The sequence below is a fragment of the Mangifera indica genome, chromosome 3, assembly GCF_011075055.1.
Source record: "Mangifera indica cultivar Alphonso chromosome 3, CATAS_Mindica_2.1, whole genome shotgun sequence".
In the NCBI taxonomy this organism is placed as follows: Eukaryota; Viridiplantae; Streptophyta; class Magnoliopsida; order Sapindales; family Anacardiaceae; genus Mangifera; species Mangifera indica.
Window position 1 is genome coordinate 11,466,400 of NC_058139.1, and position 241,655 is coordinate 11,708,054.

Below are 241,655 nucleotides of genomic sequence, written 5' to 3' on the forward strand. Positions count from 1 at the left end.
TAACTTTTTCTGTTAAAAGTAAGGATAAAATAGTTATTTTATTGTTTATATTAAAAATGTATAAAATTTATTATTTTTTCCCTCAAGTTTTAGAAACCAACATTTCACCCTTGTCAAAAGTTTTCAAATTTTAAAAAGTAACATTTTCACCTTCAAACATAAGGTTTCCATATTTTTCAAACTCACTCGGCCCCTAGAACTTTCAAAAATAGTAGTTTTACATTCAGCTTTTAGCATTCCCTTTAGTGTCGTCTCTGGCCTCCTCCTTTTTCTGGTGCGATGATGAAGAGACGAAGATCTCTATCTCAAACCACCTGTCGTCGCACCAAGAAAAAAGTTGTTATATTTATCTGTTTTCCTATTACATGAAACAAAAGTTAGTGTAAGCATGATTATACTTAATTTAGGCATCTCTTGAATGAAGCATATAACCAGAAAAAAGGTAATCAAACAGACTCATCTGCCATGTAGCTGTGTGTTTGGCTGCCTTATATTTCTGATGTACCTGATTTTTTATTCTTTAATTCATTTCTCTATTCACTGTTAATGAGGGGTAGAAATAAAGGCTAAGTCGGAACACTTTAATGGTATAAGTATATCATTCATCATTTGGGTGCTTTTTGTGTGTTCAGTAAGACTGTAATCTTATCACTGAATGAGGCTTGGTGATTGCTTTGAGATATTGATAACATACCCCCCTGTGTCTGCATTCAGCTGCCTTATTGGAGGGGATTGCAAATACTGGTATGGTGGAACTTGGTGATATTCAACTTGCCACATACCTTGCCAATAGAAAGCCAACTGGACAATTTTACTTTAGAAATGGTAAGTGCAATGTCCATTCTATTTACATCAGTTTATAACAAGGAGGGAATATCTCAATGGTCGTTGTATAGAAAATAATTAAGTAAAATTTAAGTTTCCATTAGACTGCAAGCTTTGGGAATTTGCAAATCTTATGTCAAAAGCTCCATTAAGATGTAAGAATATGTAACTACTCCGATACAATTGGTTTATATAAAATCAATTATAGTGATTTGATCATTTTTAACTGTTTTTAGAAGCATATGGTCTAGTTGGAAAATGGAATTTTCTGAATTTATTGTATGTGGGATTGTGCACAAGCTTCTAGTTTGATACTTGCAGAAGGCATCCTTGCCGGCTTTTCTATAGTCACATCCTAGATGAATTTGTTGGTTGAGAGAAAATATACTATTTTAGAAGCAAATGTTTGGTTGTTCTCACCTGATTTTCTTTGATAACCAGAAAAAAAGCACTAGAACTTGGTTTGCTTGCCTTCTCTGCCTGTAAGATGTTAACGGTTTGCCAGTGGTAGGATGCATTGAGGCATTTTGTTGTAGCCAAATAGTTGAAGGAATTACATGGTCGCTTTTCAAGCTGGAAGCTTTTTTTTTTTAATTTTATCTGCAACTCTCAACTGTATTTTTTGGTTGTGGCTATAATTTTAATTATTTACAATTCTGGCTTTATAATTGTAACAAATGCATGCAGGTCTTCCTTCCATTGTTGCATTTCCAACAGGGTGTAAAACTGCTGATTGTGTACTTAGGTAAGTACCCAGTTTGGTTCTTTATTAAAAAAATGAAAACATAATGCATTACGGTAACCTATACTTTAAAGTATGTTGTGGAAAGCTTAGTATTAAGTTTCACATTGTGTATGTGCTTTATAACTCCAATGAGTCATATCTTTCTTAAAGTTATAGTAGAATAGTATCTGAAATGATCTTTGGTGTTAGGTTTAATGGAGAACTCTCCATTGATGCAGTTACTGATTGGTTTGTGACAACTATATTAAATTTACCTTGCATTTTCTACTATACAAAGGAGTCACTGGTAATTAGTGTTAAATCTTGGAACTACCTTTCTAATTTAAAGAAAAATTCATCTCTTGAGGTCATGAGCATGACATAAACTTTTGGTGTGCATCTGTTATAATCTGCATTCAAGTGAAATTGCTAATTATTATTGATGTTTAGTTCTTTTTGCATTCATAGCTTTCTCTGCGTCTTATATAGAAAATATAACCTTCTTCATCAATCACAAATTGGTGTTTGAGCCTTGGCATTTAATTTAGCTACATCATTCTTGGATTCATGTCTGTATATACAAATAAAATATTATCCTTTGATAGTCCTCAATTTTTAAAGGAACTCTGACAATATAATGCGACCCAAGTATTATATGACTGAAAACAAAATGCATGTAAAGCTAAGCTGCAAAAAAAGAAAAGCTTTCCCTTTCTACTTGAACCTTGGAGAAAGAGTTGGTTACCCTTTATGCTTGAATTGATTTGTTAATTAAGTGAACCTACTATTTAATTTTACACGTTACTGACACTACCTTTTGAAACAGTTTCACTCTTTTTAGCTTTATGAAGTCAGGCCTTCCATTTTTTTTTTTTAATTTGGAGCTCTAGTTTTTTAGGATTTTCTAGATCTATGTTTTTTTTTTTTTTTTAACAATTCATCTGAAGTGGGAAGGGTTTTGGGTAGATATTCAATAGTTTTTTGGCCTTTTTGTTCAGGGAAGAATGATTACTAGCTAGAATTGGCATTGACTTTACTCCCTTCTTTTTCTTTTTTAATTCTTTGTGGACACTTGGTCTCTGGTTGTATTTCTTTTTCTTTTATTAATTTTATTTTAAAAGAGAGTTTACAGTTTCTTTGAGCGGATAGTTGTTGCTCTTCTTTCAAGGGTTTGGGGTGGCGATGGAGGGTTGTCTCGTAAATGTTAAAAGATAAAAAATATTTTGTTTGCTGAATTTGTAACAAATAGTAAGTAATCAGTGCATAATTACAAGTAGCTATTTGTTTGACTTTTGTTTCATGTATTGTTAGTAATGACTTGAAGTTATTTATTGAATTCAGGGAAAAGATTTTCTGGCAAAAACTGCGCCTCATAAGGTATGGTTCCTTTTCACATGTATGCTCTTTTAATGTTCATAAAATGCTATTTGAGTAGGATTTGGCTTTACTATAAATTGTATGCAAGATGTTTTGGCTTTCCTTTACCCAAGAATAAGGGGAATTTGTCAGACATAACTTAGGTTGATATTTCTGTATTATAATTATTAATATTATAATTTTTGGGGGGTGGGCAAAGGAAGATATGTGAAAACTTTTGACATCATTTTTTGGGGAACTTGTTACTGTCATTCTTAGGTAATGATGCTTTATGGAAATGTTAATTTACCTTATTATCAAAATTAGAAACCCTTTTTTTTTGGCAAAATCTAACATATGTCATAAATTTAATGCTTTATGGTTAAGATCATATATGCAACAAAATTTTTATGAGAAGACCTTATTCTTTCTAACTTGGAATTTTGTCCTATAAGTCAGACTGATATTCTGCAATGCTGATTTTTGTAGTCATGCAGTTCTTTCTTATTAAAAAGATAATTGTCTTCTCTTCTGCAACATTTTAGTTTCCATAGCTTTGCTTTGATTTTCATGTGCAACATGGTGATAACTCGTAATGCTTTCATTCTTGTTACTTGCAGGTAATGGTAATTTTATTCTCAAAAACAGGCGAGCGTGCTACTCCATATGTAAGGAAAATTTCTAAGGATAATCGGGCTTATGGCACTTTTGCCTTCATACTATGGCAAGAGGAGGAAGCTTCCCTTTGGTGGAACACGTATGTGGATATGCTTTCTTATTAGTAATATTTTAGTATGCAGCACTAAAGGAAGAGACTGATTTTCTTCAACATGTTTTTGAGGAACCTGAATTAGAGTAATTTGTCGATGACATGAATCTTATTTCATTAATTACATATTTACATGTATAATATTTACAACAAATTTCAATGATGGATCTGTTATGGCATGAGTTGCAAATCATCAGACTAATGGGGCTTCATTAGTTCCTTCTGCAAACAAACAACCTAACTGAGTTTTAATTATTGATGACAGCTTTGAGGTGGATTCTGCGCCTGCTATTGTATTCTTGAAAGATCCTGGTGTCAAACCTGTTCTGTACCATGGCATGTCACTCTTTTTCTATTCACTTTTTGTGCCTTTAGTGGCTAGAGAACTTTTGATGAGATACTAATTGTTCTATGAGGAAAAAACTATTTTATTTGCTATACGAGAAAGCTAAGTTGATCATACATTGTTTCAGGATCATTTAATAATTCAAGATTTTTAGAAGTCATGGAACAAAATAAAGAGCAAGGTATTTATAATGACTTCCTGTGTTAGCCTAATTTTACTGGTCAGATTATATCCTTGCTTATCCATTAACCAGTTTGCCAAGTTTTGTTGGGTCAGATTATTTGTTAATATTCTTTGTGATGATAAATGATTTTTTAAGTACAATTTTAATTTCTTTTCTATATTTTTTTATAACTACTTTTAATTTTAGTTAAAAGTAAAAAAGAATTAATTTTTAAATGAATTATTAAATTTCAACAAATACTTGATAAAAATTTAATTGAAAATCATACATAAGTTTGTGCAATATAATGATGCACCACACACCCTATTTATTTTCATTGAGTATCATCTAGTACTATTCAATACAAAGCTATATTGTACAATATAATATGGTGTAATGTGACATGCTAAACATTGCCTTATGTTGCTTTTACTTCATTAAGTCACTATTTGAGGTGCTTAAAATCAAACCAGGGTTATTAGTTCATTAGCCTGAATGGGAGATATTAATTAAAATAGTTGCTTTTTTTGTCTTTTATACATATATAACCATTTTTTTCCCATTATACTAATAATCACTTTTTAATTTAACTTTGCCTTTAAAAGGAGAAGATTCTGGAATTTGAGATTGATCAGAAGAATTGGTTGGCTAGCCAAACACTCGACCAACCAATTTTTAAAAATAAATTAGTTGATTGGGTGTTTGGCCGATTGACGAACCACCTGGCGAACTAATTTTTTAAAAATGAATTGGTTGACTGAGTGTTTAGCTAGCCGGCCAACCACCTGACTAACCTTTCCATTATCAAAGTTGTCAGAAAATTTCATATTTTTACCTCATATCTTTGTCTTGACTGGGTAAATAAGTGAGTTTTATGTCTTAATTAGGTGGGTTTATGCTTGACTGAGTGAGTACAAACCCTAAAGATATTTTAGATATTTTATATTTTAGGTTATATATGTAAATAGGAAAAAAAATGACTATATATGTATCTAAGGGGAAAAAATATGCTATTTGTTACAATCTTAAATGCAAGGTATGGGACTTGGATCCCACATTGGAAAGTATGGGCAACTAATGTGGGGTTTATATGGCCTTGGGCTCTCCCATCTCAATAGCTAGCTTTTGAGGTGTGGTTCTTCTAAGGTTCGTATCATTTGGTATCAGAGCTATCATCATGTCTCTCAGTTGCAATCGTGCGGCGCGGGTGGTGACGCCGGCATTGCAGTGTTCGCCCGGGGCTAGCAGGGAGCTAGCGTACAGCCAGCCCGCGTGGGCGTCGGGACTGCGGAGCGTGGTGGTATGTTACAATCCTAAATGCAAGGTATGAGACTTGGATCCCACATTGGAAAGTATGGGCAACTAATGTGGGGTTTATATAGCCTTGGGCTCTCCCATCTCAATAGCTAGCTTTTGAGGTGTGGTTCTCCTAAGGTTCGTATCACTATTTTAATTAAAAATCCTCTTGAATGGCCCAGTTCATTTATGATGTTATTAACATATGTTTCTAATAGATAATGTTGTTGCAATATTATATGTCATGCTTGTCTTTGGAGTCTTTTGTTAATTGCTCAAAGTTCTTAGTCTCTTTTTGCTACAGAGAGTGAAGACTCTTGAACTTGTTCCTGAGGATGTAGATCCTATCAGGTCTAGAGGTGCACAAACTATACGATCTAAGAGTGTTGGAATGAAGCACCGGATGCACAACATTCTATCCAGATGTTCCAGTTACCTGGGAGATCCTAGAATTGGTCTGAGCTTGCATTTAGGAGCTTTAATGTCTTTTGGTACCATCTGGCTGGTTAGGAGTCAACAAGCAGCTCATTCGAGGCAATCAGGTCAACCAAGTAAATCAAGTACTGAGGTAAGTAGCTGCTGGCTTAGAAATTATGATATTCTCTTTTCAATGGTTTGCATACTTCTGAAGTATAACGTGCAAAAGTTGTCTAGCATATTTCTTAGTAAATGTTTGTACGAGTGCAAACACAAACACATACAAATTAGTGTTGGAATTGTGTTTCATTCTTTCATGTTGAAACTTTTAAAAAATACAAACTTTCCTCTTATTTAAGAAACCACAGATTGTTACTATTTTGTTAATGATTTAGTTCTAGTTGAAGTATTTAGTTTATTTTCTTGTATTTTATTTTCCATTTTAGATAGAAAAGTCAATTAAATTAATTTCTAGTTTTCAAAATTAGTTCTTAGTTTTTAGTTCTATGTTTCCATCATTAATTGTATATAGACCAAGATTATTCATGAAAAATAATAAGATTAATTTACCATTCAATTTCTATTATTGTATTAGAGTTCTCTTAATTGTTAACCTACACCCCTTTAATATCACCCTTAAAATCGCAAAATCATGATTGATGTAAATGTGACAAGCAGCACATCAAAGATGACTGTAACAACTATATTTGTTGGAGGAGATGTCTAGACTGAGCGGCGAATTGCAAAACGTCTAGGCAACATATAGGTTGAACAAGAAGAACTATTTGAAGTGGTCTCAATTGGTACATGCATTCTTAAAGGGAAGAGGTAAAGTAAGTCATATACTTGGAACTGGAATTTTCTGCTTGAGATGAGGAAGACTCTATGATGATGTACTCCAGAGCTCCCTGGTTCACCTACGAATCTGCTGGTTGATGGAAGTTGGAACAAGACCTAGAAGGCTTATGAACAACTACTGTTTATATTTGTTGTAAACTGAATGTAATAGCAATGTAACAGTAATACTGATTGAATCAATGCCAATGTAATATTGAGTTGAATGTCTTACAGTATTCGCCAAATACAAGTTGCAAAGTTTGTTTACAATAGTTCCCACAACATAAAAGGATAACACAGAACAAATGAAAATGAAGCACTACCCAAAAGGATAATATAGAAAATGGAAACGAACACCAAAAACACTTTCACCAGCTTTCGGGAGGCTGGGTCTCTCCTTCTCTTCTTTCTTCTATTTTCCTCCCTTTTTTATGCACTCTTCCTCTCTCCCTTTTATACATCTCCTCATCGTCCTTTTCTTTCTCTACAGCTACCAACTCAGCATATAGGACTTCAGTGGTCCAAGTTTCTGATGGCTTGAACTCTGACTCTTCTAGGTTGTCTACTGCTTGTCCCCCTAACAGTTTTTTGCTCCTAGTCAACTCTTCTGCTTGGCTATTTTCTTCATCCGACAGCTTAGCTTTCTTTTCCTTCTTTCTCACATAGACTCTTTCCCTAACAAATTACATACTCAAAAGTTTGTGATGACTATCAAACATAGAACTCATTCGATCATTGATGACTCCAATCACTTGCAAATGTTATCACATGAGATAGATTGGTATTAGTGTATCCAAATAAAGTGTAGTGACGATGTAACCCATAAAAAGGTTTGTTGAAAAGGAGAATCTATGATTTTCTTGCTAGTTTGAATTATGAATTTGATTCAATTCAAGAACAAATTCTCAGGAAAGAGGATATTCCCTCCTTCAGGGGACACATAGGCAATTCATGTTCCTTGCTTGAATTTCCAAATTCTTGTCTCACACTGTTACCTTTTTTCTGATAATTGAGGATTTTGTCTGTATTTTTTGGATAAATAAACTCGAAACATAATGATTAGACTTATAATTATTGCACTAAGTAAGTCAAGGTTTCACAAGTGTAATAAAAGTTTAAACTCAGACTTTCACCTTGAAAATTTTAATGCTCTACCAGTTTTGCTAACTTTTTTTGTCCTTACACTGTTACTTTACCTGAGTCTCAATCTCCTATTCTGCCCACGTCCAAGTCTCTTAATGTTCCAACTTTTTCTTAGTCTATTTCTCACATAAGTAACAAGAGTTGATAAAGAAAAAGTAATTAGATTTGTCTGGTCCACAATAGGTGTATTTGAGAAGAAAAACACTACCTACTCAATTTTGGGCAAGTTCAATTGCTTGAATTTAGTCCTAATTATGAAATTGTTGAGATAAACACTGTTTTAAAATCTGATGGAATTGAAATTCCTAATTAAGAAGATTTAGATATTCCTATTGCCATTAGAATAGATGCTAGAATGTGCATTAAACATCCTTTACACTTATTCTTGACCTACAAACACTTATCCTTGAACCATAAAACTTCCCTTACCAACCTAAACACAGGTGCAATACCTAAAACTATATTTGAGGCACTATGTAATAAGAAATGGATAATTGCCCTGAAGGTGGAGATGAAGATTTTAAAGAAAAACAAGATATGAGAGTTGGTCAAGTTTTCAAGTGGATAAAAGTTGTAAGGTGCGAATAGATGTTCACTGTGAAGTATAAGTCAGATGACTCACTAGAATAATATAAGGCAAGACTGATGATAACGGGGTACTCAAATATATGAAATACATAATCTTGAAACATTTGTTCCACTGACTAAGATGAATATTGTATGAGTGTTCTTGTTTTTATTGCCAACTTGAATTGGAAACTACAATAATTTGATATGAAAAATACATTCTTACATGGTGATCTGGAGGAGAAAATTTACATGGAAGTACCTTTAGGTCTTACATTACAAGTAGACAAGGATGTAGTGTGTAGATTGTTAAAAGCATTGTATAGGTTGAAATAATCTTTGAGAGCCTGATTTGAGCGATTTACCAAAATCATGCTTGGTATGAGATACAGACATAGTTAATACGATCATATCCTAATCCTAAAACACTTGACTTCAGGAGGAGTAATAACATTGTTAACATATATGGAAGATATTTAGTGATGGGGAATGATACAAATTGAATGAAGGACTTGAAGAAGTGTTTTGTGAAAGAGTTCAAAATCAAGGAACTAGGAAGATTGCAGTATTTTTTTATGGATTAAAGTTGCACATTCTCAGTAGGAGATTTTTATATCCTAACAAAAATCTCTTAGATCTATTGACCGAAACTAGGAAACTTGAAAGCAAGGCAGTTGATACACCTATAAAGCCTAATAATTGACTTGAAGATGCCTTAGATGATACTGCAGTAGATAAAGGGTCCTACCAAAAGCTTGTCAAAAGACTCGTATATCTGTCCCATACCAAATCAAATATAGCTTATGATGTCGACTTTGTAAGCCAGTTCATGCATAATTCTAAAGAACCACATCTCAAGGCAAATTATTAAATTTCATAGTATTCAAACAGATCAATGGGTGGGGGAGTTTTATTCAAGAGGAAGGAATTGTCACAGAAAGCTATACTAATGCAAACCTTATGAGATCCATTATCGATAAGAGATGAACCCTTAGATATTGTACTTTTTTGGGAGGCAATCTTATAACATGGAAGAGTAAAAAGAAAAATATTGTAGCTTGGTCATATGCAAAAGTCAAGTTCAAATTAAGGACGTTTGGAATCTATGAGCTATTATTACTTAAAATAACTTGGATGATTTAAAAGTTAAATTGAGCGTTCGAATGAGGTTTTATAGTGATAAAATATCAACTATCAACATTACTCATAATTTTGTACAACACGACAAAGTATGTTGAAATTGATAGACATTTTATAAAGGAGAAGCTAGTTAGTAGCTAGTTAAATTGCAGATATTCTCACAAAATAGATGTTTAATACAGTTTTGTCAGAAGCTAACAAGCAAACTTGGAATGAAAAACTGTAGATTGCTACTGTTTTATTAAAGATTTAGTTCTAGTTTTAGTATTCAATTTATTTTCCTTTATTTTTGATAGGAAAGTTAAATTAAATTAGTTCCTAGTTCCCAGTTTTATTTTTTTCTATTATAAATTAGTTCTAGTTTTAGAGGCCCCCTGTGTTTTTGGTACTGAGCATTGCTTTTCAATGATAATTATTATAGCTACCACAGAGGAGTTTAATGTTATAGCTTCTCTATTTCCTTGTAGCGACCCTTTTAAAATCCTTTAATTTCTCATCCTACACCCGAGTTGTTCTTTGTAAAGTTGTCCAAATCAACACGATCCTTAATACGCAATTTTCTGTATTTCTTTTTCTCATGAATCAACAAGGATAACCAGACAATTTTTTGTCCTTTCAGGATGAAACCTAACAATGACAAAGAGAGAACGTGTGAAGAAATTGCCAAAGAAAGATCAGCCTTCTTCTATAACTGATGTGGAACCAAAAGATGCTTACCAAGCACCACTTTCAGATTCGGATTCTGAGTAGTAAGTATATAACATTTCACAAAATGAATTTGACAGGAGATTCTTGAAATCCATGGCCATATTTGTAATTGGAAGTAACAAACAATTGCTGTTGATAAAAACATTGCCAGTGCCAGATGATGATATAGGGTAGAAACTAGATATAGATAAAGGCTTCTAATTTAGTTGGATTTGGAATCAGTTTATTTTACTGGAAATAGTAGCCCAAATGTTGTCTGTTCCTAAGGTTTTAAGTGATGGTCGATCATTCATCGAGTAAAATAAAATACTGATGCAAAGTTGACTTGTGTCCTTTAACTTTACTGACCAAATGCTTTCGAAGCTCCCTTGTATGATTTTTTTTAATGCATTGCATTACGCACCTTGTGAGGTTTTTGAGATTACAAATAAATATAAATTTATTAAATCCAATTACCAATTAAAATAAAAAAATTATATATATTTTAAGTTTTCAGCAGGGTAGGGTACTGGTACGCTGCTGGCTCAGTGCAAATTAGAACAACTTATAAATAAAAGAATAAATAAAAAACATTTGTATTTGTTTTGTCCAACATGCTACGGCTAAGTGAACGGAAACTCATCCAGATCATTCTAATTCCAAGTATAACCTAAAAGAGCAATACTATTTGTATCCACTTTAGATACACAAATGTATACACACTCATATGTATCAGCATATGATTGGTTATTATTTTATTCTTAATTCAAAATCATCCAATTACATGATGACACATATAAATATGTATATATTTGTGTACCTAAAATAGGTACACATAGTTTTATTGAACTTAAAAATATCTTTTAATTTAGGGTAATTTTAAGTGGGCCGGTGCTGTGTGACCCAACCCACCGCTCATAAGAAGGGTGATTTTGTAATTTAATCGAATATTTTCTCAACTTCTAGTGGAGGCCCTGACAGGCACTGGTTAGTCGGCTGCTGGTTTTACGCTTTCTTTTGTTCAACAACGCTTTCGATCGAAATCTTTTGAGGTAACATATTTATGCTCCGCGTTTTATTTGTTTCATGAGTTCATTTTTTTTTTTTTTTGATCATAAGATAAGTGTTTCGTTAGTTGTACTTGTGACTTTTAATTCATTTGGTAAAAATTTAGCACTCGTGATCTGTGTAAGATTATCAAATTGTTGTTTATATTTTTGGGTATTGGACAAATTCTATTAATATTATTAAGTAGCAATGCTTGTTATGGGATGCTTCTGGGTATTTTGGGTTTGTTTATTTACTCTATATATGTTGTTAATGAGGTAGATGATGATGATTTTTCTTTAATTTGTTTTTTCTCATGTTTGTTGATGTGATCACTGTTTCAATTTGATCTAGGTCTCGGTTTCTTCATTGATTTACTTGTACAGTTAGTATTGCTATTGGCGTTTGTTTTGTAGCATGTTGAAGGATTATATCGTAACTTAGTATTGGTGATTTGGAAGGGAATCTCATTGCAGATGAAAGTAAGTGTGAGTACTATATGTGCCTGTGTAGGCTATGATCGATTCACTAGTTGGGTCGTAACTGGTGGGCAGTGAGATAGTTTGGAGTTGACTAAATGGTGAATGTTTTGGAAACTGTTTGTTTCAGTTTTTATTTTTGCTAAAGCAAATTTTGGTTGTGGAATTTATGTTGAAATTTTTACGGGATGTAATTTTGCTTTCTCTGTGAATGTGTGCTTCATTGTTTTCTGTCATTGAATTTCCATTCATGATATTTTTCACTTAGCGTTTTGCACTGCAATTATTTTGGCTTTTGAAGCAATGGGAAAGGACTCTAAGCCAAAGGATGGAGGGAAGGGTAAAGGGAAACAGGCAGCAGGAAGTGATGAGAATGCTTCGAAGGGTAAAGGAAAAGGTGGGAAATCAGCTGATGGGCTTGGCACCTGCACATATGTCAAAGGTTTCTTATTCTTGCTTGTGTCCTTGAGCAGCTTATCATTCATTTAATAAGATGTATCTTCATATCCTTGTTTGTGTTATTTTACTTATGATACTCCTTAATTTGTTGTAGCAAGACATGTTTTATGTGAGAAACAAGGGAAGATCAATGAAGCATATAAGAAGTTGCAAGATGGTTGGCTTAGCAATGGAGATAAGGTTCCACCAGCTGAGTTTGCTAAGGTGAATCCAGTAGAAAATATCACTCTTTAAATGTTAAAGATGCCAAATATTTACTTGTGGTTTAGAGACCATGAGCATGAGTACTAGTGATGGCTGTCTTAGTTGTCATTATAAAATTGGTTCATGGCATGAGTTTTTGCACTTCGAAGAAAGAAAAGTTAGTTGGGCACAGTTAAAAATGCTTGAGCTAGGGTGTTTATTGAATAATTTTTTTTCCTTTGCCCTTCTCTTCAGATAGCTGCAGAATATTCAGAATGCCCATCTGCTAAGAAGGGTGGAGACCTTGGATGGTTTCCACGGGGAAAAATGGCTGGCCCATTTCAGGAAGTAGCCTTCAGTACACCAATTGGAGCTACCAGTGCACCCTTCAAATCAACGTATGCTGATAAATTTTTTGTTATTTAAGCTTCTAATCCAGCTTGTTCCAGGCACTGTTTTGTGGACGAGCAATATTATCCATCACATGTACTAGCTTATTTATTTTGCATCTTACAACGCAGGCATGGATACCACATAATCTTGTGTGAAGGGCGGAAGAATTGACGGAACCCTGAATATGCATGAAGGGGAATTTAGGAAAGGCGAACATAGAGTTGAAAATAACGTATTTGTATATTGAAAGCTTAATGTGGCTCATCAATGGTTGTTGACATTCATGACTGAATGATGCTTTCCTATTAGATATTAGATATTATTATTATTTGGAAAGATTATTATTGTTTCAATGCCCGTAAAATTTATTTTTGTTCTATTTCCAATATGTTAACTACTTGGACTTTTGAGCAGGGAAACGAAAAATGTCTGCTTCTTGCTTGCTGAAAACCTTTTATGAACTGAACTGGGATTTTCATTCACTTGGACGTGTCTGCTTCTCATCTTGCTGAAACCTTCTTAAGATTTGAACTGGGATTCGTGTTCACTTAGCAGGTTTCAGTAATGGATTGTTCATAATGTCTAAGTACCGTGAACAAACTGGCTTTCAGGCTGTATTGGAAAATTTGCACCTAGAAACAGTTGATTTGAAAACTACATTTGGAATCATTAACCAATAAAGAGTCCTGGAAAATGGAAATTAGATGGGACCGGACATGTGTCACTAATTTGGTTTCAAGAAGTCTTCTAATACCATTCAATTGTGCCTAAATTCATTTCCTGGCAATTGAACGCCTTGTCACTTGGAGAATCTCGGCTACTGCTATTTGGAAATACTGTTTGTAAAGACATCTATATTCTGTTTTTAGCATCAATAGGTAAGTGCTGGCAATTATAAACCGTAGTCTACGTTTATGGCACAAATTTTTTCTCCTGCCGTACGTCAAATTATTTAAAGTGGAGGCTCTCCACACTTACAGGAAGTTCATTGCTAAAATAAGGGTTTATGTCTAGCTGCTCTTGAGCATTATACCACATAAATTAGTATAACCAGACTAGCCAAAAGACTTATAAATAGCAATTTCTATCAGCTTCCTGTAAGAGCTCCAGCTATCAATCAAGGTGTAAACATAAGCACATCAATCCATTAAGATTTTAAAGATCAAGCCCCTGATTATTGATTGTCTCAAATAACAAAATAATTAAGGTATATCTTAAAGCAAACAACAGATTCTATAGTACACCCCAAAAAATTGCAAGTTTAACTAGGATTGTTGCAATAGACTATCTTGTTACAACTTACGGCTTATTCTCAATATCAACCAGCTTAAGACCCCAACTCATGTCTTCACAATGCCTCACATGAGGAACTACCAAACCTGTGTCAATCCCTCTCTTAGCCTTGCAATCATAAAAGGGAGGTGCATGAAAACAAGGCTCCATTGACATGACTCGGCGACAAGGTGGATTAGGAACTGTCTTATTCTCAGGTTTATGGAGTACCCATGACTTCAGTCCTCCGAGACCTTGAGCCACATACCCGAATGTTGACCATGAGCTTGTGACCAAAACATCAGTCATACTCAGCAGATACATTTCTGCCCAAGCCTTCCGGTTGTGTGTGTGCTTTTCAGTTTGTTGAAATTCTTCATGACTTGGCTGGTAAAAGCTGATGACTTCTCCTGTTGCAGTTGGATGTTCAAAGTACATATCCCTTAGTTTCTCAAGGTAACCAGAGCTTAAGGATGTTATCAAGACAAGTTTAGATATCTGAGTTCTGGCATGGATGATGTCTTTATGCCTGTCAATTTCAGGCAGCAGATTCTCCTTTAAGGTACAAGCTAGTATCTGATCCAACACATGTTGGAGCGGACCAACACCAGTGTCAAAGACTCGAATCTGGATGCCTATTCTTTCATCTGCCTTAGCTAAATATGCATGATAGTACCTGGTTATTAGTCCCCAGACAGTATTTGTTGGATGGAAAAGATACCGACCCAAGAAGTGGAAAACGGTATCTTTCTTTGGGAAAAGATTATTCAGCTCTTGCTCAAATGATGGGATCAAGAAAAGAGATGGGATGAAGTAATTATCTGTTTTCATTATCAACCAAGGTACTTTTTGAAGAAAACTTTGATCATCATCACAAAAGAAAAGCTTATCATGATCATCATAATCATGGACAAGATGAAGATATGCCAAAGATGGTAACTTCAAGCCATTTGAGTTAGTAGAACTGCTTTTCAACATCCTCCCATAACATTGTGGAGAATTTTGATCAAAGAGGTCAAACTGTTTTTTGATAGGAAAATCTGAGGGCAGAAACCAAGAGACCTCTGGAAATGGTTCACAAAAGAGATCAACCATGTCAACTCCTGGATCAACAAGCAGGACCCTGTTTGTAAGGAGAGCATAAAGAAATGCTGATGCAAGGGTAACTATTCTATTCCCTAAACCACTAAAAGAAATCCATACTACATAGTTACAAACTGAGGATTCTGGAGGGTGGCCAGACTTGAGGTTTTCCACGGTTTTGTTATAGGAAGCAGTACAGGGTCCACATCTTTTGTGGAGAGCTTCATAACTTCGTAACCTGGAAATGAGGTAAGAAGAAGGTTTCTGAGATAATGGTTTGCGATATAATGCTGACTGATACCGGCTGAGACAAGATTTTTTGTCAAATGCAGCAGAAAGAAGACCATCAAGCAATTCCTTTGGCACATCATCAGACTGAAAGAAATCATCTTCTGAACTGGGTACTATAAAAAGGGATAAAGAAGGAAAAATGTAAGTAACTGGCCAAACAGGGTTTGGTAAATTTTTCAAGAAATATGCTTGCAGTAAGAAAATTAAGCAAAATTACAATTCCTGACAACATAATATGCTTTTTATAGCTCACTGTTTTAAACTTTCAATATTGCAGTACGTCTGTGGGATGTCAATAATTTCCTCTAATTTAAGGAAATAAAAAACAAACTTTGAAAGCTGAAGTGCATATGAAGAAAAATTTAGACAAGCATAACTGCAGACCAGGCTGATATAAATATTACATAACTTGAAAACAAATGTTGTGCATCAACAATATAACAATGCCGGAAGCATTAAATTTTATAGAGATGATCATACCGAGAAGAGTGAACAATAGACAATGTGATAGAAAATAAATCAAATCTGGAAAACTAATGGTGGCACTGCCGACAATACAAGATAACGTTGTCAAACAACTCAAAAAAACCAGAAGGACACAAGGAAAACCAATAATAACTCCAATGAAAGCCATTTAAGATCATAGCGCATGTACTATTACAAAAGTGTGCAGCCAAATCCAATTGCTTAATCAGTCCAAAAACATTCAGAACTCCCTCAATCAAAATGTAGATCGTTCGGTGAACTAGCTGATGATAAAACCACACACACAACATACACAAACCAAACTTTCCAAAGTGAAAACTTTTCCGAAAAGGTTAAAAAAAGGCGGCACCTTTCTGAGATTTCACTTCGAAAACTCTGGCTTCATTAGTTTCCCAAACACCATCATCGGGTGGGTCCCTAAGCACCATTGACACAGAAAAGAGAACCGACACTGCCATCAAAATAATCAACAAAATAGCCATCAACCTCATAAAATTCAACTCGAACCGGCATTCGCTATCCGGATATCTTAAGGCATTGTTGTCACTACGGCTCTCAGGATCCGAGCGGGTTCCCTGGTCAGTATCTGGATTTTTGTTGAACCGCTTCATATCAAAGAAAATATCACCTGGATGTTGAAAAAACTAGCTCAGGTCAGTTTTGGACCAATTCCTACCGGCTGTGTGGATCGGAGGAAGCTGTGTTGCAGAGGTTGGTGACAGAAGAGAATTGAAGAAGAGAAGAGAGTTGAAGAAGGGGAGCTGGTGTCACCGACAATTGCTACACTTGAACACGTCCCACCTGCACTGATGCAAAGTCAAGGTGCGGATCCTGTGAACGCAGGGACCGAAAATCGAATCAAGTGGTAGGGGAATGGGTCCACAAATAGACGACATGTCGTCCGAGAAAAGACGATAAGACGTTCCGCCGGTATTAGTGGGGAAGGCGTGTACTGTATTTATATATTGTAGATGGATTAAATAAGGCTTTATTGTGAGGTAGTTATACCAATTTCATGAATAGTTAATGCCAACGGTAGATCTAGAGTGAGCTTATTTGAATTTAAATTTGAGTTTGACTTAAATAAATTTAGTTCAAACGAGTTTGAGTCAATCCTGAAAGTTTTATATTTTCAAACTCGAATTTTGGGGTGCTCAACTTATCAAACTCGCAAGCTTAAAAATTTTGATATAAAACGATGTTCTAATTAATATATATTAAAATAATATTGTTTTAATAATAAGTTACGCTAAAAACTCGATTCGAGCTCGAGCTTAAGTTTAGTTTCATACAAATCGAGTTAAGCTTAAGTTCAACTTAATTTGAATCTAGCACAAGTTAAGACCAAAGACAACATCAGCTAGATTGGGCCATATCTAATTTGGCGTAACCCAACATGTCATAGTCATGTCATGGTAGGCTAGTTGCAAAACCAAAGTTAAGAGCATAAATTCTATGTATAAGTAATAGCATATCATTATATAATTTAGTATTGTTTTATATCCTTTTAAAACTATTAAATCATAAGGGGTTGTATTATTATTTGTATATAAAATCTTATACATTATTTGTATATATACCAGTACTATTTTTATATGTGTTTTCGTGAGCTTTACGTTAGTTAAACCATTAAAAATTAATTTTTTTAAATGAACTAAGAGAACATTTTTGAAATTTTATATAAAAAAAAATCTTACTTATGGTAGAGAAAAATCAAGGTTACATAATTAAAAAATTATGGTAATAAAATAAAAGAAATCTCACATAACAAAAAAAAAAAAGCCTCATATGTATTACAATTTATAAGTATCACACATTGTTGGTTTATTGTATATGTAAATTATAGAAATCTTCAAATATAATTTTAGCTTTATAATTTTGCATTTTGAAATAAGTCATCACCCAATTTTTTTTTTACACATAATACTTTCAATGTATTTGAGTGTAAACACAATTTTCTGTCGTTCAACATACTTCCACTTGTATTAAAAATTGATTTTGATGTTACAATAGACATTAGAAGTTTTAATAAATCACATGTTACAGAATAAAACATAAAATATGTTTTTCTATGTGTTTTTCCACCGTGTAATATAATATTTACATATATGTCTTGAGATTATTATAGACATCGTTTAGGTAAGGAAAAATTGATGAAGTCTTTCATTTTGTAGCGACTCTACATGTGCAACCCAAACATCCTCCATTGTGTGACCTTTAGAAGGCAGTGAGTTATTTCTAAAGCACCTTCATCTTGTCATAATATATCTAGATACTTATATTTCCTTGGCGTATGTTTAAGAGTTTCTTTTAATTTCTTGCGGTTTTAGTCCATTGCCTTGGGGAAATATATATATATTTCAATTTTGTTCACATTGTATGGATGGTATCATGGTAAACAACATGTGAATCTTTATTTACCAAGTTGAGAATCCACAACGTGATCATGCCATTTCAATTGTTTCAATTCTCTTTGTCAAGGTCTCTTTCCTCAGGTTTTGGTAGACTTCCATCCAAAAAGCCTATTTTGTGTTTGGATTTGAATGTGTTGGTAATTGCTTTCCTCCAGATGGTATAGTTGCTTCCCTTCAGAAGTTGTGTGATCAATTGATCTTTTGGTTTGTCAAACGACCTCAACTTATACTAGGCTTAACATTCCTTATTGTAGCAACAATCCTTGGATTTCCACTTTCATTAGCTATCTCCATTGTTTACAATGTTCAACAGATAACTTGCTTAAATATCATGTAAATTTGGAAAAATAAAGAAAGTTCAATATATTGATATCTTTGTATACTAGTTGTAATTCCGTACATACAAAGCTAATAACAAAGAAAGAGGTAAAAAAAAAAAAAAACTATTTCAATGATTAAGAAAGATCAATGAGATCATTTGTTATAGCTTTATACGTAGTTTCAATTGGATGAAAATTTGAACCTATAAAGGATCAGTTCAAGGAATAACAAACTCTAGATTAGGTTTAATATTTCTATAACAGATCGTAATTTTATCTCATGTATTTCTACATTAAATGCTTAGCTCTTATGCATATATATAGAATCCAAAGCTAATAACAATACAATTCAATATTGTAATGTGGTATCAAAGCAGTAAACTTTTTCAACAAGCTCCTTTCCATTCTCACCTTTTTGTCATTAATTTTTTCTCTCAAACCTAGCCATGATAATCACTATTGAAATCCCTATTGTGCACTTAAATACACCAACTCATTTCTCTATCAAACTCACATAATCCAATTTCCTTGTTTGGAGAAAACAAATTCAATTGACTCTTATCGATCTTGATCTTGTAGCGTACATTGACGATACCTAGCTCCACCATTGCAGTTCCTTCACAGTGAACAAACAAAAATCAATCTAATCCATACTATCTAGTATTGACATGATCAGATTCTTATTAGTGCAATTTTTGGCAGTTTTCTAAGACCATTCAAAATCACCTCTTGGGTTGTAACTTCAAAAGAAGCCTAGTAACGTCTTCATGTCAGTTAATGCAAACTTTTCGCAATCCAGAGTTATCTCTTTTAAAGTTAAGCTAGCCAAAAATCCAAAGGGTACCAAATCAGTTTCTGAATTTCTTTATGAGGTGCGATCTATTGTAGATGAATTATCTCTTGCCCAAAATCCAATTCATGAAAAGGATCTTATTGTTAATATCATTACTCAACTAGGTGATGATTTCAACACCATTGTTGCAGCCATCAAAGTTCGTGAATCTTCAATTTCCTACTTAGAACTCCTTGATAAATTAACAGATTTTGAAATAATGTTAAAAGACAATGATTCAACACAACTTCCTGTTCTTGCCACAACTAATGTCACCAAAAAATACAATCCAAAGATCCAACACCCCTACAGGTCGTATCATGGAACCTCGAGTCGTGCACTAGGGCATATCTCAACTTATCACAAATCTCGTGGTAGCTATAGTGGTCTCGCTGCTCATGGCAAAATCAAAGTGGCAATAAGTCCCATCGAGTGGATCTATTTTGTCACTTTTGCGAGTTCACAAGTCATGATACGCATGACTACAAAAAACTTGCCAAGTTTTTGAAAGAGAACAACATTTCAGTGAACAATTGCCAACATCTTAATGCAAATCAAAGCCTAGTAGTCAATGCTACCATGTCCATGCCTTCTACTACTATGCAACAACCTTGGTTATTTGATAGTAAGGCTTCGCACCATGCAACATTAGACCTATCAGTGTTATTATCCTACTCTGACTATAAGGGTCCAGATGAGTTTTTTTGGGTAATGGTAAAAGTCTTTCAATTTCACATACTAGACATACAACAATTGTTGCACCACAACGAGTAGTACGTTTACCAAATATTCGGTGTGTTCCACATTTACAAAAAAAAAAAAATGATTTTAATAGCAAAATTGTGTAAATCTAAGCAAGTTTCTGTTGATTTTTTTGCATCTAATTTTTTTTGTGAAGGATCTTTGCAGGCATCTCTATTGCGCGGGGAAAACAAAAATGAAATTTGTTGTATTGCCTTGCCATGTTATCCTCGAATCAATGTCACCGACAGAATGTCTTTGTCTGATTGGCATCGTAAACTTGGTCACCTGTCCGATAAAATTCTTAACACTGTTCTTAAGCATAATGGTTTAATTTCAACTCCATTACTCATCTCTACTTTTAGTTGTATTTCATATTCTATCAATAAAAGTCATAAATTACCTTTCAGTACTTGAAATAGTAAAATAATCATTTTGTGTATAACATTCAAAATAGGTAATTTATGACTTAAAATAACATTTTACTGATAGAAAAAGAGAATTGTTATGGATGGAAGTTTACCATGACTTAGGGGTAAAATCATTATTATACTAATAATATTAAAAAATATAAAATTCATTATATTCCCCCCTTAAGTTTTTAAAATTAACAATTTCATCTCTATCTAAAGTTTTCTAGTTTTGAAAAGTCACATTCCTCCCCCGCCCCCCCAAACCATGGGATTTTTTTTTTCCCCTTTTTAGCCACCATCTTCGACGTCAATAACCTCACCTTTTCACCATGAAATGTTGGCTAACACCTCCCCTCTTTAAATCTCTTTGTTTCAATGAAGAGCTGAAGAGACAATCTCTTTATCTCTTCTCTTCGTTGAATATGAAAAGATCTGGAGATCTCTTCAACTTCGATGAAGAGACCGATCTCTTCATCAGAGACAAAGAGATCTGCAGATCTCTTCATCTTCGTTAAAGAGATCTCCTCCAGATCTCTTAATCTCTATCGAAGAGATTTGGAGAAGAAAGGTCATCTTGTATCAGTCAACGTTTTATGATGGAGAAAAGAGGTCATTAATGCCAGAGATAGTGATAGAAGGGTGAAAGAAAAAATCTTAGGTTTAGGAAAAAAATTGTAACTTTTCAAAGTTAAAAAATTTTAAGTAGGGATAAAATTGTTAGTTTTTAAAATTTAAAAAAATAAATAAATTCATATTTTTAAATATTATTAATAAAATAACAATTTTATTCATATCTCTAATAAAAAAATTTAATTAATAGATGTTAACTCATATAAAAGAGTTGTAGACTTTTCAAACCTAAGTATCACTTTAAAAATGCATAAAATCTTGGTGTGAATAACCTCATTGGCCTTATAATTATATAAGATTTATGGTCTCAAAAAGAGTGAATCCCGAAGAATGCAGTGTTTTTCCGTGTATGTTATGTCTGTGTCATTCACCAGTCAGCAAACGAAGGGCGCCAACCATTGCAGATAAGCAAACTATCTTCAAATCCCATCACACACGTGTCACCCATCTAATATTTATCAATATCTCCGAAAGCTCCTGGTCTTACTTTCCTTAGACTTGCCGCTGAAATTTTGGTTAGAGGACGGACTTGATCTCACTTACCAACCGTTAGAGTCAACTGTTACAAGCACATAGACGGAGTTTGAACGAAGATGACTACAGCTTGTCTCTGTTCACCCACCGCAACTCAGATCAATGGCTTTGGAGGAGCCCTCAAGCTCCAAAAGACCAATCTTTATCAACCTGCTTCACTCCCTTTAACAACGTATTGTTTTTTATAATTTTTTTTGTTGAATTTTAGTGGGTTTGGCTTTTATTTTTTTGGGTCTTTTTTATGTTAGAATGGGGAATTGTGTGCTTGGGATGAAACCCAGTTCAGGAAGGATGTGATATCCTTCCGTGAACTTTTACACATTTTCGTTTTGATTTGTTTGTGTTAATTTTGAGCTCTTTTGAATCTATATGTTATCGTCGTTGATTGAAATGAAGGTGATTTATAATGGGTATAGATGGGATTATAGTTCTAGTGTTATCAGCGAATTGAATCAGTGTTTGTAAAAGAACAAGTTTTAGGTTCGTGTTGGAATTTTCTTTTATTCTTCTCTTCTGTTTTTTATCTCTGCGGATATAGGAAATTTATATGCGCCAGCATGCAAATTTCGCATGAATGAAGTTTTCTAGCCTGGGTGTAATTTGTTGTTATCAATTATGTATTTGTATGTTTGTGGCTATGCTTTCATGATTCATGAACTCCAAATCAATGATCTTGTGGCTATGCATCTTAATGAAGATATGGATAAGCTTTTATTGAGTATAGTGGTGTCTTTAATCTGTTCTTCTTGTTCATTTACATTATGTTATTTTCATTAAATTTGTTGAAAAAGCAAAATATTCATGCTTGTGCTAGCTTCCTTGTAAAACATAAGGGTGGAAGCATTCCTGCACCCACTATATAACTAGTTGCATAAAATTTCCAAATGCCTAAAATTGTGCAGCTTATTCCTAATTAGGTAAAACTGAAGGCAATATATACAGATGTTAAAGGAATGATTCCTGTTGTTATTGCTGAAGGCAAAATCACTTCAACTAGTTAATACTTTTGAGAGCTTTTATCCCCTGTACAACACTTGTTCCTGTTCTCTGTGTGGCGTTTTGAAGAAGGATTTAACTTCATGCATGCCCCATACTGTCACTTGTCCTTTAACAGAGATACTTCTAACTCATTTATGTTATCCTCTGAAATCAATCTTCTTTTCCAAACGAAATGGAATACCTTTGCTGTATTCAAGGATATTTTGAATGTCAATGCCTGTTTTAGGAATTTTATTCTTCATTGTTTTCCTTGGTCATCCTGCCACTGGAAAGCCTTTGCTCTATTCAATGATATTTTGGGTGTCAATGCTTGTTTTAGGAATCTATTCTTCATTAATTTCCTTGTTCATCCCGCCACTGCAATACACCTGTTTTTATGTCCTTTTTTTTGTGGTATGTTCCTCATTCATGAGAAACTTTACCAACTTTGGAAGGCTAATGTATAATACTTGGATATTTTTGTTCTTATGGATGTCATGCTTTGAGAAATTAATTTTCTGCGATACAAAAAACCATGCCAAAACCCAAGAAACATCAACTTTATATCCAGGAAATTCAAAAGTTACTTTCCACGGATAAATTGATTCTCATTATTTAACCTAATGTTGGCTTCTTGTGCATCTTGCATCTTCAGTCTTCTTATATCACTTTTCATTGGCCCAATTTGTTATGATAACAGGCCTATAACTATGGGAACCTTGATTGTGTTCTTTAGCTGTTGAGGTTTTAAGACACCATTCACTTAGAGTTTCTGTCTTGTATTATGTTTTTTTTTTTAATGATAAAAGAAGAAATGTTTCTAAGCTACTTTCCTTGAGATTTATAGATTGATATCCTATGCTCCCAATTTCCCAAACCATGTGATCCAAGAGCTATGCCTCTTCCTTCCCATGAATACAAATCCTGTTACATTAATCACCAATCTCCATTATACTTATCATATGGCAGACTTTCTTTTCAGATATCAGATCTATATTTCTAATATGCTTATGCCTCATTTTGTTTTATGAACTCAGGAGGAAAATTCAAACTGTAGTGAAAGCATCATCTCGGGTTGATAAGTTTTCGAAAAGTGACATTATTGTTTCTCCATCAATTCTCTCTTCTAATTTTGCAAAGTTGGGAGAACAGGTTGAATTTTGCTTTTGATCTCTGCTACCATATTGCTATTTCAAATTTTACAATTAATTTACCATAGAGGCAAATAGGTTAGATCTTATTTTCCTTATAGCCAAATAGGTATTGTATCTGTTTAAACATCCAGTTGGACTCTGAACCTTAGTATTGCCCAAGTTTGTTGCCTTCCAGTAATTTCAATTCACTTTTCTATCAACTACTTTGGCAAGGTAGTCAAGGTTATGTTTGCTACTCTTGGTAGTTTTTATATGATCTCCTTGGCTTGTTATACTCAACTTTCATTGGTCTCATAGTTGGAGTTTAAATTCATTTTAGGTTAAAGCAGTGGAGGTGGCTGGTTGTGATTGGATTCATGTTGATGTTATGGATGGTCGATTTGTTCCTAACATTACAATTGGACCTCTTGTGGTTGATGCCCTGCGCCCTGTCACTGATCTTCCTTTGGATGTGCATTTGGTAATTTATTTTTCCTTTCAAGCTGCTATATCGTATTGAAATAATAGTAATAAGAAGAAAAATATTCCTTCCAATAAGAAATTGTAGTGTTGCAGATGATTGTTGAACCTGAGCAACGAGTTCCTGATTTTATTAAGGCTGGAGCTGACATAGTCAGTGTCCACTGTGAGCAATCTTCCACCATTCACTTGCATCGTACACTTAACCAAGTAAGGTTACCATAGAATTTTATTGTCTTTTCCCACTGTGTGGATTATGCGTCTATTTTCTGGTGTATACATTGAAAGTGTTCATAGTGTATGAAAACTACCCAATAAATTAAAACATATAAGCAATGAGATAAATCTCCATCTTGGTGGCATATTTAGAAAATGTCAGCGGTCATTCAACCTTTGGAACTTAAGAACACTAAAATCAAGGCTATGAATGTATCTTGTTTTGAGAAAGGTTCCTGCTCGGAGCTTTTCAGAATGGATCAAACTCATTATCCCTGATGGGATGCAGTTCTATCAATAAATATATATTTTGATTATGATTGATCCAAACCATATGAATTGACCACATAACTCATGCTCGATACTTGAGCCAAACAGAATTTTTCTTTTTCTTTCTGTTCTGGTCTTTTGTGCTTATGTATTGGCTCCAACAAAGATCTGGTTGACTTGCTCATTCAGCTCTCTGTTTCTATTTTATTGACAGTCATCTGTACTTATTGGGAGATTCTTTTCCCCTGTGCTACTACTAGTGTTCATTAATTGAGTACCCTGTTGCTTTCTTATGATTCAGATAAAGAGTTTGGGAGCTAAAGCTGGAGTTGTCCTAAACCCTGCTACCCCACTGAGTGCAATTGAATGTGTCCTTGATGGTCATTTTTCTGCTCCCTTCCAAAAAAACTTTTGTATTCCTGTTATTTGGTTGATACTGTTGCTGTTTTTTCTTGAGATAATTGTTAGAGATGGATGTTTGTCAATGCTCATTTTCATAGGCAGTGTATTGCCGTCAGATATCAGGCATAGATGCTTATAAAGCCAATCTGTAGACAGGATCTGAATTGGAATTAATAATAAATAAATAAATAATGCTTTATAGTGTAATGGCAGTTATAAGCTAGTCACATAGAAGTTGTTACAGGGGAAGAACGAGGGACTTGAAATGATAGTTTCTTTTGGTAAAACAGAAGCATAGTATAATTAGACCATGCTAAATTGTACTTTAGCTCTCTCTTTTTGTTTCTCCTGTGTTTGCTCTTGTTTAGATAGACAACCAGCATTTTATATAGCAGTTATTGCAAATGGGTATGTTGGCTACTTATTTGAGGTTTTAAAAATGACAGGATAACATTGACCAAGGTCAACCTTTTAGTTTGACTTCAAAATTTCCCCAGAAAGTAATTTTAACCGAAAGAAGATATGAAAGAAGAGAGTGTGAGCTGGATGAACGAGATAGATTTTATTTGACAATTTGATATGTTTACCATGGTGACAGTGGTTGATCTTGTGTTGATTATGTCTGTAAACCCGGGCTTTGGTGGGCAAAGCTTTATTGAGAGCCAAGTAAAGAAAATCTCAGACTTGAGGAGAATGTGTGTAGAGAAGGTATAATCTCTGCTGTGGTTGTGAATTTGGATGTCTGTGTTCTCTCACTGGTTTGATGTTGTATCTTTTTCTCATTGTATTGAAAAGCCAGTGATGTCCCTCTTTAATGCAGGGACTAAACCCATGGGTTGAAGTAGACGGTGGAGTAGGTCCAAAAAATGCATACAAGGTATGTAAGATTCTTCCTTTCTCTTTTAGTATTGGATATCTTATTTATGATAAATTGTGATTCAGTGTTCCAGTTCTTTTGAAGCCAATGGTTTCTTTTGTTGTTGATATGTTATTGTTATTCAAATGTTTCTTCAAAAACCGTATTGAATCTTAATTACATACCAGAAACATATTGAATGTTTTCTGTCAACAAATTTTTCTCAGAAAAACCATTTTTAAGTGAGATTTCCGGATAATATTTGAAGTTTCCTTGTATGTAAGATTCTTCCTTTCTCTTTTAGTATTGGATATCTTATTTATGATAAATTGTGATTCAGTGTTCCAGTTCTTTTGAAGCCAATGGTTTCTTTTGTTGTTGATATGTTATTGTTATTCAAATGTTTCTTCAAAAACCGTATCGAATCTTAATTACATACCAGAAACATATTGAATGTTTTCTGTCAATAAATTTTTCTCAGAAAAACCATTTTTAAGTGAGATTTCCGGATAATATTTGAAGTTTCCTTGTAGACACCACTATCTCCTTCAGCATTCAAGATCGCTGCATGTTTTAAGTTACATTGACAACAACCAGACTGGGAGGTGGGAGAAAAAAACGGAAGTTTAACCAGACTCGGGGTGGGATTAAAAAAAACAGAAGTTTGTAGATATCTCTTCTGGAATGCTATTATCATTTTGTTACAAAATGGGTATATAGATGATGTGTCATCACGTGATTAGGTGTTACTTTATCCTTAATTCAAAATCATCTAATCACATAATGACATATTTTGTGTACATATAGTTTTATTGCTATTATATTTATATAACTTAAGTTGCAACATCCAGTCTGATTCATTTAACTTAATCCATTATGTTTATCTCTATACTGGCAGGTTATTGAGGCTGGAGCAAATGCATTGGTTGCTGGTTCAGCTGTCTTTGGAGCTAAAGACTATGCTGAAGGTATTAAAACCTTTTTAAATTTTTCATGAACAAGTATTTACATTCTTTAACCACCTTTTGTAACTTAAAATTCATTGTTTTACAGCCATAAGGGGTATCAAGACCAGCAAAAGACCGGAAGCAGTTGCAGTGTGATTTACGACCTTTGAAAGATTTGATTTGATTCAGTTGTGATGTCTGTTTCTCTCATTCCCACGTATGGTGCCTTTTCACTTCGTCTGAGTTTCTCTATTGCATATTAGAATATGATTCATAATAACTGATGCGAACTCTAGCCTTGAGGGAAGATCACCCATGATTCTAATCATCAAAAAAGAATATGAGAAAGGATTTTATATAGAATTTCTATAAATTCATCTGATCAAGACGTAGTGATAAATCTTTTCACCATGGTTCTCGCTGCTGGACATGTTGAATATCTGTTGTGAATAATTCTGATGCTCGATGTTGTTGGGATGTTGTCTTTGCTTTCTCATAAGTTTTCTTCTTTTTCGCAGATGTGCAGGATTAGATAAGCAGCCTATTGCTGGGTTCATGTTATTATCAGATCTGTGGTCACCTGGTAAGTGTATCTGGTATCTGGATAAGTTAATAAGAAATGAAGCCCGCGGCAAGGGCTTCGCTGTGAGGCATACTCTGTACCATGCCAATTATAGGGATCGAATAATTCAAGTGTCTCTTCATAAACATAATAACCTTAATTGTAATTATATTAAAAGGTCGAGGAAAATATTAGTACTTATAAATACAATATATTTCTCACCTCAACATGTATCTCAAGATTATCTTTTAAACAATTCTATTCTCATATGCTCCCACTTTTAATTTCTCTTTTTTTTTCACAACTTGTATCTCATATGTTGTGGTAACAAAATTGGAAATGGAAGTTGGAAATAAATTAATGAAAACTTTTAATCACCTTCGATAAAAAGGCGATGTCTTTGTCTCACCTCTTTTGCCTAGGCAATAAGACCCTCTTTTGTGCGATTCTCTTTGACAACTTCACTAGCTAAATTGTCCAAAATCTTACCTAGTTTCACCCAATTCACTTTGTGCAAGTTCACCACCTTTTACCTGATAGTTCTTAAAGCCCAAAAAATCCGGAGCCTCTCTTCTCTCATCAATGGTGAAGCTGGAGAAGATGGAAGAAACATAAGCCACTGCTATATAAAATGAAGTGGCCTTAAAATGTAAATGGTTCAAGGGGCTCAAGTAGTGGGTTTTTTTTTTTTTTTTTTAAATAATTCAAGGCAGTGAAAAGAAAGAAAAAAGGTTTTTGGTGGGCATAAATGACAAGACCAGAACCACTGGAGCTGGAGGCGGCTTTTGTACACAGAATATTTAGGTGGTTGTTAACGAGATAACAGAAAAGTTGGTTCAACCATATTGGTTAATTAACAGTCTAAGAAATGTGAAGAATTTAACAAGGCAAGTATGATTTCATGGAACATCAACTTTCTTTCATTTTCACTGACACTCCATTTTAGTCAGGATTACTGTCTATCATACTTTTCTTTCAACTTAATCAACTTTCTTTCATTTTCAACATCAAGTACTGGAAGGGTTTGATTTCCACCTATACTTTTGCTCACTCCTAACTTTTAGGGTCAATTAAATGAATAAAGGATGTGAAAATGTATTCAATAAAACTTCTTTTTAATCAAAATCATGAAATGATAAAAAAAAAAAAGTTATAAGCCTTTTTAAAACAATAAATGACATGAATAACAACCATGCATATTTTTTACAGGTGAATCAATCAAAGCTCCTCACCCAAAGACAATGGAAAAAAATAGAATTTGGTAAATTCGTGTAATCTCTTTGATATGACAAACTCAATCTCCTCTATTTAGAGGAGTATTTTGTACTTTATCTCATGTTTTTACATGACTTCTTATCAAATTAAGATCATTTAATTTTTTTTGAAATAAAATAGAAATAATGTAATTATGTAATTTATATAAGTGTAATTCCGACTCTTACCCTTTTAAATAAAAAGATTGTATAGAGGTAGACGAACCCCTTCCTTTTCAAGGACAAATCTTCCATAATTCATACCGATAAAATTTTTCGACTTCAGAATGGAACATTAAATGTTTCCCTTCAATCAAGGTAACAAATACCAGAAAGTAGAAAAGTAGGGAAGGGCTTGCATGGTAGCACTAGAAAACAGAGTTTTTTTGTTTTTACCTTCAAATGAAAAGGCTTTATGATGGAGAAAAATGCATAAAAGACAAGACGAGCTGAAAAAGTTTCATGGTTGAAACCCATAATCAAGTGAGTAAGTCAATGAGATAACAAAAAAGTCGGTTCATTACGTTGACAGTCAAGAAATGGGAACATTTCAACCCAATATCATGGTGAGTCTCTGCCACATTCTTCACTTCCATTTATTGCAGGTTGGCAGAAAATGACTTTACTAGTATAAATATAATGAATTTGACACTCTTTTCTTTATTTATTAAAACATTTTGCTATTAATTTTTGAAAAATGGTTCTGTCCATCTAAATGTACAGTTATTCTTTGACCCAGTATTACGGTGGTAAGATTAATCGCTAAATTCAAAAACTTGCTCAGTATGGTTAATTTAAACTCAAAAAGGGTCTCGTTCAAACAGGGTCCCCATATATATATTGCCTTGAGAATTCAAGGGGAATTCTCTGTTGCATTGCTTCATATGAATTAAGTTGAATCATCCTAATTTCCCTTTGGATTATCACCCAGAAGGCCTCAGCAAAGTTAGTTCAGTGCAAATGATTCCTAGTAGTGCTGAAACAGAATGCTTTCTGAAACATTTTGAAGATAGATTTCATTCATCAATAGCAATTCAATCATCGGAGGGAGATATCTTGACACAGTACAGCTATATATATGAAAAAAGGTAGTAGTTCTTCAACTGCAATGATCTTTGGTTGGCTATGACACTAACATTCTCACCTAATAAAAAGCTGCCTTCAAGGACATAACAATTAACTTTAAAAGCGCCATATTTTTCATCAGCACAAATGCATGTACATGAGCTAACTATTTAACCTCAATATCTTTTCTGTACAAACAACAACCTACATAAGCCTACACATCACTTCTGCACACAGGGCATGAACCATGTAGGATGAGCCACTTGTCCACACATGCCAAGTGAAATGTGTGCTGGCAATGGGGCAAGCTCCTTGCAACTTCCCCTTTTACAATATCCTGTCATCAACAGTTACTGATCTCATTAATATGCTGCTACCACACACCAATAAAATATTGCTGCAATAGATGATGACTAAGTGAGGACCAGAATTTCCAAAATACCTGCAAGCATATAGAGCAGCAGAGATTTGGTGTTGCCTTGATTTCATCCATGACTACATGCCAAGGTAATTTCTTCAATGACTCTCCTGACAATCCCTTGGATACAGCTTTGCCATAAGCATCACTTACATCATAACTCATGCTAGCAATACTAACCTGCTCATTCCCATACAAATTGATCAACAAAACAAATCTCAAAGATAAATTTAATATCTATAATTAAATTGCTTCACAAGTAGTTGCTACACAATATTTATGATTCTAAAATCAGGAATATAATGACATAACACAGTCATAGACTTTTGACAGGAAGGGAGCATTTATTACTCTTCTTCCACCTTAGGCATCAATGACTAGGAAAAATCTAGAATACCAGAGTGATACTACATCAGCCATAAAACAAGTTAAAAGTCTTTCTGCCACACCTGAAAATTTGCTGTGTCTCATCAATCTGGGCAATTAATTTTAAGTTGGTTGTTAAGTTGGATACTTCAGTTGCAAGCATACAACATACATAACAGCAGTATTTTACATGCTTATGTTGTCCCAGAAACTCGATACTACTCAGGAGTTATGTTTGTCAGACATGGAAACTTGATAACTAATGTACTCCAGAAAGACATTAAAATTGAAAAATAAACTTGCTAGAATCTGTGAAGATCAAATTTACATCAATTTGTCATAAATACCTAAAAGCTAATCATGATTAGTAAAAAGCATCATTGTTCACTAACATTCAAATATTAATGAAAAATACCTTCAAAATTTTAAGATGCACTTCAGAAAAAGCTATAAATTAAATATATACCTGCCAGTGGTAAGCAGCTAACATTGCCGGTGTAAACTGTTCCTCGACAAACCTCCCGCGAAGAAGCTCCTCTATAAAGTCCGCCTGGACCCAAAATGTACATGATTAGTCCATCACTGAACATTAAGACAATAGTTCCTTGCCCAGACTGATACAAGATACAATACTGAAAAGAATTTGGAACTCCACCCTACGTGGTTTTCAACAAAACATCAGAGTGCAAATCATGATCTGCACAATTAACTTTCCTTGTAAACAAAAACAAGTCCATTTATGGGCCTTATCGCTAACTATTATGATTGGTGCAGAAACAACAATAAACCCAGGCAAACGTGCAAACGAAAAAAAAAAAAAATTGATTCATTGATCTAGTTAACTTACCATAGATGATTCGCCCCGAGAACCAGAGCGTTCTAAACACCAGTAAGCACGAGAAGCCTCCAAAACCTCTACAGAGAGTACAGCCCCGGCGATGGCACCGAGTCCAGCTCCCCGTAGCACACCACAATCAGATGCCCTACCAGCAAAAGCGCCTGTAATTGCTCCTGTAAAAGCTCCAGCTGCAAGTAAATACATAAAGATATATCAGCATAGCATCAAAATATATCCACCAAATCGAAACTTTCTAACCCATAAAAGTTCCAGTCTTTAGCAACCCTCAAAATTCATCAAACCTTTCGTATCTGAAACTAAAAGCAAACCAACAAAAAAAAAAAAAAAAGGAAAACCTCGTCTAACTAAAGCTTGAAAATTGAACCCAAAAATCAAAAGTTGTTGCGACCCAGAAACAAAGAGAGCCTAAAAGTCTCGAATATTGTACGGCTGATCAGCTTGCAACGAATCATTTGGTTTCACGCAACTGCAAGAAATAAAGATAAAATATTTAATAAAACTATAAAATCATCAATGTTACCTAGAGCAAAGAGGCCTGTAAGAGTTCCAGAAATAGCGCCAGCGACGAATTTGGGAATCGAGTGAAAAAGGGTGGCGGTTTGAAATTCGAAATCCTCCATGAGCGGTGGAGGTGGAGACGACGCAGAGGTTGAAGAACCGCGTATTGTTGATGTTTTTGGCGGTCACAATGAACGTGAGGTGGGATCACAACCGCAGAGACATTAAAAAAACATGTTGCTTAGACTAAAGGGCATCAAAGGGCAAGGATGAATAAGGGTGTTTTGACTTTTCTTCTTGTTTCGGATTCAGGAAGAGGATAAAAGTTCGAGGGTCGAGAAAAAACGGTGTTTTTGCTTTTCTTTTGTTAATGAAAGAGTGCAATGAAAGGAAGAAGGTGACAGATTCCGAAGAGAAAGGAGCGTGATTAAATTTAGTGCTTAGGCAAGGCAGATTGATCTGATTACATAGGATTGTAAAGATATATATATAGACGTGTATGTGTATCTTATATTTTAATATAATCTTTTGGGTTTTGATAAAGGCCAAACGAATATTTCTCATACAAGGTATGCTGATTTTTTAATTTTTTTTTTTTGTTAATTTTAAAAATTTTATTTATTTATCTATAATAAATTAAAATTAACATAATATTCTAACTTTTAAAAAATTTATTTCATTTTACCTCTTAACAAATTTTAACCTATAATCAGTTAAAATTAATTAACATTTTCTTCCTTAAACCAAATATAAAAAAAATCGCATTTTTCTCCTAAGGTTTAGTTTCAAAATCCGATCATCTTCTCTGGCATTATCGTTAGCCATCTTTCCCTTCCGACGATTCCTCTTCATTCGATGGTTTGTCTCAACTCCATCCTAACCCCTCCGGCATCTAAAGATGTTGTCTAGGAAGAGTTGTCTCAACTCCATCCTAACCCCTCCGGCATCTAAAGATGTTGTCTAGGAAGAAGAATCATCTTCCCAAGGAAAAAGAGTTGTCTCGTCTTCGTTTGTAAAGACGATTCCTCTTCTCATATGATGTCTTTGAATACTAGAGGGGGTTGGGATGAGGGTGAGATAGGTCGTCAAAGAAAGAAAAATTGTCAGAAGAGAGAGACGATTGACGATAACACCAGAGAAAGTGATCTGATTTTGAAATTAAATTTTAAAGGAGAAATATGATTCAGGAAAAAAAAGTTATTTTATTAAATTTAAAGAGGTAAAAAAAATAATATTTAAATTTATTTTTAATATTAAATATAAAATAATAATTTTACTTTTAAAATTAATAAATTTAAATTATTATAAATAAATAAATAAAAATTTTAAAATTAACCCAAAAAAAAAAAAAAAAACTTTAAAAATCAGCACACGTTGGGTGGAAAATAGTCCTTTGGCCTTTGATAAATGCCAACTAAGCTGAAGGCTGAGTTGTTAGATAGCTTAAATTCAATCCACGTTTGGAGAAAATGATGGGTGGGCAGGCAGCTTTTTCTAAGAATGGTTATTGTCATTTTCTGCGTGGAAATTTATGACAGATGCAAACAAAAGAAATCGTGCTTTGCCTGTTTATGCAAATGCTTGTCTTGGCCTAAGAAACGGTGTCGACTTGATGGGTACAGAAATAATAGATTAAATGGCCATGTACCACCATCTAGAAGGCCTGCGCAAAGTCAAATTTTGGTGACGTATTTGAGACCTGCCACTGACTAGAACTAGTAAAAACAGAGAAGAGATGAGGTAGCAAAAATAAATTTCGCTTACTTTTATTGCAATAGGCTCTGCCCTTTGACAATGATTCAAATAAGCTGCCATTGAAAGCTCATTAGTTCTAGTGTAAACAGAAATGCCAAAAAAGCTTGTACAGATATGTTAAGCAATCCATAAGAAATTCAAGAATAAGGAATTTTTTCCTCAAGGAATGTGAAGGACAATTTGCATAGTCCACTAAAGTGAAAAACTTGTTTACAAAGAGGATTTTGGAGTTTCCACTCTGACGTCATATCATCCTTCCCCACTTGAAGCCTGGCAATATAACTTGCCCATTTCATCCGGCCAATACAAAGTATGAAACAGATCCATGTCTCCTTGAAATTGCCAAAGGGTCCTATACGAGACACGAAAATCATGCCAAGTTGTGTTCACATTCATCAGTAAATGTAGTTTCATACTACAGTTATAAGGAATTTAATTCAGAACTCCACAATGGCTGATTTGTTTGAATCCTTGGCACAGCTTAGAGCTGAATTCAGATCACCATTCTCTTGGTAACCCTGGGCGATGGCCCAATAAATGGCAACATTGGGCAGGATACCCATCTTGATCATATCTGCATGCAGCATCATCACATCCAGCATATGCTTGGCTTGAAGATGACCCTGTAACATGACAGTATAAGCGGCGGAATCAGGGCTTAAACCATCTTTTCTCATATCAGAGAAGAACTTACTTGCTCTTAAGATCCTCCCATCATTGCACAAAGCTTGAATAATTGATGTATACATAACATGATTAGGAGAACAATAGCAGGCTCCTCTTTTATCAGTGTTCTCCAAAAACAAATTTATTGCATCAAAAATCCTTCCGCTTTTACAGAGACCATCAATCAAGCAACTAATTGTGAAAACATTGGGGGTGAGGCTGGCCTCAAGCATTTCCTTATGCAGCTGGAGAGCCTTTCTTAAGTTACCATCTTTGCAAAAACCATCAATCAGTGCTGTATAAGCAACAACATCGGGCACAAGGCTTTTAATTACCATTTCTGAGTACAAACCCATGGCAGCCTTCATGTTTCCCACCTTACAATAACCATCAATCAAAGTGGAAAAAGTGATGATGTTGGGTTCAACACCTTTGTCAGTCATTTGAGAGCACACTTCCAAGGCCTTCTTCATATTGCCTTCTTTACAGTATCCGTTAATAAGTGAATTGTATGCCACAGCATTCATAACAACTCCCTCTTTTTTCATTTTTTGATATAAGCCTTCTGCTTCTTCCACTTGACCCACATCGCAGAGACCCTTAATAAGTATACTGTATGTGAATACATCGGGCAAGATTTCAAACTTTTTCATCTCAGAAAAGATACTCATTGCTTCAGACACATTCCCTGCCTTACAAAGGCCATCAACGAAGCAATTATACACAACTATATTAGGAACAACACCAAACTTAGCCATGCAAACGAAAAAATTTCTCGCTGCTCTCAGTTCACCCACTTTACATAGCCCATCTATTAGGCTACCAAATGTAAAAATATTTGGTAGTAAATTATGTCCTAACATTTCTTTATACAAGTCAAGTGCTCCTTTCATGTTGGCCTCTTTGCAATAGCCATCCATTAGAGCATTATAAGTGTACAAATTAGGAAGTACGCTAGATGCTCTCATTAACCTGAAAATACTTTCAGCCTCCATCATCTTACCCTCATTGCACAAACATCGTATAAGAATCGAGTAAATCACCACTGAGGGTTTAATCCCCTTCAGAACCATCTCATCAAACAAACAACGTGCTTTCAAAACATCACCTTCACCACAACAGCCATCAATCAATACACCATACGTGAAAACATCAGCAACAAAGCCACGCGACAACATATCCTCATAAAACTCCCACATGGAATCGAACCTTCTCTTCTTAATCAGCCCATTTAACAATGCATTACACGCCTGAAAAGCAGGCAAAACTCTGATCTTGCGATATACCCACACCGACTCTTCAATGAAACCCATCTCAGAAAATGAAATAATCAACGTCCCGAACACATCGGGAGTGCATTTCGGACTCCGTAAACCGTTAAGAGCATTAAATAGCGCATAACAGACACGATGAGGTTTGCAAGAGTTAAGGAGATTTTCACTGAGGTCTTTCATCAAACATTTAGCCTCTTTGTACAATTTGGCACTGGTTAAGACATGAATCATCGCAGCATAAGGTACAAGATTCTTGGTTGGGTTGAGCCTCTTAGAAGAGTAACTGAAAAGCTTGAGTGCATGGTAAGGAGTACTGGAATTCAGTATAGCATTTGTTAGATTTGAGGGGGACTCTAAGGATGAAGATGATGATGAAAATTTTGAAATTGGTGACGAAGAGATTGATCTTAAAGGGTGATGGATGCAGACAAGAGCTTGTTTCGAAGGGAAAATCTTCAACATTGCTGTGAGTGAAGACTCATGTAGCTTTTACATTCCCGTTTTCAACTGCTTTTCTATAACAAGCATAAAGGATTATAGAGAGAAAAAATGTTTCTCACACAAGCCCATGTACCTATTATTTTGGAAAATAAATTACTGGTTCTCATTCTAATTTATAAGTACCCAATGAAGAAGAAATACGAGCGATAACCCTGAAAATGTTTCATGAAGAGGGCGAAAAACGACGAGCGAGTTTGAGGGTGAGTTTATATATTTAACAAAAGCTTTGAAAAAAATCCTGCGTTTGATAAAGGAAAATATATAAAAAAAAATTGATTCTTGAAAATAGACAAGTGCTTTTCTGAAATATTTAAAAGAACAAAATTATTATGTATCATTTAATTCAGCAGTTCACAAGTCTTGCTAATTGTCTTCCACTGGCGACTCTGCCCGGTGCGACTACTAGGTTCAGAGCTTAACAACAATGCCTCTTCTTACTATCGCAATATGCGAAACAACATCAAGGGCCTCTCCCAAATTCATACACAAATATTTACCAACAGATTTTCCCAGAAAAAAATTTCATCCTCATAACCTGAATGCCCACATATTTTTTGGAAACATCGGTAACCCAAGTATCTATGGTATGCAACAATGATTAGAGGCCATGCGAGGGGTGATATGCCTCAAAAGCAAATGGCAAGAGAAGGTGACGTTGAGCCTAATGAGTTAACCGATTTGTTTCTTTTAAGTGCTTGTGCGAAGACTAGTTTGTTTAGAGAGGGGATTAGGTTCATGGGAGAGTGTTGGCACATGGGCATGGCTCAAACGTGTTTGTTAAGGCGCATTTGGTGAATTTGTTTGCAAAGAAGGGAGGGGATAGTGGCGCTGTTTATGCCCGTAAAATATCCGAGAAAAATGTTGTGAGCCGGAATTCGTTGCTCAAGGCGTATCTGAAGTGCGGAGATATTGATGAGGCACTGAAATTTTTTATGAGATCCAGACGACTATGATTTCAGGGTGTGCTCATGATGGTTTGTGTAAGCAAGCATTGTCCTTGTAGCCCGTGTAGGACTAGACCGGGTGGCTTTGGTTGCAGCTTTTTCAGCTTGTGCTGAATTGGGGGACTTGAAGTTGGGAAGGTGGATACATATTTATATTGAGGAGAATTTTTATGATGGAAGAAGACACTTATAGTTTATTTAAACAATTCACTTGTACATATGTATGCCCTTTGTGGTGAGATTAAAGAAATTTATGAAGTGTTTAGAAAGATGCATCAGAGAAGTGTCTTTTCTTGAACAAGCATGATAATGGGATTTGCAAGGCAGGTTTATGCCCAAGAAGCTCTTGCTTTATTTGCATGCATGCAAAATTTGGAAGCAAAAGAAGCAATACCTGATGAGATAAGCTTGCATGGGGTTCTGTGTGCTTGTAGTGGTGCTGGCTTTGTTGATGACCGACGCTGAATATCTTGAGTGGATGAATTGAAGTTGGGTGATTGAGTCTAGTATATGGTATTATGGGTGCATGATTCATCTCTTGAGCTGTGCAGGGTTGCTGGATGAAGCATGTAGTGCTATTCATAGTATGCCCCTGAAATCATGGTTGCTCTCCTTGGTGGTTGCAGGATTCATTGCGATGCAGAGCTGGCCTCTGATGTGGCACAGAAATTGGCTGTTGAACTTGATCTTGACCATGCTGCTGACAGATCCAGGATTTTTGTTGAGAGAGATCCTTCATTATTTCAATATTATTTATAGTTTAATTTAGACATGTCAATTGGGCCGGGCTAAATGGAGGCCCGGCCTGAAGCATAAAAAAAGGCACGGGCATGATAAAGCCCGACCCAGCACTGTAGAGTGTCGGGCCCTTGGGCTTTAATATTAAGCCCATAGGCCGGCCCGGCCTAACCCAATATTGTTTATATATATATATATATATATATATATATATATATATATATATATATATATATATATATATATATATATATATATATATATATATATATATATATATATATATTTTCCTGGGCAGCATAAGCAAAAGACAACAGAAACAAATTTTGGCTTCTGCTTCAGCAGAAGCAGATTTCTGCTTCTGCCTTGGTCTGGCAGATTTATGCTTCTACCAGGCAGAAGCCTCTACATAATTTAAAAAAAAAAAATTTAAATAAATCTATTTTATTTTTTTTATTTTCACTTTTATTTATAAATCTTTTAATCATTTAATTTCAATTATTTCATTATATTTTCAATTTCATTAACTCTCTTTCGAAAAATATCTAAATTCGTAAATAATAATTATTTATTTTTGAAGAATTCAGAGATTTAAATATAAAAGATGAGTAGATAAATATTATATAGTAGATATATTTTATTTATGTTTTGTAATTTATACCGTATGTAAATTAATTTATTTGTACTATGTTATTAATTTATAATATTTTTCATAATATAATTACGGTATTCCTCCGTCACAAGTGAGGGGTTATAAATAAAATATTCGGGATACTGTTATCGGTTTTAATAATTGAAAAAAATTTATGTTCAAAAATGTTAATTAAAATTTTAAAAAAAAAATTGATTAAATGGGTCGGGCCGGTCCGATTAGGACCCGTTATTATATGGGTTGGGGCCTTTATATTTTAATGGGCCGGCACGGCCCAAAGGCCCGTTAGCCAGCCCGACCCGGCCCATTAACATCTCTAGTTTAATTAGTAAAAACTTAAAAAAAAAAAAGAACCGAGCATTAAACAAAGAAAACAATATTAAAAAGAAAATAAGAGTGACTCATGTTTAGCTTGAATTGTTTCATTTAGTTCAACTTAAATTTATGATTCAAATTGGTAGTTTGAATTTATGACTTGATTCAATTTAAATAAAAAATAGTCTAACTTGGGTTTGACTCTAGAACGTCTCAAATAAAAAATACTCTAATCCGACTTCATCTAGCCAAAATTAAAGGTGGTTCAAATTCAGCTTAAATAAAAATTGATTCGGTTCAATTCAACTAAACACCTTTGGTTTAAGTTTAACTTAAATAAAAAATAATTCAACTCAAATTTATTGAGTCAAAATTAAGGGTGACTTGAGTTTGGTTTGAGTAAAAAATAATTTGAATTGATTTTACTGGAGTTTAACTTGAATTTTTAACTCGAAATGTGGCTTGAGTTTGTGACTCATTAACAAAATGATATCATTTTATCTAAATAATAGGAAAAACCACTGATTTGAGCTATAAATTTGAACTAAACCAAGCTACAAATTTGAATCACTATTTTGAGTTATAATTTCAAGCCGAACCGATCCAAGGATTTGAATCATTTATTCAAACCATGAATTTGAACTTAACTCAAGTTAACCCAAGTCAAACACCTTCTAACTCAAGTTTTGCTTAGTTTAAAAAATGATTTAAATCTTTCTGCTCAAATTCAATTTGAATTTAAATTAAATAAATTCGAATCGAATTGAATCAAATTAAGTTAACTTGGTTAGGATCCTACCCTTGAAAAGAAAAATTAAATGAAAAGGAGGGTTTGATCATGTTGTGATCTTTTGTTACTGTAAAAAAAAAAAAATCTATTTCAATAAAATCAAAACATTTTGGACTTGGCAAATGGTTTGATGAGTTTTTATACAAATTTGATATTTGGGTAATGCACTAACTCAATCCTACACACTAACACATTTGTCTGAATCAGTTTCAAATATTGAATCGGTCTAAATATTGTATTTTCAAATCTTCTCAATTTGAGGGTGGGTTTGAGCTTACCCTAGCAAAGGTCCAGGTCCGCCCTTGGCTGCAGGTTATCTAGTTCTCTTGGCTAATTTTTATGTTTCTGCTACTAGTTGGTATGATGTTGCTGCCATTAGATAGAAGATATGTAGATTAGTGTGAGAAAGCCTCCAGGTCGAAGTTGTGTGCAAATAATAAATGGAGTTGTTCATGATTTTGTTGCAGGTGACTCAACCAAGAAGCAGGCATCCTTTCTATATAAGATGCCAGGTGAGATCACCAGCAAACCTATGTTGGAAGGCTACAAGCCAGATGTATCAGTGTTATTTTCAGTTCAATGAAAACATATTCATCGTATTATTTTATTTTTAATTTAAAATTATTTAATTATATGATAATATATTATTGTTTATACGTATAATACTGTTTTTTACTTGCCGCGGTGCCTAAGAGAGTTCAGTTTTCTTGTCATCGAAGATTTGGATTCTGCTATCCCACCAGGCGCCTTTGCGGGAACAAAAGAGATTCAAAGTGAAGCCCAAATTCAGTGGAGAAGCTCAACAAGGATGTAAAGTTTAAAAAAGTACTTTAAAAAAAAAAAAAAGTTAAAGAGAGTGCACTGGTCTGGTCTCTTTCTTCATTTGAATTTCACGAGCTCTCAGTACATGAAACTTATCCAACAAGTTACCTCTTTAATAAAGATTCGAAATTACAACTCAATCATCCTTAAATAACTATCAATTTCACTCAATCTCAACCAACCTATCATCATTTTTCTGATTGTAACATCATGTCTCTACCCGCAGATAGATCCCAAATCGTCTTCTTCGACGTTGAAACCACCCGTCCCGACCAGGGTCGTGTCATTCTCGAATTCGGAGCCATCCTTGTTTGTCCTAAGACACTCAAGAAGCTCGATGAATACTCTACTCTCGTCCGACCGACAGATCCCTCTCTCATTGCCTCTCTCGCCGCCCGCCGTAATGGAATTACTCCGGAAGCTGTCGCCTCTGCCCCTTCCTTTGCCGAAATTGCCGAACGTGTCTATGACATTCTCCATGGTCCGTTTAAAGTTCGTAGGTTTTTTTTTATAATTTTGGAAGCTATTTAAAGTTATTATTTTTTATAATGTGGAATTGATTGTGTCTTGTGTGTAGCGAGGATATGGGCGGGCCATAACATCGAGAGCTTTGATTGTGAAAGAATAAGAGAGGCATTCGCTGAGGTGGGCCGGGCCGCTCCCGAGCCGAAGGACACGATTGACACCTGGGCTTTGTTGACGCAGAGGTTTGGAAGGAGAGCCGGTGACATGAAGGTAATATTTACCGACACTTCTTTCATTCAAGTTTTTCATATAATTCTAAATTCACTATTTATACGTGAATTAATGCCTGTTTTGGGACATTTTGATGTTTATCTGAGTGATTTATATTATTCTGAATTAAGGTTCTTAATTTTGTTGTCAATGGACTGTATTTTCGTGGAACACTTATTTGGTATGAGAGAAAGGCAGGGGAAGGGTCGTCTCATGGTTGGGATAGAATGTGAGATAGAAGAAGGTTTTAGCTTTTTATGATTTGATTTTCCTGGGAGATGTTTAAAAATTTGTTTGATTTGGTCATTTTGCTTTCATATATAAGAGGGATTGCATTCTCACATGTGGATAGGTGAAATGGTTTTTCCTCTGCTCTTTTTTGCCTTTCAGAGCCCTCCTTCATTTGCTGTTGTAGAAAGTCTTAATGTATATGACTATTTTATGCCTTCTAAATTCCAAAATCCTTCTCATTAAAAACTTTTTCCAACGCCATATTAGATGCCTGTTTGGCTTCTAACACGCTATAGACCTGAAGTCTTTTTAATGTAATCCATAGAATTGTAAACCCAGCAACTGCCCTTGTTTTTAGACACCTCTGAATATTGCTTCTATGTTTTAGCCTTTATTAGATATCTTGCAATTAAGTTCTTGATATCTCATATATTTTTTCTAACATGAAATTGATGGATATCTAACTTGCACTCGGGTTTCAGGGTAACTTGATTGTATTATATTTTAAGTATTTTTATTACTGTTGACTTTTTAATGTTGATATGTTAATTATCTGTGAAGCTGGCCACTCTAGCAACCTATTTTGGGCTTGGGCAGCAGAAACATAGGTATTTTGACAGCCCGCAAGTGATTATTTTCATTTGTTCTCCCCTTCTCCTTGAGATAATAACTTTTGCCATTTTCTCTCAGGAGCTCAGATGATGTCCAGATGAATCTTGAAGTTCTCAAGTACTGTGCAACAGTCTTGTTCTTGGTAATTATTTAGTTTCTAAAGCAGCGAGACTTACTTTATCTTAGTTGTTAGCCCATTGAAAGTTTATGGTATTACCTTATCTGCCAAATTTCAATTAGTGATGCATCGCTTCTATTTGCCATCCAATGAGTTTGGCATTCTCTGTTGCTAGTTCATCTTGTTGCAATGTCTTTTCACATTGGGTCAGAGCAATATTGCATGCACACAATGGATAGAATGCTTTCAGAACTTTGATGAACACAAAAATCATCCTTAAACTACAGTGCATTAACCTGCGATGTCTTCAAAGTTTACTTTAATCTAAGCTTCATGCTGCACAACATAATAATGTCATTATGCACCTTTATTTTATTTTGCTCTGATAATAACTATATTATGGTATATTAGCTTGCAAGTTCTACTGGTATGGTATCTGTGTTTTTTTTAGTGTCAAATTTTTTAAGATTATTAAATATAACATGTTTTGAAATGTTATGACAATTCTCTTTTTTATACGATCATACAAATGCACTTTATCTTTTTCTTTTCCTTTTTTTTTTTTTTTTTGTATATTTAGGCTAATTTTAGTTTTGATCTATAATGACTTTGAATGAGTTCCCAATGGGGGTGGATGATGTATTTGCATGTTTCATAAGATTGCTTTTGTAACAATTAAACTAACTTTATCATACTTGCAGGAATCAAGCCTCCCAGACATATTCACAGCCAACAGCTGGGTTTCCGCTAATGCTAGTACAAGAAGTCGAAGTGATGGTAAACCATCAGCAGAGGGGACAAGCCAAAACCTTAGTATGCCCTCTTCAAGACCTAAGTTTGAAGATGCTCCAAATTTGTCCTCCCCTAATATAGGAACAGGGGAGGACCTTCCTATATTATCTTTGGTAACTCACAGAAGAAGGGAGGAGTTCTCTGATTCAGTCGTGGCTAATCCAGAGCAAACAGATTCTTTTGATACGGGCAGACTTAGCAATCAGATGGAAATTGAATCCCTTCAACCGGATGTCACCATGGAAGAAAAGACAGAATTGGTGTCTCCTAAGATGAATTCAGCAGCTTCTGTTTTTGAGGTTTCAAGTGACCAAAACGCATTTATAGAACCTGATAAAGTTTCAATTCCTAACATCAGTGCCTGTTTCGTGCCACTGTTTCATGGTGGTCAAATTCAGAAAATTAAAATATTTCACAGATATGTTTTGCAGCTTTTTTGTGCTCGTTTGAGAGTAAGATTTGGAATAAGTCCGAAGTTTGTTGATCCTGCTGGTTGGCCACGGTTGAATTTCGTGGTTGACATATCTCCAAGTTTATGTGAGGTTCTGGATGCATGTGATAGTGTTGTGCGTGAATTGACTGTGGATTCTGACTGGCGGCCTGTTGTTTCCAGAAAAGATAGCTTCGTCAACTATCCCACGGCAAGATTACAGTAAGTCTTTCCCCTTATTGGTCTCGTTCATTTTTTAATTATGATAAGTAAAATGAATGATTGCTTCAAATAGCTGTCCATGGGAATGATCATACTTTTACACATGCTTCTGGAACCTAGAATAACTAATATATTTCTCCTTGTGTTAGCTGATGATACACTAATATTTTGCTTCAGTGTTAATTAGTCTTCCTTCTTCATGTACTGTGAATGCACCTAATCAGAGGTGTCGTCTCTTTGTTTTGAACAGTATACCTACTGTCGTAAGTGGCAATGTTGCTCAATATGGCACAGAGATATACCAGAAAGAACCATCTGGGACTGAACGCAAGCTTGTGTTTGAGAAATTTGATGCAGCAGAACTCAATGACTTGTTCCAACCAGGTACCTTTGTGGATGCATTCCTTTCCGTGGAACCATATGACTATCAGCAGAGTGGAGGCAGTGGAGGCATCCGACTAATGGCAAAAAGGTTGATTATCCATTCTAAGTGATGGAAGAAAATGATTATCTGATGGATACCTGGTCTGCTGCAGGTTTGACGGTAACCTGGACTGCTATTCTCTGCTCTTCAGAGAGCTCTTTCATATTCAGCTCTGGATCAACGAAGCTGTTGTGTCTATTTTGTGTGAGTTTGTTGGACTTGTTGTAAATGATGGATTGTGTTTTGGCTTAATGTTATAGAGTGAGTGGATTGTATTTGAGACACAATGAAATGCAAATCAAAATTTTCTGTAATTTGTTGTGAAATAAACCAAAGGACAGAACCTAATAGAAAGACAATACTTAACCCTATGTTTCTACTGGATCAACTACACAACCATTACTTCTCTATGTATAACTCCAACAGCTACCTTCAAATTGCATTATCCTCCTGTTTCTCAACTTCATTTAATTTAGATCTTGTCTGCCTATATATTATTATCTTGCTACCACATTCAAAACATGTTATCTTGTCGTTATCTTGATATTCAAATCTGTGTGCAACACCTGGATATAAGTGCATTATCTGTACTTCAGCTTGTGATGAATTCCTCTTGTTGCCTTTCCTATGGTATACCCGGGTAATGAGAGGTCTATCAATACCTCCAATGAGTTTCACCTTGTGCTCAAGGTGAAAGTGAGGAAAGTTGCTAGTGCTTAAATCAAATCGCTATCAAGTACTCTTGCATGGTAGCAACCCCTCCCATTGAATAAGAACGTCTAACAAATCTTGGACATTTTGTCGCACAACCAAAACCTCCTAAGGAACAACTTGTATTTCCAAATCATCAATCAAACATGATGGCAAAGGTCGATTGCCATAAAGGGGCCAATCGCCTTTTTAAGTTGAGAGACAAGAAATATAGAGTGAATGCAGGCATGTGGAGGCAGAGCTAAGCAATAAACAATATGACAAATTTTTTTGATAATCACATGAGGTCCATAAAATCGAGGCCGAAACTTTTTATTCAATCGGGATGCCAATGAACAAAATCTATAAGACTGAAGTTTTAGGAAAACCCAATTTCTTAAGGAAAACTATACTTTTTCATAGAGATACATCAACATATTTTTTTTATGCAATTTTGAGCTTTCATTAATTTTTCTCTAACTTATCTAAAATAATCTCCTCAAATATGCCTCAAGGCTTTGGTTGACCACTTCTGTATATTCATCTGACTATGGGTGGTAAGCCAAACTAAATTTAAGCGAGGTTTCAACCATTTAGAATAGTTCTATCCAAAAGGTGTTAAGGAATACACAATCATGGTCAGAAACTATGGTGCGAGGGAACTCATGCAACCTCACAATGTCATGAACAAACAACTCAACAACTTGTTTGATGGTATACGGGTGTCAGAGTGGAATGAAATGACTATACTTGGTGAGCCAATCTACTACTACCATGATAGTGTCAAAGTCATGGGATTTTAGTAAGCCCTCTATGATATCTTCCTTCACTTGAGTAGGAATGAGTAGTGGTTGCATCAGCTTGGCTGGTCAGAGAGCATCGTATTTGTTTCGTTGGCAGACTTCGCAAGCCTCTATAAATGTCCTAACATCTTTTTCAAGCCCTTCTCAAAAGACCAAAGCAGAGATCCTTTTGTAAATCCAAAAAGACCCTAAATGATCCTCCCGGGGAAGAACGCAGATCCCTCAGTAGTTTTGGAATGAGAAAAGAATTCTTGGGCACCACCAATTGACCTTTATAAAATAAAGCACCATTTTTTAGAGAGTAACCTGGGTGAGAATCTGGCTGTCGTTTTAGGTCCTGGACTATGCCTTATAGTTTTGCCATCAGTTGTGATCTCCCCCATGAAATTGTCTATAGAAACTGGCTAAAATGTTGAAATGCTATCCTTCTTGTGTGGGTCTGAATTTCTTCGTTAGATAATGTTTGAACTCTCTCCAATCAGTGATCGGTCTTCGCGTTTCCTCCCACTGCAACCATGTGAGAGTCGGACCATCCATACAAATGGCTGCCATCAGAACCTTATCTGCGTCTCTGATACCATTAATGGTGAAATACTGCTCAACTATGAAAATCCACCCCGACAGATTGCCTTCTTGGAACATCAGCAACTCAACTCTTTTAAGGTGACATCATAATTACATTCATGAAGATATAATTAAATATCAAATTATCATTTATTTAAATCATAATTATATTCACGATGAAACAATTACTATTATATTCATAGATTTTAAATTTCATATTTTTTACATACATTGAAGATAACAAAATATATATTAATTCATCGTATTTTGAAATGTATCAAATATAGAAAAATTAAGAAAATATTTAAAAAATATTAATTTTTCTTGTTTGACCCTTTGGCTTGATAATGGATAAACATAGTCTGCTGCAGGTTTGAAGGTTACCTGGACTACTATTCTCTGCTCTTTAGATAGCTCTTTCTTATTCAACTCTGGATGTTGGAAGCTGTTGTGTCTATTCTGTATAAGCCTGCTGGAGTTGTTGTACATGATGGATTGTGTTTTGGCTCAATGTTATAGAGTGAGTTGAACAAGATTACAGTCCCAACCCAAGTGTTCTGCAATTTATTGTGAAATAAACCAAAGGATAGAGCCTAATTGAAAGACAATACTCAAATAAACCAAATGAATGCTGACTAAAACCTGTTAGCCTCCCCCTAGGCCTAAGCCCCCAAATAACCCCTTTAATCTTTAATGTTTCTGTTTGATTGATCAACAACACAACCATCACTCCCTATTTATTGCTCTAGCAGCTACCTTCAAATTCCATTATCCTCCTACTTCTCAGCTTCATTCAATTTAGAACTTATCTCCCTATTTGCTATTTTCTTGCTGCCACATTCAAAACATGTCATCTTGTCATTACCTTGATAGTTAAATCAATAAAATTATATGTACTTATTTTAAATACACAAACATGTATATATTTATATGTATCATCATATAATTAGATGATTTTAAATTAAAAATAAAATAATATTCAATCATGTAATAACACATATAAATATGTATATATTTATATACTCAAAATAAATATATATAGTATTACTCTATTCAAATCTACGTGCACAATTTTATTTTAGTTTATTGGCATTGAGTCGGGCTTAATCAAATGGGCTAAGGCCCAACTGTGGAGTGTAATTTGTCAAGTCGAGGGGAGACAATAAACCTAACATGAAGCCCAAATTCAACGAGGATGTAAAGTTTACAAAAGTGTGGAAAGGAGATGACAGATTTTTTTATACAGAGGAGGCTCTTATCCAAATTATTTTAATTTCTATCTTTATCAGGGGTCTAATTAAATAAGGCCAAAGACTTATCTTCACCCGGGGTTTGTTGAAATTCCAAACTACTATATATTAAGTATTAAAAATTTAAATTATTAAGATTAATATAATTAATTAGTTTTACAAATAAAATCATCTATTAACTAATAATTAATTTTAATAGTTCATGATAAGAATTTAGATTTATAATATTTAACAGATTAAAAAATTATATATATTTATTTTATATACATATTTAATATATAATATTATATAATTAAATAATTTTAAATTATAAAAAAAAATTAATTATTATATATTTAAAACATATACATAAAATATTTGTCTAACAGGGTATCTGTTAGGATTTCAACAAACCTTGTACAAGTCTTCCGGCATTAAATAAAGAGCTGTAGTTAAATAATACTTGTCTCAAAATTGGAAACCATCCAAGCTCTTCGTCTTTTACCGCTCTTTCGATAACAATCGGACGTTTAAATAGAAAGAGAGAGATCACTAGAGAGGGAGAAAGTTTTGGGAGGAAGAGGTTGTTGACAATAGAGCTGGAGATAATATCGAAGATCTCAAAACGAAACCTCAAGATGAAACAGTTATTTTTTAAAATTTAAATTAAAGAAAATTTTTAGTTTTTAAAGTTTAAGGAGATAAAAATATATTATATTTTAGTTTATTTTTAATATTATAAAAAAAATAATAATTTTATCTTTATAATCATTAATTTTAACTATTTATGAATAAATATTTAAGATTATTAAAATTAAAAAAAAGAAAACTTGGGAATACCGCATTCCTAGGGTGTGAAAGTCCTTTGGCCTTTATAAAATTATGACGTGAAACTGGTAAACTGGAACTATAAAACGTGCAGATTTATGCTTAGGAGCAGGCAAGTCCGCATTGCATTGTACTATTTCTTGGAGACGTGCAGAGATGTAGCTAGGGTTTGGACAAAACCTAATGGTTACTTACTACAACATGTCTTTCGTGTACTGTACATTAACGCAACGAATTATTCCTAGTTTAATCCCGCAGCTCTCCTTGTTAGCACAAGAAGAAGGGATGGATACGGGAAACTTATCCACCAAGTTACCTTAAAAAGTCGAAATTATTATTATTACTCAATCCTTCTTAAATATCTGTCAATTTCACTCAAATCAACCCGTATAATTTTTCTTTTTCTTAGTCTAGCATCATGTCTCTCCCAGCAGATAGATCCCAAATCGCCTTCTTCGACGTTGAAACCACCGTCCCCACTCGACCGGGCCAGGGTTTTGCCATTCTCGAATTCGGAGCCATCCTTGTTTGTCCTAGGAAACTCGAGGAGCTCCATAGCTACTCAACTCTCGTCCGACCGGCCGATCCCTCTCTCATTTCCTCTATCTCCGTCCGCTGCAATGGAATTACTCCGGACGCCGTCGTCTCTGCCCCTTCCTTTGCTGAAATTGCCGATACCGTCTACGACATTCTCCATGGTCCGTTTAAAGTTCACAATTTTTTTTTTTTGGAGTTATTTAAAGAAGTTGGTTTTTTCATGTGGAATTGATTGTGTTTTTGTGTGTAGGGAGGATATGGGCGGGTCATAACATTGTGAGGTTTGATTGTGCAAGAATAAGAGAGGCATTTGCGGAGGTGGGTCGGGCCGCCCCCGAGCCAAAGGGAACGATTGACTCCTTGGCTTTGTTGACGCAGAGGTTTGGAAGGAGAGCTGGTGACATGAAGGTAATATTTACCGACATCTCTTTCATTTAGGTTTTTCATATAATTATAAAATTCATTATTTGTACGTAGAATTAATGCGTCTTTTGGGACCTTTTGATGTTTATCTGAGTTATTGAGTATCCATTAATGTTTTCATTGTGTACTTTTATATTATTCTGAATTAAGGTTCTTATTTTTGTTGACATTGGACTATATTTTCATGAAATGTGTGTTTGGTATGAGGGAAAGGCAGGTACAGGGTTTGTTCATGGTTGGGTAGAATGTCTGATAGAAGAAGGTTATAGCTTTTTATTGTGTGATTTTCCTGGGAGATGTTTAAAAATTTGTTGATTTGGTCATTATACCTTAATATATAAGAAGGATTGAATTCTCACACGTGGATAGGTAAAATGGTTTCTCCTCTATACTCTTTTTCGCCTCTCGGTTCCCCCCTTCATTTGCTGTTGTAGAAAGTCCTAAAGTATATGACCATTTTATGCCTTCTAAATTCCTTAGTCCTTCTCATTAAAAACTTTTTCCAAAACCATATTTGATGCCTGTTTGGCTTCTAACATGCTGTAGAGCTGAATGTTTTTTTTTTAATGTAATCCACCGAATTGTAAACCCAGAAAGTGCCGTTGTTTTTGAGAAACCTCTTAATATTGCTTCAATGTTTTAGCCCTTATTTGATATCTTGCAATCAAATTCCTAATATCTATATATCATATCTAACATGAATTGATGACTATCGAACTTGCACTCAGGTTTCAGGGTAACTTGATGGTATTATATTTTAGGCATTTTTTATTACTGTTGACTTTTTAACGATGATAAGTTAATTGTCTGTGCAGATGGCCACTCTAGCAACCTATTTTGGGCTTGGGCAGCAGAAACATAGGTATTTTGACAGTCTGCAAGTGATTATTTTACTTGTTCTCCCCATCTACTTGAGATAATAACTTTTGCTATACTCTCTCAGAAGCTTAGATGATGTTCGGATGAATCTTGAAGTTCTCAAGTATTGTGCGACAGTCTTATTCTTGGTAATTATTTAGTTTCTAAAGCAGTGAGACTTCTTCTTAGTTGATAACCCATTGAAAGTTTATGGTAGTACCTTATTTGTCAAATTTCAATTAGTTTTGCAATGCTTCTATTTCCCATCCAATGAGTATGGCGTGCTCTATTGCTAGTTCATCTTGTGCACTGTCTTTTCACATTGGTCAGAGCAACATTGCATGGAGACAATGGATAGAATGCTTTCAGAACTTTGATGAACATGAAAATCTTAAACTGTATTCAAACTTTTCTCTATTCTATATGATCGCACAAGTGTGCTTTTAACTTTTATCTTTTTTTTTTTTTTGTATATTTAGGCTAATTTTAGTTTTACTCTATAATGACTTCGAAAAAGTTCCCAATGTGGTGGATGATGGACCTGCATGTTTCATAAGATTGCTTTTGTAACATTTAAACTAACTTTACCATACTTGCAGGAATCAAGCCTCCCAGACATATTCACAGCCAACAGCTGGGTTTCCCCTAATGCTACTACAAGAAGTCGAAGTAATGGTAAACCATCACCAGCGGGGACAAGCCAAAACCTTAGTACTCCCTTTTCAAGACCTAAGTTTGAAGATGCTCCAAATTTGTCCTCCCCTGATTTAGGAACAGGGGAAGACCTTCCTATATTATCTTTGGTAACTCACAGACAAGGGGAGGAGTTCTCTGATTCAGCCGTAGCTAAGCCGGAGCGAACAGATTCTTTTGATATGGGCAGACTTAGTGATCAGATGGAAACCGAATCCCTTCAGCCAGATGTTAGCATGGAAGAAAAGACAGAACTAGTGTCTCCCAAGATGGATTCAGCAGCTTCTGTTTCTGAGGGTTCAAGTGGCCAAGATGAATTTATAAAACCTGATGAAGTTTCAATTCCTAACATCAGTGCCTGTTTCGTACCACTGTTTCGTGGTGGTCAAATTAAGAGAATTAAAATATTGCACAAAGATGTCATTTTGCAGCTTTATTGTGCTCGTTTAAGAGTAAGATTTGGAATAAGTACAAAGTTCGTTGATCAAGCTGGTCGGCCGCGGTTGAATTTTGTGGTTGACATATCTCCAAATTTATATGAGGTTCTTGATGCATGTAATAATGTTGCACATAAATTTGCCGTGGATTCTGGTAGTAGCTCTGACTGGAGGTGTGTTGTGTCCACAAAAAATGGCCCCTTTAACTATCCCACGGCAAGATTACAGTAAGCCTTTCCTCTTATTGGTTTCATTCCTTTTTTTCTTTTTTAAATTATGATAAGGAAATGACTGAAATAACAAAAAAAATTTAAATAGCTGTCCAAGGAAGTGATCATAGTTTTACACATGGAATAGCATGCTTCTGGAACCTAGAATAACAAATATATTTCTCCTTGTGTTAGCTGATGATACACTAGTGTTTTGCTTCAATGTTAATTAGTCTTCCTTCTTCATGTACTGTGAATGCACCTAATCAGAGGTGTCTTCTGTTTGTTTTGAACAGTATACCTACTGTCGTAAGTGGCAATGTTGCTCAATATGGCACAGAGATATGCCAGAAAGAACCATCCGGGACTGTACGCAAGCTTGTGTTTGAGAAATTTGATGCTGCAGAACTCGATGCCTTGTTCCAACCAGGTACCTTTGTGGATGCATTTGTCTCCTTGGAACCATATGACTATCAGCAGAGTGCAGGCATCCGAGTAGTGGCAAAAAGGTTGATTATCCATTCTGAGTGATGGCAGAAAATGGTTCTCTGACATCACCAGCTATCTAACCTTTCAACTAGGTAGACTGACATGTATATAGAAAATTGATTTTCATTTATAGGAGATGACATTGCTGATTGACATTGAACTTAAATATTCATCTGTAAATACAATTAATTGACCATTTATTTTAAAAGTGATGTTGCTGGTCTCTCTCTCAACTCTTCATATATGTTTTACCCGGTTGAGGAAGAAATTTCCAAATATAGATGCATCTGAAAGTGTTTTTATAGTATAAAATCTTGGCGGATGCTAGTAATTTCAACTGTAGCTCGTCATTTATTGACATGGAGCTCCTTGGTGCGTCTTTGATAGACAGGATGTTACCATTTTCATAACCACAATAAGTTAATACCAAAGATGTCGGCACTATTTCACTTTCTTGACGTTATGGTCGTCTCATTTTGGAAGGCTAGTGCTCTGAATCCATGCTTGGATATTTGCAGGGCCGCAGGCCTGAAAATAAAGCCCAGAAGAACCATTGACATCCACGGCGTAATAAAAAGAAAATGACACAAATAGACGTAGTGCAATGATGATTTTAAGCCAAAAATGTCAATGCAAAATGAGTTTAGCACTAACAAATTTTCTCTAGAGAGAAAATTATATGTTCCCACCCAAGGTTTTATGCTCCCCCCTAAAATTCAAAAACTGCAAAATCCTATAATACAAATCCTCATATAATGTCACATGGCTAAATCATCGTATTACCCTTAACAAATCTCACCTTAAATAAAATTATAGTGTTACTTCTAAAATGATCAATGACAATTAGTCTAACTCCGATCATCAGAATCACAAAAAAAAGTGTTATTTTATCTAATCCAATCATATTACACATTTTTAATGTAATTTTACTCATCACCTAATACGATTTGCTAGTTAGAATTACACTTAGTAAAATACATATTTTGAGATGCAATTACACTGAATTTGCATCTCGATGTTGCTAGAATTGCACTGGACAATTGTAATCTAACACAATCACACCTCTCTTAGTGTAATTTTACTCAAATTACACTTATTTTATGTGATTCTAATCAAACAAGCACAAAGGGCAATGATTTTATTGGATCACATCTATTTGTATGATTTCAATCGGATCACATTGTTTTCAATATAATTCAATGATTCGATAAAAAAAATTGGAAAGATAAATAATATCTTTGTCCTACATTTAACTTTTTTATAACGAAAATGAGTCTTCGATAATATTTTATGGGTTTTAAATTTAGGGATTTCCCAAACCTTAGGTGGGGGAATAATTTAGTATTCTTTTATTTGAGATATACAAATATATTTTCCGGCCACTTACCTCAATCACATGCTTAACTAATATTCATTATCTCATTCTTAAGAGTTCTTTTATTTTTAAAACTTATTTTATTTTTCTACTACATAATTGCATGAAATCATAACTCAACAAAATTGTGTTCGCCCATTATAATTATATCCAATTTGTATCATTTACCTATATAACACTTAGAAAGCAATTTGATTTAAATAATATTTTATTATTAAAATTAAAATATTATTTTAAAGATAAATTAATCTAAATATTATTAGATATAAATAATTATTATATTTGATTAGAGATAATAATATAATATTTAAATATAATTATTTAAAATATATTTTATATTATTTATTATATTAATTAAAAATAAAAATATTTTAATTTTAAAAACTTAATAAATAAAAATAAAATTATAATAAAATTAGTATTATTTTAATAACCACGTGATTTCAGATGGGGATAATCGTCTAAGCCCCCTACATAGAACGTGGATATCAAGCGCTGAACGTGGACTTATTCTACGTGATTCACAAATAAATGCTTTCTGATGAAGCGCAAGCGCTGGCTCCGAGCCAAGAAACCGTGGCCTCTTCTTTCTGTCTTCCACGTTAATCGAAAGACAACTTCTTTTACTTAGTTGAAAAGTGATTTGGCTGCTGGCTTTTGTAGGGAAGCGCTTCTCTCAGCCTCGACGGTTGCCGTTTCAAGAAATCCAGACGGCTTTATTTTTAATTTAATATTTAAATTCCCTGGTTGTCTTCCCTGACGTACAGCTCAGAAACTCGTCAAACTAAATCGGTATTTTTTTAATTAGGAAAATTAAACGTGCGCGTTTCGAAACCGATATATAACTGTAAACAAATCGACAACACTCACTGCATTTTCTACCTATAGCCAATGAAAATATCACACGTGGAAATTTGACCAGCTGACTCCATTTCAACCAGTCGTACATTTACAATAATAGGCAGGTAAACAGAGAATCTTTTCCCTTCTGATAATTTAAACTTTTTGTGAAGAATCAACCGAATCTTGCTGTGCCACCAAAGTGCTAGCTCACAGAGTCACAGTGCAGTCCAGTCCCTAGATTCTACTTTAATGTTTATAGAAAAGGAAAAAAGAGAAATAAATAGAAAGGGTGAAATTATTGAAAGGTCTAAGCGGAGAGAACACGTAGTGGAATTTGGTCCGTTTTTAAGTAACCAAGGATAGAGAAGAACACGATGCCTAGATTATTCTCCTCGAATTATCTTTATTTGGCTACTGAATTTCGCCGATAAATTGATTGTTTTCTTAAGAATCTTTTCAATGTCGGGCGAAACGTCGTCATCTAGCTTTACTCTAGAGGCAATCAGCGATGTCGATGACTACATTTGGGTGAGTTTTCTCTTGATTTTTATTTTCTCGGTTTTGCTAGTATTTGAATGCTCAGAAAGTGCGGGAATGTGACTCGTTAGTTATTTTATGTTGTTGTAGTGAATGATGTAAGTCTTGAGACTTGGATTCTACACTGTGTTGATTTTTTTTTTTTTAGTTTTTTCTTTTGAAATTTATGGCGTGGAGAGGAAGATATTGAGTTCTTTTTTTTCTTTTCTTATGTTTTCTCGGAAGCCAAACAGTCTTTACATGTTTTTTGGCTTCAAATTTGTTGGTTGTGGTTGTTCATTTGATTGGTTTTTTAAGTTTTTTTTTTTTTTAAATGGATCGCGTGGAGAGGAAGATAATTGAGTTCTTAATTTTCTTTTCCTGTGTTTTCTTGGAAGCCAAACAGTCTTTACATATTTTTTGGCTTAAAATTTGTTGATTGTGGTTGTTCGTTTGAAAATTATTTTAGGATAAATTGACCTTAACACAAATTAATTAGCTTTATGTAATATGGGTTTTGATATCCCAACCTAATATATTTCTACATGGGATTGGAGATTAAAACCAAATGAGTAGATCTAACAACTTAAAGTAATCATAGGCTTACCAATCTAAAGTAATCCTGGATACCAAAACCAAAAACCAAATGGGTAATGGGTGGGCCTAACAGCCTACAATGATCTTGGGTTTAACGGTCTAAAGTTACCCTGGATACCAAAACCAAAAACCAAATGGGTAATGGGTCGGCCTAATAGCCTAAAGTCATTTTGGGTCTAACAATCTAAAGTAATCTTGGATACCAAAATCAAATGGGTGGGTCTAACAGCCTAAAGTGATCTAGATACAAGTGGTAACGCATCCAGTCAAATGGTGAATCTAACAGCTTATGGTGGTTACAGTTGAGGGAATGTGTGGGCATATAAGTAAGTGATATATAAGTATGATAGATTGAACCTTAATACAAGCTAATTGATTTTGAATAATATGAGTTTTGATCTCAACATCAAATAAAAAACAATATTTGCAGAATTTTTTTGATTTCTACTTTTTGCCTTTCTGTTACAATGAATTTGAAAATAAGTGGATGGTATAGATGCTTCACTAGGAACTTCTGCAGTAAAGGAAATTAACATCATCTTTCTTTTAAATTGCCATTGTTTAAATAATTGCATTATGGTAGCTCAGTGAACTTGTTTTTGTAACTTCAAGTGAACAATGTGAAACAATGAAAAAGTTTTCTCTCTCTTTTTTCTTTTTTTAATTGTACTTACTGCTTTCTCAAGAGCTGAATGGAGTGATGAGTGCCCATAACTTGTTATAATTGATGGTGCTTAGTATTGTCAATTTATGATTGTTTGGAAATCTGACAGAGTAATGTCAATTGAAATTCAGGCAAATGAAGGAGAGAGATCATTGCCATGGGATACATACAGTCATGTTTTTGATTTGGTGAGAAATGGAAACCATGCATTCCGAGAGAGTCATTTTGAACAGGTAAGGTTTTGACTTCTAGTGCAGTCTATACAATATTTGATTCATGTTCTTGGCCTTCCTCTCAGTATTATATAAATGCTTCTGTTATCATGGTAATTTCGTACAGAAAATTCAAAAAGATGAGGAGCAGGTCAAAAAATATAGTCTTGGAATGCAAGATAAAGATTAGTTCTGTCCTAATATGTCAATAATTTTTTGATCTGGTTGGCCCAAATTAGACCTTAATTTTATGTGGATATGCTTTTTCCCTTTTCAATTTTAGATTGCTTTTATGTGTATAGTATCTTTAAATATGTAAGTTGTAGTCAAATATTTATCTATTATTATTATTTAATTTCATTTTATTTTGAGTTGCAATCCAAAATGGCTTGGATGGAATTGATGGGCTGTACAAAATGAACTAATTAATCTCAGAGTATCTTCATTATTTTTGTTAAAGCTTAAATGTTTTTTATCTTTTACCTAAAAGTATTGACTTTTGCAATTAATGGTTATGATTGATTGAGAGATCTCATGTCATTACATTGATTACAATGCGTAAATAGTGTTTGTGTTTGTTTCATTTGCCATGTATGTGAGAGGATGTGTTAGATATTAATAGAATTATTGGGCCCTCCCTATAAGTTTCAACTTTTGAAATTAGTGTTCAGTGTTCACTTAACAATTTCTGCTGCCCAAGGGGTAATTGTCTGTTTTACATTAAGTGCCTTTCCATAACCATGTGAAAATAGAATCCTCAGCTCCTCTTTGTGACGAATTCTCACATCGATCTAATCTGTGGTTATACCTTCAATTGGCTACAGTTGGACCTGTGTTTCCCTCTCAATCACTATCTCATTTTGTAAACCACGCCTTGAATGTGAATTTGGCTCTAACACTATATTATATGCACTAATTAGTAGGCTAGTTATAAATTATGTCATGTTAAACTCCAAATAATCTTTTAGTTGTGTGGAATGTTTTAATATTACTGAGTAAGGATACTTTTACTAATTATTTAAGTGCATCTATGCTGCTCTAGTCTACATCAAGAGATGAACCACATGAGAGTGCATCTGAGATCCACATTTTCTTCTTTGGTTCATTTCTGAAACTACAGTTTCTGTGGTCTGAGGATTAGTAATGCATCAATCACAGTTCAACTTTTAGAGCTTTTTGTTGGTAACTGTGTCCCTTCAAGGGGGATATCATATCCATATGACGTTTTCTCAGAAATTAACACATCAACATATATGTGGCTTTAGGGTTATAAGTTTCCAGTAAGAGCTTTAGCACATGTTCATGTGTTTGGTCCTATTTAGTTTGGTATTTACAAGATTTTAGAGTTTTGATTGGATTTGTTTTCCCCTTTAACCTTTTCATTTCTTAAATATCTAAGGTTTTAGTAACTTAGTGTATTTTGGGCGGTCAGGGAGATGTTGATAAGAGAATCTAAGAGGGGTAGGAAGGGATGTACACGACAGTTATTGCTATGTTTACTCTTTAAGAGGTAATGCCTCATATCACGTGCTTTGATAATCAATAAAGTTACTGATTGAATTTCCTCATGCTAATTTGTTTGGATACAGTCATCAAGATCTAGACAAGTTTTTTTCTTCTCCCCAGGTGTTTTTCTCTAACTGGTCAGTTTTTAACCTTAGTTAGCATGTTTAGGCTTCGTTCATTTAGCAATAGGGAATAGTCAGTAACAATCAGAATTTAGCAATGGTGACTTTGACATGAATGGCCAGATGAATTAAAGACTAGATCTCTTTTAGTATCACCTGTGAGATATCAAATTAAATATCTCTCTTTTTGAACAATGTCATGGCATCAGATTCACTTTTGCCTTTTTGACACAAGTTACTCATTTTTCATTAAATTAAGCTACAGCTGAATGTTTTCAAATTCTAAGATACTTTTTTCAAAATAAATGCTTTAGCTTGTTCTACCCATTCATTAAAATTCAATGCCAATAGCGTTGGTAGTCCTGTCTTTCTAAAGTAGATTTTCATTGTGCCAACTTGGTGGCATGAATTTAGTGCAGGGCTTGTAGTCTTATAGCCATCATTTTTCTACAATTAACACTTGTTGTACCTGGTTTCCTTATGCTTAGACTTGTGATAGATGCACTCTTGCTTTGTTACTGTAGCGGTTAGATCTGTGATGTAAATGGGGTGCATGATTTATCATATTTTAATCTTTGACAATGCTTAATAAGAAGGATACAGCAGCTTTTCAATTTTGAGTTTTCTGATCAAGTTCTTTCTGGTGATATTGTTTCTTTCAATTTTAACTTGATTTCCTCCTAAAACTGAAAGAATGGTTGCATGCTACCTGGCTTCTTGATCTTTTTAGTTTAGCTTGACTGTAAGACACTTTAAATACACGATCTTGGTAATTGCTAATTTATTGAGTTTCTTGTTCAGGCAATCGATAATTACTCAAGAGCCAATAACATCAAACCCAATGACCCTATTATTCTGGGCAACAGATGTTCTACTTATATGAGGTTTTTTCTTTTCCCATTGGCGATTGTTGTTCTTGCATGATTTCCATGATGCCATTTCCTGTTAAATTTAATTATCACTTATCCTTCTTATAGATTGGCTTGGATCTAATTTTCCATAATTTTGATGAAATCGTATGAATTATGTCATCTTTTATCCAGAATTAGTCAATTCTTGAAGCATAGACCTCCATCAGCTTCTGAGTCTAGACCACTGAATGGGTTGGATCCAACAATACATGCTGAGGTAGGTCTTCTTGCTTCATTCATATTATAAATATAATTTTTCATTTGCTTATTCCTTGCTAAAGGAAAATTTTGTTTTGCAATTATTTCAGCTTGCTTTAAAGGATGCTGAGAAGCTTCTGAACTGCCAGAGTAATTTAGTAAAACCATACATTCTGAAGGCCAATGCACTTATTTTGGTAAGAACAAGTTCTATATGTTTTCTTGTGACTTATGACTGGAGCTCAGCTAAAGATTCTTGGAAACCTCTCTTTCTCTCTGCAGCTTTGTCACTTTTGTACTGTATTTGCATTTGTGACTGTAGCCTGCGTTTCTATGTTCATGTTTGTGTGTAACAATCTAAGCCCAGATTTAGTCAGTTTAGCTAATATACATGCTACTTCCACCAAGTCTGAGTTATGAGTTAGGTTTAGCATTTTGAGGATCATATTGGTAGGGAAAATCTGCTAAAAAGGCTTCAAGGAAAAACTAAAGTTGAAAATAATAAATTTAATGGTGAAATGAGTAAAAAGATTTTAGAAAGAGGTGATGTTGTGCATAATAAGGGAAGAGAGGAAGAAAGGCTATGAGTCATAAAGATGTAAGATCAATGGGATTTAAGATTAGCTATCTCACATTTAGGGCATGATAATCAACGTGGATTGATTAGTAACCTACTTAATAAAGATATCAAACATTTGGTTCATATGCTAGGTTTAGCATAATGCATATAATTAAAGTGTTATAAAACATAGGTTGGATTCAGGTTGCTTCAAACTTGGTGTAGCCAGATATTTGGCCAGGCTAGAACTTCGCTTTCCAAGCAACCCAAGCTTGAATATACCAAACCATAACTTGCTTGATTATAGGGTGTCTATTCCATTTTGTAGCTATGTTTGTATGTATCCTTTGCAGTTGTTCTCTACTTTTTAACCTAAGACAACTTTTTTGAATTTGCAGTTGGAAAGATATGAGATGGCTTGGGATGTAATTCTTTCAGGTCTTCAGGTTGATCCCTTTAGGTAATATAATAGTTAATTCACTCACTTGTTCATTTATTTATTTTATGTTTCCAAAATTCTTTGGAAGTGATGAAAATTCCTTTTATCACCTTTATCTTTTAATAATTATTTTCTCGAGATAGTTACATTGATGAATTTATGTTGCTTTTTTTCTTGCTAATATGTAGCAAGTCTCTCCAGGCTTCTCTACAAAATTTGGAGAGGACAACAACCGGTTTGATAGGAGGAGAAATCATGGGAGACCTGATCGTACAGATGATTTTGATTGCACATTGTGTCTGAAGTTATTGTATGAACCTATCACAACTCCTTGTGGACATTCCTTTTGCCGATCATGTCTATTTCAGTCAATGGATCGCGGTATTATTCTAGATTTGATGATTATGTTTTTATTTATGCATATAAATCACTTATTTCTTTTCTGACCTTGTAATTTAAATTATAGGTAACAAATGTCCGTTGTGCCGAACAGTTCTCTTTATTAGTCCTAGGACATGTGCAATCAGGTGAGTTGCTCACATGATAACATTGTACTAAATTCTTATGTCAAAAGTTTGTGTTATCAGGAGTGTAATTTGGGAATGAGCTCACCTCCCCAATCTGTTTTGTTTATATAAGTAAATGTACTTGGGTCAAAGGATTTGTTGGTGGGTTTTACGTTTTACCTAGAAGATCTAGGTGCATGTAGAATTACTAATGGATAACAGTGGCATCCAGTTTGTTCTGACACTGCTTCTACTATTAATATATGACCATGGGAAGGAGCACAATAATAAAACATTATGTTAGAATCTTATGTACAAGGTATGAGAATTAAATTCTATGTAAAAAATATGGGCTTTTAATGTGGGTTTATATGATTTTGAACTCTTTAATCTTAACAACTACCTTTTGAGGTGTGATTTTCTCAAAGTTCATATCACAAACTAACTGGGACGATTTCTATTACATCGTCCTTTTGGTGAGACCACATAATTTTAGTCATGTTCTCCATTCATGTATTATTTGGCATGTTGTGTAAATGAGTGAGCTCCAAAGCTTTTTTTTTTTTCCAGAGTTTTTCTTGTTCAGTAATTTCTTGCACAAACTATTAAAGGTTCTGTGTGTTACAGTTTGATTTATTTATATTTTCTACCATTATAATACATTTACTTGGTTTGTACCAGTGTGACACTATGCAACATTATAGAAAAGAATTTCCCTGAGGAATTTGCTGAAAGGAAGGCAGAGCATGATAGTTTAAGTAACCTTGGCGTTGATTTGATACCTCTCTTTGTTATGGATGTTGTCATCCCATGTCAGAAATTTCCTCTCCACATTTTTGAACCTCGGTACAGACTTATGGTGAGTTACTCTTTCACTAATTTAACATTTGATTGCCATGCATTATGGTGAGTAACCCTTTCACAAATTTAACATTTGATTGCCATGCATTATTTTGATGAATTCAGAAAACTGGCATTTTCTTTTTTGTTTATGTAATCTGTATTTTTTTTTTTTTTTACTTCATTGTTGCAAGTCTGTTTGTTCAACCTTTTTTACTTGAACAATAGGTGAGGCGAGTAATGGAAGGTAATCATCGAATGGGAATGGTAACTTTTTTCACTAGCCCTTTTGCTTTCCCTTTTTTTATTTTGGGATAAGATGTGTGTAGGCTATACCAAATATCCCCCACTGTTGACATGGTTTATCTATTACTTCTATAGGTCATTATCGATCCCACTACAGGTTCTGTAGCTGAATTTGCTTGTGAAGTGGAGATTACTGAGTATGTGTTGAGTTCCTTTTTCCTTTTCCTCTTCTATAATGCATTTATTTAATCAACAGTATATTTTATTTGATTCTAAATTGTGTGTTGTTTTTGCTAAATTATAATTTTTTTTCCTTCTATGCACTCTCTTTCATCATGATGTAGGTGTGAGCCACTTCCAGATGGAAGGTTTCTTCTTGAGGTGAAATACAATTTCTCAATGCTATTTATACCTTGACTTGAAAAAGCAGTTTTTGTTTTTCTTTCTATATTCTTATGAACATTAGTACAAATGTCATGCAGATTGAAAGTCGCCGAAGGTTTCAAATTCTACGATCTTGGGATCAAGATGGGTGAGTGCTACGGTTAGCGCATTTAGCGTATTTTCCACTCTTGGCATACACATCATTCAAGCTACTTGTTTTGTTGGTTACGTTTTATGCCTTTATTTTATGTGTAGGTATCGGGTAGCAGAGGTTGATTGGGTGCAGGATATAAATGCAGAACCTAGAGCAAATGTAAACTCCTTGTTATTCTGGAAATTTTATTTCATTCTAACATTCCTCTTTTTCCCTTTAATTAAACTGAAAAGAATATAGAAACATTTAGCTATGAGTAGGGCACCAGTAGTGTAATTTTTTCTATTTCATTTCTCACACATTTCTTTACACATATACCTTAAATATGTACTTGCACATCTCAGTTACATATATACCCTTACATAATCTCTAACACTCCATATCAAGTTGGAGTGTGTGTGCGTGTATGCACATGCGCACACAGAGATACATGCCCAACTTGTTACAAATATAAGTTACCTTCATACCAACCAAGGGCTTGGTAAAAATATGGGTTAGTTGCTCCATTATTCTAGCATGATTGGTAGCAATTAGTTTTTGTTTAAGTTTTTCTCACAAAAAATGACAATCTACTTTTATATGTTTTGTTTGCCATGAAATATTGGATTGTCAGCTATATGTATGATTGCTTGGTTGCCACACCTCAATTCCATAGTCATTGGATCTCTAACTCCAATTTCTATAAGAAAAGGTCTTGTCCATGTAAGTTCACAAGTTGCCTGTGCCATAGCTTGGCACTCATATTCTACTCTTAATCTAGTTTACTCTTCCAAGAAATAAGGTATCCTCTAACAAAAACACAAAATCCAGTCATCGAATGTCTATCCACAAATGATCTTGCCTAATCAAAATATGACAATTCGTCTACTTTATTGTGACCATGATTATTGTAAAGTATACCACGTCTTTGGTACTTCAAGACATGGAGAAGTACATCCTAATGAGATGACATAAATTTACTCACCACACTCACCCGAAAAGCAATACTTGGAAGAGTTATTGCAAGGTAATTCAATTTTCCAACCATCCTTATATATTGCTTTGGATTACCAAACGCCTTTCCATCTTTAGCATTTAGTTTCACATTGGGAACCATAGGAGCATCACGCAACTTTGCTCTAACTTAGCATTTAGTTTCACATGCATTGAGATAGGACAATAACTTTCCTACTTTGAGAGACCTTGAATCTTATAAAATACTAAATTGCCTAAATCTTTTGTTAGAATGGTTTTCAAACTTTGAATGTCAACATTATCACTACCAATGATTACAATATCATTAACATAGACAATTAGAAGGATGATGCTAGAATTAGATTGCTTATGAATTTCAAAATGATCATAAGCACTTATATGTAAACTAAACCTAGTCACCATACCACTAAACCTTCCAAACCTATATGAGGAGATTAATTTAAACCAAATAAAGATTTCCTTAACTTGCATACCTTTCTTGGCTCCCCCTAAACAACAAACCTAGGAGATTGCTCAATGTAAACTCCCCCAGGAAGATTGCTATGTAGAAAAACACTTTTGACATCGATTCGTTGAAGAATCTAATCATAGTTGACAATGAGAGAAATAAACAACCAAACAGATGTTGATTTAGGATCTAACATCTAGAGAAGATGTCCCACAATAATCAAAACCATAGGTTTTGGCATAACCCTTAGCAACTAATAGGACTTTCAAACGAGCCATAGACCCATCTGGATACATGTTCACTATGAAAACTCACTTGCAACCAATGGCCTTTTTGCACAAGGTAAGTCAACTAGATCCCATGTATTGTTATGCTTAAAAGCTAACATCTCTTATTTCATAGCCTTGCCACCTATCTAATTTAATGCTTCAAAATAAGAGTTAGGGTTAGATACATAGTCCAAATTGACAATAAGACTTTGAAGATGAAGACGAAATGATAAAAGAGGAATAGAATAAGTACAAGAACACTTACCTTTTGGAAGAACAATTGGACAATCTAGGTTAGAGGCAAGAGATGAGGAAGCAAGAGGACTTGGATCCAAGGATGAGGTAGTTAGGAGAGGCAATGGATCAGAAGCTGATTTGGTTGCCACAGGCTGTTGTTGAACCTGGTGAGACTATACTTGAGTAATAGGGAGTGGAGAAATTTGTTGAGAAATGGTTTGAGTAAGAAAGTCATTAGTAAATGTTTCAAAAGAGGGGTATAGGATGGAAGAATTAACAAATGTAGTGGTTTCAAAAGTGAAAAGTCAGTAGAGACAAGATATTTACCCAAGGTAGGAGAAAAACAATGATAACCTTTCTGATATCATAAATACTAAAAAATATACATTTGAGGGCTCTAGGGTCTAATTTAGAAATATCAGGTTTAAATTATCAATTTATCCTATTAATATCCCCTTTTATCAATAATACCATTTTTATCTTGCTGCGTTTGAGTATGTTTTTGCTTTTTTTGGGGGAGTAATTGGATGGGTTGCCTATCAACATACTAGCCACCTGATAGAAACCTTTACCAATAATCTATTCCATCCCAAGATCCTGAAACACATAATGAGTAGGAAAAAAAATTAAACACCAGACTTAAGGGCATTAGTGATTTGACTAATAGACAACAGGTTTAAGGGAAAGTGAGGAAGACACAAAACAGAGTGGAGAAACTTAGATTTAATGGGGTTAACAATCCCACACCCAATATAGATGCAGTGGACCTATAAGCTAAAGCAGCTGAAGGCAACTTAGAAGCAATATAAAGAAGGAAACCAACGAGAAGCTATGTGTGAGCTATCTCATTTTCAGGTCTCAACCTGGCTAGAAAACACGATACTACCACTTGCTCTTCTTGTTCTTGTATTTTACAACATCAATAGTCACTGGGAACATAGCTTCTTTTCTTCAAAAGCTTTCTTCATTTTTGTATAATACTCAATGTCATCTCCTATATGTTAGCTCGATAAATCTTCAACAACAGATCTTGAACATGAGACAAATCTTGTTTACTGGTGTACATAAACTCTAGATAGTCCCACAATTCTTCTACTGTATCACAGTGGTTAGTGACATGTTCCAGTAAAAGATCTAAAGTGTTTTGAATTTGGTTGAAAACTTTATGGTCTTCCATTAACCATTTCTTTTTAGTTTTCTTGTTAAGCTCCGTTTCTTGTGCTGATTCCTCTATCAAATGATCCCCCATGTCAATCCTAGACACATAATGTCTCATAATCTGTCACCATCATGTATAATTTATTTTTCCTACCAACTTTTTATTCGTAATTTTTGGTAGAGGAGGTGAAAATTTCAGTCACCACCTTCCAACTCCCTTTGTCATAACTTAACCAACTCCACAAATTCAATCACCCAAACCAAACTATTCTCAACAACCAACAAACTCCACACGAAAATTTACTTATAGAGGTGAAGAAAGCCAACCACAAGGAAAGTCTACCTCACAGGCTAGGAACATCGAAGAATGGCGCTGAAAACCAAGAGAACAACATTGAAATTAAGACACTACTGAAAAGCCACCAACATAGTTTTGGAAGTTTGGATCATTGGAAAGTTGTTGGAAAAAGGGAGAATAGTGCCGGAAACAAGAGGATACTGTCAGAAAGCCACTAGGACAATGTCAGTGACACTACCAGAAGAATTAAATTGCGTCAAAAGTTGGGAAGAGATGTCAGAGTTGAGTTAACAACATCAGAAGAATAAGAAACCACCAGGACAGTGTTGGTGAAACTACTAGAAGAAGAAAACTATATTGGAAGCTGGGAAGTGTCATCGGAGTCAAGTCAGCAATCAGAAAATGGAGAAGAACAAACCAGAGGACAAAGCTCTGAAATGGACCAAAACAGAACCTGAAGCTCTGAAACAGTGTATTAGTCGGCTGTGAAGAGTTGCAGGCAACTGGAAAATGGGAACAACCACCAGAAACCTTAAGTTCTAATACCACGCAAACAACTGTGAATTTTTCCTGTTTCATTTGTCACGCAGTTTCTTTACAACACATATACATTAAATGTATACCTACACACCCACAATAACATATATTCCTGCACCCTCATAATCTCTAAGACTGTAAAGTGAAGATTATGCTTTTTGATACATGGTACTGATGCTCAACATTTTCCTGAGGGTTAAATATGCATAGATACATTAAAAGCATGCACAAACACTTGTTTTGACGTTCCAAAATGCTTTGAGGTTGCAGTTTCAGTCCTAATATCTAACTATAGTATGGTCCCAATACCATCTGATGGTAAAAGAGATAAAATGGGATAGATATGTATTAATAAACTAGAATAAATGCAGATAAATCTTTTTATTTTTAATAAATTATTCCAAGGAGCTAGTTGTTATTCAATGAGGCTACTAAGTTCTGATTGCTCTGAGCAATTGATGCATTAGTTTGCATAGATGTAAATATTAATGTAGGCTTTTCACCATATTCTTGCTTCACTGATCCCTTCATGAATCTGGATGCCTTACAGTTACAGGAACTGACCAATAATGCAGCAAGATTTGCACAGTTATATTTAAGGAGGAAAAAAGGAGCAGCACGACAAGGTAAAATTCCAAGGCAAGATACTATTGGGATTTGCTCATTCTATTTGCTGTTGGTTGTCCATCTTACATTGATCTGATAAATTTTAGGGAGGATTCTAACCTCTGGATAGTCTATATGATATGCCTATATGGCTTAAGTTAAAAAAAATTTTGTGTCATATTGGGATGATTAAGAATATTTTAAGTATTATATATTTGACCTTTACTCCAGATTTTTTTGTGAAATTTAATTTTTAGAAAATATTTTGGTACATTTTCCTTCATTATTGCAATTTACAAAAAAAAGAAACAATTATGGAAAAGCAAGTTTAAAAGTCTATAGCTTTAAAATCTTATAATTTTTTTTCTTGAATGAGCTCAGGCCTTCCTGCCACCAGTTATCTGGTTTCACTGACTGCATGAGTTTTGACTCACTTGTCTGATAACTGTTTGAATTTGAGTGTTTGAAATCTCATTGTGCTTATGTATTAGTTTGCCATTGCATGGACATGAGTGGATCTATATGTTCTTTCTCTTCATGTTGATTTTTTGTGATTATTATGTTGAGATATGATGGTTATATGTGTAGATCGAAGAAGGCTCGAGAAACTCCTTAATATAGAAGTGATGATGCCCAGTCCACAAGATCCTGAGCGCTTTAGTTTCTGGGTACCTTAACCTTATAATATGTGCTAGTCTTATAATGGATATCATTAAAGACTTTTTCATGACTGCTATCTCTTTGTTGCAGCTTGCTACCTTAACAGATCGGAGACCTTTAGAAAGACTGGAACTCCTGTGCATTCGAGATACAAACGAGGTAATGAACCAAGCTTAAAATCCATCTAGCAGTTAATGAGTGTGTTTCCCCGTCTTCTGGATGGGTTTTAACATCCTTCAATTGAATTCTGCTTTCTGTGAAATGGATGAAATACTTGTAAGGAAAAGAGGCAAATAGGGCAAAAAATTTCTCTTCACCTGACTGAATTGAAAAAAGTAGTAAAAATTTCCGAGTGGCTTACATTATTGTGAACGTAAGATAAATAACACTTTCTTTACTGAACTCCTCTGAGTAGGAAAAATCTAAACTGCTTTCCCTTATAACCATGTGATTAGTTTTTGCATATTTGAAGTTGATTACTTGAATATACTTATCAGGTGAAATAAATCGTGTATTGCACTTGTTGCTACTGGTCTTACTAGCTGGCTTTAGGAGAGTTTAGCCTGGTGAATGGTGTATAGAGCTGTGACGAAATGTTGAGTTTTGAATAATTTTCGTCATGCACTGTATTTAGTATTTCTAATTTTACTTCGAACGAATTCACAGAGGTTGAGACGCGGACTGATATATCTGAGAGCTGAAGATCAAGGCTGCAGAGTGCAATGAGGAGTAATTCTTTTACAGATTTCATTTTATAAGAAAAAAAGCAAAATGTCTAAATTCAATACAAGTAATTAAATATTCTTTGGATTTGGAAAGAGGCATTTTTCCCAGCATAGAAGAAGTGTACATGCTGACATGATACGTATAGCTATACGAAGAGATGTAAGAAAATGAGTTGTAACATGGTTATAATCAGACCTTGTAATGTGTTGCTGCAAGTTGGATTTTCAAAGTTATGTTAGGTATCATGCAGAGCTTGTTGTAGCCAGTAGTATCATATATTCTTTTGGTCCACCTGGTAAACTTTGTGGATCCCTATTTTTGTTGTAACATAAACAATTTGTACACAAATTCATCAACGGCAACCAACAGCAATTTATTGTTTTGGAGAAAGGTATTTGACAGGATTAAACAGACTATACACAAACTGTTGACTTCAGAAATTCATTCGTTTTCTCATTTCATTTTTGTTCCACTCAACCTAATATATATATATATATGAGTCTTCGTCAAAGATGAATCAACAGTAGAGACGAGCATTGAAAGCAGCAAGAGAGAGAGAGATATCATCGGGAGAGAGAGTGTGTGTTAGAGAAGCTGGCCATTTAACAGGAAATTATTTTTGAAAAATTAAAATTTTAAGGGGCGAAAATATAATTTTTTAAAGTTTAATTTTACAGAAAATTTGTTAGTTTTTTAAACTAATGAGATAAATTTTTTATTATTTTTAATGTATTATTAATTAAATGACGATTTTAATCATAATTAAGTAGCTCAGGGGAATGAATTTTTTTTTAATATATAAAATTTCGCAATTAATGGGATTTAAAAGCAGTTTGTAACTGAACATAGACATACTTAATCATTAGGGTAAATTCAATTTTCATTAAATGTAATTTGAATTTATTATTTAATGATTAGATAAACAAAATTATTTTAAATATTTATTTAAATAATATATTAGTTTGACCATTGATAAATTGATAACGAAGTTAATTTCAGGCTCAAACATGAAAACGTTGCAAAAGCCAACTTATCACAAATAAAAAAAAAAAACCCATGAGAGGTTTGTGTTAGGCATAGGACACTCAAGAAAATTTTTTACTTGATAATTCCACCCTTGTTTAAGTAAAATTCTTTATTGCAATTACAAAAGTTAATTGCATAAGTAAAACACTAAATTTTTTAAAAAAAATTATATTTATAAAACTCTTATTTACCTATAGAATAATTATAGATTCAATCATTATGTCTTAACAAAAAAAAGTTTTTGAATTTTTTATTTTAATTTACAAAAAAAAAAAAAATTTGAATTTGCATATACTCGGTTTGATTTGTGTGTTGGAAGATGTTGATGGATTTTATTTAGGAATTTGTCAAATATTGATTTTTGTACAAAATCCTAAGTAAAATCTATAATCATCTTCTAAATATTATCGTCGAACATACAAATCAAACTCTCAACTCAAGAAAATATAATAAAAACATTCATCTCTGCACGTCCTTTCTTACTTGCCCCCAACTATATTTCTCCATCCGAATCCATTTTAGCACCTCCAAATCCCTCCGAATCCTGCAAACTCCTCCTTTATCTTTCTCCATTATGCCACTTCTCGCTTTTGCCTCTTTCGCATTTCCATTTCTCATAACTACTAACTCACTATCATGAAGGGAGAAGGAGGTAGAGTTGGAGGGACTTTTACTTCCTTGTCTCTTTTCCTTTCCCTCCTTCTCCTGTTCCAATTTCCACCCTTTACTTCATCTGAAAAATTCACTCCTCCAGATAATTATCTCATCGATTGTGGCTCCTCTCAACCGACCAAGCTTGATGATGGCCGCACCTTCAGTTCTGATCGTGACGCTTCTGGGTATCTCTCCACAGATGAAGATATTGAAGTTTCTGTCGATTCTATTCCTGTCCAAAATGCTCTTCCTTTGTATCTCTCCGCTAGAATTTTTCAACAAGAGTCTACTTATACTTTTTTCATTTCTCAGCCAGGAAGACATTGGCTTCGCCTTTACTTTCACCCACTTCCTCACCCTTCTATCAATCTCACGACTGCCGTCTTCACCGTCCAGACTGATAAATTTGTTCTCTTGCATGACTTCTCTATGAGAAGCAGCTCTGAAATTGTTTTCAAGGAATATCTCATCAACACTACTGAGAGATTCTCCATTGTTTTCAAGCCCATGAAGGATTCTCATGCGTTTATCAATGCTATAGAAGTTGTTTCGGCTCCTGATTCTCTTATATCCGATTCAGCGACTGCAGTTTCGCCTCCGGATACTTTCACTGGCTTGTCTAACTTCGCCCTTGAAGTATCCTACAGACTGAATATTGGAGGGTCAACTATAACTCCAAGAAATGATACATTGTCAAGAACATGGCTACCTGATGATCAATACAATATTTTCCCTCAAGGCACTAAAACGGCTTCTGTTGAACCGGGAGTCATAAACTATCCAAAAGGCGGTGCAACTCCATTAATCGCCCCCAATTCGGTTTATGCAACTGCTGAAACGATGAAGTATGCTCAAGTGATGCAACCCAATTTCAATCTCACTTGGAAGATGAGTGTTGATCTAACTTTTTCTTATTTGATTAGAATGCATTTTTGCGACATCATCAGCACCGGCCTTAATGAATTAGTCTTCAATGTTTATATAAACGGGATGATGGGTGTGTCATCTCTTGATCTCTCAACACTGACTAATGAACTCGCAACCGCATACCATAAAGATTTTGTGGTGAATGCATCCACCATTACCAATAATTCGATCATTGTCCAGGTTGGCCCCGCTAGCGATTTTGACTCAGGCGACTCAGGCCAGCCCAATGCAATTCTTAATGGACTAGAGGTCATCAAGATGAGCAATGAAGCCGGCAGCTTGGATGGTTTATTTAATGTCGATGGCGCGTATACTGGTGGTTATTTTTCAAACAAAAGGAAGATTCTTGCCGGATTTATTCTCGCGGCGGGAGTGACAGCAATGCTGTTTATGGGTGTAGTTTTCATCCGGGGGCAGAAGAGGCCTCACGGTTACGAGAAACGACACAGTTTCTCATCATGGTTACTTCCTTTACAAGGTAGCCATAATAGCTTCAAGTCCAGCAAGAGCGGCTCCCGTAAGAGCAAGACAACTGGTTACTCTAGTTTCTTCTCCAGTCAAGGCCTTGGTCGGCTCTTTACTTTCCATGAATTACAGAATGCAACACAAAATTTCGCTGAAAAGGCAGTGATTGGGGTTGGTGGGTTCGGCAAAGTTTATCTTGGAGAATTGGAAGATGGAACCAAGGTTGCTATAAAACGTGGAAATCCCAGCTCTAAGCAGGGCTTGAACGAGTTCCACACAGAGATACAATTGCTTTCCAAGCTCAGGCATCGCCATCTCGTATCGCTTATCGGCTTCTGTGATGAACAATCAGAGATGATTCTCGTTTATGAGTACATGGCTAATGGCCCACTTCGCGACCATCTCTATGGCTAATTTGCATTGGCGCAGCCCGCGGATTGCATTATCTTCATACTGGTGCAACTCATGGAATCATCCACCGCGATGTGAAGACCACCAATATTCTTCTAGATGATAATTGGACTGCAAAAGTCGCAGACTTTGGTCTATCCAAAGCAGCACCAATGGAGCAAGCCCATGTAAGCACCGCTGTGAAGGGTAGCTTCGGCTACCTCGATCCTGAATACTTCAGGAGACAACAACTCACTGATAAATCAGACGTTTACTCTTTTGGTGTAGTGCTATTTGAGGTGTTATGTGCAAGGCCAGTCATCAACCCAAAGCTACCAAGAGAGCAGGTTAGTTTAGCCGAGTGGGCAATGAATTGTTACAGAAAGGGCACCCTGGAAAAAATAATTTATCCTAAAATTGCAGAAAGTATTTCCTCAGAATCTTTGAAAAAATATTTAGAAGCTGCTGAGAAATGTTTAGCTGAATTTGGTGTTGATAGGCCGGGAATGGGAGATGTATTGTGGAACTTAGAGTATGCTTTGCAGCTCCAAGAGGCTGCAGCACAAATTGATTCTCCAGATAAGACCTGTCTCATTGATTTGGAAGAACCAAATGGTGAAAACTTAAGAGAGGACCTTGAAGCTGCTGCCGCGGCTTCAGTTGATGATAATTCTCAGGTAAAAGTTGCTTCTACCATGTTTTCTCCACTTGGCACTGTTCAGAGAAGGTAGAATTAATAATCCATCCATTGAAGTTCAGAGAAGTGAATAATAATCCCATACAGGTTGTAGAGAAAGATTTATGAGATGCATTTGATCTTTAATTTTACTTTGTGCTTGGAAATTTTTAATTTTGAGTCCCAATTTGATTCTCAGAGTCAGCAAGAGTGCCTGCCTGCTGCCTTGTAGTTTGCCGCTCCAGTTTCAATGGTTTATTTGGATGTTTGTAGATTTGGTGATTTTGGTGTTGTTTAGTGACTTTTTCAATTTCCCCATTTAGTTTTGGTTTCTGTCAAGGTTGTTGATTAGTTTGGAGGTATCTTGCAGTTTTTCTAGGATAAGCTTCTTCATAAATTTCCCCATCAAAATTCTTAATTTTTATCCCTAACTAATTTGCATTTACAAAGTTTATCATGGTTACAATTTGAGAAATTTTTAAACAATTTAACTAGTATTCTCGTAGCATCTCAAACAATATAGGAAGTATATAAATACTCTTGAACTTTACTCTCATCAATGGTGACAACAACTACATCGTTAGAAGACATGTTCGGGTTCAAAGCAACAAGTTGCAAAACATTCAGACAACATATAAGATAAACAAAAAGAATTATTTGAAGTGGCTTGAATTAGTTCGCACATTTTTTAAGAAAAGAGAAAAAATTAGTCATATACCAGGAATTGAGCCTAAAAAAGGGAATCCTAAATTTTTTGTTTGAGATGAAAAAACCTCTATAGTAATGTTTTGGCTATGGAATTCAATGATGTTAAAAATAAATAATATTGTTATATTCTTGAATACTACTATAGAGATTTGGAAGATTATCAAGATTAAATATTCTAAAGTTTGTGATGTTATCCAGATTTATAAGATCAAAACTAAAGTGACAACTACCAAACAGAAAACTCGTTTGATCATTAAGTACTTTCAATCTCTAGTAAACATTATGACATAAGATGGATTATTATCAATGTATCTGGATAAAGTGCAATAATGATACAACTCTCTGCAAAAGGTTTGTTAAAAATAAGAGAATCTATGATTTTCTTGTTGGTCTAAATTCCAACTTCAATGCAATTCGAGTACAAATTATAAAGAAAGAGGATTTGCCATCCTTGTATGAAGTCATTGTCATTGTTCATGCTAAAGAATAATGGAGGGGAGTAATGCTCAAGTCACCCAATGTGAAAGAATTAGTCAAATGCAAAGAATTTTAGTTCAGACTGACAAGTAAGTCAAAATGTAATATGAACCATCAAAGCCAGACAATAAGGAATCCTTAGGTCATAATTGTTGTGAAAAATGCTCATCACACAATAGTCAAGTGTTGAAAACCTAAGAATAACTAATCAAAGAGGAAATCAAACACATTCAAGAACATTTGAGTTTAACAAAAATGATATTAAAAAATTGAGAAGTTTGTCGAAATCATTCGAGAAACCAACAAGAACAACTATAGGTGTTCTAGCTTTGTTATATATTTCTTCCTCTTCTCATGCATTTATTACTTTATATAGAACCCACCCAAATGTATAAATTGCTAAACTCATGAGTCAGACCATATAACATGTTTTCCAAAAAAAAAAAAAATTAAATTTTGTAATGAATTTTCTATTTACATAATTATATATTTTTATTTTTCTTGCTATTTATTTAATTTTCTATTTATTTTCTTTATTACTTTCATCATCATCAAAATTATTAAGCACCGCTAAAACTCTCTCTCTTTTATCTCTCCATATCAAACATCTCTTTTCTCTATTAGGGGTGTGTATAAACTAAGTTAAATCCGAATATTTTTTAAGTCAAATTTGATTCAAATAAAATTAGTTCGATTTGAATTTATCAAATTAAAATTAAAGATAATTTAAATAAAAATATTTAATTTAATTTTAATTTAAATTTATTTAAAATTTGTGATTTAAATTTATAATTTATTAACAGACACAGACAAGGACAAAATTAGTTATTTTCAGTTTAGAATGAAGCCAATTTGATACGGCGAGACTGCACGATCAGATAAGCCAATTTGATTTCACGTGGGATGAAAAAGATTAGATGTAGTTCATACAAACTGTGAAATGACAGAATAATGCCAGCCTGGATTTTGCAACATCAACAATTTGTAAATTTGTGCCGTAAGTTCATGAACCCCACTGTTGGTCAACGGACGCAGTTCCCAAAGAAAGAAGTAGATCTGATGGCGAACAATGCAAAAGCCAAATTTTCTCAGCACAATTTTCCATCTATCCATATATAGACTCCCTCCCACTTTATTTTTTAGGCCAAGTCTTCCCTGTAGTGTTCAAAAAGCTAACAGCTATCTTAAAGAAGGACAACAGCAATAGAGAATTAAATTTAAGTCTTTGTTATATTTATAAAATCTTGATGATTATAAGTTTAATCATTGAATCAATTGTAAACCAGCAATATGATGGTTAAAACCCAGAACAGAACATCATCTAATATCTGTGTCCATTAAGTGATTACATAGGCAGGCGTTTTCCCTTATTTGAAAAAGATAATAAGAAGATTTGAACAAACATACATTGCATGGAAACTTTCAGAAACCACAACAGCATTTCTCCAGTTCTCAATAGAAGAATATTTTTCTTAAAAAAGATATGCACCTTTAAGGTATGTTTAGCCATCTTCAACATAAAAGGAAAAAGGAAAACAAAAGATATGGTATACAAGCCTTGCGTCATGCATAATATTAGAACATCCTTGTGCACTATAACTAAAGAAGATACACTCAAAACAGGAAACGAATTTGTCATAAAAGGATAAGAATCCTAATCTAAACCTTTAAAATTTTTTCTTTAGAAGGACTCTATAAAGATCTAGCTTAACTTCCGAGCCAAAATGCTATAAACTTCAAATAACTTCACCCTAAAGTCCTACCAGCAATCTTCCATGGTGAATGCATCTTAAAATTAAACAGGCCCCTTTCAGATCATATGGGCTCAAATTTTTAGCACAGATCAGAAGAATCTAACAAGAACCTGATAGTGTGGATCAGACAAATCTATGCACATATTTGAAACTGCTCCATCACATTTGAAACTGCTTGAATGTAACATATTTGAAACTGCTTCATCATTGGGCACAGGTGTAACTAAATTGAATATCAAAATGAAAGCTTACAAAAGTGAAATAAACACTTGTACAGTCCAAAACACTAATTTTATGCAAGCATCGACCAGTACAAGCTCAGCAGGAAAACAATAATCAAGAAACAGAAAAACCACAATTTGGATTTATAGAAGGTTGATTAACAAATTAGAGAAGGTTGACAGATCCACACATCAACTGCAATAAAAAAGCATGACATAATAAAGAAAGCTTCAATCTGAACTAAAAATATAATTTAACCACTTTAGCAAGACAGAATTTACACTCTCTTACTAAATTTGTATTGATGTTACAAATTACTACTGTTCCAAAAATAACAGCATTTGTATAATAGGAAATAGAAGCACATAAGACAAGGACAAAAAGAAACTAAACTGCAAGATTAGTGTACATTTCTTTCATAAATAACTGAAGACAATAACGTCTATAAAGAATTGTACTCAGTTTGTTTTCTAAGGAACACCGAGACAAGATTCCAAGTCAAACTTACTTAAATGTAAAAACCGTTGACAAATTTAAACTCTGATTTGTAACTGAGGAATTACATTACCTACACACTATGACACATTGAATATGATGTCTCATTTTCACTGTCCTAGCTCTGTAATCCACTCTTCTCATGCACAGGACGGCGAATATCAAACTGATCCACATACTCCAAAGGAGTAGTTGTCTCATTCCTGATCCTCTTAATCTTGGGACTCAACAATCCCCTATGACCAAATCCATATAGCTTAAGAACTTGATTATCTGCAAAATTAAAAGCCCTCTCCATGCTCTTCAAGCACCTCTCAACTGGATAATCCCCATAACTCCCACAAGGCTTGCAACCAACAAAATGAGTCACAAACGGCCACCTTTCATCTCCTAACCCTGGATGGTATTTCTCCACCATCTCCTCATACCTATCAACCAACCCAGCCCAATACCCATGCAAATAATACTGATTCTCCAGGAACACCTTATCTATCCACTTATCCTTCTGTGACAACAACAAGTAAATCAAAGCAGACTGATCATCTGCCTCAAAATCCGGCCGCCCTTTCAGATTAGCCGTCAAAATCTTCCCTGCCTCCTCTCTTACCACCCCTTTTGGTCCCATTGGAGCCCATGCATCAAGCAAATCCAACGACCACTGACAATTTCTAAATAAGAAACTTCCAGTGTTCAACGCAATCCACGACTTCTGATCGAACATCAAATCAGGATACCCATGAACAATCAAATTATAATTTTCATACTTGGCAACAGGAATCTCAAACACCATATCAGTAAACATCGCATCACTATCCATCCACCAAATCCACTCCACTTCAGGATGAGACAACATCAACTTCCTAATCAAGGGCAATTTCGCCCAATACCCAGCTAACTCTTTATCCAAATGAGCCATATTATAAACAATCTCAATCCCATGAATCCTACAATAATCTATCTTATTCTTAATACTCTTCAACAAGTAATGGTCACCAATAGCGTTATCACAAGGCTTAGGAGGCGATCCAGTCACTAACAAAAACCTCGGTTTTCCATTAACATAATTAGGAAACTCACCGTTTTGAGCAAGCCAGGCTTGACGATCTTGATCCCAGGTGGATATTTTCGGACCCAAAGTGTAGGTAATATTTGGGTTAAACTCGGACTCGGCTGGGTCTTGGGGGTCATTGGGATCATTGTCAGAACGGATCCCCGCGAGGAATCGGTTGGTCTCTTCGATAAGGTTCTGATTAACAGCGTCAGCATCAGAACTTCCCAAATTCCCAAAGCCGATAGTGCCACGTAAGACGAGGATCGTGACAAAGCCACAAAGGATAGTGATCTTGATGTTGTTAAAAGTCTTCTGGATCTGCCTGCCACGAGGCATTGCTACACGGGCTGATGTCCTTCCGTTGAGGTTGGCTGTAGGGAGAACACCGCCGGACGTTCTCTTCTGAGGTGCGAAATATTGCTCTTGACCCATCTTGAATATAAAGGTTTAATCCTAGGAAAGACTAAGAGAGATGTTATTTTATTAAGTAAATGAAGTACAATTTTAGTTTAGAAGCAAATGGAGTTTTGTCTACTTGCGATGATGTTAGAACCCTAGGAGTAGAACAATGAGATGGACATGGCCATCATGGGAGAGTTTAGATGAGAAGACGGAAGAAGTGGAGAAGACATGCCGACTGTTTAGGAATTAATTTTTATTCTGAAGTCTAAACTTGTCCCATTTTTTATCACAAATAAATAATGTCTCATTGCAACTACATTTGTATTATGTAATTATTTTATGAATAATAATTTTAAAAAAATCAATTAAAAATTATTTTGAGTCTTATTTTTATTTTTAATTTATCTTTAATTTAGTATTAATTACTTTATAATATATCATTTAAATCAACCCAATATTTTAATAATGAAATTAGCTGTGAACATTAAGTTAAGTGGGTGACAGCCCAATCTAATTGAGGTCAAAAGGTTTACAGAGATCTGTTGAATTTTTGGTTCCAGATTGTAAGTAAAAATATTGAATGAATGTGTTTAGGAAAACAATAAAATCATATATATAAAAAATCAAATAAAATAATATTTAATTATTTAATAATATATTATTTATATAATTAATTATATATTTAAAAATATATATCCACGGTGTTATAATAAAAATATGAAAGTTTAATTGGGATATTAATAGGGTTAGATTCGAATTGAGTCAGTTCGAGTTTGAATTCGGTTCGAGCCTAAAACGAGTCGGGCTCTGCTCAGCTCGATCGAGCTCGAGCTGGCTCGGCTTGACATGACAGAATTTTTTAAAATTTTTTTATACAAAACGATATAGTTTTGATCCATATATATACACAAAACGATATCGTTTTGATATAAAAAATGAGCCGAACCAAGCAAAAAACGAGTCGAACTTGAGCCGAGCCGTGTTCAACTCGAGCCAAACTTGAGCCATCCCTAAATAAAGTGAGCCGAGCCCGAGCTGGCTGCGAGCCGAGCCCGAGCTGGCTGCGAGCCGAGCTCGGCTCAGCTCGAATCCAGCCCTACATATTAAACAACCAAAAAACAAATAGATGGTAGGACCACGCCACGCGTATCATGAATAACTGATGTGCTGCGACCCACTGGATCATATCTTCATTCAATTAAATTTATGGCCATGGCCATGGCCATGTGAAATGTGCCGGCTCCAAGATCTCAACTCTTCCCTCGTTAATTCAACTGTGTAATTTAAATATTGGCCAGAAGACTTAATCCCAGCCAATGTTTAGCACAAACTTAAACCCACACTTATATTTGATAAATTTTAAAATTTTAATTATTTATTAAATTTTATTGATTTTTTCAAGAATAAAATTATTATTTAAAAATTTTATTTAAACTAATATTTTAAGATCATCAACAAGTTTTAAAATTTTTTATTTTTGCCCCTCCATCTCATATTTTGCAAGTTTAAAAGCTTTTTTTTTTTTTTTGAGTATTATTTCAAACTCTCATATTTTTCCCAAATACTATCGCCTCCTAGCTTATTAGAAAATCTCAATTTCACCCCCATCTACCTTAGTTTCCAGAACTTTATTCTCTAACAAACGGTTGTCGAAGATGGGTGAACGAGAAAATTGAGTTTTAAGTAGAGAAGAAATAATATATATTTCTCTCTCAAACAGGCTATACAATTCTCTCTCTAACAAACAAAAACTTCTCCCTATCGATGACCATTCAATGATTTACCTCTCTTGTCTTATTTTTGAAGATCATTGAAGAAATAGAAGCATTGTCAAAGCCATGAAGATTTGCTCATTTTCTTGTCAAAGATCTCCTTGTCTTCTCATCCACCCATCGTCAAAGCGGTCGAAGATCTCCTCGTCTTCCCATTGAAGATCTTCTTTGCTTCTTGTCTTCTCGTTGAAGATCTTCTTCGCTCCTTGTCCACTCATCTTTGACGAATGGTCACCGAAGATTAAGGTTTTGGAAACTGAAGCAAATGAGGTAAAATTAAGAATTTTTAGAAAGTTAAGAGGCAATTGTATATGAGAAAAATATGAGAGTTTGACATCCTAAACTTGGGAGGGGAAAAGTCAGTTTTTTTAACCTAGAAAATATGCAGTTAGGGAACAAAAATAAAAATTTTAAAATTTACGAGTAATCCTAAAATATAAGTTTAAATAAAATTTCTAAATGACAATTTTATCTTTGATAATAACGGTAAAATTTAATAAATATCTGGATATTTAAATTTTCAAAAGTTAACTATATAACTTTAGGTTGGCACTAAACCACGGGTGGGAAAAGTCTTTCGGCCTTGAATATTCAGTGATCCTATCATAAAAATTCCAAGTTAGAGTTATACTGAAGTCAAATGGGTCATGAAGAGGACAACTCTGTTACAACTTCAATGGAATAACACATCTAAGTTCACTAAATCAAGATTATATGTTAATTAATATATTAAAAAAATTATGGAATAGATCATCTTTCACGTTTATAACTCATTTGTAAAGAAATCATTATGAGTAACGATGCAAAAATTAGTGCTTAGATTGGGGATCTTCAACTATTTATATCGTGTTGCATAATAATTTATATTTTATATTATCTCATCATAAATAATAAAATATAATATTTGATGTCTACACTTTACAAATTAACAAGATATGTCTATACGGGAATGACTTTATTAGACTGTTATATCACAAACTCAGACATTATATAACATGAGAAATAAATATTTCTCACAAAACCAACCAACAATGGAACATGCAGCTTGTCTGGAATTCTTATCCCGGAGGCTTTAGTGATCCATACTCACCAAGGGGCCTCTTGCCTGCAATTTTTGAAGATATATATTCGGCCTGTCTGGCTCACTTGTATATAAGAAAACCCCACAAGCTGACATACTCATGTTTCTCAAATTGATGTAAAGCAGGTTGTTTTTAATTCAGAGACTTCCTCTTGGACTTTCTAATTCACTTTCCTTCTCTGTTGTAATGGTTTCAAATATCAATCCAACTGGTGGAAACAATGATCAACCTCACAAACCAGATAAACTAATATGCTTTCTTCAACTTTCATGCATGGACTTTCGGATATGGGTGCTAAAATCTGGTAATCTCATTCTCCTAGCCAATTTAGTACATCTATGAGAAAGAACAGATGTCATTTCCAGAAATTTAGAGGGTATTTTGCTACAATTTTCAGAGTAGAAACAAAATTTCAAGATGTCCTCTGAAGCATATCAGAGAGCTATAGACAGCCCTCAAAAAGAGTCAAGACAAATTCTCAGCTATCCAATTTCTAGCCCTCAAAACTAGAATGAAAAAATAGTTGAGAGATTTACCAAAAAACAAGAAAAGAAAAGAAAAAAAATATATAGGTGAAAGCTGTAAAGTTCAATTTATCAAGCAACAATTCTGGTCAAGTGGGTAAATAAAGTTGGCAACAGGGTCAACTAGTTTTCGTTAAACAGTTGGATAACACGTCTATGAAATGGAACCCATTAAGACAAACACCACTGAGATGAATGAACAAGGAAACAAAGGCAATTCAGGAGGAAATTTCCTGGCAAATCATCGATTTGCCACTGCAAATGCTGAAATTTTATAATAAAATGAATTTTAAGATGTTTGTAAATTGATGAGGAACAATAGTCCCTGGTGTATAGTTCAGCAAATGCTTTACATTAGCTAACGGTTTACCTACATAATAACAAGATAAGCTACCCAATCGGAAGTAATGTGACTATGCTTTAACTGAGGAAAATACAAGTTACCATCTCTATTGAAGCTGGTTTACTTCAATTTTGCTTTCTCTTCTTTCTTATCTTTTTCTTATTAACTTCTTTATTAATCTTCTTAACTTGTGCTTATGGCTTTAGCGCTCTGTGATCAAGGTTGACTTCAGCCACCTTCCTTGTTGGTTTAAACACCTCAGTAATAGTGGGATCAAGTACATCACTTGAGCAACATAGCGTGGCACCCGTAGCCAAGGCCTCATCCCACAGCTCTTTACCCTTTTCAAAGTTTCCCCCTCTACAGAGCTTTGGTATGAGCACATCATAAACGGGACCATAACCTCCTAATGAGCTTTCCTTCATTCGTTCAAAAAGCTCAAGAGCAAAGTTCACCCTCTCAACCCCACAAAGAACACCAATCAAATCATAATAAAACTTGCGATCAGGTATCAATCCTTGTTCAATCATCTCATCCACTATCTTATTACCTTTTCCAAACCTCCCGCTCAAATACAATACCCTTGCAACAAGATAATAACTAACCCAATCCGGAGCACAACCCGACTTTTTCATCAATTCAAGCACTTGACAACATTCCTTCACTCTTCGTGTCCTCCCTAAACAGGAAAGCAATACATTATAACTAATCGAGGTAGGAGCAATTTTATGAGACCTCATTTCCATCATAACATTCAAAGCTTCAGGAACAAGACCAGAAGGGTTTCGTTTGAGGTTTCTCTCACACAAGCCTCTAAGGAATGTGTTATAGCAAAACAAGTCCGGTATAAACCCTGCTGATTTCATCTCCTTAATAATTTTTCGCGCTTCCTTCACATTCTCTTGCATAGACCATGCGTAAATAAGACTCCTATAAATACAACGCTCCACGCCAGATATCTTCTCCTTATGGTGATAAACAACCCCTTCTGCTCTTCTTGCATGCCCCTTGGCACAAAAGGCACTAACAATGGCACTCACTGTAACACTATCTTGTGCACATTTGAACTTGTCCAGGTTCTTGAAAATGCCCAATGCCTCATCTTCTCTCCCTAATTTAACCAACGTCTCAGCTACAACACTAAAACTCTGAGTCTCCATTACCCGACCCTCTTTCCGAAGATCTGAAATCAATATATTCATAGCTGTATGATCCTTCTTTACAGCGAAAACCCGAATTGCGTGATTATAATCCTCATCTTCCAAATTCGCATTCAATTTCTGTCTTGCCCACAAGAAAAAACGTAATAATCTTCTAGTGGGTGCTTCACGATTGCAACAATCTATAACTCGGGTAACGAGGGATGAAGTTAAAGAAACTTTAAACCGATTTAAACTTGATTCTAGATCATCTAAACCGCCTACTGAGCTTGAAACAACTTCACACAGCTGTTTCAGCTCGTCTGGTGCTTCATTAACAGGTTTTGTCGAGCAGAGAGAGCGTAACATATGGTTGGATTTCTCGGTATTCCCAATTTGCAGCAAAATGCACCGCCAATTTGGTTTCAATAAGAAGTGCATCTTCTCTGAGGACACTTATCGAACGAGTAGTGTATCATAATACTTACCTTAGAAAGTTAACTTCAAACATAATGTACATTCGACGGCCCATTTTTTCTCCCGCTTTACATGGCAGTGATGATGACGGTGATATTCTTTATTCATGCTTTCTTCAATCTTCACTCCTTTTCGGTTTCAATAATTTTAAGGTAAAGGGTCTTTAAATCGAAGCAGGCAGGACAGCGACAGAAGTAAGAATATAACGAGGACCGGCCTTTTCCCAAACGCTTTAATAATAACAATGGCAAGGAGTAGTGGTACAAGTGTTTTTACATTTCTCTCCTTTATGCCCTTTCCCAAAACAGAAATTCGTTAATCTGGTCAATATTTTTAAGACATAATTTTGAATATATAAATAAAGTATTATTATATAATTAAATATTATTTTTAATTGAAAATACAAAAAATCTATTTTCTCATAAACAATATAAATATTTTCCTCTATTGGGCAATATCATAATTTAATTGAATCGGTAAGGGTATTATTGAACAATAGTAATTTCGTGGTCGTGGCATATTGACGTAAAAGCAAATCCAATGCTCCAGACTGCAATTTATGTCACCTAGACTAGACCCTCTGATTCTCGATTTACTTCTCTCACATTAACTCTCCGATCACTTCACCGGTACCTTCAGATTTTCGTTATTCACATTAAAGAATTATCGATAAATATAATTTTTTCTTTGTAATTTAAATTAGATCTATCAACATCTGATTCTTTCATCATCTTTGCTTGAACTTATTTAAATAGAATTAGAATTTCATTTCATATTTGATCTGTGATAGGTTTAAAAAGGTTGGTCAGAAATTCGTCAGGCAAGGCAAGGATGAGTCAGGTCTTTGAAGGATACGAGCGCCAGTATTGCGAGCTTTCTGCCGGTCTGTCGCGGAAATGCACCGCGGCAACGGCTCTTACCGGAGGTTAAAATCACATTAAAACTTCTTTATTAAGCTTTTTTTCTTTTTGGTTGATTGATTTAAAGTAATAGGTATATATTATGTCTGTTTTGTATGAATTTCATTTGGATGATCACGTAATTGTGTTAGTTAAAGAATTGTGAAAAAGCAGTTTAGATGAGATTCATATTTTTCAATTTTATTCAGGTAATTTCTCATTGTTTTGTTGTTGTATAGCATTTGAAACTGTTCAAGTCTAGTATTGATTTAACCTGCTTACTTCATTTGCATGTTTCAAAATATATAATTTCAAATTCGACTTTCTTTTTGTGAAGGTTTTCCTCTTATTCTTATTCGAGGGGGAATTTTTTCATTTTAGAATCTTACTTTGATTATATGTCTCGTATAAGTATTGGCACAGTGATAGTCGAAATTGAAACGTGCTTTTGATTCATTGTGCACCTTATTTTCCTTTATAGTGCCTTCTGCTGATTTTAATTTGTCAAACAATATATATGGCTAAACAATTTGTATGGTGAAATTTCATCATTTTTCCTTTTCCTTTCATATTGACTGATAGTATTTCCCATTACAAGTTTTCTTTTCTCTCTATATCTGCATATTAAGATAAAAGTCGGTACTACAGGTTGGGGAACTGTGGTTTGAAGGGACCATCAGCAATAAAATGTTTCAACAAAAACAAGAACATCTTTTTGTAATTATTTTGTCGGTCTATCTGCAAGCAAAAAATTCATTACCTATTATATGTTTGTAAATCTCACTATCCTCTGAAATTGAATTATCAGATGATTCATTTTCTTGTAAGAAATAACTTAGGGGTTCATATATGCACTTGGCATTCTGTTTAATTTTTCTATTTGTTCCTGGTGTTTTTTTTTCTGATAAAGTGATGCTTTCCATTCTTAATCAGAACAGAGGAAGCAGAAACTCTCTGAAATAAAAACTGGTTTGGATGATGCTGAGACTTTGGTACTGTAGAAACTACTTTCTGCAGCTTAAACCTCTGTTTCCTCCTATACGCTTTAACTTGTTATGTAACTCCTACATTAAATTCTCCAGATCCGGAAAATGGACCTTGAGGCAAGAAGTTTGCCGTCAAATGTGAAGGCCATGCTCCTTGCTAAGTTAAGAGAATACAAAACTGATTTGAACAATTTGAAAAATGAAGTAAAAAGAATCACATCTGGTAATATCAACCAGGCAGCCCGAGATGACTTGCTGGAATCAGGAATGGCAGACGCAATGATGGTGTGTATCTCTTGATTGATGAGTCCATGTGCCAGTTAGTATTTTCATTGCTATGCCATGCCTATTTGTTAAAAAATAAGTTGATAAGTAGCACAATTTTAAGTTCCTATCCTACTTTGTGCCCTTTCCTATTAGGTTAGACTATGCTAATCATGTATGGATGTTGAACTACAACTTCATTACTTAACATTTTATCAGATGGACAATTTCTCATCAATTTCATGCTTCGCATGGATAATTAAATTTAAATTAGTGCTCAGTATGATTGAGAGCATATATTAGCCATACTTATACTAAAGGAAAATGATGTTTGAAGAAATCAAACCATGTGCATGTCCATTCACATTCAGGATGTTTTCTTGTATTGTTTTCGTTCTTACTCTTCAGTCTCTACTTCATCATTTTTTTCTTTCCAAACTTAAAAATTCAAATGAAATCTCTTCCCACCAAAGAATGCTTTGGATTTTCAGGACCTTTTGTAAAACCCCAAAAGTTCCAATCATCTCCATCTTGTTCTAAGTCATTTTTTTTTTCTAATTTGTATACTGTTTGGTTCTCCATATTGCATACTCTTCTCTGATTTTTACAACCTGCAGGATAATCTTTTGTCATTCCAAATCTCTGCGCTGGTAATTTTGGAGTAAATTCTCTCTTTTAATTTGTGGTTCGTTCTATTTAAACTTGTGATAATGGGACAGGTGTCATCCGATCAAAGAGGAAGGTTATTGATGACAACAGAGAGACTAAACCAGTCCACTGATCGAATTAAGGAAAGTAGAAGAACAATGCTGGAAACAGAAGAGCTTGGTGTCTCAATGCTGCAAGATTTACATCAACAACGCGAGTCTCTTCTGCATGCGCATAACACCGTAAGCCCTTTAAGAGCTACATTTCCTTGAAATGATATAGCTTTATATTGTTCTAAAAGACATACTCATGAAGGAGTGTGTTGCTTCTAAGACTGAGTTTTATTGACATAATTGTCTAATCAAATTTTATAGGAAGATAATTTATAGATCTAGTCCCATTCCTTTGCAGCTCCATACAGTGGATGATAATATTAGCAAAAGCAAGAAGGTCCTCACAGCCATGTCAAAAAGGATGAGCAGGAACAAATGGATAATGGGTTCTGTGATCACAGTCCTAGTTCTTGCCATCATATTGATTCTTTATTTTAAGCTGGTTCGTTAGTTGGCAGGCCATGCTTGTCCTAAATGTCCAGTTGTTTGGCACTTGGCATTCTGTCAAGATTGGTGTGTATGTAATTTGATGCTATAATTGTGATTTATGTTTTTATCATTATACTTGGTTTTAAAATGTGTGTTGCAGGGTGTCAGTCAAAGGATGCACAAAATCATCCCCGTCTGTTGTTTCCGTTGTGTAATTTTTCTTATGAAATTTGAGGAATGGAGATAATATCAGAAACATTTTGTAATCCAAATGATTTAGTGTTTCGTATAAATTTGAAATTTGTATAAACATTTTTAATAATTATTTATACATATATATTTTTATCAAATTTTATTAAATATAATAATAATATATATTTAATAATCATCAAAATAATTTTTTAATTTTAATAATAAAATATTATCTAAATTAAACACTTTTTTAAAGTAATATTTTATGTATTTACAAGAAAGGCCAGGAGGGCTCCTATAAATAATTCATAAATTTCTGTATCAAATGGGGCTTGCATAATCTGTAATAAAGTATGTTTTGTTTGTTTATGGTAGACGATGATGTCTAATGTCGCATTTTTTTTTGAATGTTTTCCTGTATTATATTATTATTATTATTATTATTATTATTAAATTCATATCTCTGTTATGTTTCAGTTTAAACCGCTACATTGTAACGTGGCTTGTAGGACGACACAACACTGAAAAGACAGCTAGCGTTGCTGCGTTAATATTCATCCGTTTGTCGAGACTCCTCAATTTGTCAATAACCCTTTTCTAAAGATTCCCCTTGTTTGGCTTGACATTCTTCACACAAACCACAACTAAACTTTTCTCTAATCCATTATTTATATTATCAAATTCACCCCAATCCTCAAACCTTTTCTGTTGTCAACATTTGCTATAGAGTATTCACTGTTTACTGAGGGTGTATACGGTTTGAGTTATGACGATTTAAAAGTTTATTGAAATTAAACTGAAAAAAAAAAGTTAAAAAATTTTTCTAACCTATATAAACTAAAATAATATAGTTTAATCTTATTTGAATCATAGTTATCAATATATTATGATATACAACATATATCTTATAATACAATATGATACAGATGAAAAACTATATATATTATAAGATGTATTAAATTAATGCAATATAATAAATGTATCCTACGATACGATATATATTACTGATATAAATCGATACACTTTTTAAAAAAAAATAATGATGCAATATAAGTGTTTTTGAAAATTTTCAAATGTTAAAGAGTGTTTGCGATGATGTGTCAATTCAATTATAATTTTTTTATTATTTTATTTTTTAAAAAACACATCATATACAATTCATGATATATAATACATAATATAAAAAATTAAGATTTCAATACATAATTCAACTCTCATGGTTTAAACATTAAATCATTCATTCATTTATATATATATATATATATATATTATATATATATTAAAAAAAGTATGGTTTAGGGTTTGATTTAATTTAAAAATCATCTAAACCGTTATCCAAACTTAAAAAAAAAAACAGTTTAAAAAATTTTCAATCCAAATCAAATTATAATTTTTAAATAATCTAATTTAATTAAAACTGAATTATAAACAACACCTCTTACTCACACCTTGTATCTTTTGAGAAGAAATATAGAGAGACAAAGTTAACATCACAGCCACAGTGGCATTTTAAGATTGAAGTATGAAATTCTACAACAAAACAGATAAAGAAAATGAATTCAATGCTTTCCATTTCACTCTGCAAAACTTCATACGAAATTACATGCTCGTTTGGAGCAATTTCCAGTAAGGCCAACATTCCTGAACTGATATTGCGAATCATAGAGATAATACAAAGTAGGGATTGCATTCTTCCCCAGCTTATGCAATGGAGGAATTAAAGGATGCCCAAACGAGGGAAGTGCCACATGAAGGTTAACATCACCTCAACCGCCACCCCGATGCATACGCGTTTGGAAGCACCAACTGTCCACAGTTGGCCTGATCCGTGTCCTTCAATCAAAGGATTTATGTTTGTATTCCACAACTGAGCCTTCTGGCAGTAGTTCTTGTTGGTCATGACAGGAAACAGATAAAGGTGCAGAAATTTCGGCAACAAAAGCTTTGTATCTGCAGGTTGCCAAATTGAAGGAATAAACGGTTCATCAATAACCAACAACTTCAAATTAATAACCTGAAGTATCATCTTCAGGAGAAGAGTCTCTCGATGCCTGCTCATCCCCCTCATCTTCATCCTCATCATAATCACCTGAAGCAGGTTGCCCATTAAGATCCACATTTACACCATTTATCTTCCTAACAAATTGTCCCCGCACACGAGGCCTCCGCTCAGCAAGCCGTTTTCTATTAACATATCTGATTTTCTTATCAAAACACCGCTCCTTCCTTTTCTGTCTAAACTTCATCAATGCAGCTTCTCTTCTATCAACTTTATTCAACTTCACTTCAGAGGATGATGAACCCTCAAATGATGGCCATGAGTTAGCAGACATCTGACCAGGTTGTAAGCACACACCAACTGGATAATAGGGGAATGATGCCATGCCATTTACATGAGGAAGACACTGTGGTAGGTGATTGTAATGAGGAAGCATTGCCGAAGTAGCATGATTTTGAAAGTCATGCAAATTCTTTTGAAACAGATGTGATGATGATGATGGCATCATAACTTGATTCATTGTGCCTGACATATAATAAGGATATGTGGTTTGTGCAGGTAAGCCCAATAGTTCATGCTGAGGTTCATTACTAGGAGGCGGAAGTGACTGAGCAAACTTTTCATCCATGGAATGTCTTTTTTGTGGAAAATCCATAGACACTGGGGGGGTAGAGGACCTTTCCAAAGAAAGAGAATCTGGGACACTACTACTACTAGGAAACTCATCTCCTTGAGAACAGTTTTCCCATGCCTCTCCATTCTCATGTATTTGTGCATCAATAATCAACTGTTGGCCACATGGTTGACATTTCTCTTCCATCATATTTTGAGCAGAACTATCATCTACATTGATAATCCGTGGGGAATTGTTTTTGGGAATGCTTGATTTAACATAAGTGAAGAAGGCAGATGACTCACCAATCTTTAGTTCACTTTTCTTTGGGCCAGATGAAAATTGACCTGGAAAATATCATCAATTTTAAGATTAAAATATCCAATATTAAGAGTTTGTCCAAACCATGGGAACCACTAGAGTAATTTCAGGAAAACTGCATGTCCAACCATGATACTAGCAAAGGTAAGGAGTGCTCACCTGTCCGGCGGTCACTAATTCCTGGCACATGAGGCCGATAGTCCAGTGCATCAGATAGAGGAGGCACAAAAGCAGCAGTGCTACTGGTGTTTGGGACAATGGCAGCTGCAACAGCAATAGACTGAAAGAGAAAAGCATATAAATGGGCACATGAAATTCTTCAATTTAATGTATGATTTGTTAAACTAAAGCATAGTCTAATTACAAATATTCAACACCCACTTCTGTCTCCTGATGATTTGACATTCCTGTCTCTGGATTGGTGCTTTTCCGAGACCTGTCATCTGTATCATCTGAGAAAAGGGTAGCACTGTTTGTATTAGCATCACTTGGGTCCGATGCCACCAGATCAAACTCATAGTTCAAGATGTTCTTTTCTGCCAAGCCAAGCTGCCAAACAGAAACACATTGAAAGGTTCTCAGGATAATAGTTTTTTTTTAATTTTTTTTTTCTGTTTTTTGAGTAAGAAAAAAGGTAAATTGCATGACTGAATGATATGAGATTTTCGACATGGCTACTAAAAGAAAGGATTCATTGTCACCAACACAAGGGTTACAAAAGAGTTTTCACAGTCTGAAATCAAAGAAAGCTTGAAAAATCCAGAAAAACCAGAATTAACCAGACTCTTATGATGCTTGGTCACATAAAGCTAAACTTTGAAGAATACTCATGTAATAATGGACAAGCAACACAAATGTATGGAGGTGACTACTTCTAATCAGTAAGAATATGAATATATGGCTCTGCTCCTCATAGCTGAAAAAAAGAGTGCAATTTTTCTGCATGCTTCTGTTTTCCAAGGCAATACATCATACAGACTGAGAACCCTGAATAAGTAATTTCTATAGGCTTCAAAAAAATTTTTCAGTATAGATCTCTTGGGAAACACATACTTGATGAATTTAAATTCCTTGTATTAATAAATATGTTATGTGTCTATCATTAAAATCTGCTGATGAGCACTAATTACAATGAAAATGTTCATAGAAAATGGAGAAATGGAAAGAAGAAAAAGGACAGAAGCAACAAAATAGTGAATTCCATGCAAAACCAACCATCCGCCTTCTTCTCCACATATGTGTCCACAAGTTCAATAATTCATTAGTTCGTAGAGGCTTTACAAGATAGTCGGCTGCACCTAACCGCAAGCACTTGACAACAATAGAGACTTCATCCTGTGCCGACATCACTTATAAAGCCCAAAAAGAAACAGATATTAAGCGATGAACCTGATTCATCATTAGGTAAATTGAAAGTAGAAGGTAGGAAAAAGCTCACTGATAACAGGTATACGCCGTAGCTCTTTATCCCGCATGATGTACTTCAACATCTTCATGCCTTTAGTCATGGGAAGATCAACTTCAGCAAGTATGATATCAATATCAGATCCCTCAGCATTCAATGCATCAATCACCTGTCTAGCTGACCTCACTGCAGTCACTGAGAAGAAAGGATAATATCAGATCACCACGGAAAAGCCTATTTCTAGGAAAATAAATATGTCAATGAGTAATAGAGCCACAAAGTACTCTCAAGATAGATGAAACATGAAAAATTGAGAAGTAAACTCAAAATTATCTTAATCCTTTATATGAAGCATTGAACAGCTTAAGGACAAGATTAATGAATATGTGCAAGACTAATTGCAAACTGAATTACTTGAAAAAGCATTGTCAATTCTTCAACTATATTTGCTCCAATTGAGAAAGACAGTCAACCATACAAATGTAAGTTGTTTTAACCAATTCAACCCAGTGCTGATAGAATGGCAAGTAACGAATATTCAAGCCTAAAAATTAGTTCAAGAGGTGACAGAAGTAGACAATAAAGTTTAATTAGAAAAGACTGATACAATAATTTGGCGTAGTTAAGCTGATTTCTACACTCTTATGAACAAAAAAGCAATCATAAAATAGTTGGCAAGTTCATTCTTTTCTCAATTCATTTTAGCAAACAACGATGCACAACAGATTAAAACTTATGCCTCCTTACATGTCTAATAGGTATTCAGCCTCCTGACTAAAAAATGCACAAGAAATTGTACAATAAACACAGTTAAACAGCTACTATTCAAACATCAATTGCATCAAATCCATAATCCAAACTACAGTAAAATAATTAGCATGCATATGTAATCTACCACAAACTCAAAATTGAATTCAACAACAAAATCTACATACAAATAAATAAATAAATAAATAAATAAATAAATAATATATATATATATATATATATATATATATATATATATATATATATATATATATATATATATATATATATATGCCAACAAAATAAAGAACAAAATCAATTATACCCTGATAAGAACACTTCAAGAGAAGCGAAAAAGCCTCCTCCGAACTACTGGCATCATTATCACATAGCAAAATTCTCACTTTACTTCTATCAATAAAACCATCTCCACCACCCTTAGTATTTCCAACACCCGCAACGCATTCCTTATTTGAATTCAGCTCCTTACTTTCCATATCTTCAACACAAGCATTAAAAATAAATGAACAAGTAAACAAAAAAAAAAATCAATCCTTTTTCACCACGACAAACAAACAATAAAAATAAAAATCTTCAAATAATTCAATTTACCCAGAAAAAAAAAAATCAAAATCAGCTCAGATGAACGTCAAAGGCCACGCTACTAAAGAACTTCCATTGAAAATACCTCAGCAACCTCAACAGATACCAAAACCATCTTCAACCTCTCAAATTTCAGGGATTTGATCATGCCTTCCAGGAGTAATTAGATCAAACGCTCACCCGGAAAAATATTTGAATTTTTTATTTCCAATTACAGATAAACCTGAACAACAACAAAGACATCCAACATAATAATAACTAAACCAAACTCATGTTTCTACTTCAGATGTGAATAGTCACTTTCCATAAACGGCAAGCGAAGCCAACCCAACTGTTTAAGTAACTCCTAGACAACAGGAACAGCCCAACGGCTGTAACCAAACAGACACACCAAGTGGGGTTTGATTAAGTCAATCAACGGTCAGATTTGCCTCGCCATCCCGGTGAAAACAAAAAGCAGAACTGAAACCATAGTGAGAGGAAGAGGGAGAGAGAGAGACAGAAAGAGGAAGATAATTCTGGCTTTTTGAAGCAAATCAGATAGATTCAGCAAGTGGGCTTTCCTTTTGGTTACAGCAAAATGGAGGATGGATGGCTGAGATGGGTTGATGGAAGAAAGGTGCGTAGTGGTTAGTCAGCGTAGGTTAGCAGGATGGATGACGTGGCGGGTAGGGAAAGGGGGACAAGGACATGGTGCGTAGGAAAAGTTGAGGGCCTGTATGGATAGTTCGGTAGAGATAGAAACGAGGCCACGTCATTGGCTGAGATATTTGTGTTATAAATACGATATTTTTAAGAGAGAAAAATAAAAATAAAAATGAAAAAGGTAGAAAATAGACAAGTGGAGATGCCAGCTGGATGTGCCGACTGGACCGACAATCTCGCAAAGAAAGGCCAATCAGAGTTGCACTTTTGTGTCTTTATTACTCTATTTATGTTTGGTATAAAGGTTCAATTCACGTAATATTTTCCTCATTTTCTAATAAGTAATGTTCTGAAAATCTATTTTTAAATATATAAATAAATATTTAAATAATATATTATTATATAATTATGTATTATTTTAATTTTATTTTATTTAATCATTTAAAAATATATATTAAATAAATATTTATTTATATGTTTAAAATATACATATATAATTTTATTATTTTTAATTAGAATATCTTAAAACCAAAATCATAATAATTAGGTTTATACATGGTGAAAAGCTCGAATGGGCCTGATTTGGTATAGGCCTCTTTGTCATAGTCTATGTCGTGGCAAAGTGTCCATCTCAACACTTCGGTTTGGGATCCCTTTGGGGCTACCAAAAATTATAACTTTTGTGGGTCATATTAGTTAGACTGGCTTACGAACGAACATATTTCACAAACTTTAAGGAATCATATCCTTGTAGGCTGTTACTTTTTTAGCTCCAAACGGGCACCTCTCATTATAAGGTCTAATTAGGTTCATGATACAGAGACGAAAGTTAAAGAGGACACATTCAAGAGAAGTCTGGACCTGAAACAGCAGGATGAGAAGAGATAGTCTTCTGTGTTAGTTGAAACCCAACCCTAGTATTGTTGTGAAGCCCAAAGTGTAAGTATAAAAATGATAGTTCAGTAAGAAATTGACGTCAGAATCAGAGCCCAAAACACAAAGAATGAAAGCCCAATATGATTGAACTTTTCAACTCTGACACAAACACAGGAGCCCAATACGATTTTAGATCTTCTTATACATACACACTTACATATATATATATAAAATTTATTTTAATAAATCCCTATTAAAATTTTAGTTGTACTAAATTATCAAAATAACCCTTAATTTATCAATTATTATTTTTATATATACTCTTTGTTAATTACGATAATATCAAAAAATCAAAACCCATTAATTAAATAATTGGAATGTATAACACGGCATGCTTTTGGCCACATCACATTATTTATTTATTTATTATGCATAAAATATTAACACATGCAACAAATTTGTAAGGCCAAATCACTATTTCCCATCCAAGGTTTGGCAAACTCTCAAATTTCCACCTTTAAGTTTGAGATGTCTCCTTTTACTTAATTTTTTTTCTTTCTTGTCTCATCATCTTAAGTTTTTCACTACCGACCATCAATACTATTATTGATTATTTTTTTCCTCCTCCCGACATCTTCATCATTAACTATGAATCATTTTTTTCTCCTCCTTTTATATTTACTAACAATACCATCACCGACAATCAACCTCTTTCTCTTATTGTTACATTCACTAGCAATTATCAGTCATCCTCTTTCTGCTCTTTTTATCTTCACCAATAACACCATCATTGGTCATTCTTTTTCTCTTTTCGTCATCTTTACCACCAACCATTGGTTATCTTCTTTCTCCTCCAATCATCTTCATCAACAACACCATCACTGGTCATCCTACTCCTTCCAACATCTTCACCATTACTCTTTTAGTTTTTAATTTCCTATGAAAATCTTTCAATAACTCTAGATTTACATTTATTTGAATCAAGGGGTAATAACTGAGAGAATAATAAATCTTTAAACATCTTCACCACCACTCTAGAAAATAAATAAATGAAGAATAATAAATGTGTTAATATTTTTTTAGTTTGTATTAAATTGATTTTTTAACTCTTCTTTATAATACAATTAAGTAAACCTTCGGTGGGATATAGTCATTTGACCAATTTATAAAACAAACAAAAATCACACTTTGATTAAAAAGAAAAAATTAAAATCACAAACAATATCTCTTAGATTATAATGTATGATTCAGTCAAACAATAAGTATCCCTATGTACAACTAAGAGCTGTACAGGTTTGTGTACAAGACTTATCTTGTGATGGTATGAATGTTTTTATCCAATTTGTATTACTAGAAAGGAGGTGGACCACTTTTACTAAAACATTAGTTTGAGGATTTCATGTTAACTTAATTTTAAAAGACTATTATGGGATAATCCAATCAGAATGCATAGTTAATCTGAAAGATCCAAACCTGAAGAGGATTATGGTACTACTAATGCATACCTCTAGATCAGAAGATTTATTATAATCTAGTAACGAAATAACAATTCAATATAGGATTATATATATATATATATATATATATATATATATATATATATATATATATATATATATATATATATTAGTGAATTCTATTAATCTTATATCAGTACACTCCCAATCAAATACAAAAGTGCATGGTCCAGGATCAAACTCAATTATTCCAATAAATCCTACCATAGTCAATCCAAGACAATTGACATGGCCAAGGAATTAGGTTTTGACATTTACACTCCAACTAAAAGTGATGGAAATGGAAATAAATCCTGGAATAAAAATTGATGATAAGGTCAACGTAACTCTTTTAATTCCAAGAAACTTAGTTTCGCAGAATGTATATTCTCAAAGAAATTCAATTTTTGAAAAAGAGAAGATGTAGGACCTAGTGTGCCAAGGATTAAATGCTGAAAAATAAGATATTAAACAACTCGGATGTAGAAAGTCACATTTCGAGGAATTTTTCCTTGTAGAAAAATTAAAATGAAAACAAGATTTGTTTAAACATCTACTTTTGCTTGATATTATTTCTATAATAAATTTTGTAAGCTAACAAAAATATATTTTATTATTAAAATGTACATATGAATTATAGCAATGGGTCGGAATTATTTTTTTCAAACTTCAAGGTGGAAAAAAGAAATATGAGAAACCGTGGGGCGAGAGCATGTCACTATTATAATTTGTAAAAGCATAATTAAAGTTGATGGCTGAAAATAACACTTGAACTAATATATTCCAGCAAATTTGGATGGTGTATAATTTCCATATTATTTCAAGTCCACGTTTTAGGTATAATATTGATTTTTATCAAGTCCACCGACAACCAAAAAGCCTGTATTTAGTTCAGTTTTGTTAATATTTTAAAAAAATTATCAATGTCGTTTGTTATTTAAAAAGCATGGTGGCTTTTTGAAATTATATTATTTTACAGTTTATTAAGATAAGTTAAATAGAGATTATTTATTAGTTATATTGGGTTTCGATCTATCCATGATAGGTTTCGAAGAGTTATCGACAGTTGAGAATATACTTAAAGTACCAAAACTGTTAGATCTTACAACTACTACAATACAGAATACGCAAGTTTGTTCTCCTCCCAATTGTTGTAAAGACAGAAGCCTCCCAATGCCAAATATGCAAAAGTCCTTTTTACGGAATCCTAATCAAAATACGATAAAACAAATCGTGTTGTGAAAATTATTAAATTGAAATATTCTAGATTGTATCTTGAATACAGAATCACAATCTGGATATATTTATTTACGATGATTTGAATTTATAGAATTTCTTGGTTAATTTATTCATGTTTCTTCTTTGTGCACTTGATAGAATTGGATGATAATAATATTATAATGGTATTTATTTTTATTAAAAAATTGTAAAATTCAATAATTTCCTATTTTGAAAAACAAAAAAGGTCCATAGTATTTTTAGATTTTTTTTTTAATTTTAAAAGACCATACTTAAATATATTTAAATTCACTTGTTGGGTTGAAATTATATTAAAAATTTTACAATTTACAAGTGATTAATTAAGCATGATTTTGATTTATTATTATTAATTTGACAATGTTGTGTTTGGTAAGGCATCAATTTTGAATTAATCAAGATTTATTAATTGGTTAGTCATTAATTTTCATTTGATTTTTTTTTTTTAAATTTCTTTTCATAATTAGTTCAAGTGTCGCAAAATATGTTGACACTTCACCACCAATGGAACCCAAAATTAGCTATAAACAAACCCATCTAATATTATTCTTTCAAAATTAATCAAATAAAAGGCAAAAAAAAAAAAAAAACAGAATATCTATAATAATGAAGTGCCACGTCATGTGGAGAACCCCCTGGCAAACCAATGGGGTCACAACCAAGAATTGCACCAACCACATCTTGGCCTATGATTTGTCTTTGATGGTGAATCAAGGGCTTAGATGGGTCCTATTCTATTCCAATAAATATATGTTTGATTGTTTTAAGATGAAGGAAACCATGGTGTTTTTTTCATTTATAAGATTTTTTTTTTTTCATTTTAATTATTTTAGTGTTATTATTTATAGTTGCCTTGAAAGCTAAGATTCAATCACTTGCCATTTGAAACATAACCAACATTAATGCACTATTAGAGTGGGGATAGACCAAAAATTACAATTATGAGCAATATTTTACAAATTCATTTTTAATAAATATATATATATATATTTATATGTATTATTATACAATTGGATGTTATTTTATCATCAATTCAAAATCATCCAATCACATGTTAACATACATTAAATATATATTTATTTGTGTACATAAAATTAGTACGCACGATTTTATTATATAATAATAAAACTATATATATACACTTTTGATACACAAATATATATACATGGATGTGTTATGATATATTAGTTGATTTTAAATTAATGATAAAATAATACTCAATTATATTTTATATATATATATAATATTGTTCTAGTTTTATTGTTACTTATAACACAAGAAAAGATACCCAATTCAAACTCTCAATTAACAAATATAAACCCAAAAAAAAAAGACCCCACTCTTTTGCATCACCATTAAAATACTCTGTTTAATCTTCTCATGTGCCATCTCCTAATCAAAATAATTGGGGATTACAAAGACAAAAATTGTAATGAGTCCAAAGACAAACATTGGTGAAAACAATTCCAAACAACTCCCCTTTGGTACCCAACCTTTTCATCCAAAATGACCAACACCCACTTCCTTTCCAACATAAGCAACATATATATATATATATATATATATATATATATATATATATATATATATATATATATATATATATATATATATATATATATATATATACACACAAACCATAAGCCTTTTCATTCCTATCTCCCTCTCAATCTCAACAATGCCAATGGAGAAACCCACCAACATTATCAGAACTTCAATCTATACTTTCTTGCAAAACTATCAATACTTCACAACTACGGTTGCATTTCTTGCCTTTCCTTTTTCTTCTTCACTTCTACTCTCTCAACTCTTTCTTACTTCTTCTTTTTCCTCCCTTTTGCCATTCATTTATAATCGTCTCAGGACTTTGTTTCAAGCTGCAGGCTTCCCCTCTTGTGAGTTTTTCACTATTCTCACCCTCAAGCTCTCTCAGACTCTCTCTTCTTCAATCTTTACTCTTCCTTTCACCCTCACCTTTTTACTTTTTGCCAAAGCTTCGATAATTAAAGCTTTGAAACAACACCACCATAAAGTATCGTCTTCACCGCCTTCCTTTTCTTCTTTTCTTTCGATTTTTAATCCTCTGTTTTTTACCCATATTTGCAACTCATTCGTGATCCTCTCCGCCAACGCCACAGTCTTTGCTATCCTGTTCTTCGCCTTCAACTTTCTGGAAGAAATCGGCTTCTCTCCTGATTGGCTCCTCTTCTTCTCAGCAACAGGCGCAGTTTTATATTCAATTTTCCTTGCAAACGCCCTCATAATATGCAACTTAGCATTGATCATTTCCGGCATGGAGAGAAGAACAAGCGGATACCTGGCGATCTTAAAGGCGTGTGTTCTTATAAGAGGAAGAACTTCAACAGCTCTTTCGCTGGCTTTACCAGGGAACTTGCTCTTGGCGGGTGTTGAAGCCTTGTTTCAATACCGAATCCTAAGAATTTATCATCATGGAAGAAATTTTGATCTCTCGATGGGCTCGGAGGGAGTGCTAATCGCTTACTTGTATTCAATTTCTGTTGTTCTTGACACTGTTGTGAGCTGCATATTCTATAAAAGCTGCAAGGCAAGTTTTTTGATAGAACAGGAAGAAGACAGATACTCATATCAGATCGAAATCACAGAAGGAGAAACAGGTGATTATCTCAGAGTAAAGAACTGTGAAGAACTTCCGTAGAGGATTTTAATGTTTCTTTTTTAACAGAAAAAAAAAAAAAAAGTCTACACATGAAAATGGAAGATGTAAAATTCATCAGCAAAATTTGTTCTTTTTCTTGGTTGCTTGAGGTGAAGAACCAGGCAACTCCAGAGAAGCAGAAAAGGAAAAATGTAAAATATTTACCTCTGATACATATATACTTGCATTTAATCTTTATTTAATGAACTTTTTTTCTTTTAAGCAATATTATATATATATCAATTTCAAATATACAATTAGATATACACTTATGTGTATCATCACATAATTAAGAGTTATTTTATCTTTAATTCAAAATTATTCAATCACATCATAATACACATCCAATGTATATCTATTTGTGTACTCAAAATAAATGTGTTAATTTGTCTTTTTCACCTGGTAAATTGGCAACTGGGCACTTTTTAATATGTCAATTTTTGTTGTAGTTTCCCATTAAATGAACCAGGGAAAAATGAGATATAATGAGAAAATTCAATTTCACATTACTATACACCAAAAACTGAGTGAAAGAGAAAATGTGAAATTTGGGTTGGTTGTGAAAAGAAGCAATCTATCGACCATTCTTAGGAAAAACAACTCTGCCGCAAAGTGACAAATGATCATGAAGTTGAACAAAAAATTGCCCCTTTTTTAAGGTTATGACATTTGCCCACCACCTCTTCACGCAATCCTCTCTTTTTTTTTTTTGCCCCCACTTTTAGGTTAACTAGTCTACAAATAAGCCTCTTTCAACCACATTGAAGTTAGGCAGGAAAAACATGTTCAGTATGAATAAACATTGAAAGAAACGAAAGACAGATAATGAAAATGAAAACATCGTTTGATTTAATTTTTAACTATAATTTTGATTGAAGAAACAAGGTGTTTCAAAACTGCAGCCTATATTTTGCTGTTATATTACAATTACACTGGAGAAAGCCCCCCTCTTCTAATTTCTCTATAACGGACCTTGTCAACCTATACAATAATTTTTTCCTGCTGGGCTTCCCTCAAGATCTCAACTACTAGAACAAGAATTAGCTTCTATGTTACAAGGAAAAGAATTGAATCCTAACTAAATTAAGGGTTAGAAATTTGTACATGGTTGCGTGGTACAGCAGGCGGTCTCGACGCTTTACAATTCCAAAGGCATTGGCTCCCATGCTGCAAAATATTAGAAACCAATGGCAGAGGCCAAACCAAAAAGCCTACCTCAGGAGGGACTGGCCAGAACTACAAAAATTTCACCTGAAATGATGTCAGATACATCATTGGAGAACACGTGTGACATATCAACCACCTTAATTATGCTTTGACAGGTTATGTCTGACCATGATCATGCATTGAATAGCATTCTCTCAAACTTGTACAGGAAGAGCTTTCACACGGTTTTGCGTCTGCACATTTCGAGGAGTGAACTTACCTCATTTACATCACGTTCGAAGGCTTAGCATTGCACCGGTACTGGAGAGTGGGTTCAACCACTCCAGACAGCAGTGTCATTTTGTTGTCACTCAAATAAAATATAGAGATGAACTTCTGCTGTATGCCGGGCGTTAAATTTCCCATGGAGATAGAAAGAAATCACTCATCAGCTATTTCACACTCTTTTTTGTAAGATTAATTCCTTTGGCCTTCTCCATTTCAGCCTCTTTCTCAGCTTTCTTCTTCTCCAATTCTGCCTGTTTCAAATTCTCTTCATGTGATTTCCGGAACAACACCACAAAATTTGAAAGAGTTGAAGTAACTGCAGTGACCAGCATGGCACATGATGGATCAGTTTCAACATTAACAAATATTTCAAGCAAATGACTAAGAGACACTCTCTAAAGCAATTCTATCACTTTCAACAAATGATAAACAGAAACATAACTGAAGATAATTAGTGAAACATCAAACTTTAGTTTCGATTTAACTTCTCATTATCTGTTCATCTATATTTATCCTCACCCTTTCTCACCGTCATCCATTATCTACTCTAAGCGTTCTCTCTGAAGACAGATATGTGGCCAAATTTGGGGCTTAATAACTATTTGTCTCTATTCATTTCCACAATTTCATAGTCTGTCTCAATCTTTCCTTCTCCAGTCCCACCACTTCTTTGCCCTTACCCCTTCCACAAAAATCCTTTCTTACAAAAATTTGCTCAATTAGATGAAAGACATTAAGGCTCCAGAATTTCAGATGGGGGCATCAACCAAAGAAGAAACTAGTGAAACACATAGAGATCAACTAAAATACATTACCAAACAGCACCATGCACCACTTCAGTTGCCAGAGGGATACATATAAATTAAATTAAACAACTGGGAAACATATAAAATGTGTAATCTACCTTGCTCAAATGGACAGCGAGCAGGATCCTCACCAAAGTACAGTGCAAGGGCATCTGCATTTCTACCCTGGCCACCCAGATGACAATTGTTCCAGACATGGTCAGCAATTTTTTTTGAAAGCATAAGAATTATAAAATGAACAATGCTATATATACACACTTTTGATATACAATTTGAGTACATAGATAATGTGTCATTATGTAATTATATGTTATTTTATCTTTAATTTAAAATCATTCATTCACATGATAACATATCATCTATGTATCCAAATTGTGTACTAAAAGTGTACGTATAGTTTCATTATTATAAAATTGAATGTTAAAGAGATAGTAATTACCACAACAGAATAAAATTTTGTTACAGATGCCACCTCAGCCTCAGCAACAGAAATAAATCCTTTCAGTGTCTGAAATTATAATTTTTCAAAAAAGAATAAAGTTAATAGGACAGTACTTAAAAAAAAGGGAAAACTAAGCATCTCCTTTGCATATATAACACAATGGATCATCTTTCATATAGGCCACAATGGCACAACATTTTAAGGATTTTCTAGGTAACCTAAAGTCATTTGCTTGTCAAGTTTGATGTAATATGGATTTAGCTCTAACACCGCATTAAGTTATCAACTGATCTAAAAGTTAAGTTGTTAGGCAAGAACCCAATAAGAGTATGTTTGGTGTTATTGGTTGGATGCGTTGCACTGCACTAATCTTCTATACAGTAGAATTTGCAAATTACCTGGTGTTTGGATTGAATTTAGGACGGAAAGACTGCATTAACATTGTAAAAGCCAGGGACTATTAGTTAAAAATTAATCAGTACCCCACAATGGCACAGCATTTTTAAGGATTTTCTAGAGAGCATAAAGTCATTTCCTCCTCAAAGTTTGATGTAATATGGATTTAGATCTAGTACCTTATTTTCAGTTGCCCTAAAAGCTTAAGTTGATACTTACCATTAAAAAAAAAAAAAAGCGCTTAAGTTGATAGGCAGGAGCCCAATAAGAGTATTTAAAGTCTTAACACAAACTAACTATACAAGACACATGATGTCCCTTGATGTTTTGATAGTTGTGAAATACATGGAGCATCATTAAATCAATCTAATAGTTGTAAATATTTAAAAAATTTAGCAGAAACGGCTATATACCTCACGGAAAACTTCGGACACGGGACCATCATTTTCAGATGCTCCCATCTCCTGCCTGACCTTTTCTAATCCCTTGATTATAGCTTGCATTTCTTCAGCTAAAGATTTCAGTTGTATCTACAGTAAAGCCATACCCCAAATTTAACAAACATACTAGAACCACACAAAATACATATTCACTTGAAGACAGATGCAAACCTTAGTTGCAGGTTCGAGGCTAACAAGATCCAAGTGAAAATCCAGAAGAGCTGGAGATTTAGCAGCAAGGACCTAAGCAAAAAATAAATAAATAAATAAAAGTTTGTAACTATGTAAATATAGGAAATTGTCCTTTAAATTCAGAAGCAGAAAAAGTACAGCTCAAAGTTACATATACACAGTGGTAAAACACATATATGAAAGTGTAGATCTAATCAAGAGTAAAAGATGATTAAGAGAGAGCATATATAAAGCAAAAAATGATTAAGAGAGAGAGCATATATAGAGTAAAAAATGATTACGAGAGAGAGCATATATAGAAAGGATATAAACAGTCTAAACCCAAGGTACTCATGTTGATGACTTCATTTGTCTTTTTTTTTTTTTTTCCTAACAGGAAATATATTATATTATAGAATAAATATAGCATACATAAAGTAAACTAGTTGTCAACAAATGATAAAAGAGAATGCTTGCAACCTATCCAAGAGTCTAGAATTACAAAAAAGACCTAACTAGAGGTTTGAGAACTAATTACCAAGGAAGCCCACAAACAACAATTCCCAAGCAAAAAACTGCCATAACAGCCCAAACCCACAAGACTATAGCTTTCTTATTCCCTCCTAAAAGCTATAATCCTTTAAAAAGAATGAAAGAGAACGAGGAAAGCAGCATCCAACTGAGGTTGAAAGCGTTGAGCCATTTGGGTCAAAGGTGCAAAAGAGTTGGGCAATGTAAAGAGGTTCAATTGTTGTCCACAATATCAGTAAAATATTTGGGTACACTCTCTCAAGGTAGGAAAAGATATATTTATTAGTGCAGAGAGAATGGATTTCAGCATCAATTCATAAGCATCTTTGGAATTACGGAGAAGCCACTACTGATACCAGGAAAAAAATTCACTCGAATCAAAGCTAGGGAGGTTGTTCTGACAGAGGATACTAATACCATGTGTTGAGCATTCAATAGAATTCATACTGATAAAAGAAAATCCACCTTTCTTAAATAAAGTTTTAAAACATTATTGCAACAGATTTAACTAGGTTTATCCAAATCTATTCTACACAGAAGACTTGATTGTCATAGTAACCATGAAAACTGAGTTCTTGGAGTCCATTTTCAACTTCAGTATTGTATCTGTCATATGTTTTGCAACTTTTTTCTTGTTTTATGCCTGAAAGATACAAAATTGCAGATCAATTAAGCTAGAAATATGAAGGGATGACCTTTACAAAGACTGTGATCCTTAATCTAGCTGTACCAACATTATAATGTTAAGAATCACATAGAGAACATATTAAGGTGTAAATCATCTACAACCACCAAATTCATTTGTGCAGTTCCATTCAGGAAAGAAGAAAAAGAAATGCAGTGATCATACCTTACATAAATAATGCATCAGTGTCATCTTGGTATTAGTTGCACGAGTATCTGTGAGTTTTAAAAGACTGTCCAGCTTAAATCCAACAGCAGAACCTGCTTACAAATTGGAAACACATGAAACTTCATATCTGTGTAGATTTAACCATGAAAGAACATTTCATTAAATCAACTCTGGGCCATAAATTTGAAGCATTTACAAACATGAAATGTAGTGCAAAAAGACAAAAATGAGATATGAATTATCTAGAAATAAGGAGACTAGAGGACTCCAGTATATGTTCAGTAATCAAACTAAACCCTTAGTTTCCAACTAGGAATTTGTAAATGAGTAAAACAACCTAAGCAAGCTTCAGTGTATTAAGTACATCCCTCCACAATGAGGTAGCTGATACACAACCTTACACATTATATTATGCCCCCGATTGTAGCAACATATCACAGAAGACAGCTGAAGGATAAAGCAATGGAGGTCTACAAGAGCAGGACAAAAGATAAGAGGTAGCAGAAGAGGAGGAAAGCAGATAAGGCAAGAAGAGACAAGTTAGATAAGGCAGGAGTGGCTTTCAAATTAGTAAATTTGGATTCACTAATAAACAATAAAACCCATTTAAACTAGGATTTGGGATAAGCAAGATAACCTATTAAACTCAGATTTAGGATAGGAGAAAGGAAAAAATTTATCTACTTAAACAATCCATTGTTGGTAGAGGAAAACATAGATTAATTTTCTGAATGTTCTTCACAGAGTAACTTTATTACGGTAGGGGGAGCACCTCTGTTCCGATCTAGGCATAGTGTCTAGGTTATTTTATTTTATATTATTTTAGCTTTTAGTTGTATTTGCTTATTATCCAATAAAAATCCTTCCTGTTATTTGCTTATCGCAACTTAGGGTCCTATTACGTTTCAACTAAATGATTCAGTACCTATGAAACCCTTTAAACTTTGAAACATTGCATTGCGCCATCTAGCACCCTGTAAAACTAATATAATATTTAAACAATAAATTACACAAATTTGAATAGTTTCCATTCCTTTTGTCTAAATTAACAGTACTTGAGACAGTTGAGAGGTAATGGATTTTCTTAGAAAACTGTATTTTGAAATCGATGCATCTCCTACAATCAACATCTTAACAGTTACAGTGGTAAGTATAGCGAAGAGCAAGATGAGGCTAACCCTAAACCCTAATCTATATCCACGTGAGGGATTGCATTACAGTTTATACACTGTTATCAGGTAAGATTAAGATCACAGAGTAACTGTTGTTCAGAAACTCGGAACAAAAAAAGGATACTAAAGAACTTCCAAACTACTACAAATCTACTTACCCCTTGCAGTTCCTTGGTTCAATGTATTCCCCAAATAAAGAATCTTCTTCATAATTTCCTTCAATTTGACTGAATTCCGTACCTAATTAACCAATGAAAAAACACCTAAAGGTCAAAAGGAATAGAGATTCTGAAAATATTGAAGCTTCAATACTTTTAGTACATACCTCCTCACATGCAGAGTTCACAGTATTCAAACTCTTTTTAAATTCTGAAATCTGCAAAGATATTTAAAAATGAGACAACAGAGGCAAAGACTTAACATAAGAGAGTTTTGGACTTATCAAAAACAGACTAACGAAGCAGATACCGCCAAACCTGAGAGCCGAACTGAATCTTGAAAGCAAATACTCTTAGTTTTGACTCAACTCGGGGCACTTTCATCAGCTCCAGAAAGTACTAACATAAAAACATATTTACACAACACATAAGTTTGTAAAATCTGTTGAACCATATATTAGAAAAAGATATCATTGATATGCATTCAGGTACCATAACATATACATTAGGTAATAACAGTTATTGAATAGACAAAGACCTTAATATACAATGGAAATGAAATGAAATTGCAAGAACTGTTATAAGTTTTAAGCTACAATATCTTTGATCCTACCAAGTCTAACAGTCAACAAGGATGGTTCCCACTCAGCATTTGGTCCTATCAACAGACAAAATAACTCTATCCAATTATTCTTATGCCTAAAAAAAGGCTTTCACCTAGCCCAAAGCAACCTTACCAACATCATTTCTTTCACCAAGTCCACAAAAGGATGATTCTAATCATCCACTTCAACTACACTAGTCCACCTCAATGCCCAGGTAAAAGCATTCACTTGCAAATCTATCCAGCTAATAGATTAAAAAATCTCAGCCCCTAATGATACAGCCACATCAAAATTCAAATTCCATATTTTCACATGACAGCATTACCAATGTTCTATTTTAGCCAGAGGGGTTCCAAAGATCATTCCACCACAAGTACTATAAAAAATTTCCCACATAGTGCAAATGTAATTTTCATTTAGTTTTGATTAAAAAAATGTCAACACCACATCAATGAGGTGCTTTTGCACATGATTCACAATACATATCTAATAACAGAAAAACATGACTATAGACAACGAAAAAAATTAAATATTAATTGAAGATGATTTTTCACTGGAAAGAACCATCCAATGGTGTATAAATAAAACAAAGAAATGCAGCCTAAGTATTTAAGATAAAGAAAAGAAAGTAAATCGGATAAACATAATTATGTTATACACATTTAAGATTTTACAATTCTGAACACAAGATGAGGCCAAATTAAGTTCAGAACAACTAAATATATTAAGTGAATGCACAGTACACATTGTTCATCCATTTACAAAGGAATAAATAAAACCCAATTGCAAAGGGAAAAAAAGGTTGAGAAGTTAAATATGCCGCATTCCATTAACTGAAACCAAAATAATCTAGCCACAGAAAAGCTGTTGCACACCTGTTCACACTTCCCCAAGTTCTCCTTGTCACCAGTGTAGTTCTAAAAGAATATAAAGCAGACAAATCAGAACAAAAAAGATGAAATGGACAGTGGAAAGTACTTCCAGTTTGCACTTCAAAATGTAAAAAGAAATCATTACACAAGTTAAAATGTCACCTTAAGTAATTCTATCTCCTCTTTTGTTGGACAAAACTTAATAAGATTTTCCACTTGATCAACATCTAATGCTGACTCATCCATTGCTATTACAGCAGCCTGAAAAATTCACACATGTACATGATTAGCTATAACACATAACAAGACAACCATAAAACAAATAACCATTCTCATAGAATTTGTGGAGACATGAAAAGTTGAAAGGATAATGAACACAAAATCTATAATCAATTGTCCACCTCATAGAGTAAAACACTAAACTATTTACTAGCAAAAGCAAAACTAGTGAGCAGCACTGTTGGAATACCAAGTATTAGCAACAAGGTAACAAGTATCTGTTTCAAGGTTCGACAAAGATTTAGGAAAATGTATAGTGAATTTCAGCTGAAGGCTAAACTAATAAAAGGCTCTAATATCTATGGATATTTCCGAAGCCCTACCCAGAGATAACCAACCATACTCTTCTTCTTGCTGTGACAACCTCTAAATTACTATGGGCCTATCAAATTTCTATTGTCCATGAAACAGGAAATAAATAGGAAATATTTCCAAGAACTAACATAAAGTTTCTCCACTAAACAGGAAATGTCATCCAACCTCATAAAATTTCTCCGCTAAACAGGAAATATCATCCAAGTCACTGCATAGGACAATCCTGACAATCAAATGACATATGAAATGGGTTTCACCAGACAAAAACAGTCAGAATCTTTTTGGACTTTTGTTTCTGTACAAACCAGCAGATTTATATGTAGACTAAATTAATTGTAAACTTCAGCACAAATTAATTCATTTAACAACAGTCAAATACTGAGTTTTTCTCAGTTAAAAAAAGAAAAAAAAAACATTATGTCAATCTTAATCACACACCGCAAAGGACACATTCACCCTCACCAATGCTCCATTGCCAAGCACAATATCCATGCATGTGGAGCCACCGGCCTCAATTGTGGTAGCATAATTTTTCCAAAGGGAAAAAAAATTAACAAACATGCTAAAAACTTGATCCACGTGCAATCATTTTCTATGTCAAGAACAGGGTAGGAGAACAGGTATTATCAAAACTTAAAAGTTCTTGTCAACAAGACTTGTGTAATTAGAGCTGATAAGATTATCCTTAAGAATGACCAGCCAGATTGCTGAATCTGCAAAGAAACCAACAGGACAAAAGGAAATGGACGCCTAACATCGAAATCCAAATTATAAACTAAGACTTACATGAATGAAAACAGCTATTTTGACATGTGTGATATGTGATGGCTCTTTCTGTTGACATCTCTTACACTGATGTCTTATATACGCATCCCTGTTCAATATAAACAATTCCTTCAAGCTTTTCACAAACATTGTTTTTCCCTTACTTCCAAATTATAGTCCTACTATGTGTGTGTATATATATATATATATTCAATAAAGCTACAAAAATTCCTTCAGAAAATTTTGTCCATCTTTTCATATTTGGATGTCCCAAACTTCAAAAGTTGAAGAATTGTATTCCTTGACTTCCCAAAACTACCCTAAACTTATTTACTACTTTTGTTCCCAAGGCTTCACAAACATCCACAAAATATTGGAACAGGAAGCCAAGTTTTCAACCAAATTATGTTGTCTAAAGATTTTTTATTTTTTTAATGAATATACTCATTTAAAGTTTTATGAGGAATTTTAACCCACTAGGTTTTCAAGAAACTGTTAACTTTTATGCCAAAGACTGTAAAATTATTCCACAAATCACAGGAAAGGCCCTATGCATTACTAGACTAATAGTTGTTCTACCCTCTGATCCACCCTCCACAACACTCAACCAACTAGATACCAGTTAATAACTCAGATGTTAAAGTTCTTGCTCCCCTCAAAGCCAAAAGTTAGTCTAAAACACTCAGCTCAAAGCTTTTTGTATCAATATGAAGTGAAGGTAAAACTATTTGTTCAATGTAAGGAAGAGCTGTCAGTAGCATAGACACTGCTCTTGCACATGTATAAGAAGCTGTGCCATCTTCTAACATGGAGAGAATCACCTAAATGCAATCTTCTCCCCTGCTGTGAAGAATGATAATGGACATCTATGAAAAGACTTAACAACATATACAATTCAACTTTTAAGATTCCAGTTCAAAGCCAAGTACTTTGAAGTTGTTATCGAAAATACCATTTTGTATTACAAAGAGAATATAATGTCTGCAGTCACTGATCATGGAAAAAATATTAACTGCAAGAACTTTAGAAATACTTAGCTTACCATCATATCAGAAAGTGGCATCTTAACTTTTGTGAGCATAATTTCCGTGTTATTGGCCCTTCTCAGGTCAATCTACAATATATGACAATATAATAATTAAAAAAATGGTATAATATTCACAAAGCTAAGAGACAGCAAACACAGACCTCTTGTATTCTTTTTTGTTCACATTGTTTGAAAGAAAACAATAACTGATAATTTCAGATAAGATGTTGAATTAATAATCCAAACTGTCAATAACCTAAGAGTAAAATACCAACTGAATTGGTTTAAACTCAACAAAAACTTCCTGCACATGGAAAGTAAGTATACAATCACATCTTCCAATTGAGAGTCTTTTGTCCATTATCTAATAGCAATCAATAATCTAGTAAATCTTCCAAAGTTACATAAATTGGACCATTTGATGGAAGGTGGGTGACTAGTCATTGAATATACAGTCATCACAAGCTGAGTACCACCAATATCTCAAATATAGGGAATCTAATACCTTATGATATTAGGAGAACAGCAATAAAGAGGTTAGTTGCTGGGAGCAGTAATAGTAGATAGCAATTACAGATGTTCCGGTCAATTGTTAAAACAACTAGAAAAATAAATATATGAATTTTGTGAATAAATGAAGGCTGGTCCTTAAAAAAAAAAGGACTAACATTATTTTATTAGTTGGTCAGGTTTTCCTCCTAAATGTCCTCAGTTATGATAGAAACTAATTTAGCTTTTTAAAAGACAGAAAAAAGAGCCAAACCATCCATCTAAAGCACATTCTTCAAGCATTTCCTATCATTATTTTCAAAAAAGATGTAATAGAGTCCTATCTCTTTTCCAAAAATTAAAAAATAAAGGAACAGTAATTATGGTATTCTAAAACCATTCATGCCAAAGAAAAATCAGAAACTCTCCTCCCCTTTCTCTTTGAACTAAAAGGATTCATTCATCCCAATGCTTAAACTACAAATTATTAGATAAAACCCTAGACCATAATTTTTAAATTACCAAACTGCCCCTGAATATATGTAAATCAACAGAGAAAGGACTTTAAAACAATAAAAAATTCAAGAAAATTCAAACAAATAAATTACCAGGTGGACTTTATCAGGTTTGGACCCAACAGACTTGCGACGCCCTCCGTCTTTACCCGAGTCAGCAGATTTTGGGACTGTTGCAGAGAAGAGGCTCTCTATCTCAGAGACATCAAATTCTGGTGCACTAAGACCAAAATAAACAACCAAAGTCAGTTATCACAGAGGGAAAAAATATAAAACATTAAACATGCATGCCAATCCAAGGACCTTCATAAGAACAAATGTAAGAGTCAAATGAAAAAGTATATCAGTAAGGGAAGTTGAATACGTTGGAGGCTCTCCATGCCTTTGCAATTCTTCCCATAAGCTTCCTTGTAATGCCCTTGTTACTTTACTCCAATGTAGAGGCTTCAAGGAAGACCTTCGTGGTGCGCCACCCATAGCTGCTGAAATCCCAGTAGAACGCAAAAGTCCATGACCTCTTGGAGGTGGAGGGGCTGAAACAGAAGGTCCTCTAGCACCCAAGGGTGGAGGTGGAGGAGGAGAGGCTGAGCCACCTGGAGGTATAGGTGGAGGAGGAGGGCCATGTGCATGACCTCCAGGAGGAGGTGGAGCTCCATGCAACAAAGGAGGTGGTGGAGGCGGGGTTCCTAGCATTGGAGGAGGTGGTGGTGGTGGGGCTCCACGTGTTGGAGGAGAGGCTTCCCGCATTGGAGGAGGTGGTGGAGGTGGGGTTCCTAGCATTGGAGGAGGTGGTGGTGGTGGGGCTCCATGTGTTGGAGGAGAGGCTTCCTGCATTGGAGGAGGTGGTGGAGGTGGGGTTCCAAGCCTTGGTGGAGGTGGTGGTGGTGGTGGTGGTGGAGGAGGAGGAGGAGGAGGAGGTGGTGGAGCTCTAAGCATTGGTGGAGGCGGAGGAGGTGGTGATGGAGGAGCTCTAGGTATTGATTGTGGTAGTGGAGGAGAAGCTCTAGATACTGATGGTGGTGGTGGTGGTGGTGGTGGTGGAGGAGGAGCTGGAGGTCCATGCAAAAGTGGGGGTGGGCGTGGGGGTGGTGGAGACCCATGCATAGGTGGAGGTAGAGATAGAGCTCCACGACTAGGAGGGGGCGAGGGCGGGGGCAGGGGAGGAGGAGGGGGAGGTGGGGGTGGACTACCTCGCATAGGTCGAGGGGGCGGTGGAGGCGGCACAAGAATTCCAACTCCAAGGCTTGAACCACTCATACGAGGAGGTGGTGGTGGTGGTGGTGGTGGTGGTGGTGGTTGAGGTGGTGATGGAGAAGTTGTTAAAGTAGTAAGGTTAACTAAAGAATTTTCTGATTTCCAAGGTGGTGGAGGTGGTGGAGGAGGCAGAACCATCCCATTTTTTTGTTGACCAAATGCAAGAGGAAATGATGGGGGAAGGGACAGTGAAGGTTCAGGGTGCGAAATAGACCTAATATTTTGTCGTGAGGTGAAAGGCGGAGGTGGTGGACGGGGTGGAGGGTAAAATTTATAAACCTCATTAATTGTTGGTGTTGGTAGGTTATCAGATGCGGTACCCTGCAAAGAGAAGGAAAGTGGAATGGAAGACTTGGGTGGAAAAGTACCTAACATTGAACTGTTTGAATAAGGTGGAAGTGGAGGTGGAGGTGGAGGTGGAGGTGGAGGTGGTGGTGGTGGAGGTGGTGGAGAAACTGGAGTAGAGGGTACTACTTTCTGTGGACCAGGAGATTGTGATAAAAGTGGGGGTGAGCTACTAGCTGAATTTAAAGGTTCCCCCTTTTGCCCTGTCTTTTCAGTTGTTACATCTTTTGAAACCACCACCCCAGGTGACATGAGAGGAGAAGAACCCTTTGAATTAGCACCTGAACCAGATTCTTTAGAAGTTAAAGCAAGAGCAGGTGGTGCACTGTTATATCTTGCAGGTGGATATGATACATGCATTGAATTGGTATATGAACCTTTATTCGAAGGGATCCACCTAGATACTGTATTTGGTTTTGCCATTCTTAAATTAGCAACTGGGGGTTCTTGCTGTTTAACTTTTTGTTTGACTAGAACTGTATCTGATGCTGGTTTTGTGTTTGGTGTAGGCTGTTTCTTAGGGGTAGGAGGCAGCACTTTGTCAGATTTTTGCCTCTGTGGACCCTTGGATTCTAAATTCTTTTGCACAGCACCATCTTCTCTGTCGCCTTTTCCGTCAATCTCTTCGATTTTTTCACACACATCTTTGATCAGTTCCTTGCTTTCAATGTCCCTAACCACATTATCAGCAACTACCATGGTATCAAATTTGGGATCACCGTCATCCACGGTTATGTCTTTCACTGCATAAATATCATAATCTGCTTTCCCATCTAGTGTGTACTTCACATCATCAACAGTAATGTCCTTCACTGCATCGAAATTAGGGTCCACCTTCACATCAAGTTTGTGAATCCCATCATCTGATGAGCAATCTTGAAACGAATGAGGTTCAAAATCTTCCTTCCAAACTTCTTTTTTGTCTATATCATTTGCTGTATGGACACTAACTTCTTGCCTATCATAGTCTCCCTTTGCCTCCTGACCATCTACAACATTGCTGAAGATCTCTTCCACCTCAAAGAATTCTTCAGGAGAAGCACTTTCTGTCTCATTACCATCTCCACTTGCCACGACTGTGGTGAGAGGCACAACAGCATCAGCATCCGAAAAAAGAACCTGATACAGATATGAGTATGCATTCAACTCCTACAGCTTGAGAAAAAGACTGTCACAATAAGAATAACAAAAGCCTACCTCTGCTTTGAAGTCCCTTGGGAATTGGTCCTTGGCATCCCATAAGGCATCAACTTCATCCCTGCTGAGCATCAAAATATTTGCTCGCACAAAAGCAGTGTGAAACATAGCTCTGAAAATCATCTCTTCATGTAACAGATCATCCTCCAAATGGATGCACTCAAGAACAACATCCCCTTGAACTCGGCAATGAATATCTATTTTCACCAGTGCACAATCATCCTGCAGTTATACTTATGAGAAAGCCTCTATAACTAGTTTATTGATTTTTTCAGTCTCAAATGGTGTGACTTCAAGTCTTACCTGTAGATAGCTGCGGACTTGTTGCTTTGTCTTTAAAGTTGAAAACAGAAGTTTCGAACTTCTATTGGCTGGTATTTTAGGATCCTGGCCATAAACACGTATAACTGGTCTGCAACCTTTTCCCCCATAAATTGGAAGGACTCTAAGTATCAAGCAGTCCAAAAGTAGAGGTGTATCAGATGGAGGCCAATCAGAATTCATATTCCTTTTAGAAATGTACTGAAGGTATCTCATTTGAGAAGGCTGTGGGTTTAAAGGAGACAAATGATGGAGATGTTCCCTAGGGGCTTGCTTGTAAACCATCTCCAAAGTCTTCAGCTCTCCAGTGTACTGTTTCCGGTATAGCAAAAGACCAGCAAGCATGAACGCAAGCACAGGCCATCCTCCTCTCTCACAATGCATCAACAACACATTTTGTTGTCCCTCCAAGGACAACCAGCTTTCACTCGATCTGAGGAAGTGATGGATCATCTCCAGTGGCAACAGAGGACATCCTTCATATTGGCGAGGATAATCCATAACTGTCATGTCGTACTGAGACAATACATCCGAAATTTGGCTCCGCCTTTCCCCTTCTCTAAAGTTAAATACCATGAAAGAAGCTTCAGGAAAGTGGTCTTGCAGTTGTGCCACAATCCCACCCATGTAAACCTTGTACTCATCTTCTTCCAATACATCGGTGGAGAAGCAACAGTCAAAGACTGCAAATCAAAATAAAAAAAACAAAAGGGGATGAAGATGACGATAGTTCAAGGATAGAATCATCCCATTCAGGCATAAGTAAAATCTTTACACAATGCTGAAGCCTAATACACTAGTAAAAGGAACCAAAATGTATCTACTCGAATTTAAGTCTCCAAACCTCACGAACCCGAACCATTAACTAACCCAAACAATTATCAAAAATGTCCCAATGCATATTAAGAACTGAGTTACAGAAAACTTCAACGATAGGCTGCCAATACCTAAATTGCTGAATTATCCAATGAATGACACATTCTTCGTATTATTTACGGAAGGTGACAGTTTGGAGATTACAATGAGAAGAAAAAAGAACAAAAAGGGTACCGTAGACACGCTCGGAGATCTCAAGAAGCCGATCCGGTGGTTTCCGATAAAAGAAGCGTCTAAACAGCGCCATCTGATGGCGCTGTTTGTCCTCCAATCGGATCCAAACCGTTGATTGGCTACACCTCTGAAGGATAGATCATGTTGATTCCAGGCGTCCCGAGCGCAGATCCCCCAAAATTTCCCAATTGAGAAAGAACCCGTGCAAATTTTAGTTAAAAGAAATAGAGAAAATGGATCGAACTAATGCATCCAATGCGAATCGGAATGGCAAAGAGAAACGAACAAAGCTTGCTTCAAAGGAACAGAGAGAGAATTGTTATGATAAAGAGAGAGTAAGAGAAGTGACAGTAGGCGATAATGATGAAAAATCGAAGAGAATTCTAGGGATTGAATTGTAAATATCAAAAATTCAAAATTACCATCAGAAAGGAAGAAAGAGAAACGTAGTGGACTCACTGTAAAGGAGAAAGAAGACTCATCTCTCTCTGAATAAACTTTGGTTGGCTTGCTCGATGGATGAAACAGCCCCTGATGTGGATTAACACGTGGAAGCTAAACGAAAACGAAATGACAGAGAGAGAAAGCTTCGGTGTTCGTCTAGATTTAGACATGCAGATAAAAGCATAGAGTTGGCGCGTGAGACATGTTGCTGGAACATCATTTTTGAAAAGGCCAAAAGACTTAGTAGCAGTAATCTCAAATTCTCATTTTAAGTTTTAAAATTTTAAAAATTTATTTTTTATTAAAATTAAGAATAAAATTATTATTTAAAAAATATATAAAAAATTAAAAATTCATCTTATTTTTCTTTCTCAATTTTTAAAACTAATAATTCATTTTATCCTAAATTTTAAAAACTTATATTTTTCCTCTTGTTAAATTTAACTCAAAACATAACACATTTTTTGATAAACACTCTGTTCTAACCACTTCTTTATCGACGACTTTCTTTCTTTAGAGCTTTTTGTCACTTTCAACAACAAATGGCTAGGTGAAATCAATCGAATCCATAGAATCAGCTTCATCTTTTTTCTTCGTCATTTCAGATAAAATCGATCATTTTCATCGAGAAACTCTACTGTTGTTTTGAGCGAAATTGGGCGAAGTCATTTAAGATTTTGAGTCATCAAGAAACCCTCATCTTCATCAATAAACGACCTTCAATTTCGAGATCCTTCGTCGACAACCCTTTCATCGATTCATCCTTAGTTGTTTGCCCTTCATCATCCATCCACCCTTATTCTTTAGGCTTTGTCATAGTTGGCAGAGAAAGAGCAGTGATTGTTGATTGAAAAGGTTACCAGAGAAAAAAGAAACAAAAATATAAACCCTAAGGAAAAAAAAGTGAGTCTTAAAAATTTATGGTAAGAAAAATTATTAGTTTTTAAAATTAAAGAAAAAATAAGTTGTATTTTTAATTTTTTATATATTTTTCAAATGACGATTTTATCTCTAACCCTAATAAAAAATTTTAATCAAATGATTGGTATTTAGACTTTTAAAACTTCACGAATGAGAGTTTAAGGTTGCATCAAACCTTAAATGGGAATACGTCTTTTGGCCTTTTTAAAAAATAATTTTTTTTTATTAAACAAATTTATTTTATAATTTCTTAGTTTCTATTATATAATTTTTCATCCTAATTATATGTCGCATTAAATTCTATCCATTTTTTTAAAACTGAACTTTAATTGTGAAAAAGGTTTTAATTAATTTTATTCATTTTAATGTTACACATTTATTAAAATTATTTTATTTTATTATTTTTTTTAATCTCTTCTCTTATTTTTTCCTTCTCCCGTTGAGCTTCATGGTCTTTTTTTTTTATTTTTTTGTTTCTCCTCTCTCACCACACATTTTCACCTTCCCTCGCATTCTTCTTTCCGGCCAACACAAACTCTCTTATCACTATCAAAGTCATGTCACTCACCAACACCATGGTTTCCATTAATCCCATCAAGATTTTTAGACCTTAGAATAAAATAATTCACAACAAGTCCGTTGTGATCATTGTAGAAGATACAAGAACACCCAATTTAAACACAGATAAAATTGAATCAAGATTGAAACTCTCATGTACTAATGGTGTAAAACTGAGTTGTAAGAGTTGGGCAATTCAAGGAAATTATAATGTTCGAGATTAAGAGTAAAAGTCGAGAGGTGGGTTGTTTTCTTCTTATATGTCTTTTCGAGAGTAAAAACTAAAAATTGTTTGGTATTATACCACTCTGGTGCGATTGTTGTTGGGATGGCACCAGAATGATATGATTCCAATTATAATCACATTGAGATGATGTATATGATTAAATAATATATATATTTTTTCGTTTTTTCATTGTTTTTATCTTAAAATATTATATAATTAAATAATAAAATCTAATAGAAAGCGAGAATTTATTGTTTTTTAACTTTTAAGGTCAAAATAGACAATTCAAGTGGCAAATAATGCCTTTTTAAGAATTTGATTCAAAAATTAAGTTTTATAAATTTAAAGAGTATTCTTTTTGTAAATTATAGTTAATTTAATTTTAATGAGAATTTCTTCCATAATTTTTATATTAAAATTTCATTATAATTATCTTTTTAAAATTAATATCATGTTTAAAATACTAATTGTTTTTATTTTTGTTGTTAGAGGTGAACGATCAATTTGAAAAAGGTGTAAATTATATTTTTTTTTCCATCGGACCTAAAAACATTTTTCACTTCCTTACATTGTGTTAGTTTTTTTTCAATGATAAAGTATGATTTCGAGTGAAAAAATATAATTTATCACTATTATTTATTTTCCAGAAAGGTCAAACAACCTCAAATTAACACAAATAAAAAACAAACCCTTTAAATATTTAAATTACTTGAAAGCTATTTATTCCCTTTCTATTCACCACCACCATTGTCTTCATCTCTTCCCTGGTTCAGCTGGGGAATGAAAACAAGTAATAGGAGTAATTATACTAATAATGTATAATCATATGTTTAGAGTTACACTATAATTTTTGAAAATTTTAGGGATGTTAAAAAATTTTTAGGGAGTTTTTAGAAATTCAAAAAGTTTAGGGGTGTTTAAAAATATTTAAATTTTAAATAGGCCTCTTATTAGTTTTTTTTTTTTAAAAAAAAACAGCTATACCCAAGAGAACTAAATAAAACATAATAAATTAGAAGCAAATATGATAATTTTTGAAGGAACGATACTCGCAACTAGGGTTTTTAAAAGATTTTAGGGATTATTTTGTGAATTTTTAAATATTTTTAAAGTTTAATTGTCATATTTAAAATATTTGAGTTTGATCGGTAAAAGAATTTTTAAAATTTTTTTTCAAAATCAGTTAGTAGTAAAATTACTATTTTGCCCATACACTATTAGTTTTTTTTTTTTTTTGCAAACTGAGTTAAATGTTGGATATAAACATATTATTTATACCAGAGATGAAAGTGTTCCTAAGCCAAACCATGGGTGAGAAAGGTAATTTATTCTTTGAAAAAGAAAGGTGAATTATTTGATGATGTAGCTGAAACTCAAATTGGGTACCAGGAAAGGGAAGTGGGGGCTAAACTCAAAAATCAAGGAGTAATGTGTGGCCATAATTCTGTACAATCAACATCAATTCTTGTCACCAAACTAATCTTTTCTTTCTTTTTCTAAACCAAACATTAAACTTTCCTTTGTGCCTTGCAAGCTTAGCATCCTTACCTTCTTCTCTTGTGTCAAATCCTATACTTTCACATTTATGCAAGTTGTTGCTATTCAAGTGTCAAAATCTAACTAAGCTATACTTGTTTGGTATATAATAACTTCATTCCTTGTATTGTCACATTCATTATTAAAACATACATCCAAATCTGTTTAAAGTGGTTTTTTTTTTTTTTTGGTCAAAAGACTTATCCTCACCCAAGGTTTGGTGAAATCCTATCATATATCTATCAACTTTCAAAAATTTAAATACTTATCTTTTTGCTAAAATTCATTGTTAGACTCGAGTAAAAATATAATTTAATTAATAAAATTTAAAAAATAAAAAATTTATCATATTTTCCTTCTTAGATTTAAAAATCTGACAATTTTTCCTTATTTAAAGCTTGAAAAATGATCATTCCCTCTAAGGTTTTTTTCCTTCCCTCTCTCTTCTAGTCTTGAATATCTTTGTCAGAGATGAAAATGAAAGAGGGAGAGAGAACACTACTAGAGATGACGACGATCGTTAATATTAGTGAGGAAAAAAACCCTTGGGGGAAATTATTACTTTTAAAACTTTGGATAGGATAAATTATCAAATTTTTAAACCTAAAGGGGAAATATGATAAATTTGAATTTTTTAATATATTTAGCTAAATAATATTTTTATACTTGACCCTAACAATGAATTTTAATAAAATGATAGATATTTAGACTTCTTGAAAATTAATGGTAATGAATTTGCGATTTATCCAAACCTTGAGTGGAAAAAAGTCTTTTGGCTTTTTTTAAGGAAATATGATAGTATTTGTATTTTCTTTACCTTATAAACTTTTTCTATCATTAATATTATTTAAAGCAATCATTAAAACAAAAGTGCCGCCCAAACATTTACAACTAATTTATCTTCATCATATACAGTCCAAATTTTAAATTATTATTATTATTTTATTAATCTATCAATTTATTTTGCCAAAAAAATTATGACAGTTGTATGGCTCTATTGGGTTATGGTTCGAAAATGATTTTTCAATAAGGCAAAAAACTTATTGTTGTCTAAGGTTTAATATATTTTCAAACTTTTATTTATTAAATTTTAAAAATTTAAAAATTTATCTATTATTTAATTTTTGTTAAAATTTATTTTTAGTATAAAATATAAAAATGTCATTTTATAATTTTATTTAAAAATATAAAAATTTATTTCCTTTTTCTTAACTTAGTTTTAGAATTTAACAATTTCTTTCTAACATAGTTTTAAAAAGTTACTTCTCTCTTGATAAAGGTTTCCATCTTTTTTTTCATTTGTAATTACCCTTCAAACTTTTGAAAACTTCATTTCACCCTTTCTTGAACTACAGTTTCTAACATCCCTCTCGGCGTTCTCTCCCTTTGTCTTTGGCCTCCTTCTTTACCTGAGTAGAACTGATGTCAACCTTGCCTTGCTCGAGTTATCATCCACCAACATCGACAATGAGAAACAACAAGAAGGATCTCACTAAAATCGGTTATTTTATGATCAGGTCATGCATGGAAAGATCAAATCTTTCTAGATGTTACATGGTCCCTCATTGAGTCATCATCGTCCATTAAATACTCGAATTATAGCCAAAGGGATGGATAGTGGATAAGTAACTATAGAGTACTATGCTAAAAAAGAAGCTTACCACAACAACCAAACTGTTGTCCTTTATTGCAATTTATGGGTTATTATTATAAAAGGCCAAAAAACTTGTTCCCACCCAAGGTATAGTGAAAACTCAAACTCTTATCTCCAACTTTCAAAAACACTAAAACTCAAATACCTATTTATGAGTCAATTTTTGTTAAAATTTTTAGTTATGGTCAATGGTAAAATTGTTATTTTAATAATAATATTAAATATATATAAAATTCATATTTCCCCCCTAGATTTTAAAAAATAACCATTTCACCCTTGTCCAAAGTTTTTTAACTTTAAAAATCACATTTCCTCTGCCCCCCAAACCTAGGGTTTCTATATTTAAACCTAGAAAAGCGCAAATTTTTAAAGTTATCGATCTTGGAAAAAGAAGGCAACTGGCCAGAGAAAGAAGGTCGTCGAAAATTTTAAACCTAGTAGGTGGAAAAGTTTACTTTTCAAAATTATTAAGGGGGAAACTATAGTATTTTAGGATTTAAGGGGGAAAATGAAATAAAGTTTTATATTTTTTAATATTTCAAGTTAAATGATTATTTTAATTAACTAATTTTGTTAGTTTCAATAGCCTAAATGTAAAAATTTAAATTTCTAATATTTAACGGATACTAATTTGAGAATACACCAAACTTGGAGTGAAAATAACTCTTTTGGCCTAATATTAATCCTTAGTTAATTAAGTTATAACAAATGTGATACGTAGACCATTTCTCATATCATATGTATATCCACTTGGCCTGCACTGCTGATGTTAAAAAGGAAAAGGAAAAGTTTGACATACTCAACCATTATTTGAGTCCGACCCTCCTTTTTATATTCAGTTAGAATTTTTTTTTTTAAAATTTAATAGTTCAATTCTTGTAGACAGATAAAATCTCCATTAATTCTATAACTATTTCATTAAATAAAAAAATTAATAAATTTTAAATTCAATAAAACTATATATATATATATATATATATATATATATTTAATTTTAAATATTTAAATAATATATAATTAGATAATTAATACAAAAACTAAATTATATAATAATATATTATTAAAAAATATAAATATATAATTAATTTTTAAAACTAAAAATACATAATAATGTCCTTTCAAATTGATGCCATACCTCCAATATTTTGTCGTTTGGATACGACGGTTGGGCATACTGAAGTTAACAGTTGATGAAAATCCATGATTGTGTAAGGTGGGGTCCAACACCATGCATCATGGCGCAGTGCAGGTGCAGCCTTGATAACGAAAGTGACATGATTTGGTTGTTAAAAAGTAATGATGCTTCCCACAACTGCCTTCGTGGGGGGACATTCTGACAATCTCACTGAGTCTCTTTACGTACATTTTTACGGAGAAACACATAAATTATATAAATTTATTAGAATAAATAATTTATAAATAAATAATTAATTAATTAATATTTATTTTTAATTTATTTAATTAAATATGATCAAATTAGGTTATATAAATAAATTTATATAATTTATTTATATATATAAGCATTATTTTTTATTTGATTTGTAATTATTTTATGATAATGTAAAAGAATATACTAAAATTATCTAATTTATAAGAGATTATTAAATTCCAATAAATTTAGATATTATTACTCTTTTTTAATTAGAAATTTCAACTTAAAATTAACCCATTTAATAGTTATTCGAATCCTTATCGTGTCCAAAGTTACTTAAAATTTACTCATTAGTTGCAAAGTATAGTGCAAAGTTACATTAAAAAAATGAGATCACACCAACCCATCTTAATACTTAGTAATGCCTAAATCTTTATCTTATATAATATATTCTCTAATGTTACGTGCACATAGTGTTGGACTCTAACTAAGTTAGTTCAGACTTAAAAGCTAGTTCGACTTAATTCTGTTTGGTTTGAATTCTTAAACTTCAAATATAAATTGAGTTTGAGTTAAAAGGTTCGATTTGTTTTAAAACTAAGTTGAACTCGAACTAAAGAAAGTTCAATTCATTTTAAAATTGAGCCAAACTCGAGCTAGAGAGAGTTTGGTTTGGTTTGATTTGACTTGCACGCTAGATAGATGATTTGATTTGATTCAAATTTGACTCGTGATTCAATTCGAATTATATTAAATAATTGTTAAACGATATTGTTTTGTCAATGAGTCACGAATTTAAATCATGAATCTAAAGCCACATATCTGACTCATGAATTTGAACAATAAATTAAAATCAAACTTGAATCAAACTATTTTTATTCAAACTAAACTCGAACTACCTTTAATATTGACTTAACGAATTTAAATCAAATTCAAATTAAATTATTTTTTATTTGATTCAAATTTAAATTAAATGATATTCGGACTTCAACCTATTTGTTTCCACCTTTATATGCATACACTTATACTAATAATATAATTAAATATTATTTTATTTATAATTTAAATTCACCCAACCATTTACCTAAATTGAAGTTCACCTAAGTGTGCGCGAACTTTTATCATATGAGTTGAACAAACGCGTTGGCCCATTGGTCCCTTCCCTCTCCATTTATCGATGCATTTGAAAGAGCCTTTCCAACTAAAAGTTTCAATTACCAAAATAACCTTGTTCGCATTCTGTCTGTCTGTATTCATGTTGCCCTACCATGAAATAAAAATCCAAACAAATCTTTAAAACCTGTTATTTTTCTGGGCGTCATGTCCCGAGCAATGAAATGGATGGACTAACATTGAATTTAGAGTTATCTTTCTCTTAATCAAGAGCTTGAAAAAACTCTACCCTTTCGAGCATAATAATAATTTAAATAATATTATATATATTTATTTTAAATATATAAATATATATTATTTTATTATTAATTTAAAATTTTCTAATCATATGACATATATAAAGATATATATATTTGTATACTTAAAATAGATATATATAATTTTATAATAAAACTATATATACTCATTTTAAGTACATAAATGAATTCACACTTGATGAGTGTTATCATGTGACGAGATTATTTTAAATTAAAAATAAAATAACATATAATTATATAATGACATATATAAATATGTATCTGTTTATATATTAAAATGAGTATATATAATATTACTTATAGTTTGATTGTATTAACAACAACAAGCATCTTCCTTCTTTTTACATTTGGTTGCCTTTTTCAGTAATGATTCATTAACAAAGTCCAAAGATTGTGGTTGCCATCACTGGGTGAACACAGACACAATGTGCTAAAATTTTTAGATGTTTAGTGAAAGATTAGGTATTGAGTGATTGAGTCTTTTAATAAATAATGAAAATGAAATGAATGCAATTATCAATGAATGAATAATCTATTCCTAGTGTTCAATTGTATCCATCAAACATATTCTTCATGATTAATTACTAATAATTAACAAGAATTATCAGTGATTAATTGGCAACAAAAGATAATAATCTTTAATCATACACCTACATATGAAAGGGCTCCAATCTTGATGCATATTTGACCACCTCTTCACTTTCGACCTCCAAACCTACCTCAAGCCTGCTTACTACACAAGAAGCTAAGGAGCATAAATTTCCAACAAAGCACCAGCGTAAGGAGGTCAACCTTCTTCATTTTTGGGCCAAAACCATTTTTAGGTATAATCTCATTATATGCACCGAAGGTCCAAGTGAATAGTTTGCTCTAATTGATCTAAAAGTGTAACTTTTGAAGCCCACTTTAACCCAAACGTTCAAGACTCCTTTTTGAAGTCCAATGAACTCAAAATATGTCTTTAATTGGTTTTGAACAAAAAGAGAAGATGATTATCTTAGTTAGAAAACAAGTTTCCTACATTTAAGGAAAATGTGTACTATTTTGTCTTGTATTCATTAATTTGGGTATAAGTTTAGTTTATGATGGATGACTTGACATACATTAAAAACTTTAGTTGATTTTATATTAATTTTGTTGACCAAAGTGTACTATTGTCATCCATGCGTTCTATATAAAGGAGTGAGTCTTTATTTGTAATTTTTTGGTTGACATTTGAATGAAACTTGGATTAAAGCATTGAAGCTTTTTCTTCATTTTTCTTTATCCAGTCATCTTGATGGAAGATTGGTGGTGGAAGACCCCAAGGTTGGTGAATCTCTTTCCTTTATGTCTTGGTTTTCATTAGTGTGTTCCTTAGAATCCAAATTGCATGCATATGAAGGGTTTTCAATCCTATGACAGAGAGTTGAAAGAAAGGTCATTGTGTTGTGATTATGATGAAATGAATTCGGTTGGGTTTGAAATTGATTTGATTGGTTAAACTGCAAGAACAAAAAAACTATATATACCACTTAAACAATGAAAACAGTTTTTAATTCTTTGGTTTCTTGTTGCATGTTTGGATAAATATGCACCAAATCTCACACCTTGGAAAGAAAAAATTACAGGCCTCACTGTGCAACTTATAATCTAGCATTTCACAAATTTGTGCTTAAGAATGGCTGCAAATAATAATAATAATAAAAAAAACCTTGTCTGATTGAGCATCGGTATGGGTAGAGGGAGAAAGAAAGCCAATACCAGGTGTCTTATGAATCACAAACGTATTTATATATATACATGATCAATTGCCTCTGATCTATACAATGCAGACAGGGATACACCACCGATCAAAATAGGAAAAAGAAGAGGGAAGACATTAATCAGAGGAAAAACCATAAATCAAAATTGACAACGTATTCATGTCGCGGACCAACCTTTTCATCTTTGCTTTTATTTATAGCTGTGTAATAGCCATCATATTTTCTCCTTTGCCGGTCTGGTGTGTGTGCTTCTGTCAACAAAACTTATGTGCCATTTCACTGATGTTTGATTGCAGGGTATGGCAGCCTACTTGATTTGGTCTTCTTAACAGTATAAGATTCTTACCAGTCTCAGGTATCTTCTCTTCTCTACATACCTAGAGCTGAGCACATTTGACAATTACTTTCCAGTTTTCTTACCTGTAATTCAAAAGTTCAAACTCTTAGTCATGATCAAAATATGAAGGTCTGCAATGTGAAGTCACAGATGCAAATGCAGGTACATGTTGGTATGTATTTATTACTATTGATGTGTTGTAGTTGTAATGAGTACCACTCCAACCTAACTTGAGCTGATTCCACTTAAATCACAACAACCAAGTGAGTACTATTGAAAATTATAATTGAAAATAATGACATAGCCATCTATTGTCTCCCCACAATCAATACTTTCTTCATTATTCACTTAATTTTTTTGTTTGTACTGAAATCATTGCATGTTTTTAGTAATAACTCTTGAGGACCTATTTATGGTTGTCACTTTACCTCTTTGGAACCAAGACTTTCGAACTGCCTGACGGATGTGGCGCTCATGTCTTTCTAAGAGTTCATCAATTCTGTTGGACTGAGATAGCAAGGGTCCAGAAAATTCAACCTTGTCCCCTTGATCTTGATAACCCTGTACATACACCCAATATTAACACACTGTATGGGGTCAATCAACAAATATTGAAATGAAAATGAAATTCATTAATCTAATATTTTTAGCCTCCATAACTAATAACTATGTAAAGAGATTGAGAAATAAAGCAAAATCATCATTGAGTCCTGTAGTGGAAACAATGATCATTATCATCATCATCACTGTTTCCTGGTTAGTCAATAATATTTTTGAAATCTGCACATGCTACCTGTAACTATTTATTTCTCTGCTTTTGCCTAAGTTTCTCAAAATTTTCCGAAGATTTTCTCAAGTAGTTTTAACTTCTGATAGTGCAAAAAGACTCCCGTAATATTTTATTTCTTACTGTCACCATTTTTACACTAAACCGCAATCAACTCCATCACCATGCTAACCACCATCCTGCTTGTAATATTCAACTCCATCCCCATCCCAGCTACAATGCTTAGACCATCATCCATATAATGCAACATCCAATACAATTACAACCACCATCCTGTTTGTAATAATCTTTGGGTACTCCCAGGCCCCAAGCGGTAGATATCCGTAAAGATTATGAAATGGTTCTTGGAATGTATTGTACCTCTTTTTATAAGTAGTGATTCTGATGCTAGACACCATTCTCTTTTTGAAAAACAAGAAGGAAAACAACCACACTACTTTTTTTTAAGTGGCTTAGACCCTCAGGAGTCATTTCAATAATGCTAAAACCTAAATAGAAGAAAATGACAATTCATAAAGCTTTATTCATCTCCTTAAATACTAAATCCATAAACATACCTTAGTTTTCAGAGTGTTAGGGTTTGATAGTTTGATGAAACTTTAATTGCTTTCAGAATTTCTATTAATTGAAAACAATTTCAGAATTATGACACATTACACGATTCTTCATAAAATTGCAATGCTGCAAACAAGGTTAACTCCTTTTAAACAAAAATTGAAATCAGTGTTAGATGTAGAAAGTAAAATTTTGACATCATTTCTAGAACTAATATTTACATACGTACCAAATTATTTCTCTTGGATGCCATTTCCTCCCTCTGGTAAAGTGCCAACGATAGTTCCTGTGAATGGTATCCATCAGAAGCATCAAAAGAGTCCGGACGCTCAAGTTGGCTCCACTGTTTAAGCAAAGCAGGTTTGGTAATCTCATATTCATGGCCTCTAGAATCATTACGACCACTATATAAAATATCTCCATTATCGTGCTTTTTCGAATCACAATTATTTCTTGCATGCAATGCAGCGGAGGGCTCCAATGCATTCATAATATGTGTTCTTGAGATAGATCTACAGTGAGATCTTATGGACGCATCATCTTTTCGTCTTTTTGCCCAGGCAAATCCACTAGATGTAGAAACTTGTAAGGGACCAGAAAAAGGAATGTCTCCATGGGATGCATTCTTCACATGGGAAGCCTCTTCCCGCTCATCCACTGATGGCTTACGGTTACGGACTTCCCCACCTAACATCACATCTTTCAGAATATGCACGTTATTACCATTAATTTTTTGAGAAGAATGAGTCTGGGATGCTGCATCCTGCAAGTTGAAATAAGTTGATCCATGAGAATTAGATTCCCTGGTACACAAAGAAAAGATCAAAATCTACAAACACAGAGACACAGACCTCTGCTGGTGCCCATTTACTAATTCCATGAGATTTTCGTGTTGGTTTTCTTGTTTCAGTTCCACGAACTCTCCCACTGTTCTTTTTTCTGAAATACCAGTGCAAAATATCAGTACACTTTGAAAAATGAAATTCACTATTCATGGAACAAATGAAGCTAGAAATTTAATAGAATCAACATTTTGGGAATTCTATCCAAATATGTAATCATAACCTAGAAGAGAATACATAAATTCATAATGTATGCAAATACTAAATCAAGGTGTAAATTTTACATCAACAAGAAGAAAAAATAACATCATTCCTTAGTTTTGCATAATTTTTTACTACAGTATATTTAATTGTATTTCTCTTAACAAGGTTTACTATATTTTATGTCAATGTTTAAGCAAAATGGACTGACTTAATCTTTCATCATGCATTCATGTCCTTTCTTTGTCTTCAAATGCCCTATTTAACTGAATGTACACAATGAATGGCACATTAATCTAACAGCATCTTCATTCCCACAAAACCTGGGGTGGGCATTTGGTAGTCAGTTCTGTATTGATTTGGTGCACCAGTTAATATGTCAAACTGGATATCATGATTACTAAATTTCTAGGATGAAATAGCTCCTAATACATCAATATGTTTCTTCATTGTACAGCCATAATACAAAATATTATAATCAAACAAAAGAATAGAAATAAATCCTCACCTCCGTGCCTCTTCACGATTTTTTGCATCAATCTCTTTGTTAGGTGGATATATAGGCAAACTTGATGGATCACACGCATAAGGCTTTGTTGTGAAATACTGAAAATTTTGAGTACAGAATTTTGTGTCAGAAATATTAAAGCAATGCAAAACACTAGAGGTGCATTTGGTTCGGATAAATATTTAATACATATAATAAAATATTACCGCTAGATAGATTACCTTGAAGATTATTGGGTATAAATAATTACTATGTTTACTTAAATTGACATGTATAAATAATTATTGTGTTTGATTAATAGTAATAAAATAATTCTAAGATGACATTTTACTGAACTGCCCCACTCTGTTAAGATGGTGTAGAGGCAAGGGGAAACTATAGGTTGCAGGCTTTTCTCGATCTCAATTTCAATCGTAATCTCACTACAACCTTACAACCCTGTTCTCATTGAGGGCTCATCCTCAGGTTGCTAAGTGTGTAAGACAAAATCAATGAGATCAGCCCAAATGTGGTCACTCCAATGTGGCAGGTGAGGGTTGCACGATAAGTCTTCCCATCTCTATCTCGCATGGTAAAGAGACTAAACACTTGGAGAGGATGGAATTGACGAGATCGAACTAGAACATGGGGGCTGGGTGGTTTGTAATTATAATTGAAAATAAAGGCATCTTTATATGAAAGATTTAATTAATAATGGTAAAATAGTCACAATGAGAGTTGAATTACTTGTTATTTTAATTAAATACAAAAACATTTCTTTCCTAAAAATTTAATGAGTAAGGGTAATTGTAATAAAATTAATATTACTTTAGTAATATTTTATTATCTACAGGGAGGATAGGAATCAAATTACCTCTCAAATTATTTGATTAATAAAAGATTATCAAAATCTTTTAATACCTAGCAAACCAAACCAAGTCATGTCATTAATAAAAGATAAATTATTGAGATAATCTTTTATTACTTCAAACCAAACACACCCTAAGAATTTCAATGAATTTGCTTAAAGGAAAAATAAAGTGAAATATTTTGAGGGTTGGGGGAGCATGCTCATGTGTGATAAATAAGAATTGCAACACATACAAAAAAAATGCTCCCCAGTAATAATGGCAATGTAAAAATTAAGTATCCTGGATAGATTTACATTCATGCATGCCAAATGAATCAGTATGGTCAGGGAAGCCCACCTCAGATGTAAGAGCAGCAGAGGCAGTGGCACGCTTGTAGGGCTCCACAGAAAGCAAGGTTCCAATCAGGTTCACAGAGGCTGTTGGCAAATCTTTAAAGGTCTCCCTAAGACAACTTTCATAAGGATGTTGTGGTTTGAATAGAGTTGCATGAGGAAGTCTAGATTTTTTCCAGTAATCATCAGGTGGAGACCCACAAAGCTTGAAAATTTTATGTAGTTGTTCAACCTGTGGGTGGTACAAAATCATTCCATTTAACACTGGAACTTAAAATGAATTTAAGCACAATTACAAACAGTTAACACATATTGATGTAAAATTTTATGAATAAGAATGCAGAAACAACTTATGTAACCACCTGAAGACATGCGTGTCATACAATTTCATTAAAATCATAAAGTTTTAATAAAAGCATCAAGCATGTCATCTCCTCAACACATACTCTCAAACATCTTAGATTAATATTGGACAATCACAAGCTGATTGATTGCAATAGTTAATGTGTATATTAAATAATTATCACTATAATACCATGATAAAACATTGAAGATTTACTCCCTCACAAAGTATAACCCATTCTGCCAATAAAAGAAACCGCAATATCATTATCTGACTAAGGAAAATTTTGGCACCAAGCTACTCATGAAGAATTTGATCAACAGAGGGCTCCGATAATTATAGTAATTCTCCTTGTTATGATAAGTCATTTTTCCTTAGAGATGTCTGAGAACACACCTTTTGACCTTTTTTACATTCCTGGGCTATATTCCCTTTGGTTAATTTTTCGGCTTAGAAGGTAACTGATTCGGTTCAGTCATAATAGTCAGTTCTACCAAAATAATATTGTTTTCATGAAAAGTCAGTATCCTTAAATTATTCAACTTCATTTCTAACCTTCAAAATGATTAAAATGGTTAAAGATGAAAATTTGTGTACGTTGGTCTGGTGTTTACCTCAGTTCTCCCTTGTAGGATAGGTTTCCCGGTCAGAAGTTCAGCAAATACACAGCCAACACTCCAAAGATCCACAGATGCTCCATAATCATTGGATCCGAGTAAAAGTTCAGGAGGACGGTACCACAAAGTTACAACACGACTGGTTAAGGGTTGCCTGGGATTAGAGGTACAATAGTTTGCCAATCCAAAGTCAGCCACCTTCAGAATTCCTTCATTATTTACCAGGAGATTTGATCCTTTAATGTCACGATGCATAACACCCCGTGAGTGACAATGCTCAAGTCCAGATAATAACTGCTTCATGTAGCATTTGATCTACCAAAAAAAAAAAGAATCAATCATAACCTCCAATGTAGACTAAAAGAAGAAATTAACTCACTGGTGCCACATAGGCACCACATCAAATACTCAGTATCCTTTCACTATACTAACAACCTATCCTCTCCTCCATTATGAACAGCATAAAAAGCATCAAATTTGGCGATGCTCATCCATAAAAAGCAAAGGAAACAAACCTGTGATTCACTGAACTTGATGTCAGGGCAGGATAAAAGCCCAGTAATGTCATGTTCCATGTATTCAAATACAAGGTATATACTGCATGATAATCTTGAAGTAATTAACCCCTCCAACTTAATAATGTTTGGATGGTCAAGTCTGCGTAGGATCATTATCTCTCTAGCCATAAATCGAACACTCTCTGGCTCAAAATTGTCAAACCTCACCTTCTTCAAGGCAACAATCTTCCCAGTTTCAATGTCTCGAGCTCGGAACACACTACTATATGTACCTTGTCCAATCTGTCAAAACAAATGAAATCAAACAGATAACAATTGTCACTTGAAACCGACCAAATTCACTACATAAAGTAAGAAAATGCACAAAGTCTAGTAAATGATACCAAATGATCTGTACATTGTCCCTTTCAACAAATAGACATTTCTGAAAATAGATTAATAAAAAAAAATCCAGCCTTTCTCTTGCAATTCATTCAATAATTAACGAATTAACATAGATATCAGCTTAAGTAGGTGTATGAAAACAAATTAAGAATCCTCAATTCTTGATCAAAGTTCTATCTGGCAAAAGATGGTTTGTTCCTGTCTCAGAACATAGTAAGTTAATTCTTTCATCAACTGAACACAAAAATAGAACCAAACAAATTCAACAAAATGACAAGTAAAATCCATCCTGTTTTCATTTATTTCCAATCCAATTAAAACAAAACTTAAAAAAAAAAAAAAAAAGTTAAGAACTTTGAATATAGGAAATGCTCAAATAATCACCTTTTCTAATTTCTCAAAGGCATCTGCCCGAAGTGGGACCCAACCCTGGATGGCTTCGCCGGCTACGGCGCTGAGCCAAGCGGGCCAGCCAGCCGCGACCTGTTCACCTTCGATATACTTGTGCAAATTCCCAAGCCTAAAACTCAGTGACTCGCTGTTCGAGCTCGCCCTACCCGACTCACCCAACTCGCTCGCTCCACAACTCACCACCGCCCCACCACCACTACCAAACTCCCCCTTGCTCTTCCTATTACTACTACCATTGCCCCTACCGCTTCTACAACTTCCGATCCGGATCCGACCCGAATTATCCCCGCACCCGTCCCCTCGTAACCCGCCCGACAGGTCCAGCGCCGGTGTTACTGACACTGCCTGCTTCGAGCTCACACAACCCATAGAAAAATAATAATAAACAAAATTACTGAATCATCTGATTACAGCATTCACTAGAAAAAAAAAAAAGATATTGCCTGGTCAAGAATCCGGGTCAAAACGAAAGTAAGAGTTTGAAGAAGAAGCATAAAAAGGTGAAGAGTACTTATAAAGAAAAAGAGGCTAAAAATAGAAGAATCCTTGATGGGAATGAAGGGTTTTAATTTATAAATATATGTAAAAGAAGAAGACAGCTAAAGATAGAAAAGAATTTAGAGTTTAGTGTGAAGAGAGTGAGTGTTTATGTAGCGGTAATTACGGATAATGGAAGGAAGATAAGGAAGGCTTTAATGGGGTTTGCTGCATGATGCCAAACTAACAGAAACCACCGGAATCAACGGGGAGATAAATTTTGTATTTTGAAGTGTAATGTGGGCTGATATGTGGAGCGAGGTGGTGTCAGTAGTGGATTTGTAAAAATGTATTTATTGTTTTTGTTTTTGTGTGTTCATATTCTCTGTTTTTGTTTGTGTTCATATTTTGTTTTTCTTTTCAAAACTTTGATCGGTTCCATCAACATCTGAGAAAACTATCAACTGGGTTTTGTTCTGTAATTTGAATTCAAAATTTCAAGGAATTTTCGAAAAAATCAAGTGCAATAAATATAGAAGGTCAAGTTAGATGTGGAACGATAATGAGAGAGAAGAAATAATGAAGAGTTGAGGAAAGTGGAGTGAGAAGAGAAGTAAGGTGGCAGTTGATACTGCCTGGGTGGGTGGGTTGGTATTGACAAATGGGGCATTTTGGAAATGTTGATTTTGATTTTCACATTTATGTGGGGGGATATTGATAATAAAATAATATCAACTTTATTTTATTTTTTCTCACTTTTCCAGTTCTCAATTCTGACACTTTCCCTTCATTACTTGAAACTTTGGTATGGTCCATGTTTACAAACAAATGACTTAGTAAAGCAAGCAAGCAAGCATCTCTATGTTCCATTCTTCTTCATTTCCCGTTTCTTCTAGTCAATAATCAATTGTAAATAGTGGGAAATGTCTTTATTCTAATGCAGCTTACCCACTTGTAAATAAATAAATGTAGATTGAGCTTTCCTTTTGCACTTTGTTTTCTTGAAATGGGCAATTTATTTTTAGACCTCGGGATCCTTTAGTACTTTGATCAATGGGACCATTCATGTCTCAATTTGATTACCCACACCTTTTAATTTTTCTTTTCATACATCATTTCAGAGAAAAGAGTCAAAGTTGAGGTCAATTTAATTTATATAAGCGTTTTCATCAATGCCCACATCATCAATATTCTTTTGTTAGGAGACTTGTATGCATGAGTTGCCACAACCAAATTATACGGAGGAAGGATTATCGATTTGAAAATGTTAATGGATTGTATCAAATACGGCAATAAAATTATATTTAGTCATTTTAAATATATAAATAAGTACATATTTAATATATATCATCAAATAATTAAGTGATTTTAAATTAAAAATAAAATATTAATAAATCAGATCACTCGATAACATATATTAGTATATACTTATTTAGATACTTTAAATAGGTATGCATAATATTACTTATAAATACGAATGACATAGAAAGAGAAGACAAAATGCTTAGAGTGAGATGTTGATTTCTCAATTAATAATATTAATTAATAAATACTTAATTGTTAAGAGAATATTTTGGTATATAAAATTGGGTTTGGTTCAAATTGAGTTTACTCAAACTCAAACTTGAGCTCGGTTTGAACAAAACTAAAACGACTGTGGTTCAAGTGAGCTTGAGAGATTAATATTTTTAAGTTTGAACTCTTGTTTGAGTTTTAGAGGTATTCAATTTGTAAAATTCGTAAGCTTAAAAAATTCGATATGAATCGATTAAAATGATATTATTTTTATTAATAATCATCAAAACAATGTTATTTTCGCATCAAATTGAACTCAAAGCTTAATTTGAGTTTAGCTCCTCTCAAACGAGCAAAATTCAAACACATATGAAACGAGTTCGGTGAGTTCGAACTTGAACCTGACTCCAAGCAAACTCAAATTTGATTTGATTCGAATTCAACTCTGATATAAAAAAATTCTTATTAAAAAAAAGTAATTTTGCATGTGATGATGTGTGTCACCACCACATATATTAAGCTATAATTGCTGCCTCCTATCATCTAATCAAAATCCTTTTACTTGTAGAAACCCACTCAATTGCACTCATGAACAATTATATATATCATTACGCAAACTCAACCCTTCCATTCTATTTTTTATGCAAAAGAGTTTTTACAACATGTGTATATATACATACATACATACATACATACATATATATATATATATATATGGTTTTTTTTTAGGAATAAAATAATTTGAATCAAACACAAGGAAGTTCACTAGAAAACATGTCTTATTATTTAAAAAAAATATCTCAAAAATTAAAAATAAATGAAAGAAATATATTTAGTTAATTGGCCACTAATTAAAATCTTAAACAGCATTACAAGAGGGATAGAGAGCAGAGATCTTTATTGTTTTTACTTTTCATTTTTTTTTTTTTTTGCTTTGTGTATTATTTTATTGAACTTCAATAAATAAAAGAAATAAAAAGTTTTTATTTGTTTACACATTAAAAGATGGGCTCTTGAGATGTTAAACCCCGTAAAAGGGCAAACTTGAGGCTATTTTAATTTCTCCCCTTACAAAAGAAGTAGGTTTGGATCCATGCATAACAACCAATATTCTTTAATGTAAGAGACAAAGTGGGTATTTTGAGTTTTTAAGAGTTAAAAATAATAATAAAATTATGTATATATATTTTTAGCATACAAGGTAAAACACAAATATATATGTTATCAGTTGTTTAGATAATTTTTTTAATTAATGATAAAATAACATTTAATCATATTATAATATATTTATGTGTATACCTATTTGTATACTAAAAGTGTATATATATATATATATATATATATATATATATATATAACATTATTTAAAAAATAATAATTAATGGGTTTGGTTTTAATCACTTGGCCATGGCCCTAGATTTAAAACACTATAAATATGAAAATTGGTTGACACAAAAAAGCTGCTTTAAAAAGCCTACCAAAGCCAACATGCCCCAATTAAATAGTGTAATAGGGTATCAATCAACTATAGATGAGAGGGGCAAGTCAAGGTTAGGCCTAGTGGTGTCTTTTTCTTTTTTCTTTTAAATAAGAGATGATTGTTTTGGTTTAGCTTCAAATCAAACTTTATTTGCATTAATGGCAATTAGCCAACAAGAGCTTTGATAATTAAGTAAATGTGATCAAAGAGTAAATGCATAATGAATTAATAAAATTTTGTTAACTAGTGTTTTAAGTATACATATTATGATGGGCTTCTTAGCCAAAACTTTACATTAAAGTAGACATAAATGAGTAAAAGATAAGTACCTAAAACTTTAAACCAAAGAGTGAATTACATTTCCTATACAATAAAGTTGGATTCGAATCAAGTTCAAGTTTGACTCGAACGAGTCCGAAATGAGTCAGCCTTAAATAAGCTCGAATTATTCCTCAAATTCGTAAATTAAAAATTTTGATATAAAACGATATCGTTTTGATTAATATATATTAAAACGACATCGTTTTAATAACAAGTAAGTTTGAGCTCATTTGTGACAAGCTCAAGTTTAAGCTCCATTTTTGCAAATCTAGCTCAAGTGAGTTGGAGTTCAGTTTGACTCGGTTTGAATCTAACTCTATCATACAAGGTTTAGCTTTAAAATATTTTCTCATCTTTAGTTGACATAAATAACAATTTTTTATTTAAAATCAAGTGTAAATAACAATTTCTCATCCATAATTATACTTTGTTAATGAAACATCAATATTTAAAAGTGAAATTACTATTTTATCCTTATTTATATATTTTTCAAAATTATCAAATAACTCTAAATTACAAAAATTAAAAATAACGTTTTCAATATCCGACTTAAATGAAAAACCTCTTATTTTCTTTTCTTTTCATTTTCACCCGTTCTTTCTCTCTTCATATAAATATAGATGTCTTTGTTATATAATCATATATCAAGGAGTAAACTATAATTTTTGAAATACGAGGAATCTTTATAAAATTTTATAGGGGTTATTGGAAATTAAAAAAAATTTGGGTGTCTTATAGAAAATTTTAAAATATTATTTGGCCTCTAATAGTTTGAAAATGACAATTGTACCCTTAAAAAATTGAACAAAATCTAACAAAGTTTTTTAAGGATTAAATTGTTACGTTTGAATGATTGTGTATGATAGAAAAATCGTTATTTTTTATTTTTAAAATTAATAAATAATAAAATTACTATTTTACCCTTACACCGTTTGTTTTTTTAATCAACTTTGACTATAAGTGAAAAAGTATTACTAACGCCACCTAAGTGTTTTTAGACCAAACTTGGATGGAAAATTATTGTTTACACTAAACCAAAGTCACATAATTCAGATTCAAAATTAATAATTAAAATATGAAGTCTACCTAAGAGGGGTAAATAAATGATTAAAATATGATTAAGGATAATTAATTAATAAAAGAGTAGTCAAGACAGAGAGATTAGTGAATTCAACAGAGACTAGTGTTATGGTTGTTGAAAATGATTAACATAATAGCATGCACCCTCTCCATGAGGAAAAATTAGAATATAAAAATGTTTGATTGACCAATCTTTTCCTGTCATCTTGCACTTACATGATTTGAGTACATGGTAGAGCAAAATTATGTATGCCAGCTTGCCTTGCTATTATTGTTTATTATTACTCAGATGAAATATGAGATTTGAAGAAAGTGGCAGCGACGCTACCTAAAACAATGGGATGCGACCAATAAAAATTTATATTAAGGTTCTGTTAAAATGAAGGCCAAAGGACTATTTCCCACCCAAGGTATGTTGTATTCTCAAGTTTTTCTCTTTTAATTTTGATAATTCTAAATACCCATTAATGAGCAGTTAAAATTAATAGTAATAAGGATAAAATTATCATTTTCTCTAATATTAAAAATAAACTAAAATATAATCTCTTGTTGTCCCCTTAAACTTTAAAAACTAAAAGTTTCTCCCATTCTAAGTTTTATAAAATGATAGTTACACCCTAGGATTTCATTTTGAAATCTCCGACGTCATCTCCGGTTTTATTGCCGATAGCCTCTCCCTCTCGAAGCATCCTCTCCCTCTGACAGTCTCTCTCCTCCCATTTGGATGTTCGATCGACGTCGGAGAAGCGGTGGAAGATGAAGAACTTCGTCGAGGAAACAAAGTTCTTCGTCCTCCCAGACGAAGACGAAGCTATCGTTTTCGTCTGGGAATTCGTCTTCCCCGACGAAGCTCTTTGTTTTCTACCGTTCTTCCAACGTCGATCGAGCGTCCAAATAGGAGGAGAGAAACCACCGGAGGGAGAGGCTGTCGACAATGGAATCAGAGATGACGTCGGAGATTTCAAAATGAAACCCTAGGGTGAAACTGTCATTTTTTAAAACTTAGGCTAGGGGAAACTTTTAGTTTTTAAAGTTTATGGGGGCAAAAAGAGATAAAATTTCAAGGGGTTAGAGTTTTATTAATTTTAACTGCTCATAGGTGGATATTTGAGATTATCAAAGTTCAAAGGGGGAAACTTAAGAATGTAGCATACCTTGCGTGGGAAATAGTCCTTTGGTATAAAATGAATAATCTTTTATCATTAAAATTAAAAATTATTTTAAAACTGTGTTTAATTGAAGGTTAATAAAAATTATTCTAATAATTTATTATTTATATTATTTTATTTAGTTAACAAATAATAAAAAAATTTAGTAATTTTTATTATTAATGACAATATGATAGATAATATAAAGGATAATCTAATTATTACCATCACATATTAAAAAATTATTAAGATAATTTTAATTTTATTATAATAATATCCTTATTTATTAATTTTTTAAAACAAAAATAATATATTTTTATTAATATAACAAAAAACATAAAAAAAAATTTTAAAATAATTATACTTAAAGACATTTAAGTAAATTAATATACTAAGATTTTTTTTTATTACTTATAATAAAATACAATAATTATATATACCTACTTATTTTTATAAAATTTTATTAAATATAGTAATAATTTATATCGAGTAATCATCAAGATAATATATCTTTAAGTAATTTTTTAATTTTGATGATAAAATATTATCCAAATCAAATATCTTTAAAGATAGATTACATATAATATTATTGAATACAGTGGCTTTTACTTCTTGAAAGGTGCTTACTTTGATAAAATTTGATAAGTATAAATAATTATTATATTTGGTTAATAGTAATAAAATAATATTAGTAAATTATTTTACTTAAATATTATAGGGTATCATTGGTTTAAAATAATTTTTATGTTACTTGTTATATTAATTTAAAATGAGATTATTTTTATCTTAAAAAATTAATAAATAATAATATAATTATAATAAAATAAATATTATATTACTTGTCATATAATCATTAATAATAAAAAATTATTTCAATATTTTATTAATAATAAACCAAATAAAATAATATTAGTAATTCGAGTCTCTGTTATATTTATGAAACTTTAATTTTTCGATGTAATGATTGTGAGTTCGATTATTCTAATCCAAGGTTTACACGTCTAACTAATCTAGATGAGATTCCTTGGTTAACAAAAAAATAAAAGTGATAATTTGAGTTATATTAAGAAGAAGACTCGTATCTTGGAAGACTTGTTCGTACTATGTATTCAAATTATATATAGTTTATAATTGCTTATGAATAAAATATAGAGAAAAGGCTTAGGGAAAGAAGCATATTAGGGTGTATCTCTTCGACGTCTCACCCTATTCCTCCTCAAACCTCTTTGACCATTACCCAACATTACAGTGACAACTCATCTCTACAAATGATAAACCACAAATTAAATGGAAACAATTTCCTTCAATGGTTGCAATTTGTTCTAATGGTGACTAAGACAGGGGGAAAGATGGACTATATGGATGGCGTAATAAGAGAACCAATCGTTGGAGATCATGACCATGACATATGTATGGCTGTTGAACCATTCAATTTGTATTTTCTTAGAGTTAAGAAAAGACAAAGTCTATTGATTAACTCCTGTACAACCTTTAATGTTCCAATAATGATGTTATGATTTTACATCTTATACTAGATCATCTAAGTTTCAATTATTTAAATGATTGTTCCTTGAATTAATTTTGAGTGAAAATTGAGTTCTTCATCATGAGAGATTTGTCCATAGGTAATATATATATATATATATATATATATATATTGCGTTCATAAATAGTATCACAGAGAAAATATTTTAAATAATATTAAGTGTATCTATTTTGAATATATAAATAAATATATATTTATACGTGTTATCACGTGATTAATTTTTACGTTATCTTTAATTTAAAATCATCAAATCATATGATTATACACATTCAGTGTGTTTTTATTTGAGTACTTAAAATGGATACACATCGTTTTATTAAAATATATTAAAGAGTAATATTATGTGTACTCAATTTAGATACATAAATATGTATACATTTATATGTGTCATCATATAATTATGTGTTACTTTATTTTTAATTCAAAATTATTTAATTATATAATGATATATATAAGTGTATATATTTTTATACTAAAATAGATACATATAGTTTTATTGTATTTTTAATTGCATCATATCTTAGCAAAATAGATACCTTCCAACGTACTATACTTTGAAACATCAATCTCTGGGTTTTTCTATCATTCTTCCTTACCACTTTTAGATACTTGTCTGTCAGTTTTTTAAAACTAGTTAACTGAACCGAACCTATTAAAAAATGTTAAATAAGAAATTAATAAAATATTGAAACTATTTTTAAATAAATTGGAAAAAAATAATAAAATAAGATAATTCTTTGAAATTAGATTTAAGACTGGTTAATAAAAATTTTGATTAAGTTAATTAGTATCCTCAATTCGATTCAAAATCACTTAATATTTAAATCAATTTGGTTTCAATTTATGAGTTTCTCTAACCCAAAAATTCTATTTGGTTTGAAAAATTATCAGACTAGTTAGGTTAACCAGTTTTGAACATCTTTATCCAAGATATCCAAGTGCATTGCATTTGTTCAATTCAATAACCCAGGTCAATCCAAACTAGATCGTAGTATTCATAAGTTAGGAATAATCAATATATTTGCATCAAATTGAGAAGAGTGTTGAAGATTATATTCATGATCATATGTTGTAGATCATGCACCTCCATAAAAAGATAATTCATGTTGTATTAGGAAGAAGACTAATATCTTAAAAGATTTGTTTGCAAGGATCAGGGAAATCCTCTAGTTTGGGAATTTGGTTAATTTGTTTCCTTTTTCCTTGTATATCAATTTTGTGTAATTTCTACTCAAATTATAAATAAATTGTAAATTTCTAATTACTTATGGATAAAATATAGAGAATTATTTTCCTCTCTTCTAATTAGGAAAAATCCTCCTAAAATATATTAGTAAAATCTCATGATGGTTAATATTTTGTAACAACAATGGATATAAGGTTGGATTCAACTCAATTCAAAGAGAGTTGAGTATAGTTATTAATATTTTATAATATATGATATATATTCTATGATATGATATGATACAGATAAAAAATAATATATATGATAAAGTATATCGTAATTAATATAATACAGTAAATGTATCATATGATACAATACGCATCATATGATACGATAGATATTAATAATACAAATCGATACACTTTTTAGAGAAAATAATGATGTAGTAAGGATGTATGTGAAAAAAATTTAAATTTTTAAAGTGTTTGTGATGTTTTTCAAAATAATGACATGTCAATTATATTTTTTATTATTTTATTTATTAAAAGTTGTATCATCTGATAAGATACTTGATAAATGATATGTAAAATTAGGTTTTTGATACATGATTTGACAACTATAGAGTTGAGTTTGAGTTTAACTATACTCAATATTATAACTGAAATAAAATTGATTAAAATGATATCGTTTTGATACGTATTAATTAAAATAATATTGTTTTAGAAAATTCAAATCAGATTTTTCTAAACTCACAAGATTTGACAAATCAAATACCTCAAAACCGAGCTTGAACTCAAGTAAAATAATATAAAATTCTTAGGTTCGAGCTTACCTAAATCAAGCTCATTTTAGACTCATTCGTGTTGAGTTGACAAATGAGTTTGAGCCAACTTGACTTGAATTTAACACTAAATGTAAATGTATATATTTCATTTAAAAAATTTTCATTGGCAAATTAAATAAAAAATTATATTAAGTTTTTCTCATATAATATTAGCATATTATTATTTAAGCAATGTTATGTGTACCCATTTTTTATATATAATTTATTTACATAAATAATGTATCATTATGTGATTAGGTATTATTTTATTTTTAATTTAAAATCACTCAATCATATGATAATATATTATGTGTGTATATGAATTATGTATCAAAAATAAATACACATAATTTTATTATTATTATTTTATCACATGAGAATAATAGACAACATTTCATTTAATAAAATATCAATAAAACTATATATGTTCATTTTTAGTATATAATTTAGATATATAGATGATGTGTTATCATATGATTGAATAATTTTAAATTAATAATATAATAATATTATGCGTATCCACTTTTTAGTGTACAAAAGAATACAAATATGAGATATCATCATATAATTGAATATTAATTTATTATTAATATAAAATTAATCAATTACTTAATGATACATACTAAATATATACTTATTTATATATTAAAAATAAATACACATAATTTTATTATAAAAATAAAATAAAATTTAATTATACAATAACATAACATTTATATATTTAAATTATATATATATAATATATCACGTATCATTGCTCATAAAATATTATATTAGAGATGATTAAGTCAAGATATCCACCATCTAATTATTTTTGAGTTGACAAGTGCCGAACCCAAAAATTGGACGGTAGCATTCTATGAAACGGCTTTCAATTTGATTAAAAAATGTTCATTCATGTGCTTGAAAATTGTAATGGGTATGACTTTTTGGGCTCCGTCGGAAAGAGAGAGTGAGACTCATCTCATCTATGTTCAGCTTTCAAAGGAAAAAACTTTGAAGAACCCATCTACCATTTTGACATTTTCTCGCAGTTATCAGTTTTTCAGTGGTAAGACATATTGACATGACATGTTCCTCAACCTACTACTTTCATATCTGTTCCATAATTTAACTACTTATTCTAGAGATTATGGATGACTTAAAAAATTAAATTTTCAGGGCAAGGGTCAGCATGAAGACTACTTTGTGTCAGCATGACGAGACTCCAACTCAACCAGCTAGGCAAGCAGAGGTGCATGACAGCAATGAACACGATTTCATGAGTCTACAGTCAACTGCGTGCCAAAATGGGTGTCTGTTTGGAGGGCAAACTAGCCATATTTTGGTGTGGTTTGCAGATGAAAAATGCCAAAGTGACATATGCTTCTGGTGTAGTTTATTTTCCCAGAAACATGATGAAGTCTAACAAAGAAACGAATGTGATTTAGAATTAAGATTCAATTTGGTCAAGGCACCTTGAAGTATACAGCTTTTACCATTACAAATTGAGCTAAGGGAAGCACATTAATAAGAAATTTTACTGAATTAAAAAACCGAGCCAAGAGTCAAATCAAACCTTATACCAAAACAACTATAAATTCAAATTTCATAAACAATTACACTTGATTCTTACTTGCCAGAATGATTCATCATCTTCGTGGCAATTTGCATGCAGCTATGCGGTCTTTTGACTAGTATTTGCCAAGCATTTCTGCCGCAGTTTTGCATCACATCGCCTTAAACAGCCGTCTGAATTATGTCAAGTTCCTTATCTGCATTTGGAAAAAGAAGTGCTATAAAACAGGGTAATTAAGACTTGGCACATAACAGGACATAAGCGAGAATTTTGAGTCAAGGCAAGACGAAAGAGCCTGGGACCATATTCCCCGCAATGTATTGACTAAATTGAAACGATCTGAGCCATTCATGAAGGGTTTGTGATCCATGGGACCAAAGATTGATGGAGGGCAATCTTATCACTGTGTAAGGTCCACCCAAATGTTGGGCATGGATTTTTGTTGGCCTTGATTCAAGATATCTTAACCGAAGTAATGACTACTCAAACTAGATATCATACTGATAAAGCTAATCCAGCTAAATTATTACTGCAGCTATTATTACAAACACATGTTCAGGCTCAAGCTCGCCGTGCTCAGTGGAGCACATGTTTATGTTCAGTTCGTTTTGTAATTTTATAGTTCGTGATTGTTTTAGTTTGGATTCGCGTGCACTAACCGAATCTTGCTCGGATTCATACGAGATGTTCGTCTCGGCTCGGCTATAAGACTCAGCTCTAAAGCATTCTCAGTGGATTTTACATGTAGTTTTATCAAAATAAAAATTTATTACTAACGAATCTCATAGGATCTTTGATTCGCAGGTTGATTAGCTCGCTAGAATGGAAACTCCGACTGAAAACATCCAGATTTACGAGAAAATGAAGATGATGGAAGGACCTCCTTCATCCGCTGTTACGACTACACTCATTCAACTCGGCACCAAGCTGAAATCGAGGCAGAATCAACAGAAATGGCCAATCTGACGATGGACATGTGTATGGCCGCACTTTATGCTAAACTTCACAGTATTCACAAGTCAAACGGTCGACGTGGCGATTGATACGCGTCGACCTACACTATAGAGAGCTTTGAAACACAGAGCAAGAAACTGAGATACATATATATATATATATATATATATATATATATATATATATATATATATTTCTTGGTTTTTCTTGTTGGGTTTTCAGCTTGTTTTCATTATAATTCTTACCTTTTTGGTCCTTCATTTACTCCAAACAATGCCGGTATCGTATTTTTCCATTGAGTGAAAAAGTTTATTTGATGACTTTCCTGCACTTGAAACAAAGTTTTGTTTTTTTTTTGCATTTCCTTTTCTCGCGCCACTAGGCGTGTGAGTCAAGCACGAACCATATTCGAATTTGGACTCGATGGTTTTAAGTGGACAATTGGAACATTATAGAGAAGACCAAAGCAAAATTTGTTCATAAGAAAGTGTTTGATCAAAATTAGTGGGAGAAAGGTCAATTACATATTGCTTTCACTACACTAATTTATGATATGATTTAAGTATGTGATACAAATTAGTCGGGTCTTTAGTTGGTTAATGAGTACTAAGATTCTATGATTAAAAAGGTAAAATTGGTTATTTATAGACATAAAAAAAAGTCGGCAATTGAAATAACTCTTTTCAATTTGGTGGTCTACCATATTCTTATGATGTTGGGTAAGGAATTATACTCCACTTCATTGTGTAGTCTATTCATTGAACCTAAGGAACATTTTTAATCAAATTATAAATTCCTTTCATACTTATTTTATATATTTATTTATTAAATTAATTATCAATTTGTTAACCTTTTAATGTATCTATTGTTTTTCAAGGTCTTGTAGTGAACAATAGTTTTAAAGAGGTAAATATAAAATGTCTTCTCATATAGATGATGAAGTACCCATTGAGAGGAACAAATGTTTTAAAAGATTTTTTTTTATGAAAATAAGTGTGTTAAAACACAAGATGAGTACACTAATTACTCTTCAAAAGTGGATTGTTTGAGAATTCTAACTCTGTTAGTGTTAGATATGAGACGTAACCTAGGAAATGGTGGGTGTGTTGTGGTTCAAATACTCCATTGCTTCAAAAGTTGACATTTAAAGTGCTTAAACCACTTAGTTTCTTCTCTTGTTGTGAAAAGAATTGGATTATTTATTTCCTCATTTAATTAAAAAGAATAAATTAATTCTAAAACTTGTGGAGAACTTAGTTTTTATTCGTAACAATCTTTAGTTCTTGTCAAAGGTCAAATGTGAAATGCTACTGGAGAAGACTTTGTGAATACCAAAAATCTGAGAGTTCTGATTCGCTAACCTCTTATTAGATGAACCAAAATTAAAGTCTGTATTTCTTAACAAAGATGTCAATCAAATGGTAGATAAGGATAATGATCAAACAGAGGAAATACTATAAATATTACACTATATCTTCTACCTTTTTAATATATTGTTTTTGTATTAACTATGATTTTGAAACTTTGGAAACTACTATTTTGATGAGATTTTGTTTGTATATTGGTTTATCTTCATTTTGATATGCTATATATTTTTTTTGGTAAGTAAATGTATAAAAAGAAAAAAAAAAGAACAAACAACCTAAGTTCATCTTATCTACTATTTTTGCAATTGCAAGGTAGGGGATAAGATAACAACACAAAACTATACACAGAGGAACACAAGAGCCCAAGATAAACACAAAAAACAGCCCCCAGGGAGATAGAGAACAACAGAAAGCCTAAGCACCACCCAATGAGCACTAAAACAATCAAAGCAGAGGCTACAAACATCTGAAAAAGGAGGCAGACACATTCCGAGATTGCTGAGGAGATAAAATCAGCTCCAGCCATAGCAGAAAAGTTCCATCAGAGAGGCGAAGACAATCTGTTCCAGCAAGGAAAACAGAGTTATCTGGCATAAGAAAGCATGATTTTTCTGGTATGAAAAAAGTGTCCAGATTATGCTCAACAGCAGTTACCATAAAACTGGGAAGAAAGGTAACACCAAAATCCAGCAGTCTATCTTGCAGCAGGTGGCAGTAGCAGCTCCAGTACACAGCAGCTTAAGAGCAGAGGCCAACAAGTTTGCAGAATGCAGCAGGTAGTTCCTAATAAAAATTCCAGTTCCGGCTCCAGCAAGCTGCAACAAGGTTGTGACTTACAGAGAAGAAAGCTGGCAGATCAGCTTTAGACTATTGTAATTAATCCAAGCTAGGCAGCACAACTTTATCCAAAGAACTGGGAAGCAGCAGCATAACAGGATTCCAGAATGCACCAGCCTTCCAGTTTGGAGCAGCAGCAGTTGGATCAGACCCTGCAGCTTATTTCCAATCATCAGAAAATAGCAGATTTAAGAGGTAAAAAACCTTGTATTAAAGTTTGTACATTTGTTCTCATTTGAAAAAGTGTGCATACTTTAAAATAATTTTCAAGACACATTTGATTGAGAGAATGTGGAATTGTACATTTGTTTTATGTTACAAAGTTGATGTTTTTTGTTTTTAAAGAAATACATAATTTTTTTGTATTTTTTTAAATAAAAATTTGATATTTATAAAAAAAAACTCTATATTTTTTTATATTTATATGTTTCTAACATATCTATTTTGAATATTTTTAAGAAAATATATTTTAGCGTTTGTGTTTTCATTTTCATTTTACATATATTGAATTGTTGTCGTAACAATGGTAAATGATATTTGTCATATTTTTGTTTTTACAGTGAAAATATAAATATAATCTAATATATTTGTAACGTTTTACTTTTATTTTCCCTTTTTATTCAAGAAATTTATTTTTTATGAGGTCAGGTGATATAGTTGAAATACCTTTGCTTATCTCTCAATAAATCCTATTAATTTATTACAAAATTGTCCAAAATTTTCTTCATAATAATCGCATGACTACAAATTATAGTTTAGATATAAATAAAGATTAGTTCTTATTGATGGGAACTAATTTGTGTAAACTATCATTAAATTGGCTCCAACTATCCAGTTATTATTATTTTGACGTCATATTTTACAAATGTTATATGAGAAATGTTATAAAGTTGAGATGAAAGTGAGAAAGAAAGGATGTTAACATTAAAAGTTATATTTTATAAATGATTAATATTATATAATTAAATATTATTTTATTATTAATTTAAAATTATCATAATATATAATGATATTTATTTATGTATCTAAATTATATATAAAAAATATGTCATAATAATCGATATTGAGATGATATGTCATATCTTAGCTCCACGACAATAATCTTGACGCAAGTTATATTACAAATAGAAAAATAATCTCCCGGCAGCATCTAATATTTTAATTCATTACACAAATTAAAACATCATAATTTTTTAAGGAAAGGTGCAACCAATTACCCACCCATCACAAATTCCCGGCGGGCTATGGTTTTCCCAACAGAAAACACAACATTTCAAATATAAAATGCAAAATCCACATGATCAGAATTTTTTTCTTCTCTTTTTTTTTTTTTTTTTTTTTTTTAAAGAAAAGATTAAAGACCAGACATAACAATGACAGAGATAGTAAAAACTAATTCTTAGGGCCAATGTCCTTGAGGGCACAGATCTGCTCCTCACCCATTGCAGACATCACGCTCACAACCAAATCCTTTCCTGATTCAAATCCGTCCTTGATCTGCATTCAGCAATATTTCAACACATACAAACAGTAAGTTGAACTTTTCAAGCCTTCATAACATGCCTTCTTTGTTAAACATTCAAAACTACAAACATATAAACAATTTAGTTTAAATTTAACACTGTAAAAGATTCTTTCAAATAATCAAAGACCCTTTACATTAATTTATTTCGCATATCATTTGACTTAAGTAAAATAAAATGTTTCTGGATCTAGAAACCCATCAAGGCGCTTCGACAGATTCTGCCTTTTTAAATAAAAGTATCACTTGAAAAGCATTTTTAGAAATCCCAGGTGAATTCTTTTATAAAAAATTTCCCAGTACTTCCACAAAAATACTCACATAAACTCCCAAAGTAATAAATAAAAGTAGCTAAAACGGAAAAGAAATCAGTAGTCCCATATCTAAACAGTACTTATGATTGGCATAAATTGAACTGTGACATGAAATAAGATATAAATAAATTGACCTGGCTCAGCAGATTCTCATCAGTTGGAAGCCTAAGATCGTCCTTAGTGTTCCCATTTTCAGTAAGCAAACTCACCTGAAATATTTGGTTCAATTTAGTTAGAAACCTACAGTTAAAGATGTACAGAAATCATGAAAAGTTAAAAAAAAAAAAAAAGAGAGAGAGAGAGAGAGAGAGGGGCGAGAAGGCTTACAAATCCATCCTCAGAAATATCAATCAGCTGGTAGTCAATACGATTGACATGGGGAACCTGTTAAAACAAAAAATATGAATACCAGCTAATGTGGAGCTAAAACAGAAACACAAGAACAAAAACAAAGTTACTTCATACATCACAATTGTGAGAAGAGGGCACAATATCTTCAAGCTTCTTTCCATTGAAGATATCAATTCCGACAAAGTGACACTTAGCATGACCATGCTTGCCGGTCTTGGAGGTGGAAACTTCCACAACCTGTCACAATTCACAGTACATGATCATGATTTAACAATATTTATGATCAAATAATCCACAATAACTAACACCAGTTGCAAACTCAAATATAAAAGAGATAAAAATCACAATTAGGCTACCTCAGAGTCACTCAATTAAATTTACCCAAAAACAAATCAATCAACATTCCTACCCTACCAAATAAAACTTAAGATAGAGAAAACATGGTATTATCAAATTCACAGAAGAAAGTAAAAACAAATTGGACATACCTAAATTCAAAGCCCTAAGTAACTAGTATCATCAAATTCACAAAAGAAATCAAAAAGATAATTTGATTAGATAACAATTCAAAGTCCTATATGATCAACCTAAAACTTGCAATTTGTTTCTAATAAACATGAAATAGAAACAAACAAACAAATAAATCTACTTTCAAACAGATTAAAACACATATAAACAATTAACACCTACATCTACCATTAAAAATCTATATAAAACTTGATTTTAACCTTGCAAGGACGATTCTTAATAACGATGTAGCCGTTCTTGCGGATAGTACCGGCTTGCTGAGGGTAGGTTTTGGAGGCTCCGGCATCAGCCTTAGACTCGAAATGGTGCTCCTCGTCCGACATCGTTTAAGCAACTCTAGAAACTGGCTGATTCAGAGAGAGAGAGAGTGATGATGAGAGGCGGAAGAGATCAAGAACCCAGACATATAGGTGGCATTTTATATGAATGTGGAATAGGTGCACTGTGTCGGATTTGCGTTGTCGTTTATCGTTTCTAGGGTTTCAAAATTTCATTTCCCTAATTGATAAATATTAGTGGGGCCTCCGAGTTTTTGAACCGTTGATGGTGTGGAATGGCGACCGCTTGATTTGGATAGAAAGCCTAGTAGCTCCCCTTTCTGATTTGATGTGCGTCCTGAACTTTTACTAAATAATGAAGATATTATTTTTTATGTATTTGTTAATTAATTGTTTTTGTTTTTAACTTTTTAGGATTAATTAAACATGTTTTAAGGGTTCGTATGAAATTATTAAATTTCAATTCTTATAAGTGATATCATAGTTTCGTACCATCCTCTCAAAATGCCCCATATATAAACAAAAATTTCCCTCGTTTTCCACTATTTTGAAAAATCTATCCTTACCCACTTCGATTTCGATTCTGTCCAAAATTTGACCATTTGTAGATTTTAATTTTTAGTATGGGAAAAGGACTATCTTCCACCCAAATTTTGATGCTTCTCACAATTTCATCTATAATAGTTTAAAAACTCTTATTTTCACTTATAAATCGTTAACATGGATGATATGTATTAGGGTAAGATTAAAATGACCATTTAACGCTTATTAGATGAAATGACAAAAATATCTCTCAATTAATTTGTAAAATTTGTACAATAAATTTACATTAAAGTTCGGTTGAAATTATTAATTTACCCCTTAGAATGTAATAACTAAGCTGCTGCTTTTATGCTCTGGCAAGACTGCAATTAGTTTTATTCATGTGAATTGAACTGATTCATAAGCTCAAACGCCATTTTAAATGTTTTACTTGATACAAGCTTAGTTCTATTTGGGTAATTTTATTGTTTAGGTGTCACTTTAAATTCTAGACTAAAAATATAGAAACCAAAATTCAGAAACAATAAAAATACCATTTCAATTGGGAGTCCATGCATAATCAATGTGTAGACAAAATGCAGAAACTGAATTGGAAAATGTAAGCCGAAAAACGATAAAATTCCAAAAACAAAAAAAATATATAGAAAACCAAATTGGAACCTTTAAGTGTAAAAATCATAAATGTAGAAAAGCAGAAACTATATTTCAACATTATCAATACAACACAAATTATCAACAGAAACCAATGCAAATGCAGTTATTCATAGTAGGGCTGGATTCAAGCCAAGCCGATCTCGGGCTCAGCTCAGCTCAATTTTTTTATGACTGGCTTGAGTTCGACTCGTTTTCGGCACATTTTCATATCAAAATGACATCATTTTGTATATATATATAGATCGAAATGACGTCGTTTTGTATAAAAAATTTAAAAAAATATATATACCAAGCCAACCCGAGCCAGCTCAAGCTCGCCTCATTTCGGGCTCAAACCAAGCCGAGCCAAGCTCGAGCTTGAGCTGGCTCGGCTCGAGTCCAACCCTAATTAATAAAATTAATTAAATTCCATAATCCAAATTTTAACCTATTAGTGCAGAAACCAACACAACAACATTACCGAAAAAAGTCAATGTAGTCAAACAAACAACCAACAAAATATTATTATAACTGTAATTATCAACAAATAAAATATCAACAATATATCAATAAATGGTTTGGACAATAGTAGTATATCAAAAATTTAAAAATAGCCTACTTCAAAACTACTTATGAGCACTTTATATTAAAAAATTGAAATTATCGTAACATTTTTCACTTCTGCCAAAAAAAAAACTAATGCAGTTAAATTCTTCATGGAAGGCTAAAGAGAGGCTTGATGTAGTTATTTGATTTGGACCTGTATAAAAAAAAAAAAAAATTGCAATAGTTAAACCTTCTTGATACAACATTTATCAACCTTCAGACAAAAAGAAAAATAATAAAAAATTAAGTATAAAAATGTATTCTGCTACATAAATATCTAGTTCATTAATATCAAATTGTGAAGGTTGATTGAAAGAAAGTTGGAAGAAGAAGTTTGTTCAAATTGTGCCCTTGCTAAGTGAGTTGTCATAGTTGGTATTGTCTTTCTCTGTTTATAAAACAAAAAATTAACAGAATTCGTTAAGGAAAAAGAAAACCAGAGGATATGATAAAATAATGAAAAATGATGTATAATAATTACCTTTTGATTTCTTTTGTTTGCACAAGCAAAATCATTTTTTATATGACCTTTTGTTGTGACCAAATTCTTTGCATATACTGCATTTGATGGTCAACAGTTGTTTTTTCTTTGGTCCTACATCAAGATCTTTCCTTTTTATTTTTCTTGGCCCGCCAGGGGTTTGATATTTATAGGGTGGGAGCAACTCCCACTATCCACTATGACCAAATATACTTTATCATTGATGGTGCACTTAGTTTGGAAGATATTGAGTCATTATTGATTGCATTGTCAAGAAAAAATTCATATAGAAGCTTGAAACCTCTCTTAAGCCCTATAATACTTAGCGGGTGTGCTTGTGGCCCAGACCTATTTATGATAATCACTGCCTGTGGCCTTGCTCAACCCCTATAATTTTGGCAGATCTCATGTCGATTTGACATGAAAAAAACGGCTCATGTTAAGCCCAAATACTTAACGAGTTGTGTTAGACCCACAAGTTTAACGGGTTGTACCTCAGACTATGAGATAAAGCCCATAAGCAGCCAATACGGCCTACAAAAATATTAAAAAATTATATATATTTTTAAAATTAATTAAATATTAATTAAGAATTAAAAAAATTAAAAATGATATTTTAGTGGGTGACTCGCAGAAATACACAGGTCGATCTACTAACCGGCCTGGGCTGTGCCCTGCTCCATGTGTTTTTGCCGGCCTGACCCAGCATGAAGGCCTGCCAAGTGATGGGCCCAGCCTGGCCCACTGTTTGCTTTATACTTTTCAAAATTAAACAAGCCAACATTCACTTAAAGCAGAAGCTGAATTTACCAAAGTCCAGTAGTTATCAATGGAATAAACTGGTTTTGTTGAACAGAAACAATATTCATATTTCAATTGGTACACCATACAACAAACCAATGTGCCCCGAGCTTTATCAGACTTTGATTCTTCCACTTAAAATTCTTCGACCTTGATTGCATCACGAGGCATTTCATATGCATCTTTTGGCCTAGACTTCTTCACACCAGCAGTGAACCAAACTTTATCAGACTTGTAGCTCTCCACTGCTATATTTGTGACTTTAACCCACACCAGTACCTTTGTCTTCATTCCTTCTATCCCAGTGAGCTTTCCTCTTGACAATGTCCCCTTCACACGCGTTGCGTACCTTATAACAGAAGTGTCCTTGAAGCTCACCTCACAGGGTGACGACAAGTACACAATCAGCTTTGATCTCGATTCATCAAACTCATAACATATTATGTTCCGGGGGAACAGACCAGGCGGAAGGTTGTGATCTTTGAGCAGATCAGGCAATGCTTTAAGTGGCTTACCTATAAGAACAAAAGCACGAAGTTCATATGCCTAATATATGTGCTTTTTTTCTGGGGCCTAAAACCACTTACATAGATTGAATTATACCTTTCAGCCTGTTGAATATCCATTTTGCTTTTTCCTCAACAGTGTTTGATAAAGACTGGAATTGTAAGAAAGAGCAGTCATCTATGAGTATTTGCCCAGTCAAAACACATATCTTATTTGATTTCAGTAATTATGCTGGAAACTAAAGTGCAGAAGAAACAAGTAAACCAGGGCTTTATTTTCAAAGGAATGCTGAAAAATATATATCCATGAATCTTTGAACAGACAGATATCTTCGGAATCAAGAAAAGAAAACACTAGCCATATAGAACAGACAGATATCAAATGGTGTAAAAAGAACAAACACTAGCCATTCTCAGAAGAAGATTAATCACATTTATATTCTCTTCAATGCCAAAAATTGGGAAATTCAATGAAGATCTTTAATCTAACAGAAATCCAATATCTGAGAGGAAATTAAATCCATGTGATCCCATTTCACTTTAAGATGTGGATGTTCAAGAAAGAAATATTGACTAAAAACTAAAACAAAACAGGAAAACAAGATTTGAGGCAAACATAAGAGAGAATGCAAGAAAATGAGATATGGGGATAAAGAGAAACAGATTTTGCAAAGAGAAGAACATACTGAGAGGTCTTGAGTGATGCTAGAGAGTTCTTCCTTAGCTTTCTTGGAAATCCAGAAGCTGCCAGCTTTTGTTAGAGCTTTGTCCATTGCCTCCACTCAAATCTTTTCAGTAGAAGAAGGACAAAGAAGAAGATGAGAATCTATCTCTTCCAACACAAAAAGACATTACATACACAAACACTGACAGAATAACAAAACTGAGAAATAACTCACCACCTCACAAGAATATGACAAATGACAATCTTTTCCACCAAAAACAAACAGCATGTCACAAAGCTATACACTTTTATATAAACATTACAAAATTCTATTTATATTTCTCAACTGAACATGGGGTCTTGTAATTGCAATGTTTTCTCTTTGTATACAAGATTATCTGTACATCATGTGCTGTATTAATATATGGTTCCAACAATCAACTCTATCTAATAATTATGAATAAAGTGTTCTTCTAATGAAGACTAAGAGTAAGTTTTGGTCTAAGAATAAATAAAGTAATTTGAATGGATCAAAAATCAATGAAGACAATAATGTGAGAATGAATTTTTTAGTGAAATGGAAAAATGATTGATGATAAATTATTTTGTAAGATAAGAAAGACAAGGACAGCTCACCACCAACATATATGCATCAACAAAATGCTCCAACTATTAGGTGGATATTATTGTATTACAGTTGTTTCTGTTTAAGAGTGTGTATGGCTGGAGCCTGGAAGTGATTTGGCCTCGAGGCAGCTGAGAAAGCTAAACTAGCACTTGAGGATTAGCTAAGTGAAGAGAGAAACGGCATAAGAGAAAAGCTGCATTTGCCAAGTACAAAACTTTCCAACATATGAAAACCTACCGGCAATGTATCAGTCCCTTTATGAAGTTCTAAAAGCCTGATGGGTTCCCCACTTTAAATTTTTTTGTATCAAGAACTAAATAGCCTGATGGCACTTCTAAAAAATTTTGCTAGTGACTCAAGTCTTTCCAATCTAGCGAACTTGCAGTGTTTGATACTTGAGCGTTTTATTCTTCAGCTTCAGTTAGAATTCTTAACTATTTGAAGGGGCACGGTCATGTATACGTGAGTATATACATATGATATATTATAATGTGATTAAATGTTATTTTATTATTAATTCAAACTCATCTAATTACATGATAATAATACATAATCTATATACCTATTTATATATTAAAAAGTGTATACGTGCCATTTTGTTGTTAAAGAAGAGATGGAATAAATTCATTGTGGTGCCTTTAATTCATAGACCTCAGTTTAACATAGCTTACCCCGAAGTTGAGCCGGGCTTCGCCTGAACAGAAACAGTCCAGAAGCCCAGGACAAGATTTTAAGGTGCTGTTTGTGTAGAAAATTCAGGGAGTCACTTTTGCACTACTTAAAAATAACCAACACATGAACATTCAAAACCCAGACTATCAACAGAAACTTCACTGATTAAAATCTATTTCATCCTTCAGTTGGCAGCAGAGAATTATAAATCTAATGCCAAAGATGGAAAAAAAATTTTTGATTATTCACACAATTTTATGAAAAAGGAGAAAGTCAAAATTTTATTTTCTCATAGAATAAAATTATGTTTACTTATTTTAAATATATAAATAAATATATATTTAATATATATCATCATATAATTAAATAATTTTAAATTAAAAATAAAATAACACATAATTATATTATAATATATATAAATATATATTTATTTATATATTTAAAATATATAGTTATAATATTAATAAATCTGGGGTTAAATATTTAACTTGTATTATATTAATTTCTAGATAAGTGTTAGTCATTATCTGAAAGTAATTCTTTTCTTGCAAGTAACAACGAAGCTTCCCGTAAATTGAAAGCAAAATTAATTTCCAAGAGTTTATGCGGGTCAATTCCGTCATTTTACTACAATTCCACACGCTAGGAAATTCCCGATGCATATTCATTTTTCGATAATTATTTTGGAGTCCATAACAATAATGCCTTTAATTTTAATTAATTAAAAAAAAATCCTCTACAAATGTTTTAAAGCAACAAAAATTTCTTGAATGTTAATTTTTTTTTTGTGTTAAAATAAATAATAAGATAATAATTTAGTGATAAATCTATATGTATAAATAATAAATATAAATTTATTCACAAATAATAATATCTTATTTTGTTATTAAATGATTTTAAATTAGAGATAAAATAATACTCAATTATATAATATATATAAGTTTATACTCATTATTTATGTATATCATGTTGCTCATAATTTAGATATTTTAAAAACTTAAGCATGATTTTTGTTATTAACTCATGTTTACTCAAAAAGTAATGTCATCATGGGATCTTAAATAGTTAATAAAACTGGTTAAATATTAAAATTTTTAAAAAGAATGTCTGAGTTTAAACTTTTATCATATTTATAAAATTTTGATTTATCGACATAATGATTATGAGTCCGACCATTATACCTTACTCATAATTTATATATTTCAAAAAGTTAAGCATGATTATTGGTACTTTAGTTTTTACATGAGTAATAATGTTTTTTTTTTTAAATTTATAATGATTTGAGCATATATATATTTATAGAGTACAAATAATAAATCTAGTTTTAATATTAAAAAATTCCATTGCCATGGTCATATATAAAATCATAATTCAAAATTTTTCTAGAATGAGAATCTAGACTTATGATGTGTGTACAATTTAATAAATAATTTTTCATCACTTAATTTCTAAATCGACATGCTAATCACATAATCAAAATCCAACATTTGACTGACATATTTAAATATAAAATATAATAAACTAGAAGAAATTTTATTTTGAGTGGATATTTTGAGAAATACAAAAAATAATTTAAATATAAAAGTAAAAGTTCAAATCTTACTAAGGAAAAATATGTATATTTCATGAATGTTATTACAATTACAAGCCTTTAAAAAAGTCATCAAACTAATACTAAAAGACTCTTTAACCTTTAAAATATTACAATAAAATTATGTATATTTATTTTGAATACATAAATATTACTATTTGTAATATAAGATTACCGTAATTTTTTATTATTAGTAAACTAAATAAAAGTTTAAAGTTTATCTTACTTTGCATAATTAATTCAATTTCAAAGAGACAATTTAACTTGAGTGACATTTCTCATTACTTAAAAAAAATAAAAATAAAAATAATTGGGGTCAGCTAAGATAAAAGGTGAGGAGCCAATAGCATCACTCAAATAATTTTCTTTATTGTTTTTATAAATCATCAGCACTTAAGAGGCTAAAAACTAAAAATAATCTCATTTGAATCAATAATCAAATCCTTTTTATCATTCAAATATGATTTTTTTTAAAATACGTTTCATAACAAACAATTGTTTAAACGATGAAAATTATTTATTTATAAATGAAAAAATATTCATTGAATAATATATAAGGGTATCCGTTTATTGATATAAAAGAAATATGTGCCCTTTTTCTTTTAGATTTTAAAATAAGTGTGCTCTAACCGATGGTAAATTTTTTCTCAATATAAGACTTGATTACAAGTGTTCATAATTCATTCCAAATTATAAAATCAGATCAAATTATTTTTAAATTATAGTTTTTTTTTGTAAAATAATTTTATTTAGATTGATAAATTTTTAAAAATAATTTTTAGTTTGCATTATAGTTTTGATAATTTCTAAATTAAACCAAACTGTAAATCGTATTTTTTTAAATACATATATATAACTGTATATGAAAGAATTTTTCAATAAATAAATAGATATACAACTTTTTTTTCATATTTATTCTATTATTTTCTTTATATTATATTATATATATTTTATATTTTACATGTTTATATTATATTTTAAAAAACTATAATTTATTTAATTTTTAAAAGTGAATAATTTTAATTGGTTAAAACTGTAATTTAAATCCAATTAAATTATATTTTTTAGTTTAATTCTGTTTTAATTGAAACTTAAAATAGTTTAATTCAATTTTAAAAAAATTTAAATTATTTTTTAATTTAATTTAGAAAAAAATTTAAACCGTTTCATATCGAATCATACACACCAAAAAATTGATTGATAAAATAGCAAATACAATTTTAAACTTAAATTAACAAGGACAAATGGTGTAATGAGGCAATTTTGCAAAAAACCCAATTGAATCGATAGGCTCACAGGAAAACGTGAAGAACACGAGGTCGAAGTCAAGGTCAAAAGTCCGCCAGGCGCACGTGAGGGTAATGATGCGAAATCATAAATAAAATTGTTTAAATTTTATTCACATGCATGGGACACCGGGAAAGCCCTACTACGTGTCCATATATAACAAAACAAAATCTTGCTAAGCAATGAACCTCAAAATTGACTAAAAAAATAATTAATGGATTAAGATTTAATTAAGTAAATTAAATCTGTTTATTCATGCATGGTTCCTGTTCTAACTTGGCTTTTTGACTTGATTATTAAAACCTTTGAGAAAAAAAATAATTATAATTTTGTCTTCTCCTTTATGTAATTTAGAACAAACGTCTTTGATTGGTCATAAATGAGGTGTTATGGATGTCTTACTGTCTACTTAAAAAACATGAAATTGTAGAGGCTGTAATTGTGGACCAAATCTTGAGAATGGGTTAAGTTTTGTATAATATATAAACAAAGTGGATGAATGACATTTGGTCATCACAATCAACATATGTGACAATTTGCTTTCTATTAATGCTCAGGTTACGATTGAAAACAAAAATCCAACTCATAAAAGACAGATTTTGGGATGAATTCTTCTAATGTTTAACCAACATATATTAAAAAAAAAGAAAACCCATTTGATTTGTGATCAGAAGTAGAGTCCAACAACACTTGATGTCTCTATATTGGAGATTGATATTTAAAATTCTATTATTAATAAAATTATTTGTATATATTTTAAGTAGTGATAGATCTAATAATATAATATAGAAAGGTCAGATTGTGTAAAAATAAAAATATAGGAGGTTAGTTAAAAAAATATAAAATCTAAGAAGGGTTAGGGTCAAATTTTAGATATTATTTTGATATTTTTAATATATTAAACTAATAATTTATTAAGCTTAAAATGATATTAAATACTTATTTTTTATACTCAGTGGGGTAATTCAAATGTTTAAAACCCAAGGAGGGTCTGGTGACCCTTCTTGACCCTTTTGGGTCTGTCATTGATTTTGAGCACATGAAATAGATACATACATAATATGTTATTATGTAATTAAGTGATTTTGAATTAAAAATAAAATAATATTTTTAATTATCCTTTTTATGGGTGGGAGCAAGATTGAATTGATGAATTGATTAATAAGTTTTAAATTAGAAAATCTTAATTACGGAATATGTAAAAATACCCGTAACATTAAGTTTTTGTTAAGGCTTATTCTCACCCAAGATACAGTAAAATCCCAAAGTTCTATTATCTAATTTTTTAAAAACTCAAATATCCACTCATAAGATAATTTTTGTTAAAAATCTTAGTTAGAGTTAAGGGTAAAATTGTTATTTAATAATAAATTTAAAAAATTAAAATTTTATCATTTTTCCTCCCCAAGTTTAAAAACTTGCAATTTTTTCCCATCTAAAGTTTGAAAAATAACAATTTTCTCCTAGTTTTTTTTTCCTTTTTTCTCAATAATGATCCATTGTCTCTGATCATCGGTCTTCATCCCTCTCGTTTTATCTTTTCCTCCTGGTCTCTCTTCTTTTTCTCTTTAACCATGGATTGACAAAAAAAAGTATTTAGAAATCCATATGACTTTTCTCTGAAAATCCAAACGAATCATTTGGACATCTTTGTCTTGATTTCTAGACAAAAATCATCAGTTCGCGGCTAGAAAGGGAAGGGAGAGATAAGTCAGTAGAGAGGACGATCGATAGTTGGAGAAAATAAGAAAAAACTCTAAGAGAAAATTATCATTTTTCAAACTTTGGGCGAAGATGAAATGTGATAAGACTTTAATTTTTTTAGCAAATTACAATTTTACTCTAACTCTAATTAAAATTTTTAATAAAAATTATCTTATAAATAAATATTTAGATTTTAAAAGTTAGGAGAGGAGACTTTGGATTTTCACTTTCCCTTGGGTGGGAGTAAGTCTTTTGGCCTTATGATTATTATAATTTTGGGCATCTGTGTAAGCTTAGGCTAGGCCTATTAATTTAGGGATTTAGGTAATAAATGAAACTGAAATTCTGAAATAAAGTCATCTTATCACAGAAAAAAATTTCATAAATGGGTTAAAAAGATTATAAGAGACTAGTTAATATAATTTGCCTAATTAATAATATTTTATTAAAGTTTGTGGCCTCCATCTAAATAAAGAGGCCTGTTGTTGACATCAAGCTGCAAAGGGTGATACATACAAGGAGCCCAGCAATTTAATGTCACTTTCCTTTGGGAGTTTGGTATAAACAAACAAAGCAATACTAAGAACTTATTATATATAATATTTTGGTGTCATTTTCTAATGGTATTTTGTTATAGTTTGGTCATCAACTTTTCTTTTTGTTGTTATATTATGAGTCTTTTTCAAAGCATATTGGTCCTTCGTATAAAAACAAGATTGTGTTATTTTCAAACGAATACGTTAACAAATTGTAAGATTGAGATGAATTTAAGAAAATGATAGCGAATTCTCTTTGAAAATTTTGTTACATAGAGTATTTTCGTCAAACTTGATTTAAAATAAATGTATTAAAATTAATTAGGATTAAAGGTGGATACGAACTGAGCTAAGTTTGAATATTTTTTAGTTTGAATTCGATTTGAATAAAAATTTATTCGGTTTGAGTTTGTCAAGCTGACATTAAGAGTGATTCAGTTCAATTCAATTCGAATAAAAATAATTTAATTTAAGTTCGATTTAAACTTATAGTTTATATCCATGACTCAAATATGTAACTTTGATTCATGATTTGAATTCGTGACTAAATGATAAAACAATATAGTTTAATAATTACTTAACATAATTTGAATCGACTCACGAGTCAAATTCAAATCAATTTGAGTTATTTACCTCGCTTGTAAGTTAAACTGAGCTAAACTCTTTTTAGCTCAAATTCGGCTCAGTTTCAAAACAAGCAAAGCCTCTTAATTCAAATTTGCAGTAAACAAATTTAAACTAAGTTGAATTGAGCCGATAGCTTTAAAGCCCAAGCTAATTCGGTTCAGGGTTAGCACTATGCTGAGCACCAAACAAATATTTGAAACCCTATGGGTGTCTTTTAGGATAATTTCCTTGACAATATTTGATTGAAAAGAAAGAGCTAAATTTGTACAAATGGCAGAACAAAGGATGGTCAAAAGAGTAATGAGTAGCATGCAATTGGATGTTTTTTATGGCAACAAAAACATTTTTTGTGTTTTCCATTTGGATGTTTTGTTTTCAAGATCACCCTCTTTTTCTTTTATTTATTACTTAATAAGATAAAGAGAAAATGGCAAATATGATTATTGAATACATAAATAACTATATATTTATATATGTTATTATATGATTTGTTGAATTTTATATTTAATTTAAAATTATCTAATTATACGATAACACACATAAAATATATACTTATTTGTATACTTAAAATATGTATATATAATTTTATTAAATAGTTAATGGTAAATAATTAAAATATGTGATCCAGGATTGATCTGAGTGATAAAGAGTCAAAAGTCATTTATAAATATCTAAAGTTTAAGTAACTCTAATATGATATACACAATAAAGTTTATCCCTAAGCTACTTGATTCGTAGTTATGGGTCTCAGTGGTTGTGGGTTACCCGGGTTTACTATAAAGGTTCTCTGGGTTAAAAAAAAATTAAAATATGTATAAACTGAGCCTACAGTTTTTGACATTTGAGGTGTATTGATTTATTATAATCGCCCACAAAGGAAATAAGGCAGCATGCAGCTTTCGTTCACACATAAATTTTGTGTGTTCTTGTTACAGGGGTCAAACCCTAGGCAAAATATTGTTATATAAAGTTATCTTTCTATATAAAAAAATATGGGATAATGACTATTTTCCAACTATTTTCGTCTAAAGGACACTTTAGTAATTTTGAAATTTAAAAATGATAAATTTTCAACTTCTATTCGGCTTTTCAGTCAACTTTAATGGTATAAGCCTTTCAGTCAAATTACATGAACTCTCTCTCCCACCACCGCCACCACCAATGTATAAGCTTTGATGAGCATGATAGACTGAATTATCTCATCCACGACCACATGGAGCTCCTCCACCCTTTTATCATCTTCTCTTGCTTCTTTTGTCATGGTAAGCTTTCGCATTTACCATTGTAATTTCTCAAGGGAGCTAACCATGCACCTTCTCCCATAGCTCATCGTAGTGCATCTCTTCCGTACTTCCTTTTCTAATATGACTTCCTCGACACCTTTTCCCCCTATATAATTCACGTAAATTTTTTCCTATAAGGTATTTCAATCACAAGAATCTAGAAACTAAACCCTAGTTGATAAGTCTAGTAATTATATAGTAACTTTAATTTAAACAAAGTTACAAGATCACTCTTCGTTCATTCAAGTCCAATCAAGCTATCATCCTGTGGAGATTAGTTCTAGAATTTCAATTTGACAACTAGAAATTGAATGAAAAGGAAAGAAAATAAATCCAAAAACTAAACAAGACTCTAGATGGCAGCCGTGACTAGACTTTTATTAGTCTACAAATTAAGTTTTTGGGATAACCCAAATTTCACTAGGATTAAATTAAACTTTTGAAGACAACCATATTCCTTTCTTTCCACAAATACACTGCATTTACTAACCCATCAATATTTAATTTATCATATCAATATTAAAATTTCAAAAGTCAACTACTAAAAGCAGTTCATCTCTTCCAATATTTTATCATAAAATTTGACAAAATTTACTAACAAAACCTAACTAGAAAATGGGAAAATATTGATTTTAAAATCTAAGTAGAAAAATATTATTCCCAACAAAAAAAAAAAAAAAAAAAGGGGAATAGTCTTTCTACCTAAACATGTTTATCACAATGAGCTATACTAACTCACTGTCACTGTCACACCCATTATCTTGGGCAAAATCATTTTTTAATATAAATTAGAGAAATACTATATCAATCTATTTTTAATATTTAAATAGATATTTATGTATAATTTTTATTTTAATTTAAAATTATTCGATCATATAATAATACATATTAAATTAAATATGTATATATAATTTTATTAATAAAATTATCTTTTTATATTAAAAAATAAGTCAAAACCCCAAATTAGCACACTGTCATGAGCAAAACCATCTCCTAAAAAGCCTACGGTCAATAGTGCAAAAGTAACTAAACCAATTGATTTGAAATTAAAAAATAAAAAAAAAAAGAAAGAAAACAATAACGTGAAGGCTTGAGTCATCTGAGTCTACCAGAGGTATTGGGTTCGTCGTGGTGGTGGTGGTGGTCAACATGGGCGGCTCAGTCTTACCGGCACACCAAAAAAAAAAAAATATGTTTCATCTTAAAATTATTAAATTATAATTAATCACTGTTTACTAATAATTTTTTATTATGAAAAAAAAATGGTTTTATTAAGAAACAATTAAGCATTTCTTCCAAGTTTGGTTGGTCTATGTTTCCGCAGGCGCTCAGCTTCAACTTCAACATAACAATGGTTGTTCCATTTATGAAACTTCCTCAACTGTAACTATTTTCTCACAAGGAGAAATAACAAAAGAGAAAAGGAGGAGAAAAGAAAAATAGTTCTTACTGGATTATCATGTCAAACGATGAAACTGATCCATGGCGTTTTGGGTTATTCATATTCTTGATTTTAGTCCTGGGTAGTAACATATTCAAAATTATTTCTTTTTTATTATGTTCTCGTTTTTCGAGGATGATTTTATTGAAGAAGATGGTTTTTTTTTTCTCTTATGTCGTTGTTTTGCAGTTACAGTTGTTGCAGGAGATTCTCTAGAAACGGACAGAGAAGTTTTATGGACGCTGAAGCAGTTTCTTGAAGGGAACAACCGTGTGAACAAAGGACATTATTCACAATGGAATCAAAGTTCAAGCCCTTGTATATGGCCAGGAGTTTGGTGCTCTTACCATCAAACCAGAGTCACCGGCCTTAATCTTTCAGAAAGTAACATTTCCGGGAAAGTGTTCAACAATTTCTCTGCCTTGACACAGCTCACTTATCTCGATCTTTCGAAAAACACTTTTGAAGGGCCTATTCCCAAGGATTTGAGCGCCTGCTACAACCTCAAGTACCTCAATCTTTCGCATAACATTCTTGAGGGGGAGCTGAACTTGAACGGGTTGAGTAATTTAGAGGTCCTGGACTTGTCTTTGAATAGGATTTACGGGGAACTTCGGTTTAGTTTCCCTTCCATTTGTGAAAACTTAGTGGTGGCTAATCTTTCAGAGAATAATCTTACAGGAAGGATAGATAATTGTTTTGATGGATGTGGAAATTTGCGGCATCTGGACTTGAGTGCTAATTTTTTTACGGGGAACATATGGAGTGGATTGGCAAGGTTGGTGGAGTTTTCAGTTTCTGAGAACCACCTTGATGAGTCAGTTTTCGGTTCCATTTTTACAGAGAATTGCAGTCTTGAAATTTTGGACTTCTCTCAAAATAATTTCACTGGTAATTTTCCTGGAAACATTTCCAATTGCAAGAAATTGGTTATCTTGAATTTATGGGGAAACAATTTTTCTGGGCCTATTCCACCAGAGATTGGTTCAATATGGGGTCTTCGGGCCTTGTTCTTGGGGAGCAACAGTTTTGATAGTGCAATTCCGGAGTCTCTTTTAAACTTGGTTAACTTGGATTTTCTGGATTTGAGCAGCAATAACTTTGGTGGAGAAATACAACCGATTTTCGGGCGATTCACTCAGGTGAAATATCTTGTATTGCATTCAAATTTCTACACTGGTGGGATATATTCTTCAGGTATTCTTCAGCTGCCTAGCGTTTCCAGATTAGACCTGAGCTTCAACAACTTCTCTGGTCCATTGCCGGTTGAAATCTCTCAAATGCATAGCTTGAAGTTCTTGATCATGTCCTACAATGATTTCAGTGGTAATATTCCACCAGAATATGGAAACTTGCTCTTAATTCAAGCTCTTGATCTCTCCTTCAATCAGTTAACTGGATCAATACCACCCTCCATTGGGAATTTGGCATCTCTCTTGTGGCTACTGCTTGCAAACAATTCACTTTCGGGTGAAATTCCTCGCGAGATTGGGAATTGCTCTAGCTTGTTGTGGTTGAATCTTGAAAACAACCAGTTGTCTGGGCACATTCCAACTGAATTGACTAATATTGGGAGAGATCCCTCGTCAACATTCAAGTTAAATCAACAACACGATGACCAGATAATTGCTGGTTCTGGCGAGTGCTTGACAATGAAGAGGTGGATTCCTGCAGACTACCCACCGTTCAGTTTTGTGTACACAATTCTTACAAGAAAGCGTTGCAGAAGCATATGGGATAGATTACTCAAAGGCTATGGCATCTTCACAGTTTGTGGTGGGGGTTCGAACATACGCACTTCTCAAATCACAGGCTATCTTCAACTTAGTGGGAATCAACTTTCAGGTGAGGTTCCTATTGAAATTGGTAAGATGCAGAATTTTAGCATGTTGCATTTGGGATTTAATCAGTTCTACGGGAAGCTGCCTTCACAGATTGATAAGTTGGCACTAGTAGTTCTAAATTTAACTAGAAACAGTTTTTCGGGTACAATTCCTTCTGAAATTGGGAACATTAAATGCCTACTGAATCTTGATTTGTCTTACAACAATTTCTCTGGCACATTCCCTGCGAGCTTTAATGAATTGTCAGATCTGAGCAAGTTCAACATCTCCTATAATCCATTTATTTCTGGCTCAATTCCATCAACTGGGCAGTTAGCAACGTTTGAGAGATCGTCTTACCTAGGTGATCCTCTCTTGTACCTTCCAGATTTCTTCGCAAATTCCCCTGCTCAGCCTCCAAAGCATGCCAAATCCAGTGAAGGGACAAGGAAGACTAAATTGGCAGTAATTCTAGCTTTTCTAGTCTTATTACTAGTGGCACTGATATGTGGAATCTTTTCACTTGTAATCTGCATATCAGTGAAAAGTCCAGAGGAGAAACCAGGATACCTCTTGGAGGATATAAAATATCGTCATGATTATGCATCGAGCTCAGGAGGGTCCTCGCCATGGCTGTCAGATTCTGTTAAGGTCATTCGTTTAGACAAAACAGCATTTACACATGCTGACATTTTAAATGCTACAGGCAGATTTTCAGAAGACAGAATAATTGGAAAGGGAGGGTTTGGCACGGTGTATCGAGGAGAATTGCCTGATGGAAGAGCAGTGGCTGTAAAGAAGCTCCAAAGAGAAGGAATTGATGGTGAAAAGGAATTCCGGGCAGAAATGGAGGTTCTCAGTGGACATGGCTTTGGTTGGCCTCACCCAAATCTTGTTACACTCTATGGGTGGTGCCTGGATGGATCAGATAAAATATTGGTGTACGAGTATATGGAAGGTGGAAGCTTGGAGGATCTCATATCAGATAGAGCAAGATTAACATGGCGAAGACGACTAGACATAGCAATTGATGTAGCTCATGCATTAGTATTCCTACACCACGAGTGCTATCCTTCTATTGTGCATCGTGATGTCAAAGCAAGCAATGTCCTCCTTGATAAAGATGGCAAGGCCCGGGTTACAGATTTTGGCCTGGCTAGAGTTGTTGATGCTGGGGATAGCCATGTGAGCACAATGGTGGCTGGCACAGTTGGTTATGTAGCCCCAGAGTATGGACAGACATGGAAAGCGACTACGAAAGGTGACGTGTACAGTTATGGAGTTTTGGCAATGGAGCTAGCAACCGGTAGGAGAGCTGTGGATGGAGGGGAAGAGTGTCTGGTGGAATGGGCTAGACGTGTTATGGGAAATGGGCGATATGGATCAGGTAGAACTGTTATACCAGTTATGCTTCTGGGGTCAGGGCTAGCTGAGGGCGCAGAGGAGTTGTCTGAGTTGCTTAGAATTGCTGTAAGTTGCACCGCAGAGACACCACACGCTAGACCAAATATGAGGCAGGTGCTAGGAATGTTGATCAAACTCCTCCCTCACTATGGCTAACAAAAATTCAGAAGTTGTCAATAATTCTAGAGCCCTTAGATTGCTGTACACATATACTTATGTAATAGGTATAAATTTTGTTGTTCTTATTCTTCTTGTACACAAAGCATTCATCATTTTCAATCCATTTGAAAAGTTCAAACTGAAAGCAAAATGGTAATGTACATGATTGATTGACTGAGTTGAGAGAGGCTGAATGTGCATGTTTTGGTACAACAATTAGAATTTTGACGAAGGGTTTGATTCTGTTCTTTGCTTTGTGGTTAGATTAGAAGTCAAAGAATAATCAGGAGGCAAGGCATTGGTCAACAATGGAGCTTTCTAGAAAACATAGAAATGCAATGCACCATTTCACCTAAAATAGTGGACCCTCTTAGCGCACCACCTAAACCTTGATGGCCACATTGGTATTCTTAGATTCTCCATTACAAGTCAAAGCTGTGCTGGTGGGTTTACCGGCAACTTAAAAGACTTCAAGACCTCTGATGAAATTGACAGCAAAATCCAGCACCCTTACTGATGACTTCCTTCCCAGTAAGGTTAGGGGGTGAGGTAACGAAGCCATTAACTAACACCAACTTCAATAAATCAGTAAGGTTGGGGATGGGGTAGCAAAGCCATTCACTTGAATTAAGAAGCAGAACTTTGGAATCTATCCAGTTGGACCAAAACATGCCTGGCGAGACGTGTAAGTCTGGGTTAAGCTGAAGAATTGTTTAATGTTTGTTGCTGGTTGCTCGTTTGATCACATTGCGCTACCTTGTAGCGGTACTTTTTTCTTTGGGAAATTTTAAAAAATAGCCAAAATGCCCTCCCATTAAGCCAAAATGCCCAAAATCACTATTTCCAAGCCAAAATCCCCAAAATCACTGTTCCAAAAAAAAAAATGCCTATGACTTTTTTTAAATACCGAAATTACCCTTTCTCTCATATTTATATAACTCTCCCACTCACTATAGGGGTTTTAATAGAATTTTAGATAAATATGAGGGGTTTTTAGATATTTTACACTATAAAAGATTTTGATATTTATTTATTTATTTAAAACTTTTTCTAAAATGACAAAATTACCCCTCCCTTCATTTATATAACTCTCCTCACTCACTATAAGGTTAAATGTAATTTAGAATAAATATAGGGGGTTTTTGAATATTTTACATTATAAAGGCATTTTCATATTTATTTATATATTTTATTATTTTTTCTAAAATGTCAAAAATACCCTTCCCCTCGTCTATATAAACCCTCCTCACTTATTTTATTTCCACACACATTTCTCATATCACTCAAACATTCACTCTCATTTTCATTTTTTTTCAACATCAATTAGTAGGGATTCGTTCGGACGAAGGAAGTTCGTATTTCTAAATTCGACTCGAAAAAATACTATTCATCAAAAAAAGGTATTTATGTCATTCTTATCCTAAAACTTCATTTTATTTGTTAAGTATAGTTTTTATGTCGTAATATGAGGGTTAAATGCAATATTTGACAAGTATTGGGGGTTAAATGTAATTTAGGATAAATATAGGGAATTTTTGGATATTTTACATTGTAAAGGGATTTTCATATTTATTAATATATTTCATTACTTTTTCTAAAATGTCAAAAATACCCTTCCCTTCATCTATATAAACCTTCCTCACTCATTTTATTTCCACACACTTCTCATATCACTCAAACACTCACTCTCACTTTCATTTTTTTTGTTAACATCAATTAGTAGGGATTCGTTCGGACGAAAGAAGTTCGTATTTTTAAATTCGACTCGAAAAAATACTATTCATCAAAAAAAGGTATTTATGTCAATCTTATCCTAAAACTTTATTTTATTTGTTAAGTATAGTTTTTATGTCGTAATATGGGGGTTAAATACAATATTTGACAAGTATTGGGGGTTAACTATAATTTAGGATAAAAATGGGGAATTTTTGGATATTTTACATTGTAAAGGCATTTTCATATTTATTAATATATTTCATTACTTTTTCTAAAATGTCAAAAGTACCCTTCTCCTCATCTATATAAACCCTCCTCACTTATTTTATTTCCACACACTTCTCATATCACTCAAACATTCACTCTCATTTTCATTTTTTTTCAACATCAATTAGTAGGGATTCGTTCGGACGAAGGAAGTTCGTATTTCTGAATTCGACTCGAAAAAATACTATTCATCAAAAAAAGGTATTTATGTCATTCTTATCTTAAAACTTCATTTTATTTGTTAAGTATAGTTTTTATGTCGCAATATAGGGGTTAAATGTAATATTTGACAAGTATTGGGGGTTAAATGTAATTTAGGATAAATATGTGGGGTTTTTGGATATTTTACATTGTAAAGACATTTTCATATTTATTTATATATTTCATTACTTTTTCTAAAATGTCAAAATTACCCTTCCCCTCATCTATATAAACACTCCTCACTCATTTTATTTCCACACACTTCTCATATCACTCAAACACTCACTCTCACTTTCATTTTTTTTGTTAACATCAATTAGTAGGAATTCGTTCGAACGAAGGAAGTTCGTATTTCTGAATTCGATTCGAAAAATACTATTTATCAAAAAAAGGTATTTATGTCAATCTTACCCTAAAACTTCATTTTATTTGTTAAGTAAAGTTTTTATGTCGTAATTAGGGGGTTAAATATAATATTTGACAAGTATGAGGGGTTAAATATAATTTAGGATAAATATAGGGGGTTTTTTTTTGGATATTTTACATTGTTATGGAGGTTTTAGATATTTTACAATATATACAGGATTTATATAACATGTTAAAAATATATAAGGATTGCTTTGATACAAGACGACATACAAGGGTGTCAAATGAAATGTTATTAAAATTAGGGCGTATTTTTTTATTAAACATTGTAGGGGCATTATAATTAAAATTATAGGTTTTTTCGAGTTTCACCGCTTTAGGATATATCAATGCACATTTTTCTTATTTTTGAAGAATTTTTTGATTGTTGTCATTCTATGGGATTTCAACTTTTAGGATTCAAATTTCAGTTTTGTTTTTTTGAATTTCACCGTTTTAGCATATATCAACTCGTATTTTTCAGATTTTTTTAGAATTGCTCGATTATTACCATTCTAGGGTATTTCAATTTTTAGAATTAGAATTTAAGCTCAGGTTTTTTTTTAATTTATCGTTTTAGGATATATCCACTAGTATTTTTCAGATTTCTGCAGAAATTATTTATTATTGACATTTTAAAGTAATTCAAAGTATAGAATTTGAATATCTATTTCAAAGTATAGATATTATAAAAGCGTTTTAAATAGAACGTTACAAACAGATAGATGCATTTTGATATAAGATAACATACGAAAGTGTTATATAAATTGTTAAATAATTATAGGGGGATAAATAACATATTAGAAAAATATGAGGAGTTTTTTTTAATTATTAATAATTGTACGACTGATTTACATAGTTATTATTGATTTTTTTTATACCTGAATAATTATCTTCAAAAACTTGTCATTACATGATTGATATTTAAAATGGAGGGTTATGCATCGGTTCGTTACCAGGGAGAATGGATTCAAGATCGCAACAACACAATGAAATATGTTGGAGGAGCCAAACAATTGATTAAAATCCCTTATGGAACAACATTCGAGGGATTTATTGAGCTTTTGACGGAGTATTGCAGTATTGATCCAACGAAAAACTACATTCAAGTATCAATGAAGCCAAGAAAAATTGAGCTCGACTGTCCCATCCAGATCCAAAATGATGAAGATGTGCAAGGTCTTCTTGATATGTCCCAGTACTTTCAAGAATGTATTCCTGTTTTTGTTACATGTACCATAATTGAAAGGCATAAGGAAGAAGATGAAGATGAAGATGAAGATGAGGATGAAGATGAAAAAGAAAGCAGTTGGGTCAAAAAAGAATACGATTTGGAAAAGTTGATTGATTTCAGTAATGACCCATTATATATTGCAAACTCATGGGCTCATGGAGAAAAAGATATAGTTCCCTATTGGGGTGACTTCGATGGAAATGATATGCCCGACATTCCTTCAGACGATGTAGAGCCTGAGTATATGGCATCAGTAACCGAGGGTATAGATAGTTTACGGCTTGAAGATCCTACTTCAGGTGGTGGAAATTATTCTGGGCCGTTTTTTGACAATGTCCCCACTAATCCATTTAGGTGGTTTCCTGATTTTCCTCCACAACCATCAGCATCATCAAGTTGTTCCAGATCAATCCGAGAGGAGAATGGGGTCAAGATTGGTGATATTTTTCACAGTAAAGTCCAATTGATTGACGCCACGAGACAATTCGCCTTACTAAAAGGATTTCAATTTGGTGTCAAAAAGTCTGACAAGAAACGGTGGGAAATTAAATGCAAGGCTGAAAATTGTAAGTGGTTTATACATGCAACCAAATCCACTGTCGGTGATGTGTGGGGGATCAACTCTATGAATCCTACCCACACATATTTAGTTGATCAAATCATGCCACATCACAGACAAGCTGGGGCCCGAGCTTTAGGTCAATTAATGAGATCAAAGTTTGTGATGCTTGATCAAATTTATCGACCTAAAGAAATAATTGTAGACATCGCCGACCGATATAAAATTGATATTTCCTACTCACAGGCTTGGCGGGCAAGAAATTGGGCTATCAATTCATTGAGGGGTTCACCGGAGGAATCTTTTATGCTGTTACCAGATTATTGCTACAATTTACAACGTACTAATCCGGGCACCATTACTGCTATTGAAACAGATGATGAGCATCGATTTACAAATTTTTTCATGGCGTTAGGATGTTCCGTTCGTGCGTTTAGTCAATATCTTCGCCCCGTTATTTGCATTGACGCTGCTTTCCTTAAAGGTCGATATCTGGGACATTTATTTATTGCGGTGGCTCTTGATGGTAATAATCAAATATACCCTATTGGTTTCGGTGTCGGCAAAAAAGAAGATCACGACACGTGGTGTTGGTTTCTTATGAGAATTAAAGAATGCATCCCTGACCTCTCTGAGCTTGCAATAATCTCCGATTGACATCATGCTATCTACTCGGCAATGGCTGAAGTCTTTCCAGATGTCCACCATGGATGCTGTTGTCATCACCTTCTGTGTAATATGCGGGCAAAGTATAAACGGGACTCAAAGGTATATTGTAAACAAGTTATTAAATATATAACAGTTTATCATTTTCAAACATTTTGCTTACAATGAGTTTTCATATTTTTTTCCCTCTTACAGGTCGCGGGTGCATATTGGAAAGCCGCTAAATCATACACAGAGTCTGAATTTGGGCAGATGATGCAATCCATTGACTCAATGAACCCCCAAGCTGGAGCTTATCTACGGAATGTCGGCTTTCCCCGTTGGAGCAGAGCGTACTTTCCAGGGCATCGATACAATATCATGACCACAAATATTGCTGAGTCATTTAATGCCCTTGTCAGGCATGCACGGGGCCTACCTATAACCATGCTCTTGGACTTTATTCGTGGTACAATGCAACGATGGTTTTACGAGAGGAGAACCCATGCAAGTAAGTATCAAATCGATATTAATTAAAAGTTGTCTCATATACTTTTTTCCACTTTATTAATCATATTACCAAATGTGTTCTTAATATTTTTTCTGAATTACAGGTGAATGTCATAACTTCCTCACCCCTTGGGCGGAAGATAAAATTAGTAATCGTCTTTCAAAGTCTGCAAGTCTGGATGTTCGACCGATTACACCTACTCGGTATCAGGTTGTTGGATTTGGTGAATTCATGGGTATTGTGGACTTTGGTGACATGTCATGCACGTGTAGAAAGTTTCAGCTTTCACGTATTCCGTGCAAGCATGCCATTGCCGTTGCACGACATATGAGACTAACGAATATGCACGCATGGGTTCATCCATTCTTCCGCACCGATATTTATCGTGCAATATACCAGGAACCAATCAATCCTCTTGGAAATCAATGTGATTGGTTACACTCACCGGAAGACAGAGTTATATTGCCCCCCGTCCTCGATAGTCGTCATCCAGGTCGTCCAGCCAATAGAAATCAACGTCCATCACAAGGAGAAATTGTTACACCGAGGATTTGTAGTCGTTGCCATGAACCGGGGCATACACGAACCCAATGTAAATCCCCAGCACCGGTCCCGAGCTCTGCCCCTCAGCGTTCACATACAAAAGGCAAAGGAACGAGATCTTGACATGCTGCTACTAAATTTTATTTTTTATATGATTCTTTATTGTTGTACTTCAGGTTTATGTAACCGATGTATTTTTATTATGATTCAAATGTGTAATTGTATTGTCACTTGATGTAATAAATTTAGTGTTACTTTATTTCAGTATTACTTTATTTTCTCTAATTGTTTTAATTGTGTAAATGTTTGAGTAATTATACGTTTTTATTGTTTTTTCATGACAAGATTATTTAAAAAATGAACTCAAATACGATACACATCCATATATAACCACAAATAAAGTATATCATATACATATGAACATACACTAAATATATACATATAAACATAGGAATAACTATAAATATACATCCGTGAGCTACTCGATACAATGAAAATACAACTGTGTCGCTAATCGTCGACGCATAGAGGTAGACGACTCTCGGGGAAAAACGTAGCTCCGTGCCAATGCCAAACACTCAAAAAATCGCAACAAGATAAAAAGATGAGACAATGTAAAAAATTCGCAGCTCGCTGTCAACCCGTCTTCTTTTGCGAGAAATATCCTGAGACAATGTAAAAAATTCGTTAGACATGAGTAAAAACAAATATGTAAACAAATGTATACGTGAAAAAAACATAAAACGATGAAAAATACCAAATAATCAAAAAGAAAATGACAAAACTTAAAAAACAAGATTTAACTGCCTGATAACGGAATTGAAATTTGAATTCTGAAAATTGAAAAACCCTAGAATAGGAAAAATCAAAAAATCCTTCAGAAATTTGAAAAATACGAGTCTATATCTCGTAAAACGATAAAATCTGAAAAAACGGAATTAAAATTTGAATTCTAAAAGTTAAAAAACCCTAGAATGGGAACAATCGAAAAATTCTTCAGAAATCTGAAAAATACGAGTCCATATCTCGTAAAATGGTGAAATCCGAAGAAACGGAATTGAAATTCAAATTTTAAAAGTTGAAAAACCCTAGAATGGGAACAATAAAAAAATCCTTCGAAAATCTGAAAGATAAGAGTCCATATCTCGTAAAACGATAAAATTCGAAAAAACGGAATTGAAATTGGAATTCTAAAAGTTGAAAAATCCTAGAATGGGAACAATCGAAAAATCCTTCGAAAATCTGAAAAATACGAGTCCATATCTCGTAAAACGATAAAATTCGAAAAAACGAAAGTAAAATTCGAATTCTAAAAGTTGAAAAACCCTAGAATGGGAAAAATAGAAAAATCCTTCAGAAGTCTGAAAAATACGAGTCCATATCTCGTAAAACGATGAAATCCGAAAAAACGGAATTGAAATTCGAATTCTAAAAGTTGAAAAACCCTAGAATGGGAACAATCGAAAAATCCTTCGGAAATCTGAAAAATACGAGTCCATATCTCGTAAAACGATGAAATTCGAAAAAACGGAATTGAAATTCGAATTCTAAAAGTTGAAAAACCCTATAACAGAAAAAACGGATATAAAATTCGAAAAGTACACAATCAAAAACCCTAGATAAGAAAAATCTCAATTTACCCCCTCATGAAAACTGAAACTCTAAAAGGTCCACTGTATTCTAAGGAATTTCCCCAGCTTTCCAATATTTTAAAAAGCTACTTTTCCCCCCCAAAAACAGCCAATCTTGGCTGAACGTGGGAAGCACGATTTTGACGTGGGAAACACTGTTCCCACGTCGGACTGCCGATCTCTTCGACAGTCATTTTCGGCCAAATTTTGGTCGTTTCAGCCTCCGATTTTCACATAAATCAAATCTACACGTTGTCTAACACAAAACCCCTCAATCAATTCAACAAAAACAACCAAGAATCAAAACATTTTAAGCATTATTCAAACCGGAAACCCTAAAATTTCAAACCGAAAATTCTCAATCAAATCTCAATAATATAAGCAATAATTTGATCCAAACAAGATTAAGGGAGATATACTAACCTTCTTTGCCATTTGTGGGTGCCGGAAATCAAGAAATTCGACGGAAATCAGATCGCCCGTGGGATGAACGTGGTGACGTGAAAATGTTTTGAAATTTGAGAGAAATGCACAGTAAATTCGCTAATATTAACGTAGGAAATAGCAATTTTTTTCTGTGTTATATACCTGGACATTTTCGTAATTTCGCAAAACTCACGTTGACGTGATAAATTTCAAAAAAACCCCACGTGGGCTAAGGATTTCCCACGTCACCCCAATTGTTTTAAAAAGCTAAGTTGCCCCCCTAAATTAGGCTGAACGTGGAATTATTGATTTTGACGTGGGAAACACTGTTCACAGTCGGACTGCCGATCTCTTCTTCAGTCATTTCCGGCCAAATTTTGGTCGTTTTAACCACCGATTTTCACATAAATCGAATCTACACATTGTATAACACAAAACCCCTCAATTAATTCAACAAAAACAACCAAGAATCAAAACATTTTAAGCATTGTTCAAACCGTAAACCCTAAAATTTCAAACCGAAAATTCTCAATCAAATCTCAATAATATGAGCAATAACTTGATCCAAACAAGATTACGGGAGATGTGATAACATTATTTTCCATTTTCGGTTGCCGGAAAGCAAGCAAATCGGCGAAAATGACGTTCGCCGTGGGATTGCCGTGGGATACGTTAAAAATTCGAATTTTCTTTGAATTGTACAGTGAAAATTTGCTGTGTTTATATATGGGGGCATTTTCGTCATTTCACAAAACCTAGGCATTTTTGCTTAAACTTGAATTTTTTGGGCAATTTCGCTTAGACCCCTTTAATTTTGCCTAATTTTTAAAATTTCCCTTTTTTTTTTTAAATGAAAAATCTTAACTGAGCCTAATTATTCTTTTAAACCCAAATTAATTATGCCAGAGTAGTATAAATTGATATAATTCGATTTAAACCTTAAAACCGGATTGAATAATTAAAAAATTACAATTTGATTTGTGAAATGGTTTAGTTTTAATTGAAATTTTTTTTAATTGTTTTATTTTATAAATTTCGCTAAATATATATTGTATATATAATTTATATTTATTCTATATATTTATATTATGTTTAAGAAAAGTACAATTCAATTAATTAATTTATATATATATATATATATATATATATATATATATATATATATATATATATATATATATATATATATATATATATATATATATATATATCTTTAAAAAGGTTTAAATTGTAGTTAAATTATGTATCATATTATATATTGAAATCCTTATTTTTCATATCAAGTATCATGCATAGTATTGTATGATGCGTATTTTAAAAAATAAAATATTATAATTAATACGTTATCATTTTAAAAAATATCACAAACACCTTTAATATTGAAATTTTTCATAAATACTCATATTACATCATCATTTTCTCTAAAAAACTATATTGATCTATATCGATAATATATATTATATTATATGATATATATTAATTTGATACATCTTATGATATGTACGATTTTTTATTTGTATCGTATCATAGAATGTTGATAACTATGGTTTAAATTGTAACCTAAACCGAAGCAAATCGTATTTTTTCAATTTTGTTTGAAATTTTTTTAAATTTGAAAAAAACTTTAAAACTATACTAAACTAGATTGTATATACTCTTATTAAATAGATAAAATTTTAAATTTAATGATCGATCTCATAACTATTAAATCAGATAACTAGATAAGGAGAAATTTTGATTTTAAAATTCGTATTGTCTTGGATACGAAGCGTCCTAGGTTTGGAGTTGTTTCAATTTCTAAAGAAGGCAATCTCCAGTGTCCCTACCGGTGGCTTCCTACACAGTAACAAATCCCTATATCAAAGGCAAACAAAAATGAGCGCGCCAACTTTCAGTTTTCCGTTGATAGAAAGTGGGGTCACCTGCTCAACTTTTGAGATTTTTATGACCAAAATACCCCTACTGTTTCTTACACAGTGACTATCACGCTCTCTTCATGAACCAAAGACTCCATTTTTCTGCTCCCAAAATACAATCAGATTATTCTCGTCAGGGTAAGTGTTATCTTCTTTCACTTTCTTTTTCATCTTATATTCCGGGAAAAAATAAGCTCCTTATTGCCATGTTTTATCTACCATTCATCAATTTCCAGATCAATTTTAAGATAGTGGTTTAGTTTTTTTATTAATGTTAGTTCTACACTTAAGGATGCCCTGGATATCTTCTCATGTAAGTTTCCTTTGTTTGTGTGGAAAATTTTTTTTTTTCTGGTATATCTCTGTCTTTCATGAACAAACTCTTTTTTCTATACTTTCAATTTCTTAGAGAGAATGGCCCAGTAAGCAGATCCAAAAATCCCCTGCTTTCAAGGTGTGTTCAGAATACCCACTTTGTTTTTTCAACACTTTTCTCAGCCTTTTATCTTGTATTTTGTGCTTCATTTAAAACCTTTTATAAATTTTATGCCTTCAACGAGAACTTGAATGTTGCATTGAGTTTGTATAATTGCATCTATAGTTGTCTCTTGGCATCGGCAACTGTTTTGGTTTATATGCAACTAGTTGAGAACTGCGTGATTCTAGCGTTGCAGATGGTTATTATTATGTTCGAAGGGATTTGCTTTTGTAAATCTGCATTGGATTCATGTATGCAACTTTGGTTTTGGTAATTTGCCTAATGTACTTTCTCTTATTATGACTTCAATATACACTTTTGATTGAGTCTACATTACGAATTTCTTTTTCCTGTTTAAGAATTTACTTCCACATACCGTGTAAATAAAGAAATGTACTGCTTATTCTGCAACAAGTTTCAGAATCTTTATTGTAGTGTCTTGATCAAAACCTACACTATTTCTTACACTGACACTCACCCAGTCTTCATGAACCAAAGACTCTCCATTTTCTGCTCCTAGAATATACAATCTAATGATAACGCAACTCTGAACGCCTATTCTTGCTAGGGTTAATGTTATTTTCTTTCACTTTCTTTTTAATCTTCATTTTCTTGGAAAAGAAAGCTCCTTTTTTCCTATCTTATTTGCCATTTCCAGACCAATTTTTGAGATATTGGTTCAGCTTTCTTATTAATGTTATTTCCCTACACTTGAGCATATACCGTACATGTAGCTTTTTTACTTGGTAAAGAGAAAACTATTTTCTTGTTGGCTCTTGTTTTGGTTTCATGTTGTGATTAATTTTCTATCTTAATGCCCATTTCTTTTATTTTTCAATTGCTATGTCAACTGTTCAATTTTGGTCGGATAGTTTGAGTAGTTAACTTTTGACTAAGTTTATGTTCCTTCTGGTTTGATTTGTATTTTGATTTTGGTTGATCATCTTGTGCTTTCTTGAAGCGTAAGTTAAACACTTTGGCGCAGGAATGTTTAGTTAAAACTTTCATTTTGGTTGCTCTACTTTAGCTTTTAGTGCTTCAATTTGGGGGTTTTCAAATGTTAATGCACAACAAGCAATTGAGTGATACCAGGATAAAATTTACTAGTTCTTTTTTTATATAGATTTTATGTATCTTTCTTTACTAAAACTAAAATCATTTCCACTTATTTCTCCTCTTTGTGATAGTACAAGAGACAATAATTTATTTCTTCTCTAAAAAAACTCTTACCTGTATGAATTGATTTTTTCGTTAAAAAAGGTTTTTGCTTTAAATCTTTTTCCTTCAATGGAGCAGCATTAGCCCGTTATGGAATTGTCTATCCTATGCTTGAAGCTCTTCTTAGTTTACAGCTGTATCTAAGTGCTAGGTAATGTCTTTTGTTTTTCCGTTTTTGGGCTTCTCCAGGAGGGGGGGCCAAGGAGGCTGAAACTATTTATTAATCTTCTATTTCTTTAACTTCTGAAGGTTTTTGCTCCATATAGAGGAGCTAAATATTTCGCATATGTTCTTTCAGACATGGTCCTTAGGTATTATATGAAGAATCTAAACAATGAGAACTTACATGCAAAATAATGCAGATCATTAGCAGTAGTAGATATGGGTAGTGAGAGTTGCAAATACGTTATGGATGTGGAGCTCGCAATCCAAAGAGAACTAGAATATCGAAGGAAGATTTTCTTGTCACAGTTGCAATCTGATGATCACTTAAAGAAAGATCCTGCACCGCTGATGGTGAGTGTTCATGTGATTTTTGTAATGTGCATTACATAGATGACTACAAAGACTCTAACCGCAATTGAAGTTTATATTTTCCAGTAACTCTCAACATTATGTTTTTGTTAGTTGGAATAGAGTATATTGAGAAGAAATACATGTGGCTAGCTAAACCATTCTCAGTTGGATTCATTTTCTGATTAAATTTGTAAGCACTGATCTAGTCATGGGCAATACAAAAGCTATTTATCCAGTATTTCCAAAATACTTTCGAGCAAATCACTCTGTTCCGACTTTTTAACTTGTGCTTATATCTCATGTGAATATTAAAGTGGCCATTTTCCCTTCATATGGTTAATGTTCTTGTAACTTATTGTGATAACTGAATCACTTCCTTTATGCTTTTCTTCATATATTGAAGCACAGATTAAGAAATCATATTTATAGGTAATGATTGAGGTATCCTATTGCAGTATATGGAAATTAGACATATTTGTATTGGTTTTTTTCATTTTTTTAAATTGTAAGATATATCCATTGGTTAGGCGTCATCATCAAGCCACAGTGTCTCTTTTTCATTTCAGTTCTATTTTCAAACTTCTTCACCAGAGTGTTTATTCTTGTTTCAGGCGTCATCATCAAGCCCAAGTGTAAGACCAAGCAGCATTCCTACTTCCAAGTCTCTTTCAAGTTCTAGCCCTGGGCTTTCTGGCATGAAACGAAATGCAGCACCAAGCGGCGGTCAAAGCCTGCTGCCTCCACAGCCACAAACATTGAATGACAACCCCATGCATACAAATCAAACAGATGTAATTTTTTGTGCAATATGCAACGTGCCTTGTTTTGGTTCCCACAACTATAAGCAACATCTAGATGGTCAAAAACATAAGGCCAAGCAACAGAATATAATATCAAGTAGGAAAAATGTTGGTCGGGGCAGCAAAGAAGCTAACCAGCAGAGGTGGTGCAAGGTGTGTAATATTGGTTGCACAAGTTCAGAATTATTCAAACAGCACCTATGTGGCAAAAAACACAAGGTTGAACTAAGAAAGTTAACAAGTGTTCAGAAAGGTAGTGAAGCGATCCTGATGCAGCCAAAATACTGCAAGTTGTGTGATCTTTGGTGTCCAAACGAAGATGGATATATGATGCATCTTGAAGGTAAACGGCATATCATTCGACAACATGACATTGAGAATTCAGGGCCAAAATTTGTGGAACTCCAAGAAAAGTGATGTAGAACATCACGGGGGCTTAAGCACATATTTTAGGCATATGCATAGGTCTACTTAGTACTTCTGCATATATTCCCTTTTGACAGTTTGTGTTTATATATACCTTGGATATCTTTGGGTAGTTTGATATTTTTTTGTGTGATGGAGTGGGGATTAGGACTTGACCTATATGAAATAAATGAAAACTGAGTTATCTAAATCTTCCATATAAAATATTTGGTTTACCGTTAATATATTATTTATTTTAAATAGACATATTTTATATCTAGATTATGTAATTCAAAACGTATTTTAGATCTAGTGTTTTAAAGAAGGCTGACATGATGTACTTCCACTATCCCATGCAAAACATTTGAGCATCAGACAAGTTTAATGTATGAAACAGTACTATGTCCAGCATCTATATAATTTTGATTTCCAGCCAAGCAAACATCGTAAGCCATGTTATCAAAAGAGACTTGGAGTAGAATTTTAATCTAAAGCAAACTTTGTGCACAAGGGGTGTAATATTTGTGAACCAACAAGCAGAAAAGAAAAAGAAAAAGACAAAAATGTGAAAAATTCGGATCCCCTTTTGTCACCCAATTGGTTGAACCATCAAGAGCAAAAACTGCGGCATGTCCTAATCACAATTTCTTAGTCAAAGGCAAAATAATGGCTTTGTCCTTGTGATCTATACGAATCCAAAAACTCTAATAAAACAACAAAAACAATAAATAGTACCTAGTAACTTCAGTATTTACTGTTGTCCACTCTTGTAATCATTAATTCATATATTTTTGGGGTTGTGCCAAATCACAGGACCTATTAGTGCCATTTGTCTTTTCAACCAGAAGAGGATAACTTAAATATCAATCTCCCACCTTTTCCTGATTTGATTCCTTGCCTTATCCTTTCTCCGGAAACTGAAATTTTTAAAATAAGATGTGTTAAGGCAGGTTAAAATTTTTATGTGGGCATTTTATTTGATAAAAATAAAAAACTAACTTAAAAAGAATTTGACTATTTTATATCAATACACAATTATTCAATTAATTAATTTGAGTGTCATCTATCATACATCTCCAAATTTATCACTAAAAATGATCAATATAAGTACGACCTTAAATTTGTTTATTTATACTAATAATAAAATGTACAATATTAGAGTATAAATAATTCACATAAACTACTATATTTGATTTATCATGAGTTCTTGACTCCAAATTGTTAATAAAACAAATCCTTTTGTATTTAAAATCAAATGTATACAAAAATTCTCATAAATTTAAGTTTTTATATTATTTATATAACTTATTTTGATTACGTTTACTGATTTTTCAATTAGTCAATAATTACATGAAAATTAGACCGAATTACATACTGGTTCTTGGTTGAATCGATCAAATCAACTGATTTGGTCTGATTTTCAGTACATTGGGTAGAACTCAGGGTCATAACAAAATGAATAGAAAAGGCTAAAATATTAATCAATAATGTTTCCAGGTCTAAAATTCTAACATATAATGATGCAAGAATTTTGATCTTCTTTGCATTTAGAGCTCACCTGAAGTCTTCAAATGTGTTCAGCTGGTGTTGTGGGGGGTCATGAATTATACCAGTACTAGGCAGCCCTCACTGGACCTAACAAAATTCAGTCAAGTTCCTTTCAACCCAGCGGGCTATTGATGCAGTTTGGAGTTATCAGCAGAACTCCTTATTGCACATCATGTGGGGGAAATTTAGAGAACATAGGTTCAAGTCTCTTCTAATAACATATAAAGATCAAATTTTGATTTACTTGATTTATTAGTTGTGGAGTTGATCACTAGATCCAAAATTTATTTTATTCGGTATGACTGATTCGACCTCAAAAAGACGATCCAGTTCAAGTGGGATTCCTTGTTAGGAAAAAAAAAAAAATAACATTTGTGATTGACAGATAGCAGGTTTCATGGTCAGGGGGGGCTAACAAGGCTCTGCAAATTTGTTACGCAGAGTGGGGTTTGAGTGCAGTGAAGGTATCATTAGTAGATTCTAAAGCCCACAGTCTAAAGATTACCTCAAATGGTACCTTAGCATGTGCAGAATTATGTGCCATTAGTTTCTTATCCATACAAACAATTGATAATTGATGTGTTTCTCAAGTTTTTCATGGGAACTTTTATTGATGCCATAGTGGTTTTGAAACTGATATGTCCATTTCTGTAAAGCCTTGTACCCCTTGAGGACCACATCTTTTACTGGGTGATGATGCAAAGAACATGTCACAGCTTAATTTATCCTTTCTAAAATAAAGCATACACGCTTGCTTTGTAGATGGTTTCTGCAGACCTAATCAGTGCTGCTGACAGAAAAAAGGAAATGCTACCAGAAATTTACCCTGCACAGAACCATGAGTTAATTGGGGCATTATGATATCAACTGTGAACCATTAAGTCCAAATTGCAATTGTTAGCATCACTGTGCTATTTTGTCATCCTTTAATTTAAATGCATCAGCTGAAATCTAGGTATGTTCACTGACTACCAGATAATAAGATAGTGATGGGATAAGTTTTCTATAGCTTCCTGGTTGCAATTATTGAATATCTTGAAAGAAATCTTCCATCAGTTTCAGAGTAGATTTGCAATGGACAAAAGCTTACTAAACTACAAACTTTAAAGCATAAGGGCATTGATAAAATTTAGAGAGGGTGGAAGCAGACAACATTCATTGCCTAATTTGCACTCTACAGCCATCTGACAAGTTGTAGCAATAAGTTTGCTCACTTAATTTTTATCTCAAGGTTAATGCATTCCTTCAGTGATCATTTTGGTTTATGAAGCTGCAAGAGGAAAAGGGGTAATTGGCAGGTGCACTGCTAACAGTCTCATATTAACATAATTGTGGGATATAGCCTTTGGAGTACTTAAATTTTAATCGTCTTTGCTCTCAAATGGTAGTTTAAATAACAAAAAATAAGGTTTCATGTATAAGAGAGCATGAGTATAAATCTGTTTTGACGATATTTTAAAATTAAACTTTTAACTTATCTGATATAATAGTTGTGGGAATGGTCACTGGATTGATGCTTTAACTGCTCAATGTAGTTGATTTAGCTCTAAACGAATGATTTGGTTAAAGATTTCAAGAGAGGAGGCACTTGTCATTTTTGTGTCTATAGTCTTAATTTCTGAACATTTTTGTTTCTGTTTATTAGAATTGTTTCATACTTTGGAAAAATAAAATTCCAGGTGGATTAAGTAATATCAATTCATGGATGTAAAAAAGGAGACAACTTTGCCATTCCTCACATGATACTGTTTTGAGGGAACACTCAAGTGCTCCTCCACTAAAATCACAGTTGGTTTTTGTGGATCTCTCTCTCTCTCTCTCACACACACACACACTATATTTAAATTTGGATATGCATGAGCCTAAGGGAACCATAACCAAGAGAAGAAGAAGAAGCTAGAGATGGAGAAAGCTAATGGTAAAGATGTTTCTCTTCAAGAACTTAGAGACAGGCTTGCTGAGTTTGCTGAAGTTAGAGGATGGGATCAATATCACAGTCCCAGAAATCTCCTCTTGGCACTAGTAAGACTTTTCTATACCTGAATATGCAACTTTCAGTTAAAATTAAGATTGCTCTTTAACTTCTATGCATTTTTTTTTTTTTTATGCAGGTGGGAGAGGTTGGTGAGCTTTCTGAAATATTTCAATGGAAGGGAGAAGTTGCAAGAGGACTGCCCAATTGGAGCTCTGATGACAAAGAGCATTTAGAGGAAGAGCTCTCTGATGTTTTGCTTTATCTTATTCGTCTTGCTGATGTTTGTGGTCTTGATCTTGGTCAAGCTGCACTTACAAAGATGGTGAAGAACGCAAGCAAATACCCAATTGGCAACAAAAAATCTTCCACCTGAAAGTTTTCTGCTCAACTCTACTTTGTACTTTCATGTTTTTTTCTCCTGTCGTTCTTGTTTTCTTTTTCCAAAGGTGGTGTTGTTGAGTGTAGTTTGTGAGAGAGAAGTACTATGGTATAATTACAGAGCTTTAGAACAAATTAATTAATCTCTCTTTTAGCATCTAAACCTCCTTGTTTAGTTCTTTTAAATAATTATAATCAAGTTGGCCAAAGAAGAGCCCTCGGAAGCCACAAGCATAATCATATAAATGGTAGGTCAATCATGCTTGATGTCAGCTTGTCAAAGTTTCTCATCACCGAAATGATTAATCATTACCATACATAGTGGAGAATTAACTAAATCCTTAATTATGCTGGTTAAATGGAGGTGTCATGTAAAGCTCAAAAATCTTGATGCTTCCATTGATGTTGACCATTTGAGTAAAGTGATTCTTGGGGAAATGGGTGGTTATCAACAGGGATGCAACTTGATAAATTGTTTATTGTGGACACTAATTGCCTGAGCTGATGCCATTAAAGAGGGCAAGTCCATTAAAATTGTGATACTGATGGGCTTGGTTAATGCAGATTTCTGAGGCGCAAAGAGCAGTAGAAAGAGAGATGCATGAAATATGTATATATGTTATCCCTGAAACAAACGTGTTCAATGGGGATGCAATGCAGAGAGTTTCAAACAAGTGATCATGAAATCTAGCTGACCGTGTTTCCCACTATAGATTGCTTTCCCCAAACAACGCTCATCTGTCGCCATGGACAAATTGATAACACATCAAGATCCACTACTATATATTCTCAAGATTTTCTATGGAACAAATTTATATCAATTGTATGTGGGTAGTTTAAAAGGTAAAAAATGTAGAATCTTAAAGGAAAAAGTTTATGTTCGAGATCCGTTGATACTATATAAAGATTACTCTTGAATTATCCAATGAAATGATTGTAGATCATTAGACTTATGGTGTAATTTACTTTGTGTGGTTAATTCGGTTTTGAAAAAATAGTTCGACTTTAATAAAATTTTTCATCAAAAAAATAAATAAATAAAACTTTGCTAGGATTGTCATTGATTTCAACCATGCACAACTATTTCTAAGCTTTCTTAATTAAAAACATACTTAATGACCCTTGATGATTTGATTAAGTGATGTGAAAACATTGGAAATTTGTCTAAGACAATCTGTCCTTGTGACACTTTCGGTGTCGGTGTTTAAACTTTCATAACCCTGTTCAAATATCTGTTAAAAAAAAAAAACCCTAATTAAATACACAATTTCTTGAATAGGATATATATATATATATAAAAGCTTAAATAAAACTATACAAATATAGATAGATTACACAAACTTTTGATGTAGAGCAAAGAAAAAAATAATTACGCGATTGATAGTTATAATAAAAGGTAAAATAAAATTCAATTATATAATATTATATTATTATTAATATTTATTACAACCGCACATAACATCATAAAAAATAAAACTAAATAAGTAGGGGGGATTGGTTCACTGTATATAAAAATTACTCTGATAATCTATTTTTTATTATTAAAATTACTTTATTTAATTTGTTAATAATAAAATATTTTGATAATATTTTATTATCAATAATGATGTGACAAGTTATCGCTTTAGATATTTGAAGATTACTAAAGTAATCTTGATTTTACTACTATTATAACTTTACTTATTAATTTTTTAGGTATTATAATCTCTGACATAATCACTATCTGTAAAGCTAAATAAATACGACTTTTTTTATCTTGTAATACAACTCATAATCTTTCTGACCTTGCAACTATCAAAGAATTTATTTTGCAGCAAGAAGATGTATCTCTGTTGAGCATTCCATGTAACCTCTAATGAGACTTACAACATGCATAATATTAGTTCTGTGTTGCAATCAAATACTTAGACTTTCCACAATTTGCTTGTGAAGAGTGCAATCCACCTTTCTTCCTTCAATATCTCTAAAACTTTCAAACCAAACCCAATTAATGTATTCATAAAATTACAATCTTCATCTAAAACCCATATAAAATTTCTTGAACATATTCTTCTAAAGAAATGAAATCTTGGTATAAAGTGCACCACTTCAATACCTATCAAATAATGCATCAACCTAAGATCAGATCAATCATATCAAATTCAATCATGATGAACTTCTCGAACTTGTCAAATACTACACCATTAGTTTCAAGGAAAATAAAATTATCCACATATAAGAACGTAATGAGTATACTCCCCGATTACTTAATTTAATAAAAAGTGTGTGCTAATATAGACATTTTTTTAAATCTTCCTTCGAAAAATAAGTATTGATATGACTATACCAAGCTTGTTTGAATTTGTTTTATCCCATATAATGTTATGGTTATGTTCTAAGAATACATTGCGTTTTTTAAATAATGTAAGCAAATATTCAATAAATAAAAATGTTTTATCTATATTACTATTGATCTCCCTATAATACATTTACAAGTAGGGGTAGATTCGGGCCAAGTCGAGCTCAAACACCCCTCGGCTCTAGTTTAGCTTGCATTAAAAAACGAGCTATATTTTTAGGTTTGAATTCAATTCGAATTTTGATTAAACGAATTTGAACTGAACTAAATCAAGTTGAATTAATTTTCAAGACTGAGTCAACTTGGATTATATCTAAACCGTATTGAAAATTGGAGATCGTCTCATCTCTACATCCAATTGCAATATTTCAAAATGATCTCCCTATTTAAAGGATGGTAAGACATAAATGAAATCTAAAGAATATGAAAATGTGAAAAACAAGTTTGAAGATAATTTGATGGAGTTCTTATTGTGGTGACAATTGAGTCCCTAAAGCAAGAGTATTTACACAAGAAACTACACCAAAACATTCTTCAATCGAGTTGAATACTCTTTGACTCAAGTTCGACTCTAATTTAAAAAACGAGCCAAATGCTTTGGCTAGAGTTCGATTAAAATTTTAATCAAACGAATTTAAATCGAACTAAATCAAGCTGAATTGACTTTTAAGACTGAGCCAACTGGGATCATATCCAAGCCTATTTACAAGTATGAATTTACACTAGTGATCAAGGATCTAGATACACTATATGTGAAGATAAAATTCATACTTATATGAAACAATCATATACGAGAGGTATACAATTTTTATAAGATTATTGTGATGTCTATCTCTATGTGGGTAATGAGTTTGGAATCACTAAAATTCAAGTTTTTGCCTTTTATTAAGCATTTCTATATGGGCCCATTGGGTAGTCAATAAAAGTTATCTTAGATAATATGTATTGACAATATTATATCCTCATTAATTTAAACTATTTAGTATAAAGTTTCGGAGAAATACAGAGGCATGGACGAAATATTTTATTTAATATATTAATCAAGAAGAACTTGGATGATTGTCATGCCAAGTTTAATATAACAATGAGCTAAATTTGACATAATTAATGGAGAATAATTTGCATAGAAGTCACATAGAGTTTTGGACTAAATTAAAACTGTCCAAAAACACTTTTTGTATAAAGAGCAATTCTATGTATACCCATTTAAAAAAAAAAAAATATATATATATATATATATATATATATATATATATACACACGTATACATGTTATCATGTGATTGGTTGTTATTTTAACTTTTATTTAAAATGAAAAATGTGTACTCAAAATAGATACGTATAATTTTATTGTTATATAAAGAAGACAAAATCACTATTACATGCAAGATAAAAATATTTCTCTCTCTCATTTTTCTCGCATACCTAAGAGCCGATTCTCCAAATTTTGTTGCAATGTTGTTTCGGAATCGTTTCTCAACTCTAAAATTGCAGAGGGTCATACATACAAGCTTTCGGATTTGTTCTAGAAGCAGAAATGCCTACTCGTTTCTTGCAAACTTGATTGAAATGTAATGGTTCTTGCAAACTCAATTTCATTTTGGATGATTTTAGGTGAACATAAGGTGAATTTGAGACATACATGAGTTTATGTGCTTAGACACCTATAAATTTCAAAGCCTTCAATTTAGCATCAGAGCATGTTTTAAAATGAAATTAAATTGATTTAGAACCAGATTACTGCATATGCATGGATGTGGCATCAAGAACTTGCACGGATGTATAAATGGTGGAATGATATGCAAAGAATAGGCTTGCACGTAATTGGAGATGGCGGTGGGTTGTGTCAAACCAGCCTCAATGCAACCCATCGTGTCCAATTGTCGTGCCAGAGTTAAGCCTATCAATTGACGGACCTAGTAGGCTAAGACGATCTGTTAGAATTGAAGGGCTCGTGACATGGCCTAAGGCCTCTTAAGTCGTGCCTTTGTGGGCTTTTAACAAGCCATCCCCGAATTATAATGTTTTAATAATTTTTAATGAATTTTATTTTTTGTGAGCCTTATCTTAAGGCCTTGACACACCCTGCATGGCATGCAAGCTTGGTACAACCTACTACAATAATGGTTTGTGTCCTCATGGGTCAACCCGTCTCCCTTGATATGTCTACACAATCGATTCAAATGGATTTTGTGCTCGTAATTTAAATTGCTATATAAATATAATATTCTGTTTTTTGTTTATGTTAAAAAAAAAAGACATATTGTTAGATAATAAAAATATAAAGAGCTATGAAAGGATATTTAATTTGAAGGAAGTTTTCCCTCTTCAAGTATCAAGAAGAAAAAAAGAAGAGATATTATTAGATTTAAAAAAATGTATTTGTTGAATAAATCTTTTCAAATGTTTTCCAAAGATAAATGTTTCTTAGTTTGAAAAGATTTATAAGATTTGTTTTGTTATAAGTTTACACTAAAGATGAAGAATTATAGATTAAAGAATTCACAGATCTAAGAATTAATAAATATGGTTAGATCATAAAATATTCAAAGACATATGATAAATGATAAAAAGTACATGGATTTATGATGAATATGAATGATTAAAGCTCTGTGCACCTATTATAAATATAAATACAATGATAGGCCTATAAACATATTGTGAATATGAATACGAATACAATAAAATACTTGTGGACCTATGACGAATATGAATATGAGTGATGAAAAGTCTACGGACTTACAATAAATATAAATAAGAAGACAATCGAGCAACCAAGGATACATGTGACACTGTGATAAAGGCGAAGTATGAAATTTTTGTTTTATATATTATAAGTAACCATTATGAATTCATTTAAAATTATTTTACGAAGAACAATATTACATGTACACATTTTGCATATATAAAATGAGTACACAAATTTTGTGTTATTATGTAATTATATGTTATTTTATCTTTAATTTAAAATCACCAAATCACATAATAACATATCATTTATGTACTCATTTTGTATATTTAAAATATGTACACATAATTTTATTATATTATGAAACATGAGTCATGATGGGTATTGTATTTCCTTGTGAGTAATGAATACGAAAATGTTTTATTTTTGCTTTTCACTTCCTTCTGTTGAATTCATTTTATGTACTATTTGTATATTTAAAATGTATACATAAAATCTTTTATTTATTTAGTTTAATTCATTTGTTTATAATTTTAATGTAAATTATCATGTTAAAAAGATGGATGAAGAAGATGAAACAAAGAATGAAGAAATTGATGAAATAGTAGCCAAAAAGATAAACCAAGGTTAATAGTGTGTTTGCATGTAATCTTGGATTGTTTGACTTGATTGAAATGGATTAGAAATGTTCTAAATTGTTTTGGTTGATGAAAAAACATGTTAGTGGATGCAACGTATGTGGTGAAATTGGAAGGATTCGATGAAATGGTCAAAGTGTTTGACATGTAACAACGTTTGACTTGTTGAATGAAAATGCATATACATTTGATGAAATTTTGTATGAATTTGACTCTTAAAGATAGCAAAAGTAACGGAGTATAAAAACTTTTAAGATAATACTTGGATTAAAATGTATGTCACGTTTGTAAAACGTTAATTTATCTAATGTAATAATTATAGATCTGATTACTATATATCAGATTTATCTATCTAACTAATTAATGCATTTGGGTATGTCAAATTAGTTCAAACGGAGTAGTTTCAAGTTCAATGTTGTGTAACCTAAAACATGTATTTAGTGCTTTTGCATTGAACAGTTTATGATCATGTTGATGTCTTTTATGGATTTTTTTTTTTTTTAAATGTTTTGGTGAAAATAATGAGAGCTAATCATGCTGCATTTCTTGGATAAATGTCGGTTCAAGTGGGTAGCATGCATTAGCGCACAATTGCTCCAAATGTATACCAACACTAATTAGTAAAGGCCAAAAGACTTATTCCCACCCAAGGTTTGGCACATTCCTAAAGTAACTCTCGTTAATTTTTTAAAATTTAAATATTTATTTGTTATCTAAATTTTATTAAATTTTTTTATTAATTATAAGAATAAAAACGTTGTTTAATTGAAATATTTTTAAAAAATGAAAATTTTATTACTTTTTCTTTTTTTAGTTTAAAAAACTAATAATTTTTTTTATTCAAAGTTTGAAAAATTCTCTTTTTCCCTTAAGGTTTTTTATCTCCTTCTTTGATGACCATTTTTGTTCCAATTGATAGTCAGTCTTCTTATTCTCTTCTTCTCCCGCTAATCTGTGGGTGTCGAGAGCTATTTTCATTAGACAAGCTCTATTGCACCTACCCTTACTTGCCTATAATATTTTTATCCTCGGTTTCTTCTCATTATTATCATAGATTATAACTCAAAATCAAATCAATCTTTCATACTAACTTAAATTTGAAGTAAATTAAAGGTTAGTTACCATTCTTAATACTAAATTTAACAACAAACAACTAGAAATGACAAAAGAACAATGTATGATTGTCCACTCATAGTAATTCTACTATATTTCTACCCAAGATATCTACATATATTATACAAAATTTAACTCTAAATCATATACATAAGGTTAACAATTATACTTTCAAATTAACAATAAAATTTGAGAATTGACGAAAAAATTAGGTAAGAGCAAAAAACGAAGGATAGGAGCAATGGTAACAAATTTAAGCAAAACTAGACATGACTAAAATACACAATAATGATAAAGAATTGATGAAAGAATAAGATTAAAATTAAAATTATACATACAAAGAGTAAATCATGCCTACCCCAATAAGGCCTAAAATCTCATATTCAATTTTTGAAAAAAAAAAAAAAACAACATCAAGAATGCTTACTTCGGTTAAGATGAGTTTGTTAACGAATTTCTTTTATTTTGATTGAATTTTAAATAAAATTATGAATAAAGAATTGTTTGAGGGTAAAACCGATATTAAATTGAGTTTTTAGCTATAACTTTATAATCCCTACTAAAGTACTAACTAACATCACTTAAATCTATAAAATTAGATTATTTTAATTGATTTTTTTCTAATTTTAATTAATATTAAATTAGGTTATAAAATATCAAATTAATTCAACAGTGATTATGTAAGATCTTGGTGAGATCAATTTCAAGAGTCAAAGCTTACTGGAAATTTGAAGGTTAAATGAATAAAAAGTCAAAATTGGGTTAGATTAGAATTAGATTGTGATTAGAGCAAAAGTGGGGTCATGTGTTTGTAGTTGATCTTGAATCTGAATAATGATAAAGACAAAAATTGACTAAACAACAATGCTACAATAATTATTCAAAGTTGGTAACTTCCTATTATTTTCAGTAAATTGATAGCTCACCTGCCACTAAATCTTCATTTTCCAAGATTCCAAGAACTTGTCTTTTTATTACAAGAGACTAGTTTCAAGGAATCAAGTAATAACCTAAATTACTCTTCTTTCTTTCTCCCTTTGTGTATATCTATAGGTAATATATTATTATATAATTAAATATTATTTAATTATATAATAATATATTATTTATATATAAAAATTGTATAAAAAATAAGTATATATAACATTATTCTATTGGTTAATTTGTTTTTAGATCATTTTGTCAATAGATTTTTTATGGATTATTAACTATAAAAATAATATATATAATTTTATATACAAATAATGATATATCATCATATAATTAAATAGTTTTAACTTAAAGATAAAGTAATATTTAATTAAATAATAATATGTTATTATTTATACACGTGATTTTATTATAAAAGTAAGGTCAAATGGTTATGTCCCACCACGGTTTGATCTAATGACAATTCTCACATTTTAAGTTTTAATAAGACAAATTTTTGTTAGGTATTTATTTTTATTAGTAGTAAAAATGATAATTTTATTCTTGTATTGAAATTACAAGACTATCATTAATATTTAATATATATTTCAAATTACCAATTTAAAATTATTACTTAAACTCTAAAATTTTCAAAACCCTAATAAACTTTAAAATAATATATTTTATTTAGTTTTTTGAAATGTAATAATTACTTTTAAACTATTAAAAAATATATTAAAATTTTAAAAATTCAAAAACACCTTAAACATTTTTTAAATTTCTAAAAATTTTTGAAAATTTTTATTAATACTCTTAATATTTTAAATTTATAGTTTACCTCTTAAATACTCATTATTTTGGAAAAACATATATATATATATATAAATAAAATAAAATTTTTATTTTTTATTTAACAAAATTTAATTAAAAAAATGGATTACAAGTAAGATCCTAATTTTTTAAAATTCATAGAGTGAAATCTACCCTTTCAACCAACTTTTTTAACCTAGGGTGGGAAATTAGGTTTCTTTGGGCCAAAAAGTAATTCAAACAATTTAAAGTGTTGAACGGAAAATTTAATTGCAAGCCTGTTGATAGGGCCCACTGATGATTCTAGTTAAATTTAAAATATCAAGGGTCTGTGTTTTGCCGCAGTAATCAAGTCTATCTGATCCTGATTCAGTTTTATAAATTAATAAAAGAAGAGGCGGTCAAATAGAAATAAAACTTTTTATTTTAACTAAATTTCGTTTTGTTTCAGTATAATTATTATTTATAATAAAAAAAATGTCCTATTATTTAATATAATTTTCAATTATTAATAATATTAAATAATTATTTTTTTAATTATATAATATAATTAAATAATTTCTTTTTAAAGTTTTTTTTTTCTTTATTCTATATTTCATCTCTTCCCGGCAGACTTACTCACCAAGCTAAGCTAGGTTCATAGTTTGCAGGAATTTCATTTTTAAACCCAACCTCGTACTTATCAATCTTTTCTCTCAACTGTCACTGGACGTGTGTTATTAATTCAAGCCCTAAAAATAAATTAAATTATTTAAAAATTATGATAAACAAATTAATTTAAGTTAATAAATTAAAAAAAATAATTTACGATTATAATTTGAGTAGTTTTCAAATTAAACTAAATTATAAATCTTATTTTTTAAAAATGCATATACATAAACTCATATTTGATAAATTTTTTCAAATAAACAATTTTCTTTACATGTTTATTATTATTTTATTTGTGTGTGTGTGTGTATATATATATATATATATATATATATATATATATTTATTTATTTATTTTATATTTTAGAAAAATATAATTCTATTATTAAATGTGATATATTTAAAAAGCAAATGATTTTTAATAAGTCTAAACCGTAATTCAAAATAGATCAAATCATTTTTTTTTTCAATTTTGTTTAGTTTGAAAACTAAAACAATTTAATTTGAAAACTAAAATAGTTTAGTTTGATATGAAATTTTCTAAACTTTTTTTTTTAATTTGATTTTAAAAAATTCATAAAGTATATTAAGTTAGACCGTGTACACTCCTAACCGCCAATTGTCCCTCTTGATCAAGTTTGTTATTTCAATAGCTCACAATGAAGATTCAAATAATATAATTCAACTCTATTACATATAACAAAAAATTAATGGAATGCGTATGTACAAATTCAGTTTGAGATTACCTCCCTTGAGTCGGACCACCCCTTTGAGGGCAAAACCAATTACATCAAGCAAGTCAAACTTCAAACCTAGTGATCAACTCCATACCCACTGAATCAAATAAGTCAATAGTTTGATCTTGATATATTGTCAGAAAAAACTTGAACTCATACTTTTTTATATATGAATTTTTTTTTTTGGTCATTCAAGTTACTTCTTGGGGGCTAGTTTGAGAATTTTGGAGTTGATAAACAAAACTTTGGCCCACCTATTGCAAACCCAACATTACAAAGTAAAAATACTTATAGTCGAAGCAAAAGATGAATCAGAATAATAAGATCCAAACTAATATGAGTAATATTATAAGTATATATTTTTTTTACATAATTTGAATACATCAATAATATATGATCATGTAATTAAATGTTATTTTATTTTTAATTCAAATTATCTAATTATATGATGATACATCATTTTTATACTCAAATTATGTACCAATATATATATATATATATATATATATATATATATATATATATATATATATATATATATATATATATAATTTTATTGAACTAATATTATCGATTGGATTAAATTTATAGAAATTATGGAAACATTCAAAAACTATCATATGCAAGACACCAAAATGAACAACATTAAACAAAAACAACAAATTAGAAGACCCCCAAAGAAATGGATTTGAGTCAACTTAGATCTCATTCTCATCTTTCTTCTCTTACTCTTCGATCTTCTCATATACTTCATTTTCCAATCAAATAATAATTACAAGAACAATGAACAACTAATTTCTGGAGAAAGAATTCCAAACATTGAAATGAATCAGAATTAATCGATTCAAATCTAAATCAAATCAAATTAGAATTAGGTTAAATCATACTTAGACATATTATTTTATATGGACCTAATTGGCTACTTTTAGAACTTTGTTTACCTAGGCTGAGCCCAAATGCATATATCTCCAACTTCAAAGTAGACAAGGACTGGTGGATAGAACTAGAGAGACAAGATTCTCAAAAAAGTTTCAAAATTCCAAAATAAAATTAAAAAACACATTAAATGAGGGAGGAGAAACGAGGGTGAAAGTGATTGGGAAAGAGAAAGAGTGTTGTATCGTGACAAGTTTTGATATCTCTTCTCATGTAAGTTTCGCTTGTTTGTGTAGAATTTTTTTTTTGTTTTTTGGATTTCTCTCTCTTTCATAAACAAACTCTTCCTTTTTTCTATTCTCTCTCAGTATCTTCTTTGAGAGAATGGCCCAGTAAGCTGATCCCAAAATCCCCCGTTTCTGTGCTTTTCAAGGTGTTTTTCAGTATACCCACTTTGATTTTTCGATACTCCTCTTAGCCTTTTATCTTTATTCAAAGTCATTTAAAGATGCTCACTTTGATGCTCTTTCTTTGTGCTGCTTGTTCTTGTAGTTGCAGAGCTCAAAGATTATGAAACGTTGAGCAAGAGCGAGTTAATCACTGGTGGGTTGTTGAGAAGGTAGTGAATTTGAGGAAGATTAACGTTTGGAGATCACTTACTAGAATGAGTCTTGATTGTCTTTTTCTTTGTATTTTCAGTGGGATTCCTGTTTTTTATGATTAAAGCTATCGGATTTTTGCAACTTTTTTTTTGGCAACTAAATCATCACTTTCATACTTTACAATTCTGGCTGGTATCAAATCTTCGTCTAAGAAGCTTGACCAAATGATGTAATAGTCATCGTATATTATGGCTTCAATAGACTCCTTTAAGGCTTTTTTTTTTTCCTCTCTTTTTTCCGTACTTTATCCCCTGGCTGATGCTCCGCTTAGCATTTGGTTCAAGTAATAAATTTGGTTTTCTGGGTATCTGATTTTGGTTATATATTTGCCTTGGATTCTTTATAAGCTCATCTCTTTTCATTATGAAAGCAATCTCCATTTTTCTGTTGGCTTTACGCACTACTGATTTCTGGAATTTGCCGAACCTTTTTATTCCTTTCCCACCTAGCTATAGATTCAATCCGTGTTTTTATTTGTTTAATTTTTTATCCCTCCTCTTAATGTAGGTTGGGATTTCTCTCAACTTAATCCTTTTAGCTTTCTTAAAAATTTGCTACCGGACGAACTAGCTTTTGTTTTTTAGGCTTTCAACCCAAACATGAATGTAGTATGGAGTTTGTATGATTGTATCTACGGTTGTCTCATGGCGTGAGATAATAGTTTGGTTTATAAGATACTAGTTGAGATCTGGGTGATTTTACCTGCATGATTTTCGGATTAAGCTGCATTGATTTCATATATGCTACTTTCGTTTTAGTAACATGTTTAATGTGCTTGTTCTTATGACTGTGGCTTGGACTATTGATTGAAGGTACATTACTCATTCAGTTTGTTTTCGCATTATAGAGTTTACTTCCATATACATTGCAAACGAAAAACCATTATATACAGAAAAATATTGTTCATTCTTCAATGATTTTCAGAATCTTTATTTTAGTGTCTTGATCAACCAAGTTTTAAGTTGATGTTACCGAAAAATGCTTCTTTTCATCTACTAACTAGAGTTTAACTTCTCAACCACTCAATTTATATATTGTCACATCTTAAGATGCATTGCCACTAGGATCAAGGTATATATTTGTTCATGGGGCACACTGTTGTAAAGTTGTCTTTCTCTGCTCTGCCTGTTTGGTGTTCCTCAGCTGCATTGATTGTGTTATTGTAAATGTTTGTGCTGGTTTTAATATTTATGAAAGTTGCAAATATTGGTTGAGATTTCTGATCTTTATAAGAACTATAAGAATAATAAAGAACAGCGAATGTTTTCACTGGATATGCCAAAAAATCTAACCTATCCTTGACCTTGTTACAGGTGCTGTTCTCAATGGTATTGAGGTTACCAAGTTGAATTATGTTTTATTGATTAAACTTAACGTTCCAACACTAATGGCACTGCTGGGAATGCAAGCTGACATGCAGTATAAAAGCTATTTTCCCAGACATTATTCTACCATGGATCTTAACTTGGATGCCAATGGCTCTATATGGCCCGTAAATAATATTGATAGAATATTTATGAATGGACACAGCCATGATGGTGCCTTATTACTTCCCTTTCCTTATCAGCTTTTGGTGCAAAACAAGGCTGCATTGAAGCAGACAATGCTCAAGCATGAAGCTATATTCAAGGACCAGGTATTGTTCTGTCTCAACTTTCAGTTTTGAGTTAACTTGCTTCTTTTGTCTCATTAACTTAATAGCACATTTTTCATGTTGTGTATAAATTAGATCCATATCTCTCTAAAACCTTTATGTACTGAGGAAAAAATATGAGGGGTCAGCATAATTTAAATTGTTATCTGAATATATGGGATTTTAGATGTTTTTATTTCTTGACATCTTTGAGACCATTGAGCACATTTTTCTAAACACTCTGTTTTGATGCTGTTATTCTTGTAATTTAACTTTGCTCTGAAAATTTATCGCTCTTTGCCAAGATAAAAAACTATAATTTCAATTTTTCAGAAATCCCCAAGGAGTGGGAATTTTCTAAGTTTATGATCCGTTCTGATAAAATTTAAATGTACTACTGTAGCTAAGCATCTGAAGAGAAGCAGGAATAACCAACTGCCTTCAGATGATTGAAGTTTGAGTCAAAGGGTGTTGTAGATCTATTTTGTTAAAGATCAATGTCAAACCATTGTTTTTATCTATAAATATTTTGGGAGGGAAGGACTAAGGAGACCTGTCATTAGGCCTGTAGGAATCATTGTCTTGAACCAAAATCTAAAATAATTACATCTCTTTTTTTCTTGGGTGTGCATGTGCATGTGCATATAAATGTTTGTTTTACATTAAGCATATCTTATTCATGATTCTGATACAGCAGATTTGTTATCACACTTAAACACTGAAGTGTTTTAAAATGTGTTTTGATTGTCCAGATCCGTGAACTCCATCGCCTTTACTGGAGACAGAGGGAATTAATGGATGAAATGAAAATCAAGTTACTAAAACATCATCTACGGCTGGAGACCTTATCGTCAAATCCACAGTTGTCTAAGAACTCTCATGATTATGCCCAAAAGCTGTGCCATGCATATGGCTTGCCACAAATGAACCCTGCATGCAACCGATTGTCTGTTTCAACTACTGAAAATGACCTGCCATTGTCATGTTTTAAAGAAGGAAATATCATGTATGCAGGTCCTGAACCTGCTCAAACTAAATTCTCTGCCTGTGTGTTAGAGCCTAAGTGCAAGAAGTTTAGTAAGAAGATCTTGGATCTTGAACTTCCACCTGATGAGTACATTGATAGTGAAGAAGAGGAATGTTTACCTAAGGCACCTACGGTGTTAGATCATCCTCCAAACAAGATTGTTGAGGCTGTGGATAAGAGTAATCAACAACCATACCATGGCAGCAGCAGCTTCAACTCAGCTTTGCGGGGGATAATTTGACTCCCAGTTCTATTTCTGATAAAAGGATTTGTTTGGCTGACTTGAATGAACCAGTCAAACTTGAAGAAGAGGCAGATTCCACTTCCATATATGTGACTGACTTGAATAAACCAACGAAGCATGAGGAAGAGGCAGCTCCTAAATTCAAAATTTTGGCTAACTTGAATGAACCCATCAAGCTCAAAGAAGAAACAGCTTCCATCACTGGTGATTTTCCAAGTTCTGCTGTCCACAGGGAGGTCCCATGTCTGGATCTGCCTCAAAAGTTTAACTCAGGCCTTCAAGTCTTTTCCACGGATTTGGCGCAAAGCACTGAGAAAAGAAGTGTTTTTGAAACTTGTTCTGAAGGTTTACACCTGGAAGCAAACAAAAAGGAAGAGTTGCCATCTTCTTTCAATGAAACAGGTGAGAATCCTGTTGTCAGGTTGCATAAACAATCTACAGATTTTGGTGGAGAGAGATCCACCACTTTAGAAGACGCTGAGCTCAAGCAAGGTCAAGGACAAAGTGGAAGCAATTCTGTTTCTTTACCTGTAGGTTTTGGTGGAGACGTATCCACATCTTTAGAAGATGCTAAACTCAAGCAAACTCAAGAATTTCTGAGGTCTGATCTCATGGATCAGAGTGAGAAAAAGTCCTACAGTGAAGGTTCAGAGAGCCTTGGAAGAGAAATCTCCTCTAATAGCTTTCCTGACACCGATACTTCTTGTCAGCTTATTTCTATGACTGATGTAGGGAATTCTGAAGCATCCTCAGTTTCATCTTGGAGAAAACATGTACATGACATTATGCGGAACCCTATAGTAGTTCAAGCACTCCCGTGCTTCAACACATCTGCACCATTGAGGATATCTAAAATATCAGCTGCAATACCCTGGCTTACTGGTCAGAAGTCTGACACACCATCGACCAGTTTTGATGGTCTGGACCGTAACAACAATGATTTGGCATCTGAGCACCATTTCCCTACTAAATTGATTAGCCTTTCCATGGAAGTGAAGCCTGCAACGGATGATAATTCTAATTCAGTGTCACACATCTGTTCCTTGGGTAGAGAAAAGAAGCTTGAAGATTTAACTAGGGGGTTACCTTGGCTTAAAACAAAGTCATTATGTAAGAGGACATGTGGTAAAAGAAGTGCGTTGCCAACTCAAGTGGAATCTGTCTTAGAGCGAGCTCATTTATCATCCATCCATGACGTAGAGCTGAAGAAGGTTGATGCAAGCAACAATTCATGTGGCAAGTGGGTTCAAGGATTTCAAGAAATATATAACAAGCCTCCTCATATGTCCAATGGCCACTCTTCATCCCATCTGTGTCCATTGGCAGATGAATACATCATGATTAAGAAGGATAGATTAACTGATACTAATGAGGATGCTGATCCAGTGATTGACTCACAAAAACAGCCATTTTCGAATAAGGATGTAGTAGGGGGTGGACTTCATAATAAAATTTCAGATTTCAGAGTCACTATTGACCTGAACTCAAGCATGGATGAACATGACTATTCACCAGCACTATCTGTTTCTACAGAAATGGATTTGGAAGTACCTGTGAGCCCAGCAAATAAGGAGAGATCTCCACAAAGACTAGAATCAGATGAAAACCAAGTTGAGAGACCTTTTCAAATCTCTGGAAAGGAAGATGAGGATGTGCACGTGAATCTAGTTGGTAATGCACTGAGGGCTACAGTGTCAGGACAAGAAGGTGGGGATATGCTAGATGAACTTGTTAGGACTGCAGCAAAGGCTATCGTTTCCATTTCTTCATCTACAGTTCAAACTTGTTCAGAACCTGTTGCTTGCGAGCTGTTTGAGCTTTGTTGGAGTGACGAGCTGTATTGGTTTGCTGGGGTAGCTTCTTTAGTGGTGGATGACCCTGATTGTGAATTTGGAGTAGCTCTGAGTTGTAGAAACAGTAAGGATAATGATGAGTGTCTATGTGATGGTCTTGACTATTTTGAGGCCATGACACTGAAGCTGACTGAGACAAAGGTCGAAGAACAGTGGGTTAATGAGTGCAATGACCAGAAAGACCACAAAGAGGCAGCAGCAGTTGATACTTCTTTGCTGAGTCAGATGAGGAGAGGTCGGATGAGGAGAAGGAGGCAGCAGCAGAAGCAAGATTTCCAAAGTGAAATTCTCCCTAGTCTTGCTTCGCTTTCAAGGTACGAAGTTACTGAGGATCTACAGACAATAGAAGGACTGATTGAAGCTGCTAATTATAGTTGGGGAACATGCCCAACCAAAAACGTGGGCAGAACTTCCTGGGCAAGGGGAAGGAGGCGCACATGCATTTCTACTTCCAATTCAACAGAGATTAGTTTTGGGGAAAAGGGATCTGTGGAGGGAAAACTCATTGGGTGGGGGAAGATCACAAGGCGGCAAAGGGGGCCAAGATGTCGACCTAGTAACCCTTGGTTTATTAAAGGGCAAGTACACTGAGAGTAAGTGATATGTTATGGCTTTTTTGGATCCAGAAATGTTGAGCTATGGGATTGTCATGTTTCATGTACATATCTACTTCAATATGGTATATGCAATTGAACATTGATACACGAGAATTCAGAAAGTTAAATGTTTCCAGAACTTCCCTGAGATACATATTGAGCAATGTGATTGCTCTGTAGCTGTTTCTAAAAAGCAAATGAGATTTAAAGACAAAATTGAAGCTCAGCCCAGATAGTATCATTCTTCAAAAGCTACTAATTATATTTTAGATTGATTCATGTTTGAGTAATAAAATAAATATTCCAAGTAAAATTTTAAATTACATTTTATAAGCAATATATCATTTAATGTGCATGTAAATTAAATTAAATGTTTAACATGTTATTAGACAACATTATATTCATAAATTGAAAGCAAAATTAACTTCCAAAAGTGTATTTGGGGTCAATTCCTAGCAGCTAGCCACTTTTATTAGAGCTACTAGGGTTGGATTCGAGCCGAGCTGAGCTCGGGCTCGGCTCGCTTTATTTAGGGGCGGCTCGAGCTGAATTCGGCTAGGTTCGAGTTCGGCTCGTTTTTGGCTCGGTTCGGCTCGTTTTTCATATCAAAACGACATCGTTTTGTATATATATATGGATCAAAACGACGTCGTTTTGTATAAAAAATTTTTAAAAAAATCTGCCCTGCCAAGCCGAGCCAGCTCGAGCTCGAGCTCAATCGAGCCGAGCAGAGCCCGGCTCGTTTCGGGCTCGAACCGAGCCGAGCCGAGCCCGAGCTCGAGCTGGCTCGGCTCGAATCCAGCCCTAAGAGCTACAAAAGCTAGAATTAAGGCCAATTTAGTTTGGCCAAAGGACTATTTCCCACCCAAAGTATGTTGCAATGTCAAGTGTTTCCCCTTTATCTATGATAACACCAAATGTCCATCCATCAACAGTTAAAATTAATGACAGTAAAAGTAAAATCGTCATTTTCTCTATAATATTAAAAATAAACTAAAATATAATCTCTTTTACCCCCCAAAACTTTAACAACTAAATTTTTTCCCTAGCTTAAGTTTTAAAAAATGGTAGTTTCACCCTAGGGTTTCGTTTTGAAATCTCCGGCTCCATTGCCGACAGCATCTACCTCCCGAAACATCCTCTTCTTCTGGCGATCTCTTTCCTCCCATTTGGACGCCCGATTGGCGTCGGAGAAACCTTAGGAGACGAAGATGAAGGGGAAGACGATCATCTTCGTTTTCCCAGATGAAGACAATCATCTTCGTTTTCCCAGATGAAGACGATAGCTTCGTCTTCCCCGACGAAGTTCTTTGCCTCCCAAGGCTTCTCCGACACAGATCGAGCGTCCAAATAGGAGAAAAGAGATCACCGAAAGGAGAGGATGCTTCTGGAGGGAGAGGTCGTCAGCAATGGAGCCAGAGATGTCATCGGAGATTTCAAAATAAAACCCTAGGGTGAAACTGTCATTTTTTCAAACTTAGGCTGGGGGAAACTTTTAGTTTTTAAAGTTTAGAGGGGCAAAAAGAGATAAAATTTTCAGGCGTTAGGGTTCTGTTAAGTTTAACCAGCCATGGGTGGGTAAACGGTATTTTCATAGTTAATAGGGGAAACTTTGAGAATTCAACATAGTTTGGGTGGGAAACAGTCGTTTGGCCATTTAGCTTTTCTTCTCCCTGCATTCGATTTGGCATGTTTTGGAGGCTGAGCAGGGGAATTTGCAGTAAAATCTGGAAGTTACAATAGTGGATCTCCTCGGTAAGACGATCTCCCCCCAGTTGATGGAATTGTGCCAGATATAAGTGGATTGCAGGAGATGTTGAACTTGCTCAGATCAGACAATTCGTTAAAGTTTGCTGGGAATGTGCCAGAGAAATTGTTACAAGACAAATCTATAGGCATTTAATGATCCCAATTTCAGAAGGAATTGTAGCCGAAAAATTGTTTCGACTTAAATTTAGAACTGCTAGTGGTAACTTATCAATCTGTGGAGGCAGCTTCCCACAGAACCGATTAAAACCCTAATGCAACATGCTAAAATTATGCATCTTACCGATTTCAATAGGAACGTCACCTGAAAGTTGATTCCCACTAAGTTGAAGATAGCCTGTGATTCGAAAAGTGCGTATGTTTGAACCCCCAAAACAAACTGGGAAAATGCCATAGCATTTGAGTAAGCAATCCCATATGCTTCTGCAACTCTTTCTTGTAAGGATTGTGTACACAAAACTGAATGGTGGGTCATCTGTAGGAATCCACCTCTTTATTGTCAAGCACTCACCAAAGCCAGCAATTATCTGTTCACCTTGTTGTCGGTTTAACTCAAATGTTGAAGAGAGATCCCTCCCAATATTAGTAAATTCAGTTGGAATTTGCCCAGACAACTGGTTGTTTGCAAGATTCAACCACAACAAGCCAGAACAATTCCCAATCTCACGAGGAATTTCACCAGAAAGTGAATTGTTTGCAAGCAGTAGCCACAAGAGAGACGTCAAATTCCCAATGGAGGGTGGTATTGATCCAGTTAACTGATTGAATGAGAGATCAAGAGCTTGAATTAAGAGCAAGTTTCCATATTCTGGTGGAATATTACCACTGAAATTATTGTAGGACATGATCAAGAAATTCAAGCTATGCATTTGAGAGATTTCAACCGGAAAGGGACCAGTGAAGTTGCTGAAGCTCAGGTCTAATCTGGAAACGCTAGGCAGCTGAAGAATACCTGAAGAATATATCCCACCACTGTAGAAATTTGAATGCAATACAAGATATTTCACCTGAGTGAATCGCCCAGAAATCAGTTGTATGTCTCCTCCAAAGTTGTTGCTGCTCAAACCCAGAAAATCCAAGTTACCCAAGTTTAAAAGAGACTCCGGAATCACACTATTAAAACTGTTGCTCCTCAAGAACAAGGTGAACCAATCTCCGATGGAATAGGCCCAGAAAAATTGTTTCCACATAAATCCAAGATAACCAAATTCTTGCAATTGGATACGATTCCGGGAAAAATTACCAGTGAAATCATTTCAGATAAGTCCAAAATTTCAAGACTGCAATTCTCTGTAAAAATGGAACCCAAGACTGACCCATTAAGGTGGTTCTCAGAAACTGAAAACTCCAAAAGCCGTGCCAATCCACTCCATATGTTCCCTGTAAAAAAATTAGCACTCAAGTCCAGATGCCGCAAATTTCCACATCCATCAAAGCAATTATCTATCCTTCCAGTATGATTATTCTCTGAAAGATTAGCCACCACTAACTTGTCACAAATGGAAGGGAAACTAAACTGAAGTTCCTCGGAAATCCTATTCAAAGACAAGTGCAGAACCTCTAAATTACTCAACTCGTTCAAGTTCAGCTCCCCCTCAAGAATGTTATGTCAAAGATTGAGGTACTTGAGGTTGTGGCAGGCGCTCAAATCCTCGGGGATAGGCCCTTCAAAAGTGTTTTTTGAGAGATCGAGATAAGCGAGCTGTGTCAAGGCAGAGAAATTGTTGAACACTTCGCCGGCAATATTACTTGCAGAAAAATTGAGACCTGTAACTCTGGTTTGATCGGAAGAGCACGAAACTCCAGGCCATACACGGGCTTGAATTTTGCTTCCATTGGGAATAATGTCCTTTGTTTGCACGGTTGTTCCCTTCAAGAAATAGCTTCAGCTTCCACAAAACTTCTCCGTCTGTTTCCAGAGAATCTCCTGTAACAACTGTAACTGCAAAACAATAATATATATAAAAAAAAAAATCATCTTCTTCAACATGATCCTCGAAAAACATCAACGTAATAAAAAAGATAGAATTTTGAATATGTTACCACCTGGGACTAATATCAAGAATATTAATAACCCAAAACGCCATGGATAAGTTTCATGGTCTGACATGATAATCCAGTAAGAACAGAATTTTTCTTCTTTTCTCTTGTTTCTCCTTGTGGGAAAATATTTGCAGTTGAGGAAGTTTCATAGATGGAATGGAACAACCGTTGTTATGTTGAAGTTGTAGCTGAGCGCCTGCGGAAACATAGACCAAACCAAACTTCGAAGAAATGCTTAATTTGTTTCTTAAAGGTTTCGTTTTCGTTTAACATTTTTTCATGATCAAGAATGATTAGTAAACGGTGATTAATTATAATTTAATAATTGTGTGTGTGTGTGTGTGTGTGTGTGTGTGTGGGTAAGACTGACGACTGAGCCGCACATGTTGACCGCCACCACCACAAACCCAATAACTCTGGTAGAACTCAGATGACCCAGCTCAACTCAATTCTCAAGCCTTAATGTGATTGTTCAGGTGTTGCCAACTGAAATTGTGACTAGCCAGATTGTTTTCACAGTCAAGAGTGGCTCATTCACCTAAAGCTTCACTTGTAATTGTGGAAATTATCCAATTTGATCACCTTGGATCCTTTCTGTTTCTATCTAGATGTGGCTCCCCTTGCAATAATGGATTCCAAGAGCTAAGCCTCTCTTATCAAGTGCTGAACATTTGGAGTCAAATAAATGGCGGCAAAACTTCAACCATAAAAGCAGTTCTATTTTATTTGAATTCTGCTTTAATTATTACTATCAACCTAAGTCCAACAATACGGTGGCAGTGAAAATATGAGGAAATTCATTATATGGTTTGCCATCTTGACAAAGCTATGCTCATTTATACATTTAAGAAAACAGAAACACCACTAACAGAACTAAAAACAAAAGCACGACTGATCCAAGGACCATCAGTTCTTCCGAAAATTTTGGCAAAACACTGCTACGGCCATTGGCAGGCAATTTTAACATGCAATGCAATCATGTCAACTTCTAATACAAGAAAAGTCATCAAATTGCAAGGTGTAAATAACAAGGGAAAAAACTAATGGCGACTTATATGACAAATTTCTCCAACCAACCAATCCAAAGTTGGGAAGGCAAAGTACAAGACAAGGAAAGAAGGGATGGCGAACACAATAGTGAAAAGAATGTAAAGGGCCAAGATGACAGCACTGGCAGGAATTGCATACAAGATTATGAGAATGAGTATGATAACCAACGGTAACTTGGCTGTCAACTGAGCAAAGAAAACCAAGGACTTACGAATGGACAAGTGAATCCTTTCGGCATTAAGGTATCTATGGAGGATATGGTCACGGCCCTCATTATGGTTGACCTCTGACCATTCTGAGGACTGAGTTTGGGTGGTTTGTCTATTACTCACATGACTAACTTGATTCCTCACAGCTGAATTTCTATTCAGGGAACAAGCCGGTTGACGATTGCCACATAAAGACTGGTATGTTTTTGACCTGTCACCATTCATTCTTTCAACCATCCAGAGGAGGAAGTAGTTCTTGTGTGGAAACTTGAGATTCCCCTTGTAGACCAACCGCAAAGATAACAGATTACACCAAGGGCAAGAGATAATAAATGGGAGCTCAAGCGGTAATGTGGGCAATTTCACAACAGCACGTTGCAGGCCCAGAACACAATTCTTGCAGAGGGTGTGCCCACACCACAGAACATAAGGCACATTCTCAACCATATTGAAGGATTCCCAGCATATTGGACATTCCAATCCCTCTTCACTGCTGTTGTTGACAGGAACTTCATCATCGGACAATTCCGAAGAAATTTGACTTGGCTTCAATAAGCCCTTCTTCAATTTGATGGCTCCAGAGAAGGCCTTCGAAGCAAAGCTCCACATGGCAAACTTGTAACAATTTTAAAAAAAGTGTACTTGTTTCAGAATGGAATATAGATATATATTTGAAGCTTTCAATTCTTAAGCATAACAGTCAAAAGCATCCACACGAATCAAGCCTGAAAACATTTTACACAAATCATTAACAGTACTTTTAAGTTGGCATGATGAACAATAGAGTAACATAATCCACATGTATATATCTATAAAAGAATGGCATACTTATGACCTGCTACTAACTAACTCGCTTCCTATTTAAAACTTCCATTTTCATAAATTCCACACATGAATTTCAAGTCGACCCAACAATGTTGAAAATACATTTAAAAAAAAAAAACCTTCTTTATTTAAATTTTTAAAAGAAGTCTAGAATTTATGCTAAACGAAACATGCCACAAAGAATTCATCTCATTGAACATATTATCAATAAGTAAACATAAATGAAATTCGAAAGCAAATGAAAAGAGCTGTGTTGTGTTTATATCAGATGTTCTATTTTCCCACAAGACAGAGATGCCAAACAAGAACTGATTATCCTTAAAAACTAAAGAATACCCGTCAATGAAAAAGATGTAAAGTAGTAAGCATCACATACATTAGAAAGCAAAAATAGAGAAAAAGTAATTGAATTTGGAGTATTGAAGGGCTTAATTTTAATTTAAAAAAACTTACCAGAGGAAAAGGAACGTGAAGTCTGTGTGAAGATCAGGGAAGATTTGTAGAGATAAAGAGTGTGTGTCCGTGTACCTGCGACCCAAGTGCAAGACAGAGACGCCTTTCTCTCCACTTACCTGCCAAGTGCAATCCAGTTGAAAACTACTTAAACGACTACGTTTTTGCCAAATGATCAATTTACAAATTCACGAGTGTAATGGGCTTTGACCAAAATTGGAGAAGTCTCTCGTGTCCAAAGTTGTCAGTAGGTTCTAGGATTTGGGCTGATCATTGTAACATTTTAATGAAATTACGAGTCTAACACTGGACAGTAATATTATGCGTATATTTTTTTATATATAATTTAGATATATAAATAATATATTATTATATTATTAAATATTATTTTATCTTTAATTTAGAGTAATCTAATTATATAATGACATATAATCTATATATCTAAATTATATATAAAAAAAATATATACATAATTTTATTAAAGGTTAAAGTGTTTGAGTGGAAATGACACAAATTTGATAAAATATTTTAAATTAGATATAAATAATTTTATTATAAATTAATATACAGAAAAATCTATTGGTTGAAAATCCCTAGAAAAGTTCAAGCTTTCTTGCGATTGAAAAAAATTATAATAATAATGTTATTCTCAATCATTTTGTTACATATCATCTATATCGAGCATGCGCGCGCGCGCACACACATATATATGTTATTATTGAACTTATAACCCTAGGACCAAGACAATTCCCTTCTCACTCCAAAAAAATGCAAAGTAGTTGGACTCAGATTTTATATGTTTAATGTAATCATCTAATTATGCACCCCTACCAATAGACCTGGCCACGGTTCATGAACCGCCGGTTTCGGTTCGAAACTGTCGGTTTACCGTTCGAAAATATAAGAACCCTGAACCGAAATTGTAATAGAACGGTTCGTCCACGGTTCGGAACCGTCGGTTCCGGTTCATGGCCCTGGTTCGGAACCAACGGTTTCGGTTCGAAACCGATATTAAACAGTCAATTCTAATACATGATCTTGATTTAATTTTTAAATTATTAATTGCAATAATTGAAAATTAAAAGAAAGGTTTCGACTTAATTACAATAAATAAAATAAATTATATAAATAAATTACATGATTAATTTAAAAGATAATAAATAAATAATAAATAAAATTAATTATAGAAATAAATTCTATAATTAATTATGAATTGTATAAAAAAAATTAAAATTAATAAAAAATTAAGAAAAAATTTAATTAAACTTAAGAAAATTTGATTGAATTAAAAGATTGAGAGAGTATTAAGAGTTTAAAGAATGAGAATGAGAGTTTAAAGGATTGAGTGAGAGAGTAGAAAGATTGAAATTTGAGAGAATGAAATTTGGAGGAGTATATATAGGAAAAAACTTTTTTGAAAAAAATTAAAAATAAAGGGTGTGAATTGAGATTCAGAGAAATTGCAGGGGACCAAGTCCCCTTATTTTCTCTGAAAATTGCAGGGGATTGGTCCCCTGCAATTTAGGGAACCGTTGCCCTTTTAAATAAAATTAAAAAAAAAAATCAAAAAAATTTCAAAAAAATTTCAAATTTTGTTCGGTTCAGCACAGTAAACCGCCGGTTCATAAACCGGTGTGAACCGGCGGTTCCACGGTTTCAATTTATGTGAATCGGAACCGAACCATAGAGCCACGGTTTTGGTTCCGGTTCAGTCCGGTTCCGAGTCTGTCAGTTTCGGTTCTAGGTTTATCCGGGCCGGTTTCGGTCTGGTTCACGGGCCAAACCGGCCTGTGGCCAGGTCTACCTACCAAGGCTTTAAAAGCAGGTAAGACCGATTGATCTAACCGACATAAAAATGGTTTATAAAAAAAGGCATTTTAGATATTGGATCAAATTATTAGGCCATGGTTCAATTGCTAGAATTGCCTCGGGGCACAATTTGACTTTGGTTAAATTTAGTTGACTTCATCAACATGACAACATTAGCAGTGTTTTATAAAGGAAAACTTAAAAATTTTCATAATTTGAGTCCTACACCTCATCTATCAATTTAGAGTATTTGTACCATCAAACAAAATTTATTTAATTATCAAAATAATTTATATTATATATTTAATGGTTAATTATATAAAATTGTTATGATTATTATTAGTAGTAGTAGTTTAAATATCTGACTGATTAATCACTTTGACCATCGATTGAATTAAACTACCATCCTTGCTAGTCACGTCTTCCTTTATAGGATATAAAGTCAATATTAAATAGTATATACATTTACTTTATATGAAAACGTCATATTTCAAAAGCCATAAATTGGTTTCACAATAAATTATCTTAAGGGTTATTAATTGAAAAATTGACCATAATCTGAAGGGGCTATAGTAATAACTAATTAGTTTTAGGGGGCGTTTGGTTTGAGTAATATTTTATTACTAAAATAGAAAGATTACTTTGAAGATAGATTACTTAGAAGATTACTGGGTATAAATGATTACTATATTTGATAAAATTTGGTAGGTATAAATAATTATTGTGTTTGGTTAAAAGTAATAAAATATTACTAGTAAATTATTTTACTTAAATACCCTTGAATATAATTATTTTTAAATATTTTTTATATTAGTTGTCATATTAATTAAAAATAAATTTATTTTTATCTCAAAAATTAATAAATAATAATAAACTCAAGATTACTTCAGTAATCTTTAAATACCTAAGGTGAAGGTGATAATCAGATTACCATCTATATTACCTGCCATGTCAGCATTGGTAATAGAAGATTACTGTAATCTTTTATTACTGACAAACCAAACAAGGGAATAAAAGATAGATTACCAAGGTAATTTTAAAAACCCCCAACCAAACGCCCAAACATTTATCATGAAACAACTTAATTAAATACTATTTTGTCATTATTCCTAGTCTAAGAACAAAAACCCTAAAAACGTTTCAACCCTATGTAATTGTAATTTTTTTTCTTACTCGGACTCTCACATCCAAAATCTCTCACCAAAAACACAAATCCAAATAAGAAAGACCGTAAAATTAAGATAATAAGATCAATATTTACTTTTTCATTTTAATTGAATAGATTGTTGTATTGTCATGGGAAATGACATCCAAAAGTTTAGTAGGAACGCTAAATGTTCTAGCATAAACGGATAAATTTCAATTGGACTGTAAATGCAAGGTTAAAATCTCTGTGGGTTTAAAATGGTTTCAACATCTATTTCAAGGGTGTACATGCAAAATTTAGAAGCTAAATAAGAAATAAAGTCTGGCAGGAACATTAAACTTTATAGAGGGAATGCTAAACTTTATTTAGGGGGGTAAGTGAAAGTTCTAGAATATAGGGTTATAGGAAAGTTTATCAAACATTTTCAGGGGTGCGTATATTATAATTAAAGCTAAACATCAACTTGGGGAAGCTAATATAAGAATTTAAAGTTAGCGAGGATTTAGTTGATGTCATTTGCAAGGGTTTAGTTTAAACCGTAACTATTAGAGTGTCTTTTTAAGTTTGACTATTTTTGGGGCTAGTTGTAAGATTTTAATGTTAGTGGTGTTTATGTAAGATTTAAATGGTGTAAATGTAAGTTTTGAAAGTTTAGAGGCAAACAAAATTTGATTTGCTATGAAATTTTAAAGAAAACTAGTGATTTTGTTTATTTATTCTAATATAAACCATATTATCATTCCAAATCCATCAAAATGTCGATTGTTTTGTTAGTTGTATACAACATCAAAACTTAAACATTAAACCCTAAATTTAATCATAAAGCCTAAATCGTAGATATGAAAGATAGATAATAAAACTTTACATTAAAATCTAATCCTTAAACTTGAAATCATAAATTTAATCATTAACCTTATATCATAGATCTTAATTATAAATACAAAAACTTGATCCGTAGACTCTAACAGTAAACATTAAAACTCAACTTTAAATCTTAAACTTTATACATTATAATTAAATAACCATAAATCCTAAATTGTAACAATTAACCGTAAACTTTAAATCTTAATATTAAACACTTAAGTTTAAACACAAAACGCTAAATTTAACCGTAAACCTTAAACCATAATTAAGTCATTAGTTTTCAAAAGCCAAGTACAATAATTGATAACTTGTTTGCCATGTGAAATATGAGCAACTTTACAACCAAATACAAAATTAACCCATGTGAAGTATAAACAATTTTGTAGTCTAACACAATAAAAATTAGATATACAAGGTTTTGCCGTTATCAATTATTCACAAAATCAATAAAAATTGATAAAAAGTTTTTTGACAGATTCAAATGTATCATAGTTTAATTATATTTTTTTTAATATGTAGGTAGTCAACACGAGATTAAGGGTATTATGAACTAGGGATTTGTCATATAAGTGTTTTTTGATAGCACCTACTTAAATGGTCAACTCAATATTAAGGAGCACAATGTACAAGCATAGCTCACATGCGATCAAACATCATCTTTTCATCTAACCCAAGTTGATTTGATATGACTAAAACTACACTAACTACTATCTTAGGTTATGTAAAGTCGAATTCTCCACCCTACTCGCCTAGTATGATAATGAGAAGATTATTTTACGTGTAAATGAAAAGGCTTACACATGTATTATTTTCAAAATAGATTTATCAATACTTACGCATATCAAATTTGAACATGGTTATGTTGAGAGAACATGATTACACGTAATTTCTTTACATGTTCATTCACGAGTGATCAAATGCAACATGATCATGTCCTCAACATTTTATGGAATTAATTAGGGAAAAATTAGTATGATAAATTTGAGGGCTTACATTGACAACCTTCCAATTTGTGCTTGGTTTATCATATTAGGTATATGCAAATTAATTATTTCTTTTTAGGGTTGCAAATACATCCTTTTTAGCCAAAGATCAAGCATACATAATCCTTTTACAAATCATATAATTAACTGTTACACGATAGTATCTTATGGAGAATCTACATGAGAAATGACCATTTGCCAAAGCAACAACCTCTATCCCGTCTTGCTAATAAACATCTCTCGCTCAGCGATCGTGATCCGCTAATTGACATTCTTTGTGTGTTATTTGTCCAAGATGAAAAGAAATAACCTTGCGTTATCAGCTCACTATCATTATCTTATCTCCCCACTGGCAATGACAATTCACTCATTAAGCAAACCATTTCACAGTTAAACATAGAATTTGCTCAGAAAGATCTAGGATCCTTGAAGATTTTTTTCTAAGGCTTTGAAGTCATTAGAAGTCCCACTGGTCTGCATCTGAGACAAACCAAGTATGCAAAGGATATTTTAGTGAAAGCAAATATGTAAGATTCAAAGCCCTGCTCAACCCCATTTGCCAGTCTCTAAACCTTTTCCTGAAGATAGTGAAAAATTTGAACATCCTTAAAAAAGCCTGACATTTCCTACTTTGTCAACAAACTCAGGTCAGTTTTTTCAAGCTCCCACTCAATTGCAATTTAAGGCTTGCAAATGTGTGCTAAGATATATCAATGGAACTCTAAACCATGGTCTCTTATTTCACTCTGCCTCTAATCTTCAGCTCTGATTCTGATTGTGTGTTTACGCTTGAATTGTTCAAATTTCACTACTAACTAATCTTGCTTCATGTTGCAGTTTCTTACCAGTTTATAACAAGCCATTCTATGGTTTGACAAAAGTCATTCTATGACTTACCTTTGAATCTAATGTTTGCTCTTTTCATGCAGCTATCTCCGAGAATAGTTGCTTCTGGGTTCAGTGACCCTTTCCACTCATCAGTTGAACAATTTGGCCTGACTACCCCCTGGGCAATTCCTTGTCTGCACGGAGTCGGGTATACTTCAGGTACGATCCTACCTCTCTCTATCTTCAAAATAATATTGGAAAAAAAAAAAGGAAAAAGAAAAGAAAAAGAAAGAAAAAAAGAAGAAAAAAAGAAAAAAAAAAAAAAAAAAAAGGAAAAAAAAAAGGAAGAGAAAAGAAAGAAAAAGAAAACAAAAGAAAGAAAAAAAAGAGAAGAAAAAGAAAACAAAAGAAAAAATATATATATAGAGTTTGTCGTGTCTATGCTCCCAATTACTCCTGCCAAAATGCTGCCAAAGCCAACTCTGATCGTTTGATGAAAGAATACCAGTGTTGAGATGATGAAAGAATACAAGTGTTGTGGTCTGGAAGACAGTATCGAGACCTGAAGTGGAGGAGGTCAAGATGAAGGGGGATGTTAGTATGTATGGGTGAGAATGACAGTTTTCGAACTGTATTACACTTAGTTGCTATTCAGAAAAAATGCTGTGCTTAGTTTTAGCGCAGAACAAATAAGGGGCCAAGGCGTCATTCAGCCTCTGATTATATAACGACAAATATCTGTAAGGTCCTTATCAATTTTAATAAAGTTATCTCTCTTAGTTTCCAGAGAATTCATTCTCTCTGTTTCTCTCTCATTTTCCTTTAATCAATCTTCATCTAGGGTTAGATTTTCGTTTGTTTTTCTTCATCTTTCTTCATTTTCTTGTTAAACAAACATGTTCCGACAGATAGAAATGCCAAACAAGAACTAATTATCCTTAAAACTATAGATTACCCGTCAATGAAAAAAATGTAAAGTAGTACGCATCACATACATCAGAAAGCAAAAACAGAGAAAAGGTAATTGAATTAGGAGGATTGAAGGGCTTAATTTAAATATTTAAAAAAGAAAAAAAAAACCTTACCAGAAGATAAAAGACGTGATGATGGTTGTGTCTGTGGGTCTGTGTGAAGATTAGGGAAGATTTGTAGAGATAAAAGAGCGTCTCTGTATCTGAGATCCATGTGCAAGACACAGCTGCCTTTCTCTCCACTTACGTGCCGTTTGGTTAAAAACTACTTTAACGGCCACGTTTTTGCCAAATAATCTTATATATAAATTCATGATTTTAATGGGCTCTGACCGAAATTGGAGATGTCTCTCTGGTCCTAAGTTGTCAATGGCTTTTCGGATTTGGGCCGATCATTGTAACATTTTAATGACATTACGAGTCCACGGCTGTAGTGCGTCAGCGAAGATGGCACAAATTCAATAGGATATTTAAAACGGGGGTAATAAATAGTTTTATTATAAAATAAAATAAATTAATATGCCAAAAAACCTATTGACTAGACAAACCTAGAAAGTTCAAGCTTTGGCGTGGATGAGAAAAATTATAATAATTATTGATAGTACACAAATTTATATATATATTTAAATTAAAATTATAAAACCATTACCAAAACAATTAAGGGAGTTGTTAAGTATTAATTTGTATTTTATTTAAATTTTAAATTTAAAAAAAAATCTAAAGATTATTAAGTGTAAGGCCCAGGATGGGCATTTGATTTCGATTCTTACTCCCAAAAATCCAAAGTAGTTAGATTTGAGTTTCATCTGTTTGATGCGATTAATTTACTCTCAAAAAGATAATAACTCAAGGTTTTCTTCTTACCAAAAAAATTTAAAATTCTTCATTTGTTTTATTCAAAAAAAAAGAAGTGAAGAATCACATTTTACAGTTTATTAACTATTATTAATTTTCTAAATTATCTAATTATGTACTCTCTTACTAAATTTTTAAAAATCAGATCAGACTGGTTAATCTAATAGGCACGAAAATCGTTCACAAAAAACATTAACAATGTTTTATAAAGGAAAATTTAAAATTTTTCATAATTTGAACCCAAATCTCATTCATCAATTTAGAGTATATGTGCCATTAAACAAAATTTATTTTATTATCAAAACAATTCAAATTATAAATTTAATGTTCAATTATATAAAATTATTTCAAATATTATTATTAATATTTATTTAATAAATAGTTCATTGGTCAATCATTCTAACCATCGATTAAACTGGACTATCATCTTTTTTAGTCAACGTCTAAACTGACTTTGAAAACATTATCCCCTATCTCTAATAGAATATAAAGTCAATTTTAAATAGTATGTAAATTTATTTTATATGAAAACATCATATTTCAAAAGCATAAATTAGTTTCAAAATAAATTATCTTAAGGGTTATTAATTTAAAAATTGACCATAATCTGAAAGGGTATAACGATAATTTTTTTAAAACTCAGAATCTCACATGAAAAACATAAATTCAAGTAAGAATGATTGTAAAATTAAGATAATAAGATCAATATTTATTGTTTTTTTCTCATTTTAATTGAAAAAATTATTGTATTGTCTGAAATATAGGCAAGAAATTGTTGTTTTGCATAGGAAATGACATTCCAGAAGTTTAGTAGGAGCGTTAAACTTTCCAGCATGAAAGGATAAATTTCAATGTAAGTGCAAGGTTAAAATCTACGGGGGTTTAAGATATTTTCAAGGGTGTAGATGCAAAATTTAGAAGCTAAATAAAAAATGAAGTCTGGTAGGAACACTAAACTTTATAGTGGGAATGCTAAACTTTAATTTAGGGGGGGTAAGTACAAGATTTTAGAACATAAAGTTATAGGAAAGTGTATCAATTTTAGGGGTGTACCTAAAAAATTAAACCTAAACATCAAATTGGGGGGCTACTTGTAAGAATTTAAAATTAGTGGGAGTTTAGATGATGTTAGGGCTAAATGTGCGATTTAAAAGTTAGGGGGAACAAATAAGTTTTTGATAAGTTTAGCATTAACTCTGCGATTTTTTTAAGTTTGACGACATAGGAGACTAGTTATAAGATTTTAATGTTAGGAAGTGTTATGTAAGATTTAAGTGGTGTACATGCAAGATTCTAAAAGTTTATGGGCCTATAAAATTTGATGTGAAATAAAATGTTCATTTTTTTTAATTTTATTTATTTATTTATTATAATATAAACTACATTGTCATCAAAATGTCTATTGTTTTGTTGGCTGAATACAATGTTAAAACTTAAACATTAAATCCTAAATTTAACATTGAACCTTAAATTATTGATTTGAAAGGTAAATAACAAAATCAATGAATATTGATTAAAAGCTTTTTGATAGATTTAAATATATCATAATTTAATTATGTTTTTTTCTATGTCAACACGGGATTAGAGTCATGATGAATTAGAGATTGTCGTATAAGTATTTTTTGATAGGGAAATTTTAAAAATTAGCCAAAATGCCAGGGGTCTAAGCAAAATTACCCAAAAAATTCAGGTTTAAGCAAAAATGCCCAGGTTTTGTGAAATGACGAAAATGCCCCCATATATAAACACAGCAAATTTTCACTGTGCAATTCAAAGAAAATTAGAATTTTAAATGCATCCCATGGCGAACGTCATTTTCGCCGATTTTCTTGCTTTCCGGCAACCGAAAATGGAAAATAATGTTATCACATCTCCCGTAATCTTGTTTGGATCAAGTTATTGCTCATATTATTGAGATTTCATTGAGATTTTTCGGTTTGAAATTTTAGGGTTTACGTTTGAACAATGCTTAAAATGTTTTGATTCTTGGTTGTTTTTGTTGAATTAATTGAGGGGTTTTGTATTATACAACGTGTAGATTCAATTTATGTGAAAATCGGTGGCTGAAACGACCAAAATTTTGCCGAAAATGACTGCCGAGAAGATCGACAGTCCGTCGGGAACAGTGTTTCCCACGTCAAAATAATAAATGCCACGTTCAGCCTAATTTAGGGGGGGTAAAATAGCTTTTTAAAACAATTGGGGGGTCGTTTGAGTTCCTTAGCCCACGGGGGGTTTTTTTGATATTTGTCACGTCAACGTGAGTTTGGCGAAATTACGAAAATGTCCATATATATAAAACAGCCAAATTTCCGATTTCTCACGTTAATATTAGCGAATTTACTGTTTATTTCTCTCAAATTTCAAAACATTTTCACGTCACCACGTTCATCCCACGGGCGATCTAATTTCCGTTGATTTTCTTGATTTCCGGCACCCGAAAATGGCAAAGAAGGTTAGTATATCTCCCCTAATCTTGTTTGGATCAAGTTATTGCTCATATTATTGAGATTTCATTGAGATTTTTCGGTTTGAAATTTTAGGGTTTATGGTTTGAACAATGCTTAAAATGTTTTGATTCTTGGTTGTTTTTGTTGAATTGATTGAGGGGTTTTGTGTTAGACAACGTGTAGATTTGATTTATGTGAAAATCGGAGGTTGAAACGGCCAAAATTTGGCCGAAAATGACTGCCGAAGAGATCGGCAGTCCGACGTGGGAACAGTGTTTCCCACATCAAATCGCGCATCCCACGTTCAGCCAAGATTGGCTGTTTTTAGGGGGGTAAAGTAGCTTTCTTAAAATATTTGGAAGCCGAGGAAATTCCTTAGAACACAGTGGACCTTTTAGAGTTTGAGTTTTCATTAGGGGGTAAATTGAGATTTTTCTTATCTAGGGTTTTTGATCGTGTAGTTTTCGAATTTTATATCCGTTTTTTCTGTTCTAGGGTTTTTCAACTTTTAGAATTCGAATTTCAATTCCATTTTTTCGAATTTTATCGTTTTACGAGATATGGACTCATATTTTTCAGATTTCCGAAAGATTTTTCGATTGTTTCCATTATAGGGTTTTTCAACTTTTAGAATTCGAATTTCATCGTTTTACGAGATATGGACTCGTATTTTTCATATTTCCGAAGGATTTTTCGATTGTTCCCATTCTAGGGTTTTTCAACTTTTAGAATTCGAATTTCAATTCTTTTTTTTTGGATTTCACCGTTTTACGAGATACGGACTCGTATTTTTCAGATTTCCGAAGGATTTTTCGATTGTTCCCATTCTAGAGTTTTTCAACTTTAAGAATTCAAATTTCAATTTCGTTTTTTTGAATTTAACCGTTTTACGAGATATGGACTCGTATTTTTCAAATTTCCGAAGGATTTTTCGATTGTTTCCATTCTAGAGTTTTTCAACTTTTAGAATTCGAATTTCAATTCCATTTTTTCGAATTTCATCGTTTTACGAGATATGGACTCGTATTTTTCAGATTTCCGAAGGATTTTTCGATTGTTCCCATTCTAGAGTTTTTCAACTTTAAGAATTCGAATTTCAATTTTGTTTTTTCGAATTTAACCGTTTTACGAGATACGAACTTGTATTTTTCAGATTTTCGAAGGATTTTTCGATTTATTCCATTCTAGGGTTTTTCAACTTTTAGAATTCGAATTTCAATTCCGTTTTTTTGGATTTCACTGTTTTACGAGATATGGACTCTTATCTTTCAGATTTTCGAAGGATTTTTCGATTGTTGTCATTCTAGGTTATTTCAACTTTTAAAATTGGAATTTCAGTTCCATTTTTTCGAATTTAACCGTTTTATGAGATATGGACTCGTATTTTCCAGATTTCTGAAGGATTTTTTGATTGTTCCCATTCTAGAGTTTTTCAACTTTAAGAATTCAAATTTCAATTTCGTTTTTTCGAATTTAACCGTTTTACGAGATATGGACTTGTATTTTTCAGATTTTTGAAGGATTTTTCGATTGTTTCTATTCTAGGGTTTTTCAACTTTTAGAATTCGAATTTCAATTCTGTTTTTTTAGATTTCACCGTTTTACGAGATATGGACTCTTATCTTTCAGATTTTCGAAGGATTTTTCGATTGTTGCCATTCTACGGTATTTCAACTTTTAAAATTGGAATTTTAGTTCCATTTTTTTGAATTTAACCGATTTACTAGATATGGACTCGTATTTTCCAGATTTCTGAAGGATTTTTCGATTGTTCCCATTCTAGAGTTTTTCAACTTTAAGAATTCGAATTTCAATTTCGTTTTTTCGAATTTAACCGTTTTACGAGATATGGACTCGTATTTTCCAGATTTCTGAAGGATTTTTTGATTGTTCCCATTCTAGAGTTTTTCAACTTTAAGAATTCGAATTTCAATTTCATTTTTTCAAATTTAATCATTTTACGAGATATGACTCGTATTTTTTAGCTTTTCGAAGGATTTTTTGATTGTTTCTATTCTAGGGTTTTTCAACTTTTAGAATTCGAATTTCAATTCTGTTTTTTCAGATTTCACCGTTTTACGAGATATGGACTCTTATCTTCAGATTTTCGAAGGATTTTTCGATTGTTGTCATTCTAGGTTATTTCAACTTTTAAAATTAGAATTTCAATTCCATTTTTTCGAATTTAACCGTTTTACGAGATATGGACTCATATTTTTCATATTTTTATGTTTTTTTCACGTATACATTTGTTTACATATTTGTTTTTACTCATGTCTAACGAATTTTTTACATTGTCTCAGGATATTTCTCACAAAAGAAGACGGATTGACAGCGAGCTGCGAATCCCCGACGAAACCAGAAACTTCCGTGCAGAGGCGATATGTCGTGCACAGCATGCCGCATTATCTCGGATTACTGCTACATTGACCCCAGATCAGCTACGACAATTTGAGAGGACATGTTTCGGGTATCTCCTTCGTTTACCCGAAACCAAATTCTTCGGGATGTTGGTTCATGCGTTTCTACTCCGACAGCTACATCGACCCTTTGCTAGAGACGAGTTTTGGTTCAAGGTTAGTGGGGTTGATGTTAGATTTAGTCCGTTCGAGTTTGCACTAGTGACAGGTCTATCGTTTAGTCGACGGACTGATGTCTCTTCATATATGCCTCGCTCTTCCGGACATAGGATCAGAGATACTTACTTTTGAGGTTTTTTGACGGTGCAGTATCACGACTTAGAGCGTATTTTCTTGTCGAGGCCATGGGGGGATGACGATATTGACGCTGTCAAGATGGCCTTGTTATATATTCTTCACATTGTTTTGTTGGGGAATGATCGACGAAAGAAGGTGTCCACGGATTACTTCCAGTTAGTTGATCATTTGGACGGGTTTAATTCCTACCCGTGGGGCGTTGTTGTGTGGCAGATGACATACGATTCTATGTCACAGGCGAGTGAGAGAGTCTGTTCTGGACAGATACCGGAAATCTGTAAATACGACCTTTATGGATTTTCGTTCGCATTTCAGGTAAGTTTTATATTATCATTTATATAGATTAATTGACAAAAATATAAATTGATTTATTTACATCGTAAATGATTATATTACAGTTTTGGATATACGAGACTCTAGAGACGTTACACGATTGGATTGATCTTGTCGATCTCTATTCGTCCCCTCGGATGTTGAGATGACGTACGCGAGAGGTCTCTAGTTGGACTCATATAGGGCATATTTTCAGTGGTGATCCGGTATGTACTAGTTAATTAATAAGTCGATTAATTCATTATATGTTACAATTATTTTCACTTATATATCTTCATCATTAGGAGGATGTTACATTCCCTCTTGAGCCATCATCGATCGAGGAGGGTTTACCGTGGTACGTTGAGATTCGTGAGTACACCGGTTTACCCGATGCTGATTCTTCCTCATTTTCTTTGGTTCTGATTGCTACTACAAACGGGGCTTCTCCATCCTCAGGCCCTTCAGATGTACCCATCGAGACTTCTGAGACACATGAGGAGCCTATTCAGCATCCTGTTATGGATCAATCGATATGTTCTCCTGTTGTTCAGAGCCCACGGACAGACCGTAGGGTGGAGGACCATCCTGGACTGGAGGACGATTCTACCCATCATGCCACCGAGCAGTGTCCCCCATTCGTAAAACTCAGTTTTTCGACATTAGATGCTACATTAGCGCACTGGGGTGCTACGATTTTACGTGAGATATCGAGTTTTCGTGACGATATCTCTTTCCAGATGACCCGATTACGTGACGATGTCTCTTCCCGGATGACTCGATTAGAGGATCGTATGACTCGTTTGGAGGACATCGTCACGCATACATATCCAGCCTCCACCGCTCAGGTTGTAAAACCACTTTTAATTTATTACTTATATAAAATGTCTACAGTGTTATTATTCTGACAACTATTATTACATTCGCACAGGAGAGGGGCGAGGATATCCCACCGACATCCCCCGTTGATACCGCAATACCATCCCGTCACCCGCACGAGGTCCGTATGATATTTCAAATTTATATTTATTGTTAAATGTCATTATTATATTATAGTATTGTTATATCTAAAATGTCACTAATTAAGTTATTATTACTAATATCTTAGAGTAGTGCCCCGGAGGACGCACCGGCTAGTCCTTCTGTTGCATTGATTGAGGGTTCTCCCCGAACACCTTCCCCGGAAGTTCAGGTTAACTTTATTTTAAAATTGTCATTGATTGATCTGTCTTTTCAATTATATTATTTATTTAATGATGTTTTGACTGATTTTCAGGACGAGCGATTATGGTTACTTGCTGATATCCCGAGCTCGACCAAAAAAATTGTGGATATTGGTTCACAGGAGGAGGACTTCCAGGAGGACGATTTTGAGCTCATCCCTATTGAGGTATATCAATCATACTTAGTATATAAATAGTTGTATATATTGGTCATTGAGATGTTCAAAATTTGTATTTTCTAATCCGCCGAGGGAGCACGCGTGGTGGACTTGACCGTGATTCAAGATTCTCCAGTTAAACCTCATCCCGTATACTTGGAGAAGGTAAGATAAATCGATTAATGCTAATTGTTACGTAGGATGAATTTTGGATTTAATTATTTTTTTTGGGATCATGCAGATGATTTGTACAGCATGTGGCCGGATCATCCGGAAGGGTCCGCTGGTTCGCACCCCATATACGAATCCACTCAAAGGGAGGGCGAAACGGCAACCTACGACCATTCCATCCTCTGCCTCTAAGCATGAGGAATCTTTCCTTACGTGGTACACCAGCGTTGCGGCTTTCGACTCACATGATGTCTACTTCATCGGGTTGAAGTCGAAGGCCAGCTTCTGGAGGCTTGTTGTAGAGTTGCGCGAGTGGTTGACTGACGATGTGAGTTGTCTATATTATATAATTTCATAAAAAGCTAGATATATTTATTACTAACTAACACGTGAACTTGTTTATACCATTTTAGCATGTGGACTCCTTTTTGGCTTTATTACGTCGGCAGCAGAACGATCACCAGTCGACTATCTCACAGTGTTGGACGACTGCCCACACATTCTTTGGAGGTCATATTGAGATGGCCTGGAAGAGTTGACAGACCACACCGATTGGAGAGTTTGAGTTTTTGGGGCTCTTCACGAGGATGGTTGATGCATCGTACACCCTGGGATTGTTGTACAAACCATGGGGGATGGTCGATCAGGTAGAGTTTATATATATTTCTATTATATTCAATTGGTTAACGACAACGAATTGTAACTAAAATGTCTCATTGTTTATAGGTTTTCATCCCTATAAACTTCGAGAACGCATATTGGGTCGTCGGAGTTATAGATTTTCGTGAGTGGTCGATTACGGTGTATGATTCAGATGTTTCATATTCAGGGAATATAGGGACTCTGGAGCAGCACATGCGACCATACATGACCTTTATTCCCGCGTTATTAGAGGCGAAGACTTTTTGGACAGCTTCTAGGAGGCCTCCACGATTTGATCCTCTTACTTTACATCGAGCGTCGGATGTCCCTCAGCAGGGGTTGGGCTCCGGTGACTGGCATTTTTATGTTGCGATTTTTTGAGTGTTTGGCGTTGGCATGGAGTTACGTTTTTCCCCGAGAGTCGTCTACCTCTATGCGTCGACGATTAGCGACACAGTTGTATTTTCATTGTATCGAGTAGCTCACGGATATATATTTATCATTATTTCTATGTTTAGATGTATATATTTATTGTATTTTCATATGTATATGATATACTTTATTTGTGGTTACATATGAATGTGTATCGTATTTGAGTTCATTTTTTAAATAATTTTGTCATGAAAAAACAATAAAATCCTTATCTAAAAGTTAAAATTCGAATTCTAAAAGTTGAAATACCCTAGAATGGAAACAATCAGAAAATCCTTCAGAAATCTGAAAAATACGAGTCGATATCTCATAAAACGGTGAAATCCAAAAAAACGGAACTGAAATTCAAATTCTAAAAGTTGAAAAACCCTAGAATGACAACAATCGAAAAATCCTTCGGAAATCTAAAAAATACGAGTCGATATCTCGTCAAACGCTGAAATTCGAAAAAACTGGACTTAAATTCGAATTATAAAAGTTGAAAAACCCTAGAATGGCAACAATAAAAAAATCCTTCAGAAATCTGAAAAATACGGGTCGATATCTCGTAAAACGGTAAAATCTGAAAAAACGAAACTGAAATTCAAATTCTAAAAGTTGAAAAACCCTAGAATGGCAACAAACGGAAAATCTTTCAGAAATCTGAAAAATACGAGTCGATATCTCGTCAAATGGTGAAATTCGAAAAAACTGAATTAAAATTCGAATTCTAAAAGTTGAAAAACCTTAGAATGGCAACAATCGAAAAATCCTTCAGAAATCTGAAAAATACGGGTCGATATCTCATAAAACGGTAAAATCTGAAAAAACGAAACTGAAATTCAAATTCTAAAAGTTGAAAAACCCTAGAATGGCAACAAACGAAAAATCCTTCGGAAATCTGAAAAATACGAGTCGATATCTCATAAAACGGTGAAATCTGAAAAAACGGAACTGAAATTCAAATTCTAAAAGTTGAAAAACCCTAGAATGACAACAATCGAAAAATCCTTCGGAAATCTAAAAAATACGAGTCGATATCTCGTCAAACGCTGAAATTCGAAAAAACTGAACTTGAATTCGAATTATAAAAGTTGAAAAACCCTAGAATGGCAACAATAAAAAAATCCTTCAGAAATCTGAAAAATACGGGTCGATATCTCGTAAAATGGTGAAATCTGAAAAAACGAAACTGAAATTCAAATTCTAAAAGTTGAAAAACCCTAGAATGGCAACAAACGGAAAATCTTTCAGAAATCTGAAAAATACGAGTCGATATCTCGTCAAACGGTGAAATTCGAAAAAACTGAATTAAAATTCGAATTCTAAAAGTTGAAAAACCCTAGAATGACAACAATCGAAAAATCCTTCAGAAATCTGAAAAATATGGGTCGATATCTCGTAAAACGGTAAAATCTGAAAAAACGAAACTGAATTCAAATTCTAAAAGTTGAAAAACCCTAGAATGGCAACAAACAAAAAATCCTTCAGAAATCTGAAAAATACGAGTCGATATCTCGTCAAACGGTGAAATTCGAAAAAACTGAATTAAAATTCGAATTCTAAAAGTTGAAAAACCCTAGAATGGCAACAATAAAAAAATCCTTCAGAAATCTGAAAAATACGAGTCAATATCTCGTAAAACGGTGAAATCCGAAAAAACGGAACTGAAATTCAAATTCTAAAAGTTGAAAAACCCTATAATGGCAACAAACAGAAAATCCTTCTGAAATCTGAAAAATACGAGTCGATATCTCATCAAATGGTGAAATTCGAAAAAACTGAACTAAAATTCGAATTCTAAAAGTTGAAAAACCCTAGAATGGCAACAATCGAAAAATCCTTCAGAAATCTGAAAAATACGAGTCGATATCTCGTAAAACGGTGAAATCCAAAAAAACGAAACTGAAATTCGAATTCTAAAAGTTGAAAAACCCTAGAATGGCAACAAACGAAAAATCCTTCGGAAATCTGAAAAATACGAGTCGATATCTCGTAAAACGATGAAATCCGAAAAAACGGAACTGAAATTCGAATTGTAAAAGTTGAAAAACCCTAGAATGACAACAAACAGAAATCTTTCAGAAATCTGAAAAATACGAATCGATATATCGTAAAATGGTGAAATTCGAAAAAACGGAACTGAAATTCGAATTCTAAAAATTGAAAAATGAAAATGCCTTTACAATGTAAAATATCCAAAAACCCCTCATATTTATCTAAAATTATTTTAACCCCCATAATGAGTGAGGGGAGTTATATAAATGAAGGGAAGGGTAATTTTGACATTTTAGAAAAAGTTTGAAATAAATAAATAAATATCAAAATGCCTTTATAATATAAAATATCCAAAAACCTCTCATATTTATCTAAAATTACGTTAAAATCCCATAGTAAGTGGGAGAGTTATATAAATATGAGGGGAAGGGTAGTTTTGGTATTAAAAAAAGTCATAGGCATTTTTTTTTTGGAACAGTGATTTTGGGCATTTTGGCTTGAAAATAGTGATTTTGGCCATTTTTTAATATTTCCCTTTTTGATAACACCTACCTAAGTGGTCAACTCAATATTAGGGAGCACAATGCACAAGCATAGCTCACATGCAATAAGACACTACCTTTCTACCCAGCCCAAGTTGATCTGATATGACTACAACTATACTAGCTACTATCTTAGGTTGTGTGGAGTCGAATTATTCACCTTGCTCACTAGTATCAATCAGAAGGCTAATGAGAGGATTATTTTACGTGTGAATAGATGAACTTATATACATATTATTTTGAAAATAGATTTATCAATACTTATACACGTCAAATTTGAACATGAATATGTTGAGAGAACATGATTAGATGTTCATTTATGAATGACCAACGTAACATAATCATGTTTTATGGAATTAATTATGCAAAAATTAGTATGATACATTTTTGGGCTTACATTGATAACCTACCAATTTATCCAAATACAAATGGGAAATTATTAAAAGAGTAGGCAAAAATATAATTTTATCTAAATTTCACTCTTTTGTCAACAAATTTATGACAATATAAATAATATCAATAAACCCTTAAAAGTTTATAAATGATAATATAGCACTTACACTCTCAAAAGTTTATAAATTAAAATATCCATGTGCACCCCCAAATTAACCTTTCCAGTACAACCACATGAAATTTAAAAAAAAAAAATAGCTTCTATTTATATCAATTCAACCCTCATTTCCCAAGTTTGGCTTAACCGTTAAACTTTTTTGTGTTAATGCTAAACTTTTATGTCTTGGCAAAAAATAGACATATGAGTTTTGAATTCGAATTGGAAGAGCTGATTTGAATGAATTGACATTTGAAAGAGTAGATCAAAGATGACTATTTTTTTATGGATTCTTTGTAGAGAAACAACTTTAAAACATCTTCTCTATTGTGGATGACGCATGAAAATGATGCTTGTATTTTGGGTTTTTTGTCGTTGGCTATCATATTGTTGGTGGTGACTCATTTATGTCTTTTTCATTAGAAATAGACTAAATGTTTGATGAAATGATTTTTTCATGATTGGAAAGTCGAATCGACTGAACTTTTTTTGGCCAAAATTGGGTTATGGGGTATTTTTGTTAGTTCACAATTTATTGGTTATAAAGGGTTATTTTTTAAAAGAGTTGGCCATCTTTGTTCAATTCCCTCGAATTCTGTTCACACTAAAAACAAAAGAGCTCAGCGATTCTATAACTTATACAAATACTTAGTATACCTAAAAATACATAAATAAATAAATAAATGGGCAGAGATTTCAAGCTGAATTAAGTTGAGTAAAATGAGGACTTTGAAGAGCTTCCTGAAGCAGTTGATGATCATCATCCCAACTATCTCTAAATGTGTCGAGATTTGCCTCGGCGTTTACCAAGGCTGATATGCAAAGCCCTTTTCTCCATTCTTCTAAGTGAGGGAAACCGATATTGTCTGCATATTTATCACAATACTGAAACAAAGGCAAAACCATATACTTATATATATATATATATATATATATATATATATATATATATATATATATATATATATATATATATATATATATAGAAGTCAGATCATAAGTTAAAACAGATAATTGATTAATTAAGGTAACCTCAAAATTAGCGATGTCGTGAGTGCAATGTTTGGGAATGCCAGCGAGATCCTTTGAGTGATAAAATTCCTTGACAGAGAGCATCATGTCATCCCATGATGGCAAAGTTTTTTTCCCAGACAGAAGCTGAGCTATCCATTGTGCTTGTGACTCAAAGAAAGGGAGCCCTATTAACTGTTATTTGTAGAAATAATTTCTCATAATCCACATATTAATCAAAAATCATCAAGGAGATTATCCATTGTTATCTCCATGTAAAGATTAATTTACCTTTCGAGGAATGCCAACAAAAGAGAGAGAGGGAGCAAGAGAAGGAGGGAAAGTATGCTCATACAAAGGTCCCACTCTGTCATCATCCACAACTACTATTCCTTTCGTGTCAAGGAATGGGAAAGCGTAAGAATACCTACAACATACTTTCATAAATTATATATTTTTATTAATTATTTTGTATTGTCATACTAAATAATTTAATCAATCAGTCAAAAGTGCTTTTTTTTTTTTTGCCTCATATAGGAGTGATGGGTCCAAGAGTAATTAAAAAATATTCTGATAACTTATATTTTATTATTGATTTTATTTTATTTAATTTATTAAATAATTTTTTATTATTAATTATGATATGATATATAATATAACTTATATAAATTTTATTATAATTTTTTAATTTTTTAACACACAAATACGAGATATTAATTAAAATAGTTATTTTTTTTGTTTTTTATATATATACAACCACTTTTTTTTATTATACAAATACAATCACTTTTTAATTTGATTTTACCTCTAAAAAAGAGAAAATTTTTGGATTTGGAGTTGGCCGACCGGTCAAGTGTGCATGAATTTAAAAAATAGTATCTCACTAATCTGGATCTTAAACTCTATGAACAAATCAAGTTGTTTATGAACTTCTTATGAACATCATACAACCCAATAACTTGGCTAGGTGGCTAAAAAACTTACGGATATTTTAGATATTTTATGTTTTTAAATATATATATATAATAGGGAAAAAAAAAACTACATATCGGTATAAGAGAAAAAATGAGGCTATTTTAATTAGTATCTCTATAAACACTCTCAATTTTCATTAATGTAACAATTATTATAAAAAAAAAATACCAATAATATTTAAGTAAAATAATATATTATATTATTTAATTAGTTCATTTAAACACAATAATTATTTATATTTATTAATTTTTATTCTATATAGTAATAAAAAATTATCTAAATCAAACACACCCTTAATATAAAGTTTATAAACAAATACACAGTTTTAAATATCTAATTAAATACTCAAATAAACATCATAATGTGATTATAGATTAATTTATCCTTAATTACCCTGTGCAGTATATGATAGTATCTGCAATGACCGAAGAGCCGTCGACAAATGTGACACGTCCATCTTCTCTAAGTGAGTCTATCTGCAATAATCAATCAACAGCATAATTATGCCACATAAGATTAATTAGTCATTATAAAACCAGCTAGCAAGAGCATTAATTAATAATTACCACTGGATGAAGATGCAAGTTCTTATGTTTAGCTAGAACTTTAGATAAACCCTCAGAAATATCAAGGGATTTTGCACTAAGATGAACTTCTTTTGCCACTCCTGCAACCTCCATTGATATGTCTTGTCCACTTAATGAATTCCCAATGACTACCACAATCTGCATAATTAAATTAATCTTATATGCCAACCCACCTTAATTAATGCAATTCAAGCTTTAGTCAATTGGAGATTCAGACTTAGATCGAATCTACTCTTAAGAAATCTTAGAGAAAGATAAAGAAAAATTTTATTTTACCTCGTTAAAAAATGGCTCGGGAACTCTATAAATGTGACTATGAAGTTGCTTCCTTTTCCATGTATCCATTCCTAGACATAATTCTCATAAATGAAAGATAATTTATGCAAGATTAATTTACATATTAATAAAATTATATATATAAATAATGAACACAAACTTGTGTGTAACCATCAATATATTACTATATGATTGAATGATTCTAAAATAAAGATAAAATAATACTCAATCACATAATAACAAGTAATTTTTTATATACAAATTTGTGTTTATCATTTATATAAATTTGTGTTCATCATTTGTATATATAACGTTAGTTTTATACAATATTTAATTATATAATGATATATCAATATTTGTGTATGTTATTTATATATATAACACTACTTTATCCATCATGGTGAATGTATTAAATTACGTACCGTTAATGGAAGGCAACCTCGGATGAGAATAATGGCCAGTAGCTACAACCACTGCATCAAAAACGTCTTCCACAACTTTCTCATCACCATTCTTCTTCTCTTTGGATTTCACAACCCATTTCAGATCCTTACCCAACTCTCCATCATCCAACATTCCCACATACTCAACCCTAGTGTTAAACCTAATCATCTCCCTCAACCCAAACCACTCACAGAAGTCATTTAGATACAGCCATAGCTCCCTGTGCCCTGGAAATCTCCTCACGTCTCTTCCTTTTTTAACCACAAATGGGAAGTCAGTGTACCCCATGATCTCTCTCGGCGATACTAGCCTCAAAGATTCGTAAACACTGCTGTGAACCTTGAGAAATTTGTTCCTTCCTAATGGCTCCGCGTTCTCAATGTTAGGATCGTATAACCATTGCCCACCAACGTCGTGGTTTTGCTCCAAAACCACCACGCTGTGACCCTCTTTTCTCAGCTCTCTCGCCGCCACCAGCCCCGACGGTCCCGCACCTATCACGCATACATTCTTTGATTGGAGTATTCTTTGACGATGATCGAAAGCCATGGTGGTTAATTTCTGAGAAAGAGAAAATTAAATCCTGTTGTGAAATGTGTTTTGGGTTATTATGCTCCAGCAGGGATTTTATAGTCGAAATATAAGTGATGTTACGTGAATAATTTTATATTATTTAATTATATAATAATATTTCATTTTTTATATATAATATTATGTAAAAATTATTCACGTAATTTTATTAAAAAAATATTCATAAAAAAACAAAAAAGATTGATGATATGTTAGAATATTGGTGGGAGACACGTGATATTTGAAAATCATGGCTTTGTCTTCACTTGAAACAAACACGTTAACCCTCGTTTTTTCCAAACTCCAACGAGGTGACTAATTAGCGGTAATTAACGAAGAATTAATCGTACATTCCTAACTTAGCAGCTAATCAACGGCTTCATTACATTCAGATCTCTAATGGGAAAGCGATGGATCATAATCATACCATTTTAAAGTAGGTAATAAGAAGAAAGTGTAAAGAGATGGATCATGTCATTTTAAAGTTGGTAAATAAGAAGAAACTGTAAATTTGCTGATGGAGAAAATTGCACAGGTACTCCAATTTTATTAGTTTTGAATGCAATAATATGAATAGTTTGAAATTGGCCAAAAGACTTGTTCCCACCCCACATTTGATGTAACTTCAAACTCTTATTCACTAATTTTTAAAAACTCAAAGTCTTACCTATTAGTTACATTCTATTAAAACTCTTAGTTAGATATAATAATAAAATCATTATTTTAATAATATTATGAAAAAATATATAATTTATTACTTTTCCTCGTTAGATTTAAAAAACTAACAACTTCACTCATGTTAAAGTTTTTTAATTTTAAAAAATTATATTTCCTCTCCCTCCCCCCCAAACGTAGGTTTTTTTTTCCTTCACATTTTCAACCACTATCTCTATCTTAGACCATCATTGAATCCATCCTAAATCGTTGTTGTCAAAGGCCTTTCACCTCTTCAGCCATAAAATTCATCGTCTAGACCATTTTCGTATGGATTCAACAAATCCAAATGAATAGTTTGGATGACGACATATAGATGAACCGTTTGGACACGTCGTCATCCAGATAATTCCTCTAGACATGTCATCCAAAACGAAGATCTCGAAAGATGGAAGATGGTCAAATCGTCTTCTATCTTCATTACCAACTTCTTTTCGTCAACTACCTTCCATCTTCCATCTTCGTTGGCCATTGATGAAACATGAGAGATGGAAGATAGATGGCAACAAGAAATTGGAGAGAAGGAGAGAGGCATCGACGTGAAGAAGAAAGGTCGTTAGAAAGAATGAGAGTGCTAATCAAAGCGTTCGATGAAGATCAGCCATCAACTGGATTTTTAGAGTTGAAACCCCTGAGGTGGGGATGAAAAAACATTCACTTTTTTTTGGGGGAGGGGGGGTTGCAATAACATAAAATTAAAAGAGATGAAACCCTAAAGTTTATGGGGAAAATGTAACTCTTCAAAATTTAAAAATATGAGGTTGAGGAAAATTATTATTTTTTAAAACTTAGATGAAAAAAAAAAATTAAGTTTTAGTTTTTTTAATATTATTATTGAAATAATAATTTTACCTTTATATTTAACATAGAATTTTAAGAGAGTTTAGGGGAAAAGTCTTTTGGCCTTTGAAAATTAAAAATAATAAGACACCTTTACGTGGGTTGACAAAAAAGAAAACTCTATATAAGCTTACATTTATAGTGTCTCTATTAATATATTGAAAAAGAATTAGAGTTGTCTCTTTTTTTTTCCTTTGATTATTCCTTTTAATTTTTTAATAATTTTATGTATATCTATTGAGTACACAAATGGATAATAAGTATACATTTATATATATTATTATATAATTAAATATTATTTTATTTTTAATTTAAAATCACTTACTCACATAATAAGATATATAAATGTAAATCTAATTATGTATTTAAATAGAGTACGTATAGTTTTATTATTAATTTTTGTATAAACGAAAAATACATTTAAATTAATATAATAATTAAGAATAATGATAAGATAATGGCTTTCAAAAGGGAAAAGGACTATTTCCTACCCAAACTTTAGGTCATTCTCAAACCTATACCCACGAGAGATGAAAAACTCTTATTCCCATCCATACCAAACTGTCATCCAAATTTTTAGTTAGGGACAGGGGTAAAATCGTCATTTTAACTATAAACTTTAAAACTTTAAAATTTCACCATTTCCCCCCTCCAGGTTTTAAAAACCATCCTCAACCCATCCTCGAAGTTTGAAAAGTTTAGATTTCACCCTTATGGTTTGCTTCTTTTTCCAGCCACCACCGATCTCCCATCTTTGACTACAAAAGACGACCCTTCGTTGCCCAGATCTAGACGACAAAGCGTCATCCATATTTGAAAGAACAGACGAAGGATGACACTTCATCTTCCTTCATTGTCACATCTGGATGACGGGACGAGTGACGAAGGACGACAAAACATCGTCTTTCATCATCTGGGTGGAGCAACGAAGGACGACGAAACATCGTCCTTCATCATCTGGGTGGAGCAACGAAGAGAGACCTCTTCGTCGCATCGTGCGACAAAGAGATCTCTGTCTCTTCATCGCATCATGCAACAAGGAGATGAAGATCTCTTCATCACACCACCACCGTCGCACTAGGAGAAAGAAGAGGTCGGAGACGATGTCGGAAGATAAAGTTGAAGAATGGGGTTGAAACTGCTATTTTTAAAAGATATAGAGGGCGGCTAAGTTTTAAAAAACATGGAAACCCTAGGTTTGGGGGTGAAGATGTTACTTTTCAAAGTTTAAAAACTTTAAGTAAAGGTGAAATGTCAGTTTCTAAAACCTGGGGGGTAGGGAGTAATAGACTTTTATAACTTTTTAATATAAACAGTAAAATAATTATTTTACCCCTCCCTTTAATAGAAAAAATTAACAGGAGTTTGTCTATAAGTGGGAATAGGGGTTTTTTTATCTCTCATGGGTGTAGGTTTGAGAATGACCTAAAAGTTGGGTGGGAAATAGTCTTTTTCCCTTTTCAAAATGTAGAACTTTTTAATTCTCTAAATTTGAAATCTCTCCTCCTAAATCATCGATGATTCAATCACAATCCGCTAAAGAAACTTTCAAAGTCCTAATAAAATAAATTAGGTGGCAAGTAGCCATTGTTGAAGTGACAGTGGATGCGAGTGCATGCATGAGTAATAAACATACGTGTGGGACATTAGCTAATTAATATCAAAATTATAAACCTATACCTCTACGTCAAAAATTTTGCTTTTATATTTAGGCCAAGGACTATCTTCCGCCCAAAGTCTTTATGAAAAGACAAATTTTCGTATATTAGCTTTTAAAAATTTAAATATTTATTTATTATTAAGGGTAAAGATAAAATTATTATTTAGTTAAAAATATTTTTAAAAACTAAAAAATTATCACATTCCCCTTCAAAGTTAAAAAATCTAATAATTTTTCTCTACTTAAAGTTTGAAAAGTTACATTTTTCTCTTTAAAGTTTGATTTTTTCTAATAACCATTTTCTAGCGATCATTCTGAGAAGGTTGTCGAGCGGCCTTCTCACCACCTCCCTTCTCAATGGTTTCTTGGCATGGAAACCATCGAAAATCTGATTGAAATAGTTGAATGATATTGCACAATTATATGCAATGTCACACAAATCTGTGCATCAACCGACCACTTCAACGTCGATCGAATAACGCACAAACGATGAAGCACATGTTTATGTGTTGTTCGATTGACATCGAAGTGGTCGAATGTTGCATAGATTCGTGTGACCTCAATAGATTTGTGTGACATCATTTGACCATTTCAAACCTACGGAGAAAATGTGATAATTTTTGAGCAAAAAGTGATTATTGGAAAAATAAACTCTAAAAGAGAAAATACAATTTTTCAAACTTTAGATAGGAGAAATTATTAGATTTTTAAATTTATGAGAGAAATATGATTATTTTTTTATTTTTAAATATTTTTAGTTAAATAATATTTTGTTTTTTAACTGTAATAATAAATTTTAATAAATGTGTGAATATTTAAGTTTTTTGGTGGGAAATAGTCCTTTGGCCTTATATTTTATATCAAGTGATGGCTCTTGCCTTCTGATAAACAACCAAAATAAATGACCACCGACTCTTCGTCAATTTAATGCTGGACCAAGCATAACTCTCCTCCGGCCCTCCGCCGCAATGGTGGATACGATGATGATAGGGTGCATTAATTAGTTTTAATATAAATTAATCTTCTTTGTTTATCATTTGGTACATGATTTGCCCCAGATGACTCATATTACCTGCATTAATTAATTTAACATAAATTAATCTTCTTCGTTTCAACTTTCAAGATATGTTAGGGAAACCTTGCAAGATATCTCACTCATCATCATATTGATATCCTAACCAGAGCAACTTAAAAATAAATTTCTGAACAACTTTTCTCTCTCTCTCTCTCATTATCCTCATGCTTATTTATATAATCAATGTACTAATTATTGGTTTATGGTTGGATTGATATCTAAATGAATAATTATGGGTGTGTTAAATTATACACATATACGTTTGGTGGCGTGTTTGAGAGATAATATGATAGTTTTCAATAGAAAATATATGTTATCATGTGATTAGATAATTTTGAATTAAAAATAAAATAATATTTAATCATATAATAATACATATAAGTATGTATCTATTCGTATACTAAAAATAGGTATACATAGTATTGTTCTTAATTTATACCAGTAATTAGAGTAACAAATTAATAATGAAATTGTGTTTAATGATTTAAACCTATATGTAAATATAGCTTTATGCATGATTTAAGAAGATCCTTGATAAGGGTTTGACTGAAGTATTCATGAATTGGAGCTGATCTGGGTTAAGTTGGGAAAATTATAAATGAAGGAAACAAACACATTGATTACTCATAAGAGCTGTAATTGTTGAGAAAACACAGCATAATTGAGTGCTGTTACAGGGAAGAGAAGAGATCGTAAAACCATTTTACCTTTACGCTTAGTTTATCATATAGGTATATGAAAATTATTGCTTTTTAGGGAATAAGACCTACCTTTTAGCCAAATATAAAATATACATAATCGTTCTACAAATCATATTAGTTGGTATAGGGTAGTTAGATGTTCATGGAATATCTACTTGAGGAATGACCATCGATCTGTATAAGCATTAACATGTGACTTGTTTTGTTAATAGACATCCTTCGTTCAAAGAACATGATCCGTTAGTTAGCATTCATTTTGTGTCATTTGTTCATGATGATAAGCAATAACTTCATGTGTTATCAACTTTTGATCTTTGGCTTAGATTTTTGTGCTATAATATTCTGATATATCTTCCTGGTTTTTGGCATAAATATTCTCTATGTTAATAATATCAACCTTCTTCGATCGATGTTGCAGACTTTTTTGAAAATTACGGGTCAAATTCATTCTGCATTTTCAACAATGTGGAAGTTGTTATTTTTCATATTTTTCATTTCTAAAGTTTGAAAGAAATTAATCAGCACAAAGTTAAAAGGACTACCTTTGTTTTTTCAATTTTATTTTTGGCTTTCTCCTTCTTCCTGTCTGCCCAAGCCAGGACTGATTTTAGCTTCTCATGCCTAAAATTTATTCACATTGTAGCAATATCAGCAAAACAATTAAACCCAGTTTCTCTTACTTAGAATTTAGCAACTTTGGCTTTCTCATTGAAATTTCACCTGTTACATTGTATATAGCCCATTAATCAATGGCATTCTTATAAATCTTGAGAAATAAATATGTGATAAAGTATTAACAATTACCAGTAACTTTCTCATTGTTGTAGGAAGGTCGCCTGGCTAACCCCATTAGAATGTGGCTGCAGTCCATACTTATTCTGAGGAGTTTTTTATTCTTCAATTGATTGAATGGTAAATGCAGCTGCTAACACTGCAGTTGCATACTCACCCACTCTTGAATCCTGATCCTTACTGATTGACCTCGAAACACTCGATCCACTGTTCTTGTTTGACAGCAGATTAGAGAAGCATTTGTGGCCATTCTCTGGAGGCTCTAACCCCCAGCTCATCTTCACTATGTTTTCTGGGGAAGTGTTTGATTCAATGTATAATACTAGCAGGAACTGAAAGCTTGAGAGGCTCTAATGCTGCAATGCACATCTTGTGATATTTATAGCTAATGGAGTAACTAGTAAAATGTATGTGTTCTTTGAAATTGGCCTTTGATTGACAACAGAGAGCTTCTCTTTCTCTCCTTTACACCCTTTTTTAAGTTATTTTCCGCAAATGCAATGTTACTACATGGCAGATTATTCTCTGTAAAGATATTCTTTTGCTGATCTTTTCATTTGTGAATTATATTAACGGTTGGACTTAGAGAAAATGAGAGGAAAAAAAATGGAAACGAGGAAGAAACTTAGAAAAGTGGAGAACCAAACTTATTGAATTCAATATGATAAATACAATCCTTTCCCCATTGTGGAAATTTGCTTATTACATACATTGATATAATTTGTACAATTTGTTTCAAAGTCCATAAATCAGTTTTGTTTTCAGCCATTTAACAGCAGAAAAGAATGAGAGGAAATTTTCGTTTTGATCTAATCTTTTTTGCCCTTTGTTTTATCTCATGCTCCTTGTTTCTTCTTTCTTCCTCTACTTGTGCTTTTGCACCTCTGGCAATACGCTCGATTCTAGCTATTTTGTTCTGGTAGTGCTGCTGGTTCAAAGCCCTTTTATGCTCCAATTCCCTCTGCATTTCAATAAAAAAAATCCGGAGCTGGCTTTTAGTCATTAATGGTCATTAAATTAATTAAATAACAACATTAATTAAACATTACACAACCATTTTCCTTTCCATTTTGAGCTTGGCTTCCATCTTCCTCTCATTCTCCCAAGTAAGAATTGAAGATCTCACTTTCTCGTGCCTGAAATTGAAGCTAAATTATTATCAAAAGAATTCCAAGAAAAGCTTCAGTTGCAGTAACCTATCATTCCTGTCTATTTTAACTTATCAAACAAGTAAAGTTTACCATTTATTGATCTTTTCCATTTGATTTTTCTCCCAAGCAACAGCTCTTGTCTCCACATTCTTGTGTCTTGCCTGCTGCTTTGGTTTTCTCTCCCCAGTGCTCATAGTTCTTACAGTGGATGAATGACTTGGCCTGCTGATCGGTATAGTACTTTCGTGTTGCCAACGTTCCACCTCTACCAAATTTCTAGAAGAAGATTCACCTGGAAAACATTCAATTTTTTATCTTCTTTCTCAAAACATATATCACTGTGATAATTTGCATCAAGTGTTAAGATTTACCTCTTTCCTGGTGCTTGCTGTCGAGACCCCTGGTTAGTCTAGCAGAACTTGGCTGCCTAGTTGGTGTATTTTCTTTTATACTCTTTGACTTTGTCCTCGACAATTTGAGCTCTTCCCTCGCCGTTCTTCTGTATCTTGCTTCAGTTTCTTCCAGAGAGCAAATGGAATATGTCACAGCTGCAACCGCCACTGCTAACTCGCTCTGCTTAGGATCATAATCATCTTTAATTGGCCCAGGAAATTGCTTCTGCAACCAGTTCTGCACCTTGTTACCCAAATAATCTGACAATTAACGTAACAAAGAAATTATCACACATTCATCCCCCATTTGCATTTTGTTTTCATCTCATGGTCTAAATGTAAAATGTTGAATTCTATTTTCACTTAGTTGCAAAAGAACATTGACTTCGCATAAGTACATGATGAGTACCTCCCATGAAGGAATCTATTTGTTGAGATGTTGGACTTGTTTCGGTACCTTTCTTGGCTTCCTCCTCCTGAGGATCACAAAATCTCACTCTAACAAAGTCGTCACAAGCAACATTAACATCGAAAACGAAATTAAAATTTATGCAACATGGAATAGCAGAAACCAAATTATTTTGGTATGAAACTGGTTATACTTCCATACTCTTGAAAACTTTTTCAATAAGGAAAAATACCCAGGATTCTTATATTGACTTAACTATGATCTTCCTTTCTCCTCTAAAATTTCAAAGGTTATGATTCGTGAAATCATACACATAGCAAAATCAAATTCACCAAAATAAATTAGAAACTTTAGAAGCTGAGGGAGATGGGTACCTCTTTTCCTTGATGAAATTTTGCATTGTGCAAAGTATCTTATATATTATGCTCTTCTTCTTTCTTTCTTCTAGAGAAAGTATTGGATGTGAAGAAAACTAGAAGCATAAGCTTTTCTGAAGCTCACGAAAACAGTAAATGGACGAAGGGTTTTGGGGGAAGGAAAGAATAACTTATATCTCCCCTCAAATTGTTTCTATTATTAAACTTGCTTTAATGGAATCAAAGCTTATTATCACATGCATTCATAAATTCAGTGTGGGTGATGGAGATAAACAGATAACATCTTGCTTTCTGAGCAATCCAAAATCTTGTAACCCAGGAAATAAGCCAGTTCCCACAAGCAGTCTGTTAGAACGGAATCTCGGGTTGCCTGGATGTGGGGGTTTCTGTTATCAGAAATTGTGTGATAGTTTAATTATAGTTCTTGAGTAAAGGCATGTATGAAGATGGAAGTTGAAGGTCGACAGTGATTCAGAAGAAAAAGAAGATAAAGATGATTTTGTTAGAAATTGATCAACCGAACGGAAGTGCACTTCTTTTGGATTAACCACAATATGTCTGTTGAAATTTTCATCTGCGAAAAATGTCGATAAAATTATACTTTATTTATTATTTTTTAATACATAAATAAATATATATATATATATTTGTATATTTAAAATAATATATATATAATTATTTAAAAGAAGTTATTGATTTGAGAGAGATTAATCAAACTTTTTACACAGCATTATAAAAAGAATAAGAAATTTATAACAATAATAATTACGGATGACAACGATAAGAGACAGAAAGAGAATCTTAATCTCTATCATTGGCTCATCTTGTTACAGGGATGATAAGAATTTTATATTTTCTTTTCATGAAAAAAATCTCCTCTTCATTTCTTTTATATACTCATGGAAAAAATCTTTTTTTCATACCCTTTAAATATAACATTAAATATTAAATAATAAAATTAAGTAAAATTAATATCAATCTACTATTTTAAATGTCATAAATATTATATATTAACCATTTTAATATATACAACAGAAATCTAAACAAATTTAAAAAATTATAAATAATATAAAACTATAAAGATATATTAGTATTTTAAATAAATATATTAATATAAAGTAACAAAGATAAGGATGAGAACAGGGGTGGAGCGGGGACAGGACAAGACAGGTCGAGGACAGGACACATGTATCTCTGTCCCCAACTGTCCTCGATTGTAAGGTTTTTTTGTTCTTGTCCTCTTTCTTTATTTGAAAGTCCCTTCTCCATTCCGGTTGAGACTCCTAAATTTAGATTGAAATTGTCATTTCTAATTATAACATATAATGAGGTTACAATTATTTCATTGAATAATGCTACCTAATACTTAGTATAAATGTAATGGAATTACTTATTTTATAGAGTAGTGTTATGTACATAATTTTTGTATATAAATAATGATATGTTATTATGTGATTAGATAATTAAAAATTAAAAATAAAATAATACTTAATTATTTGATTATGTATCATTACTTGTGTATAATATTATATATAAAAATTGTATATATAATTTTATTGTATTTTATGAGTCATGTCCATGCTAATTGACATGGATTATTTGTTAATTCAATAAAATAATTACTAATTTTGTTGGTACGTTAATACACCCCCAATAGGTTTTAATAAAAAGACCTCCCTCTAGGCCTCTGTCAACCATATCCTTATAATCATTGTATCAAATAAATCCAGATTTAATTTTGATATGGAAATCCCAAGCTAACACCACTCAAGCGATCCTTGGGGTTGAGTTTAGATGTTGTTGAAGGTTATGTATGCATGAAATGATGATTAGGAGAAGAACGTGCTTAGCATTATAGGACCTTAGTTAATAAATATAAGAACAGAAAAAAAGGGTAAGAAAATTATATAGGTATAATACGATAAATGATGAAAAATATGTTTATAAAATTTGGATATGAAAAAAATACAAAACGTGTATATATGTGTTTAATACGATACATCGTCAATAATATGTTTATAAAAAAATGATAATACCAAACATAAATTTAACAGTTTTCATAGATCTTTTTGTTAACAATTCAAATATAAAATATGTAATTGACTACTAAACTTAATATAATATAATATATAATCAAGATTCAATTATCATAAAAAAATAATCGAGAGAGATTAGAGATTTGAATGACAAAAAATTTGGTTTTTTGTTTTATATAGTTATGACATTATAATAATTAATTGAAAATATAAGAGACATTTTCGTATTTTAAAAAATTCATAAAAACTAGAAAATGTAAAAAAGACAAAAATACTTGTTTAATATAGAAAACCTATAAAGTACATGTTTAATACGTTTTGAGTTCAAAAATTCGGAGCATCATATTTAAAACAAAAATACAAATTAAACATGAATGATTCGCATTTTTACTAACTAGATATAGGACTATAGTGCAACCTATTGTGTTTAGGAGTTCGGTCATGCCTAGCCACGTTAATTGGGCCACGCTAAATGGAAGCCCGACCCGAAGTATGAAAAAAAGCCCTATAGCGTGCCGGGCTAGGCCCATGGGCCTACCAGACCGGGTTTAGGGTTTTAATATTAAGCGCATAGGTTAGTCCGGCCCAATCCGATACTGTATATAAAAAATAAAAATAAAAAAATATCTTTTTTTTAATTTTAGCCTTGGAGAAGCAATGCTTCTGCCTTGTGGCTAAAGCAAGCTTTTGCCTTGCTTCAGCCACAAGGCAGAGGCAGAATCTGCTTCTGCCTTTTGTGGCATAAGCCGTTGGCCTCTACTTATTTTTTTTTTTAATTTTTTAATTAATTTAATTTTTTATATAAATTCATCCTATTTTCTTTCATTTTCACTTTTATTTACAAATCTTTTACTCTCTCAATCTCAATTATTTCATTATATTTTCAATCTCATTTTCTCTCATTAACTCTCTTTCGAAAAATATTTGAATTTATAAATAATAATTCTTTATATTTATAATTTTATTTTAATTTTGCCATTATAAAATATTATAAAATATTTGAATTCGTAAATAATAATTTTTTATCTTTGAAAAATTTAGAGATTTAGATATAAAAGATGAGTAGATAAATGTTATATAGTAGATATATTTTATTTATGTTTTGTAATTTATACAATATATAAATTAATTAATTTATATTATGTATCAATTTATAATATTTTTCATTATATAATTACGGTATTCTTCTGCCACAAGTGAGAGATTATAAATAAAATATTCGGGATACTGTTCTTGGTTTTAATAATTGAAAAATAATTTGTATTTAAAAATTTTAATTAATTTAAAAAAAAAATTGATTAAATAGGCCAACCCAGCCCGATTAAAGCCCTGCCCAATTAAGGCCCGATCCGACCCAATTAAGGCCCATCATTATATGGGTCGGGCCTTTATATATCAATGGGTTAGCCCGACCTGAAGGCTCATTATTGTTTGGGCCTCAGGCCCGATCCGACCCATTAGCTGTATGGGTCGAGCTAGAGCAGGCCCAACCCAACCCGATTCGACCCATTGACACCACTGGGCATGCCTAAGTTTGTCAATTAACAGACCCGATCTACTAACATAGTAAGACCTGCAACATGGTTTAAGACTATCAATTGAGAAAGAAACAACTTGTTAGATCTCTAGATGTTTTGATTATATTAAAACTAAGTTTAAAATTGTTAATTAATATTTAATGCTTTAATTAAGTCCATGACATAAAATTCTTATGACTAAAAAATGGACAAAATTTTTTGCTTTCAATTTTTTAGACACAAGACTCCCATCCCTTATAGGACATGGGTCCTCTTTCCATCCTATGCACGCCCTTAGAAGTTTGGAGCTCTCAAAAAATTTTGTCATATAGATAGAGATGCTCGTCCAAGCTTGGAAGACGACTATGTGATGTATGTTCCCTATCAATGCATTCAAAAGCTAATTTGGGATAGTTAACAAAGTCAACATGGTAACACGCCCGTTCCCTTGCTCGTCATTTCATGTCTAAAGCATTTTGAAATTCTGAAGGTGCAAGGTAGGATGCTCATACCGCTAATAGGATATCGGTCCTTTGAGTGGCGCATTTCAAAAATTCGACTATTAGATATCTGATTCAAAACTGCTAAAGTTAGAATGTGTAAAAGGATGCCCATCCCTCAATATAGGATGCCTATCCAATCATATTAAGACCAAAAGATCATTTTCGTAAGTCAACAATTACTAAAATAAATCCAACAAATCTTTCATGTCTTCAAACTATATAAACAAGTTTGATTAAAGTAAAAAAGGTTAGATAATATATCTAAAACATTCAAGAATCATCATTTTAATCTCCAAGCTCTTAATCTCTCTCTAGAAATCTCAAACTCAAATTTTTAAGAAAAACACTTGTACATATTAGTAAAATCCGCTTATTAAAGACATAAACTACTTGAAATTCCTCTTTCAATTGCACTTGAGTGAAATCCCATATCACTATTATAAAAGGGTGTAGTCTCGATTCAACTAATATACTCTGAAAGTGATTCGAATGAAAATTTCAAATCGGTTCTTTGAAGCGGACGTAGGAAGTTTGAGATGAAAAACTCCAAACTACTCTAAAACTTTTGGGCATTTTCTTAACCCTTCTCTTTTACTTTATGCTTTGTTTGATTATTTGATTATTGCTTGCGGAAAGTTGATTAAAATTTTCATTTGATAAATTTGTGATTAATTTTTTAATTAATTATATTCACCCCTCTAGAACTAATTTGACATTAGGAGTTTTTCACAACTGAATTATTTTAAAGTGTGTTTGATTAGAGTAATATTTTATTACAAAAAAATTAATAATTACCATAAAAATAAATTATCTAGAAGATTGTTAGATATAAAATACTACTATATTTGATAAAATAGATAAATATAAATAATTATTACGTTTAATTGGATGTAATAAAATATTATTAAAATATTATTTTACTTAAATATTTCATAATATTTTTAATGTTATTTGTTATATTCATTAAAAATATGAATATTTTTATTATAAAAACTAAATAAGTAACGATAAAAATATAATAAAATTAAAATTACCTTAAATATATTTTAGTACCTAAGATGAAATTTAATTAGGATATTTCTTATATTACCTATTACATTATTATTAAAAATAAAAATTATTAAAATTATTTACTATTTTTTAATTAAATAAAATAATATAAATAATAAA

General features: G+C 32.8%; 26 protein-coding genes and 1 pseudogene across 46 annotated transcripts; 13 read left to right on the forward strand and 14 right to left on the reverse strand.

Moving 5' to 3' along the window:
- Positions 1 to 346: 346 nt before the first annotated feature.
- Positions 347 to 5,847, forward strand: LOC123210943. 2 transcript variants are annotated; one of them, XM_044629442.1, is made up of 8 exons: positions 347 to 825; positions 1,513 to 1,570; positions 1,760 to 1,856; positions 2,891 to 2,926; positions 3,526 to 3,662; positions 3,940 to 4,010; positions 4,148 to 4,201; positions 5,784 to 5,847. In XM_044629442.1, exons 1-8 carry the CDS (start codon positions 747 to 749, stop codon positions 5,798 to 5,800), a joined length of 549 nt encoding a protein of 182 aa, XP_044485377.1. In that variant the 5' UTR covers positions 347 to 746; the 3' UTR covers positions 5,801 to 5,847. The 2 variants fall into 2 exon arrangements, 1 of the variants encoding a protein (XP_044485377.1); XR_006501309.1 differs by lacking the exons at positions 1,760 to 1,856; positions 3,940 to 4,010; positions 4,148 to 4,201; positions 5,784 to 5,847 and having other exon boundaries at positions 742 to 825; positions 3,526 to 3,631.
- A 5,330-nt stretch (positions 5,848 to 11,177) lies between these two features.
- On the forward strand, positions 11,178 to 13,210 carry LOC123211661 (peptidyl-prolyl cis-trans isomerase NIMA-interacting 4-like). 2 transcript variants are annotated; one of them, XM_044630458.1, is made up of 5 exons: positions 11,178 to 11,322; positions 12,098 to 12,238; positions 12,350 to 12,459; positions 12,694 to 12,836; positions 12,960 to 13,210. In XM_044630458.1, exons 2-5 carry the CDS (start codon positions 12,100 to 12,102, stop codon positions 13,000 to 13,002), a joined length of 435 nt encoding a protein of 144 aa, XP_044486393.1. In that variant the 5' UTR covers positions 11,178 to 11,322; positions 12,098 to 12,099; the 3' UTR covers positions 13,003 to 13,210. The 2 variants fall into 2 exon arrangements, with proteins under 2 accessions (XP_044486393.1, XP_044486395.1); XM_044630460.1 differs by lacking the exon at positions 11,178 to 11,322 and having other exon boundaries at positions 12,079 to 12,238.
- Positions 13,211 to 13,978: 768 nt separating this feature from the next.
- On the reverse strand, positions 13,979 to 16,936 carry LOC123211660 (galactoside 2-alpha-L-fucosyltransferase-like). Its single transcript, XM_044630457.1, has 2 exons — positions 16,313 to 16,936; positions 13,979 to 15,590 (listed from the first exon to the last, which is right to left on the reverse strand). The coding sequence occupies exons 1-2, from the start codon at positions 16,572 to 16,574 to the stop codon at positions 14,131 to 14,133; spliced, it is 1,722 nt and encodes a 573-aa protein (XP_044486392.1). The 5' UTR covers positions 16,575 to 16,936; the 3' UTR covers positions 13,979 to 14,130.
- Positions 16,937 to 21,677: 4,741 nt separating this feature from the next.
- Positions 21,678 to 27,901, forward strand: LOC123211914 (ribulose-phosphate 3-epimerase, chloroplastic). Of its 2 annotated transcripts, XM_044630886.1 has the most exons (10): positions 21,684 to 22,019; positions 23,863 to 23,977; positions 24,299 to 24,439; positions 24,535 to 24,648; positions 25,226 to 25,304; positions 25,925 to 26,034; positions 26,147 to 26,203; positions 27,081 to 27,150; positions 27,236 to 27,346; positions 27,648 to 27,901. In XM_044630886.1, the coding sequence occupies exons 1-9, from the start codon at positions 21,907 to 21,909 to the stop codon at positions 27,283 to 27,285; spliced, it is 849 nt and encodes a 282-aa protein (XP_044486821.1). In that variant the 5' UTR covers positions 21,684 to 21,906; the 3' UTR covers positions 27,286 to 27,346; positions 27,648 to 27,901. The 2 variants fall into 2 exon arrangements, with proteins under 2 accessions (XP_044486822.1, XP_044486821.1); XM_044630887.1 differs by lacking the exons at positions 27,081 to 27,150; positions 27,236 to 27,346; positions 27,648 to 27,901 and adding an exon at positions 26,716 to 26,828 and having other exon boundaries at positions 21,678 to 22,019.
- Positions 27,902 to 29,998: 2,097 nt separating this feature from the next.
- LOC123210283 (NEP1-interacting protein-like 2) lies at positions 29,999 to 32,620 on the reverse strand. The gene is made up of 5 exons (XM_044628547.1): positions 32,173 to 32,620; positions 31,641 to 31,819; positions 31,260 to 31,343; positions 30,452 to 30,607; positions 29,999 to 30,346 (listed from the first exon to the last, which is right to left on the reverse strand). Exons 1-5 carry the CDS (start codon positions 32,270 to 32,272, stop codon positions 30,224 to 30,226), a joined length of 642 nt encoding a protein of 213 aa, XP_044484482.1. The 5' UTR covers positions 32,273 to 32,620; the 3' UTR covers positions 29,999 to 30,223.
- A 1,402-nt stretch (positions 32,621 to 34,022) lies between these two features.
- On the reverse strand, positions 34,023 to 36,568 carry LOC123210748 (pentatricopeptide repeat-containing protein At5g61400). Of its 2 annotated transcripts, XM_044629221.1 has the most exons (2): positions 34,600 to 36,568; positions 34,023 to 34,528 (listed from the first exon to the last, which is right to left on the reverse strand). In XM_044629221.1, the coding sequence occupies exons 1-2, from the start codon at positions 36,305 to 36,307 to the stop codon at positions 34,404 to 34,406; spliced, it is 1,833 nt and encodes a 610-aa protein (XP_044485156.1). In that variant the 5' UTR covers positions 36,308 to 36,568; the 3' UTR covers positions 34,023 to 34,403. The 2 variants fall into 2 exon arrangements, with proteins under 2 accessions (XP_044485156.1, XP_044485155.1); XM_044629220.1 differs by having other exon boundaries at positions 34,023 to 36,567.
- Positions 36,569 to 40,643: 4,075 nt separating this feature from the next.
- On the forward strand, positions 40,644 to 44,485 carry LOC123211789 (protein NEN1-like). Its single transcript, XM_044630685.1, has 6 exons — positions 40,644 to 41,088; positions 41,185 to 41,342; positions 42,135 to 42,181; positions 42,264 to 42,327; positions 43,005 to 43,747; positions 43,998 to 44,485. The coding sequence occupies exons 1-6, from the start codon at positions 40,818 to 40,820 to the stop codon at positions 44,239 to 44,241; spliced, it is 1,527 nt and encodes a 508-aa protein (XP_044486620.1). The 5' UTR covers positions 40,644 to 40,817; the 3' UTR covers positions 44,242 to 44,485.
- A 4,010-nt stretch (positions 44,486 to 48,495) lies between these two features.
- Positions 48,496 to 52,154, forward strand: LOC123211787 (protein NEN1-like). Its single transcript, XM_044630684.1, has 6 exons — positions 48,496 to 48,983; positions 49,073 to 49,230; positions 50,061 to 50,107; positions 50,189 to 50,252; positions 50,703 to 51,460; positions 51,739 to 52,154. Exons 1-6 carry the CDS (start codon positions 48,704 to 48,706, stop codon positions 51,971 to 51,973), a joined length of 1,542 nt encoding a protein of 513 aa, XP_044486619.1. The 5' UTR covers positions 48,496 to 48,703; the 3' UTR covers positions 51,974 to 52,154.
- Positions 52,155 to 53,816: 1,662 nt separating this feature from the next.
- On the forward strand, positions 53,817 to 68,307 carry LOC123209947 (LON peptidase N-terminal domain and RING finger protein 3-like). The gene is given in 19 exon segments (XM_044628053.1): positions 53,817 to 54,677; positions 56,058 to 56,159; positions 58,568 to 58,650; positions 58,810 to 58,894; positions 58,986 to 59,072; positions 59,833 to 59,894; positions 60,062 to 60,110; positions 60,113 to 60,254; positions 60,340 to 60,400; positions 61,061 to 61,238; positions 61,448 to 61,486; positions 61,601 to 61,662; positions 61,810 to 61,846; positions 61,948 to 61,997; positions 62,105 to 62,162; positions 66,476 to 66,551; positions 67,120 to 67,199; positions 67,282 to 67,350; positions 67,858 to 68,307. Coding segments are annotated over 19 exon segments (1,449 nt in total). The 5' UTR covers positions 53,817 to 54,608; the 3' UTR covers positions 67,918 to 68,307.
- A 1,272-nt stretch (positions 68,308 to 69,579) lies between these two features.
- LOC123211131 (probable receptor-like protein kinase At5g61350) lies at positions 69,580 to 72,110 on the forward strand. Its single transcript, XM_044629671.1, is given in 2 exon segments — positions 69,580 to 71,395; positions 71,398 to 72,110. Coding segments are annotated over 2 exon segments (2,529 nt in total).
- Positions 72,111 to 75,604: 3,494 nt separating this feature from the next.
- On the reverse strand, positions 75,605 to 77,437 carry LOC123212268 (probable xyloglucan 6-xylosyltransferase 3). The gene has a single exon (XM_044631360.1). It carries the CDS (start codon positions 77,192 to 77,194, stop codon positions 75,830 to 75,832), a length of 1,365 nt encoding a protein of 454 aa, XP_044487295.1. The 5' UTR covers positions 77,195 to 77,437; the 3' UTR covers positions 75,605 to 75,829.
- A 3,358-nt stretch (positions 77,438 to 80,795) lies between these two features.
- On the reverse strand, positions 80,796 to 82,748 carry LOC123210815 (pentatricopeptide repeat-containing protein At5g61370, mitochondrial). The gene has a single exon (XM_044629304.1). It carries the CDS (start codon positions 82,463 to 82,465, stop codon positions 81,080 to 81,082), a length of 1,386 nt encoding a protein of 461 aa, XP_044485239.1. The 5' UTR covers positions 82,466 to 82,748; the 3' UTR covers positions 80,796 to 81,079.
- Positions 82,749 to 82,982: 234 nt separating this feature from the next.
- Positions 82,983 to 86,112, forward strand: LOC123210069 (vesicle transport v-SNARE 13-like). Of its 4 annotated transcripts, none has more exons than XM_044628253.1 (6): positions 82,983 to 83,130; positions 83,292 to 83,426; positions 84,334 to 84,392; positions 84,483 to 84,671; positions 85,370 to 85,540; positions 85,710 to 86,112. In XM_044628253.1, the coding sequence occupies exons 2-6, from the start codon at positions 83,333 to 83,335 to the stop codon at positions 85,860 to 85,862; spliced, it is 666 nt and encodes a 221-aa protein (XP_044484188.1). In that variant the 5' UTR covers positions 82,983 to 83,130; positions 83,292 to 83,332; the 3' UTR covers positions 85,863 to 86,112. The 4 variants fall into 4 exon arrangements, with proteins under 4 accessions (XP_044484188.1, XP_044484189.1, XP_044484191.1 ...); XM_044628254.1 differs by having other exon boundaries at positions 83,302 to 83,426; XM_044628256.1 differs by having other exon boundaries at positions 83,050 to 83,130; positions 83,311 to 83,426.
- A 1,404-nt stretch (positions 86,113 to 87,516) lies between these two features.
- Positions 87,517 to 92,300, reverse strand: LOC123211455 (two-component response regulator-like APRR1). The gene is made up of 7 exons (XM_044630202.1): positions 91,730 to 92,300; positions 91,443 to 91,616; positions 90,404 to 90,565; positions 90,181 to 90,314; positions 89,347 to 89,514; positions 89,125 to 89,245; positions 87,517 to 88,991 (listed from the first exon to the last, which is right to left on the reverse strand). The coding sequence occupies exons 2-7, from the start codon at positions 91,612 to 91,614 to the stop codon at positions 88,039 to 88,041; spliced, it is 1,710 nt and encodes a 569-aa protein (XP_044486137.1). The 5' UTR covers positions 91,615 to 91,616; positions 91,730 to 92,300; the 3' UTR covers positions 87,517 to 88,038.
- Positions 92,301 to 97,612: 5,312 nt separating this feature from the next.
- On the forward strand, positions 97,613 to 98,925 carry LOC123210800. The gene has a single exon (XM_044629283.1). The coding sequence runs from the start codon at positions 97,673 to 97,675 to the stop codon at positions 98,669 to 98,671; it is 999 nt and encodes a 332-aa protein (XP_044485218.1). The 5' UTR covers positions 97,613 to 97,672; the 3' UTR covers positions 98,672 to 98,925.
- Positions 98,926 to 99,497: 572 nt separating this feature from the next.
- On the reverse strand, positions 99,498 to 114,623 carry LOC123210799 (formin-like protein 20). Of its 2 annotated transcripts, XM_044629282.1 has the most exons (17): positions 114,109 to 114,609; positions 113,041 to 113,741; positions 112,738 to 112,959; positions 110,306 to 112,659; positions 110,035 to 110,161; positions 108,953 to 109,024; positions 106,714 to 106,812; positions 106,555 to 106,596; positions 105,393 to 105,473; positions 105,242 to 105,292; positions 105,075 to 105,156; positions 103,742 to 103,836; positions 102,361 to 102,432; positions 102,163 to 102,279; positions 101,351 to 101,419; positions 101,010 to 101,076; positions 99,498 to 100,421 (listed from the first exon to the last, which is right to left on the reverse strand). In XM_044629282.1, the coding sequence occupies exons 1-17, from the start codon at positions 114,179 to 114,181 to the stop codon at positions 100,270 to 100,272; spliced, it is 4,476 nt and encodes a 1,491-aa protein (XP_044485217.1). In that variant the 5' UTR covers positions 114,182 to 114,609; the 3' UTR covers positions 99,498 to 100,269. The 2 variants fall into 2 exon arrangements, 1 of the variants encoding a protein (XP_044485217.1); XR_006501292.1 differs by lacking the exons at positions 99,498 to 100,421; positions 101,010 to 101,076; positions 101,351 to 101,419; positions 102,163 to 102,279; positions 102,361 to 102,432 and having other exon boundaries at positions 103,777 to 103,836; positions 105,385 to 105,473; positions 114,109 to 114,623.
- Positions 114,624 to 123,980: 9,357 nt separating this feature from the next.
- LOC123210913 (protein IMPAIRED IN BABA-INDUCED STERILITY 1-like) lies at positions 123,981 to 131,773 on the reverse strand. Its single transcript, XM_044629409.1, has 9 exons — positions 130,654 to 131,773; positions 129,883 to 130,167; positions 129,365 to 129,682; positions 128,412 to 128,639; positions 127,225 to 127,322; positions 126,525 to 126,612; positions 125,903 to 126,436; positions 124,760 to 124,892; positions 123,981 to 124,414 (listed from the first exon to the last, which is right to left on the reverse strand). The coding sequence occupies exons 1-9, from the start codon at positions 131,047 to 131,049 to the stop codon at positions 124,395 to 124,397; spliced, it is 2,100 nt and encodes a 699-aa protein (XP_044485344.1). The 5' UTR covers positions 131,050 to 131,773; the 3' UTR covers positions 123,981 to 124,394.
- Positions 131,774 to 146,076: 14,303 nt separating this feature from the next.
- LOC123210920 (eukaryotic translation initiation factor 5A-like) lies at positions 146,077 to 148,136 on the reverse strand. Its single transcript, XM_044629420.1, has 5 exons — positions 147,867 to 148,136; positions 147,253 to 147,375; positions 147,115 to 147,171; positions 146,922 to 146,996; positions 146,077 to 146,448 (listed from the first exon to the last, which is right to left on the reverse strand). The coding sequence occupies exons 1-5, from the start codon at positions 147,987 to 147,989 to the stop codon at positions 146,344 to 146,346; spliced, it is 483 nt and encodes a 160-aa protein (XP_044485355.1). The 5' UTR covers positions 147,990 to 148,136; the 3' UTR covers positions 146,077 to 146,343.
- Positions 148,137 to 151,012: 2,876 nt separating this feature from the next.
- Positions 151,013 to 152,548, reverse strand: LOC123210919 (uncharacterized protein At5g01610-like). Of its 2 annotated transcripts, XM_044629419.1 has the most exons (4): positions 152,414 to 152,548; positions 152,201 to 152,302; positions 151,612 to 151,666; positions 151,013 to 151,523 (listed from the first exon to the last, which is right to left on the reverse strand). In XM_044629419.1, the coding sequence occupies exons 2-4, from the start codon at positions 152,285 to 152,287 to the stop codon at positions 151,144 to 151,146; spliced, it is 522 nt and encodes a 173-aa protein (XP_044485354.1). In that variant the 5' UTR covers positions 152,288 to 152,302; positions 152,414 to 152,548; the 3' UTR covers positions 151,013 to 151,143. The 2 variants fall into 2 exon arrangements, with proteins under 2 accessions (XP_044485354.1, XP_044485353.1); XM_044629418.1 differs by lacking the exon at positions 152,414 to 152,548 and having other exon boundaries at positions 152,201 to 152,390.
- Positions 152,549 to 161,747: 9,199 nt separating this feature from the next.
- Positions 161,748 to 165,546, forward strand: LOC123210912 (probable LRR receptor-like serine/threonine-protein kinase At1g74360). Its single transcript, XM_044629408.1, has 2 exons — positions 161,748 to 162,029; positions 162,137 to 165,546. The coding sequence occupies exons 1-2, from the start codon at positions 161,966 to 161,968 to the stop codon at positions 165,328 to 165,330; spliced, it is 3,258 nt and encodes a 1,085-aa protein (XP_044485343.1). The 5' UTR covers positions 161,748 to 161,965; the 3' UTR covers positions 165,331 to 165,546.
- A 9,915-nt stretch (positions 165,547 to 175,461) lies between these two features.
- Positions 175,462 to 179,013, forward strand: LOC123210918 (zinc finger protein 346-like). The gene is made up of 3 exons (XM_044629417.1): positions 175,462 to 175,525; positions 177,446 to 177,599; positions 178,211 to 179,013. The coding sequence occupies exons 2-3, from the start codon at positions 177,465 to 177,467 to the stop codon at positions 178,814 to 178,816; spliced, it is 741 nt and encodes a 246-aa protein (XP_044485352.1). The 5' UTR covers positions 175,462 to 175,525; positions 177,446 to 177,464; the 3' UTR covers positions 178,817 to 179,013.
- Positions 179,014 to 182,091: 3,078 nt separating this feature from the next.
- On the forward strand, positions 182,092 to 182,868 carry LOC123210921 (dCTP pyrophosphatase 1-like). Its single transcript, XM_044629421.1, has 2 exons — positions 182,092 to 182,374; positions 182,464 to 182,868. Exons 1-2 carry the CDS (start codon positions 182,255 to 182,257, stop codon positions 182,698 to 182,700), a joined length of 357 nt encoding a protein of 118 aa, XP_044485356.1. The 5' UTR covers positions 182,092 to 182,254; the 3' UTR covers positions 182,701 to 182,868.
- Positions 182,869 to 193,662: 10,794 nt separating this feature from the next.
- Positions 193,663 to 199,616, forward strand: LOC123210915. Of its 4 annotated transcripts, none has more exons than XM_044629411.1 (5): positions 193,663 to 193,735; positions 193,831 to 193,895; positions 194,015 to 194,081; positions 195,438 to 195,760; positions 196,510 to 199,616. In XM_044629411.1, the coding sequence occupies exon 5, from the start codon at positions 197,640 to 197,642 to the stop codon at positions 199,470 to 199,472; it is 1,833 nt and encodes a 610-aa protein (XP_044485346.1). In that variant the 5' UTR covers positions 193,663 to 193,735; positions 193,831 to 193,895; positions 194,015 to 194,081; positions 195,438 to 195,760; positions 196,510 to 197,639; the 3' UTR covers positions 199,473 to 199,616. The 4 variants fall into 4 exon arrangements, with proteins under 4 accessions (XP_044485346.1, XP_044485347.1, XP_044485345.1 ...); XM_044629412.1 differs by having other exon boundaries at positions 194,015 to 194,065; XM_044629410.1 differs by lacking the exon at positions 193,663 to 193,735 and having other exon boundaries at positions 193,760 to 193,895.
- A 1,406-nt stretch (positions 199,617 to 201,022) lies between these two features.
- LOC123210914 lies at positions 201,023 to 203,957 on the reverse strand (annotated as a pseudogene).
- Positions 203,958 to 204,179: 222 nt separating this feature from the next.
- Positions 204,180 to 212,806, reverse strand: LOC123210917. Of its 8 annotated transcripts, none has more exons than XM_044629414.1 (3): positions 212,541 to 212,711; positions 205,825 to 205,943; positions 204,180 to 205,271 (listed from the first exon to the last, which is right to left on the reverse strand). In XM_044629414.1, exon 3 carries the CDS (start codon positions 205,153 to 205,155, stop codon positions 204,328 to 204,330), a length of 828 nt encoding a protein of 275 aa, XP_044485349.1. In that variant the 5' UTR covers positions 205,156 to 205,271; positions 205,825 to 205,943; positions 212,541 to 212,711; the 3' UTR covers positions 204,180 to 204,327. The 8 variants fall into 8 exon arrangements, 2 of the variants coding, with proteins under 2 accessions (XP_044485349.1, XP_044485350.1); XM_044629415.1 differs by having other exon boundaries at positions 204,180 to 205,161; positions 212,541 to 212,710; XR_006501307.1 differs by lacking the exons at positions 204,180 to 205,271; positions 205,825 to 205,943 and adding exons at positions 210,723 to 211,107; positions 211,525 to 211,649 and having other exon boundaries at positions 212,541 to 212,754.
- Positions 212,807 to 225,031: 12,225 nt separating this feature from the next.
- LOC123212166 (flavin-containing monooxygenase FMO GS-OX-like 9) lies at positions 225,032 to 228,340 on the reverse strand. The gene is made up of 7 exons (XM_044631228.1): positions 227,727 to 228,340; positions 227,305 to 227,375; positions 227,008 to 227,166; positions 226,835 to 226,917; positions 225,758 to 225,893; positions 225,488 to 225,661; positions 225,032 to 225,340 (listed from the first exon to the last, which is right to left on the reverse strand). The coding sequence occupies exons 1-7, from the start codon at positions 228,295 to 228,297 to the stop codon at positions 225,152 to 225,154; spliced, it is 1,383 nt and encodes a 460-aa protein (XP_044487163.1). The 5' UTR covers positions 228,298 to 228,340; the 3' UTR covers positions 225,032 to 225,151.
- Positions 228,341 to 234,725: 6,385 nt separating this feature from the next.
- Positions 234,726 to 237,003, reverse strand: LOC123211005 (remorin). 2 transcript variants are annotated; one of them, XM_044629503.1, is made up of 6 exons: positions 236,427 to 237,003; positions 236,053 to 236,119; positions 235,623 to 235,904; positions 235,342 to 235,543; positions 235,155 to 235,236; positions 234,726 to 235,061 (listed from the first exon to the last, which is right to left on the reverse strand). In XM_044629503.1, exons 2-6 carry the CDS (start codon positions 236,057 to 236,059, stop codon positions 234,870 to 234,872), a joined length of 765 nt encoding a protein of 254 aa, XP_044485438.1. In that variant the 5' UTR covers positions 236,060 to 236,119; positions 236,427 to 237,003; the 3' UTR covers positions 234,726 to 234,869. The 2 variants fall into 2 exon arrangements, with proteins under 2 accessions (XP_044485438.1, XP_044485437.1); XM_044629502.1 differs by having other exon boundaries at positions 236,053 to 236,141.
- Between the last annotated feature and the right edge of the window lie 4,652 nt (positions 237,004 to 241,655).

Bases quoted from the DNA above. Each gene is read 5' to 3' on its own strand.
- LOC123210943 (XM_044629442.1), top strand. From the start codon at position 747: ATGGTGGAACTTGGTGATATTCAACTTGCCACATACCTTGCCAATAGA. The intron at 1,571-1,759 runs GTAAGTACCCAG...CTTTGGTGTTAG, and splicing joins ACTGCTGATTGTGTACTTAG to GTTTAATGGAGAACTCTCCA. The intron at 3,663-3,939 runs GTATGTGGATAT...TATTGATGACAG, and splicing joins GCTTCCCTTTGGTGGAACAC to CTTTGAGGTGGATTCTGCGC.
- LOC123211661 (XM_044630458.1), top strand. From the start codon at position 12,100: ATGGGAAAGGACTCTAAGCCAAAGGATGGAGGGAAGGGTAAAGGGAAA. The intron at 12,239-12,349 runs GTTTCTTATTCT...AATTTGTTGTAG, and splicing joins CACCTGCACATATGTCAAAG to CAAGACATGTTTTATGTGAG. The intron at 12,837-12,959 runs GTATGCTGATAA...CTTACAACGCAG, and splicing joins AGTGCACCCTTCAAATCAAC to GCATGGATACCACATAATCT.
- LOC123211660 (XM_044630457.1), bottom strand. From the start codon at position 16,574: ATGAAGCGGTTCAACAAAAATCCAGATACTGACCAGGGAACCCGCTCG. The intron at 15,591-16,312 runs GTGCCGCCTTTT...CCCTTTTTATAG, and splicing joins CGAAGTGAAATCTCAGAAAG to TACCCAGTTCAGAAGATGAT.
- LOC123211914 (XM_044630886.1), top strand. From the start codon at position 21,907: ATGACTACAGCTTGTCTCTGTTCACCCACCGCAACTCAGATCAATGGC. The intron at 23,978-24,298 runs GTTGAATTTTGC...AATTCATTTTAG, and splicing joins TTGCAAAGTTGGGAGAACAG to GTTAAAGCAGTGGAGGTGGC. The intron at 24,440-24,534 runs GTAATTTATTTT...GTAGTGTTGCAG, and splicing joins TTCCTTTGGATGTGCATTTG to ATGATTGTTGAACCTGAGCA.
- LOC123210283 (XM_044628547.1), bottom strand. From the start codon at position 32,272: ATGGAGGATTTCGAATTTCAAACCGCCACCCTTTTTCACTCGATTCCC. The intron at 31,820-32,172 runs GTAACATTGATG...ATTTACTTGCAG, and splicing joins TACAGGCCTCTTTGCTCTAG to CTGGAGCTTTTACAGGAGCA. The intron at 30,608-31,259 runs GTATATATTTAA...GGGAATGAGCAG, and splicing joins TAGCTGCTTACCACTGGCAG to GTTAGTATTGCTAGCATGAG.
- LOC123210748 (XM_044629220.1), bottom strand. From the start codon at position 36,307: ATGTTGAAGATTTTCCCTTCGAAACAAGCTCTTGTCTGCATCCATCAC.
- LOC123211789 (XM_044630685.1), top strand. From the start codon at position 40,818: ATGTCTCTACCCGCAGATAGATCCCAAATCGTCTTCTTCGACGTTGAA. The intron at 41,343-42,134 runs GTAATATTTACC...TTATCTGTGAAG, and splicing joins GGAGAGCCGGTGACATGAAG to CTGGCCACTCTAGCAACCTA. The intron at 42,328-43,004 runs GTAATTATTTAG...TCATACTTGCAG, and splicing joins GTGCAACAGTCTTGTTCTTG to GAATCAAGCCTCCCAGACAT.
- LOC123211787 (XM_044630684.1), top strand. From the start codon at position 48,704: ATGTCTCTCCCAGCAGATAGATCCCAAATCGCCTTCTTCGACGTTGAA. The intron at 49,231-50,060 runs GTAATATTTACC...TTGTCTGTGCAG, and splicing joins GGAGAGCTGGTGACATGAAG to ATGGCCACTCTAGCAACCTA. The intron at 51,461-51,738 runs GTAAGCCTTTCC...TGTTTTGAACAG, and splicing joins TATCCCACGGCAAGATTACA to TATACCTACTGTCGTAAGTG.
- LOC123212268 (XM_044631360.1), bottom strand. From the start codon at position 77,194: ATGGGTCAAGAGCAATATTTCGCACCTCAGAAGAGAACGTCCGGCGGT.
- LOC123210815 (XM_044629304.1), bottom strand. From the start codon at position 82,465: ATGCACTTCTTATTGAAACCAAATTGGCGGTGCATTTTGCTGCAAATT.
- LOC123210069 (XM_044628253.1), top strand. From the start codon at position 83,333: ATGAGTCAGGTCTTTGAAGGATACGAGCGCCAGTATTGCGAGCTTTCT. The intron at 84,672-85,369 runs GTGTGTATCTCT...ATAATGGGACAG, and splicing joins GAATGGCAGACGCAATGATG to GTGTCATCCGATCAAAGAGG. The intron at 85,541-85,709 runs GTAAGCCCTTTA...ATTCCTTTGCAG, and splicing joins TTCTGCATGCGCATAACACC to CTCCATACAGTGGATGATAA.
- LOC123211455 (XM_044630202.1), bottom strand. From the start codon at position 91,614: ATGGAAAGTAAGGAGCTGAATTCAAATAAGGAATGCGTTGCGGGTGTT. The intron at 90,315-90,403 runs GTGAGCTTTTTC...GGGCTTTATAAG, and splicing joins ACGGCGTATACCTGTTATCA to TGATGTCGGCACAGGATGAA. The intron at 88,992-89,124 runs GTGAGCACTCCT...GATATTTTCCAG, and splicing joins AATTAGTGACCGCCGGACAG to GTCAATTTTCATCTGGCCCA.
- LOC123210800 (XM_044629283.1), top strand. From the start codon at position 97,673: ATGCCAATGGAGAAACCCACCAACATTATCAGAACTTCAATCTATACT.
- LOC123210799 (XM_044629282.1), bottom strand. From the start codon at position 114,181: ATGGCGCTGTTTAGACGCTTCTTTTATCGGAAACCACCGGATCGGCTT. The intron at 105,157-105,241 runs GTATGTACTAAA...TTGGTTAATTAG, and splicing joins TGAACTCTGCATGTGAGGAG to GTACGGAATTCAGTCAAATT. The intron at 103,837-105,074 runs GTAAGTAGATTT...ATTTGTAAGCAG, and splicing joins GAACCAAGGAACTGCAAGGG to GTTCTGCTGTTGGATTTAAG.
- LOC123210913 (XM_044629409.1), bottom strand. From the start codon at position 131,049: ATGGGTTGTGTGAGCTCGAAGCAGGCAGTGTCAGTAACACCGGCGCTG. The intron at 126,613-127,224 runs GTGAGGATTTAT...CTGGTATTTCAG, and splicing joins AATCGTGAAGAGGCACGGAG to AAAAAAGAACAGTGGGAGAG. The intron at 124,415-124,759 runs GTAAAGTGACAA...TTTGAATTACAG, and splicing joins AAAGTCTTGGTTCCAAAGAG to GTAAGAAAACTGGAAAGTAA.
- LOC123210920 (XM_044629420.1), bottom strand. From the start codon at position 147,989: ATGTCGGACGAGGAGCACCATTTCGAGTCTAAGGCTGATGCCGGAGCC. The intron at 147,172-147,252 runs GTATGAAGTAAC...TTGTTTTAACAG, and splicing joins CCTCTTCTCACAATTGTGAT to GTTCCCCATGTCAATCGTAT. The intron at 146,449-146,921 runs GTCAATTTATTT...TGCTGAATGCAG, and splicing joins ATGAGAATCTGCTGAGCCAG to ATCAAGGACGGATTTGAATC.
- LOC123210919 (XM_044629419.1), bottom strand. From the start codon at position 152,287: ATGGACAAAGCTCTAACAAAAGCTGGCAGCTTCTGGATTTCCAAGAAA. The intron at 151,667-152,200 runs GTATGTTCTTCT...TTACAATTCCAG, and splicing joins GCATCACTCAAGACCTCTCA to TCTTTATCAAACACTGTTGA. The intron at 151,524-151,611 runs GTATAATTCAAT...TTGTTCTTATAG, and splicing joins GATATTCAACAGGCTGAAAG to GTAAGCCACTTAAAGCATTG.
- LOC123210912 (XM_044629408.1), top strand. From the start codon at position 161,966: ATGTCAAACGATGAAACTGATCCATGGCGTTTTGGGTTATTCATATTC. The intron at 162,030-162,136 runs GTAGTAACATAT...GTTGTTTTGCAG, and splicing joins ATTCTTGATTTTAGTCCTGG to TTACAGTTGTTGCAGGAGAT.
- LOC123210918 (XM_044629417.1), top strand. From the start codon at position 177,465: ATGGGTAGTGAGAGTTGCAAATACGTTATGGATGTGGAGCTCGCAATC. The intron at 177,600-178,210 runs GTGAGTGTTCAT...TTCTTGTTTCAG, and splicing joins AAGATCCTGCACCGCTGATG to GCGTCATCATCAAGCCCAAG.
- LOC123210921 (XM_044629421.1), top strand. From the start codon at position 182,255: ATGGAGAAAGCTAATGGTAAAGATGTTTCTCTTCAAGAACTTAGAGAC. The intron at 182,375-182,463 runs GTAAGACTTTTC...TTTTTTATGCAG, and splicing joins GAAATCTCCTCTTGGCACTA to GTGGGAGAGGTTGGTGAGCT.
- LOC123210915 (XM_044629411.1), top strand. From the start codon at position 197,640: ATGGATCAGAGTGAGAAAAAGTCCTACAGTGAAGGTTCAGAGAGCCTT.
- LOC123210917 (XM_044629414.1), bottom strand. From the start codon at position 205,155: ATGTGGAGCTTTGCTTCGAAGGCCTTCTCTGGAGCCATCAAATTGAAG.
- LOC123212166 (XM_044631228.1), bottom strand. From the start codon at position 228,297: ATGGCTTTCGATCATCGTCAAAGAATACTCCAATCAAAGAATGTATGC. The intron at 225,894-226,834 runs GTAATTAAGGAT...AGTATGTTGTAG, and splicing joins ACTATCATATACTGCACAGG to GTATTCTTACGCTTTCCCAT. The intron at 225,341-225,487 runs GTTACCTTAATT...CCTTTGTTTCAG, and splicing joins ACGACATCGCTAATTTTGAG to TATTGTGATAAATATGCAGA.
- LOC123211005 (XM_044629502.1), bottom strand. From the start codon at position 236,452: ATGCAAAATTTCATCAAGGAAAAGAG. The intron at 236,142-236,426 runs GTACCCATCTCC...CGACTTTGTTAG, and splicing joins AATTTCATCAAGGAAAAGAG to AGTGAGATTTTGTGATCCTC. The intron at 235,062-235,154 runs GTTGTGTAATGT...ATTGAAATGCAG, and splicing joins TCAAAATGGAAAGGAAAATG to AGGGAATTGGAGCATAAAAG.